The sequence below is a fragment of the Leucoraja erinacea genome, chromosome 7, assembly GCF_028641065.1.
Source record: "Leucoraja erinacea ecotype New England chromosome 7, Leri_hhj_1, whole genome shotgun sequence".
Classification (NCBI taxonomy): Eukaryota; Metazoa; Chordata; class Chondrichthyes; order Rajiformes; family Rajidae; genus Leucoraja; species Leucoraja erinaceus.
The window spans coordinates 13,970,446-14,205,258 of NC_073383.1; the positions used below are offsets into that span (position 1 = coordinate 13,970,446).

At 42.5% G+C, this 234,813-nt stretch overlaps 2 protein-coding genes and 1 long non-coding RNA gene across 4 annotated transcripts; 1 reads left to right on the forward strand and 2 right to left on the reverse strand.

Annotated features, from left to right (window-relative positions):
• Positions 1-17,349: 17,349 nt before the first annotated feature.
• On the reverse strand, positions 17,350-70,703 carry gtf3c3 (general transcription factor IIIC, polypeptide 3). The gene is made up of 18 exons (XM_055637796.1): positions 70,502-70,703; positions 68,498-68,612; positions 66,055-66,227; positions 60,038-60,161; positions 56,877-57,068; positions 50,582-50,747; positions 47,552-47,699; positions 44,540-44,606; positions 41,634-41,734; positions 41,062-41,233; positions 37,586-37,788; positions 35,811-35,912; positions 33,712-33,847; positions 31,017-31,242; positions 25,852-26,042; positions 23,035-23,159; positions 21,180-21,332; positions 17,350-17,617 (listed from the first exon to the last, which is right to left on the reverse strand). The coding sequence occupies exons 1-18, from the start codon at positions 70,598-70,600 to the stop codon at positions 17,495-17,497; spliced, it is 2,616 nt and encodes an 871-aa protein (XP_055493771.1). The 5' UTR covers positions 70,601-70,703; the 3' UTR covers positions 17,350-17,494.
• On the forward strand, positions 70,634-97,028 carry LOC129698659 (uncharacterized). Its single transcript, XR_008723698.1, has 5 exons — positions 70,634-70,765; positions 75,653-75,727; positions 81,183-81,312; positions 95,052-95,149; positions 96,423-97,028. It is a non-coding gene; the product is annotated as an uncharacterized LOC129698659 (long non-coding RNA).
• pgap1 (post-GPI attachment to proteins inositol deacylase 1) lies at positions 76,582-230,943 on the reverse strand. 2 transcript variants are annotated; one of them, XM_055637794.1, is made up of 28 exons: positions 230,760-230,943; positions 225,426-225,579; positions 219,479-219,654; positions 205,492-205,663; positions 205,084-205,244; positions 202,335-202,387; positions 201,163-201,229; positions 197,954-198,059; positions 197,817-197,875; positions 197,636-197,731; positions 197,323-197,372; positions 187,825-187,876; positions 184,343-184,423; positions 181,054-181,129; positions 180,893-180,966; positions 178,698-178,749; positions 176,630-176,696; positions 167,875-167,983; positions 161,886-161,924; positions 139,677-139,770; positions 137,164-137,254; positions 136,871-137,068; positions 132,634-132,769; positions 116,628-116,678; positions 112,612-112,889; positions 112,252-112,356; positions 78,210-78,339; positions 76,582-77,098 (listed from the first exon to the last, which is right to left on the reverse strand). In XM_055637794.1, the coding sequence occupies exons 1-28, from the start codon at positions 230,907-230,909 to the stop codon at positions 76,910-76,912; spliced, it is 3,066 nt and encodes a 1,021-aa protein (XP_055493769.1). In that variant the 5' UTR covers positions 230,910-230,943; the 3' UTR covers positions 76,582-76,909. The 2 variants fall into 2 exon arrangements, with proteins under 2 accessions (XP_055493769.1, XP_055493770.1); XM_055637795.1 differs by lacking the exons at positions 76,582-77,098; positions 78,210-78,339 and adding exons at positions 102,324-102,479; positions 190,541-190,606.
• Positions 230,944-234,813: the final 3,870 nt, after the last annotated feature.

A 234,813-nucleotide genomic window follows, 5' to 3' on the forward strand; every position in this document is an offset into this window, starting at 1 on the left:
GATGGAAGTGGGGGGGGGAGAAAGCTGGAAAAGAACGATGGGGGCAGGACAAAGCCAGGCAAGGGACAGGTGGCGAATACAGATGAGAGGGAGCATTTGATTAGCAGATGGATGGAGAAAGTGATAAAGGCTAGAGGTGAAAAGGAGACAAAGGATGTCAGATAAGGAGCGAAGAGGAGGAGTGAAATGTGAATAAAGAAGGAGGAATATGTAGGCCGAAGGAGACAAGGGGGAGGGGAAAGAATAGGAATAAAAGGGAAAAGAGGGATTTGGGGATGGGAGATGAAAGTACAAAAGTTGGGAAAGTGGCAGGGTGACTGTGACGATGGGAGATAGTGGGGGAAATGGGGGAGGTGCACATGGGGGGGGGGAGATTGGAACTTTCAATATTTGGTTGTAAGCTACCCAAACAACTTATAAGGTGCTGTTCCTCCAGTTTGGGTTGTAGTCTCACTTTAGTAATGGAGGAGACCAAGGCAGAAAGGTTGGTATGAGAATGGGAAGGAGAGTTAAAGTTGTTAGCCATCAGAAGATCCAGTTGGCTATGACAGACAGAGCACAAGAGTTTGGTGATATGATCACCTAGTCTACACCTGATCTAGCTGAAATAAAGGAGGCCACACTTGCAGCACCGGATGCACTAGACGAGGTTTGAAGAGATTCACGTGAACCCCTGTCTCACCGGGAAGGGCTGCTGGGGTACCTGGATAGAGGTGAGAGAGGAGGTATAAGGACAGGTGTTACCTCTCCAGTGGTTGCAGGGGAAAGTACCTGGGGAGGGGGAAAATAGGGTGGAAAGGGACCAGTGAACCAAGGAATTTCAGAGGGAGGGTTGATGGTGGAATCATGTTAGAGGTGATGGAAATGTCTGAGAATGAAGTGTTGGATGCGGAGGCTGGTGGGGTGAAATGCGAGGACCAGGGGAAGTCTATCCTTGTTCCGTCTGGTGGCGGAGAAGCAAGAGCAGAACTGCAGGATGCAGAGGAGACATGGGTGAGGGATATATACAAGAGCTGGGGGGGGGGGGGGGGGGGGGGGGGGGAGATGTAGTCAAGTTAACTGTGGGAGTCAATGAGTTTGCAGTAGATGTCAGTCAATAGTCAGTCCCTGCGATGGGGACAGAGAGAATGAGGGTGGAAGTTAGTAGTAAAATTGATGAAATGAACGAGTTCTGTGTGAGTGCAGGAGGCAGCTCCAACACAGTCATCAATGTCGTGGAGAAAGAGTAGGGGGTTGGTGCCAGTATGTGTTTGGGACATCTGTTCAATGTAACCAACATGTAGGCAAGAGTAACTGAGTGCCCATGGCTACACCTTTGACTTGAAAAAAGTGAGAGTCAAAAGAGAAGTTGCTGCGGGTGAGGACAGGTTCTGACAGGGGAGGAGAGTGTGAGTTGAGGGGAACTGCTTTGGTCTCTATTTAAAGAAGAACTGGAGGGCCCTGAGGCTCTACTGGTGGGGGATGGAGGTGGAATGGGACTGGACATCCATGGTAAAGATGAGTAAATGGGAACCGATGACTTGAAGGTTATTGCCAGAGATGGTGCCGGAGGTAGAGGTGACGCAAGAAGATCTCGACATCATGGCTGACTCAGAAATTACCTGATGTCTGGTTAACTAAGCAAGACTTGTATTTAAATTGAGCTTGGTAAACACAATTGCAATGTAGAATTAGGTTTGTATTCCACAATTGTAGGACTCGGCAGATTTTTATGTGAATCTATTCATTAATTCTTAACCACAGCTCTGAACAGATCACGTTATAGCAAATCTCCCTGCGTGACAGGACATGCGCAGTGGAAAGCTTAGTGCAATGTGCTAACAATGTTATGTTTGCAGGTACACAAAAATGCTGGAGAAACTCAGCGGGTGCAGCAGCATCTATGGAGCGAAGAAAATAGGCAACGTTTTGGGCCGAAACCAGCATCCCTTTAAATAGTGAGGTTGAAATCATGTTACGCTTTCCCATCTTGCCTGCTTAGCCTAATTCATCAGGATACTCAGAAGTAAAATAATTGGAATGGCTAGATTAAAAAGCAACAGACTGCAGAAACACTCTGCATCTCTCGGTAATAGGCAATTGAAAATGAATGTTAAAACCCAGTGAAAATTAAGTCTATAACCAATATGGAGTATTATCAGCAAAAAGAAATGAAACGATAGTTTATAGTATACGTTACACTGGACCCGTAGTGTCTGTGGGATGAGGAGGAATTGACATTATTAATAAACTCCAGCCTTTAGATACTCCAGTCTTTAAATTCATCAGGAGATACTCAGGTACAAAAAGGGGACAACAAAAGTAAAGCACGGGATTGAAAATAGAATAAGTATTCAGGTCACTATTTTTGTTCACTTCACAACCATTTTTTTTAAATGACCAGTGGAAGCACAAGAATAGGTAGATGTCAGACAGCTGATCTGACTGTTCCAAGGCACACATCAAAAATCTAGTTTCCAGTGAAGTTTGCATAATCAAAATAGATACCACGATGAATCCACTAAAGATCATAGCATCCTCCATTTCCCATTGTTCAAGGTAATCCTAGTGTATTATTTGATCATTTCTTTATAATCTGACATGAATTGTTATTTTTTGTGCAATATTAACCTAAAATGAAAACAATACATAATACTGTCAGATTTTTAGATAATGTAAACTCACTTCTGGGAAAATAGACCTTTAAGGAGTTTTATCATTCAATTTTTAAACACCATTTACATAATACTTTGAAGATTCAGTATTGAACTGAGTAGTGCCAATGTTATGATTAGAACAGAGATTTTAATGATGGAGTTAAAACGGATTTAAATTGATTGAAGTCTCTGCCACCAGCGACAGAGTAAAAGGAAAACATAATATTAGGCATGAATAGTGGACCGAGGACACTGAAGGAATTTCACTGAAGAAAGCTGAAGGAATTTACAGAAATGTGCTTGGCAGTAGATAGGTTTTCCTGAAGTAAATTTTACTCAGTACCTTGAGGACAGGTAGACGCTTTGATGGAGCAATAAAAGAAAACAGAGGGATGGAAAGTATGAGGTAACTGAGAGAGAGCTTGGGGAATCAAAGTGGTAAGAACTTGGATGAGAGTTTCAGCAAGCGTAAACGTAAGATAGAGATGTAGTCAGGATCCGAAACGTCACAAATTCCTTCTCTCCAGAGATGCTGCCTGTTCCGCTGAGTTGCTCCAGCTTTTTGTGTCTACCTGTAGTTAGGATGGAAGTATATGGCCTATTTGATGGACAGGATATGTTGCATGATCTTCAAATTTAGATCCTTTCCAAGTGTCATATAATTTAATTTATAATGGGAAGTTTAGTGTGTACATTTCTGCTGTGTTATTTAAAAGATCAATGGTTTAGAGATACAGTGCGGAAACAGGCCCTTCAGCCCACCGAGTCTGCACCGACCAGCGATCCCCACACATTAACACTACCCGACACGCACTAGGGCCAATTTACAATTACACCAGCCAATTAACCTACAAACTTGTACGTTTTTGGAGTGTGGGAGGAAACCGAAGATCTCGGAGAAAACGCACACGGTCATGGGGAGAACGTAAAAACTCCGTACAGACAGCACGTGTAGTCAGGATCACACCCGGGTCTCTGCTGCTGTAAGCCCTGTAAGGCAGCAATTCTACCACTAAGCCACCCACTTGCATTAATTGAGAATCTTATCATATCTTCAGTGCCTCGCAGAACACTTTGCAATATGGAGAAGGGCAAAAGCTGCATTGAATCACTGAGTTAGAATGTATAGAACACTAACCAGGCAAAGGAGATTCTCAACATGGACATGTGTAGAACGGTTTCACATGTAAACAGGCTGTGGACAAAAGTTGGCCAGAATAGACAATTTGCAACCCAAATATCAAAACTAAATCGTTATGAAACTCATAACATTAGTTTATGTGCAGGGGTCTGTCGATTTGAAAGGTCAATTGATTCTCTACATCAGCACAAGAAATAAACAATACATTTCACTTAAGGGTCAAATTTATCAATTTGAAATCACTTACTATCATGAAAATAATTTTGAGTTATTGCCCCTACGGGTATAAGCAATATGTCATTTGTCTATATCAGATTATGGATTATGAATAAATAAACATCAATTTCCTATGGAGTCTCAGAGTTAAAACCAAATCTTGAGGTGAGGCAAAATTAGAGAAACAAGGAAAATGAAGATGGACACAAAAAGCTGGAGTAACTCAGCGGGACAGGCAGCATCTCTGGAGAGAAGGAATGGGTGACATTTTGGGTCGAGATTATTTTTCAGATTGTTTAAGGATAAAGGAAACAAGAGATATAGACGATGATGTAGAGACATAAAGAACAATGGATGAAAGACATGCTTTCATATCTTTCTGAAATATCTTCCATTCATTGTATTTATCTATCTACATCATCATCTATATCTCTCGTTTTCCTTAACCCTAACCAATCTGAAGAAGGGTCTCGACCCGAAAGGTCACCCATTCCTTCTCTCCAGAGATGCTGCCTGTCCCGCTGAGTTACTCCAGCTTTTTGTGTCTACAGTTTAAATCAGCATCTGTTGTTCCTTCATAAACAAGGTCAGTGAGTCAGGTCATGCAGATATTTCTGTCCTTTTTTAAAATATTCTCTTTGCTAATTCCTATGGCAACCACCAAGTGAATTTGTCACCCTATAATTATACCCTCTACACTGTAGGTGGCATGCTACAGAATTTGTTTGTAATATGGAGTGACAACTTTACACCCAGTTACCATTATACATGTTGAACTAGCTGTGCACGATGTAAACACATGAGACTGTGTTCATACTGTATGCTGTACGACCCCCAAAATGGCTCTGTTGAAATCATGGGAGCACAATCTGTAGATGCTCTCTTCAGTTGGCATCCTTGTCTCTCTGCATGAGGCACTCACAAAAAAATGCAGTTGCAATTATTCTAGTGTTAAATAGATGCTTCAGATAACTTGAACCTTATTTCCACCAGATGTGCGAATTCCTAAGTGCTCCATGTCCTAATCCAGATGTTTTACTAAAACTCTTGGAAAAAGAGGCACAAGAGACCGCAGAGCCAACATCTGGAGCAAAACACTCACTGTTGAAGGAACCACTTGAAGAGAGCAAACTGCTGGAGTAACTCAGCGGGTCAGGCACCATCTGTGGAGGAGAATGGAGAAGTGACAGAAGACGAAGAGTCAGAACATTTCTGAAGAAATCCAAAGAAGGATCTCACCCAAAACGTCGTCTGTCCATTTCCATCCCCAGATGCTGCCTGACTTGCAGAGTTCCTCCAGCAGTTGATTTTAGGTCTTGCACCAGAACTGCATACCATTGTAGTAGATTTTGGTCATTGAGAAATGCTCACCTTACAATTGATCATCAGTGGCCTGATATCTGGCGGGGACACATGTTCCACATCCATTTTGTTTGAGAAAAGTCTTGCCTTTGTTTCCAGTTTCTATTTATCACTACAAGTTGAATTAAACATATATTGATTGAATATATTTCTTAGTAGCTTGACATTACCAACTCAGCAAAATGTACAAAAAGCGTTCTGCTCTGAATAGATTTTGTTGATGAGCTACAGAAACATCTGAAACAGCTAAAAGTTCTTGTGAAATTGCTAATTATTTGTGGTTGAAAAAGTGATCAAACTTACTATTTAAAGAAAAACAATACACATCCCAGATGTTAAAATAATGCAATGTTGCCTTTCCTATTGATAGCACCACTATACTGAATACCCCAGACATTCAGCCCACTTGGTGCTAGATATTCATAATGTGAATTACATATTCATTTCAATGCACAATTCTCAGTCTGTGCTAAGTCTGGTCATCGTCACCTAGAATAATTTGAAAATGCACACCTCCAGATTCAGGAACAGTTTCTTCCCAGCTGTTATCAGGCAACTGAATCATCCTACCACAACTAGAGAACTAGTATCTACCTCAATGTTGACCCTCGGACTATCTTTTTTCTATCTATTTTCAAATTTTTAGTTAGTCCAAAGTCTGTTTTAGGGGGAAACTTTTACATTTCTATGTGGGGGAGGGGGGCAGGGTAAGGTGGAAACAGTCTCCCAGTCTCTTCCTGGCGGGGACGCGACTATTTCACCGAGTCGCGTCCTCGCCCCCACCTCGCGGCCTACCAGCTGGATCCGAGCGGCCTTTCCTGCCGGGGACCGGGAACTGGACCAGGGCTGCTACAGCGGCGGCGCAGCGCTGGAGTCACCGCGGAGCGGGCGATGCCTACCTGGGTCGTCGTTTGGAGCTCCGGGGCGTTGGGCCACTGCTCCAACACCGTGGAGCTCTGGTGCGGAAAGCTTCCAACGCGGGCGGCACTGACCGTCATCGCGGAGGCCCGGGGCGCCTTGCAGAAGGCCACCAGCAGCAGTCTCCACCCGGCGCGGCCTGCGGACTTTGGAAGCCGCCGACTCCGGTAGGAGGGGGCCGACTCTGGTGTCCACACCGCTGAGGACGTCCCGCAGCCCCGATGTCGGACTTGTATCACCCCGGCGAGCGGTCCTGGACTACGGGCCACCCGTAGCTGCAACTGCGGAGGGCTTGGGGACGCCCTGACCATGAGGAACAGTAGAGGAAGAGACTGACTTTGGTGCCTTTCCACACAGTGGGAAAGTTTGATTCTGCTGTGTGGGGATGTTTTATGTCAAATTCTATAGTGTGTTGTGTTCTTTATTTTTATTGTATGGCTGTATGGGAATTTCATTTCACTGTGCCATCTGGCACATGTGACGAATAAATGTATCTTGTATCTTGTATCCTTGATCGGACTTTAACGGCTGTCACCTTGCACTAAACGTTATTCCCTTATCATGTATCAGTACACTAAATGGCTCGATTGTAATTATGTATTGTCTTTCCTCTGACTGGATAGCACGCAACAAAAGCTTTTCACTGTACCTCAGTACACGTGACAATAATCTAAATTGAACTGAACTGATAGCTAATCCACTTCACCCAAGAGACATTTCAAGCTATGGGTACAATGAAATCAAATCAAAGCCTATTTCAATTGATGTTGAAATTTAAATTCCACCTATAGCGGGGAAATTTAAAACCAACTCTTTTAGAAATGAAGTGGGAAATACTGCTGTATGCAATTGCGGTATGAATTTAGAATTCTTTCTCCAAAAATGTGAAAGAAGAACTGTTAGTTTTAAGTATTATATTGGTAGATTTTATTAACCAAATGCATTCAGGAATCAGGAATGTGCAGAGAAGATATATATATTTATATTTTGTTTATTGTCACGTGTACCAAGGTACAGTGAAAAGTTTTTGTTGCCTGCTATCCAGTCAGTGAAAAGACAATACATGATTACAATTGAGCCATTTACAGTGTATAGATACATGATAAGGGAATAATGTTTTGGTATGTATATATATATGTATATTTATGGAGTTAGAACACAAGTTAGACGTGACATAGTCTACCATATCAATACACTAAATTATACAAATAAAGATTGTCAATTCAAATCACAGCAGTCAAGCAGCATAAGGAAATAGTTAACACTTCAACAACCAAAGAGAGATACCCACACATTGAAAAGGAATTTTATCCATCGTGCAAAACATAAGTTGCCAGGCATATTAAACACATCTCAGTCGGGATATGCATGTAACAAATTATCAGAAGCTGAAATTGAATCACGCCCATAATCAATAACACGATCAGTCTAATCACACAGGAAAGAGGAAAAAGTGTCTGGAAATGAAGCCCTGATTAATGATGCTAAATGCACCAAATAGTATAGTCTGTGCTTTGTATTCTGCCATTCATTCCATTGATACAGATGTGTTAAAGTTGTGACTTACCTAAAATGTTACTGATGGATGTGGGCTGAAATTCCAGGTTTCCCAAGCTGTAAAAGAGCATTTGCTCTTCCAACGCACGCCTAACACATTGGAGCATTGGAACCTTGCTGGAAAACACAAGCTCTCCTCCAGTGAAGTGTTGGAAACCACCCCATCAATACAGCAACTTCAGAACTTCAGTGTATGCAATCCAAACAGATTCTGCCGAGATTCCCCAATACTTAATCAGCAGTGTTTGCACGTGATCTTGCTTCAGGTTAGATCTTGCGTGGTATCCACAAATCCATTCCTTTCAGTAAAGGTTTGGTATGATGAAGAAAAGTAAGAATAAGGTGTACAGTATATTATTTGTGTACGCAGTGATATTTAAAACAAAATACTTTTTGCTTTCGGTGATATTTTAAAATTATAAATTAAAATAAAACTTGAAATATTTTAATTATTTGTCAATAGCTTTTGAATGCTTCTAGCTGCTGAAACTCAAGGCAAATCTACAAAGCTTTGACAAATACACATTTGTGGTTGTGGTTTCTAAGCCAGTTCAAGAGCAAGTTATGTTCTGGCCCATTATGTGACCCAATAAAGCCACCTAGGGCCCTGGGACCATGCCTATTTGATCAAGGACACTATTGACATCTGAAGGAGTTAAGGATGGGCCAATGAGACTGAGTACTAGTGGCAGGTCCCTTTCAGAAAACTGCATACTATTACATTTCAGCCCTTGCATGTCAATACTACTCTGGTATTTTTTTTTTAATTGTTACTCTTTGGAATACTTTGCATCTACATGTTTTGTAAACTTTTCAATTCCGACACATGTATCCACCAAAAACGCACGCCATTAAAGTTTTATTCCAACAATGGTGAAATATAGTGAACTGTAAAATCCCCACTGCATCCAAACAGAACAGGTTTAATCTGTCCATGTGTTGAACATTTTAAACAGATTTTAAAATACCATTCTGCCTGCAATAATAAGACAAATATTTAAGACAAGGAAGTGTTTTTATAAAATATGTGGTGCTGATAAGATGGAGATAAATTTCAAATGCAACTGCTAGGCATAAAACTGGCTGGTCACCACTCATTATAAAATTGTATTTATTTTCGAGTACTTTCTGTGTGGAGTTTATGCATTCTCCCCGTGACCACGTGGGTTTCCCAGAAAAGAATCTTATACAAAATGTAATTTTTGATAGAAGAATTGAGTTTCACTCACAAATGTAAGAAGTCCCAAATAATTTGACCAAAGAAATGGGAATTAATGAATAGATAAGGTGGACAAAAAATGCTGGAGAAACTCAGTGGGTGAGGCAGCATCAATGGATTACCAGACTAAGTGGGACCCATTGGATCCCATGTTACACGGGAGGGCTGGTCCCCCAACGCAATATTCCACCTCTCCACCAATTCCAATATTGGTGACCAGTGGGGGGTGGGGGGGGGGGGGGGGGGGGGGGGGGGGGGGGGCTTTCTGGAGCGCTGATATGGGTATTGTGGGCCGAAGGGACTGGTTTCCAGAGGGATAGTATGGACATTGTGGGCCGAATGGTTTCTTGGGCTGGCAGCTCAGTCACTCAGGCCTGGTGGGTTGGCAGCTCAGTCACTCAGGCCTGGTGGGCTGGCAGCTCAGTCACTCAGGCCTGGTGGGTTGGCAGCTCAGAGCTGGTGGGCTAGCAACTCAGTCACTCAGGGCTGGTGGGCTGGCAGCTCAGTCACTCAGGGCTGGTGGGATGGCAGTTCACTCACGGCTATTCCTTGAGATTCCATTTCAAGCAGAATGCAGGCCACCACATTCAATTTCACATCATTTCAAGCAGAATACGGGCCACCGCAATCAATTTCACAGCATTTCAAGCAGAGTGCAGGCCACCACATTCAATATCACAGCATTTCAAGCAGAGTGCAGGCCACCATTCAATTTCAAAGCATTTCAAGCAGAATGCAGGCCACCAAATTCAATTTCATAGCTTTTCTAGCAGAGTGCAAGCCACCAAATTGCCAAGCAACTCATTGCATTGTCATTAAGGCTTAACAAATCATTTATTGCAAGTACATTGCAGACTCACAGTTCAGTTGATTCACAGCTTAGAATCACAGTTGTGGGCTCTCCCTCGCGATCTTCCAGAGTGACCGACTCACGTCCAAGCATCCGGGGTTTTATAGTCCTGCCCCCCTGGAAGGGGCATTACCTTAATCGTGGTGATTGACACGCGAGAGGAGCATTTAGCTCATCACAAGATTTTTTAAAACACTCATAATTTTTTTATTTTTCATCGATCAGAAAAATCCTTGGGGCTGCCTCAGCAGAGGAGGACTGTGAGTAAGATGGCCAAAAAATCATAGTGATATAATAATAATAATAATAATAATAATAATAATGCATTTTATTTATGGGCACCTTTCAGAACACTCAAGGCCACCTTACAGTTAAAACAAGCAAATTACAAATATAGAAATAAAATGAAAAAACAACACATACCTACAGCAATAATACATAATTCGGAGAGAGAGCAGCGGCAACAAGTCACGCCAGAATTCACTCTCACTTCCGGCAGCTATATGTTTTGAGCCATTTGCAGCACACCAATAAAAATAAAACACAACATTAAAGAATTTAACATTAAACATAAAAACATCCCCCCACAATGGTTCCCACTGTGAGGGAAGGCAACAGAGTCCTGTAGTCTTCCTCTTGTTCACCCATGGTCGGGCCTATTGAGGCCTCAGCAGTCGCCGCAATGGCGGCCCAATGTGTCAGGCCCTCTCTCCAGATGATGGAGCTCCGGCGTCGGGAGAACACTCTCAGCGGCTTGGAGTGTCTGGAACAGTTGCTTCCTCCCCGGAGACTGCGGCTCCAGAAGTTCACAGGCCGCGCTGGTCGGAGCTCCAACACTGGCGATCTCGGCGAAAAATCCCAGGCTCTGCAGTGTTTAAAAGTCAGCGCCGCCCGCGGTTGATGCTCCGCAACCACAGCTCCGCGATGTTTGGAGTCGGCAATCTCAGCACTCCGTAGATTACCACACGACAACCCGGGTAAGGCATCGCCCGCTCCACGATGGTGCTTCCGCGCTGTGTCGCTGCCGAAGCTGAGATTCTGGCCGGTCCCGGCAGGAAACGCCGCTCCAGTCCCGGCAGGAAACACCGGTCCAGTTCCGTTGGTAGGCCGCGAGGAAGGGGCGAAGATGCGGCTCGGAGGAAAGCCACATCTCCGACCAGGTAGGGACTGAGAAATGCAGTTTCCCACTTCCCACCCCCCTCCCCCCACATAAAAAGACTAGACCTCCAAAACAAAAACTTTTAACACACAAAAAATTAAAAAAGGGTGAAAGGCAAACAGATGCAAGCAGGGCAGCCATACTCGACGGCGCCCCCTCTCTATGCATAGCGTTTCTTCTAAAATCAACATACAGCGCAGACAGGAAGTGGTCAAGGTGAGTCTTTTAGTTATATATAGATGATGTCCCTTGATAGAGTGAAAACGAAGACAGATTTTTCTTCGTAGAGGGATCAAAAACAAGAGATTAAGATTGAAAGTATATGGTAGAAGGATCAGAAGGGAGACAATTAAAAAAAAAGGTTTAATCCAGAGGGTGGTTGAGGTCTGGAACTCAATGCCTCTTAAGATGGCAGGTGTATATGCACTCATTACATTTGAAAAAGTCCCTGGAATTGAAATGTTGTGACCTGCAGGGCTGTGTATTTAATACTGAAAAGTGGGAGGTAGCTCTTTTACACCTGTACTGACATGTTGGGCAGAAATTTCTTCCAGTCACAAACTTGTATGAATCTATGAAGAATTTAACCTTATCTTATTTATTATTTTAAATTGCAAGTTAAAATGTTCAGGCATCAAGGATTCGTCTCAATGATCCTCTCCACTGGCAGTATGTGGGCCTTTCTTTCATACACCATTTATTTTATAACACCGTTTGTATTTAAATAACATCCCCTTTTGACATAGATTTGTCGAATTAACTGAATCTAAGTTTCATTTTAGGTGTTATCTGCTGAAAATCAATGTGCTGTAATGTTTTGATCCAACATTTTATAATTAGGAATATGTTCTGGTATCATGCTGCAGAAATGAACTTTGTGTTTAGTTACTAAAGTTTCCAAGAACACTTTTACCTATATGGGAATTATAGATACTCAATGCATATCATTCATTTGTTTTAAAACTATATCCCCTTTTTGTGCAGGTTTATCAATTTCAATAAATCTACCTTTCAAGTGAGGCTGTTTCTCGAGTAAATATCTACCCGATACACTATTTTGATCCAACTTTATAAATAAGACGTGCCTGTATGATACAGTGGAAATCACCCTTTTCTGAATTTGTTCCAAGTTTCCAAGAACACTTTTTCTCATATGGGAATTATAGATAGTTGGCAAAATTTCTGTTCAATGATTACAAGAAATTTAAAGGTGAAATAAACAGTGAAAAGGTCGTTTTTTAATATTTTGTAGTGCCAGGTGTTTCACATCAGCATTGATTATAGCCAGAGGCAAGCTGGATTTCATACAATACCTACTGCATTTCAAATATTAATTTGAACGATGTAAAAATTAAATTAAGGATCCATGGGGAAAATAAATATGAAATTACACTTGAAAGAGCAATATTGTGAAGAAACTTAGGTGATTTGAAGGCAGGAGGTAGCTATTTAAAACAAAAACTGCAAGAGGAACTCGCATGTCAAACAGCATCTGTGGAGGAAAATGGCATGGTGACATTTTGAATCAGAGCCCTTCTTCAGACTGATGGAGTAGAGGGCAGATAGGAAGCATAGTGAGGTGAAGTAGAAGCAGTGGGGGCATGAACCAGAAAATGATAAGTGGATGCAGGTGAGGTGGGTTTGAAAAGCAAATGAGTCAGGTGGGGAGAGATTAATGGCGACAATAACCAATTCTGATCACTTCAATCCTTGGTCATTCACAGTAGCCTGATGACATTACATACAGTCCATTTGTCTAATCTTATTACTTAGAAAAATAGTACTCAACTGTGCTCTAAACTGGGTAGCCTGGTTTTTCTTTTTCCCACTAATCTTTTGAAAAATGAAAATGAAAAATGGAAAATAGGAAATAGGTTGTGGGTCCTTTTGTTTGTGGGCCAACAATAGTTTTTTGCATACCCTTCTTTACAAACCTAACTCTGAATTGTACTTTCAATTTTAGCACTGAGCCTTAAGGATACGCCTTTGTACTTAAAAAGAAAACTACTTCCTATGTTTCTTCTTCAATATTCATACATGGGGGTCTGTGATATTGGATCCTTCCTGACAGGCACGGAAATCGCTATCAAAATATGGAGGGGACCGGGGGACACAATGTTTTGGCGGCCGCACACGCATGCGCACACTCACACACACATGCGCGAGGCTTTGGAGGCTCAATCCAGCGCTAAATGCAGCTCAACTCTGCCTGTCTCGCCGGGTTAACATACAAGCCCTGCCGGGACTGACAGGATACCAGTGCTGCGTCTCCGCACTGGCCATATTTCCCGCAAACCCATGCAGGTTAACCGGGACAGGTCGAGTTGAGCTAGGTTTAGCGCTGCTTCTCTGTGCTGCTGCTCTGCTCTGTGGGCCTGGGGGTACAGCTCGCGTCTGACTCCCGACCTCTCTGGCCACCTGTGGGGAGGGCACTCGGGTGGGGGCGGGGCAGCGCCGGACAGCCGGCAGGGTTCGATCCAGGCTGCAGATGAGGCGCAGGTCTGTGCCACGTCTCCCTCCTCCAATCATCGCGCTGAATCATCATGTACCGCCCCCATTGCTTGCTGACCGACATCACTCTCGTCCAATCGGCGCCCTCGATCAGCAGTCCCACCTCCACTGTCTCACAGAAAGCGGAGATTTAAAAATCCGGATGACAAAAACTTGGGGGGGATGTCCCCCACCTCTCAAAACATGGGGGGGACGTGTCGCCTCTGCCCCCCCCCCCTCCGGGTTTTCCGCCCCTGCTACTTGACAAGAATATAACAATGTTAATAAACAGAAAATATACTACAATTTCAACATCATACCTTACGGCCAACTGTTAAGTCAATGATTCATTATTCTTAATTCATTTGCAGAATATGAACACATTAGACTCCTAGTATATAAATCAAATTATATTTTTGGTTTCCCAATACACAAAAATGTTCACAACATTTTAAAATCAACATATTTCAACGCACTCTAAAGGGAAGGGGGAAAAACATGGTGTTTAGTTATAATAATTCCAACCTAAAGTCACAAATTTGTTGAGTCAATAACTTAGTTCCACATTACCCAAAACATGTTTTTTTATTTAAAATGTTGGCTCTTGCTTTCATTTATTTGTTACACATCTTTTATAGCCCTAAATGTAGGTCCAAAGGCAGATTTTATACCATATTGTAACTAAACAAGAACTATGACATATAATCTGAATTTGTTCTTCTAATTTTGCATTTGCCAATATCCATGGAAACTGTATCTGCAAAATATTATTTCCAAATCAATAACTAAAGTTGCAGTTGTATTTGATCAGATTTCAAAGCAATGTAAGAGTTGCTTATTAATGATCTGCATTTGGATCTTGTTGCAGTTAAGGTTTTGCTTGCATTTAAACATGCAAAATAATACTTTTTCCCCATTAAGTGTTTCCTTTATCACCACACTCATTCTAGCTCAGATGCCTAAAGTATAAAAATATACTGAATTCTTGAAATAAAAATAAATGCAATTTGTGAAGACAGTCACCTTAATAACCTGCTCCTGACACTTCCGGTTTTGGTTCCATGAACTAATAATTGGAATTGAATTGAATTGAATACATTTTATTAGCCAAGTATGTGTACATACAAAAAATTTGTCTTGGTGCTTTGCTCGCAAGTAATAACACAATACAGTAGACCAGGGGTTCGGCAACCTGCGGCCCATGGGCCGGATCCGGCCCGTAACCTGAAATCATCTGGCCCGCAGGCAGTTTTTTTTTCCAATTAATTTTCGTGACCTGGGCGCTACAGCTAGTCCCAGGGCTCGCAGGTGACCTGGGAACTCGGGGGATCTGGGAACTGCAGCCAGCCAGCCAGCCGGGGAATGCAGGCGATCTGGAAACTGCAGAAAATTAATTGAAAAACACGTGAAAACTATGTATTATTAGTATGTATTATTACTAATTAAGTTAGTATGTATTATTGTTACCTCTATTTATTAACTATGGCGATAGATGTGGCCCATCATCTGCTCACAAACATGGGTCCTGGCCCCTATGCACAAAAGGTTGCCGACCCCTGCAGTAGACAATTAAAAATAAAACATTATAAATTAAATATGATAAGAATGAAATAAAATACCAGAGCAAAAGGAGGCTACAGACTTTTGGCTGTTGAGTCGAGCTACTGCTCGTGGGAAAAAAAGTTTTTATGGCTGGCTGTGACCTTGACAGTCCGGAGTTGCCCTCCAGAGGGAAGTGCTTCAAAGAGTTTGTGGCCAGGGTGAGGGGGGTCAGAGATGATCTTGCCCGCTCGCTTGCTGGTCCTTGCAGTGTACAGTTCGTCGATGTGGGGCAGGTTGCAGCCAACAACCTTCTCAGCTGATCGGACGATTCGCTGCAGCCTCCGGATGTCATGCTTGGTGGCTGAGCCAAACCAGACCATGATGGAGAAGGTGAGAGCAGACTCTATGATGCCAGTATAAAACTGGAACATCATTGCCTGTGGCAGATTGTGTTTTCTCAGCTGCTGCAGAAAGTACATCCTCTGTTGAGTCTTTTTGACTGTGGAATCGATGGTGGCCTCCCATTTAAGGTCCCTGGAGATGATGGTTCCCAGGAACTTAAATGACTCCACATATGTGACTGTGATGTTGTTGATGGTGAGTGGGGGGAGGGGACGGGGAGCACTCTTAAAGTCTACAATTGAACCTAGAATTAAGGTTAAATCATATTATTATAGTTGGAGTGAGGGAGAATATTCTCAGTTGCTGAAGTTCAGTAAAATAGTTTGTTCAGTGTGCTTCATGTACCCTGCAATATCTATTTCAAAAATTACTTCCTGATTCTGTGAATACTAAAAGTGGTGCATTCTCATTTTATAGAAACATAGAAAATAGGTGCAGGGGTAGGCCATTCAGCTTTCGAGCCAGCACCGCCATTCAATGTGATCATGGCTAATCATCCAAAATCAGTACCCCGTTCCTGCTTTCTCCACATATTCCTTGATTCCGTTAGCCCCAAGAGCAATATCTAACTCTCTCTTGAATACACCATATAACCAACTCTTCCACAATATTGACAGCAGAGTGGTGCAGCTGGCGGAGCTGCTGCCTCACGACTCCAGCAACGCAAATAAAATCCCAACCTCTGGTGCTCCCCATGTGGAGTCTGCAAGCTCTCCCTGTGACCTCCTGGATTTCCTCTGTTTCCTTCCAAATCCCAAAGTCATACAGGTGTGCAGGTTAATTGGCCACTATAAATTGCCCCGACGGTGCAGACGAGTGGCAGAATCTTGGAGGAAGTTGATGGGAATTGTGAGAAGAATATACGGTAATTTAATTAAGGTAGGATTAATGTGAATGGGTGCATAATGATCGGCTCTAATTCAGTGGGCCAATGGGCCTGCTTTTATGCTGTATCTATGACTCAAATCACTCTCATATTGTATTGAGAATTTAATGGTGTCTCGTGATTTTATATCTCGTGAAATATAAGCCCTGTCCCATTGTAAAAGTTCATTCAAGAGCTCTCCCGAGTTAAAAAAAAAATCAAACTCGTGGAAGCCAGTAGAATGTACATAGCGGGTACGTCGGAGCTCGAGGACGTCTCTTAGCAGGCCGTAACACTAACGGCAGGTACTCGGGAAACGCGGTCAACTCGGGAAAACTAGTGAAGATTTTTCCAGCATGTTGAAAAATGTCCACGAGAGCCCTGAGCACCTACGAGCGGCCATTGCCGTAAATCTCCGAGTTCGAATCAGGGAAAACTCGGGAGAACTCTTGAATGAACTCGTACAATGGGACAGGGCTTTATCTCTCTAATTAATTATATGAACACAAACTAAACAGTCGACAAACCTGTGTTGCAAAGCAATAGGTGGTATTGCATCTACTGGTGCCCTTAAGTTCTTCAAGCAAATTATCAACTGACGATGGCACAGCAAAAAAAGGCAAGAGGTTAATAAAACTATTCCTATGTACCTTTCATATTGTTACAATTCAGCTTTCGCTCAATATGATTTATGTTGAAGGTGATGCTTACAACTTGCATTATTTCAGCACAATGAAAGGTAATACAACACGATTTACTCGGGTGGAAAACATCAGAACTATCAACAGAAAATACTTGCAGTATGCATGTATTATCACAGTTCTACGATGGAATTTTTACCAATTTAGGATGACATATCTTCTCCGTCTATGGTAAAACAAAACAGTGACCTCTAATTTTTCAGGTAGACAAAAATGTTGGCGAAACTCAGCGGGTGAGGCAGCATCTATGGAGTGAAGGAAATAGGCAACGTTTCGGGTCGAAACCCTTCTTCAGACTAATTTTTCAGGAATGTTTTAATGGTACAAATGCCAATAAAATAACAAGAGCTGAAATCAATAAAATTACATACATAAATGTTAGAGGTTAACCATTTTACTTTAACCAACTCAATGTATATTCCAACAGTCACAGTCTTTATATAACACAATAAGTAAAAATAAGTTTTCGTGCCATATCAACATTCCCACTGTTCTGATAAATTAATGATAGGTTGTAAGCAATGTCTCGTCTGAGGTCCACTTGGTCATCCTCTATTCCCTGCAATAAAAAGATAATATTTTAATCAAATCAAATCTCCTTAAAATTCCCTTGGCCATTTTGCAGCAAACTATGAAACATAATGTCGGAATATTACATAAAGTTGCCAAAATGGTTGAAATATTGTTGGGAAAATGTTTCATAATTGCATACTACAATGGCTCAAACATGAAATGGTTTGGTTAAGGACAGAATTCAATATGTCCTCAGTTGCTACTCTATCATTCCACCCAGTGGTGTTCACCACCCAGCAGAGCGAGATGTCCGTCAGGGAATGTTGCCGACTGACCCGCTGCAGACTGCAGGAGTACGTGCTGAGAGACTCACTGAAGCTCGGTGCAGCCAACGCCAAGGCTCGGTGGGGGAGGGCCACAGTCTAGAGTCCTTCCTCTGCTGGACATGGGGGGCACGGTATGGTGGCGACGCCCCTCAAAATGAGGGAAGGTATCCCACGCCAGGGGTCCACATGAGTGGCACGGGTGGGGGACAGTTTCGTGGAAGTGGAAAAATGTATAAACTGTATTGAACAATTTGTATAGCCTCCGAAAATGTCGGATGAATTTTTCGCACGGTTCACGCAATGTATATATTTATTACTTGAATAAAGTCTATTTTGAAATATTTAAAAAATGTTAAGCTGGCGTGGCTACATCTATAATCTAAATGCAGATTTAAAGGTTTTTTTTCTTTTTATGATGATCAATCGTATTTGACAGTATTATTCCTTTTCTTTATTTGCTTTCCTTAACGATTGCTGGTAGAGCTTGATGTTTCAATCAACAATAAAATAACATTCAAACCTAAGTAATGAATCAACTGATGAAATTACCAAGATTTGGTCTGAACTCTGATAAATGGGGTAAAATCTATCATTCAAATATGCTGCTGCTGTTGCTTCTGGGTAATTTTGCCTTTGATCGGTGTAATTTAAGATGACTTCAAGTCGTGGCTGTTAAGATTCCAATGATTACCTTTTTTGATAATCTATTTATCTTAACGGATGTATGTATAATACATGCCCCAATCAGCATCACTGGTGCTGAAGTGGAAATGATTGAGAGCTTCAAGTTCCTTGGCGTACATATTACCAACAATCTGTCCTGGGCCAACCACCAGAAGCAACAGGCAGGAAGGCACACCAACGCCTCTACTTGCTCAGGAGAGTGAAATTTGGTATGTTTCCAATGACTCTTACAAGCTTCTACAGATGCATCATAGAAATCATACTGTATAAGCATGTTGCACCACAGTTTGATTTGGGAACCGCTGCCCGAGACCACAAGAAATTGCAGAGTTGTGAATGTAGCCCAGACCATCAAACAGACCTGACTCCCTACTGAGTCTATTCACACTTCAGTTGGCAAGCAGCAAACATAATCAAAGACTTGTCCCACCTCAGTCATTCATTCTTCTCTACGCTCCCTCAGGCAGAAAATACAGGAACTTGAATGTGCACACCACCAGACTCAGGAACAACTCTTAACAAATTTCTGAACGGTCCTTCCATTGCAAACATTAGACTTTGTCCGTCGAACTGGTGCTGAGCACTATATTCCGTACTCTGTATCTTCTCTTTTGCTCTATCAATTGTACTTGAGTTTTGCTATATTGCATTTATGCACAGTATTATCTGATTTGATAGCATGTAAAACAAAGCTTTTCACTCTATAACAATAAACGAGACAATAATAAACCTAAACCTAAAATTCTGACCTGCCGTGGCTATATTCTCTGCCTCAGTAGCTCCAATGTTTCCTGTAGCTTCTATTCAAGGCCAATAGAAAGATATTTGGACTAAAAGGGAATCCAGGCTTATTGGGTTGGGCATGTAGGGCCAAGGATCAAATCTGGATTGGACTTACTAAATGGAGGAGCACGTTTAAAGGAATAAAGGGTGGCACGGTGGAGCAGTGGTAGAGTTACTGCCTTACAGCGCTTGCAGTGCCAGACCCGGGTTCAATCCCAACCACGGGTGATGTCTGTACGGAGTTTGTACGTTCTCCGCGCGACAGTGTGAGATTTCTCCCGAGATCTTCGGTTTCATCCCACACTGCAAAAACATACTGATTTGTAGGTTAATTGACTTGTTAGAAGTGTAAAGTGTAAGTGTGTGTAGGATAATGTTAATGTGTGGGGATTGCTGGTCGGTGCGGACTCAGTAGGCCGAAGGACCTGTTCCCAGTCTGTATCTGTAAATTAAACTATATAGTGGGAATATCTTCTGAGCACATCATCTGAGAAGTGCAGCTTGAGAATAAAGTTGAGGCGATGTTGGTACTATAAAGGAGGTGCATTAGGTTGAAGAATTCCCATCAGGTCTGTATATGACGTCCATTCCATTGGGAAGCTGGTTGGAGATGAGATGCAGCACTTTAGCACGAATCCTTCAGCAAAGGTTTGAAGTGATGGCCGTCTTTCTTGATACCAGTCCAAAATGAGTCTATTGGTCAAAATCAGAGTTTGGTACTTACATCTCTAAGTGGATGTAAGATAGAGACCAATTTCTGAGGATAGCCAAGTTTTAGAAGGTGCACCACAATTTCTCTCATTTGATTAAGTCAGTGAATTTAGAGGTCAAAAAAGGGCAATGCAATGGTTAATGTTGTCCTGACCACTGAGCAAGGAGGTTCATTGCACCCTGGTGTATATGACAATAAACTAATCTAATTGCCTAACCCGGCATCCTCTTTGCATAAACTGATGCGTGGTGGAGATCACGTCCGTCCGTTTCAGGTGGAAGGAATTCACACTGTGATTGAAGAACCAACTCTTGAGCAACTGGGAGAAGGTGGTTGAGGTGGATCCTGACAATAGCTTTCCTTTATTAAAAGTAGTTTATGTTTGTATACTTTAAGTACGGAAACTTTAAATGTAGTTATTTAAGGTTTAATATATTGCAAAAATTTACTTTAAAAAAAAGATAATATTATGAAAAAGTGGTTTAAAAATACAATGTGACTCCTCGCTGGAGAACAACAAATATTACTCAAGTAATGATTCCACAAGTATCAACTCTCAGTATTTTCCAGAGACCAGCCTTTAATTGTAAGTCAAATGTTCATAGTGCCGAGCCCAATTCTATGCTTATCAAATTGATATACACTTGCCTTCCGTCAACCAGTCATTAGATACCGATTAGGATATTGCAGGATTATGTCAGTAGGTATTGTGCCCAAGGCTGTGAAGATGACATTGCTGCCCAGCTGAGTTTTGCTAACTTGACTCACACCAGATCATGCCTGTTCCTTTGCAAAAGCTGGTACACATTGTCTTCATCTTCTGGGCTATGTGGGAACACCAAAACCTTTCTATGAAAATACCAACCGACTGCTGAAATGAAAGCTCCAAACACTGGAATAAATTAAGAACGAAAGAAGAAAAGGCTACTCAGCATTAAATTCAACACAACCCATAACTGCACTACATTTTTAGCAACTGCAAGTGACATTTTTAGTCAATAACTTGCAAACCTTATTCCTGTCACCTAAATTTTTCCCCTGAGGATATTGATGTGCGAGATGAGGAAAAAAAAATCAACAGTTTAAAATGTCATTGTACATACGTTTAACTTAAGAGGAGGGAGTTTCAGTGCCTTTTCATAATAATGAATTGCAAAATGCACGAGTCCCAGTTGATGTAATGCACGTCCGATGTTATAGTAGACTTCTTGACAAGGTCCTCGAAGTTCCAAGTATCGCGTTAGAAAGGAGAATCCCTAGAAAAGACATGCAGATCAAATTAAAAACACCAATCGTGGTACCTACAAAGGTGCTTACAATCATGAGCTTGTAAAACTATCCTGCTTCAAGGGTTCTTTCATATTTGATAACCAACACCACAAATTAAAGTCTTGTCTTCAATCATTCATGGGTATGGGGTTGTGCGCGGTATCGTGCAGCGCTCCGAAATTTTGTAGCGAACAAAACCTTTGTGCGCCACTGGCCTGTCACGTAACTGACGGCCAAAGTGGGACAGGTCCAAAACCCTGGAGCGACGCAACGTCTCACCTCCAACACCAGCAGAAGCAGGCAAACGATCGCCAAGTTCAGCCTGGGGCTCCAGGTCCAGATCCGCCCCCCGCTTCTACTCCCAGAGCGGGGCCAAGAAAATTGAAGATAGACACAAAAAGCAGGAGTAACTCAGCGGGACCGGCAGCATCTCTGGAGAGAAGGAATGGATGACGTTTTGGGCCTGAAGAAGCGTCTCGACCCAAAACATCACCCATTGCTTCTCTCCAGACATGCTGCAGGTCCCGCTGAGTTACTCCAGCATTTTGTGTCCATCTTCAAATAACGTTAAACGCTCCAGACGGCTGTGCGGACGCATGAAGTCGCACGGGACCTTCGCGGGACCGTCGCGCCTCAACAAGACCACGAGGTTGCGTAATTAGCGTGCCAAAGTCACGTAAGTGGGACAGGGGCTTTACATTCTCCATTATTTTGTAATCCTTAATTCTGGTCTTGTGTACCCTGCCTCGTCAACTTTGCCACTCCACAGAGAGAATTGTTTTCCCCTCAATTCGGCCATGTCTCCCCATGTTGGCAGCTTCAGCTACAATGATTAATTTTAAACGCAACTCAAACCTATGTGAAATTACTAAAATATTTGATGCTACAGCCCAAATGTTCCTGGCAATTGGCAGCAACTAACAGAACATTCGACTCACTTATACTCTGAGATGTCCTCTTATGTCTTGTCAAATATTTTGGTTTGGATTTCCCATTACATTGAAGACTGCAATGCTTCCCACAGGCAAAGCAGTGCTTCTGATTCTGGACCTAATATAAACGTGTGTGTCTGTGATGAGTTCACAGCCAGCAATTCCAGGCATTGGGATCAGGTCAGAAAGATTCGACCCATAATCGCACAAAAGTATGATACAAGTGCCTTTGGCACATCTTTTTCTCCATGCTGAAATGGATCACCAGACCTTGTAGTTTATTACTCAAAAAAGAAAAACCGCATAATCAAATCTGCCGTCAAATCCCACACGTTTCTCCATTTAAATATTGCCGCATCCTCCTCATCCGAGAAAATTAATTTATTTTGAAGGATTCTTCATTTGAGTGCAGACACTACTCAAATCCAAATTCAAAATAGTCATTCATAAAGCGCTGTATGAAAATCAGCTTAGCATTGATATAATCATTGCTCACATGAAACATTGCTCTGCAAAATATTATCAAAAATGACCTTTTCACAACATTTTAAATCTCCTGCAGTCCTTGAACAGAATGTTTTACCAAACATTATCCAATTTGGGTAAAAGTGTTCTCAGAAACTATAACAACAAAATATTGATTTTCATTGCATTATACACCCTATTTATAACATGTTGTATCAATATAGTTCAATAGACAGATATTCACCCCAGAAAACCCCTAACTTGAAACTTGCATATAATAAATTTGACAAACCTGTACCAAAAGAGGATGTCGTTTCAAAACAAACTTCTGAGATGCCATGTGGATAAATGTAAGACCCACACAGAGAGTGTAGAGAGGTTCATTGGGGTGATTCCTAAATGCTTGAACATATTGACCTGCAATTTAAAATTAAGAACCAAGGTTTAGTTAAATAATTCAGACAATCATACAAATTCTGTGACACAGAAGACCATTCAACTCATTGTCTCATGGTGGTGGAAAAAGCTACCCAATCTGATCTCACCTTCCAGTCCTAGATTCACACACTTGCAATTTGGAGTCCTTCAAGTAGACCTTCAAGTATATTTTCAAAATGTGATGAAGATCTATGCTTTAACACTCTTTGGGCAGCGTGTTTCAGATCATAACATCCTCGGATCTCCTGTCTGCTCCATCCAACAATTAAAAAAATCTATGCCTCCTGATTTTGATACCATTGCCAAATGAAAAAGAGTAATTGTCCAATAATCTGCTACCCTCAAACCACGATGCTACCAAACTAGCCACAGTTCCAGATTATTTGCTGTTATTCCTATTAATACTTCAAAAATGCTTTTAATTCACAATCTTTTCGATGTTACACTGATAACTAATAACGGCAGCACATTGATAGAGCTGCTGCCCTATACGCCAGAGACCCGGGTTAGATCCTGACCTCAGGTGCTGCTTGCATGTAGTTTGCACATTCTCCCTGCAACTGCAGTGGTTTCCTCTGGGTGCTCCGGTTTCCTTCCATATCCCAAAGATGTGCGGGTTTGTAGGTTAATTGACCTCTGTAAAATGCCCTAGTGAGTGGATGAGAAAGTGAAATAACATGGAACTAACGCCAGCGGGTGATCGATGGTCAGCCTGGACTCAGTCTGACCATCCGAAGGGAATACGAATAGGGAATATGTGAAAATGCCCTGACAAATTTAAAAGGAGTGTAAGAAACAGAACCTGGTCAGTTTAAAGACAACATGGGAACATGTTCCAGTGTTTAAAGAAAGCATGTGAAGCAATATCCGAGTGAGTATAATTGGAAAAGAGGCACTGATAAAAGTTTGGGAAAGAGGGGCTAGTGAGTTTAAATGAAGAATGTAAAATAGTGCCTGAGGAATTTAAATTCAACAAGAGAAACATGGCTTTCACGAGTTTAGAGGGAGTGAGAGAAATCGGAGCTTGATGAGTTCAAAAGGAATGTGGGGAAACACAAGCTGGGCAGTTTAAAGGAAGTGGAGGAATCGGTACCTTGGTAAGCAGATGTGAATCATCCAGATGTATGGACAACGGGATAGCAAATTGTTGGAGTTTAACTGCTGCTGCTTCAAACTTAACAAAATCCAACCCAAAACGTCACCAGTATGTTCCAGAGATAATGCCTGACCTGCTGAGTTACTCTGCCCACATTTTGTCTTTTTTTGATAACTCAATATTTTATCAGAAAGTATAATAATAATATATTTTATTTATGGGCGCCTTTCAAGAGTCTCAAGGACACCTTACAAACATTTAGCAAGTAGAGGAAAAACATGTAAGCCGAATGAAATAAATAGTAGGGACATGACTAGTACACAAAGACAGAATTCAATTCAAAACACAATATGAGGCAAGTTGAGAAGTCATGTTGCCGTTGTATAAGACATTGGTGAGGCCACATTTAGAGTATTATGTTCAGTTCTGGGCACCATGTTATAGGAAAGATGTTGTCAAGCTGGAAAGGCTACAGAGAAGATTTCCGAGGATGCTGCCAGGACTAGAGGGTTTGAGCTACAGGCAGAGGTTGAGTAGGCTGGGACTATTCCTTGGAGCGCAGGAGGATGAGGAGTTATCTTAAAGAGGTGTATAAGATCATGAGAGGAATAGATCGGATAGATGCACAGTCTCTTGCCTAGAGTAGGTGAATCGAAGGCCAGAGGACATAGGTTTAAGGTGAAGGGGAAAAGATGCAATAGGAATCTGAGGGGTGACTTTTTCACACAAAGGGTAGTGGGTGTATGGAACAAGCTGCCAGAGGAGGTAGTTGAGGCGGGGACTATCCTAACATTTAAGAAGCAATTAGACAGGCACATGGATAGGTCAGGTTTGGAGGGATATGGACCAAATGCTGGCAGGTGGGACTAGTGTAGCTGGGACATGTTGGCAGGTATGGGCAAGTTGGGCCAAAGGGCCTGTTTCCACACTGTATCATTCTAAGACTCTAAACCCCTTGCAAAGTTTTAGCTTTTCTTTAAAAATATTATGAATATGATACATATACCAATTTTAATACGTACTTTTTGGGGTGTTGTTTGGTGTGGCTATTCAGGCCCGAGTGTAGACTACAATGAAATGGTGAGAAAAGTCAGTAAATAATCTGACTTGTGTATAAACATAATCAGTCATCATTGGAGACTGGTATATGTTGATTGACCATGTAACACAAGCCCATCTTTCCTGAACTCTATTTAAATTTATCAGTGCCTCTTTTCCAACTATACTCACTGGGATATTGCTTCCCATGCTTTCTTTCAACGATAGAGCCCTGCTCCCATGCTGTCTTTACTCTGGTTTTTAAAACTCTGAAGCACTTTGTTTTCAGTTTAGTCATTTATTTTTAGCTGACAGTGTAGACCTTAATGTCCAAAACCAAAGTGTTAAATTCCTATCCCTCGCAATGTTTACATGGTCAGAAACAGGAAAAGGAAATGTTGGAAAAACAGGCCAAGCAGTATCTGTGGAAAATAAACAGTTCATGTTTCAGGTAAAAGCTTCTTCATCAAAACTGGGAAAGAGCAGTTATTTTGTTACCGACAAATAACATGTTATAGAATGATCACTCGTCTTTACCTAAAGCATGCTTGAAGCTTCCAGCCACAAAAGCATTATGTCCATTGAGCACACAGAGAGCATGATTTTCTGGGTGTTTCAGCATCAACCGCAGACAAAACCGATGGTGCCTCAGGTCTTGTGAGTGCATGGTAACTTGGTTAAAGATATTCCACAGCTGAGGTCTATTCACATTTTCCATCACCATGACCCTGAAAGTTTATGGACAAAAATCATGCAATTCTTCTGTAAAGTCCAACCAATAATATTTTCTTTGTAAAGAAAATATTTTCTGAAGTTTACATTTTTTCAGACAGTCCAATGCTTTAATTCATTGGGCAGCACGGTGGTGCAGTGGTAGAGTTGCTGCCTTACAGTGCTTACAGCGCCAGAGACCCAGGTTCAATCCTAGCATCAGGTGCTTGTTTGTACGGAGTTTTAAGTCCCCCCCCCAGGGGGTTTTCTCCGAGATCTTCGGTTTCTACCCATACTCCAAAGATGTACAGGTTTGTAGGTGAATTGGCTTGGTATAAATGTAAAGATTGTCCCTAGTGTGTGTTAATGTGCGGGGATCACTGGTCGGTGCAGACTCGATGGGCCGAAGGGCCTTTTTCTTCGCTCTGTATCTCTAAACTAAACTGAACTAAATCATTAATTTTGCTGCAAAGAGAGCTGGAAACACGAAACATTAATTAAGACAAAGTGCACACTCAAACAGAATGATACTAATACAAAGATTTCAAATTTCAATTTCAATTTCAATAGATTCCGACTATCTGCCCCATCCAGACCTCTTGTAATTTTATACCCCCCTATCAGGTCACCCCTCAACCTCCAATGCTCCGTGAAAAACAAGCCTCGCCTATCCAGAATCTCCCCTTAACTAAAGTCCTCCAAATTTCAAGTTTAGTTCTTTATAAAGTCATCAAATAATCATCACTGTTTACGAACAGCACTATCAGAAGAGTTAATGTTTCTTACAAGCTGTTCCATTGCTGCCTTTAAAAGTCAGCATGCTCTAAAGGAAAAAAACAATCAGAATTTAGCCAAATGTCAACAGGCACTTGAGTTTGTTAAACATTTTAACAATAGTATGAATTCACCGAGGGCATTGTGCAGTCCACTGGTCACTCCTAGCTTTCTCTACGTTTACATTCCAGATTAGACCAAAGTCAGATTGGAAACCACACTCTAAACAAAATAACCAACAATCATCAAACTCGTACCAGTTGAAACAATGATTATTTCAGATTATTCTCTTCGTCATAGAATCATTCAGCACGGAATCAAATCTTCAGCCCAGCTTGTCCACGTTGACCAAGGTGCCCCATCTACACCAGTCCCACGTTTGGCCCATATCCCTCTAAACCAGTCCTATCCATGTACCTGTCCAAATGTCTTTTAAGTGTAGTTATAGTTTCTGCCTCAACTACTTCCTCTGACAGCTCGTTCCATACAATTACTACCCTCTGTGTGAAAATGTTGCCCCTCAGATTCCAATTAAATCTTTCACCTCTCACCTTAAACCTAAGGCCCTCCTTGTCTTGATTACGCTACTTTCAGTAAAAGACTGTGCATCTGCCCTACTTATCCCCCTCATGATCCTCATCCACCTCTACAAGATCACCTTGCATCCCCCTACACTCTAATGAATAGTCGTAGCCTGTCCAACCTCTCCCTATAGCTCAAGGCCTCAAGTCCGAGCAACACCCATGGTGGAACCAGCGCAAGTGTTCGCTTTGGTATCTTGTAACACAACGATATACAGTAAACATTGAATTCTCCAATTTTAGCTAACATGCCCCCTCCCTCTCCTCATTTACCCACACCATCCCTGTTTAACCTAATTCCCCTGATTGTTATTTCTAGATCTTCACCACTGAGATTAAACGGAGTTGTCTGAAGTTAGTGGGTTTAATTGCACTGCGCCGATTTTTGTACGTGGGTGCAACATATTTTTCCTGTCCTCAGCATGTTTGAAAGACTGTAGCCTGGGGATCTGCAACTTGGGTTTACGTCTCATCTGAACAAGGTGATTGATTCACTTTATGCACATCTACCCTGCAGGTATCCAGATGATAACAGACAAGCTAGTTGCAAATAACATGAAAGAACTTGTAAAAATTCCAATCACAAGGGACATGGTATTACAATGGACCAAAGGAAATCAAGTCACCAGGACCCAATTGTAGATCAAACAGTATTGCTGATATGATCCGTGTCTGGTTTTGCTGCTGACCTGATCCATAATCCATGTTAAATTTCCATCCTACCACCTGGTGGAACGCAGGCAGCCATGTTAGTTAGTTCAATTTACGACTCTGAGCCTACAGTACTCATTGCAATGGTCTCTGTATGTATTCTAATTAAAGTACTTGTTATGATATATAATGAATTTGTACCAATGGTACTTTGCACACCAATGGCCTGTGACCAAGGGTTTTAAACGAAGTGATATCAGAGGCGGGTACTGTATTCATTGGACCATTGGTTCAAATGTTTCAAATCTCTGAATTCTGGGAGAGTACCAGTTGCTCTCGAAAACAGCAAAAGTCCTCCCTTCTTCAAGAAGGGAGGAAGACAAAAGGCAAAATGCATCGGCCAGTTGATTTAAAATGTACTGTTGGCAAATTGGAGGAGTCAATAATCTAAGAATTGATAATCATTTAGCAATGTGTGGCAGGGGTTATGGGAAGAAGGCAGGAGAATGGAGTTAGGAGGGAGAGATAGATCAGCCATGATTGAATGGCGGAGTAGACTTGATGGGCCGAATGGCCTAATTCTGCTCCTATGAGCACGAGTCATACAACATGGAAACAGATTCTTCGTCCCCGCTTGCCCATGCCGGCCAAACTGCCTCATCTACACTAGTCCCACCTGCCCGTTTGGCCCATATCCTTCTAAACCATTCCTATCCGTGTACTTGGCCCAATGTCTTTTAAGTGTTGTTATGGCTTCTGCCTCAACTACCTCCTCCGGCAGATCATTCCATATACACCCCACCCTCTGTGTGAAAAAGTTGCTCCTCAAATTCCTATTAAATATTTTCCCTCTCACGTTAAACCTATACTGAACTTTATCTTGGACTAAACTTTACAGTGACCCCACCGACTGGGTCTCAACCATGTGTTAAAGAGGGAACTGCAGATGCTGGAGAATCGAAGGTTACACAGAAAAGCTGGAGAAACAAGGGCCGAGTCCCCCTAGTCCTCACCTTTCACCCCACCAGCCATCACATACAAAAAATAATCCTCCGTCGGTTTCGCCACCTCCAACGTGACCCCACTACTGGCCACATCTTCCCATCTCCCCCCATATCTGCCTTCCGCAAAGACCGCTCCCTCCATAACTCCCTTGTCAATTCTTCCCTTCCCTCTCGGTCCACCCCCTCCCCGGGCACTTTCCCTTGCGGCCGCAGCAGATGCAACACTTGTCCCTTTACCTCCCCCCTCAACTCCTTTCAGGGACCCAAGCAATCGTTCCAGGTGCGACAGAGGTTTACCTGCATCTCTTTCAACCTCATCTATTGCGTCCGCTGCTCTAGATGTCAGCAGATCTATATCGGTGAGACCAAGCGGAGGTTGGGCGATCGTTTCGCCGAACACCTCCGCTCGGTCCGCAATAACCTAGCTGACCTCCCGGTGGCTCAGCACTTCAACTCCCCCTCCCACTCCGCCTCTGACCTCTCTGTCCTGGGTCTCCTCCATGGCCACAGCGAGCAGCACCGGAAATTGGAGGAACAGCACCTCATATTCCGTTTGGGGAGTCTGCACCCCGGGGGCATGAACATCGACTTCTCCCAATTCTGTTAGTCCTTGCTGTCTCCTCCCCTTCCTCAGCTCCCCTGCTGTCTCCTCCCACCCTCCAGCCTTCCGGCTACTCCTCCTTTTCCCTTTCTTGTCCCCACCCACCCCCACCCCTGATCAGTCTGAAGAAGGGTTTCGGCCCGAAACGTTGCCTATTTCCTTCGCTCCATAGATGCTGCTGCACCTGGGTCTCAACCATGGTTGCCACCTTCAAGAAGGACAAAAATGAAATCCGTCTGTGCATCAACCCGAAAGACCTGAACACTGCCATTAGGCGCCCCCCACCATCCCACTTCTGACACCATGTAAACAGGAGTGTAAACAGGAGTTATACACACTATGTGATCCAAAGTCATCTTTAATCAGCATAGAGACTTTAACAGCATAGAGGATGGTTAGTTGTCAGAACATCCTAACTGCTGCTCGAACTGTGCAGTGCCGGAAGCAAGTGTTAGTATAAACGTTACAGTGGGGTGGACTTAGTGATGCTAACTTATATGTAACCAATCTACACCCTTTATACTGTATCTGTACACTGTGGACGGCTTGATTGTAATCATGTGTAGTCATCGCTGACTGGATCGCACACAACAAAAGCATTTCACCATGTTGTTTTATTCTTGGTAGATGCTGCACTGCCCACGGACCTCCCTAGCAAAACTCAATATTGGTTAGACAGCAAGATGCCCTCAGAGTTCTCCAGAACTACCTGCCTGCTTGGTTTTTGTCTACCTCGCAGTCACCGATTTCTTCTCTGCATGCATTCTAGTCAGATGCATGGAGATGATCTTCTGAAATCCACTCACCCCAAAACTCAAAGAAAGCAGTTAGTTCACCCTCCTCCTCCTCCAGAATTTTCTGCAGTCACTCTGTGACATCTTTAATACTTCCACCAGGGAGACAATATTTGACTAATATACATCCTTTAATGTCCAATAAGAATTAATGAAGACATTATTTCATTAAGGTTTGCAGGGCTGTACGAGTGCAAATTAGTTTGCTACATTTCCTTCACAACAAAGCAACTGCAGTTCAAAAATACTTATTTGGCTACTCAGCATTTTGAAACACCCTGACCATGACAAATTTTATTTAAATAATAGTCTATGTTTTCTTTTTATCTGACAGTTACAATATTTCCTTGCACCACTGCCTCCAAAATACGATGATTATTTAGATGTTTAAGAGAGAACTGCAGATGCTGGAAAATCGAAGGTAGACAAAAATGCTGGAGAAACTCAGCGGGTGAGGCAGTATCTATGGAGCGAAGGAATAGGTGACGATTCACATTGATAAATGATTTTCAATGTAAATAATATGCTTCTCACTACATTAAAATGAATCAGTTTTTGTCATCGAAACTGGGTGAGTATGCAGTACCTGATATAATTGTATGCTTTCCTGAAGTTGTTGTCCAGAACAGCAGCTGACAAGCCAAAGTATTCCAACTCTTTCCGTTTCTGCCTGTCATCGTAAAATGAGTAATATTCCAAGGAAGAATCCACTAAGAGTTCAGCTTCTTTGAAACGTATGAGGTCACACAAGGTGTAAATTGCCTTTAACAATAAATTCCACCAGTCATCTTTATTCAGAACACTAGTTTTCCCTGTTGTGAAAAAGATAGAAAAGTGTGTAAGTAGCCATTTTTAGAAACTGAGGAAAAGATGGCTTACAGATCACAATACACAAAATTAAATGATGGAGTCCCAAAAGCAAAGTACACAATACCTATTGGACTTCAGGGGGAAAGAAAATGGATGATTACTGTTGATAGCAAGTATTCTATTTGGTGCAGAATAAAAGGATACCCCAATGACAGTGGGATTTCCCCTTTCGGCCAAGGCCAATAACATTTCTTCGAGCAAGACAACTGAAAACAATAGGCCAAGCTGTGTGAAAACAATAAAAAGCAAATTTTGTTACTACCACGGAAACCTTAAGACAGCTTCTTTCGTTGCACTGGTAGTACTGGAGGCAGCTTCAGGCAGAGATTCTTACACAGGTCAATGACACACTAATGCCATCAGATTGCTCAGGTTTTCCCAACTCCCTCAGTCATCTAAATATCTGACATCTTCACTTTCTTCTGAGCTTCCACAGATCATAAAGTTCACCGTCTGAAATGGAGCGCATTCTCTTTCTATGCTGGAACACACTTTGCTTATGAGATCCTGGAGGGCATCACTTGACAAGAACAGTTTTTTATTTTATTTTAGATAGCTTAATGTGCATGGATTGATTGACAATCTTTCTGTTGATTATTTATTTTGTAATATTTCCCATTGGCTTGCAAGTGATTTGGCTTAAATGGGAAGAATGTGAGATTCTAATGAGGGGTGCATCACTCCAAAGTTATCAAACAACCAAATTGACTCGATCTTTTATTTAGGTAGAATACAAGAGGATAGCAATAATTTCACAATATACCAATCTCTGGTTCAATATCAGGTTTCACCAGTTCTAGGTGTACTTCTAGGAGTGATATCAGACTTGAAGGGAGTCCAGTGCATATCTCTGAAGATCTTTCCTGGTCCGAGAACACTAACGCAATTATCAAAAAAGCTCATCAGCGCCTCTACTTCCTGAGAAGATTACGGAGAGTCGGTTTGTCAAGGAAGACTCTCTCTAACTTCTACAGGTGCTCAGTAGAAAGCATGCTGACCGGTTGCATCGTGGCTTGGTTCGGCAATTTGAGCGCCCTGGAAAGGAAAAGACTACAAAAAGTAGTAAGCACTGCCCAGTCCATCATCGGCTCTGACCTTCCTTCCATCGAGGGGATTTATCGCAGTCGCGGCCTCAAAAAGGCTGGCAGCATAATCAAAGCATCATCCTGGCCACACACTCATCTCCCTGCTACCTTCAGGTAGAAGGTACAGGAGCCTGAAGACTGCAACAATCAGGTTCAGGAATAGCTACTTCCCCACAGCCATCAGGCTATTAAACCTGGCTTGGACAAAACTCTGATTATTAATAACCACTTTCTGCTATTTGCACTTTATCAGTTTATTTATCCATGTGTGTATATATTTATATCATGGTATATGGACACGTTTATCTGTTTTGTAGTAAATGCCTACTATTTTCTGTGTGCTTAAGCAAAGCAAGAATTTAATTGTCCTATACAGGGACACATGACAATAAACTCACTTGAACTTGAACTAGATTAAAAATGTAAAAATATTATGGGAAGCTGACAGAATATCAATAAAGAATTAATTCTGCTCATTAGAACATAGTGCAATGGGAATGAAGTTGAGAAACACTTCCATGCAACATTCTCCACAAAATAGGTACTGAACACTCCGCAAACATGGTTATTATGTTTTAACCTGAACATGATAGACTTGATAACTGCAGATATTACAAGATACAGATCAAAGGGAGTACATGGGATCACAGTTCACCCATAATCTCATTCTATCTTCAGTGCTAAGCTCTTACGTGACCAGTGGCTGTTGCAATTTTCATGGTGTTGAAAAAAATATCAAGAATGCTTTTGGTATAAAATGCCATCTGAATAAAGATGAATAATATCTATGAAGTACCTTTAAAGCTTTTTTTTTATTTCAACCATGAAAAACCTGTGCTGAGCAATGTTGGATGAATAACATGAATGAGGACTGACTTCAAACGAAGGATTCTGTGATTATGGAGCAGGACAACAGCAGCCATAAACAATGAAAAAAGTTATTTGTGCTGCATAGTTTTTGCATGTGCCTGTATATGTAGGATTTTACAACAGCATCCAGTTTACAACTTTTAAATAAGTCAAGTTGAGATGCTATTGAAGTCTATAGAATGTAGCACAGTAATGAAATTTCTATCCATCAACTCAGGTGACATAATCATATGAAACTCTGAATGTTAGATTAAAAGTTATAGACATTTCATGTGGAGTATTGCAGAGGATTTAAATTCTGCCTTGCTCATTTTGTAAGAATGACAAAGCAATGCATACAACTAATTATGTCAGCTTAATGCTCAAACCTATAGATTGTAGATTGACACCAGACTCATTTATTGGCAATGAGTAGATTTTTAGTTGAAACCTCATGATTACAAGTGTGTTCCTTACCTTTCACATCCAAATACGCAGCTTCCTGATCATCAATGTCACTGACTTTATCTCTTGAGTCCTTGACAAGATACAGATGTTTTCCCCCATTTTTGGACCTTGAAACCAATGAAACTTGAGCCCTGCTCATTGCAACCTAGAAAGATATTCAATATAATTTGTACTTAAAAAAAAAAGATCACAAATTGTTCAGTAAATATTTCTTTCCCCCCAAAGGAAAATCAAATAACAGCTAAATCTCCAAGGCAACAAATCTCCAACCCAACAAAACTTCCTGCAAGTGGGAGACTTGCTGCCAACATCTTAAAATAAACATGACAACAATTGGCAGCATTTTAAATTCCGTCAGATTTGGGTGTTTTCTTTCACAATAAAACACGAAGGAAAAACATTGAGAGGCATTGTATATGCTGCAATTTCCAGAAGCCAAATAGAACAGTCATTCAGCTGGTTCTCTGAATTCTGCAAGTTAATTTTATCCCTTTATTTTGTCAGACAACATTATCAATGTTTAGTGCTTGTGATGATTTAACATGTTATGACATTACTGATTGAGATTATTGGAAATAATAACCAATAAACCACATAAACTGCAGCCGGGAACCACCAAAATCCCAAGAATATTGGATTAGTAAAATTTCACAATGTACCCTGAGCAAAATACCATTGTGCATATGTTTCATGAAAATTCAAACTTACAATTTACAATTGCAATGTATAAACTAGTTTGTGATTGAATACAATGTGAAAATAACTTAAACCAGAAAGTCAAACCAGGCAATTCTAAGCCTTTGCAGCAGCAAATTTAAAGCAAGAGGGAGATTCCCAAATCCTCTCTATTTTTTTAAAATATAACAGAGATACTGTCTTGAAGGGAACATTGCTGGTACCTGTTTCTGCTTTGCCAAAATGTTTCTGTTAATTTTCTTGTTTTTCCTTCTGAAGACCTTGATGCCTTGAATGGTCACTGTTCTGCTGGTTCCCTGTAAGTTCTCAGCCAGCAATCCCATTCATGTGTCAGTGTTCATCGCAAGTGCGATTAGGGGGAGGACTATAGTAAAACTTTCCTCAGATACTATACAAGCGTTTATCCAGTATCATTATTGACTTGCAATTGGGTACAGGATTCCTGCCTTAACTTTCTCAGGCTCCAGGTTCTGAAGCCAACTGTCTCCACAGCCTGAAGATAGACACAAAATGCTGGATAACTCAGTGGGACAGGCAACATCTCTGGACAGAAGGAATGGATGACGTTTCGGATCGAGACCCTTCTTCCGACTGTCTCAACAGCCTCCAACCTTATCGTTATCCAGCACCACACAGCCCTGTTTTACCTTCTCCCCAAAACCTTTTCTCCAGAGATGATGTCTGACCCGCTGAGTTACTCCAGCTTTTTGTGTATATATTTGGTTTAAACCAGCATCCGTAGTACCTCTACTGCTGCCCAAGTTACTGAACCAACAACAAATAATCTACTCCATTAATTTAATCCGCTCAAATCCTCACCAGACACAAGTAAAGTGTTAAAATTAAGCTAAGGTGAGGGGAAAGAGCTTACAAGCTTATGCATCCACTTCAACCAGTTGTCGTTTACAATATAAACACAAAATGCTGGTGTAACTCAGGGGGACAGGCAGCATCTCTGGAGAGAAGGTTTGAGTGACGTTACGGGTTGAGACCCTTCTTCATTCTGAAGAAGGATCTCGACCCGAAACGTTACCCATTCCTTCTCTCCAGAGATGCTGCCTGTCCCGCTGAGTTACTCCAGCATTTTGTGACTATCTTCGATTTAAACCAGCATCTGCAGTTCTTTCCTACACATGTCGTTTACAATATCATGGGTGTTAAACTGGCACACACATTGCTTCTTTTCTATTCCCTTTTAAAAATCATGTCCTTACAACATGTTCCAATATTCCTTTGTTAACCACTACAGATATAAAGTTGAATTCAGTGAGTTTGAACAAATGCAATTTTAAATGGCCTCAAGAAAAAGAGACCATTTTACTTTGATATCAGAATTGTATATCAAATCTCTTTTAATTAGCAATTATTTGTTGACTGGGAAAATGTGAAACTAAATCTAAATTTCAACTCACCTTTAGGAGCATTGCGAGCATGGCAAGTAAAGCATCCACATAATCGGGTAACTTTTTTTGTGAAAATAGCAAGGTTGAACGGTGAAGTAACAGCTTCAATTCCTGAGTATCACACAAGTGATTATTAGAGTGTTAGGAAATATAATGATTTTAAATTAATGAAAACAAAGTTTAAGAAAGACAGGCAATTAAAATTCTCCTTTAGAAAACTGTCACCACTGGCAGATTGACATTGTTTTTACTCCATAAATTGTACTAGGAATTATGAATTCTACAGAATTAGTTTCAGTTGTTCTTATGTTAGATTTCCTGCTCTGTTCATTCATCCCTGACCATCCCACAGGTAGTCTGGCATTTTCTTTGAATTTCATCAATGTCATTTTAATCAACACACGAGACTTAAACACATTTAATATGTTTGACACTCCTAAGCCCATTTTAAACTGTTTCCAATGTGACACCGTGTATTAACATTGTTTATGTAATGGAACAATATTTAAAAGATAGATAAAGCTACACCAGTTATTAACCAAACATATTACATGATGTATGGATAGGATGATATAAACATCTCTCTAAAGTTGTTATAGACCCGACTGCCTCACTCCTCTTTAGTTCTCTCTACCTGCTATGTACTTCCTTTTTTCTCTTTATCCAACCCTTGATATTTTCAATGTCCAGAACCTCCCCAATCTGCTCTGAGCATTTTACACTAAAGCAATCCCAGTTAAAATTTGGAAAATTGAAATCACTGAGTACCATAACTCTTTATCACAACTCTCTACCATTGCTTACATATCTGTTTCTGTATCTTCTGTTGACTGTTTGGTAATACTCACAAAGTGGTAACACCCTTTTTGTACCTAATTTCTACCCGCATGGCCCAATTTGAGGAGCCTTCAAGGATAACCTTCCTCAATGCAACTTAATGAATAACCAAAAAACCCTGTGTGCCTAATGGTTTGTTGCACTCACAAACAAATCTCTTGAATTAGCTGAAATCAACTTTGAAAGTATATCTAAACTGACTTCACAGATCTTACTCAAGAGTCAGCATTTTCATAAGGCAGTGACATTTTTGCTCCTTCCCCGACTTCTACAGACATGGGTCATATTCAACCAGCTAGCCCCGCCAAAGAAGGCTCACCAGTTAAATACACATATTATCATGCTGACTGGATGTGATCCTTTTGGCCATGAATCATTCATTTAACAGCTTGAATAGTAGCCTACTTTTTGAAAAAAAATTTAAGGATGTAAATATTGCCTGCAAGACAAGAATTTAGTGTTAATGAAAGAGAGGTGGTGGTTCTTCCTTGAAGAAGTTATTCAACCACTCCAAAGCATTACAGTAAATATTTACTTATTGCCATCGAAATTTGGTTGGTGGTGGAATAAGAAGGATTTCAAACTGTTTTTTATACACATACCTGAATGCACATTACAAAATAAAATGTACCATAGTAAATGGGCCTTATGATGGACTGATGAAAAGAATGCACTCTTTCTTTCAAGCTTTAGGCTGAATGACCCATTTACTGTGGAAAATTTCATTTCAAATCTTTGCATGCGGGTACGTGAGTAAAAGCCAGACACAAAATCCTTCCTACTCCACTAACCAAATTTCGATTGCAGTAAGTAAATATTTACTGTTATTTCAACGCATCCAATATGTTGCCAGTAAATCATTATTTGGCCATGTGCATATGCTTCTCCAGATGCAGGGAAACACAAGGTCTGCAACTAGAATTGACTGGTAGCTACATTTTTTTTACCTGTTGAGCTGCGCTCGCATCATGTGTTAACGTTTCAGCATCATGCATCGATTCCAGTGCTTCGAGAGCTTTCTCTGGCCTCCCCAATTGTTGTTGTAAGGTTGAGAGAGAAATGCGTGCATCCAAGTGTAAAGGTGCCATTGCCACTACTTTAGCGTAGCTCTCCGATGCTTGCTCCATATGGCCCAAGGCTTTCAAACACTCTAACAACAAAACAAAAATTAGAATTGAGCATAAACTACCTTTTCCAAAAGTTTAATTCTATTCTCTTCCCTGTCATCAATGTCACCCCATAATTAATACAGTGATACACTTACTCCAGAAAGATGATCAATATTTGGCGCTGGCATGACATTGGAAGCGCTGTAACCAGTGGGGAGCGATTTGTTGAAAATGGACACTGGTTGGTCTAAAGGTTTGAACAAGTGGAAAGGCAAGGGGACAGAATGGAATGTGGAAAACAAAAGGACGTGGATGATGGCTCTATCTGCTACAGTGAAGATGAAACTAAGATGCTGCAGTTTGTAGGGAAGGAATCAACAGATGCATTGGCTTGGATTGAATGGATGTGGAGAGGATGTTTCCACTAGTGGGAGAGTCTAGGACTCAGAATTAAAGGACATTCTTTTAGGAAGGAGATGAGGAGGAATTTCTTTAGTCAGAGGAATCTGTGGAATTATTTGCCACAGAAGGCTGTAGAGGCCAAGTCGGTGGATATATTTAAGGCAGAGATCGATAGATTCTTGATTAGTACGGGTGTCAGATGTTATGGGGGAGAAGGCAGGAGAATGGGTTAGGAGGGAGAGATAGATCAGCCATGACTGAATGACTGAGTAGACTTGATGGGCTGAATGACCTAATTCTGCTCCTATCACTTATGATCTCATGACAGGTAGAATCTGGGATGAGTGGAATTGCAGTGAAAGTAACTGTTGGGAGTCGGTGGGCAAATGGAAGATACTAGTCGATACTGTATCGCTTGAAATGGAGATAAGTTGAGGAATGGACGTTAATTCATAGATGGAGTATGTGGTTAAAACAAAATTTGGAAATTAGGAAGTTAACTGATTAAGTTTTACAGATTTGAGGGAGAGCATACAGGGAAAGAAAAAAATGTTGGGTGGTGAGGTTCCTTCCACTAGTCAGATTGAGAAGTACAGAGGGATTCTGTAGCTTGATGTTTGCTCTGTATCATTCACAGCCCAAGGATGCAAAGAGGCCCTTATTTGGTAGAGTAAAACTCACTAATTTTCTTCATGGGGTGATACAAATTCTAATGGTACAAATTCTAATGTACTTCTAGTATAAAAGAGTTAAAACATTTATACTTAAATTCCATTATCATCTTGACAAATTTTGGAAAGTTTAGATCTAAAAAGAGACAATATTATATGTCTAATGTTTCCTGGCTATTTTCCCACAGTTACATAAGAAGTCTCTTTGGTCATCGCCAATATTGTTACAAGTTGAGAGAGAAATGCCTGCATGATGGTAGAAAGCTACCACTGCCATCACATCATCACAGATCTCTGCCACCATTTCCATGTATCCTAGTGCATTTGATATGAAAATAACATAAAGAACAAACCACACACAATACAATACACAATACAATTTATTTGTCACTTGAACCTCATAGACGCTCAAGTGAAATGTTGCTTCTGCAGTCATACATACAAGAAAAAAAGACCAAGACAGAACACAATTTACACAGACATCCATCACAGCGCATCTCCTCCTCGCTATGATGGTAGGCAAAAAACACCTATCTCTCCCCTGCACTCCCCATTCCCCTCCCGATGTCAGAGTCAAAATCAGAGCCCCCAGCGGGCGATGACAATTGTTCCGCAGCCATTAACGCCGCGCCGGGGGATGCAAGGCCGCGCTCCGGGTCTTGTTGTTGGAGCCCCCGGCGGGCGCTGGCAAAGTCCCGCAGCCGTTGAAGCCACGCCGGGCGATGATGTAAGGCCCCGCTCCAGGTCATCCTCGACCCCGCTACTCGGGCGGGAGAAGTCGCCGTTGCGGAAGCCCCGAAAAGCGGTCTCCCAGCAGGGACCCGCGGGCTCCCGATATCACCGTCCACAAGACCTGCGGTAAGCCTCCGAATCACCGAGGGTCGGGTCGCAGCAGTGCGCCACCACCGCTCCTCCCGCTCCGGACTCGGCCAGCTCTCTGCGATCCGCAGCTCCGTGACTGGAGCCCCAGGACGTTCCTGCTGGAGGCCGCTCCACGTTGCAGCCCCAATGGCAACGGAGACCCGACAGGGAAAGGTCGGGTTCTCCGTGCAGGGTAATGATTTTAAAAGTCCCCCCCCCACCCCACACACACACACACACACACACACACACACACACACACACATACCCCATCAAAAAAATAAAAACTCATTAAAACGGGACAAAAAATAACAAAAAGACAAACGGGCTGCAGAGGCCGCTGCGATTACAACCATACAATTACATCAAAGTAAACTAGAAATATGAAATATTCGTGTGCATAAGCAGTATTGCTGCATATTCCAACCCACTACTGCCTCGTTGATAAGTCATGACCGACCAACTCTCATCTAAAGTGAGTCAGAATGAACAAAAACAAAAGCCCTTTTCAAAACGGCCCCACAGTTTCCTCTGGCTCTTCAAGATCTGTTCCCTTTTGAGCTTCATATAGTTGGATAAGAATAATTTCTTGATACACATCCATGAAATATTAATGATCAATTGACCAAGTATTATATTTAATTCCCTCCAATGGCCAAAATCATGTCACTCTAGCTCCTTCTCATATTTTTTCTCTATTCTTTCTCTTCCAACTCTTTTAACAATTCTCATAATGTACACATCTCTAAAATGTGTATTAGCAACTACTACAGGGAACTGACAATAGTGGTGGTGCAGTGTTTAAATTATTGGACAGTTACTAAATGCTTTGGCTAAACAAGAAGTTCCAAATCCCACCGTGCCAGTTATGTAATTTTAATTCAGTTAATACTTTAGAACTATTTAAAACCGAAACAGTTCCTGGTGATGGTGAAACAATGAGGCAGTGAGTTCTAGATCCCGGCCACCCTGGGAGGAAAGAATTGCTTCCTTCGCCTCCTTATGCCAATGACTGTAAATCATTGCCCCCTAGTGTTTGATTCCTCACCTGAAGGAATTCAATTTACTCTACCTAAATCCATCACAATTTTATATATTCCCTCTGCTCCAAAGAAAACCCCTCTAATTTATCTAATCTTTCTTCATAACTACAATCATATTTTCTTAAACAAACTGTGTCTGTGCCAAGTATGTAAATCCTCATAAATAATTCCTTTTCAATTAAAGCAGGATGGATCTTTTTGTGTCACATGCAGCAACTTCATTCCTTGCAAGTGCAAATGCTAGTTTCACCAGTTTTTGATTCTTTCAAAAACTGCCATCGTACTGTAAAAAGATTGACTTTGAGTAACAAGACTTGCAGTCTCTAAATGTAATTACCTGCATGACGGAGCCAGACAACTGCAAGGTTGTATCGTTCTGAACACACAAGAGCGCTCAATAGGGGCAATGCAGAGTTATACTCGCCAATCTCCAGGAAAGCTTCAGCTACATCTAAATAAAGGTCCCCCATGTCTTCAGGGTTCTGTTCCATTAAGTGAGTCATTAAAAGCTGCAGATAAAAAGAATCTGACAAGGTAATTAACAGTAGCTAAACTCCACGGCTTTCAATATTCTTCAATATAAAGCTCATTGAAATTCTGTCTTCGTTGAACTTTGAAAAAAATACTCCATTATCACAGAATTGAAATGCATGTTTGCAAAAATACATTTGGTCTTTCAAGGGACATAATTATTTCTCGTATAATCTGCTTGTTTTCGCAGACTACACGTTATTTTTAGCATTAATTAAGATTAATTAATACTAGAAATAACGTGTCGTCTGTGAAAACAAGCAGATTGTACGAGAAATAATGATCAGATTAGGCAAAACCATGGAGAAAGAAACAGCCTTTATTTACTTGTGTTGATTTACAGTTTAGTTTATTGTCACGTATTGGCCTGATACTTACATCAAGGGGTTGAAGGATATGAAGATGGATCAAGCATACCATCAGCTTGACTCGAATATCTATCGGAACAGCATCTGGAATCTGACAATTGTAAGTAACATCTGGAATCAGGTAAAAGCATAGAGAACAGTTTAGATTATATCAGTGGATTGAAGAGTATTAGATTGGGCCATTCTTTGGAAAGTGACCCAAAATGTCACACACGTGACCAGATGTCATCATATAAAGCAATACATTAAAACATTCTTGTACGAGATTATTCTTATTCATTGCTATTTTCCTACTTACAGAACAATATATATACATTTTTTTTAATTCACAGAGTTTGTAAGATAAAACTGAGTTATGAAAGAAAAGCTTCCGTGTGAGGTCACGCACGTGACCAGTCATATTTGACCTCTGACCCGAAACAAACATTGTCAGGATAACATAAAAATGTCCCTTGATAAACTTCGGGGGAAAAAAGAATCATATATACAGAACAAAGCAATCTACCTGTAATGCTTTCAGAATTAGAAGAGGTATTCCACAAATTTTCATATTTTTTTAGTCACACACGTGACTAAGAATGGCCTGATAACTCTCTACACATAGAATTCTTCCTCTTTTTTTCTCAATCCTATATCATGAACATCATTTGTGTCTATTCTTGATTATGTTGCTGGGAGAAGGTTAGAAAATGAACTACTGCTGGTTATTTTGAAGAATCGTGGATATTATAGATGTTACCATCAATTCTCATGTTATCAAGCTGCCAATCAATTCTCATGTTATTGATAACATTGGATCTATAATATCCACTTGGGTAGGAAAGAACTGCAGATGCTGGATTAAACCAAAGGTAGACACAAAATGCTGGAGTAACTCAGCGGGACAGGCAGCATCTCTGGAGAGAAGGAATGGTTGACGTTTCAGATCGAGACCTTTCTTCAGACTGAGAGTCCGGGAGAGGGAGACATAGAGATAAAGAACGGTAAGGTGTGAAAACGAGATATCAAAAGAGATGTAGTTAAAGGAAAATGTAGGATAGATCATTGTCAGCTAGGAAAAGTTGACAACGAAGCATACAGTGATATCATTTAATCAGAGGAATAGTCAGACTGGTCGGAGAACTTGGAAGGGGGAGTGCTGGAGAGAGATGGAAACATAATCAAGAATGTGCATTTGCTCGATGGGGAAATTAAGGCACGTCATTCATGATTCAGCAGCTGATGGGGAGGCCAATATATTACAATATGATTTTCTTAAATGGTGGTATATCTTCCTTTATTTTATTCTTTATTCCACTGAGCACTTTAATACCACTCCAGAAGATACTGTACTGATAGAAATTACGGCTTAACTAGATTTAAAAAAATTCTGCTTCTCCAAAAGATATGCCCAACATTATTTTAGAGGCATTTGGATTTCTAGGAGTAATATCTCTGATTTTAGAATATGGAACTGGCCAGTCCATATGTTTAGATTTACTTCTGTACAAGAACAGAACGACTGTGATGTCAGCAAAAAAAGTAACAGATTATCTATATATGGATAGAAGGAACTGCAGATGCTGGTTTACCAAAAAAGACACAAAGTGCTGGAGTGACCTGTCCTCAAAAACCCCAATCAGTTCCCCTCTACTACCATTCTTCTCCACCTGGCAAAGCTTGTCCACAGAAAATTGTCCCTGCGCCCACCTGGATTCAAACCCATTTCTCCACTTCCCGTACCCTCTCTCCCCCATTCCACTTCCACCTATATTCCTTCCTCTGGCAATGTTTCATGCCTCTTCTATCCTTGCCTCACACTTTTTTTCCTTTCATCTCTGGCCTCTGTCCACATTTCTGCCAATCAAAAACCTTCCTCATCAAACCTATCTATCACTAGCCAGGCTTTGTTCGGCCCCCACCTCTCTTCCAGCCTTCTACCCCCCACTACAATCAGACTAAAGAAGGGTCCCGACCTGAAACATCGCCTATCCCATGTTCTCCAGAAATACTGCCTGACCAACTGAGTTACGCTGGCACTTTGAATATATTTTTTTAACATAAGGAAGAGTTATCTGAAAACAGTGCCACATTCTGAAGGGTATAGGGCAAATGGGCGATATGCTGTACCGTAATGTTAACACTCCCAGGATATTACGATGTAATTGATAAGAAAGTATTCTTCAAATGTAAACAATATTTTAACTGTGAGCAAATAGGGGAATTATTCCACTTCAGGTGCAGAATCATGGTCAGATCAGGTAGAGAGTAAATACTCATCTCCTTTACCCAACCACATTCATCAGTCCCAATGCCAGAGGACCCTTTCTTATTACTTTAGGGTGGCAGCTGTTCCAACACCACAAATTCCATGATCTCTCAGAGGGGCACAGCGGTAGAGTTACTGCCTTACAGCGCTCACAGTGCCAGAGTCCCGGGTTCGAACCAGACTACGGGTGCTGTCTGTACGGAGTTTGTACGTTCTCCCCGTGACCGCGTGAGCTTTCTCTGAGATCTTCAGTTTCCTGCCACATTCCAGACATACAGGTTAGTAGGTTAGGGTTGGTATGAATAAAAAACTGTTCCCAGTGTAGGATAGCATTAATGTGCGGGGATCGCTGATCAGCGCGGACTCATTGGGCTGAAGGGCCTGTTTCCGTGCTGTAGCTCTACACTCAACTAAATTGATACTGTTTAGAGAAAGTTTTATGTGGTTGGCTAATGTCCATTAGAAATTAGATTTAAAGGTCCAGAAGTTCATTTGAATTCATTTCACGGAGGAACCTTATTTGAGCAGAAGAAACCTTCATCCCATCAACCCGAGCTGGGTTTAATGTGGCTAATTTCTAATTTTTAAACACCAAGCCCATAAATACACGATTGCCCCAAAATCTTCATAAATCTCAAAAGTAGTTTGTAACACAAAGTACTTTTTACCTTCCTCTGCATCATCTATTTTTGAGGAACCCTTTTCGACCACAACTTCAGTAAAGGTCGTTATAATCTACAAAAAGCAAAGAAAAAAAATCAACAGACTTTGAAAAAATGACATGCAAGTCTGAAACTACTTCTTTTTATATCAAACATGAACTTGCTGGTGGAGGAAATATGAACAGAAAAAAAGGAAATTCCATTTTATTTTTAAATAGTCGTGGGAGCAAGCAGTTGGGTTTTAGAGAGCTTGTCCATATAAATAAACAAAGTTTGCTTGCTGAGACATAACATGACCAGAGAAGATTAATTTCAACAAGGCCCCAGAGGATTTGAAAATAGGATGATAGATCTTGAAATGAATTAGTTGCAGTATTGGGAACCATTCTGGAATACAAAGGTGACAGAGCAGCTTTAGAGTGCTGTAATGGAATTGTTGAACTATTAGGGAATCAACAATTATGAGAAACAAGAATCTTATGACATGGTTCTACTTAATAACCATGCTTCTGCCCTGTGTTCTTTGTTCTTGGTAGACAAGAGAACATGAACTTCAGTTCTGGAGCAGTTGTGATTCGTGAAGGATGTATTTGAGAAATTTGATAAGGAGGACATCAGACAAATGAATCTTCAACATTTGATGCTGTTCAAATGATGAAATGATGTAGTTTCAATGCTTGGATGCAGGCAAAATTATTCCTCAACAGAGTAGTTTTAAGGTGACGAATAAAGAAGCAAATCTCCTTTTTACTTGCAAGATTTGAAGTTTATAACTTTGGTTTAACACTGTTGTTCAGCAATAATGTGGTCTCATTGAACTAAAGTGGAATATAAAACTAATTAAAAAATAGCTAGTTTTAAATTGAAGTAGAAGATAGAACTATGGAATATTTAAGTCATCCAAGGCTGATGTTAGGCAGCCCTGAACGAAAAGCCAGTGACAGTGACAATTTAAAAACAAGCATCCATTTAAAATCTAAATAATATATTTTACTAGACTAAGTGCGACCCAACTCCCATGTTCGCACCATACGGGAGGGCTGGTCCCCCGACACAACATTCCAGCTCTCCACCAATTCCAATATTGGTGGCCAGTGGGGGGGGGGGTTTCTGGAGCGCTGGTATGGGTGTTGTTGGCTGTAGGGACTACTGGTCTCCAGAGGGCTAGTATGGACATTGTGGGCCAAATGGGGTGGCAGCTCAGTCCCTCAAGCCTGATGTGCTGGCAGCTCACTCACGGCTGGTGGGCTGGCAACTGCTATTGGCTATTAACTCACGGCTATTCCTTGAAATTCCATTTCAAGCAGAGTGCAAAGCCACCAAATTCAAGTGCAGTTTTTTACCATTCAAGGAGGGGGAAAGGCCACCAAATTCAAATACAGTTTCATACCATTTCATGCAGGGTGCAAGGCCACCACATTCAAATGCAGTTTCATACCATTTCAAGCAAGGTGAAACCACCATAAAACCATCATAAATCCACACAAAACACCACACTCACAGTTCAGTAGACATTCAGTGTGTTCAGTTGATTCACAGCTCAGACAGAGTTGTGACCTCTCCCTCCCCATCAAGCAGAGACTGAGCCACACCCACACTTCCGGGTTTTATAATCCCTCCCCCTTCCACCGGAAAAGGTGTGGCCTTCATGGCGTGATTGACAGGAGAGAGATTCTCAACATTTTTTAAACACTAATAACACTTTTATTTTTCATTGATGGGAAGAATCCTCTGCACCTGATCAGCGGAGGGGGACTGAGTAAGATGGGCAAAAATCACAGCCGTAAGTGGTAGCGTTTTACCTAAAATCAATGTAGTGCAAACAGGAAGTTGTCAAGTTTAGACAAACAACCCTTTGCAGTGCATTTTCACCAACCCAAACAACCATTTGCAGTGCATTTTCACTTCAACCCAAACAACCATTTGCAGTGCATTTTCACATCAACCCAAACAACCATTTGCAGTGCATTTTCACTTCAACCCAAACAACCATTTACAGTGCATTTTTACTTCAACCCAAACAACCATTTGCAGTGCATTTTTGCTTCAACCCAAACAACCACCATTTGCAGTGCATTTTTACTTCAACCCAAACAACCATTTGCAGTGCATTCTTACTTAAAACCAACCATATTTTCATTTTCAAACCACATTAAGGGCACTCACAATTGAGTAGACATGTGTTCAGTGTTATTCAGAGCTCAGAGACGTGACCCTCTGGCTTCCTCCATCTTCCAGAAACTGTGAGGCACACCACTTCCTGGTTTTATAGTCCCTCCCCCTCCCTCCAGCAGGAGCAGCAGAGAGAATGGCAATTTTTTTTAAAGCATTAATATCTCTCTGATTGTTCATCGATGGGAAAAATCCTCTGGTCCAGGAAGGCGGAGGGGGTCTCTGAGCGAGGTGGCCAAAAATGACGGCCATAGGTGGCGGCGTTCTCTCGGAAATCGCACCACAGTGAGTCAAAAGCGGTCAAGATCCGACTTTAAGTAATATAGATAATGAGCACATTTAACATTAGGTAATATCTAAAGAGTACTATTTCCAATACATGGAGAGAAGGTCACATTATAGAGCTGTAGAATGTGATCTTGTTCTTCAAGGTGATTTTGATAAACTATTTGTAGTTTAAGATAGCTTCTCAACCCATTTGTCAGCAACGCATCATATTGAAGGTAACGTAAAGAAACGAGAACTTTTAGTTGCTTATCTAAACTGACAAGTTAAAATTGTAAAGGCAAGAGATGAAAGAGCTGATGCAAACATAATAATCTGGTCAATTATTCCAAGATTTATTTTAATCTTGGATTTAACATTGTTAATGTAACAACTGTGTTCAGCTTAAAGCAGTAACTGCATATGAATTTTTATGACACAATCTCGTAGCACCCCCACCAAAGAATAATTTAATTGGGTTGACAAGTGAGCAAAGACTGCTGGTCTGGGATACAATATCTGGTGCATTACCAACGAAAAGCATTACTTCATCCATCTTTACTATTGTTCACACATACCTACCTCCAATGTCTTATCATATTGTTTGTTTGAGAGGTACAATTCAGCCGCCATATTAACATCCTCAGCAGAAACTAAACTCTGATGTTTACCAAGGGCCTCTTCCATCACACCAATAGCTGAGGTAATATCATTAGTTTCATAATAGCTTCTGAAAAAAAAAGATTTTGTTGCATTAGAGATTAAACAGCCAATTCCTATAGGGTTGCGTGTATAATGAGTAAAATGTAGTTAAACATTCCGTTCACCCATTGTTTTCAGTTCAAGTAAGATGTGCTAATCACAGCCTCATTCATAATCCAACATTTTAAACTCGTTCTAGGCAAGCTGGGAAATGTTTATTAGAACATAAATAAATTATGCTATAAATTCTAATTTTTATTTCATATTGTTGCTTTCTAACTTAATATTGGGAATTTCAGTGGAGTTTAAGAGTATACATGGAGAGCCAGGATGGACATCACAATGAAGAAAATGACAGAGGCCAAAGCCAAGCTCAAATGGGGCACATCCAGTTTGTGGAGTCCAGATGTATTCTCAGGAGAAAATTGGGAGGGAAGAAGCAGATAATAGAAAAAAATATGTAAATGGTCAGTGCTAAATGTGCCTAAACTTGCATAAGGATCAAACAAAGACATCTAGGGAAAATAAATAATTTGGCAGCAGGAAAAATGTCCAATAAGCAAGAAAACCACTAAAAAGGGTAATGTTGTGGAGAGGAGCAGCACTTCGGGGAATGTGTGGCCCAATACCATGAGAGGCTGTGTGGGCAAAATTTGCTTTACAATGATTGAAACACAAATAGGAGACGCAAGTGATGCCAAATGCTTTGAGAAGGATGAACAGTAAATCCTGAGGAAAGCACAGTAAAGACAGAACAGGACAAATAAGATGATCGTGATAATTCTCATTAAGTATCATGATAATTAATTCCTAAAATCTTTGCCAAAGTAGCAGAAGCATTGTGGCAATTGCAAGCTTTATAGAAATACTAGTGATAGCAAGACCATGCAACCTTACTTACATCAGAAAACATATTTTGTATAAAAATGCGCCCTCTCCCCACCTGAAGCAATGTGCCAATAACCCCATATATATTGTGTGGGAAAGAACTGCAGATGCTGGTTTAAATCAAAGGTAGACACAAACTGCTGGAGTAACTCAGCGGGATAAGCAGCATCTCTGGAGAGAGTAAATGGGTGACGTTTCGGGTCGAGACCCGTCTAAAGAAGAGGTCTCGACATGAAACGTCAACCATTCAATCTCTCCTGAGATGCTGCTTGTCTCGCCAAGTTACTCCAGCATTTTGTGTCTACACCCTATGTATACTGATTCGTTAAAAAAAGGCTAAATGACAATTAATTTTCTGACGCAGATTTCAATTTAAATCACAGCCTAGTAAATTTCATGCACAATTGCACCAATTGTTGGGACAAAAGGAAGGTATTTCACTATCAGGAATAATATGCCCAATTTCTGTGCACAAATCTACGAGCAACATAAATTTTGACATATTTAATAACAAAGTATATTCGGTATTATTCCACATGGATAAACAACTGTACCTAAACAGCAGGTTACACAAAAAAGCTGGAGAAACTCAGCGGGTGCAGCAGCATCTATGGAGCGAAGGAAATAGGCAACGTTTCGGGCCAAAACCCTTCTTCAGACTGGTCGGGGGCGGGGGTGGGTGGGGACAAGAAAGGGAAAAGGAGGAGGAGCCCGAAGGCTGGGGGATGGGAGGAGACAGCAGGGGGGCTGAGGAAGGGTAGGAGACAGCAAGGACTAACAAAATTGGGAGAATTCGATGTTCATGCCCCCGGGGTGCAGACTCCCCAAACGGAATATGAGGTGCTGTTCCTCCAATTTCCGGTGCTGCTCGCTGAAGGCAGAATTTCCGGTGCTGAGTGGTGGGGTCACGTTGGAGGTGGCGAAACTGACGGAGGATTACTTTTTGTATGTGACGGCTGGTGGGGTGAAAGGTGAGGACTAGGGGGACTCGGCCCTTGTTGCGAGTGCGGGGATGGGGAGAGAGAGCAGTGTTGCGGGGTATGGAAGAGACCCTGGTGCGAGCCTCATTTATGGTGGAGGAGGGGAACCCCCGTTCCCTGAACAGCATATCACCAATGCTCTTTTTGTAACAGCCTCCAAATCACTGCCAGGATAAGTGACCGATATCAGCATCCTGTCCCAAGGCAACATCACAAGCAACAAGACTAATGCACTCAGCCTTATCTTATGGACAGGCTATGTCATTCACCTGGTACACAAAAATGCTGGAGAAACTCAGCGGGGGCAGCAGCATCTATGGAGCGAAGGAAATGGGCAACGTTTCGGGCCAAAACCCTTCTTCAGACCTATGTCATTCACCTACCTGACATCCAAATCAAAATGAAGAAGGCACATTTGTAATGCCACTGAGAATCTTTACCCCCTTCACTCAGGGCCCTATCAATAATGGAAGAAGGAAGTCACTTCCCAAGCTACACACCCACCCACTCTTCCCAACAAACACTGAAAATCTCACTGAAAATCCCACAATGGTCCATCAACTACCCCAGAGCACACGTAACTGGAGTGGAAACAAATCATCTTAGATCCTAAAACACACACACAAATCGTCTACTCTTTGCAGTAAAGGCAGATAAACACAATATATTTTGGCCTTAGGCATGATATTCACCAGATGTCATTCATTCGTCTCAGGTTAAATGAATAGCTGATCCTAATCAAGGCAATCATTCTATGGAAAAGAATAACGTCATGTTCCTGACGAGGCAGTACTAACACCCAGAGCAGAGATGCTGCATTCCAGCTCCTTCAGCAACAGCTTAAAGTCTGTTTATACGACAAGACTAAAAGCTCAAACCTAAAAAATATTTCACATTGTCATGTTTTAATTATGTTCCTCAGTTAAATATCCAAATCAGTTTGCACAATTTCTAAAACTTACCCCAAGCAGAAATGTCTGACACAAATTCAGAGGTAGATCAAGCTTTTTAATAAATGGATCACTTACTGAGACTTACTTACTTTGCCATATCTCTGGCCAGCTGCATGAAGTGCTCTCCATCAGTAGGTGGCAGGATGTTAAGGATGCGCCTGTATCCATCCATAGCCATCTTGTGTTCACTCAGTTGTTCATAAAGGCTGCAACGCTCCCAAAGGTACCGGACATTTGTTGTGTCATACTTTATGGCTGTGTGTTACAAACAAATCAGTTATGTGCATGATGCTTTGTACAGTTTAACATTGTGCATGATCCAAACTAAGTCACAACTACAACTTAATTTGGTTTAGTTTAGTTTAGAGCTACAGCCTGGAAACAGGCCCTTCGGCCCTCTGAGTCCACGCTGACCAACAATCCCATACACCAGTTCAATCCTACACATTAGGGACCATTTACAGAAGCAAATGAACCTACAAATCTGCACATCTTTGGAATGTGAGAGGAAGCCAGAGCACCCGGAGAAAACCCACACGACCACAGGGAGAAAGGACAGCACTCACGGTCAGGATTGAATCTGGGTCTCCGGCGCTGTAAGGCAGCAACTCTACCGCTGCACCACTGTGTCACCCGAAATAAGAAGTTTGTGTGAGAAATGGATACAGTTATAAAGTGACCAGCAAGGCATTGCTTCATTTGTCCTCCATACAACTGTCGAAGAATGCTTGATCCGGTATGATGGAATTACACAGGTACAAATTAAGCAGATTTACAAAAACATCATGACGAACATTTGACAAATCCATCACAGATACTTTTGATGAAAACTTGCAATAATTACTTCAGTTTAGTGATAACTAATAATTTTATGACTATTATTGACACTATTAATGACTTGCAGACTCCCATGTAATTTTATTTTCATAAGGACAAGTTTGCAGGATTAGAGAAAGGTCACATTGGACAGGCACCACAGTGACAATCCTAGAAGAGTCACTGTCTCACAGTGCCATGGACTCATGTTCAATCCTGACCTCGAGTGCTGTCTGTGTGGAAGTGACATGTTGGGCTTCCTCGGAGTGTTCCACATCCTAAAAATGTGCAGGTCAGTAGATGAATTAATTACTGTAAAATTGCCCCGATTGAGTAGGATAGTGAGAGAATGTGCGGGGAATTTATAGGAAGGTATGGAGAATATCTATATTAAAAACAAATTGGGACAATGTAGGATTAGTGTAAATGGGAGGTTGATATTCAGCATGAACCTGGTAGACATAAGGCCTGTCTCTCTGCTGCATCTCCCTATGACATCTTGTGCAGTAATAACACCGTTATGACTTGGTCAGGATTTTCCACATTTAATGAAACCAAGTACCTCAATAGAACTGGGATTGGAAGTTTGATTGCTATTGACCTTGGAGCTCAACAGTAAAGCTTTCAATTGAAATCAGGTGTCAGAAAAATGATTGAAGGCTGTGCACAAAGGATTTAGAAGTACGTAGATGAAAAAAGTTTGAACTTACGGCAGTATAGTCTAAAGATAATAGTCAAGACAAATGCAAAAGCCTCAGCACAAACATAAAGAAGGATTTAAGCAATTCGGAGAATAAATATCCCATGGCCAAACAATTATCCTCATCATTCAGAGGATTACAAGTCTAACACTGGAAATCTTATAAAAATGTGAAATTCTTAAGCATTTTTAAAATCCAGCGAAAGATACCGCATGTTCAAGTTCAAGTTCATTGTCATGTGTCCCTGATAGGACGATGAAACTCTTGCTTTGCTTCAGCACACAGAACATAATAGGCATTGACTACATAACACATGAATAAATAAACTGATAAAGTGCAAAATGACAGATAATGGGTTATTAATGTTCAGTTTTGTCCGAGCCAGGTTTAATAGCCTGATGGCTGTGGGGAAGTAACTATTCCTGAACCTGGTTGTTGCAGTCTTCAGGCTCCTGTATCTTCTACCTGAAGGTAGCAGGGAGATGAGTGTGTGGCCAGGATGGTGTGGGTCTTTGATGATACTGCCAGCCTTTTTGAGGCAGCGACTGCGATAGATCCCCTCGATGGAAGGAAGGTCAGAGCTGATGATGGACTGGGCAGTGTTTACTACTTTTTGTAGTCTCTTCCTCTCCAGGGCACTCAAGTTGCCGAACCAAGCCACGATGCAACCGGTCAGCATGCTCTCTACTGTGCACCTGTAGAAGTTAGAGAGAGTTTTCCTTGACAAACCGACTCTCCGTAATCTTCTCAGGAAGTAGAGGCGCTGATGTGCTTTCTTGATAATTGCATCAGTGTTCTCGGACCAGGAAAGATCTTCAGAGATATGCACGCCCAGGAATTTGAAGTTCTTGACCCTTTCAACCATTGACCCGTTGATATAAACAGGACTGTGGGTCCCCATCCTACTCCTTCCAAAGTCCACAATCAGTTCCTTGGTTTTCGTGGTGTTGAGGGCCAGGTTATTGTGCTGGCACCATAAGGACAGTCGCTCAATCTCTCTTCTATACTCTGACTCATCCCCATCAGTGATACGTCCCACAACAGTGGTGTCGTCAGCGAACTTGATGATGGAGTTCGCACTATGACCGGCTACGCAGTCATGAGTATAGAGGGAGTACAGCAGGGGGCTGAGCACGCAGCCTTGAGGTGCTCCCGTGCTGATTGTTATCGAGTCCGACACATTTCCACCAATACGAACAAACTGTGGTCTGTGGATGAGGAAGTCGAGGATCCAATTGCAGAGGGATGGGCAGAGACCCAGTTCTGCGAGTTTGGTAACCAGCTTGGAGGGGATGATAGTATTAAACAAAGATCTTATAGCGAAGCAAGATAGGCTACTCCTGCTAAATGCAATGGACTGACGTGTAGTACGCTATGGAGGGGATCATGGGCATTTTTCCACGCCCATTTTAGCAACCTGAGCCTACCTAACCCGACCCGACTCGCACTGTAATCAATGTTGCGGGGCAACAGTTTGTGTGGGTCAGATTCATAAATCTGTCAGTTCAAACTTCTTGTCAAGAATAAAATTTGATTCGAGTAATTGTCTTTTTTAATGCTTTTTTAAATCATTTCTTTTTAAATGGCTCACAAGCAGTGTTTGAGTTGATTTTGTAGTAACCGGAACCGACCCGACTTGCAGGGTGATTGACAGGGGGGGACTTTTTGTGCATGATTATAGGGTTAGATTCATAATTCTGTTAGTTCATAATTCTGTTGATTCTTGTTAAAGAATAAACACACATACATGAAAATTATATAAATGTATATAACACACACAATTATATTTCTTCTAATCCAATAATGAACTTTATTTCAGACTAGACAAGGGACATTAAATAAGAAACATTGTCTTGGGGCACTCTCTCTCCCCGCTGCCCCGGGCCCCTCACTCTCTCTCCCCGCTGCCCCGGGCCCCTCACTCTCTCTCCTCGCTGCCCCGGGCCCCGCACTCTCTCTCCCCGCTGCCCCGGGCCCCGCACTCTCTCTCCCCGCTGCCCCGGGCCCCGCACTCTCTCTCCCCGCTGCCCCGGGCCCCTCACTCTCTCTCCTCGCTGCCCCGGGCCCCGCACTCTCTCTCACTCTCTCTCCCCGCTGCCCCGGACCCCGCACTCTCTCTCCCCACTGCCCCGGGCCCCGCACTCCTTCTCCCCGCTGCGGATCCAATCTTTGGCCGGAAGCAAGAAGGCGGGAGCAAGAAAGCGGAACAAGATGGCGGAACAAGATGGCGGAGTCAGGTTGCTAAAATGTGTCCTATAATCACCCATGAATCCGCCCATGAGCGTACCTCACGTTTGCGTGAGAGTAACCCATCTTGCTTCGCTATAAGATCTTTGGTATTAAATGCCGATCTGTAATCAATGAATAACAACCTGACATATGAGTTTTTGTTGTCCAAGTGGTCCAGAGTGTAGTGGAGGGCCAGCGAGATCGCATCCACCGTTGATCTGTTGTGGCGGTAAGCGAACTGCAGTGGGTCCAGGTTTTTGTCGAGGTAGGAGTTGATTTTCGCCATGATCAACCTCTCAAAGCACTTCATCATCACAGGCGTTAGTGCCACAGGTCGGTAGTCATTGAGTCACATCACCTTTCTCTTCTTGAGCTCTGGAATAATTGATGCCCTTTTGAAGCAGGTGGGAACCTCAGACCTCAGTAGTGACAGGTTGAAAATGTCCGTAAAAACTCCAGCCAGTTGGTCCACACAGATTTTTAGAACACGACCGGGTATATCATCAGGTCCAAGCGCTTTTCGGGGGTTCACCCCTCTGAAGGATTTCCTGACGTTGGCCTCTGTGACTGAGACTGAGATACCATCACAGCGAATGGGGGCTCAGGAAGGCACATCAGTATTCTCCCTATCAAAGCGTGCGTAAAACGCATTGAGCTCGTCAGGGAGTGATGTTTCGCCGACATTCGAGCTGCTTCCTGGTCTCGCCTTGTAGGAGGTGATTGCATTCAGGCCCCGCCACAGCTGCCGAACATTTGTCTCATCCAGTTTATACTAGTATCTCAATTGGCGAGGGTACAAAAGGAGTTTGAGTAAAATCAATTCCTAGACACGTCCAGCAAAAGTAAATGCTAACATTTCAGTGTCATCTCCTGCACTTGGTGATTTCAATGCAGCTCCAGATGTTCTGGAGCCTCATTCTCTAATTATTGTCTAATTCTTTGTTTTCATTCCCTAATGTTTGTGGTATAACAGCTGATCGGTTCGCTGACTTAAAGATGATACCATAATATCCATTGACTGTGGCAAGGCTTGCATGCTATAATAGGCTACAAAGTGAAGTCTGGCAGAATTGCTGGCATTAAGGGGGCTGTCCCACTTGGGCGACCTAATCGGCGAGTTTAGAGGAGTTTAGGAGTTTGAAAAAATGTCATGTTGAAGACCTCCTTCGACAATATAGCCCTCCTTCGACTATGTTGAATAGCTTCGACTAGCTACGACTAACTTTGGGGAAATTGGACACTGAATAGTGGAGTGAAGACGACCTCCTTCGATCTCCTTCGACCTCCCTTCGACTATGATGCAGACTATCTACGACTACCTTCGACTACCCTCGATTACCTATGAGTAACATGCCAACCTACTACGACTAAACCTATAGGTAAATAAAGTATCGATTTTTGCTATGGTGACCTTTTTTTACTCGCAGGCATTTTTCAACATGTTGAAAAATAAGCCGCGACCTAGCTGAGGCCTCAAGTACACAGGGACTATTCTTGAGCATAAAGGAGAGTTACAAAGACCTCCTACGACCTTGTGTCGACCATGCTGTGAGTATGAGTCTAGGGTAAACATGCCAGAACTCGCGGATTAGGTCGCCCAAATGGGACAGCCCCTTAAGTGCATCACTCGATGAACTCAATGCATTTTGTGCATATTTTGAGCAGAGGGTCAATGGAATGGTATCACCCATTTGACAACCTCGGGTGCACCTATACCCATATGACCATTGTAGACATCAGATCAGCCGCCCTGAGAGTGTACCTGCAAAAAACAGTCCCTGGCTGTGTCTTTAGGACCTGCACAGATCAGCTGGCAGGAATATTAACAGACATCTTTAACCTCTCCCTACTCCATTCTCAGGTTCCCTGCTTTAAGAAGACCACGATCATCCTCGTGCCAGAGAAAAGCAAAGTAACATATGTTATTGACTACCATCCAATGGCTCTAACATTTATTTTTAGTGTTTGTGTTAATGTTCTCTGGTTTGTTTCATGTGGTGGTGGGGTGAGGGAGGGAGAATCTTTTTCTCCATCTCTTACCTTGCTGGAACTGTCTTCAGGAACTCAGATAGTTTATTGCTGTCCACACACTGGCATCCTACAACTATGACAGAATATACCCAGGATTGATGACAGAAGAATCTTGGATGTTGGTTTAATTCTGTGAGATGCTCATTTAACCTTTGTGCAGCATCCAAAGATCAGCCACAATATTAGCGAGCAAAGCTTTAAAAAGCTCCTCTATCTACCATAGCTTCATGTGAAAAAGATGACAGATTAATTGTCAGTATTGTGGGTACTGTTTACTGTTGGATATTTACTTGGTCATTTCAGAGGTCATTAAAAAGTCAACCACATTGTCTATAAATCAGAGGTGGGCCAGTTTGGGATACGGCCAACAAACCTCCCTTCCTGAAGAGCATTAGTCTACCAGCTGGGCTTTTATAACAATCATTTAACCTTTGTGGAACCTCAGGGGGGGTTCTGATGCTACCCCATAAGTTTCTAAATATATACAATTTCACAGCCTGCCAGGGTATGTATTTCGTTGTCACCGCACTGCCGTTCCAAGTCCAAAACTTATACTGATTCATCCATCCTTGTATTATTTCCATTTAAGAGATAAACGTAATTGTACCTTTTGAATAACAGAAAATAGCCTGTTTGATATTGTCTTGCTCAAGGGACATTTCGGCCAACTTCACCCACTCCTCTGGGTCACTGGGATTCAGATGAGCTGCAATTAGTCCAAATTGCAATGATTTCTCCATGTCTCCTTGGTCCTCATAAATCATCGCAAGTGTAGAGAAGGGTTCATAGGCAAGAGGAGCTAGAAGAAAACAAATTCATGAAACACACAACAAAATTGAGAATGTTTTAATGAGTTAATTAATGAGCAGTTATTTTATACACACAACCATATTCCAATTGTTAAAAAAACAGAAATAACTGCAAATTATATTTGGCAGACGTTAATAAAATGTTAAGGGCTCTATAGAGAGCTATTTTTCAGAAGCTGGGAACATAGTTATAAGATTGCCAATGACACACAGCTACTGACCTACACGTCTTTCAGTTACTTTACTAGTGAAGTGAAATAATTTAATTATTTTGTATCAAAAAGGCTGGCAGCATCATCAAGGACCCACACCATCCTGGCCACACACTCATCTCTCCGCTGCCATCAGGTAGAAGGTACATGAGCCTAAAATCTGCAACATCCAGGTTCAGGAACAGCTTTTTCCCCGCAGCCATCAGACTATTAAACTCAACTCAAACAAACTCTGAACTTTAATAGCCTATTGCACTTTATCTGTTTATTTATGTGTGTATATATATATTCTATGGTATATGTACACACTAATCTGATCTGTATTTATGCCTACTATATTCTGTTGTGCTGCAGCAAGCAAGAATTTCATTGTCCTATCAGGGATACATGACAATAAACTTTCTTGACTTGAAGTACATTTTGACTTTGTAATTTTCTTCTTTGACAATTTTTTTTTTTAAATCATCTAAAGCCTTATTAATGTCCACTGGATAAAAATAAACTCCCAATAGAAACAAAAGGATAAAATCATAGACGGTTAATTGATGCTTTTTAGAAGTGGTGGATGCAGGGGAAATGGGAGGAGCAGGCATGTATAAATTGGGGCATGTGGAAGGGTGCAAATAATGATAGCTGAGCAATTAATCAGTTCATCCTCTCAACAGTTAGCAAGTCCCAACAAATTGGTTTCTTTCATTTTAAATTTGCTACTTTACATGTGTAAGGAGGAACTGTAGATGCTGGTTTAAAACTTTAAAACCGTAGACGCAAAAAGCTGGAGTAACGCAGTAGGACAGGCAGCATCTCTGCAGAGAAGGAATGGGTGACGTTTCGGGTGTCTGAAGAAGGGTCTCGACCAGAAACATCACCCATTCGTTCTCTCCGGAGATGCTGTCTGCCCCGCCGAGTTACTCCAGCATTTTGTGTCTTGCTACTTTACATACTTGACTCCTAAATACAGTTTTAATATGGAGTACAACTTTAAAGCGAAATGTTTAAGATGCATGGTATACAAAAATGCTGGAGAAACTCAGCGGGTGCAGCAGCATCTATGGAGCAAAGGAAATAGGTAACGTTTCAGGCCGAAACCCTTCTTCAGACTGATAGGGGGTGGCGGGGAGAAGGAAGGAAAAAGGAGGAGGAGGAGCCCGAGGGCTGGGGGATGGGAGGGGACAGCTCGAGGGCTAAGGAAGGGGAGGAGACAGCAAGGGCTAACAAAATTGGGAGAATTCAATGTTCATGCCCGCCGGATGTAGGCTTCCCAAACGGAATACGAGGTGCTATTCCTTCAATTTCCGGTGTTGCTCACTCTGGCAATGGAGGAGACCCAGGAGAGAGAGGTCGGATTGGGAATGGGAGGGGGAGTTGAAGTGCTGAGCCACCGGGAGGTCAGGTATGTTCTTGCGGACCAAGCGGAGGCGTTCGGCGAAACGATCGCCCAACCTCTGCTTAGTCTCACCGATGTAGATCAGCTGACATCTAGAGCAGCGGATGCAGTAGATGAGGTTGGAGACACAGGTGAACCTCTGTCGCACCTGGAACGACTGCTTGGGTCCTTGAATGGAGTCGAGGGGGGAGGTAAAGGGACAGGTGTTGCATTTCTTGCGGTTGCAACGGAAAGTGCCTGGGGAGGGGGTGGTACGGGAGGGAAGGGAAGAATTGACAAGGGAGTTGTGGAGGGAGCGGTCTTTGCGGAAGGCAGACATTGGGGGAGATGGGATGATGTGGCAAGTGGTGGGGTCACGTTGGAGGTGGCGAAAATGACGTAGGATTATTTGTTGTATGTGACGGCTGGTGAGGTGAAAGGTGAGGACTAGGGGGACTCTGCCCTTGTTGCGAGTGTGGGGATGGGGAGAGAGAGCAGTGTTGCGGGGTATGGAAGAGACCCTGGTGCGAGCCTCATCTATGGTGGAGGAGGGGAATCCCCGTTCCCTGAAGAATGAGGACATTTCAGATGCCCTGGTGTGGAACGCCTCATCCTGGGAGCAGATGCGGCGTAGGCGGAGGAATTGGGAGTGGGGGATGGAGTCCTTACAGGAGGCAGGGTGGGAAGAAGTGTAGTCCAGATAGCCATGGGAGTCAGTGGGTTTGTAGTGGATGTCGGTCAGAAGTCTATCACCTGCGATGGAGATAGTGAGGTCAAGGAATGGTAGGGAAGTGTCGGAAATAGTCCAGGTGTATTTCAGTGCCGGATGGAAGTGGGGTCCATGTCTATGCTTAAGATCCATCTTGTCAAATGACAGATGAGCTACCTCATCATTATTTTCAAATCTATAGGACTTTGGTTGGGCATCGTTTGGACTATAGCTTGCATTTCTGGTCGCCCCATTATAGCAAAGATGTGGAAGCTTTGCAGAGGGTGCAGGGAAGGTCTACTAGAGTGCTGCCTGGAATAGAGAGTTTCAGCTACAGGGAGAGGTTGGTTAGACTTGGATTGACAGTGTGAAAAGCCTATTGACAGTGTGAAATGCTAGTTTCCTCAGTCTACCTCGAAGGTATAGACCTTTACCTCTAGAAATCAGTCATGTGAGTCTGCACTGCACTGCCTCTAGGGCTCCATTGCCAGCACTTAGTACAGGATTAAAATCACAAAAAGTGGTGGAAAACCGATCAATTTAAATTAATTCCAACACTCAGAAAATGTTGTTGGATATACTTTTTGCTCCACTTTCAAAGAGTTTGGAGACACACAACGATGCAGACAAAGGTTTGACCTTCAAACAGGTGATAAACCAAGTACTATATACCTTGTCTAATGATTTCCATGCACATCATCACAGCCTCTTCACGGTCTCCTCGTGCAAACCTGATATTAGCTTCTCCCATAAGACCTCTCAAAGCTTTCGGGAGTTTACTTCGAGGTCGCCTCTCCTAACATGTTGGGGTTGGGCAGTGGAAGAATGGTGAGGGAGAAAAACAACAAGATTAATATTAAATTCTCTCTGTTTCATGTGTCTATCATGGGCCTGTCCCACTTACGTGACTTTTTCGGCGACAACCAGCACCCGTCATAGGTCGTTGCAGGTCGGCGAAAACACGTTGAAAATCCAGCGGCGACCAGAAAGATGCTACGACTCTTTGGGTGACTGAGGAGACGACTCACGACCATACAGGCGACACCCTGGTGCCATGTCGCGGGGTGAAGCCTGTATGGTGGTGAGTAATCACCCAAAGAGTCGTACCTTGTTCTGGTCGCCGCTGGATTTTCAACATGTTGAAAAATTTCAGCAACCTGTAACGACCTAAGAGGGTTGCCGGCAGTCGCCGAAAAAAATCGCGTAAGTGGGACAGGCCCATCAGGTCCAAATTAGATTTACAACTGAAGCATGCCCATTTGATCCATCACGGACATTCCAGATTATTCAAAGTCAAAGACTTTAGGCATTAATACTCTTCTATCAGCAGTCACCTCCCTAAACCGAGTTTCTTCATCTACTTCCCGGAGAGGTACAAAATCAAAAATATGAAGTTAGTAAATGGCTCAAGTCTCTTTCACAAGTGATGCGAATTCATCTCCCATTCCATTATTTAAACTGTCCCCAAACCAATGGTCTTCCCCACAACAACATTTCCTCCATGTTATTTCCTCCATGAATTATCCTTTTCATCATAAACTTTTTTGAAGCATATTTATATATTTTGTTATTTCTAAGTTGTATTATCTTTTTTGTACATTCTATTCCAGGGCAAAAGAATACAACGACAAGGAAAAAGGCATAAGAGGATCTAAAAAAAAATCAACTGAAATATTCCTCATAATTTAAATGATCTGGAGTCAACCCTCTCACTCCAAAATCTTTGTAATGCATCTACATCCTCTGTGAGATGCAGCAATCAAAACTATACTGTATCATCCTGTCGAACATTCACTATATTAATTCATTACAAACAATATGGCACACATTATGTACCTTAAGTGGAGCATTTTCTAATTTCATCAATATTAATTCTTTACAAAATAAAAGTAATTATGTCCAGGAAATTCAAAGGCAGAATTTCAACGAAAATTGTGAAAAAATGTTGTAGATTTATTAATTCTAAAATGTAATACAATTGTCACATAATTCCACTCAATTGTTTACTGATGTAAAACATAAGGCATATGGGTGGCATTTTTATAGTCTAACATTTATTGTAGAAACTGGCTGTTAGTTTTAACTTTAGCACTTAATGGAGTTACTAGCAACTAATGCGTTTCATGTTCTAGTTAATTTTAAATGTGAAAAAATTAGCTGCATTGTGGTGCAGCAATAGATTGCTGCCGTACAGCGCTTGCAGCGCCAGAGACCCGGGTTCGATCCCGACTACGGATGCCGTCTGTATGGTGTTTGTACGTTCTCCCCATGACCGCGAGGGTTTTCTCCAAGATCTTCAGTTTCCTCCCACACTCCAAAGACGTACAGGTGTGTAGGTTAATTGGCTTGGAGTAAGTGTAAATTGTCCCTAGTGTGAATAGGATAGTGTTAATTGCTGGTCGGTGTGGACTCGGTGGACCGAAGGGCCTATTTCCGCGCTGCATCTCTAAACTAAACTAATATGTAATATCAATGTTCTTGTGACATGCAATTAGTGGGTATGTTACAATACTTACCTTCAGCGGCGCTGCAATTCTGCCACTGGCCGTGTGCGCGATTTTGGCGCGTTTGAGGGGGGGGGGGGTCTACCTGTTCCTGTATTAGTTTTTGTTGGAGTGCAGGATTTGGTTGAGGATCGTTCTGTTGGCCGTTTTTTTGTTGTTTGTTTTTAATTCGCCCGACAAGTTAATCGCTGGAGTGATTTTAAAATCAGCTTCTGAAGCCGTCAACGCCGACAACGGGGCCGGATTTTACGTAGGGGACAGGTAAAAGAAAGTAGTTTATTTTTATGTATAAAAGTGTTTCTTAAGATGCATTTAATTCACATTTTAAGTAGCGAAATGGTGATTTTTTCCCCGAACGAACCGGCAGATTTTTGCTGCAGATATGGGGACTAACTCACTGCAAACCGCAACATTCCAAATGGTCGCGTTCCAGAAAATCCCACTCGCAAGTTGATTTAAATGGCCATTAGTTTACAGGTATTAAACATTAAATTCCTTCCATTTGGCCTATAAACCCATGACAATGAGATTTTAAAATTCTGTTATATTGTCAATTCTTGTGTGAATGTTATTTGGTCACAGGCTATTTAAAAATGTTAATCTATTCTGAAGAAATGGATAGATGTTTAGATCTAGCAATTGAATTTTGTAATTAGCTACAATTGGGTAACTAACTAATTATGTGCTTTAATTTCAAGTTATCCAAGTAAGATTGTTTCATATTTGTTTCAGAATGCTTCAATCTATAATAACTGAAAATTTCTTTCAGTTCTCTTCATTTTTAAGAAAGTTATGGGCTTTTGACTGTTCTGATCACAGCTTTTGTGTCAATGAAAAAGCAATAGGGAACAAGATGCTAATTTCCGAGTATGAAAATGGCCATAACCTTTTTAATACTGAAGATATGAAAGTGAATTAGGTGTCAAATTAAACTTATTTTTATGCTTTATCTGATGGGGTAAATTACAGACTTGATTTTTAAAATCTCAAAATTTTGTAACATTGCTACAATTAGCAAAACCATATGCTAACACTTGCCAAATCACTTTAACTGCTCTATTAACTTACTTCAGAGATGGAATACCACTGAAGAGTCATTCAAGCTTTACACTTTGCATTATTTTATCACAATGGCAAAAGGTAAAGTGCCATAAAAAATATGTGGTGTATTTCTAGCCCATGTATAAAGTCCCACAACTTTGCTATCCTGTCCATGACAGCTATGAGTAGGTCAGGCTTGGGCAACATGCAGCAAGTGACGCGCCTTCTGAAACCTCCGAGCCATTCCCCAATCAACAGAACAAAGTGAGGAGTGTTAGAATATATTTTCCAATTGCCTGGATGAAAGCAGTTTCAACAAATCTGTAACATAAGCTGGCAGATATTCTGAACCCCTGCCTCACACACTGTCAACTCCTCTGCTGACTGCAGGGCGGATCTCTCCACGACTCCAGCCCTAAAATCCAGACCAATGAAGATCCAGAATGTCTCATCCATGCTCCTAATTATTTCTGGGCCTATGCTCATCTATATTACTCAATCACAAGCACTAGTTTAACTAGAGACAATAATTTAGACCAACACGGGTCAGAACAATACAACCTGGTATCCATGGTACAAAACAAATAGACTAAGCATGTTCCAGTTCCGTGGGCACACTTTACATTGGTATATCATCTGGTTGGAGGTGAGAATTAAAGAACTTATAGGAAAATGACATTTTCAATACTATATTTAAAAATATACCAATTAAATCGTTGTTCCAATTGACCTTTATATTTACAAGATTCCATATTAGCGGGTCAGATCATTTATTTGTTTTTTTTAAATAATATCTATAATGAACATTCATGATTAACTTGATCAGTACGAGCAAGATCCTGATAACATCTGATTTGTATGAGACAATTAATCCCTCTGAACTGTTGCATTCAAAAGCCATAATTTCTCTCGACCAACCCAACCCACTTTCTCCCTTGTACACTCATCCACTTTGATTGGGCTTACTCATAATGGGCTTTTGCTCCCAACACCGGGGAAGGAGCCCTTGCGACATCTTGATCAGGTCTGACACATGTATCTGGTTAATAGTATCAGCAGATTATCCATCTAGTTATGGAAGACATCACAATTAAATCAGATCTTGGATTTGTGTACCGTCAGAGACACCTGGAAGCCAATTAGGAATGAAAACTGTGGATGGTCAACCTTTGTGCCAAATTTAGATAGCTCTACAGACCAAAGATCAAATAACAAAAGGCCATTTGTTTTTGTTTAATGATGCTGCCTTTATTGATCTTCATCATTCTGTAGTTGAGAGCAGATCGATCTGGAAAAAGCATCTAATATTAGTTTTATTTTGGGTGAATCTGCTGATAAAACCACAGAATGATTGCCCAAGCATACACTCCTGGTGGATCTGTTGCCTTTCAGGCCAACAGAAAGCATTTTATCAGGATGCATTACAGCTCGGTTTGGGAACAGCTCCATCCAAGACAGCAAGAAATCGCAGCAATTTGTGCACACAGCCCAGACCACCAGACAAACCAATCTCCCTTCTATTGACTCCATTTATACGTCACGCTGCCTCAGCAAGGCCAGCAGCATAATCAAGGATGAGTCGCACCTCTTCTTCCCTCTCCCAACAGGAAAAAGGTATAGAAGTGTGAAAACACACACCACCAGATTCAGGGACAGTTTCTTCTCAGGTGTTATCAGGCAACTGATTCATCTTACCAGACCCAGAGGGCAGTGCTGAACTACTATCCACCTCTTTGACAGCCCTCAGACTACCCTTGATTGGATTTTGCTGGCTTTACCTTGCACCAAACGTTATTCCCTTAACACGTATCTATTCAATGTGAATGGATCGATTGTAATCATGTATTGTCTTTCCGCTGACTGGTTAGCATGCAACACAAGCTTTTCAATGTACCTCGGTAAACGTGACAATAAACTAAATTGAAATAGTAAGCTGAACTCTGGCGCAATAGTCTTGTCACCTCAGTGATCCGAAGGTAGGCTATCCAAACTTTGGCTATATATACCATCACCCTGGAATCTAATCGTTATGGATACCCACCCCTCTGACTTATCAGGAAGAACTCCTGACCATTCAGCTGTGTTCTGCTAAACAACAAGTTTGACCCAATCTTTCCATGTTCTCCACTGGAAGTATTTCCGAGCCAACCAACACCTCTCTCATACTTCATCACATCTCCCTCCCCTTCCTTCTTATACTCCTCTACAAATCACTGCCAACCGTTCAACCTCTTCCCTGTCCCACTCACTCCCTTTCCCCGATCTGAATGATACGAGCAAAAAATTGTGAAGAAGAAATATGCGCAGTGACATCATGCAACATTACGATATTTTGAATATGATCTTGTGTATTCGGCAGGGGCAGCATGGTGGCACAGCGGTTGAGTTGCCACTGACCGCACAGCACTAGAGACCCGGGTTCGATCCTGGCCACGGGTGCTGTCTCTATGGAGTTTGTACGTTCTCCCTGTGACTGCCTGGGTTTTCTTTGGGAGCTCTCGTTTGCTCCCACATTCCAAGAACGTACATGTTAGTAGGTTAATTGGCTCCAGTAAAAATTGTAAATTATTCCTAGTGTGTAGGATAGTGCTACTGTACGGGGATCGCTGGTCGGCGTGGACTTGGTGGGCCGGAGGGCCTGTTTCCATGCTGTGACTCTCAACTAAACTAATCCAATACAATTATTAACCTCTACTATGAAATGAAATGAAACAGATATCTATATATCACTGCCCAGTCCATCACAAGTACTGACCGCTCTCCCCCCACTATCATTGAAGGGAACCCCAGTAGTCGCTGCCTCAAAAAGGCACCCTGACCCACACCACCCCGACCACACTCTCATTTCACTCCTGCTTTCAGGAAGAAGGCATGGGAACCTGAAAACTGTAATGTCCAGGTTCAGGAGCACCTTCATCCCTACAACCACCAGGCCATTAAACACTATTGTCGTTTATTTTTACACTATTTTTTATATATCATCTTCTACTCAATTGCACACGCAAATAATCTAATGCAAAAAATGGAAAACAATTTAACAAATCTTATTGAATAGAAAAATAGTATTGAAGGGCTGGACTAAAGTGAATGACTCATTCAACCAATCTAAAAGTTCCGTGCCCAAAACATCATGATGTTACTCACCCTTTGCATTTTCTTGTGTTCTCGTTGCAGCTCCATTTCCAAGGCAAACACATCTCCAGCAGTGAACTGTTCATTTTGGTCATTCTCCTCCTCTTCATCATCACTTACATGATCACCAAACATTGAAGCAAAGACTCGATGAACAGACTTGCTCACACCATCAGAGGTTTCTTCTGCAAACCAAACAATGGGTGATTGATGTTGGTTTTTGCATTTTAAGTGGTGAATATTGTACTTTTCTTTGAATAAAAGCCAGACAGTTAGTAATTCATTCCTTGGTGCAGCTTGTAACATTCTTTGTAAGAGACTATAGAAAATGTCACTAAATTGTATTCCCAGTGCATCAGTTAGAGTCATAGAGTTATGGAGTGATACAGTGTGGAAACAGTCCGGAAACAGTCCCTCCATGAACTTGCCCACACCAGCCAACATGGCCCAGCTACATGAGTCCCACTTGCATACGTTTGCTCCATATCCCTCCAAACCTGTCCTATACAGTGTACCTGTCTAACGGTTTCTTAAATGCTGGGATAGTCCCTGCCTCAACTACCTCCCCTGGCAGCTTGTTCCATACATCCACCATCCTTTGTGTGAAAAAGATATCCCTCAGATTCCTATTAAATCTTTTCCCTTTCACCTTAAACCTATGTCCTCTGGTCCTCGACTCACCTACCCAGGAGACTACGCGATCTATTCCTCTCATGACCTTATACACCTCTATAAGACCACCCCTCATCCTCCTGCGCTCCAAGGAATAGTCCCAGCTTACTCAACCTCTGCCTATAGCTCAGACACTCAAATCCTGGCAACTTCCTCATAAATCTTCACGGTACGCTTTCCAGCTTAACTGTACTCTTTCCTATAACATGGTGCCAAAAACTGAACACAATACTAAATGTGGCCTCACCAACATCTTATACAACTGCAACATAACCTCCCAACTTCTTAACTCAATACTCTGGCCGATGAAGGCCAATGTGCCAAAAGCCTTTTTGACCACCCGATCTACCTACGACTCCACCTTCTGGGAACTATGCACCTACACTCCTAGATCCCTCTGCCCTACAACACAACACAGATCCCTACCATTCACTGTGTAGGTCCTGCCCATGTTAGACTTCCCAAAATGCAACACCTCACATTTTTCCGCATTGGAACTTAATGAACCATTCCTCAACCTGCTTGGCCAATTGATCCAGATCCTGCTACAATTTTTCACAATCATCTTCACTATCTGCAAAACCACACACTTTTATATAATCTGCAAACTTGCTAATCTTGTCCTGTATGTTCTCATCCAAATCATTGATATAGACGACAAACAGTAACAGGCCCAGCACCGAACCCTGAGGCACACCACTAGTCACAGGCCTTCAGTCTGTGAAACAACCTTCCACCATCACCCTCTGCTTCCTTCCATGGAACCAATTTTCTATCCATTCAGCTATCTCTCCTTGGATCCCATGCAATCTAACCTTCCAGCAGCCCATCATGCAGAACCTTGTCGAACGCCTTATTGATGTCCCTGTACACAACATCTACAGCGCTGCCTTCATCAACATTTATCGTCACGTCTTCAAAAAAACGTAATCAAATTTATGAGACACGACCTCCCACATACAAAACCATGCTGACTATCCCTAACCAGCCCTTGTCTGTCTAATGCCCTCAGAATACCCTCTAGTAACTTTCCAACTACAGATGTTATGCTCACTGGCCTATTGTTCCCAGCATTTTCCCTGCAGCCCTTGTTGAATAAAGGAACAACATTTGTCACCCTTCAGTCTTCCAGCACCTCTCCTGTATTGAAAGGTGACTCATAAATTTCAACCAGGGCTCCTGCAATTTCCTCTCTGGTTTCCCACAATGTCCTTGAAATTGTAAGATCTGGCCCTGGAGATTTGTCTACCTTCATACATGATAGTATCTTCAGCACCTCTTTGACCGTACACTGACTCTCGACCCGAAACGTCACCCATTCCTTCTCTCCAGAGATGCTGCCTGTCCCGATGAGTTACTCCAGCATTGTGTGTCCACACAGAGTTGACCCCTTTGATTCCTGAATTATCTGATATCTTAGAAATACCTGCTATTTCTAGGTCCTAATGCTACTGTAAATTACATTTTTTTTTGCTGTCTTCCTTGCACCCAGTCCAAATCTGAGAAACAAAGGAAATTGGCCCAGGACAAACTTTTTCACCAGCCTGACACCAAACAGTGACAGCATCTACATTACAAAATAGCTCATGTCCAAAATTATTTTGGATCTCTTGGAGATATGAAAGATCTGTACAGATATAACTTCTCTCCTGGTTACAATGCACAATTTTACTCATGAGCTCAAACATTTTTAAGCTTTTATGCAGTTTATCTACCTCAACAACACAACATGTGTCTGTCTTGCAAACAGGAAAACGTTTTCTACATCAGATGAATAGTGTACCTGAATCATCTGCCTCTTGTTTGGCTCGACTGTGAGAGGCTCTGGATGAACAATCCACATCTTCTGCTGCTGTTGTTTCTCCTTCATCTTCAGTCACTCCATCACCTGTAGCTTCCTAAAATAAGCAACACAGTTGCACATTGTGTCACAGCTACAGTTTAAAAAATACAATTGGAATTGTTTTAAAGATTGTGCGTTGCAGTTTCAATTTATGGCACAGAAGGATGTAATTTGATCCATTCCAGCCAAAAGAAAAATTCGGAATGTAGAAACAAATAACTAGATGCTGGTTTATACCAAAGATAGGCACAAAGACTGAGGAAAAAATGTCACCTATTCCTTTTCTCCAGAGGTGCTGTCTGACCCACTGAGTTACTCCAGCTTTTTGTGTCTGTCTAATGAAAATCACTCACTCCAAGTCATCAAGTCATCATCAGCAAAATGTCAGTCTCAAGTTACTTTTCCTTTAGTTAAATTTCTGATTAAATACAAATTATCCAAAAAAAACTGAATACTCCTGTATATATATATATATGAAGGAACTGCAGATGCTGGTTTAAACCAAAGATAGCCACAAAATGCTGGAGTAACTCAGCGGGACAGGCAGCATCTCTGGAGAGAAGGAATGGATGACTTTTTGGGTCGAGACACTTCTTCTGTCTGAAGAAGGGTCTCGACCCGAAACATCATCCATTCCCTCTTTCAGAGATGCTGCCTGTCTCACTGAATTACTCCAGCACTGTGTGTGTGTGTGTGTGTGTGTGTGTGTGTGTGTGTGTGTGTGTGTGTGTGTGTGTGTGTATATATATATATCTCTTTTTCAACATGATAAGTTGCCTTTAATACGTGACGTAGGGATTGACTTTCATAAGTTGAAGCGTTGCATATGCACTGATCAGTCTCAAGACCACAGGCAGAATATTGCAGACAAGCAAACTTTCACATCAACAACAGGAACACGTCAAATAATATATGGATGAATAGACTGCTTTGAAAGTCACCAATTTCTCATGTTCCATTATTAGTAGACATCCACCTGAGAATCTTTTTTTTTCCTGGAGAAATGATGTAGATTTACTTTTATGGCGATTTTGCCGCAATTGATGCCCAATGTCGGAATTGGAGGATTTCAATCAAGATGTAATCCGTAAATTAGAAAGTATTTTGGGCAAGTTTAAGCACCTTGCCAATGTACTATGCAAATACATCTGCCAGAGACAAGATGTTTTGCCTTTTCCTTTCTCAATCTGCTGGATTCATAGTTTGACTAAGTGAGGAGGACAAATGTGAAGAATGTGTACATGTACATACCAGAGGGGCAACATATGCACACTTTGTACAAGTGTACCTGCCATGCACACCCTCTCAGGGCCAGATATTTTGCTTCTGCAGGGAGCACAGAGCAGGAACATCTGAGCTTTGACATTAATTACACATCCACCCCATTGAGTCGAGACCCTTGCGTTTTAAACCGAGACCTTTCTTCAGACCCCTGATAATCATTGATTTTTGCATATCTTCCATTCATTTCCTCCTAAGTACCATCCACATCTATAATCTACATCTATAACTTGACTCTCAGTCTGAAAGGCCTTGACCCAAAATGCAGACTATTTCTTCACTCCAGAGATGCTACCTGACTCGCTGAGCTACGACAGCTTTTTGTGTCTGTCGATGGTGGCTCAGCTCCCTTGAATGAATGCAGAAAGTGGGCTATCGATGGTTGGGGGGGGTGTGGGCAGAGATGCCACCAGGGGTTCATGGCGATCGCTCCTCGCCCTCTGCCTCACCCTCTCCACCACATCCACTTCACCTCCTTCACCATCCCCCTCACCCTCTTTCCCTCACCTGCACCTCCCTCTCACCTTCTCCCTACCCACACCCTCCTCTTCCTCTCTTCTCTCTCCCCTCCCTCCCTTTGTCCCCCTCAACCTCTCCCTCCCTCCCAATCTCTCACCCCCTCTCTCCTCCTCTCCCTTTCTCTCCCTCCCCTCTCCCTCTCACCCTTTCCCGCGCTTTCCTCTCCTCCCGCAGCCGCTCGAACTCCTCGAAGGATATTTTCCCCTCCAGATAGTCGATGAGCTCTGGGCTGAATCCCGACATGTTGGGGCCGGCGGGGAATGTTTACGGGGCGGACGAGCTTGTGGGTCCGTTGCTGCTGCTGTCACTCGGTGCGGTGGAAAAACCTGCCCCAGATCTGGTTCCGCCGCCGCCGCTGCTGCTGCTGCTCCTCCACCACCAAGTGATTCCCCCTCCCTAGTACCCCAGGTACGTCCACTCCTGCAAAGTGCAAACCCCCCAGTGCGGGGTTAATCGCTGCACGGTTCATTATAAAGTGTCATTGCCGAGAGAAATGTGCAAAATAATCTTGTGATAGTTGTTTAGCTGCTTAAGAAAATCCACATTGATGTAATTTTTGATATAATTCACGGTGCCTTTTGTTCAAAATTAAACTTAAACTGTAATTGTTGTTTAGCTGCTTTAAAATATCCACATTGATGTTTTTTTTTAAATGTAATTCATTGTGCCTTCTGTTCAAAATTAATTAACTTAAAGTGTAAATGTTAAATGTGAGAACTAATGAAGTAATTTGTGCTTCACAACCTGTGAACAGAGTACCGAAATTTGTGGGTGAAATAAAGACATTTGTACCATTCATTCTTTTGTTTGTATGGTGGCACAGTGGTGCAACTGGTAGAGTTGCTGCCTCACAGCGTCAGAGACCTGGGTTCAATTCTGACTTTGGGTGCTGTCTGTGCGGAGTTTGCATGTTCTCCCTGCGGCCGTGTGAGTTTCCTTGGAGTGCTCCAGTTTCCTCCCACATCCCATAAAACGTGCAGGTTGGTACAGGTTAATTGGCCATTGAAACCTGTCCCAAATATTGGGAATGGATTGGAAAGTGAGCCAACATAGAACATATGTGTGAAGGAACTGCAGATGCTGGTTTACACCAAAGATAGACACAAAATGCAGGAGTAACTCAGCGGGTGAGGCAGCATCTCTGGAGAGAAGGAATGGGCGTTTTGGGTTGAGACCCTTCTTCAGACGAGGGAGATCAATGGTCAGCATGGACTCGGTGGGCCGAAGGGCCTGCTTCCGTACTGTATCTCTAAGCTACATTTGTTTTTTACTATTTGGGTCGAGGTTTGTGCCTGTCCCTAACAGTCCAGAGATGCGGGGGGGCGGGGGTATAGAATTCTTTACCAAACTGAAGACATCAAAAAGGACCTTACCATTAATTAGATATTTGAAATGTAATCACAGTTGATAGAAATGAGGATCCAATCTACACCCAACAAGTGCCCATAAGCAGTAATTGAATATATTGCCAAGTCAACAAGGACAGGGCACTGGAGGATTCCCCCTCTTCTCTGAACAGTACAATTACATTGAAGATCAAAGACCCTTCATCAGAATTGGGAGCAGTTGCATGTCTTTCCTCAGCAAATGTGAAGGGGGAGAAAGATCAAATTCATCCCATGTGGATTCCAACTGAAATGCCACACGTTGCCATTCAGGATCATAGGTATAATCCATCACTGCTCATTGTATCCCCGAGATCCATGTTTGATGCTATACATTGGCAAATGTGTGCTCTTGACCCCTGCAAGAACACGGACTCAATCACAATGTTATTGGAGACATGCAGTTCTACTTTGTTCTTTGTCACATTCAGTCCTGCCACAGGTTACCTTTTCCCTTTCTTTCAGGTGTCAGAGATCACAGATTTCATCCACTCTTGATCACCAAAACACCTCTGGATCTTTCTCCTTCACTTCCCAATCACTTCCCCCATTTTTTCCCGTGCTGTGTTTTTACCTCTGCTCCCCATTTAAGATCCTGAATGATTACCCCTTTAAGGATCACCATCCTTTAGTTTAGTTTATAGATGCAGCATGGAAACCCTACAGCCCATTGGGTCCACGGCGATCATCGACCACCCTACACCAGTTCTATCCTACGCACTTGGGACAAAATTTACAGAAGCCAATTAACAAGTTTCAATATCTAATTAACCTATCATCCTGCACGTCTTAGAATACGGGAAGAAACCGGAGCACTCAGAGAAAACCCACGTGGTCACAGGGAGAACGCACAAACTCCATACAGACAGCACCCATAGCCAGGATTGAACCTGGAACTCTGGCGCTGTAAGACAGCAAGTCTATCGCCACAGCACTGTGCCATCCAGGAGGCCTCAGCTTTGCCCCTCTACTTTACCAGCTACTGAGACTGAAATGAAGTTGAACTCTTCATCTGCCTCTGTGTCCAACTCTTTGGTCAGGAGTCTTCATCTGAGACTGGCACCATTTACCTGTCTCCTGAATGCCCCATCTGGTCCAATCCCTCTGGCTGAGTAACCTCTCTATATCTATTCATCACTAACTGCTGATGCCAGAAAGACAATCTTGATGTTTTTCCACCTTGTACAGGCAATTATACAACTGCCAATTAACCTACTAACCCACACGTTCTTTGAAATGTGGGAGGAAACCAGAGCTCAGGCAGCACTTAAAGTCAGGATTAAACCCAGGTCTCGTCTCCAGCATTGTAAATCAACTGCTGCACCATTGTCACCAAAGTGTTTCCAGTATTTTCTATATTTTGGAGTGCAGTCTAGCCAAGAACTCTGAGCCCTGCAAGACTTGTTGTTACTTTCGAATAAACTCCAGATTTCCTGGCATCCCGTGTATCTTTCAGAGCATTCTTAATTCTCTATCTTCAATACTTAGCATCATTTCTATGTCCTGGCAACAGTTCCCTGCTACCAGAGCACGCTCCAATCTTTCATAACAGGTATTGCATTCTTAACTGTTGTTTGTGTTAGATAATAGTACATAAACTAAACAAATATTCAAAGTACCAAAACTCTCTTCTTGCATTCATTGAGGAAGTCTGTACTGTGCCAATTATATTAAATGAGAACTGTTTTCACTTAATTGGTAAATTCCATTGTTATTGTCCAGGTTTTGCCATTTGGTGAAAACTCAATTGATATTGATTAAGGAAAATATTCAGTACTAGCCCGTCAGATTTATTTATCTGATGAAATGTCAAAATTGTTTTGGTCGAAATGCAGCTTTTACACAATCAGTATTTACACTGATACAGTATTCCAGACATCTGTTAAATAAAAAATGCTTTGAATCAGAACATTTTATCTAATTGTATGGTATATTTAGATGGTTGCTAGACATATGACGGAGAAATGATTGGTCCTTGTGATAGGATTGGAGAAGAAGGCTAGGAGAAGCCTTGTGTGGAGCACTAGCCCCTTCACGACCATTTGGATCACATTAATTGCTGGATATTCTGCATAATTTAATCTATTCCTGAAGTCACTGGAACTGCATCCAGTTGCCGGAAAGGGCACAATAGGAACTTGCATCTTTCAGGCCTTTATTGGGCAAAATGCCTGTGGTGCAACAAAATCTACACTCTACGCCCCTAATGGAGTCTGTTTTGTTATTTAATGGTAAAAGGGTAATTTCAAATGACGGAAATCATTTCTGACTTTACAATAAACACTCAATGATGTTTTGAATTCCGTTTCAATCGGCCATGTCCTCACATGCCGTTGCAGCTGAAGGCTAGATTTGATAGATCCTTTTCATAGCAAAAGGATTTGAGTATAGGAGCAGGGAGGCTCTACTGCAGTTGTACAGGGTCTTGGTGAGACCACACCTGGAGTATTGCGTACAGTTTTGGTCTCCAAATCTGAGGAAGGACATTATTGCCATAGAGGGAGTGCAGAGAAGGTTCACCAGACTGATTCCTGGGATGTCAGGGCTGTCTTATGAAGAAAGACTGAATAGACTTGGTTTATACTCTCTAGAATTTAGGAGATTGAGAGGGGATCTTATAGAAACTTACAAAATTCTTAAGTGGTTGGACAGGCTAGATGCAGGAAGATTGCTCCCGATGTTGGGGAAGTCCAGGACAAGGGGTCACACCTTAAGGATAAGGGGGAAATCCTTTAAAACCGAGATGAGAAGAACTTTTTTCACACAGAGAGTGGTGAATCTCTGGAACTCTCTGCCGCAGAGGGTAGTCGAGGCCAGTTCATTGGCTATATTTAAGAGGGAGTTAGATGTGGCCCTTGTGGCTAAGGGGATCAGAGGGTATGGAGAGAAGGCAGGTACGGGATACTGAGTTGGATGATCAGCCATGATCATATTGAATGGCGGTGCAGGCTCGAAGGGCCAAATGGCCTACTCCTGCACCTAATTTCTATGTTTCTATGATCTTTATGTTCCAAGAGTAATACCATGTAGTAACACCATGGAGTAATTTCTCCTTCTGACTTTCTTCAGAACGTTTTGTTTGAAGAAGATCCCAACCCAAAACATCACGTCTCCATGTTCTCCAGAGATGCTGCCTGACCCACTGAGTTACTTGAAAGTCAGTTTGCATACATTTAAATTCGTCCTTTTTATTGATCACTCTCCTACAAGCGGTGAAATCTGTAGGTTGAGGTGTAACACCCGTGACCCCTGGTTTTTGCATTGATTCAAACTAATAGTAGTTTGAATCATAGGCAGTGTCTTTATCTGTGGAAAATGTTACTGCTCTTAGAAATGATGTTCTGCTTCTCATTGTTCGTTCTTATGAAAGCACACCCTTCACAGATGCTGTCTGACCATTTGCAGGATTCTTTGTTTCTATCTCAAGGTTCCTCCATCCGCAGTAATTTGTTTTGGAGCAACAACTCTTCATCAGATGCTTTCTTAGCTACACACAGCCAAAAGCACACAAAGGGTAGGAGCAGACTTCCTGAAGACTTCCTGCAAATCTCAGCCAGGATGGCCACTGTCATTGAAGCTCATTTATTAACACAGTCGCATTCTCACCACGTTGAAGTTATTTGATACAATTATCTGACATGCAACCAAAATGATGTGGGATAAAACCGAATGTTCAAGTAGCTGAATGGATCAGATCAGGGGTCACAGCCACGACTGGCAACTGTGGCCGAACCCAAACACAAACACCTGTAGGTGCCAGAAATCGGAAATAAAACAAAAATTGTTGGAAACACTCAGCAAGCTGGGCATCATCTGTGAGAGAAAAAAATAAATGATGTTTCAGGTCAATTGACCTTTCATTCAATAAAGGGTCAGCGCCCTAAATTGCTGTCTTTTTCTCTCTCCACAGGCTCTGCCCGATCTGCTGAGTATTTTCATCACCTCTGGCTTGTATTACAGATACCTGTCCACAGATATCAGCGTGGTAAGTGGCATTCTTAAAGCATTTAATACCCAACCTGAAAAGGCTCACTATTTCAACCAATTTAGACAGAAAATAGAAATGTGAAAAATCTGTAGGTTGGCTGTTACCATCTTGAAAAATAATCAAATACTTCTTGACTTTATCAGTTAAATACGGCACATACAGCCCCTGCCCCGTCCCCAGACCACGAAGACTTTCTTTGGAACTAATTTTGTATACATACTCTGAGACCCACTTTAGTTGAGAGATACAGCTATACCAGGGACAATTTACATTTATACCAAGCCAATTACCTTACAAACCTGTAAGTCTTGAAGTGTGGGAGGAAACAGGAGCCCCTGGTGAAAAGCCACGGGGAGAACGTACAAACTCCGTACAGTCAGGATCGAATATAGAAACATAGAAAATAGGCGCAGGAGTAGGTCATTCGGCCCTTCGAGCCAACACCGGCATTCAATATGATCATGGCTGATCATCCAAAATCAGTACCCCGTTCCTGCTTCCCCCCATATCCCTTGTTTCCGTTAGCCCTAAGAGCTCAATCTAACCCTTGAAATCATCCAGTGAATTGGCCTCCACTGCCTTCTGTGGCGGAGAATTCCACAAATTCACAACCCGGGTCTCCGGCGCTGTAAGGCAGCAGCAACTCTGCCGCTACCACTCTTCCATCCAGAGGCATTTTCTTTTTTAACTGCAAAACATTCTGACACCAGCCCTCACTTCACCTACTTGTATGAACTTCTGATATGATGTCGACAAGTCTTGGTATCATTAAAATTGCCTCCGACCATTTTTTACCTGGTTTTGTTCGAGATACAATAGCCGGCGCGGAAGAACAACACTAATCACATATGATTTAACACATTCATTTATTTTACCCTGGCTTATTTCACGACAATTCCAAACCCGACCCTCATTGCCGTGAAATACCAGGTTGATCAAACTTTGCATCACAGATTGAAAGAGAATGACAGGTTTCAGGTGAAAGCAAAATGCCATCTAAACATAAACATGAAAAACGCGGGAGGCGATTCAGTGGAAAGGGCATCGACAAAAGTAAAAGTCGACACAAACAGTGGACTGTGAACCTAACACTAAAAGGACAGTGCTTTGATCGAGTTGATCGCTATTGATTCTAGGCGAGTGTTCAGAGCGTCGTGGCAGCTTTCGGTCTCGCTGTAGTCATCCTTTCAACAAAGCTGCAAAGGAATCTTTTTGTCCTTCGTAGTCTGAGAAGGCAGAGGTGATGTGGTTGGGGTAGTGGGAAGCCGCCGCCGATGATGGTCTCTTGTTGTCCATTCTGAAAACGGTGGAGAACTTGCCAACGTCAAGCCCTCGGCCAGAGAAATAAGCTTGAAGCGTTCGGAAAAACTGCGGGAGAAGAGGACCATTAACATGCACTGCCGACAAAGTGTGAATTAGTGGTCGATGACATTAATGCATGCGGATAAATCGGACGCGTCTCAATGCAAACTGTCACCGTCAAAGGATGAAATGGAATGAAACGCGGTGACTTCAACCACAGCCTGTGAGAACTAGGCTTGAGACGCTCTCGTTTTATTATGAGACGATGAAATCCTGTCCACGTTACGATTACCTGCAGCACTGCAGACACCCGCTGAGTTCCTCCAGCAATTTTGTCTACCTGTGTATGGCACGGTTGTTAGAGGAGGCTGGTGACACTTTCACAGAAGGCAAAGGACACCAGTAGCAACGTCCTTACAACCAAGGCTAGGTGTACCTGTATGTGATGTTCGCATGTTTAGCCAGTCTACCGCTCATCCGCCTACCACGACGCTCCTCACACAATAACTAGCAATAAAAGATCTGAGACTTAAAACTTTCTAGTTCCGCCGTCGCGTAAGACGAACAGCAACAGCGGCTAGACTGGTAAATGATACCACAGGGACAAAGGATCAATCAATAAATCTACAGCTCCCAGCATCTTGGACAAGCTAGCTAGCCTTTCTCGTTTTACGGGAGGCGCTTTATCAGGCGACAAGTTTCAAAATCGTCCAAACTGACAATTTATTTGCAGCTATAAAACTGAACGCGGTTTGTGTGTGTGTGTGTGTGTGTGTGTGTGTGTGTGTGTGTGTGTGTGTGTGTGTGTGTGTGTGTCTGTCTGTCTGTGTGTGTGTGTGTCTGTGTGTGTGTGTCTGTGTGTGTGTCTGTGTGTGTGTGTGTGTCTGTGTGTGTCTGTCTGTGTGTGCGTGTCTGTCTGTGTGTGTCTGTGTCTATGTCTGTGTGTGTGAAACGAGATAATAATTTACATCCATTGTAATCCACATAGAGAATCATAGATATTCATAACGAAATATTTAAATTGGCGAACAATAACATTATCTTCCAAACAATTCAAGAACAATTATTTTCCCCGGCCCCAAATATTATAATGAAACTTTTTTTTAAATCTATGTCTTGGCACATCTGCCTCCAAGTGTTTTGTGCTGACAAAACTAACTTCACACTGAACTCTTACCAATTCCCTGTTCCTTGGGTTTTCCAAAGATTTCCAAGCATCCTTAGACTCCAGGGGTATTGCATGGACCAAAGTCACGAGGAAGAGGGTGAGACACAAAGTAAAAACCTGCGCTTTCAGCATGGTGTTGCTGGAAAGAAAACCAGGAGAATTATTTCACAGAGACATGAAACAAAATTGGTGAGCAGGTGGCAACAATTTCTTCATACTCACACACACACACTTGGCCTCAAAAACAAACTTGAGTGAGTGGCGCTCACTGTTGTGCGGCTTGGAAATGTCTTCGTCTTGCAGTCAATTCAGTTTTATATCTGTGGTGGGGTGTGTGGGTGTCAGTGACGTTCGCGGTGTGTGCCAAGGTATTGATATTTCAATTTTGATCCGCTTTTAGCGCTAAAAATAGTTGTGTTACCAACCTATTAACTGCGAGGCAGAAGACCCAAAGTTCGTCCTTCTTGGCGATAGCAACATTTTTTTTTTTTATAACGAAGTTACACAATTTTAAAATCTCAGGAGAACCATGACAAAATGAGTTATCCGGATCACGGAGCGGCCCGGGCGAAGTGTGGCTGTTGCAATCTGTGGAGTTTTAAGAAGCTTTGGATGTTGGGTTGGCTTCACCAGGGGAGAGCAGCCTCCTCCCTTCAGTATATTCGACAGTTTGTCGTCCAAGCCGATCTCGCAACTGCACCAAAGCAAAATGTAACCAGGCCGTGGGTGGAATTAAACTGTTAGCACTTTGGGCTTCGAATATTGTGGAGGGAAAGACCAGTTAGTTGGTGGACGGTTACTTGATGTTTTTGTCTACAGAATGGTTTGGAAATTGAAATTGGGCAGAAAAAAAATACATATCTGTCATAAATAACAGGGGGGGACATAGTCTATCCTGATGCGTAATATGAGATTGGATGAAGAAACTTCGACTGCTTGTCTCGGTGGTTTCTGCGGGACATTCTGCAAATACTTTGATTCCTTCAGCACCAGGGGCAGCGCCTGCTCCGAGCCAAACATAGGGGCGTCGTTATAGAGAAACGCTACTCCCGAAATGAGTTTTTGAGGCCAAGCCAATGCATATTTGCAAGGCAGAGATGGACATATTTTTGTTTTAGGGTGTCAGGGGTTATGGGGAGAAGACAGGAGAATTGGGGTTAGGAGGGAGAGATAGATCAGCCGTGATTGAATAACGGGGTAGACTTGATGGGCCGAATGGCCTTATTCTGCTCCTAGAATTTATAAACGTGTGCTTATGAACTAAACAGCAGCAGAGAAGATCTTCGAAGAAAATGTATGAACGAGTAAGCACTCGGCTTCACCAAACAACTGTTTCAAACTAATAAACACTGCAATAGGGCCGGTTCCCGAACCAACAACAGGTGTCCGTTCCCGGTGTGGTGCCATTCTTATCTGATATGTTACCTGTTCTCCGTTTACAACCGTGATGTGGCAAGAACCAACACACAATTATTAGCGTTTAAGAAGGAACTGCAGATGCTGGAAAATCGAAAGTACACAAAAATGCTGGAGAAACTCAGCGGGTGCAGCAGCATCTATGGAGCGAAGGAGATAGGCAACTTGCCTATTTCCTTCGCTCCATAGATGCTGCTGCACCCGTCGAGTTTCTCCAGCATTTTTGTGTCCCTACCCAGTTATTAGCCCTAACTCCGGAATTCCGACAATGAAATTGTCCGAGGCGCCAAATCCAGAACCACGGGCTGCTGCTGTGTTTACTCGGGTCTTTTCCGCTGCTCCAGCCCACGGTTCAAGCTGCGGGCTGTAGCTTTGTAAATTGTAAATGGTTACAGGCGAGCAGACAGCGGCACTCTGCTCTCAGCAGCGGCACAAGGCGGCCAAGCTGAATTCCGCCCTGTCTGTACCCGCTGTCGCCCAATGCGCCAGGGAGACCTCCGCCTAAACACAGACAGTGCACGAAACGGTGGCGTTTCTCCCGCACATCTGACTCAAGTAATACAAAAAAAAACCCGAAGTCGTGTGGTACCGGGAATATTAAAAAAACGGAACATTCTCAGGATCTTCTGGCTGAAGAAATCGCCAATGCTTCATCTCTCCACAGATGTTGCCGGAGTAGTTACCACTCGAGACGTTTCCACCATTCTGTTTCAATATTTCCTTCAATTAATAACGTGCTCGAAACAAAATAGCATCTTGATATCTTCTAGCGTCTGTGATTGTAGGCTTTTCTGCCCAATGGGACAGATTTGGTGGCCCAAATTAATGCCCTTGGGGACAATGGACCAGGAGCGACGTGGACACAACATTGGCGAAGTTGGAGAATAATGACAAACATTTGATATCAGCCGAAGGGGCAGAAGATAATTGCCAGTTTCTCTCATCCACTTTCATGGTCTTCACCTGGTGACATGAGATACAAATGTTGCAAATGACACAAAACGCGTTTACAAACTTCAGGAGGACTTGGGCTAATGAATTGGATAGTTAGTCCCAACGCAGTGGAACACCAACTAAGGGCAGCGTGAACGTATATAATTTGGGACAAAATGTTGGCGTAACTCAGCGGAACAGTTAGTATCTCCGGAGAGAAGGAATGGGTGACGTTTCTTCTGCAGTTCCTTCCTACACATATATAATTTGGCAGATGGTTCAGCTTTACCAAAACAATGCAAACTTCACAATCGCGGCGGGATCAGAAATACACGGAATGTGCTGTACAAAGCAGTGAGCGGGCCGGATACTTTGAGAGGGCAGTTATAACAATATGAGATTCTTAGCTGTATTAATTGATGCCAGGATGGTAACATCAAATAAGTTTGACTTAAGCTTCTTTGGTTATACCTCCGCTGAAGTATTGCAGCCATTTTTTAAAATTTATAGATATTGTTTATGACACTTTATAAATATTTTTGTTTTGTTTTTTGTATGCTGTTTCACACTTGCTTTTTATTCTGTTCGAAATAAATAATAAAATAATTTAAAAATATAAAAAAATTATCACAGCTTCAGAAGGAAGAAAGGGCTTCGAGAGGAGAGGACACAAAAAAAACCGAATGGAATTAGAGGAGTGGACGACCCTAGTTAGATGTTGACTGGAGAAGATGGTATTTCCCGAGAATGTGGAGGCTGCAAGGTAATTTGATGGAAATGTTCACAATCATCAACGATTGGAGCAGGTCAGTAAGTTAGTAAGTTAGATGATTGTATAAGGAAGGACGTCGTGACAATGACATCACCTACAGTCCTTGATTTGGATATAGAAAGAACACAGAACAGTACAACACAGGTATCGGTCCTTTGTCCTACAATATCTGTCCTGAACATGATGCCAAGACTATCCCTTATCTGCCTGCACACAAATCATATTCCTCCATTCATCACATATCCATGTGCCTAGCAACAAAGCTCTTAAATATCGGTGGCCTCTACCTTCACCTTCAGTGCAGTCAAGGCACCCGCTTGCAACAAACTTGTTCTGCACATCTCCTTTAAACTTTGCCTCTCTGACCTTGAAGCTATACATTGTAATATTTGATATTTCCATCCTGGGAAATGGGTTCTGACTGCTTGCCCTATTTATGCCTCAACTTTTTTATATACTTTTATTAGGCCTCTCTCAAATTCCAGAAAAAGCAATGGAAGTCTGTCCAACCTTGTAGCTAACACCCTCTAATCCTGGCATCATTTTTGGTAAACCTCCTCTCCAAAGTCCCCACATCCTTCCTGTATTGGGGTGTCCAGAATTACACACAATATTCTAAATGTGGACAGCCAATGTGCTATAAAGCTGCACCATGACTTGATGACTCTTGTACTCAATTCATCGAGCAACGAAGGCAAGTGTACCATACGCCTTCTTCACCACTCTATTCAGGGAGTTATGGTCTTGGATCCCAAGACCCTCTGAACATCAATGCCAGTAAGAGTCGTGCCATTATCTGTATATTTTTCCCTTGCATTTGACCTTCCAAAGTCCAACACCTCACACTTGCTCAGATTAAACTCCATCTGCCATTTCTCTGCTCATTTGCGTAGCTTATCTCTATGTCATGGATGCTTTGACAACCTTCCTCACAGTCAACTCCAGCAATTGGGGGTCATCTGAAAACTAACCCAATCTACATTTATCTTCTAGATTAGTCGAATATGGGGACTTTATCAAATGCCTTCGTAAAATTCATCCAGACAACATCTACCGATTGAGTCACTTCCTCAAAAAACGCAATCAAGTTAGTAAGATACGACCCCTTGTGCACAAAGCCATGCTGAATATCACTTTTCATTCTTGGCAACTGGGTCTAAATCCTGGAACTCTCTATAGAGCAGCAGACAATGAATTGGACAAATCCTCTAGCCCATAAAAAGGAGAGGACATAAGAAGCAAACTGCTGGAGGAACTCAGCAGATTGAGCAGCATCTGTGCCAATGTTTGGGGTTAATACCTTGCACATGGAGTGAAAGTGGAGCGGGAAGATAGTCAATATAAAGAGAACATGTTACTGATCCAGTGACTCTGATCCATTATCAACAATCAGTTAATATCTTCCTTTCAAAACTTCAGTGAGATTTGTCTGTCAATAATAACCAGTTTGAGTCTAGCCACCATCTTTACTATCCTTTAGTTCAAGTTCAAGTGAGTTTATTGTCATGTGTCCCTGATAGGACAATTAAATTCTTGCTTTGCTTCAGCACACAGAACATAGTAGGCATTGACTACAAAACAGATCAGTGTGTCCATATGCCATTATATAAATATATACACACATGAATAAATAAACTGATAAAGTGCAACTTTATCCAAGCTACCACTAAGTGTAAACCACAGATATCTCGTAGAGATATCCAGAATGGGCATTATGAGGAAAGTTAACTATGCAACTTGAGCATTCCATTACAGGGAACTTCTTACCAATGCCTTTTGCTGTTGATCATATTTTGCAATTTTCCTCTTTTCTTGTTTTTGTTTTGTTTTTTTGTTTTGTTTATTTTATTAGAAGTTAATACAGCACAAAACAGTACAGTGGAACCTAATTTTAGGTGCCAACTATGTAATACCATAATCCATTCTATGTACAACGTCTAGTTTTATGTTATGAGAAGGAAGTAAGCAAGACAAGAAAAAGAAAACAATAGAAAGAGGAAAAAGTGGAAAAAATAGATGGTAGAGAGTAGAAAAACATGAAGTGTGTATATAAAAAAGAAAAAAGAAAGAGAGAAAGTGGAAAGTAGAAATAGATGAGAAGGCCCCTTAAAAGAGAATTTTGCAAATCTGTATTCGGAGATGTAGATCTATCCGCGTCATGAACTGAAATCAGCAATCTTTACGGTACCACTGCATCACATGATTCCAAAAGTCGATGAAAGGAGACCAACTCCTTAAGAATTGGTCATATTTATCTATTAGTCGGAGTCTCATTTCTTCAAGGCATGCTATGTCCATCATATTCCTAATCCACATTGGTATGGTTGTATTTTTCCAAAATTTAAGTATCAATTTCTTTCCAATTATTAACCCATAATTAAAAAAAACATTTTGATCTTTATTTAAATTGGTATCTTCTCCTATTATTCCAAACATAATCCATTCCGTTTTGGGTTCTATTCTTGACTTGAAAAGCTTTGTAAATATATCAAATATATCACTCCAAAATGTATTCAACTTTGTACATCCTACAAATGAATGTGTTATATTAGCGTTTTGAAACAAACATTTATCGCATCTGGGAGAGACGTTTGTATAAAATTTATTCAACCTCGTTTTTGAATAATATAGTCTATGTAATAATTTGAATTGAATTAAATTATGTCTTGCATTAATAGAACAGTTATGTGTATTCATCAAATACTTTTCCCATCTATCCTTCGAGATCTTTATCATTAGCTCATGTTCCCAACCTTCCCTTAATGCTTCTGTTGAGGGTGATTCTCTATTTAATATCTATCTATCTATCTATCTATCTATCTATCAATTATATATTAAAACTCTGTGGCTGCCGCCTGCCGTCCGTCCGGCCGCCTGTCTGCCTTTTGATTTGTTTCCATCGTGTGATGTCACAATGCCCAATGCTCACATATGTCCAATCGGGATGGATTCATTTACATATGCCTTTGCACCAGCCCCAGCCCCAGCCATATTCCCACCCCGCAACCGTGCTTTGGAGGAACAACACAACCCAGGTGGTTAGTGTGACGCCTCACCCCCCCCCCCCCCCCCCCACCCCCCCAAACGCTGTTGGGGAAACAGACCCAACGGGTCTGCACTTGGTCTAGTTATTATATAAAAGTCTGTGGCTGCTGCCTGCCGTCCGTCCGTCCGGCTGCCGGCTGCCTTTCTTCCTTTTTATTCGCTGCTCCTTCCTATCAGCTTCAAACACACTTCAAAACAAAGTTGCAAGACAGGAACACTCTGAACTTTTCACCTCAATGGGATATCACAGCAAGTGCTTCAACAGGAGGGGGAGGGCCAATTGGTATTGCAATTGGAACTGCTGCAGCAGGCAGGGGAGATGAAATTTGATTTTTTTTTTAAATCCACTGCTGAGGGAGGCAGGGGAGTGCTGGAATCTTACATTTAGGAACGGGTTCAGTTCTGTTGGAGGAGACGGGTGCATGGTGGAATATTGGGTTGGGGGATCACATCATTGGGGGAGCTACCCAACGGGTCTGCACTTGGTCTAGTATATATATAAAACTCTAGTCCCATCCGACCGCCTGCCGTACGGCGCCCTTCCTTTTGATTCGCTGCTCCTTCCTATCGCTTCCAACACACCAAAACAAGTTGCAAGCGAACACTCTGAACTTTTCACCTCAATGGGATATCACAGCAAGTGCTTCAACGGGAGGGTGAGGGCAAATTGGTATTGCAAATGGAACTGCTGCGGCAGGCAGTGGAAGCGCAATTGGAATTTTTTTTTAATCCACTGCTGAGGGAGGCAGGGGAGTGCTGGAATCTTACATTTAGGAACGGGTTCAGTTCCGTTGGAGGAGACGGGTGCATGGTGGAATATTGGGTTGGGGGATCACACCATTGGGGGAGCAGACCCAACGGGTCTGCACTTGGTCTAGTATATATATAAAACTCTCGTCCCATCCGACCGCCGCCGTACGGTGCCCCTCCTGCCTTTTTTCCCGCCGTGCCCTGCAACTCCGAAACCAGACGTCCAATCGCGAGAATCGCTCGCGACGTCCATCGGAATTTTGCATGTACGGCTTCCGGTAGAGATTCTTTCGCTTTCCCTTTCTAAGACGCAGAATCGCCGACATCTTTTCCATTTCGGTAGAGATTTCGCTTTTCTTTCTAAGTATCCGCTCCTCATTACATTTCCTCGTTTTTAATCAAATCCTTCACCTTCCCCCCCCACCTCGATATTTCAAAAATAAACTGGCTTATCACCCATAGAGGCAGCACCAGCCCCAGCCCCTGGTGAATGTTCCATCGTGAGATGTCACAATGCCCGATGCTCACAGATGTCCAATCGGAATGGAATCATTTCCATATGCCTTTGCAGGAGCCCCAGCCCCTGGTGAACGTTCCATCGTGTGATGTCACAATGCCCAATGTTCACATATGTCCAATCGGAACTTAAGAGGGAGTTAGATGTGGCCCTCGTGGCTAAAGGGATCAGGGGGTATGGAGAGAAGGCAGGTACAGGATACTGAGTTGGATGATCAGCCATGATCATTTTGAATGGTGGTGCAGGCTCAAAGGGCCGAATGGCCAACTCCTGCACTTAATTTCTGTTTCTATGTTTCCCTCTCCTCACCCCTCTCCCTCTCGCACCCATCCCTCTCTTCCTCACCCCCTTCCCTCTCTCCCCCCGCCCCCTTCGCCCTACCCCTCTGACCCTCTTCCACCACTCCCCTTCCCCCCCCCCCCCCTCCCCCCCCCCCCCCCCCCCCCCCCCCCCCCCCCCCCTCCCCTCCCCCATCCCTCTCCCCTCCCCCTCCCCTCTCCCTCTCCTTCCCCTCCCCCTCTGTTCCTCTTCCACCACTCCCCCGTCCCTCCCCCACCCCTCCCCCCACCCTCCCCACCTCCCTCCTCTTCTCTTCTCTCCCCCCCCTCCCTCTCCTCACCCCTCTCCCTCACCCCTCTCCCTCTCTCCCTCACCCCCCTTCCCTCTCTCCCCCCCCCCCCTTCCCCTCTCCCTCCCTCCCCCGTCTTCCATCACTCCCCCCCACCCCTCTTCCCTCCCTCCCCCTTCCCCTCCCCCCCCCTCCCCCCCCCCCCCCTCCCCCACATCTCTCTCCCCATCCCTCTCTCTCACCCCCTACCCCGCTCACCTTTCTGTACCGTTTCCTCCTCCTCCTCCTCTCCCCTCCCTCCCCTCTTCTCACCTCCCCTCCCCCCACCTGTGTGTTTGGGGTGTGGTTAATGTGAGTGTGATGCCGCAGCCCGCCCCCCCCCCCCCCCCCCCCCCCCCCCCCAATATTTCAAAAATAAACTGGCATCTCACCCATAGAATCAGCCCCAGCCCCTGGTGAATTATCCATCATGTGTCATTTATTTCGAAAAAAAGTTTTGTTTGTTCTTTTATATACTCATAACCCTGTGGGTTATTTAATATGTGTGCATTGAACCTCCAAAAAGGTTTTATACTCGGCATTCCCTCAATTTTAAGTATAAAAGTCAATGATGAGTGATCAGAAATAATACTATTATGATATGATGGTTTATTCGTATACGGGATCAATTTTGTGTCCAATAAGAAATAGTCAATTCGCGAATAAGTTTTGTGAACTGATGAATAAAATGAGTATTCCCTACCACTTGGATTTGCTATTCTCCAAACATCAGCTATGTTATTATTTTTTATATGTATTAAAAAATTCACAGGTCTTAGTTTTAACAAGACGCTTCCCTAGCTTTATTGATTTATCTAAGTATGGGTCTATAACATAGTTTAAATCTCCCCCCATTGTTATATTTTGAAAATTATGCTCTGCGATTAAATCTATTATTTTCCTAAAAAATTGCGGGTTATCAAAATTAGGAGCGTAAATATTTATCATAGTTAATGGTGTATTGTAAATTTCTCCCGTGACTATAACATATCTTCCCTCTTTATCAGATATGGATTTCTTTAATTTAAAAGGTATGCCCTTCCGAATTATAATGGCCGTGCCTCTTGCTTTAGAGGTGAATGAGGAGTAATAGGTTTGACCTATCCAATTTGCCCTTAATCTGATCTGAGTTTGTTGTTTCAAATGTGTCTCTTGTAGGAAAGCAATATCCATATTTAATGATTTTAATTGTGCCAGAATTTTACCTCTTTTAATTGGCTCATTCGCACCTCTGATGTTCCAACTACAGAAGGTGAGACCTCCGATATTTATTCGACTATTATCTTGCATTGGCTATTATTACCAGACTGTATGATTCATGTGATGCAGCCAAGTACCTCAGAATCCCGAATCCAGAGTTGTCCTTCATAATTTCTACAGTAGTTCTACATCTCCTGACACTATTAAACATAATTAAGGGAAAGAGAAAAACATAAAATAAAGTGTACATAAAAATTATTGAGTCATACAACACATAATTGTGAATAAACAAAAAAAGTGAATGTAATTTATCAAAAAAGCGATAAATTACAAAAAAGCCACCTAAGGTAGCTAGATTTGTTTTTAAATTGACCTCCGTCGATGAGATTATGCACTGGGCCTTATCCCCCTATTAGAATTTGACCCAACGTTAGTCGGTTCCCTCTAATTGTTACCAAAATTATCATATCAGGTCATCGCTGAACAGTTTAAAATAGAATAAAATAAAAGGGAAGGTAGAAGATTTGGATTAAAATAAAAGTAATTATGGGTTAAAGTACCTCGTCAAAAATTACACTTTTCATTTACCTGTATGTTAGTTAATTCATTCTTAGTATTTAGTATTTAGTATTAAAAATATATGTCTAACCTCCCCCACCCTTCCTGCTATATAGTTAATCGTGTTAGTATGGGACATTACGCCTTTAACGTTGGTTGAGTTTATTGCGCGTAATTGGATAATAGGTCATATAGTGTGGAACAGATGCCTCATATCATGGCCATTTCAAAAGGAGACGGTCTCATAGTTCTCCGTGCTGAAGGGTTTGGTGACGAGCTTGCGACCTTGAGCTTTCATATGTGCTTTCAGTTCAGAAGTTTAATTCGGCCTGTGTTATTGAACAGCACATTCTTGCCAAATAAGCCTGTCTGGTAACCGTCTGAAGCGTTCTAGTGTCTTAATTGGAACAGAAAAAACAAAGTTCCACTGATAAAATGGCTATTATTCTGTTCCTCCTTGAATTTTGTTTAAAATCTCCTGGGCGTATTTGTGAGTAGAGTCCGGGTCCGTAAATGAGCGTTGCTTGCCCTTAAACGTAATTAGCATTTTTGCTGGATAGATCATGCCATAACGAACTTCAGAATGTCCATATAAAATACTGCTTGCCCTTTTAAACTCGCGTCTTTTTGCCAGAATTTCCCGAGGATAATCCCTATAGAATCTTACGATATTATCAGCGAATGTAAGATTTTCTCCATAGGTTATCTTCTTTAATAGAGTTTCCACAGTTGAAATATCTAGGAACTTTACAATAATTTGCCTTGGTGTAGCATTATCATGTTTTTGGAAGCGACCCACTCGATGAGCCAGATCTATCTTTGGTTTTCAGGAAGTTTGAAAACATCTTTAAGTAGATTAGTAATAAAATCACGCATTTGAAGGCCATGTTCAGCACCTTCTTTAACTCCTACTATTCTCAGATTTTGCCTCCTTGACCTGGCCTCTAAATCTTGACATTTCTCATTCAGTTTATTCATTAACTCCCAATTCGTATCGTGTCGTTTTTTCAGACCTGTTATCTCTTGGCTCATCTGTTCCATCTCACCCTCCATTACTTCCATTAATTTTTCCGTGTCTGTTAATTGCTTCAGCAGGGTGTCATGTTTGTTGTTATAATCTCTCCGCATACTTTCCATTTCCTTCGCTGTCCTGGACTCCAAATCTTTAAACTGCTGGTTCAGGGCTACATAAAGCTCTTTTACTTCGCCGCAGCTATTATCAATTTTCTTAGAAAGATTGCCCTCCATAGTGGAGAAGTTGTTCTGAATTGTAGAATTCATTTTGGCAAATTGCTTCTGAAGATCTTTAGTAATGTCTTTAAGAATATTAGCTCTTACCGTTTCTTCCCAGCTTTTCATTTCTTTCTCCTTTGTATCACTTCTCGCAGCCATATCGCTTGTAGGTTGTTGAGGTTCCAGCTCCTCTTCCAAACTTTCAAACGTGGGTTCAGGGGTGGTTTCAAGCTCATCCAGAGCTTTTTGGAGCTGGAAACTGATTGTAGTCTTCTTGGGTCCTCTCTGACCTCTTCTCTTTCTCATCCAGTTTTTACGATAAGATCGTTTTAAATCCCAAATCCACCAGTACCGTTTGATGGAGTCAGTACCCTTGACGTTCAGCAAACCTGATAAGAATTTTTAACTCGATCCTGGCATGGGAGTCGACTTTAAACACGATTTGTCTGGAGGAGAGCTCAGTGCAGCTGCCTTCACTGCTTCATAGCAGCCACCGGAAGTCGCAATTTTCCTCTTAACCAAGAATTTTTAAATGTCATTAATTCAACGAATTTCTGGATAAACCTTAAAAGATAGCTTGCAATATTCAATTTTTGAGCAGAATGGTTTTCAAATATATTTGTTACTTTGGCATCATTTTGTTTTGACCAAGTGGACAATTGTCACTCAGTAGAATGACACACTCCCAGAATGATTCAGACACCCTGGATCTTTGAATTATATACCAAAGTAGCAAATGACAATGCATATCTGTTATTTGTTTGATCCACAATGGTATGAAACGATCCATGCAATGAGCTGAATAGCTTCTTTTCTGGGCCATGCATTTCTAGACAGGTTTGTGCTGTCTGGGGTCTGACATGACTATTGTGGTGTGCCCACAGATAAGAAAGATAAAGAGGACACTGTTTATGCTGTATCAGAATTCATGCTCATTACACATGGGGGGGTTGCAAGTAGTCATTTCATTCAACTCATTTAGGTTATAGCGGACAGATCTACCGACAGCGGCCCACGCCAATCCTGGCTCGCAGCTCTGGCTGCCCGTGCTGTCTGCCCCCCCCCCCCAACTCACACCGCACCTTCTGCCGCCACTGCCCACCCACACAGTTCCTCAACCACGCCTGTTGGCAACACCACTGACCCTTGCTTCCACTCCGTCCTGCGAGCATCGACCATTAACTACGCCTCTCCCCCGGCCAGGGCCGTCAACTCACCTGGATTCCTGGTCCAGTTCCGGACCTAAGGTCTGAAGAGTAGTCTCGACCCGAAACGTCACCTGTCCTTATTCTCCAGAGATGCTGTCTGACCTGCTGAGTTACTCCAGCACTTCGTGTCATTTCTGTGTATCAACCGGCAACTACAGTTGTTTGTTTCTAATACTTATACAATAATAAGACCTGACTCGGTTATAGCGGACAATCAGCAAGAGCGGTCACCATCCCCCCCCATCCTGATTATCTGTATTTCTATTTTTTTCTATACCGAAAATAAATTATGTCAGATATTAGTTCAACTTTTTTTTTGTTCTGATGTGAACCAGTACGTACAAATGGGTGTTCATCAAGTTATAAGTTAATGGTGAAAACAGTAGAATGGAAAGAATAGATAAAATATATCTACCAAGTAAGTTTCTGTGTAGTTTCACAATAGATGTCTCCCATTTACTTCATCATTTCTCATAAAAGATACAGTCTATGGATAGTATTTGTTATAACCTACTGGCATGAGATAAACAAGTCTCGCCTTAATGGTCCTTTTTTATGCTCAGAAAGGAGCTTTAATAGGCCAAGCAATACCTAGGTATTGTAATATAATTCACAAAGGAAACAGAAATTGTTTCTTGAAGACACCTGTCAAAATCAGAAGCAAGTACACTATGTAATGTTCAGTACACCAGTCAGCCAGTTGTTGATATATCCTGGCTCCGAGTCGTTCACAGAATACAATTTTACTCTATTCAATAGAAATTGGTTTCATCTTTTGAGTTTCTTTGATTTTTATTATTTTTTTTTCTCTATATATCAATCAAACTACAGATGACACTACTGGTAAGTATAAATAACATCTAAATATATCTTCCAGTTTTCAATACAATATATGTTTTTACTTCGTCTTTGGAATGCATGGTTATTTAACAAGCAATACCAATAAATGCGATCTTTCAAGCACATTTCCAATTAACTGATGTCATGGTATAGGTCAGGTAACAGCAAATCAATGATGTTCCTTGTTATTTTATTCCCTTGGGCAGTGTCGAGGAGCAGGTTCATTATTTGGCTAGTTAGAAACAGGAAATCATTCTCTTTGAATCTACTTCAAAACTGAGGGATTTTTTTACCAAACTGAATGGCAAGGTCTTGCAACAAGCATATGGCCATATCAACAAATAGGCAGTGCCTTGGAAATCCAATACAAACACATTGATTTCCAGATTTAACACTAAATGGTCAGTCTTGCATTTGTAATTCCATTTAGAAGAGGTGGGTTGGGAATATGAACTTATTAAATGTAGAAACAGAGAACTGCAGATGTTGGTTAATACACAAAAGCCGGTCACAAAGTGCTGGAGTAGTTCAGGCAGCATTCCTGGAGTACATGGATGGGAGACATTTCAGGTCGAGACCCTTCTTTTGTCCTTTGGCATGCATTAAATGCTCTTTAAATATTGTCCCAATATAATATAGTGTGGGGTAGTGAATTTAGTGTGGGGTAAACGCGTTTCCAAAACCGTCTGATATTTACCCGTGAAATCATGTGAAGAGCACACAGAAATGAAAAGGGTCTGAGAAGTTACCATTTGAACCTGCCTTTAAATAGGGATTGAGATAGATAACTGCAGAAGGCTTGGACAGTAGCATTCTATTACTCAGCTATCAGGACTTGCACATGGAAGAGGGAATCACGACGCAGGATAACTTGTAGGGACCCTTACCATGTACATAGGGTATTTGCACAGAGGCTCAGGTTTCCTAAACCTCAGGGCAGCACAGTGGCACAAGTAATAGAGTCACTGCTCACAGCACCAGAGACTAGAGTTCGATCCAGATCATAGGTGCTATCTTTGTGGACTTTGCACATTCTCCATGTGACTGCATGGGATTCCTCCTGGTGCTATGTTCTCCTCCCACATCCCAAAGACGTGCGAATTTGTAGTTTAATTGGTCTTTGTAGGGAGTAGATGACAAAGTACGATAACATAGAACTTGTATGAAAGGCCGATGGATGGTCAGCATGGACTAGACGGGCCAAAGGGCCTGTTTCCAAGCTACATCTTTCAATTAAACAAAAATCAGTGCACTTGTGGCTCCGGATTGCTCAGTGGAAGATGTTGGCAACATTAAAAAAGACCAGATGGGCATGGTCCACTGGCAGCTGTGAAAGTAACGACTGTCGACAACCTCCATGCCCCTGCATCCTGCCAAAGTACAACTCAAAGTGCAACTCAAAGCACAAGCAAAACTCAACATATCTCAGATGTTGCTGTTGGTTGATTACAAATATATCAAACTGAAACCTAATGTCTCGTTTGCAAGAGCAAACAATTACATGAACTTTATCAGTGGGGCAGTCAGCGCCTGCTGGATAGCACACTAACAATCTCCTCAACCAAGTCTTTGACACAAGCGTCCTTGACTCCATTCTACAACATGCTGCTGAAATCTCTTCAACGCTGGCAACAAATTGAACTGCTCACCCAACTGCTGAAAATCAAAAAGCAAACATACCATATGCCTCCTTTACTACCATGTCTACCCGAGTCAGTACTTCTATGTACTTCCATTCAAAGAATCTCTCAGTACTACAATGCCTCCTGGGCCCTGCCATTTACTTATCAAGGAGATATCATCATTTTGAAAGGTCTGATTGCAGTATTTCTAGACGTTTCCTAGTTGTCTACAGCAGAGAAAGATCCTTCTCAACTGTTTCTTTCCAGACGCCACAAAGTTCCCCCAGTTATAATGTGGATTTCAGCTACCGGGAGGTCCAATGGGTGACAAATCCAAGAAAATTGCAAAGAGCAGCACCAACTTCAAACCTCTGGCTCCATCAGTGGAGAGGGATTCCAGTGGATCCTTCTCAAACTTAGCTGGCTTCAAAAACTGAGGATGGTCCATCTATTCTAGTATGTAGTTGTATAGAACGCCTTCATCCTTTGCTCCTCTATGGCACACATGTTAACTTCACAGACCTAATCCCAATGCAAACTGGGTCAATCAAGGGTGAAACATTTTGTCCACCCTCTCTTCATAAAACCCCATGTCATCTCCAATGACCTCATTGGGATGAAGCTAATCAACAGCATGAACCGGGAAACTGTTAACCACCCTCATCTCCACTGCAGACTCAAAAGCACTCCAACATTAGCCACCGAGTTACAGTAAGCAAATGATCCTTGCGCATATGCTTATTTGGAGACTGGCTCTAAATCATCGTGATTCCTTCCCTTATGGGCCTGTCCCACTTAGGTGATTTTTCAGCGGCCTGCCAGGGACTGTCAATTTTCCGGCAGTCGCCTGAAAAACCGGGATTTGGAACGGCGACTGTCAGAATGGAACACGCACACACACACATCGCAAAGGCGGGGGCCAGGGCAAGCAGGGGAGCGCTGTCTGAAATTCACATGGTACAAAGCCAAGGTGATACAGACACACGCCGCGATGAACAGGAAGGTGGCCGCTGTAATTAAGACGGCTAGCACAGTGTATGGTAAATCCTTTAAAAGAGGGGAGAAGGGGGTGGGTGGGAGAAGGAGTGAAGACAAGTTTTAAGAAGCCAGACAACTTTTAATAAGCCAGAGACACAGAGCTGTGAAGTTCGGCGGGCATTTAACATTACCGCTCAGATATCCTTGGTTCTGAAAACTCCTGCTTACGTTTTTTTATTTTATATGGATGTATGGTAATCTAATTTATTCTCTATAAAGCACTTTGGCTTCAACGCGATTTGATTTAAAAGTGCTATATAAATAAAAATTACTTACTTACAATGCGCCAATTAAAATGCCCGGTCAGCAAAGGCGATTTAACTAAAACTACCGACGACCACCTCGACTACCCATAACTACATTACGACCCCACTACAACTGCACCTGCGACTACAGGTTTATCAATTTTCTCCATGGCGACCAATTTCAACATATTGAAAAATTTGCGGCGACCATACGGAGGCCGCGACTAGTTCCCAGAATGCGGGAACTCCTCGCAACCATGAAGGAGACTCACCAGAGACCACCAGCGAAAAGCTTGTACACCAACCTGCCCAGCTACATGACAGAACTCTCCTCACCCATCCAGGTCCAGGATGAATACATGGTCAATGCAAGTCTCTTTACAAATCTACCACTGCCTCTAGTACACCAGTATGGTTTATGGCCATCTGAAAAAGTGTTTGAAGACCCAGATCTCAAGTCTGCAGTGACCTCCATCTTCCTTAACTCATCAGCAAGCATTTCATAACATTGGCATTGCCTTCACAGAATGCTCCAAATAATGGTCAATATCCCGTTTATAATCTCTGCATCAAGACTCTAATCTCACTTATAGGCAGGCCACACAGCAAGTTGGAAAGTAAATCATGAAAGACTACAAAGTGATATAGACAGATTAAATGAATGGCCAGACCTAGCAAATTGAATATATTGTAGGAAGATGTAAAATTGACCATCTTGGCTGGAAAAATGAAAAAAGCACATCGAAATGGTGAAAGAATACAAATCTTAGAGCTAGAAAGGGATCCAAGTATCTCACTGCATGATTCACAGGCTACGGTGCTGGAGTTAATTAGAAAACCTAACCTAATGTCATTGTCTATTACCAGGTGAATTGAATGAAAAGGAAAGGACGTCGGGCTTCAGTTATATAAGGCACTGGTGAAATCACTTCAGAATGACTACACTGGTCTCGTTTTACAAGAAAGTAAGTGCATTGAAAATAGTTAAAAGTGGAGTCATATGCTCAAGTATGGTGAGGTAAAGGTACAATGAAAATCTTGTTTGAAGCAGCATCACGACACATTGACAGACACAAAATATCAATCATACATAAGTTACACAAAGAGAGTAAAAAGAAGAAAGGTAGTATAAACAAGACATTAGCGCAAAATAGAACTAGAAAATAGTCCAATGCATTAAATTTGGTTGGATTTTGTAGAAAAATTGGGCAACTCAGGCATGTGGTTAAAATAATGAGAAATTACTTGATCGAACATAGAAGTTTGCGAAGGGTGTTGAGAGCGAGGACATGGCAGATGTGTCCTCTTGTGGGGGAATCTAGAACTACGGGGTCATTGCTTAAAAGTGAAGCATATATGCGATAAAATATATTTGACTGTTGGGAGTCTTTGGAACTCTCTTCCTCAAAGTGCAGTGGTAGCAGAATCTGAATATTTTTAAGGACGTAGACATACACATGACCAGCAGGTAATGGGCTACAGAGGATAGGTGGAAAGGCAAGATTGATATTACAATCATATCAGCCATCATGTTACTAAATAGTAGGCTTGCAGGGATGTACAGCCCACTCTTGCTCCTACTTTTTATGTTTCTGTGGTTTTTGGAATCTCTACCACAAGACTAGTCAAACTGGCACCAAACACTAAGGGCTTTGCTGCAGTCCGTGGGGTGTTGCAAACCTAGTGTGCTGCTGCAAGAATTTCATTGTTGTGTTTTGGTACTATTTGCAGAGTTCACACATGCTCTCTCCGATATGTGGGTTTACCTCATGTCTCCAGTTGCCTCCCTTATTCAAAAGCCATGCTGGATTCATGGCAAAAAGAATCAAAGGTGCATTGATGGGCTTGTGGGCAATGAGTTGCAAGGATACAGGCAAATCAGGAGAGAGGGAATGGGACTGATGGGAATGCTCCCCTTTTGTGCCATTAGTGTAAGGTATCATCGGTCAGATTTAATTATGTTTGTTAGTAGTAATAAGTAATTATTTCCATCCCAATTTGCAGAGAATAACACCATCAACAAAGAGATTTCATTTCTGAGAGTGTTTCATAGAACATCAATAGAAACTTAAATTAGGCTAAAGTTTTATTGTGTAATCATGGAGTTTTTAAGGCAGCAAAATGTTTGTTTCCAATTGTTTGTTATGCAATCATAAATAAAGCACATCAGCGCCTCTACTTCCTGAGAAGATTACGGAGATTCGGTATGTCAAAGAGGATTCTCTTGAACTTCTACAGGTGCACGGTAGAGAGCATTCTGACTGGTTGCATCTTGGCCTGGTTCGGCAACTTGAACGTCCAGCAGCGGAAAAGACTACAAAAAGTTGTAAACACTGCCCAGTCCATCACCAGCCCTGACCTCCCCACCATCGAAGGGATCTATCGTAGTCGCTGCCTCAAAAGGCAGCCAACATCATCAAATACACACACCATCCTGGCCATGCACTCATCTCACCACTGCCATCGGGAAGAAGGTACAGGAGCCTGAGAACTGTAACGTCCAAGTTCAGGAACAGCTTCTTTCCTACAGCCATCAGGCTATTAAACACTACAACCTCATAAGCTATAAACTACAATAGATTATTATTATTATTATTGCACTGTTATTGCTTGTTCTTATTTTTTACTGAGTTTTTGTTATATTATTTATAATGATTACATATTCTGTTGTACTGCAGCAAGTAAGAATTTCATTGTTCTATCTGGGACATGACAATAAAACACTCTTGACCTGACTCTTGATATCACTTATCACTCTATCAGCATAATATACTGTAGCAGAAAAACAATTTAACAAATGAAAACTTTACAGTACTGAACCTTTGAACATGTGAGGTTGTCAACACCGAACATTGAGAAACAAATCAATCTTTGACTTTGCAAGTAGAAATGAAGTACTGCTAAAAGTTTCAGACAATTTAATACCTTTTAATTAGATTGAACTCTTAAAAATGACATGACCATCTTGTTGATTAATTATGATTTACTATCACAACTGATTGTCAGCACGAAAAACAATTTAAAACTGTACATTATTAGATTGTATAAATCTGGCAAATATTACGAATGCAATTTTGTTTCAAAAGCAACATAATTTGCATCAATAGATTACAAAAGAATTTCCATCGCACAAATTTCACAAATATACTTTCAAAATTGATAGCTCATTGAGACTCTATTAAGATTGCAGTTTTGAAGTGAAACAAGTCACATCAGTGATAGATAGCATTGAGTTTAAAACCCGCAGATGTTTGATCACTTGGTTTACAGATACTTTATTGCACATGTCAGTTACAGGCTATGACAACAGTGTTCTCTTTAGTTAAACATTAATACAAGAATGGTAGACATGGCAATGGCTTTACCCTTCATCGCCATGGAGGTGTGATTTTCTAAAGTTAGAAATAGAAATGAGCTTATATAGGTACTAACAAATATCCTTGATAAGAGGACTTAACTTTTTGATGCCTTTCCCCAGTGGAAAATTTTGATTCTGTTGGGGGACGTTCATGTTGAATTCTATAATGTGTTGTGCCATTTTTCTTATTTTTAATTTTTTCTATGGATGTACGGAAACTTTATTATTTATTTTATGTAAAGCACTTTGGTTTCAACACGAGTTGACTTAAACGTGCTATATAAATAAAATTTACTTACTTAATAACACCAACAAATTTCAGCAGAATAAAATTAAAATTACTTAAAAGATTTAGAGGATCATTTGCCACCAATTTAGACTAAGGTGAAACTTGAACCGTTAGATTTGTCTACAAATCTGAGATTCTCAGCATGAGTTCCCAATCAGCCCAGGAAATAAAACACAATTGGATCCTGTTAAGAAGCCATTTCAGCAAATGTCTCCTCACCACCTACCATGAATCAAGGAATTAGTGATGCAATTGTGATGTTGTTTCTAGATGTCTGTAATATTCCTATAAACATCTGTTGTATTTGACACACCAACAATTTCATTTTTTCTTATTCATGGGTTGGCAAATGTTGCATTTTTTTCCTTATTGCCCCCTGAAATGTGTGGCTTGTTGCACAAGTTGAGTGGGCAATTAAAAGTGGCATTTAGGCTAGGCTCTTAGATTTCCTTCTTGAAATGGCGTTTGTGAACTTAATAGGTTTAGCATGTCAATTGAGTCATTTCATGATTACATTTTCTGACAGTAGCTTTTCCTTTCAGATTTGTTCTATTATTTGAATTTAAGTTCACCGAGTGCTGTGCTGGGATTCAAATTCATTGAGCTTCTAGGAATAGTTCAGCAATTTAACCATTGTGCTACCATATCCATAATATTTGCAACATCCACAGTGCCATTTGCTTGTGGAATATTAAAACTCTGAACTTTGCTTTCACTCATTTAGTAGGCTTACAAAGAATAAAATCATTGCCTTCATTATTTTCTATATGTTAACTTTAAATGTCAATTGGAAATAGGAATATATAATTTAACCCAATTCACAAGAGGAGTATAGTTGTCTGCATGCCCCACCTATTTGTATCTTGAGAAGATGGACCCTGGAAGAACATTACACCTCATCCTCCACTTCTGATGAAAATGAGACTGAACAAATACATGAACAATTCGTGGCAAAAAATGTTACGTTTTGTTGAGCTTGATAATATCTAAACTAAAGATCTTTACTTTGATAAAGAAATTCAACAGTATCATTGTATACCTTTGTAAATTTTTGGCCTTTACTCTACCGACAATTTGATTGTCTGGAAGGATAAATTTGAAAATATTTATCCTCAACATCTACCTGATGTGCTTGCCTCCGAAGAACTGGAATTGGAGCTTCAAAATGTCCTGGTAAAATAGATGACCTGTATTTTGTGTAAAGTTTTCTGTAGCACTAGATATATAAGAAAATCTACCCATTTTCTTGAATTGTCAATTATTGTCAAAAACTATCTAAACTCACCAAGTAATATTCCCATGACCATTGCCTGAAATAATGTAACCGCACAGCAGAGCACAAAAAAATAAAAGCAATTCTCTGAAATGCCTATTTATTATTGTAGTGGATGAAGTATATTTAATAACTACAATAAATTAGAAGTGGAGCTTTGTTTTTACATCCTATAGTGTGAATGTAATACCCTGTTTTATCGTTTCCTATTTCAGAGTTAGGAATCACCTGATTCTATCTCGTAAATCTCCTTCAGTAAGGATAATCTACTTTTCAGAATTCCCTGTACTTACAGACCAACAGTTGTTGGATAATAATGCACCATTGATAGGCCTAGCTAAAATGATTTGAGGGATTTAGGTTGTAGAATGAGATTCTATATTCTCATAACTGGTGTCCTATTGGCATATTTCTGTTACATACCAAAATGGGAAATACACCCGGGAAAGCACGAGTGATTAAAGCCAGTTGGAATCATGCTGCAAAGTAAATGTGGAAAAATTAAGAGCACGTGGGCTAGAAACTTGATGACATCAAATGGGTGCACCAGTATTGTAGTGGGTCACCAAGGATCATTGTGTGTGTGGGGGGGGGGGGAGGCTAGTACCCTGCTGCAAACTTCAGTAGTGCAAGTGAATGGGTGTGCATTTTGTAAGAGGGGGTGAGGGTGCCGGTAATGTTTGGGCTTCCTTTGCAGTGCTGTTGTTGGCGAGTCAGAATGATCTCAGCCTGTCCCGCGGCTAGTATGTGTGGAAGAAGTGGGAGGGTTAAATAAAAAGGGACAGTGATAAGATTCACCCAAGGGAAGGATGACAATTAAGGCTTCCATCTGGGATCTCAGAGAGTTGTAAGACTGGGTGGACTGGAAGATCCTCAAGGAATCAGATGGACCAAGAATATGAAGAGTAAGGTGAATCAGATCAATATGTAACTTTGGGACGTGGATCTAGAGGGGAAAATTAAATGCACCCATGGGACTTTGCTTGCAGTTATCCCAAACAAATATATTTTGTGATATCATGTTGCCAAAGGATGATTGCTCCCAGGACAATGTGGTCTACATTTCCTTTTGGGTACTATGTGGGGAATTAATTAACTTCTGTACAATCTACTTCAAAATCACATCAAAGGCTCTAAAGTGGCTCATGCCCAGTGTTGTCCTATCAAAATTCACAGAATGATTCAAAAGCCTCAGAAAAAGAGGGAAAAAATAAATTGCATCATTTTAAGGCATACTTGTGCTGAGAAGCTGTAAATTACACTATCAGAATCACTATCAGCAGCCGTAATGGGTTGAACAGTAGTATAACAGTAGTGATCCGAGATTATTGAACACAGCATTGATTTAAGCCGGAGACCTATTTTCTATGTTAATTTAATAATGGGTCTTTGCAACACCTTGCTCTTTCTTTAATTGCCCAGATGATACTTTCATATTCCCAAGGTATTTTCTTATGCAATCATTTATTTATTCCCTTCCCACTGTCCAGAACATTAAACCTTTTTAAGCGAAACAACAATTTAGTCGTGCGTTTATTGTAATAATTACATTTTCTATTAGTCTTGGTGGCGCAACGGTAGAGATGCTGCTTTACAGCGCGAGACCAGGTTCGTTCCTGACTGTGGGTACTTGTCTGTATGCAGTTTGCACATTATCCCCGTGACCTGCGTTTTTCTCCGGGAGCTCCGATTTCCTCCCACACTCCAAAGACGTACAGATTTGTAGGTTACTTGGCTTGGTATAATGGTAAATTGTCCCTAATGTGTGTAGAATAGTGTAAGTGTGCAGGGATCACTGGTTGGCACAGACTCAGTGGCCGAAGGGCCCAGTTCCGCACTGTATCTATAAACTAAACTAAAGAAACAATAGTCTTCAAGTCCTAGAAGGGACTGAGTTCAGATCTGGAGTTCAATAACTCTTAACTTTTAGAATTTTGCCTCATATCCATTCTGGCTTTGGCCTCCTACACAGTGCAAATGAAGTTCAACAAAGGCTTAAGGAGCAGCACGAAATCCTTAAAATAATCTTTCTGACACCATGTTGATTTTGTCAATATCGGATCATATTCAATACCCGCATATTTTCAGTCGACAATGACCTTGCTCTTCTCATTTAAAACTTCCCTGCATCATTCTTTTGTTTCTCCACTGGTCCCTTTCCAATTAACTATTCTGTCATTTAATTATGCCTGCCTTCGATATTATTACAGACATTTCCTTTTCAAATGTCCACGTCATTTTGCTTACATAATTTCTCTTTACTCAGGCAAATTGAAGACAGAACCAAAAAATTTCATAAACATTTTTAAAAAGCTCTCTTATACTCAATTTTTCCTTCAACAGGCAACCATAACATGTTCAAGTTTCTTTGGGAATGACCAAATATGCATTAAGGTGTAATATATAAAAGCCCCAAGTGACATCTATCACCACACACAGGGCAATTAGTAATGTGCATAGAGAGCAATCTAACAGTCAACTCATTGGATAGCTTAATGGGGCTGTCCCACTGCGGCGACCTAATTGGTGAGTTTAGAAGAGTTTAGGAGTGTGATGTGTCATGTTGAAGACCTCCTTCGTCTATGTTGAAGACTGGCTTCGACAAGCTTCAGGAAAATTGGACACCGAATAGTGGAGAGTGAAGACGACCTCCTTCGACCTCCCTTCGACTCTGTTGAAGACTATCTACGACTACCTTCGATTACCTTCGACTACCCTCGATTACCTATGAATAACATGCCTACCTACCTCGACTAAACCTATGTAAAAAAATATCGATTCTTTCCATGGCGACCTTTTTTTACTCGTGGGCATTTTTCAGCATGTTGATACGCCGCGACCTAGCTGAAGCCTCGAGTACGCAGGGACCACTCACGAGCATGAAGGAGAGTTACAAAGACCTCCTCGGACCTCGTGTCGACCATGCTGCGAGTACGAGTCGAGGGCAAACTCTTCTGAACTCGCGGATTAGGTCGCCGCAGTGGGACAGCCCCTTTAAGATACAATACTTTGCATTATCATTCTTAGTAACAGCAGTAAAGTATTACCAAACTAGATTGTCCAAATACAAGGGTATTTTGTTAAACGTCACATGATGGAACAATTGAGAAGAGGCATGCCAATAAGGACGAAACACAATTATGTAGCACCATTACTTAAAAAAATACAAAACATTCACGTTGTGAAGTGTTGCATGTACAATGATTCAACTGTAATTCATTATGTTGCAAAGTCATTTATATCAGACAACAAAGTGCATATAAAGCCAGTGAAAAGGTAATAAAGTAAGGAATCCTGTACAAGTGTACTAGTCCAAAGGCTGCCATGGCAATGACCAAGATGAGCTGTATTCTTGCTGTATATTTCAGTAGCTTACTAATTTGACAAAATAAAAGCCATCATTAGTTTCACAGAGAATTAAACTATAAGACATGTTTACAATTTATAATGACTTAACGTTAAAAAAAAAAACTCAACGTTTAATGGCAGGTCACAATAAAGACAGAAAATATGCATTAGAATATTTAGTAGTGCTAAGCATGGGCTGGGAGATAACAAAGTGTTGACAGGCATGCAATGTGCAATATTTATAACAATGTTCTACACAAGTTCAAATTCAAGGAACCCCAATTTCCTAACTGAATAGCTCCAGCTGGAATGATCTGGAAATAAGAGGTTAAGGTATAAACAGAAGCAGCAAAAAGACACTAGTACGAAAATAACTTTGCAAGGCAAATCAATATTAACACATTATTAAATGTGTCAGTGCAAATATTAGGAGAAGAGGATGGATCCCTTGAAAACAGATGTAGATGAAATTGTAAGAGAAAGTAATAAAATGGCAGACGAAACTTGAATTGTTAAATTTAGTAATTACTCTACACGAAAACAACAACTGACTGGGCATCCCGACAAGAACTAAAAAATAAAACGGATTCAGCAGATTAACATAAAAACTATTGCCAGCAATGACGAAAATAGAGGCATTAAAGAGTTAGAACATCTATGGGTTAATTAATTTCCACAACCACAAGATAATAGAAACAGGAGGTGTAAGCCATCAAGCCCATTGAGCATATTCTGCCATCCATTAACATCATGGCTGATTTTCATCCATAAACCCATTTACCCTTCATTCCCCTAACGTAACGAAAGATATCCATCTCTTTTTGATTGAACACAACCAATAAGCCTCCACAGATTGCCAGGAGAAACAGTCAGGAAGAATCCAGATTCCCCACCATTATTTATTTTAAATTTCCCTTGAAAATATGTATGTCACTCAGGTATTTAAAGAAACGCTTCCGCTCAAAGTTTAAGTGTTAGATCAATATCTATTAATGTGAAATACCTTAACCAAGGTATCTAAGGTATTTACATACCTTAGCCATCAATACCTGAGTTTTCAAAATAAGGGTAAAGGGACTGAACACCTTAAATTTTCAGTTGATCACAGAGCGTCAGCATGGACAAGTAAAGGTCTGGGTCATGTCAGGTGAGACTGGGAGTAAAGTAATGTTCAGAGGAATTCCTACAGAGCTCATTGGCATGGATTTGAAGTAATAATTTTACAAGACATTGTAACTAAAGCTGTGAATGAAGGCTGTTTTTTTTCCAAAATTCACCACATTTGAGGAAGGCTCCATAAGGTGGGGAAGGTTCCACAAGGTTTGAAAATGGCAAATATATATCCTTTGGTCAAAATGGGAGAGAGGTAGACAGCAGTAAACTACTGGCCAGTCAGTTCATTATCTGGCCGTCTAAACTGCTGTCTAAACATTAGAAAGGAATAGCAGGGAATTTTGAAAAATTCAGAATAATCGGGCAGTCAACATGGCTTTGTGAAAGGGAAATCATGTCTGACCAATTCACTGGAGTTATTCCAACAAATAACATAGGTTTTGAATAACGGGGAACCAGTTCTTGTTTGAAGATTTCTAGATGGCGTTTAATAAGGTGCCACATCAAAATGTATTGTGGACAGGGTCATGGTGTCGAAGATAACATATTGATGTGGATAGAAAGTTCACTGGCTAACAGGAAACAAGAGTTGGCAAAAAGGGGTATTTTCTACTAACAAGATATAAAATAGTGTGCCACAGGGATCGGTGTTGGACCTCAAATTATTACAATTTACACAAGTGACTTGGATAAAATCACCAGATGTATGATTACTAAATTTGCAGATTACACAAATATAGGCATGAAAGGACGTTGGAGGGATATAGATAGGTTAAGTGAACAGCCAATGATCTGGCAAATGGTCATTAGTGAGGTGGTAAAATGTGATATTGTTCAGTTTGGTATCAGAGATGAAAAAACAATCTATTACCTCAGTGATGAGATTGTAGCGTTCTAAGATGTAAAGAGATCAGGGTGGTTTAATGCGTGATTCAAGTTCACAAATGCTACAAGTAATTAGGTGAGCTAATATAATGTTATCCTATATTGATGGGAACTTAAAACAATAGTAGACAGAAGGTTTAAATGATTGTTACATGGAATGGGCAGGTTGGCTTATGAAAGATGGGACAGGCTATGGTCACATCTGCTGGATTTTACACTTGATCGAAGCATGGAAGATGATGAATGATCTTGACAGGATGGGTACAAAGCGGATATTTTCTCTCATGGAAGAATTTAGAACTAGTGCTCACTGTTTAGAAAAAAGGGTTGTTCGTTTAAGTGAGACAGGAGGCAATTATTTTTCTCTTGGGTATGAGCCTCTGGAACAGTCAGAACAGTCTTTGGATACTTTTAATGGCAGAGGTAGATAAATAACTGTTGATGGGATAAAAGGCAACCACAGGTAGAGAAGAATGCATTGCTGAGGATGAAATCAGATCAGTCATGATCTTATGAAATGGCGGAGCAGCCTTAATGGTCAAAAGGCCTACTTTTGATCCTAATTCGTGTTGACATTAATAGTTTTCAAATTAACTGAGTGGCAGGATACAGAGTGGGATTAATGGGTGTGTTGTCTAATCGGAAGAATGAGTAATGTTCCATATATGTTTATGCTGTGACAGATGGCCAAGACATAAAGGTAGATATCGTACGCAATGTGGATGCAAGCAGTAAATAACAGAGCCCCAGCAATTTCCTCCTTTCGCCCCACACTGCGGCCTGGACACATCTCATGATATCCTGGGGATTTATCCAACTTAATGCTTGCTAAGACCTCTGATACCTTCTTTTAATTTAAATCTTTTTATTTGAATTTCACATCAATTTGCATACATACAATGATAACAGACAGTGACAGTCAAGGCATAATTGTGCAACAGTATGTAAGCGGCCCTCAAAGCCCTTACCCTTACCCGCCTTCAACCCACCCGAATCAGGTCGGAACCAAACGGGGACAAACAACACTCACATACGTACACATCCACACAAATACATAGAGATAAACAAAACAAAATGTACTGGGAAGAAAAGAAAAGAAAAAAAAAAGTCACTAATAATAGTAAATAAGTATGTAATTAAATAAATAAGTGTGGGGAGGGGGGGCTAAGGGGCGAGCAGCTGCAGTAACGCAGGACAGTGATGGAAAGCACTCAGTCCTCTTCCGAATCCGGGGACAAGTTAAGAGAGTTAACAAGTTCCAGGAAAGGGTTCCATGTGGCTTGGAATGTCTTGGTAGAGCCTTTGAGATAAAACCTAAGTTTTTCAAGCTTTAAATTGAAGAGCACCTCCTTGATCCAGCGGGCGTGTGTCGGGGGACAGGTGAGCCTCCAGTTAAGCAAGATCAGTCTCCGGGCTAACAAGGTTGTAAAAGCCAGGACCCGCTTCAACGCAACAGAGAGGTTGGTGTTGGGAGGAATACCAAAAATGGCTGACAGTGGGTTTGGAGGAATAGTCTGGCCATAGGCTCTGCTTATCACATCGAAAGCACTCCTCCAAAAGGCTGCAAGCTTAGGGCAAGACCAAAACATATGGCTATGGTTGGCAGGGGATTGATTACATCTGTTGCAGGTGTCCCTAACAGCGGAGTAAATTCTAGATAATCTTGCATTTGTGTAGTGGACTTTGTGAAGGACTTTGCATTGGATTAGGCCATGACAGGCACATATGGAGGAAGAATGGATCAAATCCAAGGCAGAGTCCCATTGCTGGTCTGTTAATGGGGCGACAGTGTGTCGTTTGTTTGTACTGAGGCTTTTAATGAGGACGAGTTTAACAGACTGACCCCGACCCTAACAAACTATACCGAGGCCAAACCTTTCTTCCAGTTGGGGCCTCATAGCTAGGTACCTGGCACTCGACCCTGTCAAAAGCTTTTTTCGGCGTCGAGAGAGACCACTATCTTCGGGGTCTCACTACTCGGTGAATGGAAAATGACAAAAAAAGGAGAGCCTGGGAGGTATTGTGGGACGAGAGCTGTTGGCCTGGTATGAAAATGCCCCTGTTTGATCTGATACTACTGATAATAGAGGGCATGCCACTCGTTGAAGATGCGGGGAGCGTACTTGGACTTTAGAGAGGATTTTTTGAGGTCCAGATTCAGGGCCTTGTAAACCGAAATTGGTCTATAGCTCCACTACAAAGCGAAAGGGACATCTTTGGGCCTTTTAAGAATTAGGGAGAAAGGGGGAGCCCAGAGACATAGGACAGGGCGGTAGGGAGACGATGTAAAACTCGCCTTTTCATTGTACCATCTCTCAGGACTGGTGCGAGGAGAGCAGAGAAAGCTTTGTAATATTTTACAGTGAAGCCGTCAGGGCCGGGCGACTTTCCGCTTTGCAGCGATGTGATGGCTGCTTGGACCTCAGTGACAGTTATGGGACCACCCAAGTCTCTCGTGGCTTCATCGTCAATTCGGGGAAACGTCACACTACTGAGCATGTCATCTGCAGTGGGAGGACAATCGGAAGCGTATAGTTCAGCGTAGAATTTAGCAAATGCTTCATTAATTCTAAGAGGATCAGTATGAATCTCCCCTAAGCTGGATCTAATGGCTGGAATTAGCCGTGAAGTTGCCTCGGTTATGGCCTGATGGGCCAGGAGCTTCCCAGCTTTATCCCCAGATTCAAAAAATTGTTGCCTAGATTTAAGCAGTCGGAGCTTGGCTTTATTAGTAGACGTGAGGTCAAAGTCTGTTTGTTACCTAAGGCGTTCTTTATAAAGATTAGGGTCTGGGTCAGATGCATAGTTGTAGTCAATGTCCTTTATTTTTTGTAACAGGTCTGCCGTTTGGGACGTCTCAGCTCTTTTCAGGTTGGAAACAAAAGAGATAAGTTGGCCCCTAATATAGGCTTTTGAAGCTTCCCAGAGTATACCTCTTTCTATGTCTGGCGAGTCATTCAGCTCAAAATATAAGGTAATTTGGGAGTGCAAGAATTGCTTCTGCTAGTAATGAGGAGTTGAACCTCCACTGTTTAAAGGGGTTAGTTCGTTTACGAAAGTGGAGATCGAGGGAGGTCGCAGTGTGATCTGATATTACGATACTATGATACTCGCTGGATTTGATTTTGGAGAGCAGTCTAAGAGGAAGAAGTCTATAGGTACGGTGCATGTGGGAAAAAAATGAAAATAATTTAGTCGTGGGGAATGTAAATCTCCATGGGTCTGTGAGCCTAAGTTGTTTGGTAAAAGCATGCAGAGTCCTACCTGATTTAGTTAAAGTAGAGGCTTTGTTCGAAGATCTGTCCAGTATAGGGTCTTGGACCAGATTAAAATCTCCACCCACAATGACGTGGTGATTTTCAATGTTTGGGAGAGATGTAAAAAATTTGGATACAAATGAGCTGTCATCCCAGTTGGGACCGTAAATACTGGCCAATGTGTCTTGCAGTTTGCGAGAAACCATGACAAAGCGGCCAGCAGGGTCCTCCACGGTTTTCTGTAGTTCGAACATAACATTTTTACGAATCAGGATAGCAGTACCCCTAGCCCTATCATTAAATTTCGAATGAAATAAGTGGCTAATCCAGCCTCTCTTAAGCCGTGTTACCTCTCTGTTGTGAAGGTGGGTCTCTTGAATAAAAGATATATCGCCTTTGAGCTGTTGCAAGTGGGCCAAGATCCTGTCAGTCTTAGTAGGAGCCCCCCCACCCCCCCCCACGTTCCACGAGTTGCCTAATCTAAGAGTGTCGTTGTGTTGGCCATTACTTAGACGTGAGGTCAAAGTGTTTGAACAGAGCGTTGTAGTATGCAATTAGAGACTGGGTCAGATGCATAGTTGTAGTCAATGCATCAATAACAGGTCTGCCGAGGACGTCTCGGCTGTTCAGGTTGGAAACAAAAGAGGGGGGGGGGGGGGGGGGGGGGAAGCTTCCCGAAAAAAAAAACTCTTTCTACGTACACACACACACAAACAAAGCAGGCAGGACACATATCACTTAGCCATCTTTCAAACCTGAGTCCCCGGACCTGAGATCCCCAATGTCCAAACTGAACCTTGAGTGCCCATTGCACCAAGGTACGTTGTCCTCACATCCGCATGGAGTTATCCGATCTTAACTCCCAATATTTCCACCTCCCAACTCGCAAAATGTCATTTTAAAGAACATCTGTTATCTAAAAGGGAAGTCTACTTCGGATCCAGGTACGATCACAATACCATTAGTTTCATTTGAACTGGACCTAGGGTTGTAAATCTCCATTGGTCTGAAAGGCTAAGTTTTGATGAGCTTGCAGATGATTTAAAAGGAGTGAACTGGGACATTTTGTTTTATGGGAAAGATGTAGAAGAGAAATGGAGGACATTTAAAGGGGACATTTTAAGAGTACAGAATCTTTATGTTCCTGTTCGTTTGAAAGGAAACAGTAAAAATTGGAAAGACCCTGGTTTTCAAGGGAAATTGGACATCTTGTTCGGAAAAAGAGGGAGATCTACAATAATTATAGGCAGCATGAAGTAAATGAGGTGCTTGAGGAGTATAAGGAATGTAAAAAGAATCTTAAGAAATAAATTAGAAAATCTAAAAGAAGATATGAGGTTGCTTTGGAAAGTAAGGTGAAAGTAAATCCAAAGGGGTTATACAGCTATATTAATAGCAAAAGGATAACGAGGGATAAAAGCTGGTCCATGGGCCAGATCCTGTCAGTCTTAGCTATCTGCACCCCCCTCACGATGGGGGAGATATTGAAGAGTGTTGTTTTGTGTTCATACTTAGCTCACCAAGGAGAAGGATATTGAATTATGTGAGGTAAGGGAAACAAGTAGAGTAGCTATGGATACTATGAGTTTCAAAGTAAAAGAAGTACTGACACTTTTGAAAAATATAAAAGTGGATAAGTCTCCAGGTCCTGACAGGATATTCCCTAGGACATTGAGGGAAGTTAGTGTAGAAATAGCCGGGGCTATGACAGAAATATTTCAAATGTCATTAGAAACGGGAATAGTCCCCGAGGATTGGCGTACTGCGCATGTTGTTCCATTGTTTAAAAAGGGTTCTAAGAGTAAACCTAGCAATTATAGACCTGTTAGTTTGACTTCAGTGGTCAAATTAATGGAAAAGATACTTAGAGATAATATATATAAGCATCTGGATAAACAGGGTCTGATTAGGAACAGTCAACATGGATTTGTGCCTGGAAGGTCATGTTTGACTAATCTTGAATTTTTTGAAGAGTTTACTAGGGAAATTGATGAGGGTAAAGCAGTGGATGTTGTCTATATGGACTTACTAAAGGCCTTTGACAAGGTTCCTCATGGAAGGTTGGTTAAGAAGGTTAAACTGTTGGGTATAAATGCAGGAATAGCAAGATGGATTCAACAGTGGCTGAATGGGAGAAGCCAGAGGATAATGGTGGATGGCTGTTTGTCGGGTTGGAGGCAGGTGACTAGTGGGGTGCCTCAGGGATCTGTGTTGGGTCCTTTGTTGTTTGTCATGTACATCAATGATCTGGATGAAGGGGTGGTAAATTGGATTAGTAAGTATGCAGATGATACCAAGATAGGGGGTATTGTGGATAATGAAGAGGATTTCCAAAGTCTACAGGCCATTTGGAAAAATGGGCTGAAAGATGGCAGATGGAGTTTAATGCTGATAAATGTGAGATGTTACACCTTGGCAGGACAAATCAAAATAGGACGTACATGGTAAATGGTAGGGAATTGAAGAATACAGTTGAACAGAGGGATCTGGGAATAACCGTGCATAGTTCCTTGAAGGTGGAATCTCATATAGATAGGGTGGTAAAGAAAGCTTTTGATATGCTAGCCGTTATAAATCAGAGCATTGAGTATAGAAGCTGGGATGTAATGTTAAAATTGTACAGGGCATTGGTGAGACCAAATCTGGAGTATGGTGTACAATTTTGGTTGCCCAATTATAGGAAGGATGTCAACAGAATAGAGAGAGTACAGAGGAGATTTACTAGAATGTTGCCTGGGTTTCAACAACTCAGTTACAGAGATAGGTTGAATAAGTTAGGTCTTTATTCTCTGGAGCGCAGAAGGTTAAGGGGGGGGACTTGATAGAGGTCTTTAAAATGATGAGAGGGATAGACAGAGTTGATGTGGACAAGCTTTTCCCTTCGAGAATAGGGAAGATTCAAACAAGAGGACATGACTTCAGAATTAAGGGACAGAAGTTTAGGGGTAACATGAGGGGGAACTTCTTTACTCAGAGAGTGGTAGCGGTGTGGAATGAGCTTCCAGTGGAAGTGGTGGCGGCAGGTTCGTTGGTATCATTTAAAAATAAATTGGATAGGCATATGGATGAGAAGGGAATGGAGGGTTATGGTATGAGTGCAGGTAGGTGGGACTAAGGGAAAAAAGTTGTTCGGCATGGACTTGTAGGGCCGAGATGGCCTGTTTCCGTGCTGTAATTGTTATATGGTTATATGGAGTGAAATAAATATAGTAATAATAATAATAACAATGATAATAATAATGTGAAAAATAGAAAATAGAGATAAAGTAAAATAAACATAACTAAATAAATACAAAGTTAAAATTATAGCCATAGTAGTTGCACTACCAATGACATTGCTAACTCTAATGGTAATGATAGTAGTGATGATAGTAATAACAAGACAAAGCAAATTAATAAAATGGTGATACTAAATAAGCAAGCCAACTATGAGTGAAACAAGAATAGCTTCCTTTGGTATTACATAGTATATCTTAAAGTCGACAAGGTATAAAGAAAAAGTAGCTTTAGAGAAATTAGCAAGTTGCAAACTGGGCTCGTGGATTAAAGCACAGGGCAGAAGAACATCAATTAAGTATGGTTAAACAAAAATGCTATAGGAGCAGATTGGTGTAACACAGCCTTGGCTGTAATGAGTTCTTATCAGCCCCAGACAGTCCGCTAGGAAGACTAGTGTAAACAAACCAGCCGAATGCTGGCAACGTTAGCAGCCAGCTGCTAAAAACAAGAAGGCAGAGACCAGACCACGAACCATAGTGGGTCCCTTAAGCCTAATGTTATAGCATGTGCAGGGGGAGAACCTTTCAAGTATGATTAATCTTAATGTGCTCTTCAATTTTACTGTCCCAAATGAAACCTCCAACTATAATATCTTTCTCCTGGGTGAATACAGATGAAAAGTATACATTTGAAACTTCCTCTGGTTCCAATAACAGATATAATATCTAAAATGACCTATGGCTTTATTTAAACCTATCTGCCAGTGATATTTTGTGCCCCCCCCTTTGTCCTCTTAATTTTCCAAGTACCACTCTACCCTCAACACACTCTATACTTCTTAAGGGTTTCTCCCCTTTCAGTGCTCTATAGTTACCACATGCTTTTGTGGGGCTGCATTCTTTACAATTGCACATCAATATCTAAGCTGGCAAATTTTAAAAGTTGAAGGTAGACACAAATTGCTGGAGTAACTCAGCAGGACAGGCAGTATCTCTGGAGAGAAAGAATGGGTGACGTTTCAGGCGTGAAGAAGGGTCACGACCCGAAACGTCACCCATTCCTTCTCGCCAGGGATGCTGCCTGTCCCGCTGAGTTACTCCAGCATTTTGTGTCTACCTTCGATTCAAACCAGCATCTGCAGTTCTTTCCTACAAATTTTAAAAGTCCCTGTTTTAGAAGAGTTGCAAAAGTTTTTGTAGAGGTTTTGATATCCTTCTTCAAAATATATCCCGTAAGTACAGTATCAGGAACAAGTGTAAGTCCAGTGTAAAACTCACGGTGTACTTTGCTAACAAGTTGTTGGAATTGAAAAATAATAAAAATACCTTCTCTTAACAGACGTTGAATGTGAATTAATGAGAATCCCCATCGTTAATACAAGGATGGTTGCAACAATATCGCAAGGGTCAGGATTGAGTCTTCTGGCATACCTGATTAATGAAACAAAAATATTACTGAAATAATATTTGAGATCAGGGAAGAGGAAAATGAATGAATGAATGAATACGTTTATTGTCATTGCACAATACTGTGCAACAACATTCCATTGCATCTCCTCAAATAATAACAATCTGCAAAATTCACTGCAATACTGAATCATCAACTGATGAATTAGATTTTCTTTCCCATCTTATCTGTGCTGTTTTTCTTGCAGTCACCCAAATTGCTGGAAAAACAGCACTTACCTGAGATTTTTCAACCAGTAAATAAATGATGGTGCACTAAATAGCATCATCCAGTTCAGTAGATGCAGGATTGTAATATAAATCTTTAGAGTGTCCACTGCATCATCAACATCTGAAAGTGAGAGCCAATTTGGACACTCTAGGTTCAGCCGATCTGATTCTTCTGGGGAATCGCTAGCCGTTCCAGATGTGTCTTCCTCTTCCTCTTCCCCTTCTCCTTCCTCTTCCTTTACACTGGGAGACGTTGGAATCTTTTCCACAGTTTCCACTCGTGGTGCCTGCAAACCAGAAAATCTGTTTGTTACCAAAATGTTTATAACAAGGTAAGAAATATTACTCAAGGAAATCTTTTAAAAACGTTGAACACAAACGAGAGAACCATTGAACAGCTGTTGATAAAGGCTTGCCTGAATTTCAGTAAAAATGAACTTATTCCTTAACTGCAAAATTTGGAATATTTTGCTCCAATACAGAAATGCAAAGTTGGTTCATTTAAGTTAACAAGGTGATAAAATTAATGCATACTCTCTGATAATGCATTAACTGGAAAAAATCTGCATGTTTTGCATATTTCCCATTCTTACTAAATTGTTGTGCGGGGCGGTAAGGTGGCACTGTGGTAGAGCTGCGGCCTTAGAGCAATAGAGACCCGAGGTCGATCCTGACAGTGCTGTCTGTATGGAGTTTTACGTTCTCCCTGTGACCGCATGGGCTTTCCTCGGGTGCTCTGGTTTCTTCTCATATTCCAAAGATGTACAAGTTTCTAGGTAAATTTGGCTTTGGTAGAATTGTAAATGGTTATGTAAGTATGTAAGATAGAGCTAGAGCATGGGGATCGTTGGTCGACCTGGACATGATAGGCCGAAGGGCCTCCGAAGTTTTCCACGTTGTAAGGGCGGCCCGCAGAGGTGACAGCGGAACCTCCGGTCGGTCCTAAAATAAAAGTAAGTTCACGGAACTAAAGTAAACTTTGGAATTGATACATTTAGTGTTCCCCGCTGAGTTTAAAAAGGTCCTTTTCTCTAGTGACAGAATGCTTTTAACTGATTCGCTCCCCTTATGTTTCAACCTATAAATTGTGTCGTGACCCCTGTCCCCTCTCCAGCTCCCCGCCCATTGCACCGGCGCGGGGGTTTTGCAAAACGGAGCTAGTGCCAGTCAGACTCCGGGAAACAGGCCCATGCAAGCAAGTGATCCCAGTGGACCCACGCCAGATGTCAAGAGAAAAGAGAACACGCTGGGTTTGTGGGACGTCTCCGGCCACCCCCCTGGACAGGAGCTGAGAGACGTCACCAGAAGTCCCCGATGGGCCGCTTAGTGGCAGTTCGCCCACATAGCTGCGTCCCCATCGATAGAACAGGCCCACTGCAAGCACGGAATCCCAGAGACTCACTTGCTAGCCCAGCCCCGCTCCAACTCCAGAGAATATGAAAGGGGGCGCATAGTACTGCCACTTGTGTAGCGGCCCAAAGCGGATTCCTCTGGAGTTGGAGAAAGGGAGGACAAGGCTTTTCAGCGTGGGCAATCAAAAATGCCCACACACAGTTACCTCTCCTACACTTGTCTCCCGCACTAAGATTATCTATGATAGCCTAACCCTCCCTTCTCTCCTTTTGCAAGAAAAAACTACATTTCGCGATCGAGTAACTGCCGGGATCTAGGCGCAAACTCGTGACCTTGCGGATATGAGCCGAGCACTCTACCACTGAGCCAGCCGTTAAAATCTACGCTAAAAATCTTCCATTCCGAAAGCCGAAAAATTCTGAATTACGAAAAGTGTCTGGTCCCAAGGCTTTCGGATAAAAGGTTGTGCACCTGTATATACTATTTTGGGTTTTTTTAGCATGTGTGTATATATATTATACACATGCTCAAAAAAACCCAAAATAGTGCAATAATAATAAATAATAATAATAATGTGTACTGATTTAAAACTATAAATCTGTTATGTAAATTAATACGCAGGGCACCTCTGATGAGTGGAAAGCTCTGCCTGTGTCTCTACACTGATCAACTAAAGTATCATCAACTGGAGGAGCTTAATCTCCAACCTCTAGACTGTGAACGGTGATGGATGTGACAATCCACCTGTGAGGTAGAGTGTTTGTGGACAGAACACTTCAGAAGGCAGTAACTGTGCGGCTTAACACATCTCAGGCAGAGAGCACTGGGTGACAGTGAGATTGAAAATAAAGACAACACAGGCCCAGCAGTTCTTTTTAATAATTATGTGAAAGGAAGGTTCCTCTTTGTAATGCATTCAGACCCCAGTTCAACGGACTACTGGTGGCTTTGCTTAACAGGCAGAAAGGAGAGTCAGAAGGGTAGTAGGTACAGAGACTTATATGGTTACTGAAGCAGAAAGGTATTTCCACAGCTGCAGATGCAACTTGAGGATAGTAGTACATTGCTGTGTTGAAGATACCACTAAAGGGCCTGTCCCACGTTCCCGAGTTATTCACAAATTCTCCCGAGTTTTCCCCTTGATTCAAACTCGCAGAATGTTCGTAACGGGTCTGTAGATATATTGTAGCGGCTCATTATGCCAGCCGTAAGTACTCGGGGCATCAGGTAAGTCGGGACGTTTTTTCCAGCCTGATAAAAAATGTCTATGAGTAAAAAAAAGTCGGGAGGATGCCCCGAGTACCTATGGCTAGCATAACGAGCCGCTACGATATATCTACGGACTCCTACGGACCCATTACGAACATTCTGCATATGCTGAATGTGGTGGTTGATGGGGCCACTGTGGGACCAATAGATACTTCCACAAGTGGTGTCGCTGGTGCTTGATGGGTGAGTAGCTTGTGACGAGTAGTTTGATAAATGGGTGAGTAGTTTGAGAGATGCTGGACTCTTATTGCCAGTTACTCTGGGGATTCAGTGTGCATCCGATGGATAGACTCGAGGTTTTCAGATGTTGAAAGGAAGGACAGGACTAATTTCACAGCATTCTGTAAACCCACAGAGTGGATCACCCATCTATCAAAGGATTTAGAAGGGTCTGAAGAAGGGTTTCGGCCCGAAACGTTGCCTATTTCCTTCGCTCCATAGATGCTGCTGCACCCGCTGAGTTTCTCCAGCTTTTTTGTGTACTATCAAAGGAATTACTTGACTTTCATTGAAAGTGAGGTTTGCAGAAGGATGTTCCACAAGTGTCGGGTGATCCCCTCCCAAGAGGTGAAAGCACATCAACGTCGTTAACTAGTCTCCAGTGCCCATTACATGCAACAATAACCAACTCTTTTTTTCATTGTAAAGGCCAAAAGCAATAACTAATCAATTTGATTTCATGGAAAAATCTGTATGTTAATAATCACAAATGAAGAAAAAATAAATCCGTCAAAATTGCCATTTTCTGAGGAGAAAAGCAGAATTAAACGAAAGCAGCAACATGTGCCTTAAATGGTAAACGTGGCATCTTCCATAGATGAAATTCCTACATATATTCCAGTTCTCTGAACTTACAAAAGCATGATCCAATCAACAGTCCAAAGCAACGTCATTCCAACATAAAGGTGAAAAGGAATTATAAAGTCTTGACAAAATCCATCATTTTCTAACATTTAATACTGTGTAAATATGAATTTTAATTGCAGCATTCCTTCCCCATTAGTCCTAATTGTTTGTAGGCAGAATATGACCATCCTATGGTGGCAATGGGATAGCTCTTGTCAATTTCACACAATTTCAAAATTCTTACATAAAGCTTGCTTGTCTGCTGAACATGTTCTTTCTATTGATAACATGCATTAGTAAACTAGAATTCTACAAAAAAGGCATCAATTTATTGCACCTGATTGCAGACTTTAACATGCTGGGTCAATGAATGTTTCATTAAAATTACTGTAACTTTACACAGTATAAATATTATGCAACACCTCGTCAATAGTACAGTGAGAGGAGCAAGTGACCAGATATTCTGTTTAGTCCAAGGAGAAGTGGAACCATCCCACAATAAAGCAGTGTCTACATGCTACTCATTAGAACAAGTACTAAAAGCAAATCAGCCATACCAAATTAAGAATGCCTTTCATCGCTTGTACTGAGGCTTGAAGGCTTATGACCTAGGGAGAAAAAAAACAAGCATTAACTAAATATTTTCTTAAAGCTGTTCTTATTATCTACAAATGTTTGATACAATCCTTTCAGTCAGAATACCTACACAAAAATGTTTCAGCTGTTTCAATTTACATTAATGACAATGGTTGAAACTGCTATTTAAATATAGTATTTCAGATTATATTTACCAAATTAATTATTTTTGGAATGCAATGACCATAATATTCATACTGATTTCCGTATCAGTGCTGGCCCAAGAGTAATAAACAAACGTGGGTTATCACATTTACAAGTACCTGCATTAGCGCTTGAAGAGTCACAACCTGCAGGGCAATGGACTAAATGTTTAAGAAGGAACTGCAGATGCTGGAAAATCGAAGGTAGACAAAAATACTGGAGAAACTCAACGGGTGAGGCAGCATCTATGGAGCGAAGGAAATAGGCAATATTTTGGGTCAAAACCCTTCTTCAGACTGATGTGAGAGTGGGGGGGAGGGTGGGGGGGTTGGGGGAGGAAGAGGTGGAGCCAGAGGGCTGAGGGAGAGCTGAGAAGGGGAGGAGAAAGTAAGGACAACCTGAAATTAGAGAAGTCAATGTTCATACCACTGGGGTGCAAACCGCCCAAGCGATGGACTAAAGCAGTTCCTTAAAGCAGTAGAGATCAGATAACTTAGAACGGGACCCCTGGATATCAAGAAATTTAAAAAGTCTACGTGAAGTAAGACAGCATCAAAAGAAAGAGGGGAAAGTATAGAGCTGTAAGAAGAACATTTAAGCATTATAACATTAAAAATAGCAAAACAAGGGAAATCAAGTTTGAAGACAGAACCTGAAAGAACCAAAATGAGCAAAACAAGACAAAGGGTAAATAATTTCAAATAAAACATCATAGGAAAATGTTTTAAATATATTTAAATATATTTAGTATATTTTTTAAATATACTAAAAAGGCATGAAATGAAACTAATGATACCTCCAGTTTAAATGCTTGAGACATTTTTGGACAAAGACTGACACGGCAATAATTCTGGATCTAAACAAAATGTACACAACATAAAAAGTATGCAATAAAAAAGATTAATTTATATTTATTTTTCAGGAAATTCATGATGAACATAAGAAGAAATGAAACTATAGATTACACAGTCCCTCATGCTTGCTCCATGAGTTCGTAAGGTCATGGCTGACATGCTCTTTGATTTTAATTCTATTTCCCTATAACTCTGATGAACTCGCTGGAGAAACTCAGCGAGTGAAGCAGCATCTATGGAGCAAAGGAAATAGGCAACGTCATACCAATCTATTGGTATGAGCATTTAAATTTAAATATACTTTATATCCCAGAGGATTGTAAAAGCTAAAATATTATTATTATTGAAAATATTTGAGTATAAAGCCAAGATAAATATTATTATTGTAAATATTTGAATACATATGGTTTTGATATTTAAAAAACATTTGAATTAATTTTATCAAAAATGTTCTGCAGTGATAAAACAACATTTCTAGTGAACCAGGTGAGCTTAAAAGGAGCATAGGATATATAGCCCTGGTATGATTCAAGGGAGTGGGTGGAAGGAGGGAAGTGGGACAACTTAAAGGAAGTATTGGGACAGAGTCCCAGTGTGGGAGCGGAGGAAACCAGGTGAAACAGATCCCAAACCATCAAAATTAGCCAGTTATGAGAGTTTTATTATATACCAGATGGGGCGCGGAACCGTTGGGTCCCGTTCCAACGCAATATTCCACCAAACTGCGCATGCGTGGCTGACGAGCCCACACTGCGCAAGGGCGACTGCCGTGTTCAAAATTGTGCTAATGATGGCAGAGATTAAGTTAAAGTTAATAAAATGAATAGAGGATCCGTGGAGCTATTTGTAAAATAGGAGGAAACGCCCATTGAGTCGTTGTTTGCCCGTTGTGAGGCGACAAATACACTAAAAAAAAGTGATCTGAAAATCGGCAAAAGCAACCCTCCCCCAACTGCGCATGCGCGACTGTGGACCCGTTTGGTGCCCTTTGTGACGCCAGTCAAGTTAACACAGAAATATTAGATAACAAAATTAAATTAATTAAAGTTTATTAAGGGAAATAGTTCACATCGCAGGACAATGGTTAGTAAAGTGGGCCTAAAATTGTTGCACTATGATGTACTGTTTTTGCAGAGTTTCGGGAACAAATATAGGTACAAACAGACAAACAAGATGAGTTTTAGTTATTACTAGACCAAGTGCAGACCCGTTGGGTCTGTTTCCCCAACGGCGTTTTGGGGGGGGGGGGGGGGATCTGCGGCATCACACTCACATTAACCACCCCCCAAACACACCGGTGGGGGAGGGGGGGTGAGAAGAAGGGAGGGAGGGGAGAGGAGGAGGAGGAAACGGGGACCGGGACAGATTTGGGAGGGAAATGAGAGCGGGGTAGGGGGTGAGAGAGGGGGATGGGGAGAGAGATGTGGGGGAGGGGGGGGTGGGAGTGAGGGGAGGAGGGAGGGAGGTGGAGAGGGGTGGAGGGAGAGGGGAGGGAGCGCGGAGGGGGAAGGGGGGGAGGTGGAAGAGTGGGGAGGGAGGAGGAGAGGGGTAGGGGGAGTGATGGAAGAGGGACAGAGGGGTAGGAGGAAGGGGGCGGGTGGAGAGAGGGAAGGGGGTGGGTAGAGAGAGAAATTTGGTGGGGGAGAGAGGGATGGGTGGAGAGGGAGAGGGGTGAGGAGAGGGAAACATAGAAACATAGAAATTAAGTGCAGGAGTAGGCCATTCGGCCCTTCTAGCCTGCACCACCATTCAATATGATCATGGCTGATCATCCAACTCAGTATCCTGTACCTGCCTTCTCTCCATACACCCTGATCCCTTTAGCCACAAGGGCCACATCTAACTCCCTCTTAAATATAGCCAATGAACTGACCTCAACTACCTTCTGTGGCAGAGAATTCCAGAGATTCACCACTCTCTGTGTGAAAAATGTTTTTCTCATCTCTGTCCTAAAGGATTTCTCCCTTATCCTTAAACTGTGACCCCTTGTTCTGGTCTTCCCCAACAATCTTCCTGCAACTAGCCTGTCCAACCCCTTAAGAATTTTATACGTTTCTATAAGATACCCCCTCAATCTTCTAAAATCTAGCGAGTACAAGGCGAGTCTATCCAGTCTTTCTTCATTTGAAAGTCCTGACATCCCAGGAATCAGTCGGGTGAACCTTCTCTGTACTCCCTCTATGGCAACAATGTATTTGAGCATTGGGCATTGTGACATCACACGATGGAACGTTCACCAAGGGCTGGGGCTCCTGCAAAGGCATATGTAAATGAATCCATTCCGATTGGACATATGTGAACATTGGGCATTGTGACATCACACAATGGAACGTTCATCAGGGGCTGGGGCTGGTGCTGCTTCTATGGGTGAGATGCCAGTTTATTTTTGAAATATTGGGGGGGGGGGGGAAGGATTTGATTAAAAACGTGTGCTTAAACACGACGAAATGTAATGAGGAGCGGATACTTAGAAAGAAAAGTGAAATCTCTACTGAAATGGAAACGATGTCGGCGATTCTGCGTCTGGTTTCGGAGTTGCAGGGAATCAAAGGAAGAAATGCGGCCGGAAGCCGTACATGGAAATGGATCCATTCCGATTGGACGTCTGCGAGCGTCGGGCATCGCGATTGGACGTCTGCGAGCATCGGGCATTATGACATCACACGATGGAAACGAATCAAAAGGCAGAAAGGCAGCCAGACGGCAGCCGGTCGGATGGCACGAGAATTTTATATATTAACTAGACCAAGTGCAGACCCGTTGGGTCTGCTCCCCCAATGGTGTGATCCCCCAACCCAATATTCCACCATGCACCCGTCTCCTCCAATGGAACTGAAACCGTTCTCAAAAGTAAGATTCCAGCACTGCCCTGCCTCTTTAAAAAAAAATCCAATGGCACCTCCCCTGCCTGCTGCAGCAGTGAAAAGTTCAGTGTTCCTGTCTTGCAACTTTGTTTCGAAATGTGTTGAAAGCTGACAGGAAGGAGCAGCGAATCAAAAGGAAGAAAGGCAGCAGGCAGCCGGACGGCAGGCGGCAGCCACAAACTTTTATATATATACTAGACCAAGTGCAGACCCATTGGGTCTGTTTCCCCAACAGCGTTTGCGGGGGGGTGGTGGGGAGGGGGAGTAGGGGCTGCGGCATCACACTCATTTTAACCACCCCCCCAAACTCACAGGTGGGGGGAGAGGGGGGGGGGGGGGGGTAGGTGGAGAAGAGGGGAGGGAGGGGAGAGGGAGGAGGAGGAAACATGACAGATTTGGAAGGGAAAGGAGACAGTCTGGGGGGTAGGGGGTGAGAGAGGGGGATGGGGAGAGAGATGGGGTGTGGGGAGGGGGGGATGGGGAGGGGGAGGGGAGGAGGGGGACAAGAGTGGGGAGTGAGAGGGAGGAGGAGAGGGGTAGGAGGAAGGGGGCGGGTGGAGAGAGGGAAGGGGGTGGGGTAGAGAGGGAAGGGGGGTGAGGGAGAGAGGGAGAGGGGTGAGGGAGAGGGGTGAGGAGAGGGAAACATAGAAATTAAGTGCAGTAGTAGGCCATTCGGCCCTTCGAGCCTGCACCACCATTCAATATGATGAAGGATGATCATCCAACTCAGTATCCTGTACCTGCCTTCTCTCCATACCCCCTGATCCCTTTAGCCACAAGGGCCACATCTAACTCCCTCTTAAATATAGCCAATGAACTGGCCTCAACTACCTTCTGTGGCAGAGAATTCCAGAGATTCACCACTCTCTGTGTGAAAAATGTTTTTCTCATCTAGGTCATAAAGGATTTCCCCCTTATCCTTAAACTGTGACCCCCTGTTCTGGACTTCCCCAATATCTGGAACAATTTTCCTGCATCTAGCCTGTCCAACCCCTTAAGAATTTTGTAAGTTTCTATAAGATCCCCCCTCAATCTTCTAAAATCTAGCGAGTACAAGCCCAGTCTATCCAGTCTTTCTTCATTTGAAAGTCCTGACATCCCAGGAATCAGTCTGTTGAACCTTCTCTGTACTCCCTCTATGGTCTGTTTCCCCAACGGCGTTTGCGGGGGGGGGGGGGGGGGGGGGGGGGTGAGAAGAGGGGAGAGGGGAGGAGGAGGGGTCGGGATAGATTTGGGAGGGAAAGGAGAGCGGGGTAGGGGGTGAGGGGAGGGATGGGGAGAGAGCTTTGGGGAGGAGGGGGGGGGGGGGGAGGGAGGGGAGGGGGGTAGGGGGAGGGTTGGAAGAGGGAAAGGGGGATAGGGGGGGGGTGGGGGGGGAGAGAATGTGGGGGGTGGGGTAGAGAGGGAAGGGGGGGTAGAGAGAGAGAGGGAGAGGGGTGAGGAGGGGTGAGAAGAGGGGGTGGGAGAGGGAAACACATAGAAATTAAGTGCAGTAGTAGGCCATTCGGCCCTTCGAGCCTGCACCACCATTCAATATGATCAAGGATGATCATCCAACTCAGTATCCTGTACCTGCCTTCTCTCCATACCCCCTGATCCCTTTAGCCACAAGGGCCACATCTAACTCCCTCTTAAATATAGCCAATGAACTTGCCTCAACTACCTTCTGTGGCAGAGAATTCCAGAGATTCACCACTCTCTGTGTGAAAAATGTTTTTCTCATCTCGGTCATAAAGGATTTCCCCCTTATCCTTAAACTGTGACCCCCTGTTCTGGACTTCCCCAACATCTGGAACAATCTTCCTGCATCTAGCCTGTCCAACCCCTTAAGAATTTTCTAAGTTTCTATAAGATCCCCCCTCAATCTTCTAAAATCTAGCGAGTACAAGCCAAGTCTATCCAGTTCATTTGAAAGTCCTGACATCCCAGGAATCAGTCTGTTGAACCTTCTCTGTACTCCCTCTATGGTCTGTTTCCCCAACGGCGTTTGCGGGGGGGGAGGTGAGAAGAGAGGGAGGGAGGAGGAGGAAACGGGATAGATTTGGGAGGGAAAGGCGGGAGCGGGGGTAGGGGGGTAGGAGGGATGGGGAGAGAGCTTTGGGGGAGGGGGGGATGGGGAGGGAGGGGAGGGGAAAGCAGGGTGGGATGGGGAGAGGGGTGGGGAAGCGAGAGTGATGGAAGAGGGACCAGAGGGATAGGGGAAGGGGTGTGGGGGGAGAGAGGTCTGTAGGGGTGGGGTAGAGAGGGAAGGGGGGTGGGGGGAGAGAGGGATGGGAGAGGGGTGAGGAGTGGGGTGGAGAGAATGGGAGAGAAGTGGAAGAGTGGGGGAGGGGAGGGAGGGGTAGGGGTTAGCGTAGCGTAGGGGTTAGTGGTAGAAGAGGGACAGAGGGGTAGGGGGAAGGGGGTGGTGGTAGAGAGGGTGGGGGTGGTGGTAGAGAGGGAAAGGGGGTGGGGGAGAGAGATGGGTGGCAGAGGGAGAGGGGTGAGGAGAGGGACACATAGGAACATAGAAATTAAGTGCAGTAGTAGGCTATTCGGCCCTTCGAGCCTGCACCATTCTCCATTCAATATGATCACGGCTGATAGAAACATAGAAACATAGAAATTAGGTGCAGGAGTAGGCCATTCGGCCCTTCGAGCCTGCACCGCCATTCAATATGATCATGGCTGATCATCCAACTCAGTATCCCGTACCTGCCTTCTCTCCATACCCTCTGATCCCCTTAGCCACAAGGGCCACATCTAACTCCCTCTTAAATATAGCCAATGAACTGGCCTCAACTACCTCTGTGGGAGAGAGTTCCAGAGATTTCACCATTCTCTGTGTGAAAAAAGTTCTTCTCATCTCGGTCACAAAAGATTTCCCCCTTATCCTTAAACTGTGACCTCTTGTCCTGGACTTCCCCAACATCGGGAACAATCTTCCTGCATCTAGCCTGTCCAACCCCTTAAGAATTTTGTAAGTTTCTATAAGATCCCCTCTCGGTCTCCTAAATTCTAGAGAGTATAAACCAAGTCTATCCAGTCTTTCTTCATAAGACAGTCCTGACATCCCAGGAATCAGTCTGGTGAACCTTCTCTGCACTCCCTCTATGGCAATAATGTCCTTCCTCAGATTTGGAGACCAAAACTGTACGCAATACTCCAGGTGTGGTCTCACCAAGACCCTGTACAACTGCAGTAGAACCTCCCTGCTCCTATACTCAATTCCTTTTGCTATGAAAGCTAACATACCATTCGCTTTCTTCACTGCCTGCTGCACCTGCATGCCTACTTTCAATGACTGGTGTACCATGACACCCAGGTCTCGCTGCATCTCCCCCTTTCCCAATCGGCCACCATTTAGATAATAGTCTGCTTTCCCGTTTTTGCCACCAAAATGGATAACATCACATTTATCCACATTATACTGCATCTGCCAAACATTTGCCCACTCACCCAGCCTATCCAAGTCACCTTGCAGTCTCCTAGCATCCCCCTCACAGCTCCCCCCCTCTCCATACCCCCTGATCCCTTTAGCCACAAGGGCCACATCTAACTCCCTCTTAAATATAGCCAATGAACTGGCCTCCACTACCTTCTGTGGCAGAGAGTTCCAGAGACTCACCACTATCTGTGTGAAAAATGTTTCCCTCATCTCAGTACTAAAGGATTTCCCCTTTATCCTTAAACTGTGTCCCGCGTGTCCTGGACTTCCCCAACATCTGGAACAATCTTCCTGCATCAGACAAATGCAATTCAGGACTTTTCACTTCACAAGCAAATCAGAAATGACAGTTAGTGAAGAATTTGAATAATCACTGAGCGTTCTCTATGGCAACAATGTATTTGAGCATTGGGCATTGTGACATCACACGATGGAATGTTCACCATGGGCTGGGCTCCTGCAAAGGCATATGTAAATGAATCCAATCCGATTGGCCATCTGTGAGCATCGGGCATTGTGACATCACACGGTGGAACGTTCACAGGGAGCTGCTTGTGTGGGTGAGAATCCAGTTCCCTTTTGAAATATTGAGGTGGGGGGGGGGGGGGGGGGGGTGTAGGATTTGATTAAAAAAGCGTACTTAAACACGACGAAAAGTAACGAGGAGCGGATAGTTAGAAAGAAAAGCGAAATCTCTACCGAAATGGAAAAGACGTCGGCGATCCTGCGTCCGGTTTCGGAGTTGCGGAGCGTCAAAGGAAGAAACGCGCGGCGGACGCCGTACGGCGGCAGGCGGACTGATTTGAGTTTTATATATATAAGATAGATAGATAGATAGATAGATTATTGAATAAAATTATTTAGTTTAATAATTATTATTATATTATAATTATTATATATATATATAATAATTATAATATAATAATGATTATTAAACTAAATAATTTATATATATATATTATAATCCTTAAAACTACCCTAAATTAGTTTAAAATCCAGGTTTGTCCGCAATTCTTTTCATCTATGAGGTGCTCTCAATTAAACATAAAATATTCTGGTTCATTTGACTGGATAGGTTAAATCAAACTGATAGTTTTTGAAGATTTTAAATGCTTACATCCTCAAAAAAATTGCAACCTATATGCCATCCCGAAGTAATACAATAGAGCAAAATAATCTCGGACAAAAAGAAAGTAATGTTAAAGATCGGCTTTTAGTGCTGAAAATAAATATGACCCCAGGAAATGAAGGCATACATCTTCTTTAGATAAAGATCACAAAGCTGTGGGAAACAAGCAGTGGTCGCAAGGGAGATAACAAATACAGGGATTGTGCCAATAGATGGGAGGTAAACCAAAATGGGGGAAATGGGGGAAGAAGGAAAATAATGTGGAGGTAGCAGAATGTGAGAAACAGATTAGCACGTTACTTACGTTAAAATGGGTAATAAAGCAGTTTGGGCAATAACTATCAGTCCTATCAGCTTGTATTCCTTGTGAAACAACGTAATCAATTAGCAGGAGCAAATTTGATGATTATTTGAACGATAGTTACAAATTGTTGTCAAATAGCAATACCTCCTCCTTTTGTGACCTCATCTATTGTCCTTTTTCTTAACATTTTATGTTTATGTTAGATTGCCAGCATCAACCCTGCATGACCACTCCTTGTTCAAGAAGGAACTGCAGATGCTGGAAGATCGAAGGTACACAAAAATGCTGGAGAAACTCAGCGGGTGCAGCAGCATCTATGGAGCGAAGGAAAAATAGCGAAGGACCACTCCTTGCCTTTTTTTTGATATAATCACTCAACACCACAATAGTGCAGCTAGACTTGAAAAACATACCACAATCTTCTACAGCCACATAAATCTCACATTCAACCTGAAGTCAGTGCATGTCCAGGGTAAATTTTGAAAATTTGGAATAAAAAAACTGGCTCAGAATTAGGCTTGGGCCAAGGTTATTACTATTCATAATCAGTATATATGAGAATCTGAGAGTAGTCTTATTTGTGGATGATGTGAATCTAAGTAAGGACTGCAAATGTGAGGGGAGAATTTAGAATTTAGAAAAAGGTTAAGTGAACCTTGACAAATGAAACTTAATCCAAACGTATCAATCCTATTCTATATTCGATCAGGGCCAAGAGCATAGACGGAGAAAGAATGGGTTTCTTTCGCCATCAAAGGGGTCACATTTATGTGTGAATCTGGGCAATGTGGGCACAGTCCCAAATTAATACCTCTTATGTACGATATGATAAAACTTTATTTTATCTGAGTTCAGAGAGTTTGGAAGAAGACTGAAAAGCAGGACTTCTAGGGTGGTTATCTCTGGATTGGTTCCGCTACCTCGTGCTAGTGAGGGCAGGAAAATGGAGAGAGGGGATCTGAATGTGTGGCTGAGGGGCTGATGCAGGGAGCAAGGATTTAGATTTATTGACCGCTGGGATCTCTTCTGGGGTAGGGGCGACCTGTACAAAAGGGACGAGTTACACCTTAATTGGAGGGGGACCGATGGCTCTGGCAGGCAGGTTTGCTACGGCTACTCGTGTGGGTTTTTAAACTAAATAGTGCTGGGGAGGGGGGGGGGAGATGACAAATAGGGAGTATAAAGATGGAGTTGAAGGGGAAGCGAGTACAGGAAAAGTTACAAAAGACTCGAATTAAAGGGAAGGACAGTTCGAGAAGGGATAAGAGAGTAAGGTCAGGGCCAATTGCGAGTGGTGCGAGACGGGAGGTGAATACCGAGGTCAAAGTGTTGTATATGAATGCGTGAAGTATAAGAAACTGAGCTTGAGGCTCAGCTAGAAACTGGCAAGTATGATGTTGTGGGAATTACTGAGACGGCTGCAAGAGGGCCAGGGCTGGGAACTGAATATTCAAGGGTATACCTCCTATCGAAAAGACAGACAGGTGGGCAGAGGGGGTGGTGTAGCTCTGTTGGTGAGGAATGAAATTCAGTCCCTTGCAAGGGGTGACATTGAAACAGGAGATGTGGAGTCAGTATGGATAGAACTAAGGAATTGCAAGGGTAAAAGGACCCTAATGGCCCCCACACAGTAGTCTGGATATAGGGTGCAAGTTGAATCAGGAGTTAAAATTGGCATGTTGTAAAGGTAATGCTACAGTTGTTATGGGAGATTTCAACATGCAGGTAGACTGGGAAAATCAGGTTGGTACTGGACCCCAAGAAAGGGAGTTTGTGGAGTGCCTCCGTGATGGATTCTTAGAGCAGCTTGTACTGGTGTTTAGTGTTGTGTAATGAACCGGTTTTGATAAAGGAACGAGGTTAAGGAGCCATTAGAAGGTAGTGACCATAATATGCTCAAGTTTAATCTACAATTGGAGAAGGAGAAGAGTAGATCGGAGGTGTCAGTGTTACAGTTGAATAAAGGGGACTAAAGAGCCATGAGGGAGCTGGCCAGTTGAATGGAAAGATACACTAGCAGGGATGACAGTGGAACAACAATGGCAGGATCATAATACAGGTGCAGGACCAGTTCATTCCTAAGAGGAAGAAAGATTCCAAGGGGAGTAAGGGGCGACCGTAGCTGACAAGGGACGTCAGGGGCAGTATAAAAATAAATGAGAAACACAATGTAGCAAAGATTAGCGGGAAGCAAGAGGATTGGGTAATATTTAAAGAGCAACAGAAGATAACTAAAAAGGCAATACGGGGAGAAAAGATGATGTACGAAGGTAAGCTAGCCAAGAATATAAAGGAGGATAATAAAAGCTTCTTTAGGTATGTGAAGAGGAAAAAATTAGTTAAGACCAAAGTTGGACCAATGAAGACGGAAAAACGTGAATTTATTACGGGGAACAAGGAAATGGCAGATGATTGAACAGGTACTTTGGATCCGTCTTCACTAAGGAGGACACAAACAATCTTCCTGATATAGTAGTGGCCAGAGGATCTAGGGTGACGGAGGAACTGAAGGAAATCCACATTAGGCAGGAAATGGTGTTGGGTAGACTGATGGGACTGAAGGCTGATAAATCCCCAGGGCCTGATGCATCCCAGGGTACTTAAGGAAGTGGCTCTAGAAATCTTGGACACATTGGTGATAATTTTCCAATGTTCTATAGATTCAGGATCAGTTCCTGTGAATTGGAGGGTAGCTAATGTTATCCCACTTTTTAAGAAAAGCGGGAGAAAGAAAACAGGGAATTATAGACCAGTTAGCCTGACATCGGTGGTGCGGAAGATGCTGGAGTCAATTATAAAAGATGAAATCGCGGCACATTTGGATAGCAGTAACAGGATCGGTCCGAATCAGCATGGATTTAAGAAGGGGAAATCATGCTTGACTGATCTTCTGGAATTTTTTGAGGATGTAACTAGGAAAATGGACAAGGTAGAGCCAGTGGATGTAGTGTACCTGGACTTTCAGAAAGCATTTGATAAGGACCCACATAGAAGATTAGTGGGCAAAATTAGGGCACATGGTATTGGGGGTAGAGTGCTGACATGGATAGAAAATTGGTTGGCAGACACGAAACAAAGAGTAGGGATTAACCGATCCCTTTCAGAATGGCAGGTAGTGACTAGTGGGGTACCGCAAGGCTCGGTGCTGGGACCGCAGCTATTTACAATATAATTCAATGATTTAGATGAAGGCATTCAAAGTAACATTTGTAGATGACACAAAGCTGGGTGGCAGTGTGATCTGTGAGGAGGATGCTATGAGAATGCAGGGTGACTTGGACGGGTTGGGGAAGTGGGCAGATGCAGTTTAATGTGGATAAATGTGAGGTTATCCACTTTGGTAGCAAAAACAGGTAAGCAGATTACTATCTAAATGGCTTCAAGTTGGGATAAGGGGAAGTATAACAGGAACTGGGGGTCCTTGTTCATCAGTCTATGAAAGTAAGCATGCAAGTACAGCAGGCAGTGAAGAAAGTGAATGGCATGTTAGCCTTTATAACAAGAGTTGAGTATAGGAGCAAAGAGGTCCTTCTGCAGTTGTATAGGGCCCTAGTGAGACCATACCTGGGGGAGTCCAGAACCAGGGGCCACAGTTTAAGAATAAGGGGTAAGCCATTTATAACGGAGACGAGGAAATACTTTTTCGCACAGAGAGTTGTGAGTCTGTGGAATTCTCTGCCTCGGAGGGCATGGAGGCCGGTTCTCTGGATACTTTCAAAAGAGAGCTAGATAGGACTCTTAAAGATAGCAGAGTCAGGGGATATGGGGAGAAGGCAGGAACGGGGTACTGATTTTGGATGATCAGCCATGATCACATTGAATGGCGGTGCTGGCTCGAAGGGCCGAATGGCCTACTCCTGCACCTATTGTCTATTGTCTATTTAACCCAGGAGGGAAATTGATCTGCCAACAGTCATAAAATAAAATACATGAAATATGAAATTAAAATGTCGCGTGGAAAGGATTGGAGATGTGCAAAGATTGTAGAGGAGAGGGTGGGGGGGGGGAGGGGAGGAGTGTCAGTCTACCCCACGCCAGAAGGGGGAGGAGTTGTACAGTTTGATAGCCACAGGGAAGAAGGATCTCCTGTGGCGTTTTGCACTGCATCTTGGTGGAACCAGTCTGTTGCTGAAGGTGCTCCTCAGGTTGACCAGTGTGTCATGGTGGGGGTGAGCTGTATTGTCTAAGCTGGTTTGAGGAGCATCCTCCGCTCCAAGACCACCTGCCCAGGATGGAGCCAGCCTTCTTGATGAGTTTGTTAATATGAGTTGATAAGTTTGTTATATTCACCAAGGACAAGACAATGGAAGATGGGGAGTTCAGAGAGGAGTATGTGGACAGATTGGAGTAGGTAGCATTGAGAATGGAGAGGTGTTAGACTTTACTGGATGATTGATAAATCCTTAGGGCTATACGAGATCTATCAAAGATTGGTATGGGAAGCAAGTGAAAAGATTGCTGGGACCCCTATAGAGATTAGCACATCTCCATTAGGTAAAGTGACAGAAGACTGGAAGATAGTTAATGTTGTTCCTTTATGTTAGAAGAGCAGCAGGGGTAAGCTAACTGCAGGCTAATGTGCTTCACCGCCCACCCCCCACTGACATCAGTCTGAAGAAGGATCTCGACCCGAAACGTCACCCATTCCTTCTCTCCAGAGATGCTGAGTTACTCCAGCATTTTGTGTCTTCGATTTAAACCAGCAAAGGAGACTGGGAGCTGACCTGATAAATGTCTATAAAATTATAAGAGACAGGAGTACGGTAGTAGTACGGTCAGAATAATTCCCCTAGGGCAGGGGTATCAAAAACAAGAGGCGATTGGTATAAGTTGAGAGGAAGAAGTTTTAAAGGTGATTTAAGGGAGATGTTTGACACAGTGGTTGATATCTGAAACTCACGACCAGAGGAGGTGGAATCAGATATAATTGCTAGAATCAGCAGACTTTTTGACATGCACATAAATAGCCCTGGCCTAGAAGGATCTTAACCTAATACAGCCAAATGGGATTAGTGCAGCAGGGCAGGGACATGATGGACGGGAAGGATTCTGTTTGCGCGTGATGCAACTCTGCGACAAATGATGATGAAATTGCTAAAACTAAAGCTGAGAATCCAAGATGCTTGATTCTTACTCAACATATCGAACTATTGTGGGAGAGCAATCAAAACAGACTACAGAATGCTGAACTACAGAACCAAAATAGTGGAATATATATAACTCAATGGAACCTGTCATCTATCTGTCTGGTGCCTTGGTAACGCTTAATCATGAGGACTGTCTCATTTTGTGTTGCGTGCAAGATAATTAACTGCAAAGAAAAGGTAAATCAGAATTATTATATTTGATTAAATTTGAAGGGTTGATATGATCCCACTTTTATAATGTAAAAATAGAACATAGAACAGTGCAGCACAATAACACTTAGGCCCACAATGCCTATGCTGAACATGATGCTAAGTCCATCTCGTATCTACCTGTGTATGATCCGTACTCCTCCATTCCCTCCATATCCATATGCCTATCCTAAAGCCTAATACATACACTATTGTATCTTTCTCAATCACTAACCCTGACTGCAGCATGTTCTTGGCATTCACCACCCTGTGTTAAAAAGATGACCTGCACATCTCCTTTAAACTTTGTTCCTCTCACCATAAAACCGTGCCCTCTAGTATTTGATTTTTCCATCCTAGGAAAAAGATTCTGACTGTCTACCCTATTTTTGCCTTTCATAATTTTATATATTTCTATTAAGCTCCCCGCAACCACTGGCGTTCCAGAGAAAACAATCCAAACTTGAGAATAACTTCAACAAAGCCAATCAAAGCATGAACATAGATAACAGGACATAGAACACTAAAGCACAGGGACATACTCTTAAGCCCACAATATTGTGCTGAACATGTCACCGAGTTAAATTAATGTCCTTGTCCCTCTCACTATAAAGCCATGACCTCTTGACTTTGACATCTTCATCCTGAGAAAAAAGTTTTAACTGTCCATCCTATCTATGCTCTTAGAATTTTATATACTTTATAAAGTTCCGGTGGCGCTACCCAGCGGGTCGTCCCTTTGCCGGGGGGGCTCGCTGGACATCGGGCCGTCCGTAGCGGCGACTACAGAGGGTCAGGGCCCCGACCACGGGTGAACAAGGGAGGAGGAGGAGGAGGACTGTGTGAACTGTATTGCCTTCCACCACATAAGAGGTAGGCCAATTAGGACTGAGATGAGGAAAAGCTTTTTCACCCAGAGAGTTGTGAATCTGTGGAATTCTCTGCCACAGAAGGCAGTGGAGGCCAATTAACTGGATGTATTCAAGAGAGAGTTGGATATTGCTCTTAGGGCTAGCGGAATCAGGGGATATGGGGAAAATGCAGGAACAGGGTACTGATTTTGGATGATTAGCCATGATCATATCGGATGGCAGTGCTGGCTCAAAGGGCCGAATGGCTTACTCCTGCACCTATTTTTTAATGTTTCTGTGTGTTGTAACTCCTGCGGCAGGATGGAAGAATGGCAGTGATGGACAGGGACGGAAGAGTGCACCAAGATGTCACAGAGGAAGTGGTATTTCAAAATGCTGAAAGGAGATGTGCGGAATTTCTATCTGTTCATGGAATCTGGTTGGAGCTGAACTGAAGCAGTAAGTTTTTCTCTTTCCACAGATGCTGTCTGATTTACTAAATGTATCCAGCATTTTCAATTTTTGTTTCATACGTCCATTTTCTGCAGCTTCTCTGATTTTATACAAAAAGTAGACAAAAATGCTGGAGAAACTAAGCAGGTGAGGCAGCATCAATGGATAGGAATAGGCGACATTTTGGGTCGAGACTGGGGTCGCACATCAGTCTTAAGAAGGGTATCGACCCGAAACGTCGCCTATTCCTTCGCTCCATAGATGCTGCCTCACCCGCGGAGTTCCTCCACCATTTTTGTCTACCATCGATTTTTCCAGCATCTGCAGTTCTTTCTTAAACATTGTACACAAATTAAGTGTTTTTTTACCAGCAAGTAAAGTCATGCAATTAAAAAATGTTTGGTCAAGAATATAATTACTTTTGTTTTCTTCACGGTTAAAAAGTAAACACTTGTCATTGATCAAATGCAATGGAAATTTAACTGATCTGGTTTCATCACAAAGTTACCTTATGGATCATCAGCGAATGATTTAATATGATGACTAATGAATAAGGAAATATTACCTTTAAAAGATAGAGGAAGTAACCAAATATGAGAGCAACAGCACCACAGGTCGTCCAGATTATAATGATGAAGAAAATCACAACACAAGAACTCTGACGACTTATCAGCCCATTTTCTTTTTTAACAACTGATGGCCTGTAAGAATGAGAACAATGAATTACAGTCGAGCCGTGGCAAATTCACATCAAGAACTTAATATAAAATTCTGATTTCATCTTCCTACAATATTTACATTTTAGTTGTTTCAAGAGCAGGTTCCCTTTTTCTAGAACATTCTATTTCTTAAGTACAGTACACAGCACCACTCCGGCCATTTGGCCAACAATATCCATGATGCCAGGTTAAACCAATCTTGTCTGCCTGTATGTGATCTATATCCCACCATTCTCTACATATCCTATCTCCCACCTATCTAAAATCTTCTTAAATGTTACTATCATATCTGCTTTCACCACCACCCCTGGCAGTGTGTTCCAGGCATTCACCACTGTGTGTAATAAATACAATTCATTTCAACACGCATCTCTCTGGCTATTATTGGTTAGTCCAATACATATATGTCAGATCAGTTATAATTAACATTAGTTATAATGTAAACAATTAAAATCTGCAACAGTTGAATTTTCAGAATTATTCAAATGAGTTGATTAAATTAAACCAGCGAATGTTTGATTTCGGGCCAGCTCACTGAACCATAAATGTAAGTGTCACATTGGGGACCCGTGCCCAAGGGAGCCTAAATATCGGCAAACCAAATGGTATTTCAAAAATTCTAACTATTAAGCACTATCAGGGAAAGGTATACTTTAGCACCAGTCTACAATAAAGATGAAGAGTCTATTGTCTGAACCCTGTCACCCTATTGTGTGACCCTTGGGTTCATTGAGAAGCCCTGGTGTTTAACATGAGGGTCAATATCTGCAGCTAGCAGAAATGTGATAGGAAATCTTCACTTCATCACAATCCACTGAAGACTGACAAATATACATGCCAGTCCTAAAAAATGACACCATTATTCAGAAAGCAACGGAAGAATTCAAATCCTTTTGTTTACACATAGCTGGGGAAAGAGCAAGCATGACACGGGGTCATCAAACTGATGGCAATAACCTTATGCCACTTGATTCTTTTATTATTGCAGTAAACATGCGATCAACTCATTCACAAAAGGTTTAAACCACTCTCAGATTCAGCAAGAATGTCATTGTCCTATCTGGGACACATGACAATAAACTCTTGAATCTTGAATCTTGAGCTCAATAGAAGTTTTGACCAACCTGACCTCACAACACATTTTTACAAAAATAAACTTTTGCATTCCATAATTGTCTCCCGTTTGTTCAGCTTAGTTTTAGTTTAGTTTAGAGATACAGCGTGGAAACAGGCCCTTCGGCCCACCGAGTCCGCGCCGACTAGCAACCACCCGCACACTAACACTATCCTACAGACTAGGGACAATTTACATTTATACCAAGCCAATTAATCTACAAACCTGTACATCGTGGGAGGAAACTGGGGATCTCGGAGAAAGCTCACGCAGTCACAGGAAGAACGTACAAACTCCGTACAGACAGCGCCCGTAGTCAGGATCGAACCCAGATCTCTGGCGTTGTAATGCAGCAACTCTCCGCTGCGCCACGGTGCCGCTCCTCTCTTTTTGTTCAATGCTTTTTTTGTCTTACATTTTATCTTATTGCCTTTCATGCTTCCACTGACTCTTCCTCATTCCTTTATTTTGGAACTGTTTTCTTGATAATTTATGGACCTCATGCTATTCGTATATTACTTGTGCCCATTGTTCCTCTGCATGCCACTCATCTACTTAAGAAAATATTTTAGATCCCCCAAGGAGCTGTAGGGTGAGACATGAAATTGGGCGAGTAAAATATAGAAACCACAAAATTAAAACATTGATTGGAAAGTGGGCACAGAAAAAGAGAGGGAGCATCAAACCCCAATAGTTACAACCTAGCTCTGTAATTTCAAAATAAATTCAACAAAATATGTTGCAGATTTCATGGATTACTGTGCAGTAGCAGAGCAGTAACATTTTAATGTCACAAAGTGAATGGAAATGGCAGGCTGCCAAGAGTTGTAATTGCATTTGCAAATAAGAAGGATGCATCCATAAGACTCTTAAACAGTTCATTGTTAATTACAGTACTGGGGAAAATGAATTAATATGTCAGTGGAAGGGTTCAATTTTATGCTAAGCTTGGTGTGGTAATGGCTAGAATGAAAGAACCTTGTCTTTCACAAAACCGCTTTAATAATTTCACTACAGCCACCTCAATTTGCAACCTATTAAGTACTTTGGAACTGTGGTCACTGACATTACATAGGAAACTCGGGAATTAGTTTGTTGACAGATAAATTATTTAATTTTAGATATTCTCAAACGATACCTGCGAACACAAGCAAAGATTCTTTGCTTCTGGGATATTTCAAGTGCACTTCAAATGGCAAATCAGGCCTCAATTTAACTCAAAATACAAGCTCTGAAACTGGACTACTCTATTAGCACAAATCAACTCCAAAATCAGTACAACGTATGTTGCGATTTGCATGGTGGGATTAAAGTCCTGCATGTGTAAAAGCAAGTGCTGGAGGAACTCAGCAGTTGTCCAGAAGGATGGATCAGCTCACGCCGATGGAGTAGACAGACAAAGTTTGGTAAAGGTCAGAGGAAGGGCAAAGAGTGGCAAATCCGGCAAGTGATAGGTGGATTCTGGTGAGGCGGGGTGACTGGCAGATAGGTGGAGATAGAACAAAGGCTTGAGGTGTAATGGAAACATTAGGGTGCTGATGTGGATTCAGATAAGGAAGGAAAGAGGGGAAGTGAAATGCAAAATCAGAGGGAAGGTAGATGCTTGAATCTTGGGCAAAACAGAAAGTGCTGTAGACCTATGACCAGTCGTCATGAGTCTCCAGTCTGAAAAGCAACCTTCCACCAACACCCTCCACTTCCTGCCAAATCAAGGCAATTGTGTATCCAATTAGTTCTCCTTCGATCCGTGCGATCTAACCTTCCAGAACAGTCAACCATGCGGCACCTTAAAAGCTCTACGGCCATGCCTGGTTACTTCATCAGAAACGTCAAACAAATTCATGAAACACCATTGCCTGCACACTATTACATGCTGACTATCCCTATTCAGCCCAAATCTTTCCAAATACATGATTATTGGAATCTCCTCCAGTAACTAACCTACTACAGATGTTTTGTTTACTATTCTATAGTTCCCAGGTGTTTCTTTACTTCTTAAATAGCGGCACAATATTAGCTACACTCCAGCTGGCAGCACCTTACCCATGTCTAACGATGGTGCATATATCAGCCAGGGCTTATGCTAGTTCTTCTCTTGCTTCCCAATGTCCAAACATATTACTGATCAGGCTCCTGAGATTTATCCACCTTCATACATGATAGGACATCTGGCACCTCCTCTGCTGTAATGCAGACTATCCCAATTAAATTTCCTGAGTTCCCTCATTTTCATGTCTTTCTCCAAAGTAAAAACGAGGTCAAATATTCATTGAGGACCTTGCCCAACTTCTTTGGTATCACATATAGATATCCATTTTGATCATTGAGGGGGCCCTACTCTCTCCCTAAATACTTACTTCCCCTAATATAGTTAATGTTTTTGGTTTCTCTTTGACAAAGCTATCCCATGCCCCATTCCTGCTCTCCACATTTCATTTTTTACATATACTCCTGCATCCTCACACTCCTTCGGGGATTCACCTGATTCAAGCTGCCAGTACCCTTTTTAGTTTAGTTTAGAGATACAGCGCGGAAACAAGCCCTTCGACCCACCGAGTCCGCACTGACCAGCGATCCCCACATTAACACTATCTTACACGCACCAGGGACAATTTACACATATACCAAGCCAATTTACCTGCATACCTATACGTCTTTGGAGTGTGGGAGGCAACCAGAGCACCCAGAGAAAACCCACGCGTTCACAGGTGGAACGTGCAAACTCCGTACAGACAAGCACCCAAGGTCAGGATCGAACCTGGGTCTCTGGCATTGTAAGGCAGCAACTCTGCTGCTGCGCCACCGTGCCGCACAAGTCGGTCAGGCATTGCCTCCTTCCTAGTAGCTCCATCTACACTTGAGGAAACTTTCCTGACCATACTTAATGCCAGCCACCAGAGCCATTATCCCTATGGCAGTAATGGCTGATGGTTCAGATAAATACAACACTGAATTGACTTTAATCTTACCTCTGAAATAGTGACCACAAGGAAGAAAGTTGTTTAAGTAATAAGCTAAAGAAGATTCCACTCCAGTGGACAATCGCTGTGCCAAATAAGAAGAGGAGAATCGAAATAGCTGAGGAGGAGATTCCTTGTTCATTTAAAATAAGGATGTCATTTTCAGGTAACATAAGAATAGACCATACATCCTGAAACCATTCATATCTGCAAAACAAAAATATATAGTGAACAATGTCAGGTATACGGAGCAGAGCCAACAGCAGAACACATTTATTTTGTTTTAAAATCAAGATGCATACCTTAACAAAAATGCAGCAAGATTGACAAATGGAATAACTTTGTACGGTTTTGCTGCTGCATGTAAGGCAATGGTGAAGTCCAAACAATTACCTATAAAAAGAACAGAATTACATTAAAGGGGCTTTTGATTCTTCTGACTGATGCGTCCAATTTAGGTATTTTATATGAGGCATAATCTGTCATACACAGTACCACACTTTAGAGGTTACTGATCCAAGAATCCAGAAACACAGATTAATCATCTACAGGCACAAATTCAAACATACCCATGGCAGCAGAGGGGGCTTCAAAACAGGGGACAATAAGGTCATAAGGGATAGGAGTAGAATTAGGCCATTTGGCCCATCAAGTCTACTCCTCCACTCAACCATAGCTGATCTATTTCTCCCTCCTAACTCAATTCTCCTGCCTGCTCGCCGTATCTATCTATCTCTGCCATAAAAATATCCACTGACATGGCCTCCACAGCCTTCTGTGGCAAAGAATTCCACAGATTCACCACCCTCTGACTAAAGAAACATCCCCTCAACTCCTTCCTATAAGAACGTCCTTTAATTCTGAGGCTATGACCTCTTGTCCTAGACTTTTCCCACAAGTAGAAACACCCTCTCCACATCCACGCTATCCAAGCCTATCACTGTTCTGTTTGTTTCAATGAGGTCCCTCCTCATTCTTCTAAACTCCAGCGAGTACAGGCCCAGTGCCGACTAACGCTCGGTAAAGTAAAGTTCTCATCATTTACAATTACACTGAATCTACTGGATTATCCTAAAAATCAATCCGGTTAGAAGGATATTTCTTCCTTGCTTGTCCGGTTTATGTGTTACTCGAAATCTCCAATAATGTGGCTGACTCTCAAGTAGTCCTGGAAATGGCTACCTGTTAAAGGGCATCATTGATTGGCAATATATGCTGGTGCTGCCTGCAATGATTAAGTCCCATGAATAAAAACCATTACACACCACACAATGAGGCATTCATTTTGAATTAACAGACACAAAGAGAAATTCTCTGCCTCAGGTGGAGGCAGGTTCTCTGGATGCTTTCAAGAGAGAGCTAGATAGGGCTCTTAAAAATAGCGGAGTCAGGGGATATGGGGAGAAGGCAGGAACGGGGTACTTTTTGGGGATGATCAGCCATGATCACATTGAATGTTGGCTCGAAGGGCCGAATGGCCTACTCCTGCACCTATTGTCTATTGTCTAGTACTGCAAAGATCAATTTATAATTTCATACTGTTACATAATTTTTACTTTATCTATGCTTTGATATTGCCATTCAATGTTATTTCCTAGATTAATCCTGGGATATTTGTAATGACCTCTGTGATTGCCCACTAGAAGGCACTCTTTAGTTAGAATGCACTCCTATACATTTTCCATCGTGGACTAAGTATCCTGCCTTCTATGGTCATACAGAAATAACCAGTTGAGCAATAACGAAAGCAACCCAGACTAGACCCAACTAATAAAATATGTAGGAAGGAACTGTAGATGCAAAGATAAGATAGACCAAAGATAGGCACAAAAAGATGGAGTAACTCAGCAGGTCAGACAGCATCTCTACAGAAAAGGAATAGGTGAGGTTTTGGATTGAGACCCTTCTTCAGAAGAACTGTCTCGACCCGAATTGTCACATAATAAAATCTGTACTTGTGTAGGATTCTCCTACTAGTGTAAAACAAATTGAAAATGAAGTGTACCACTCACAGTACATAGACTGCACTACAGAGTTCCGGCAACTGGAAAACTTACCATTAAAATATTTTCATTTCTATTTCAAAGACCACTGCCTTCTCGTGGGCAATAACAGAGAACGGTAATAATATCTCTTCTATGGACCAGATTATCCATATTTTCTCGTGCAATAAAGGAAAAACTCTGAAAATGTAGATAGCCACATAGTGTTGGAGTAACTCAGCAGGTCAGGCAACATCTCTGGAGAGCATGGATAGGCGATGTTTCAGGTTGGAACTCTTCTTCAGACCGATTGTAAGAGGGTGGGAAAGAAAGCTGGAAGAAAGGAGGGGCAGAACAGAGCAGGGCTGATTGTAGGAGAACAAAGGCGAGGGTGTTATTTGATAGGAAGATTGTTGAACAGAAAGGCAGGTGTGAGCCCGATAGGATAAAGAATTGTGAATTATTAAGCTCAGTTGTGAATTGTGATCCGCTGAGTTACTGTAGTATTTTGTGTCTATCCGTGTCTATAAACCAGCATCTGTAGTTCCTTGTTATTATAATATCTGAAAACGTATTTCCCAGAAACTACTCGACATGTGACAGTTATACAAACTGTCCTGTTAACTTTTCAATGGGTTGCCAGGAACTAATTTCAAGATAGAGTGGCTGGATTCTGCAAAGTAAATGTGACAAAATTAAAAAGGGGACTTTGAATAAGTTGCTGGTTCCCTGTGTTGCTGCACAACTGCCACGCTGTTTGCCATCCAGTGACATTCGGCTATTTTGTTTACACATAAACTGGTTAAAAAACACTGAAGCCATTTGTTTGTTACCTTCATTATGAAGATGGATTAATTGCCTTCCAAATACTAATAATATGTTTGCAACAACATATGTGGGCAAGTAAACACCATGGAATCTGAACAGCTGGAACAAAACAAAAAGGAATAAATCTTAGTGAGTCGGTCAATATGGTGCATTTAATATAGTTTTAACACAAGAACTGTGTTCATTGGACACATTCCTGATAATTTTTGCTTCAATTAAATGTATTTCTAGAAAAATCCTATTTTATTTCAATAATGTAATAAAATGATTTACACCATCACTAATCTTTTTATCCAAAATGTGTGGCAAATTGGAAAATGCATTTATCAAAATACTTCATACAAACCTTTGGACTCGCTGTCCAAAAGGCAAGAAAAAATGTTATTGGTTAACTAAAATTAGGGCCCAATGCCAATCGTCAGAAACAATTAATTAAATATGAATAAATTAAAAAATATGGATGTTTATTGACAAATAAGTAGGAGGACACAAAAGCTTTGTTTTTATTTGAAAACTATCAGTCCTGATCTGGTCGGCAATGAATACTAATCGTCAATGACAAAATGTAGGGCAAAATCTAGCACCAAGTAAAATTGAACTGCATTTCATTTATTGCCACTATCTTGAACTTTTCCATCACTCCATCCATCACTCACTGACAGTAAGCATGCAGGTACAGCACGCAGTGAAGAAAGCTAATGGCATGTTGGCTTTCATAACAAAGAGGAGTTGAGTATAGGAGCAAAGAGGTCCTTCTGCAGTTGTACAGGCCCCTAATGAGACCACACCTGGAGTATTGTGTGCAGTTTTGGTCACCAAATTTGAGGAAGGACATTCTTGCTATTGAGGGAGTGCAGCGTAGGTTCACCAGGTTAATTCGCGGGATGGCGGGACTGTCATATGTTTATAGAATGGAGCGACTGGGCTTGTATACCTTGGAATTTAGAAGGCTGAGAGGTGATCTTATTGAAACATAAGATTATTAAGGGTTTGGACACGCTAGAGGCAGGAAACATGTTCCCGATGTTGGGGTAGTCCAGAACCAGGGGCCACAGTTTAAGAATAAGGGGTCGGCCATTTATAACGGAGATGAGGAAAAACGTTTTTAACCATAGAGTTGTGCAGAACACATAGAATTCAACGAAAGCATTTGTGCAAATCTAAAGAAGTGGGGGGTTTATCATTACCTAACTTTATATATTACTACTGGGCAGTGCATATTAAGAACATAATATACTGGCTAGATAGTTCCACTCAGCAGTTGGAGTGGATAAGAATGGAGAAAGAGGAGTGCTATCCGCACGATATAGGAACGATCCTGCTCTCACCGATAAAATTGAATAGTATAATATATAAGAAGAACCCAATTATTCACAATATAATAAGAATTTGGAAACAAATAAAAGCATCCTTGAAATTAAATAATTTATCAGTACTAACCCCACTACTGAACAACCCCGCATTCAAACCTTCTCTCATCGACAACACATATCAGCAATGGGATAGACTGGGGATTAGGAAAGTAGGGGACATGTATGAAGTGGGCAAACTGTTATCATTTCAACAATTAAAATTAAAATTTAAATTGAAGGATAATCAATATTTTAAATATATACAGGTATGTGACTTTATGAAGAAACATACACATAGATTTCAAACTATATTTAAAGATCCTTTAGAAGAAGCAATGAATATTAAGGCTGATTCACAAAAATTAATATCATACTTTTATAATAATATATTAAATAGAGAATCACCCTCAACAGAAGCATTAAGGGAAGATTGGGAACAAGAGCTAATGACAAAGATCTCGAAGGATAGAGGGGAAAAATTTTTTGATGAACACACATAACTGTTCAATTAATGCAAGACACAATTTAATTCAATTCAAATTATCATATAGACTATATTATTCAAAAACGAGGTTGAATAAATTTTATCCAAACGTCTCTCCCAGATGCGATAAATGTTTGTTTCAAAACGCTAATATAACACACTCATTTGTTGTGGATGTACAAAGTTGAATAAATTTTGGAGTGATAGCTTCGATATATTTACAAAGATTTTCAAGTCAAGAATAGAACCCAAAACAGAATGGATTATATCAATGACATAATAGGAGAAGATACCAATTTAAATAAAGATCAAAAGTTTTTTTTAATTATGGGTTAATAATTGGAAAGAAATTGATACTTAAATTTTGGAAAAGTATCACCACACCAACTGTTCAAATGTGGATTAGGAATATGATGCACAAAGCACGCCTTGAAGAAATGAGACTCCGACTAATAGATAAATATGACCAATTCTTAAAGAGTTGGTCTCCTTTCATCGACTTTTTGGAATCATGTGATGCAGCGGTGCCGTAAGGATTGCCGATTTCAGTTCATGACGCGGATAGATCTACATCTCCGAATACAGATTTGAAAAATTCTCTTTTAAGGGGCCTTCTCTTCTATTTCTACTCTCCTCTTTCTCTCTTCCTTTTTTTATTTTTTATATACACACTTCACGTTTTTCTACTCTCTGCCATCTATTTTTCCACTTTTTCCCCTTTCTATTGCTTTCTTTTTCTTGATCTGCTTACTTTTTTCTTATAACATAAAACTAGAGGTTGTACATAGAATGGATTACGGTATTACATAGTTGACACCTAAAATTAGGCGCCACTGTACTGTTTTGTGCTGTATTAACTTCTAATAAAATAAACAAAAAAAAAACCAAAAAAAAAAAACCATAGAGTTGTGAATCTGTGGAATTCTCTGCCTCAGAAGGCTAGTGGAGGCCAATTCTCTGGATGCTTTCAAGAGAGAGTTCGATAGAGCTCTTAAAGATAGCGGAGTCAGGGGATATGGTGTGAAGGCAGGAACGGGGTACTGAATGTGGATGATCAGCCATGATCACAGTGAATGGCAGTGCTGGCTCGAAGGGCCGAATGGCCTACTCCTGCACTTATTATCGAAAGTGTACCCTCAAAAGCAGCAGCAAATGTCAGGGCAGGAAACAGGAAAATATGGCAAAAGCACAAATGAAGGAATGAAAACAACGAACATTTATGACCTAATTACACTCCAAACCAAGTTATCTCACATACTATTATGCTATAAATTGTTGTCTCTGTTGTATTGTCATGGTGGAAAATAATCAGTTGGCAATTCATACACAATACACTCTCAACAACAAATGATCGGATGATCTTGGATGAGGGGTAATTATTAGTCCGTATGCGAGTCATCGGCTTCAGGAAGTGGGATAGTGTGCACGTCCCAGTCAACATCAACGATGCTCAAGTGGAGATGGATGAAAGTTCGACGTCTCTCTGCATAATCACCAATAATTGGTCCTGGCCCAACCACGTTGATGCCAGGGCCAAGGAAGCAACCAATGCCCCTACTTTCTTAGAAGACTCGGGAAATATGGTACATCCCTAATGACTTACCAGTTCCTACAGATACAGCGTCCTATGGGGATGAATCGCAACTTGGCTTGACATCTGCTCTGCCCAAGACCGTAAGAAATTGCACAGCTATGGCCATCAGGCGAACCAGCCTCCCGCACCACCTCCATTCCCTACCCCCGATTTTGTAAATTTGGGAATGATCAATGCACTCTGCCTCTTTGTTGAAACCCAAGCAAAGAGTGTTTCATTGGACCTGTGGTGATGAAAGCATTGTACTAGTGGGTGTTCTGCCAGATGTCACCGTGACATGAAAAGAACTTGAATATCGTTCTCCGAAAGCATTTATCCACCTACCCTCTCATTAAATACCACAGTATATGGATAGAAACATAAGTCCCAGGTTTCGAGCTGCTCAAGATTATCCTTTCCAAATTAACTATATGCTGACTGACATCATCTTTGATTTGGTGCATTTGAAATTAAAAATATCTTAATTACTAGGCTTGCAATACATAGTCCTCTTGCAACAGCAGTACTATTTTTTAATTCATATTTTTTTCCCTACAGGTAGAATATTGAATGAGCTGCAATGGAAAGTATTTGAGGCAGGGACAAGAGCAACATTTAAAAGATATATGTTCACAAAAGATTTAGAGGGCTTGCACCAGAACACAGGCAAATGGGCCTAACTGAGATGGGGCATCTTGGTTGGCATGATGGGCTGAAGGGCCCTCCTTCCATGTTATATGTCTCCATAACTCTACATTATGGTTCGGTTTTATAAATGGTATATTGTTTCCTTCACCAGAATACCTTGCAGATTTTGTCCAAGTTCAATAATTGTGTAATGTCCTCTTGCCCAGTGTACCTTACAGTTTGTACCCAAGAAGTACAAAGCTTACTGTATTTACACGTGAGATGAATGGTGAAGGAGGCTCAGGAAGCATTTTGTCCTACTTGTGCTCCTAGTGTGGGAAACTATGTACACAGGCAATGTTTGTTGTTCCTATATCTGGTTAGATTTTATTCAATCTGCCCATATGTTAAGCAGCCACCCAATTAGCTGAAAACAATGTTATCAGAAATAGTTGAAGCAGAAATAAGCTCACTGAACCTTATAAGCATTAAGTAACTTTCTGTACTTTTTTTACCCTGGGCTAGTTTCAGAAATGAGTTTGAAAGCGTGTGTATAGTGTGTTTAAAGTGCGGTTAGAGCAATAAAAGCACGTAATTAAAATAGAAATGAAGTGCAAAATTAAGGTATTCTGGCTTTGACTATACAGGGCTTCACCAAGCCTGCACAGGATATAGTGAACAATACGTGTCTCCTTGTATAAGGAAATATTTGAGTTATAAGCGGGACAGAGAAAGTTCACAGGGAGTTGTGGAAAAAAGGAGCATAGCCTTAAGATAAGGGACCAGCTCAAACTGTGATTTATTTGGCAAATAAACAAGCAGGAAGATGAAGTTCAGCCCAAAGATCTTACTGGTCACAATCTTATTGAAAGGTCGAACAAGCCTTTTGTGCTACTCCTATTCCTAGTGCACTTTAAACTGTTCAGTAGTTGGGAGGGATCATGGGTTTAACAAGGTTCAAGTTGTTGATGTGTGTAGGAAGGAACTGCAAATGCTGGTTTAAACCGAAGATAGACACAAGAAGCTGGAGTAAAACTGGGGGACAGGCAATATCTCTGGAGAGAAGGAATGAGTGACGTCTCGCATGGGCGGAAATCCTGCGGGGGAGGGGGGGGGGGCATCCCCGATACTTTGAGAGGTGGGGGGCAATCCCCCCCATGTTTTGATAGCGATTCCCGTGCCTGACGTCTCGGGTCGAGTCTGAAAGGTCTTGACCCGAAACGTCACCCATTCCTTCTCTCCTTTTGAAGTTGTTAATTCGATCTTTTGAGTGTTGGGCAGGGGAAGAGCAGCGGTGAAACTGAAAGCAACATCAACAAGAGAGTTGAAATGGGGAATAACATTGACAAGAATGGGGAAAAGGAAATACAGGATTAACAGTGTAGCATTTGCACCATTGTCCTTTAGATTATTTAATCTGTCTTGCCTTCATCTCTATTATATGCCTTATGTTACATAACCATAAGTAAACAGATGATCTAATACAAACTGATCCCTTCACTACAAAATTTGCACAGTTTAATCTACATTAAAATATGAAGAAAGTTCCAATAATTAAAGCACAGAAAATTCCGAGTTGGTGATCTGATACATTTTAACATTAACCCTCTGGATTTCATTCAACTGCAGCTTCACAACACTTCAATGCTTTACAAACACTAATTTCAATTTGGTCAATACTTCCAAACTGTCTAATGTTTGTGCTCAATCAAATAAACCCAAATAATTAACATTGCAATCCCCAAACTGAATTGCAAATTGAAGAGTAAATAAAGAAAAGCCTTTAAAGTCCATGGCAGCATTCAAACTTCACTCTATACAAAATGACTCATGTCTTTATACATGTTTCATTTTGCATTGTGCATTGTTTCATATTGAGATGTATAAGTGCACTCAATGAACCATTATTGAATTCCCTGACTTTATTATGTATTATACAAGGGTCTAGAATTATAATTTTAATGATGGTGAAAACATCAGCATTCTGCGAGCAGTTCTGACATCAGTGCATGGAAGTAAACACAGGATCGCTAAGAAATTCTTAATGGCACAGCAGTTGAAGCTGCAATTAATGTAGAATTTGTGATTTAACTAAAACATATTATTCACAATTTCCACTGTGAAGGCCACTGAAAATGCTGATCTCAGTGACTGAGCTGAAACATTTTTGAATAGTATACCAAGACATTCCCTGGCTGTATACACCAAGGCCCAAAAAATCTAAGCTTATGTGTTGAGAGAATACATATACATATTGTTATCTGCGACAATTCGTCAGTATGTTCGGCTATTTAAGCTGCTGGATGTTATCACTAATGTTTGAATAACAAAGATCTAGAGAATTGTGCCTAAAACAAATCCATTCGTCTTTCCAGCACATCATTATTGAGGTTAGTGGTAATTATACAATCGCTGTTATAAATTTTCATCTATCGGGTAGCTTACAACCTAACAGTATGAACATTGCATTATCCAATTTTATCCATCCCCCCATTTTACCACCACTCTTCCTTATATCCCGCATAGACTTGCACCCATTTCTCCCCTCCCCTCCCCTCCTCTTCTCCTTCCATCTATATTCCATTCACTGACTTTACAATTCGCAACTCTTCTATCATGTCTTGCCTTTTCAATTCTGATCTTTGTCCAACCAAATGCAACCCCCACACCAAAATCGACTTATCACTCGCCAAGCTTTGTCACGCCTCTTCGCTCTTCCAGCTTTCTCTCCCCCCCTCCCCCCCCACCACATTCAGTTGGAAGAAGGGTCCCGACCCTAAACATCACCAATCCATGTTCTCCAGAGTTACCCCGCACTTTGTGTTTTCTTTTTGTTTTGTAAACCAGATTCAGATTCAGATTCAATTTTAATTGTCATTGTCAGTGTACAGTACAGAGACAACGAACAGCATCTGCAGTTCCTTGTTTCTCCAACTTCTATGTGTCCCTTTGTGTTTTGCTCTGACATGGTGCTCTTGTATGGTGCTCTGACAAGGGCTACTAATGTTGTTTTTACAGCCTGCCAACATCGTTGCATTCTTATATATTAAGGCTTCCAAGATGTCTTGGGTATTTACAATGGAGTCTTTAGCCGCAAGAACATATTGACCTTTCAGTTGAGTACCTGTCAAACGTTATCACATAATATCGAGTACCTCTCATGGGAAGGTATGTGCAAGAGAGCCCAGTGATTGGAAACCAGAAAAACAGAGATGTCAAGCTCTTGAGTTATGATTTCTTTTGATGTTCTTAGCAACGGCAAAATTATGCCACAACGGAGTACATTGTGTGACTTAATACATGCAGAATCACTCATCGGCATGAAATGTAATTAGGATATTACTCCACAAGTTTTTCCTCTTTCACGGATCAACAGATTTTTGCACAAAATGAACTTTTAAAAATAATGTTGAAAAGTCTCCCTCATCTTGGTATGGTGAACTTTTATGGAGCATTTTAACAGGCTTACAGAGGAAGAGAAGTAGCTGTGAATGGCAAGAAATGTTACCCATTTCAGTTTTGACTGAAGAATTTTAAAGAAGTAAAATGGTCTGCGCGTCAGAGATGTTATTAATTCAACTGAAATACCAAAGTAATACGAAGTTAAAACAATTTATCAACAACTTCTGTTTATATAATATTTTTAACTTAACAAAATCCCTGTTATTAAATAATTAATTATTGAGAACAGTAGGACATAAGACATTACAGATAGTTCTTCTTTCCATACATCTACATGTAAATTAAGAGTGGCCACTTGGTCCATCCAACCTGTACTATATTTTAATAAACTAATGGCTGATCCAATGATTGCCACAACTCTGTGTTCACATCTACTCTCAGTAATGTTTCATTCTGACTTTACCTTATCAAGAATCTGCCCGCCTTTGCCTTTCCAAGAATCCATCCACCTTTGCCTTAAAGAAAACTCAAGATCCTCCTCCCCCCCCCCCCCCCCCCCCCCCCCCCCCCCCCCCCCCCCCCCCCCCCCCCCCCCCCCCCCCCCCAATCATAGCCTCTCAATAATAGTTTCAGGCCCTCAATCCAGAGGGAAGAAAATTTTGCTTTTGCTGATGGTCCTCGCATCCTAAATTCTCCGAAAACATCCACCCCATCAAGAACTTCTCAGAATCCCCAATATTTCAATTATCCACTCATTCATCTAAATTCCAGCTGGCACAAGATATAATATCTTTGTGTTCACCTTCCCTGTGTGGCATGGTGGCGCAGCGGTAGAGTTGCTGCTTGACAGCGCCAGAGTCCTGGGTTCAATCCTGACTACGGGTGCTGTCTGTACAGAGTTTGCACGCTCTCCCTGTGACCGCGTGGGTTTTCGTCAAGATCTCCGGTTTTCGCCCACACTCCAAAGACGTGCAGGTTTGTAAGTTAATTGGATTGGTATAATTGTAAATTGCTCCTAGTGTGTGTAGGACAGTGTAAGTGTGTGGGGATCGCTGGTCAGCACTGGACTCGTTGAGCCTGTTTTCGTGCTATGTCTCTAAACTAAACCTTCCACTGAATGATCAGTTTTGTCTCCATCACCTTGTGAAGACCATCACAAAAAATAATCCACTCTGCTTTATGTGCTTCCACACAAGGATCTTGGATCTGTTTTCTATGATTTGTGCTTGTTCCTTTGATATACGATTGTGTCTTCAACTATTGTTTCATATTAACTTTAGTAAACAACGTACTTTTATAAATTCCCCTTAAATCATATCCTGACTTATTTTTTCCCCCCATCTCTGTGTATGACTCAACCTTCTGTCACAAGAGATAAACTTGCTGATCCTTGAAACTATTTCCAGAACGTAGATGCTTACTTTGAGACCCTATGAATGGAAGTCGATGTTATCAGATCTTATGACGACTTAGGGCTTTACCTAGCGTTTACAACTCTACAATAAATGGACATTTCAAGCATCAGTATTAATAAATCATACAAGCAGAGATCTAACATAACATCTAACGTGTAATTTACTGAAAAGCAGTGAAAGAAAGAAAATGTGCACTCCTCCCCACCTTTGGAGAGCAAACCATGGATGTATTATTGGCTTTACCATTTAAAATTAGCATTACTCCAATTAAATTTCAGCAGAAAACCAAAGGAATCCTTTCAACAGAGTGCATGAGAATGGAGTTGAAAGGGGAAAGTAGATCATTGATGGTCAAATGTGGAAAAGAATTGATAGGCCAAATGGCCTAATTCTGCTCCTTTGTCTTGTGGTTTTGTTTACTGAAGCTTATTTATGGCTGGTTGGATTGGATTTGGGCCTGACTGATAGCATTCAACAGCACAGGAATGAAAAGAAGGCGGTAATACTAAGGAACAAACGTGTAATAAAATCACCTTGGTGGTATATAGCCACCCAATATCTATAACTTTCAACAAACAACTCTTTGGCATCTGAGGAGAAACAATAGACAATAGGTGCAGGAGTAGGCCATTTGGCCCTTCGAGCCAGCACCGCCATTCAATGTGATCATGGCTGATCATCCCCAATCAATACCCCGTTCCTGCCTTCTCCCCATATCCCCTGACTCCCTATCTAGCTCTTTCTTGAAAGCATCCAGAGAACCTGCCTCCATCGCCCTTTGAGGCAGAGAATTCCACAGACTCTCCACTCTCTGTGAGAAAAAGTGTTTCCTCGTCTCCGTTCTAAATGGCTTACTCCTCATTCTTAAACTGTGGCCCCTGGTTCTGGACTCCCAACATCGGGAACATGTTTCCTGCCTTTAGCGTGTCCAAGCCCTTAACAATCTTAATGTTTCAATGAGATACCCTCTCATCCTTCTAAACTCCAGAGTGTACAAGCCCAGCTGCTCCATTCTCTCAGCATTTGACAGTCCCGCCATCCCGGGAATTAACCTTGTAAACCAACACTGCACTCCCTTAATAGCAAGAATGTCCTTCCTCACAAATTCAAATTAGGGGATCAAAACTGCACACAACTGGAAACATTTGAACTATGTTTGTATGGTGGTGCTCTATTCACAAAAATAAATTGGTAATACCCCTCAACACTGACCATCAGGTATACCTTGCTCCTACATATACTAACTACAAGCAGAGGAGACAAGACAAGATTATTTTTGAAATTGGAAACATCATGGAAGAGGGAAAATTCTTCAATAATCAAATTAAAAATGGTCAAATACAGTTGTGATCTACATTCAATTTCCAATCAATAAATGCTAAGTTGAATGCAGCATCAGTTTATGCCATTGCTCCTTTTGGAGATACAGTGATTCACTGAATCACTTTGACAGGCCACTGAATGAGGATATTTGTGCTGCAGTTTTGCTTTTGTTTTCAGCTGGGTTGTTAAATTCCCAGAGTTTAGTTTCGTTTAGGGTAGAAATACAGCGCGGAAATAGGCCCTTCAGCCCACTGAGACCGCGCTGATCAGCGTTCCCCAAATACTAACACTATCCTACACACTAGGGACAATTTACAATTTATAGAAGCCCATTAACCAACAAGCCCAGACACCTTTGCGGTGTGGGAAGAAACTGGAGCACCAGGAGGAAACCCACACGGTCACAGGGAGAGCATACGTACAGACTGCACCAGGGTCTCTGGCGCAGTAAGGCAACTCTAACACTGTGCCCCTGTGCTCCCCATGGATAAAACATTAAAAAAGTACAATATTGAAACTTTGTTGGTAAAAACAATAGTAAAACAAAAGACAGGAAAACACGGAAAAAGCATTAGCAGGATTCTGCTGAAGAGGTTTGTTTGCCTTGATATTATTTCAACAACCAGCAATATTCAAAATCGGAATGTGTCTGGTTGTCAGAGAAGTAAAATAATCTCACATTACATTCTTCAAATTCATACGCAGTAATGCCATAAGTACGTGAAAATAAACTCCAGTTTATGTCATTCTGCATTGTTCAATATAATTTGTTCATCAATACGTCTTGGAAGCTGAATTTCAACTTATTTAGATCGCGGCATTCAAAGTATACACTTGTATTCAGGAACTGCTGGAAACCCAGTTACTGGGTCTTTGGAAAAACAGTCTGAAGTATTCTTCTGTCTGAGTAATTCAGACAAAGGTTCATAAATATTTGGTGGAGTCCACAAAGACTTAAGGGAAGAGCTGCTTCTGCCAATTTCGTAAAAACGCTTTTCTAAAGAGGTCTGGGTAACAGAAGAAACAGCATATCTCTTCCTCAGGAACGAAAATGGAACTTTGTGTAGCTGCCGTGGTAACCTCGGCGCACTTAAAGAAGCTTTAAATTGCTTAATGTTATCTTTACTTAAACCGGCACTTTTGACCTCTCGAAATGCAATGCTGAGATTCCTTTCACCTGACCGTACGTGCAAAGGATAGATATGCAACTTTGAGGCCTCTTTTGGAATCAGATCCCTTGCCAGTTTGTATTTTGAATCTTTTCTTCTCACTAGTTCCACTTCGTACGCTGCCTTAACAGCCAGTCTCCACTTCTCTATTTCCAGCAACTTCAAGGGTGTAAGATATTTGCAGCATTCTTCCCGTGATATCATGTTTCCTCTGATAAGCTGGTTATGTTTGTAGTCCTGTTCTTGAAACATTGCTGCGTGCTTCTTTATATTTTCTTCAGAGAAGATGTGTACTACTGCAGCCAAAGCCATTTCCTTCACAATGTTCAATCATTCATTTGCTAGGATAGCAAGACTTTGCACATTTCAATGTCTCAGTTGCGAACTCACATGTGCCTAAATGAACGGCTGTAATCTTCTTGGTTACAGTGAGCACCAATGTTGACAAATGCCTTTTTAAATCATTAGCCTAACGTAATAGGTTTACCACAGAAAACCAGCCAATCTGGAAAAGCCACTGCCAGTCTCCTACACCCTCCCACAATTTAAACAGGAACTAATTAATTGCTGTGGCTTTGAAATAACTTCTGCTAAATATTCCATCCTCTTCAAAAATTTTCAGAGCTGAGATCCAGAATTCAGACTCTTCTTTTAAAAAAAGTGATCAAATTTAAATGTGCTAAGTTGCAGTTAAGCGGGGCAGTGCGTAAGAATGAATATTAATGTGTTGACATGGTGCCACAGTGCAAAGAAGCAGCTAATATGTTCAGAACTCTTAAAGTGCAAACATAAAACATTTCAATGATGTAAAAGTGTACCAAGTCGATTAACTTACGGAACGATAAAGTAGAATGCAGCCTTGAATAAAAATAAACCAACTTTTAGTTGCAGCTCCCAAATTCAATTGCTTGTCACCATGCCAGAACATAACTATATTTCCAGATCCCATTATTTATAACAGCTTAAATTATAACAGCTTAAAACCAGTCATTGAGATTCATACAGCATGGGAAACATGCCCTTTGGCCCAACTTGCCTATGTTAACTAAGATGCCCCATCTGCACGAGCCCTACCTGCCCATGTTTAGTCCTTCTAAACCTTTCCTATCCATGTATCTGTCCAAATGTCTTCTAAATGTTTTATACAGTTATTTTAAACAGTATTTACTGCTGTTTAGAATATTGCCAAAACTCCAAATGAGCTCTGGGCTGTTAAAGAAACACATAAATATAACGGTATTTGAATGAAAATATAAGGTTTGAAAGCTGATTTCCATTCAAAATACATTGTGACGCAATTCAAAAGTTTTTTATTTAATATTTATTTTTGGGATCCAACATTTACTAACTAATCACTGTTGAGAAGGTGCTGGTGAACTGCAGCAGCCCTTTAAGCGATGATACTGCCGCTATGCTGTTAGGTTGGGAGTTCGACTCAGCGATCAAATGCCGCCATGATAGGAAGGGAACCCACAGATGGTGGTGCTCCAGTGCACCTCTACCCCTTGTCCTGAGGCTTGAGGAGGTGCAGTTGCATCGTTTGAGCAGGTAATTGCAGTGTATTGTGTAGAAGGAATACAAGCAACCTTTGCATTCTGATCTTTAGTCAGAGGGTGGTGAATCTGTGGAATTCTTTGCCACAGAAGGCTGTTGAGGCCAAGTCAGAGGAAAAATTTAAGGCAGAGATAGATAGAATTTTGATTAGCACAGGTGTCCGAGGTTATGGGGAGAAGGCAGGAGAATGGGGTTAGGAGGGAGATATAAATCAGCCATGATTGAATGGCGGAGTAGACTTGATGGGCCGAATGGCCTAATTCTACTCCAATCACTTATGACCAATAAAAGTACAGAGTTTAGGGCCCTAGATGGGGTGCCAATCAAGCAAGCTGCCTTGTCTTCAATGGTGTTGAACTTCTTGAGAGTTGTTGGAGCTGCACTTATCCAGGAAAATGGAGTGTGTAATAAGTAACTGGTTTAAACTGAAAATAGACACAAAAAGTTGGAGTAATTCAGCAGGGCAGGCAGCATCTCCAGAGAGAAGGAATCGGTGACGTTTCGGGTCGAGACCCTTCTTCAGACTCAACAAGTCTGAAGAAGGGTCTCGACCCGAAACGTCACCCATTTCTCTCCAGAGATGCTGCCTGTCCCGCTGAGTTACTCCAGCTTTTTATGTCGATCTTCAGGAAAGTGGAGTGTTTTCCCTCACATTCCAGTCTTGTGGCTGGCAGGTGGTGAGTGGAATAATGTCCAGGAAACCAGTCCTTCCATGAGATTGTCTGTCTCTGACCTGGCCATGTAGCCATTGTATTTATGTGGCTGGTCCAATGGAGTGTCTGGTCAATGGTGACCTCCCCTGGAGAACTAATGATGGGGGACCTGGAGATAGAAATGCCATTGAAGATAAACCTCCGGTGATTAAATTCATTCTTGTTGGTGCTCATTGCCTGGCACTTTTGCAGCACTAACGCTACTTGCCACTTATGGATGAATGTCGTCCAAGTGTTGCTGTATGTGGCGTGTGCTACTTAATCTTTGGAGGTGTGATGTTACAAAGACATATTTTCAGACAATCTTTAAATTAAAGTTGCTGATAATGGCCTCTTTTACACAAGATGCTAAACTGTCCTTGTCTTCTACATCATCATAGCTTCAAACTAAGTTGGGATTAAATGGAATGATACAAATGCAACAATTAATTTGCCTGGTTGATGAAACCAGACTTTTATAACTAACTAGACCAATATTCCACCACTCACCCATAGCCCCCAATTGTGCAGGGAAGGCTCATTTCCCCTTATTCACCCTTCTTCATTTAAAACTTTAAAAAAATGCAATTTGACTTGCTAGGGCTGCCAGGACTCAGTGTCCTGGGATTGCAACATTGTAACAGGCAGAGCTACAATCCCATTGTGATGTCATAGCTTTAACTGCCAGTGCAGAAGAAAGATTGTTCTCAAAGTCGGATTTTGAAAAGTTATAAATGTGAATAACTTGCAAAATGTAACATCAATCTAAACGAAACGATAAAAACACACCACAGGACAATTGTGAGTAAGGTGGTCCAAAAATTGTAGCGCTATCGTGTACCGTTTTGGTATAGTTCCGGGCATGAATAATCAGACAGGCAGTCTCACAAACAAGATGAGAGTTTTAGTAATATATACTAGACCAAGTGGGACCCGTTGGGCCCCATTCCCCCAACACAATAATCCACCACTCATCCGTTCCCCCAACGCAACCCATTTCCACCACTCACCCATTCCCCCAATGCAATATTCCACCACTCACCCATATCCCCGATGGGAGGCCTGATCCCCCAACGCAACCCGTTCCCCAACGTAAGATTCCACCACTCCCCTGCCTCGCCCAGCACTGGACATTAAAAAAAAATTCCAATTCCACTTCCCATGGCCCCCTACCCCTCCTGTTCAATCACTTGCTGCCAGGACCATGATAAGTGTTCTATGATGACAACATTGTTGGGTGGAGGACTGTGAGATCCCATTGTGACGTCATAGCTGCAACTGTCAGCACTGAAGTGTTGAAGTGATTATCAAAGTGGATTTTAAGTAAACACGGGAAGGGGAGGGGCAAGTGAGGCCACCGTTTTATTTTTTGTCAATAAAGGAAAGTTCTGGGAATGAAACCTCTCCCCTATTCCACCCCTCACCCCTCAACGAAACCCCCCACATGGATGGCTCCTCCATCTCCCCCACAAGGAAATATCTGGAATATGTTTAAATAAAGGAAAGCTCTCCCCAAGAATCTGATTTAAAAACAAATTAAATCTCACTCCCTCCTTACCCCCCTTGAGGTGGAAGCTACTGATCCCATTGTGATGTCATTATGGGCTGCCCCCCACACACACTAACCCCATATCGGTTTCTCAGTCTCTCTATCTCTATATCTGTCTCTCTGTCACCTCTCCCTCTCTCACCTGTCCCCTACAATCAGTCACTGTCAGGTGGCAGCTGAGATCCAATTGTGATGTCATTGTCGGGTGGCGGAATCTTCACGGCAACGTATGTAAATGAGATCCCATTGTGATTGGAGGACTGTGAGATGCCATTGTGACGTCATACCTGCAACTGCCAGAAGAACTCTCACAGCACAGTCATTCTTCTCAAAGTTTGCTTTTTTAAACTTGTAAATATCAATAACTTGTGAAAAATAACATCAAATCTGAAGGAAACTTTATAGGAATGACCACAGGACAAGTAAGATGGTGCGAAGAATTTTGCGCTAATGTGTACCGTTTTGGCGTAGCTCCTTGAGATTGCTTGCACGCAGACAAATGTCCAAACGAGACGAGAGTTTTAGTAATATATAGATAGATATATTAACATAACAGTAATTAACAAGAGACAATTCATGCTGAAAAAATATAGCTGCATTAAATATAATAGATACAAGCTCTACAGGTGTAAAAGAGATGTAGATAAGAGAGGAAGGGGAGGTGGGTTGGGTTGCCCTTTTGATGAGGGTGAAAAAACTACAATGCTTAGAGAGGATATTCTTGGGGAATTATCCAATGAGGGTGTATGTTCAGTTCTGTTTAGTTTATTGTCACGTGTACCGAGGTACAGTGAAAAGCTTTGTGTTGCTTGCTAAGCAGTATGGGTAGAACTTAGAAACATCACTTTTGATGTGAATTATATACTTTGATGGGACTTCATCAAAGGCCCTTCCAATAGTCAGCAGGAATTCGAGGAGCAGATGTGCGGGGAGATTGCAGTTTGCTGTAAAAATAATAGGGTAGCACAAGTGGCAGATTTCAACTTCCCTAACATTGATTGGGTCTCTCACGATGTGTAAAGGGCTTGAATGGGATGGAATCTGTTAAAAATGTCCAATATATATTTTTTAATCAATATATAGAGGGCCCTACTAACGAGGGTGCAACACTAGATTTCTTCTTGGGGAATGAGGTCAGGCAAGTAAGAGAAGTGTCAAAGGGGGAGTACTTTGGCACCAGTGACCATAATTCCATTGGTTTTAAACTAATTATGGAGAAGGACAGGATGGGCCCACAATTACGGAACTAAATTGGGGCAAAGCTGATATCGGAGGCAATAAGCGGGAACTTGCGGGAGATCGACTAGATGTGAGCGTTGACTAGAAAGCGGATGGTTGGCAATTGGGAGGCTTTCAAAAGTGAGATGACAAGAGTACAGGGGCAATATGTTGGTTGACGAGAGATGTTGAAGCTCTGGTCAGGAAAAAGGAGGCATACATCAGATGAAGACAGTCATGATCGCGTGAATCCCATCATGAGTATAATAAGTAAGGTGTATACGTAAGGTGACAATCAGACGGACTAAAAGAAGACATGAAATAGATCTGACAAGCAAGGTGCTGGAAAAATGTGAGAAATTCCACAATACAGGTGTATTCAGAGTTAAAGCGTGGCTAGGGAAACAATAGATTCTCTTAAAGATCAGCATCTCTAAGAAGAGCCACCAGAAATGGGGAAGAAATTAAATAAATATGTCCCAATCATATTTACTATGTGAAAGACCATGAATAACATGGGTGCTGTTTGAAGATTATATACGAATTACCATAGAGTGGGTGTAGGACAAAGGACATTTATTGTCACATACACCAATTGGTGCAGTGAAATTTGAGTTGCCATTGCAGCACACAAATAAGATAAACCCAACACAATGGAATTTAACATTAAACATATAAAACATACCCCCACAGCGGGATCAACGTTTTCCACTGTGAGGGAAGGCAGCAAAGTTCAGTCCACCTCCTCCATGTTCACCCGTGGTCGGGGCCTATTTGAGGCCTCCGTAGTCGCCGCTATGGCGGCCCTATGTTTCAGGCCCTCTCGCCGGGATGATGGAGCTCCGGCATCAGAAGAACGCTCTCAATGGCTTGGAGTTCCTAAACGGCCGCTTCCTACTAGAGACCACAGCTCCCGAAGTCCACAGGCCGCGCTGGGCGGAACTCCAACACTGGCGACCTCGGTGAAAGATCACAGGCTCCACAATGATGAAGTCAGCACCGCCGCGGCTGGAAGCTCCGTAGACCACAGCTCCACAATGTTGAAGTCGGTAGTCCCAGCATTCCGGAGCTTCACACGGCGACCCGGGTAAGGAATCTCCCGCTCCGCAATGGTACCGCTGCAGCTCGAAGCTCTGGCCGGTCTCCCACTGGAAAGGCCGCGCCAATCTAGATGGTAGGCCGCGAAGAGGCGGCGAAGAAGACGCGGCTCGGATGAAAGGACGCATCCTCGACCAGGTAGGGACTGGAAAAAAGTTTCCCCCTTCCCCCCCACCCATCCCCCACATAAAAAGACTAAAAGGCCTCCAAAACAAATGTTTTCAACAAACACATTTTTTTTTAAAAAGGGTAAAGGACGAACGGCTGCAAACGAGGCTGCCACACTGTATGGCGCCACCATTCGAGATTGAAAGGTAAATTTAAAGTACATTAAAGTGCATGGATAAGTGCATCGTCGGGTCTGGTGGGAAAGTAGGGAAGACATTTCAGAGGTCTTTGCAGAGACATTTGCATCATTTTTAGCTGCAGGCAAAGATCCTGAAACCTGGAGGGTGGCTAATGTTGTCCCATTATTTAAGAAGAGCTGCAAGGACAAGCCAGACAACTCCAGGCGAGTGAGCATGAATTCTGTAGTGGGTAAGTTATTGGAGGGGATTCCTTAAACATGATCTACCAGCATTTGGATAGGCAAGAACTGATCAGTGATACACACAGCATGGTTTAGGGCATGGGATGAAGTGCCCATTAAATGGTGAGATTGAGTAATGCAATTATATAAAAGTCATTGAATGCGATTGCAGCAAGTGATCAAAGGGCAGATCTTATATCAACAAAAAGCTGGAGTAATTCAGCGGGCCAGGCAGCATCTCTGGATAGAAGGAATGGGTGACGTTTCCGAAACTTCATCCATTCCTTCTGTCCATAGATTCTGCCTGTCCTGCTGAATTACTCCAACTTTTTATATCTATCTTCGGTTTAAACCGGCATCTGCAGTTTCTTCCTACACATATGCTATATCAACCTCTATTCCAGAAGGATTTTAATGTAGAAGGAGGAGGACAGTGGCTTGGTAAGACCTCACCTGGATAATTTTGCATAGTTTTGGTAATTTGGGAGTAGAGCAAAGATTTACTAGTTATGTTTCAGGAACATTATGTTCACCACATACCAAGAGATTAATCAAATTAATCAAAAGGTCGGTGGCACCGCTGCAAGAGGGCACCCCTGCCAGCAGCGTGTTAGTTTTTTTCAACTTTTTAATTTTTTTTAGTGTGTCCTAATGTGTGTTTTGAATGTTTCTTTGTGTGTCTTGTGTGGGGGGGGTGGTGTTGGGGGGGGGGGGGGGGGGTAGGGGGGAAACTGTTTTGGTCGCCTCCTCCACGCAGAGGTGACTTTTTCCATGTCGCCTCCCCCGTGGCCTAACATCGAGGATAGGTGCGGCCCTCCTGGAGACGTGCCCAGGGATTCATCTGTGGGCGTAGCGTGGACTCTCATCGCAGAGCGGGCGAGCCGTCGCTGGAGGGGAGCGTTCCATTCGCTGGCCCACAGCAGCCTGAAGCCGCGGTCTACGGAGCTCCAGCTGGCTCGGCGTCTGCAGCCTGGGATCCCTCGTTGGGGACCCGGGAGGAGAAGAAACTCCGACCGCTGACCCATGGCAGGGACTTACCATCAGGAGCTGGGTCCCTCGCCGGGGACCCCTGGAGAGGAGCTCTGACCGCCGGCCCTGCTGTCTGCGGCGCAGCGGGGACTTTAAATCTTCGACCGCTGGCCTGCGGCCTACACCAACCTGAAGCTCTGATGGCGAAGCACCGATTCAGGACTTACCTGGACTTTATCTGGACTTTACCTTGTCTGAACTTCTGGACGCCTGCAACAGCGGCTGCGGAGAGTTGAAATCCCGACCACGAAATGGGGAAAATGGAGGACTGGCCAAAATTTGTTAAATTTTTTATTGTGTTTTTGTGTGTTCTTTTTTCATTGTACCGCTGCTGGCAAATTCATTACACTTGCACTTTATGTGCAAGTGACGAATAAAACTGATATTGATATTGATTGATTAAACCTATATCCTTCAGCGTTTAGAAAAATGAGAGGCAATCTCATTGAATATAGAGAATTCTTACAGGTAAGAAGCCGGGAAGGTAATTTCTCTGGTTGAGGAGTCTCGGACCCTGAGGTGCAGGTTGTGAATGAGGGATAGGGCTGAGATCAGGGAAACATTTTTTTTAAATCTTCATTCGGTGACTGATGGACCTTTTGACCTCCACCCGAAGGGCTGTGGAGCTCAATCATGGTGTTCATTCAAATCACGCTCACAGATTAAAAACAATAATGCTGTCTAAATCCCAGAGGAAAATAATAATTTTAAGTTTGTAAGTTCGAAATTCTTCCCCTGGAAGGTCTATGATCATTAAATTGTTGGGCAAGAACTATTCAGATTTGCTTGAACACAGGCAGTGATCTCCACCGAGGCTAGAATTCCAGTAAGATAGGAGATGAGCAAAGCAAACAAGGAGATAACACTTGGATGGAACTATAAACAGTGACTGGTCTTATACTGACAACTGCAGTATAAATGCAAACACTTTTTTTCAAACCAAGCTATGATTTCGTCGTTCAAGTAATAATTACTCCATTTACAAACAGTTGTTGATGGTACCTTAACGCTCATTGGCAAATCTTTTATGTGTTCAGACCAAAGTAAATGCCATCAAAGTACATTTAGCATCTGCTGAGGTTTCCCAAGAAAATAAAATATAGCTTAGAAAAGTAAAAGCACTTGCGTGATGCATTTAAAGAACATCTTTTACATCTCCAGGGTGGCACCATTTGATTCACAGCCAACCAAATACGATTGAAGTCTGCTCAATATTACTGCACAGACAACATCCCATAAACAGAACTTTGTTCTGTCATATTTCTTTGTATAACATCCACTATATTAATTTTTGTTCGAGAGGTAATGTTTGACCAAATGATGGGAAACACAAGGAACTGCAGGTGCCGGAATCTTGAACAAAGCACAAATTGCTGGAGGAACTCAGTGGATCAGGCTACACCTGTGGAGGAAAGGTTGGGACCCTTCTTCCAACTGGTCCAAGTGGGAAGAAGAAAGCTGAAAGAGAGAGGTGGGACAGGACAAAGCCTGTCAAGTGATAGGTGGATGCAAGTCAGGGGTTTAATTAGCAGGTGGGTGGAATAGGTGACAAAGATGAAAAGGAGACAAAAGGATGTCAGACAGGGAGAAACGAGAAATGAGATGTAAAGCCAGAAGAGAGGGAGGAAAGGGGTATAGGTGGATGGGGACAGGGGCAGGGAGAAGTGGGGCGAGATAGTGAGAGTACAAGGTACGCACAAGGGGGAGGGGTTTGGGGGAAACAGGGGTAGCACAGGAAAGAGAGATGGATGGTGGGGGGGGGGGGGGGGGGTGGTGTTACTTAAAAATTGGAGCATTCAATGTTCATACCATTGGGTTGTAAGCTACCCAAACTGCCCATGTGTAGACTACTCGACAGTTTCGCCAAACACTCGAGCTCTGTCTATCTTATTGTATTCACTGGAATTTACAAGAATGAGAGGGGATCTTATAGAAACATTAAATTCTTAAGGGATTGGACACGCTAGATGCAGGAAAAATGTTCCCGATGTTGGGGGAGTCCAGAACCAGGGGTCACAGTGTAAGAATAAGGGGTAGGTCATTTAGGACTGAGATGATGACACCTGTTGGCGCATTCGTGATGCCGAAAGCATCACATAAAGGAGTTTCTATTAGATGGTCAAACAGGCAAAGGGGATGTGCAACGAGACTTTCGTGTCTTGTACATCAGTCACTGAAAGCAAGCATGCAGGTACAGCAGGCAGTGAAGAAAGCAAATGGCATGTTGGTCTTCATTGGCCTACCCCTTAAGAATAAGGGATAGGCCAATTAGGACTGAGATGAGGAAAAACGTTTTCACCCAGAGAGTTGTGAATCTGTGGAATTCTCTGCCACAGAATGCAGTGGAGGCTCATTCAAGAGTTAGATACAGCTCTTAAGGCCAACAGAATCAAGGGATATGGGGAAAAAGCAGGAACGCGGTACTGATTTTGGATGATCATATTGAATGGCGATGCTGGCTTGGAAGGCCGAATGGCCTAATTCTGCACCTATTTTCTATGATTCTATGTAGGTCGCAAAGAGCATGTCGGACATGCGATTAAAGAGAAGAAGGCTGGCTGACGAGATTACTCCAAAAGATGGGATAGATTTGAAAAGGTGGTTGCTCTATTCCAAGCCATTGGGATATACAAAATAATTTGACAGAGTAAAAACACCAATTAAACAAATCTAGTCAAACTTCTAAATGACAGTCTACGAATCTACTGAATAATTTTGGATTGCCTTTTAACTGAAGCAATGCAGAACGCGTGTCCCTCCAAGGATGCCATGTTCTTCCTAGGTTGTTCGAGCAAGCGGTGATGGGCCATTCCTAGTCACGTGTGTGACCAAAAATGATGAAAAATTGTGGAATACACCTCTTCTCATTCTGAAAACATTACAGGTATATTGTTTTGTACTGTATATATGACTCATATTTTTTCGGAGTTTATCAAATTTCAAATTCAACTATCTGAAAACGTCTACTGAAAATTCTGCTTCATTGGTACTTTGACACAAAACAGAGGAAATGGATGGAGTCTTACTTCAACAATGCACTGTTTAAACTGGTGCTTTTAACCCCAGGAATACTGCCCTCATTATCAAGTCATTTCAGCACAATACCGTCGGATAATTAACAATTGAATCTACATGCAGTAAGTATTCACAACTTCAAAATAAAATGGATTAAAAATGAGCTATAAACCATAATCACTTACCTGCCCAAGAACTTGACAGAAAGATGTCCTGATAGTTATCTAAAACAAACATTTGAGAGACAGATGTAAGAATCTCAAACAAATTAGATGAAAAATACTTAAAGGATTGTCATATTGTACTAAATTTGAAAATGTGAGCACAAAAATTAATTTAATTGAAAATTCCTTAAGAATGGGCTACCTATTTAAAAAAGAGAAATTATCTCTCACCATGGGTTATGAATCATTGGAGCTCTCTAGTTCAGAGCCTGATGGTAGCAGAATATTTGTAATGCAGTATTAGATAAATTCTTGATAAGAGGGGGAACGTCATCAGGGGTGGTCAGGAATGGCGATCAGAGATTACAGACCTGCTGGAACAGGTTCAAGTGGCCTACCCCTGCTCCAACATATACATTTTTAATAAGTTAATATTTTTCGCTAAAACCTTCGCGTTGGATGTTTCCACTAATGGGACAATCTAGGACCAGAGGCCAGAGCTTCAGAATAAAAGGATGTACCTTCAAAAAGGAGACAAAGAGGAATTTATTTAGTCACAGGGTGGTGAATCTGTGGAATTCATTGCTACAGGTGGCTGTGGAGGTCACGTCAGTGGATATTTTCAAGGCGGAGATTGACAAATTCTTGATTAGTAAGGGTGTCAGGGGTTATGGGGAGGCAGGAGAATTGGGTTGAGAGGGAAAGATAGATCAGCCATGATTGAATGGTGGAGTAGACTTGATGGGCCAAATAGGCTAATTCTGCTTCTATAACATGAACATATGAGTAAAACATATATTTTAACAAAACAACTAAAACATTCAAACTAACTTTACATATCTTTGCAAATTAAACCCACCATTTTTTATCTTTAACAAGACAGCAGATTTCTTCCTTGATTTCAATGGGATTAATGTACTTTGGCCAGGTTAACTTAGCATGGGTGCAGCAAGTGGATATCCTAGCTTGGAAATTGAGAATAGTGTTGAAGTTCACAACTTGTGGGAGAATCGAGGACTAGAGGTCAGAGCCTCAGAATTAAAGGATGTTCTTTGAGGAAGGAGATGTGGAGAAATTTCTTTAGTCAGAGGGTGTTGAATCTGTGGAATTCTTTGTCACAGAAGGCTGTGGAGGCCAAGTCAGTGGATATTTTTAAGGCAGCAATAGATAGATTCCTGATTTGTACAAGTGTCAGAGGTTAAGGGAGAAGGCAGGAGAATGGGGTTAGACTTCTTTGTCACAGAAGCTGTGGAAGGCCAAGTCAGTGGATATTAAGGCAGCGATAGATAGATTCCTGATTTGTACAAGTGTCAGAGGTTAAGGGGAGAAGGCAGGAGAATGGGGTTAGGAGGGAGAGACAGATCAGCCATGATTGACTGGCGGGGTAGAATTGATGGGCCGAATGGCCTAATTCTACTTCTATCACTTATGACCTCAGGACCTATCTCACTGAGCTCTATGAGGTGTCCGACAGGCAGCACAAAAGGCCCCAGGGCCTGTGCTCTGCTGAGTGGAAGGCTGAGGTACAACCTCCACTAAGGACCAGTTCATGAGCATAGTCATTGGATCTCAACAAATGATTTGTCCCATCAATAGAAAATCTATAAATTTGTTATTATATTTAAAGAAAATTACTGCAGATTAGAACCTATTAATGTTTTATGTTTCTTTTATTAGTAGTAGCACAGTAGAATAGCCCAAAACTTCACCCATCCCTTCTCTCCAGAGATGCTACCTGTCCCGCTGAGTTACTCCAGCTTTTTGTGTCTATCTTCTATTTCAATGTTTCTTTGGTCATTCAATCCTTCTGTATTCATAAAAGGGCTTTGTGGTATTCCTGACCCTTTCTTTACATTTAGCCTGTAGTGTTGCATTGCATTAATACCAATTATGCTGTGGTTCTCTGTACAATGCATTAGTTCATTACAACCAACATTAACGATTTTTGCTGTTCAGAAGGTTATAATTAAGAAAATGTGAACAACTTTGCATAATAATATTGCTGATGAATAGAAGCCCTGCTTACTTCAACACTAAAATTCAGCCAAAGTGTGTACAATTTTGTACACTGAAGATTTTACCATCTGTAAAAATCCAAGATCGTCTATTAAAAGTCAGTTTTTACAGCACTCATTAAGGCATCAGCTAATTGCAGGAAAATTAAATGAACTGAAGTAAACTCTCTCTTCCAATTCATGTTTCCTTTATATTAATAGAAAGATGCAGTGTTTACTGAGAAACACAATCTTCGGTAATTTATTTAATAAGTAAATGCAGTACAATCATTAGCATCTTTCTGCAAAATGAATTTAATGGATGAAAACAATTCTGCAAGCAGGTGGGCCAAATGCCTTTTTCACCACATTATCTGCATGAATGCCATAATTAGGGAACTATGGACTTGAACACCAAGATCCCTCTGTGCGGATAGCTAATTAGTTTTTAGTTTTAGTTTTAGAGATACAGCGCGGAGATAGACCCTTCGGCCCATCATGTCCGTGCCGACCAGCGAACCCCACATATTAACACTATCCTACACCTACCAGGGACAATTTTTACATTTACCAAGCTAATTAACATACAAACCTGTACGTCTTTGGAGTGTGGGAGGAAACCGAAGATCTCGGAGAAAACGCACGTTGTCACAGGGAGAAAGTACAAACTCTGTACAGACAGCTCCCATAGTCCGGATCGAACCCGGATCCATGCCGCTGCATTTACTGTAAGGCAGCAACTCTATCGCTGTGCCACCATACTGATACTTTATTTACAAAATGCAAAGGAATAAAGCAGGAAACTGCAGACCGATGGATATTATGCAAATGGTAGAGAAATTATTTAAGAAAATGTGAATAGGATATATATCCGTTTGGAAAAACAGTCTGATCAGGGATAATTGCCACGTCTCCATAGAGATCTCCTGTCTCACTAATTTAATTGAAATTTTGAAGAGGTGAAGAAGATAGTTGATGAAGGAAGGGCAGTGAAAGTTGTCCAGATGGACTTGATAAGGCATTTGAACAGATGGTGTATGGTATGCTGATATAGAAGGTTAAGGTATAATGAAATCAAGGCAAGCAAGGTGTTTAATTTGACACCTAATTCACTTTCATATCTCAAGTATTTAAAAAGTTATGGCCATTTTCATACTCGGAAATAAGCATCTTGTTCCCTATTGATTTTCTATGGACATAACAAAAAAGTTGTGATCGTGTGCTGTCAAAAGGCCATAACCTTCTTAAAAATTAAGAGAACTGAATGAAATTTTCAGTTATCATAGACTGAACCATTCTGAAACAAATATAAAATAATCTTACTTGGATGACCTGAAATTAAAGCATATAATTAGTTAGTTACCCGTGTAGCTAATTTCAAACTTCAATTACTAGATCTAAACATCTATCCATTTCTTAATAAATGATTAACATTTTTAAATAGCCTAAGTGTCCAAATAATATTCATAAATAGTTCACAATAAAACATGATTTTTAAATCTCATTTACATTAATTTATAGGCCAAATGGAAGGAATTTAGTGTTCAATTGCTGTAAATTAAAGTCCATTTTAAATCAGCTTTCTAGTGGGTTCCTGTGAACACGCTGGTTTAGAACGTTCACATTGCGGTAGATTTGTACCCTCAAATGCCCAGAAAAATACTGCGGGATATAATGGGCCCAAAATGAGCTACTCGCAATATTAAACTTTGTATAAAGGGATCTTAAGAAGCCCTTTTTAATGTAAAAATAAACAGCCTACCTTCTGTTGTCTGCTCTATGCGACCCTGACGGCTGCCGGTGGTCGCGGGTTTAGAGATTGATTTTTAAACTACTATAACTATTATACAAGGCCTTTAAAACTAATAATAGCTTTTGCGACGGGGTCTTCCAGTGATTTTTCGTTAATAATCAACTAGGCTGAACATCTTCGATTGGAACAGCCTAGAGAAAATCGCGTTTTAAACCCGACCCCTCTAAACGGCGCCAAAATCGCGCACACGGGCTGGGATAGATTTTCAGCGAAAAATCAGGTAGGCTTTGCAACATACCTACACAGTGAGTTTACCAGGCACCTCCTCACTGTGATGGAGGCAAAAGTCTTAGGGTTACTGTCTCTTCCCTCCTCTTCTCCCTCTGCGCTGAGGCGATACCCCACCGGGCGACGGTAAGTCAGTCCCGCGGTTCAAGCTCCGCAGCCCGGGGGTGGTCGAAGCTGCCGCCCTCCAGTCCAGCGGACGCAGCTGTTGCCACGGGAGCTCCGGAAAACAGGCACCAGCCTGTAACCTTCGAGCTCCCAACGATGTCGTCCACTGGCCCACGGCTGAGCACCGTCTCCACTCCGGGCCGCCAACACGGGAGCGTCTCAGCCCCGCACCGGGCCGCCCGTACAGAATGTTCACCAGATTAGGCAAGCTCAAGTTAGGTGTTTTATGAACAACTCCTTTTATAAAATATTCCACTAAACCTCTTGAGATCCTCATTACTCTTTCAAACAAGAGGACATGACTTCAGAATTAAGGGACAGAAGTTTAGGGGTAACATGAGGGGGAACTTCTTTACTCAGAGAATGGTAGCGGTGTGGAATGAGCTTCCAGTGGAAGTGGTGGAGGCAGGTTCGTTGGTATAATTTAAAAATAAATTGGATAGGCATATGGATGAGAAGGGAATGGAGAGTTATGGTACAAGTGCAGGCAGGTGGGACTAAGGGAAAAAAGTTGTTCGGCACGGACTTGTAGGGCCGAGATGGCCTGTTTCCGTGCTGTAATTGTTATATGGTTATATGGTTATTAATTTTCTGCGAAAGTACATACATATTTTTGCCAAAGTTGTCCATGGTTGCAGTGGAGAATGTGCTTCCAGATCATGTGCAGAGAATCAGGTCTTTTATAATCCAAATGGTTGTAATATGGATTACTTTACACAGTTAAGTACGATCATGGAAGGAAGGAATTTGCAATTATCATAGTGCTTTCTTGCAGTGTGATAAGACATTCAGACCCTTTCGCCAAATTGTGTGGGACCCAGAGCGTTTTCTGGACTTGGCTCCCATGGTGCCAACCAGCCTAGAGGTACAAATCCATGCATGGAGATCCAGACAAACTGATCCTCTGCACCCAAGATGTCCCTATGACCCAGCGCAGTGTCTGCAGGACAACTAATTCTCTTGTGTGGGAAGGAACTGCAGATGCCTGTTCACACTGAAGAAAGGCACACAATGTTGGAGTAACTCAGCGGGACAGATAGCATCTCTGGAGAGAAGGAATGGGTGAGTTTCGGGTCAAGACCCTTCTTCAGACTTGGACGGCTCTTGAATTCTCTTGGATGGCTTAATGTTGAGAACAGCTATTCAAATGATTTTTTATTTTAAATGACAGCACCTTGGAAACACCAACAAATAATTTGAGCATTAAAATAAATGGGGTCACTGTTTGTACCGCAGCTATCCCTGGTATAAACTCAAGCTGAATGAAGAATTCAGTGGCAGTGCGGGAGGGCAGATGTGTTGGTATGCGAGCTCCCACACACTCCAGGCTACCAGGCTGGTCAGCTGTTAGTCAACAGGATTTGCACCAGTAACTACAGATGACAAGATGCAATAGACAATAGACAATAGGTGCAGGAGTAGGCCATTCGGCCCTTCAAGCCAGCACTGCCATTCAACGTGATCATTCGGGGGCAAAATATTAATGTGATTATCATGCACACAGTGATTCAAGTTTCCCGTGAAACAGAATGAAGTCCACAACTTATGTACACAAAAGTGCAAAAGCAGATTTAAGAGCATGCATCACTCTATGAGTAATGCACGGAAACAAATTTACACTTCAAATCATACTCCTCTGGAATGCCTCCTTTCATGCAAAAGTAAGCAGCACACTGTACGTCCTGACAGTGCTGTTGATTTGTAATGTTCAAATTATTATAATGTAATGTATTATCCAAGAGCAAGTCTTTCAAGAGCAAATGTTAGTGGAAAAGTAAATGCAGGAGAGAAAAATAAATCAGCAACCTACCTCATATTGACAATTTCTGGTTGTGTGAAGCTGTAACTCTGGTACAGAGCTATCATTCTCAGGCCTCGCTCTGTGCAGTTTGGCATAGATCACAGTGGAAGATGGAACACTGAAATTAAAAGAGTCTTTTATTTTTCCTTGCTATGGAAAACTGACATGAACAGATAACACTGGTGCGAGCTTTTAAAACAATATGAAATAAGATACCATATTTGGTCAAGTTAAAAGAACAATTTATGTGTTTTGTCACATTAGACACTATTCTCATTTATGAAACAGTTAATCACATCATTTGAGATATTGGAACTTGCAGGACAATTCTTGCTATGTCATAATGTTCAGCATGCCACACAAGTATATATCTGATCTTGTGTAGGAACGAACTGCAGATGCTGCTTTAAATCGTAGACACAAAATGCTGGAGTAACTCAGCGGGCAGGTAGTACCTCTGGAGAGAAGGAATGGGCAATGTTTCGGGTCGAGACCCTTCTTCAGACAGGTTAGGGATAAGGGAAACGAGTATATATCGGATCTTGTTGGCCAAGTTTCACTAATCATTTCCCAGTTGCACTCCAATCATAGCTTTGTGTGGAAAATTGCGTCTCACAGATTTAATTGAAATTTCTGAAGAGGTGACCATGAAGAATGATGAGGCCAGTACAGTAGAATGAATGAATGAATAAGTTTATTGACCAAGTATTCACATACAAGGAATTTGCCTTAGTGCTCCGCCCACAAGTGACATGACATATAGTAACAGTTAAGAATGATACATAAAATATTAAACATTAATAATAAAACATTATTGATTAAACGTGAATTAAATAAAATACCAGAGCAAAAGGAGGCTACAGATTTTTGTTTATTGAGTAGAGCTACTACTCGTGGAAAAAAGCTGTATTTATGTCAGGCTGTGGCAGCTTTGACAGTCCGGAATCGCCTTCCAGAGGGAAGTGATCCAAAGAGTTTGTGGCCAGGATGAGAGGGGTCAGAGATGATCTTACCCACTCGCTTCCTGGCCCAGTTCGTCAATGGAGGGAAGGTTCTCAGCTGATCAGACGATTTGCTGCAGCCTCCAGGTGGCGTGCTTGGTGGCTGAGCCAAACCAGACCATGATAGAGAAGGTGAGGACAGACTCTGTGATGGCCATATAGAATTGGACCATCATTGCCTGTGGCAGATTGTGCTTCCTCAGCTGCCGCAGGAAGTACATCCTCTGTTGTGCCTAAATGATGTTTACATGGACCTTAACAAGGTATTTGACAAGGTACCTCATGGTAGGCTGGTCTGGAAGGTTAGATCACATGAGATCCAAGGAAAGCTAGTCAAAGGGATACAAAATTGGCATGAAGAGAGGAAATGGAGGATGGTGGTAAAGGTTTGTTTTTCACACTCGAGGACTCTAGCAAGTGGTTTACCACAGGAATTGGAGCCGAGTCCACTGTTGTCCGTTATTTATATTAAAGATATGGGTGGTACGATTAGCATGTTTGCTGATACACCAGAACTGCAGATATGGGCGGATAAATGGCAGGTGGAGTTTAATGTGGGTAAGTGTGTGGTGTTGCACTTTGGGAGGTCAAATGTAAAGGGAAAGTAAAGAGCCCTTAACAGCACTAATGTACAGAAGGATCAAATAAATCCAAAGTTCTCTGAAAGTGGCAACATAATAGATAGACTGGTAAAGAAGACATATGGCATGTTCGTCTTCATTGGTCATAAGAGTCACAAAGTTAACTATCTTGCAACTAGAAAAGGAATTTGGTTAGGCCACAATTGGAGTATTTTGTGTAGTTCTGTATGCCCCATTACAGAAAAGATGCGTAAGCTTTGGAGAGGGTGCAGAAGAAGTTTATCAGAATACTGATAGAGAGCACTAGCTATAAAGAGAGGTTGAACAAACTTGGATTATTTTCCCTGGAGCACTAGAAGTTAAGGGACCAGAGAAGAATTTATAAAAGGTAGACAGTCCGAACATTTCTACCAGGGCAGAAACGTCAAATAGTAGAAGACATAGCTATGTCAGATATTTAGACGTGCGGAGCGAATTTTTTATTAACACGGAGAGTAGTATGTGCCTGGAATGCCCTGCCAGGGGTGGTGTTGGAGGCAGATAAGATAGTGGTGTTTAAGAGGCTTTAAGATAAACACATGATAAACACAGGGTATGGAGAGATATGGAACACATGCATACAGAAGAGATTCGTGTAGGCGTTATGGGTCAAAGGATCTATTCCTGTGCTTTACTGTTCCATATTCTATGGTGGTCTGATGAAGAATGTTATCTTTGATTACAATGGGATCTTGACAAACCAGGCAAGTGGCTGATGAATGGCACATAGAATTCAGTTACATGTTGATAGGAGAAACCAGGGCAAGGCTTCCACGGTGAATGCTAGGGGCTCTGGGGAGTACTGTGAAACCGAGAGCCCTCGATAAGGAAAATAGAGCCTGTCTGTGGCGACATCTTGTCAGCAGCACAGCAGAATATCATCAAATATAGTCGTTTTCAGCTTTCCTGTATAAAAGAAACAGCAGAATCCAGCGCTGTAACAGACAAGCTGCTAATGCATTTAAACGCATTAGCGCTATTGCAATCTAGTGGCAGCAACGGAGCAGCCGACTGTAAGGGAATTCCCGATCGCAGGGGAATCCCCGACCTGGTGGAGGGTCGCAGGAACAGCAAGTACTGGTCCTGGAAACACCGGACAGGCCTCCATTGCCCGGAACCGTGGCCAGCGTGCCGGACTACAAGTCAGACTGAAGCACAGGGGACCACAACCCCCTCTCCCTACCATCCAATGTACAATCACGAGCAAATAAAGAGGAGGGCAAGGCTGCTTAATCAAAGGGAGCTGATGGAATGCTCTGAGGCTCACCCTCAGCTCCCCAGACTCAGACATCCAGCATGAACGTTTCTCCATCCATTGTATGGACTGAACACAGGCATCTGGGAAAGGGAGAGGCGTGGGCATCTGCCTCGTGGTCAACTCTTCGTGATGCTCAAACGAGGCAGTTCTGTCTAACTCCTGCTCTCCGCACCTGGAATATCTTGAAGTGAAGTGCCGCTCCTTCTACCTCCCAAGGGGATTCACCTCCATCATCCTGACCGCGGTCCATATCCCATCCCAGGCAATCGTCCATCTAGCACTGGAGGAGCTGCACGCCGTGGTCAACAAGCACCCGTCGGCGTACCCCAAGGGCTTTACCATCATATCCAGGGACTTCAACAAAGCCAACCTGAAGAAATCACTCCCCAACTACCAGCAACATGTCTCCTGCAGCACCAGAAGATTAAACATCCTTGACAACTGCTAGACGACCATCAGAGATGACAATCGCTCCATCCCTCGCCCTCACTTCGGGAAATCCGTCCATTCAGCGGTGCTGCTTCTTCCTGCATACAGGCAGCAACTGAAGAGCACACTCCCAGAGGTGAGGACTGCACAGAGCTGGTCTGGGGAGCAGAGGAGCGACACCGGGACTGCTTGGAGTCAGTGGACTGAGCAATGTTCAAAGACTTGGCAACAGACCTGAATGAATACGTCACAGTTGTTACAGACTTCCAAAGGAAATGTGTGGAGGACTGTGTTCCTAAAAAAACCTTCTAAGTGTTTCCTAACTGGAAGCCTTGGATAAACCAGGAGATCCGCATTCTTCTGAGGACCAGATCCTGGGCATTCAGGTCTGGTGACGCAGAGGTCTATAAGAAGTCCAGATACGACCTCGACAAGGCCATTAAAAAGGTCAAAAGGGACTTTCGCTCCAAGCTAAGGGATGAAGCGGATATTCGGCAACTGTGGCAGGGCTTGAATACCATTACCTCCTACAAAGCAAAATCAGGAGGCAGCTCAAGCGACAGCGAAGCATCACTCCCTGACGAGCTCAATGCATTCTACGCACGCTTTGATTAGGAGAACACTGATGTGTCTTCCCGAGCCCCAATACGCCCTGATGGTATTACAGTCACAGTCACAGTCACAGTCACAGAGGCAGATGTCAGAAGATCCTTCAGGGGGGTGAACCCTCGAAAAGCATCTGGACCAGATGGTATACCCGGTCGAGTTCTCAAAACCTGTGAGGACCTACTGGCGGGAGTTTTTGCGGACATTTTCAACTTCTAAGTACTGAGGTCTGAGGTTCCCACCTACCTTAAGAGGGCATCAATAATACTGGTGCCCAAGAACAGTAAGGTGACGTGCCTCAATGATGTCCGTGGTGATGAAGTGCTTTGGGAGGTTGGTTATGGCGCATATCAACTCCTACCACAATCCCGAACCATTTCAATTTGACCACCATTGTTGGACGAATTACAGATAGTGATCAGTCAGAGTATAGAAGTGAGATCGACCGATTGACCAAATGGTACCAGCACAACAACCTGGCTGTCAATATCAGTAAAATCAAGGAACTGATTGTGGAGTTTGGAAGAGGAAGGATGAGAACCCACAATCCTGTTTAGATGGTGGAGAGAGTCAAAAACTTCAATTTCCTGGGTATGCATATTCCCGAAGATCTTTCCTGGACCCAGCACACTGATGCAATCATAAAGAAAGCACATCAATGCCCCTACTTCCTGAGAAGATTACAAAGGTTTGGTATGTCAGAGAGGATTCTCTTGAACTTCTACAGGTGTACAGTAGAGAGCACAGTGACTGGTTGCATCACAGCCTGGTTCGGCAACTTGAGCGCCCAGGAGCAAAAAAGACTGCAAAAAGTTGTGAACATTGCCCAGTCCATCACCGGTTCTGACCTCCCCACCATCGAAGGGATTTACCAGAGTCACTGCCTCAAAAAGGCAGCCAACATCATCAGAGACCCACACCACCCTGGCCATACACCCATTTCACTCCTGCCATCGGGAAGAAGGTACAGGAGCCTGAAAACTGCAATGTCCAGGTTCAGGAACAGCTTCTTCCCTACAGCCATCAGGCTATTTATTACAACCTCAAATAAGCTCTGAACTACAATAGAATGTTATTGTTATTATTGCACATTTGTGTGTTGTGTGTGTGTGTGTGTGTGTGTGTGTGTGTGTGTGTGTGTGTGTGTGTGTGTGTGTGTGTGTGTGTGTGTGTGTTTGTGTGTTTGTGTGTGTATTTGTGAGTATGTGTATATATACACACACACCAAACTTTTTTTTTCTCTCTCCTTTATTATATTGTTTACAGTGTACTATGTTTACATATTCTGTTGTGCTGCAGAAAGTAAGAATTTCATTGTTCTATCTGGGACATATGACAATAAAATACTCTTGACTTGAAATAATTTCATGAGGGTGGAGACATATGTGGACAGGGTAATGTAGAAGGAATTTGACATGCTTGCTTTCATTTTACAATGAGGACAGGATTTGTGATACAGCATGTTATAGCTGTACAAGATGTTAGCAAGACTACATTTGAAGTTCTGTGTACACTTCTGGTCATCCTACTATAGGAAAGATGTCATTGAACTGAAAAGAGTGCAAGAAAGATCTCCAAGGATGTTCTGGGCCTGAAGGGTTTGAGATCAAGCGGGGCTGGATTAGAAGGGTCTTTTTTCCATGGAGCGTTTCGAGCTGTGGATAACCTTATAGAGATACATAAAATCAAGCGGGACATGGAAAAGCACTTTTCGCCGGGGTAAGGATGTCTAAAACTAGAGGGCATAGGTCTAAAGTGAAAGGAGAAAGATTTAAAAGGGACCAGAGAAGCAACTTTGGTCACACAGTGGGTGGTGTGTATATGGAACAAGTTGCCAATACTGCGAGGAGGATACTTTGAGGTTGCAGGGTGACTTGGATAGGTTGGGTGAGCAGGCAGATTCTTGACAGATGCTGTATAATGTGGATAAATGTGAGGTTATCCACTTTGGTGGCAAGAACAAGGCGGTAGATTATTATCTGAATGGTGTCAAATTGGGAAAAGGGGAAGTACAACGGGATCTGGGGTCCTTGTTCATCAGTCAATGAAAGTAAGCATGCAGGTATAGCAGGCAGTGAAGAAAGCAAATGGCATGTTGGTCTTCATAGCGAGAGGATTTGAGTATAGGAGCAAGGAGTTCTTACTGCAGTTGTACAGGACCCTGGTGAGACCACACCTGGAGTATTGTGTGCAGTTTTGGCCTCCTAATTTGAGGAAGGACATTATTTCTATTGAGAGAGTACAGTAAAGGTTCACCAGGTTAATTCCTGGGATGGCGGGACTGACGTATGATGAAAGAATGGGTTGACAAGGCTTGTAATCACTAGAATTTAGAAGGATGAGAGGTGATCTTGCAGAAACATATGAAATTCTTAAAGGATTGGACAGGCTAGATGCAGGAAAAATGTTCCCGATGTTAGGGGAGTCCAGATCCAAGGGTCACAGTTTAAGAATAAGGGGCAAGGATTGAGATGAGAAAAAATGTTTTCACCCAGAGAGTTGTGAATCTGTGGAATTCCCTGCCACCGAAGGCAGTGGAGGCCAATTCACTAGATGTTTTCAAGAGGGTTAAGGGCCTGTCCCACCAGCATGCGATAGCATGCGTCTAGCGCGACCAAATGTGGCTGCTTGAAGCGTAGAGCCTCGCGGGGCCGGTCCTACTTCGATCGGCGGAGGCGTATGGAGTTGTGCGGGGCTGGTCCCGACATCGCGTGGGGCTAAAAAAAATCTTAGAGTCAGAAAATCGCACGCGACAACAGCCTGTCGGCCCACAGCCACATTGAGGCCGTACACAGCGCCTCAACGGGCGTATGCAGCGTCTTGACATCGTACGCCGTGTCTTGACGGCGTACGCCTAGCGTGTGGCGTTGCGAGATGACGTCACCGCCCGGCGTGCCGTGCGACGTCCAAATTCAGTAGGCCAGCCTCCTGCCCAGCTGATTGGTGAGAATGATGTCGGGACCAGCCCTGCACAACTCCACAACCCCAACTCCACAACCGCCCCCCCCCCCCCCCCCCCCCCAAACTCTGTCTCTCTCTAGGTCGACTCTCTCTCTCGGGGCCCTCCTGCCCTTCCTCTCGGCGGCTAATCACATTGCTTCGTTCACTGCCCCATATCTCGACTAGGTGAACCGCGCTGTGATTGGCCGTTAAGCGGAGGAGAGGGAGGGGTTTGGGGGGGGGGGCACGGAGCTCTAAAATCTTTGGATTTGCCGCGCTCACTGTGCGCTTGTTCTGAGATTCTGGATGTCGGAGGTCCTCAGAAGAGAAAAATACACCTGCGGGCCGGATAATTTCAGGTTATGAAGCATGTCTCGTCAAAAAAGTGGAGGGGCTGCAGCACCCTCAGCCCCCCCCCGGTTCCGCAGCCCATGCTCACACCTTCTCATAATTATGAAGCTCCTTTAAAATTGCTAAGGCATACACGAAAGAGTAACTTTTGAAGTGTTTCAGATGAATGGCAGCATTGATTCTTAGTCGTGCTAAATACCCAATCATAAAAGGCATCTTTCAATTAACTGGTAGGAGCAAAACATTTCAGCTGAAAGCACCATTGTTTCACCTGTCCTCCTCACAATGAAAGAAAAGTACTGGAGAAATGATTGCACTAGCTCGCACTACCCACTCTTTCAGTCCTAATTAGTTCCATCTGATTCACATGTACTTTAACTTGCAGGCTGAAGAGGTCAGTAAATGCCAATTCCTGCAGCTTCAGTCATTACCATTGTTTAAAGATAACTTTGCTCCATTAGAGTAAAAAAAAACTCAGTTACATCATGAGAAATTCTATAAAACTGCTTATAAAATCAGGTTATCGTGAACATTTTGATATTCTTTGACAGGATGTTTAGCCAATATATTAAACAGTGTTCTCAATTTTAAAACAAAAGATCAAATGTAATTGCTGTATTTACACATTATATTTGTACTTTTAAATCTGCAGTAGACATTAAAAATCAGCCAGGCAGAAATCAGAATTTAGGTAAGAGAACCTATTAGCATGTTGGTGTCTCCCAACCAAGACCTTCATCCTTTGGTCTTTCTCTGCCTCCTGCAAATCTAGATTTCAACTTTGCTATTTTTCTTTCCTTGCAGTCAGTCTGAGATTCTCATCAGGGATTGTTGCTGATCAGTGCATCATAGAGTACAGCATAGGAACAGGCTGAAAGAATGGGTTGACTGGGCTTCAGAAGGATGAGAGGACATCTTATAGAAACACTTACGGACACAGTTTAAGAATAAGTGGTAAGCCATTTAGGAAGATGAGATGAGGAAAAGCTTCTTCACCCAGAGAGCTGTAAATCTGTGGAATGATTTGCCACAGAAGGCAGTGGAGGCCAATTCACTGGATGTTTTCAAGAGAATTAGATTTAGCTCTTAGGGCTAAAGAAATCAAGGGATGTGGGGAAAAAGCAAGAATGGGGTACTGATTTTAGATGATCAGCCGTGATCATATTGAATGGCGGTGCTGGCTCGAAGGGTCAAATGGCCTACTCCTGCACCTATTTTCTAAGCTTCTATGTTTCTATGGGAGTCTAATTAACTGGGGAAAGGCTAATTTTGATGGTATTGGGCAGGAACTTTCAAAGGTTTATTGGTGAGGCTGTTTGCGGGCAAAGGGACATGTGCTATGCCAATTGCAATGACAATTAAAATTGAATCTGAATCTGAATCTGAGCTAAGTGCAACACCACACACTTACCCACATTAAACTACACCTGCCATTTTTCTCCATCCATATCTGCAATAATAGTATCCGCAAACATGCTAATCATGACGCTCATGTTCTTAAGCAGAACAAGATAATGCTTTAAAATTATTTTAATGCTCAGTTTATAAGTAATACTGGCCTTGTTGTCACAACGGAATCTTCATGGGACCATGGTACATGAAACCTGTATACATCTGCTCTCTTCCCTGTCAATTAGAAATAATCTCTTGTAACAAAAAGCAGTAGGCAACAGTTTTCAACAATCTAGATCACATAGTAACAAAAAACAATTTGAAAATACTTTATGATGAAATAACTGCACATTAAACCAGGGAAAACTAACCAGCATGAAAAAAAGTCAAATATTCCAGTGAAACCTAATAGTCAATTCATGTTACTGACTTTAAAACTTTATAAAAAGGGAACTTTTGCCAGTATTTCCTAGCCATCGTTTACTTGGCGAGTCTGAGGGGATAAATGAACATTCAAACACCCAAGCTTTAAGTTCAGAACTTCCATCATGGATCTGTTGTGATAGTTTCTGCTCCCTTCTCAGTTTCAGACCCATCTTATCTTGCTATTTTCTTCAAAGTCTAAAAATTGCTACAAAGCTCGCCATGCTATTGTCAAAAGTCTTGGCCAACTCCTCTTCCAGGAAAGGGTAGACTCGAAGACATCCCACAATAATATGTAGGAATAGGAGGAACACCAAGAATAATACAGGTAACTTGCATCTTTCGCTGAAAAACCCCCAGCATTTATAGAATTATCAAGTTAGTGACTTTTCCTTCCTGTCCACCTTTAATAACAAGAGTTCTTCAAGTTGAGGAAGAGGGCCCATGACAGAGTTGAGCACATGTAACAGCGTTGGTGAAAACATGCTTCAACTGCAATTTCATCAAGCATTTTTTAAAGAGCTGCTCGGGCAGCTGGTGGATTTTCTGAATTGCTGAGAATTACATGCGCAGTGTAAAACCCAGAGCACACAGGGAAGACTAAACTCTTGCCATCCACCTCCTAATCTGGTTACATGGGTGAGATCAAACCCCACTTCAAAAACTTTGGCAGCTGGCACCTCCCAAACTTTAATGACTCCCACGATTGTCAAATATTCAAAGTTTCCGATTGAAAAGCTCAATAATTTTAAACAATGCTGGGGGATTTATACAAGTTTACACTGCGCACCTGGGCACCCATTGGTAGATATTTCCCAGCAAATGTTTAGTAAGTCCTCAACTTGCCAGCATCTCCGTGCACAACTTCTGACACTTAACCACAAACTCCGGGCCCTTCTTTCCAGTTGAAATACTCATGGATTCACTTTGACCATTATGCTCCAGCTAAAATTTTCAATTAATCAAATCTTTCCTCCAAACAGTTACTTCTCATTCCTGGCATCATTTCAGCAGACCATACTTGCACTCTGGGCCGCTTATGAATGTAATTGATGACATTTTCAGCAACTAATGAAATGGAAAAATAAAATAGCGCACCAAATAAATGGATGTTTGTTACTGGGGGAGATATCTTTCGGTCTTGAATTATTTTCCTGCAAATCCTGAAGAATGTAGCCAGACCAAATACTTGCATATTTTCCAACATGACTTCCAACTATATTCATATTTAATGCCTTAATGTACAAAAAAAGTATCAAAATCAAATTCAGCTTTTTAACTACATAGCGTTTATTTTGTTTTTAAAGTATCTGGAATGTCTGGTTTTCTACTGTGAAGAATTTTACCATTTAAGGTATCCGTGCTTGGTCACTTATAATCCTGAAGTATATTTCTCTTCACTGAAGTGTTTATTGGCACCAATTACTCATTCCACTGACCGTCCATATTTTCCTGAATTCTTCAATATATTTCACATAACTAGCCATGAAAACAAATTCATGATGGCCCAGCGTGAAGATAACCAGATCTCAGATATGTTTACAATAATATGTAAGAACTTCCTTATTTATTAATGAACATCCCTTTTCCATGTAACTCATCTGCTGCATAACCTGCCATGAAAAACAGAAACATCTTGCAAAATGGACGATTTTCCAAGTACTGCAATTGAATGAGAGCAACCATGAGGAAGAAAACAAGATTGGATAGATCTGCACCAACCACATTTAAGGGATAAAGTTTGGCTGTAGAGGTGCAACATGATTTACATTGAGAAATAAAGTTACAACTTACTTTAGAATTAAAACTTACCATGCAAAGACTGGCATTGACTTTCAACATGGATTTCAAAAGCCTGATATATCTAAAATGAGAGAGAGGGAGAGATATAAATACGATGTTTTGTGAAAATTACTGGATGCCTCTTGGAAATTAGTCTTTGTGAAAAGGGGAAGTACAACAGGATCTGGGTCCTTGTTCATCAGTCAATTAAAGTAAGCATGCAGTTACAGCAGGCAGTGAAGAAAGCGAATGGCATGTTGGCCTTCATAACAAGAGGAGTTGAGTATAGGAGGAAAGAGGTCCTTCTGCAGTTGTGTAGGGCCCTAGTGAGACCACACCTGGAGTATTGTATGCAGTTTTGGTCCCCTAATTTGAGGAAGGACATTATTGTTATTGAGGGAGTGCAGCGTAGGTTTACAAAGTTAATTCCCGGGATTGCGGGACTGTCATATGCTGAGAGAATGGAGCGGCTGGGCTTGTATACTCTGGAGTTTAGAAGAATGAGAGGCGATCTTATTTAAACATAAGATTATTATAGGTTTAGACATGCTAGAGGCAGGAATCATGTTCCCGATGTTGTGGGAGACCAGAACCAGGGGCCACAGTTTAAGAATAAGGGGTAAGCCATTTAGAACGGAGATGTGCAAACACTTCTTCACACAGAGAGTTGTGAGTCTATGGAATTCTCTGCCTCAGAGGGCGGTGGAGGCCGGTTCTCTGGATACTTTCAAGAGAGAGCTAGGGCTCTTAAAGATAGCGGAGTCAGGGGATGTAGTGGCCATTTGGCTTGTTTTGCATGTCATAGATGATGGCATGTGCCCTTAAATTTTAAACTACCCGTTATATTGTGGGTTGGATTTATGACATATTTTTGGGCTTTTTCTGGGCAGCCTGCGCAGAAGTTTAGTTTTTAGATGAGTTTGGAGCGAGTAGGGAGAAGGTTTACCCTTCGACCATGCGAGATGTAAAGGAGATTATGCGAAGTGTAACGGAGACACGAGGTGTTTTTAAATGTTTAAAGCAATAAGCTGGAGTTCGATGAAGATTGCAGTAACGAGTCAGAAGAAATTTGGATGTATCTTACTGTTTTCTATCAACAATAAAGCATTTATTCATCAAACCATATAACCATATAACAATTACAGCACGGAAACAGGCCATCTCGGCCCTACAAGTCCATGCCGAACAAATTTTTTTCCCCTTAGTCCCACCTGCCTGCACTCGTACCATAACCCTCCATACCCTTCTCATCCATATGCCTATCCAATTTATTTTTAAATGATACCAATGAACCTGCCTCCACCACTTCCACTGGGAGCTCATTCCACACCGCCACCACTCTCTGCGTAAAGAAGTTCCCCCTCATATTACCCCTAAACTTCTGTCCCTTAATTCTGAAGTCATGTCCTCTTGTTTGAATCTTCCCTATTCTCAAAGGGAAAAGCTTGTCCACATCAACTCTGTCTATCCCTCTCATCATTTTAAAGACCTCTATCAGGTCCCCCCTTAACCTTCTGCGCTCCAGAGAATAAAGACCTAACTTATTCAACCTATCTCTGTAACTTAGTTGTTGAAACCCAAGCAACATTCTAGTAAATCTCCTCTGTACTCTCTCTATTTTGTTGGCATCCTTCCTATAATTGGGCGACCAAAATTGTACACCATACTCCAGATTTGGTCTCACCAATGCCTTGTACATTTTAACATTACATCCCAGCTTCTATACTCAATGCTCTGATTTATAAAGGCTAGCATACCAAAAGCTTTCTTTACCACCCTATCTATATGAGATTCCACCTTCAAGGAACTATGCACGGTTATACCCAGATCCCTCTGTTCAACTGTATTCTTCAATTCCCTACCATTTACCATGTACGTCCTATTTTGATTTGTCCTGCCAAGGTGTAGCACCTCACATTTATCAGCATAATCAAAGACTATGTTTTAAAGACTTAACTGTGAAGAAGCTCTGAAGGTCTCTGTGAGTAAGCTCGCATGCGTTTCGAAGACATCCCCCTTAACCATGCTCATCCACTTAGCGGCTACAGAGTTAATTTCTCGAAAGATATGAAAAACTGGCGCTACAGGGGATATGGGGAGAAGGTAGGAACGGGGTATTGATTAGGGATGATCAGCCATGATCGCTTTGAATGGCGGTGCTGGCTCGAAGGGGCGAATGGCCTGCACCTATTGTCTATTGCTGCATAATTCTCACTCCACTGTACCTTATTGAAGTCCTGAAGCTTGACATAATGTATCAGTCCTGTTGAGTTGATTAAAACTCTGTGAACAGAGGCACCTATGTGAAAACAATGAATTCAGTTATTCACAGCAGCTTATGAATACAGTCAATTAATAAATGTAATAAAGAAAGATAACCATGTACCGAATGACAGGACATTTGTAATTGGGGTAGACATCGTTCTAGATTTTACTGTCAGGTATTCACATTCCATTGTGAACTGTGAAAAAATTAGCAACAGAATGTCACAAAACATACAAGCATTACTGATATTTAGAAATTCCATTTCTTCACACCCTAACCTTTTCTGCATAAAAAACGGAAAATTTCTCAACTTATTCTCAATGGATGAATGCATCTGTACTGTGTCACCAACAACAGAGTTTGAAGACTACAGCTAAAATGACAACTGTAAATGAAACTTACTCTTTGATTGTCTTCATTAGGAGCAAGTTACCTTTGTTAGCCCAGGTTAACAAAATTTACTATTTTCTTTGAATTTAATACTTTAATTATTCACGCATCTCATTTAAACTTGAAGAGTAAGGCTTTTATTCGTTATATACTGTATAAAGAAGCAACAAAGAAAACTTTAAAAAATGAATTTAATGTCAAGCTAGAAGGTGAAGTTTGCACACTTTTCATTCACCAAATGAAGACTGCATTTTCATGTGATCCAAATTGAAAGGTCATCATTAGAAAAACAAACCTAAATTAGAATATCCTTTTTTTTTAAACAAACCATAATGATGATTTTATTGAAGTTTTTTGACCCGGGCAAGCTGTTTGCAGAGCTCACTTTAGACTTTAGAGATAGTGTGGAAACAGGCCCCAATGAGTCCGCTCCGACCAGCAATCACCCCGTACACTCTCACTATCCTACACACGAGGGACAATTTATACTTTTACCGAAGCTAGTGAACCTAGAAACCTGTACATGTTTTGAGTGTGGGAGAAAACTGGAACCCCCTGGAGAAAACCTGCGTGGTCACACAGAGAATGTATAAACTCTGCAGGCAGCAACTTCAGTCAGGATCAAACCCGGGTCTCTGGTACTGTGAGGCAGCAATTCCACCACCGCGCCACTGTACCTCACTGTTACCATGTCACCTGCTGACATGCAGATCACAAAAACGCAGAGAAAACAGTAAGAGGGTAGAATAGAGGAGTGACATATAAACAGAGGCAGCAGGGGAAAGAGTTGAAAGGACATACTGGATTCTCAAAAGAATGGGAAGGTTTGATAGTGTCTCCTGCACAAATGGGCCACGGCAAGCATGAGTAAGTCTGCACCATTCAGCAGTGAGGTACCCAGATATCATTATCTTTCTCAGTGGTCTCTATTTACAAAAGGGCATCATGTGAAAATGAATATGGGAGACCCGGTGGAAATTATACCAATGACCCAAGGAGGAATTCTTTAAGCGTGCATTGTTCTAAACTTACACCACAGTTTGTTCCTCTCTTGACTGTGAACGAAAGCCGAAGCTTGTAGTTCCTCATCTTTTGATTCAATTTATTTTAGGAGGTCAAACTCAAAACATTCATATTAGTGTTATCAGCATTTGCGCAAATGACACCTGGGATGATATGCATGCTAGGGTGAGATTTAAGAGAAAATGTGCATAAATACTTCCAACACCTGCAAAAAGTGTTTAATACTTTACTAATTAAAAATTGCAGAATATTTTTTTTAAACCTGGACCCCATTCTAGACACTGGTCTCTTGACACACCATGTTATAGGAAAGATGTTATCAAGCTGGAAAGCATACAGAGAAGATTTACGAGGATGTTGCCAGGACGACAGGATCTGAGCTATAGGGAGAGGTTGAGTAGGCTGGGACTCTATTCCCTGGAGCGCAGGAGGATGAGGGATGATCTTATAGAGTTGAATAAAATCATGAGAGGAATAGATCGGATAGATGCACAGAGTCTCCTGTCCAGGGTAGGTGAATCGAGGACCAGAGGACATAGTTTCAAGGTGAATGGGAAAAGATTTAATAGGAATAGGAGGGGTAACTTTTTCACACAAAGGGTGGTGGGTGTATGGAACAAGCTGCCAGAGGAGGTAGTTAAGGCTGGGACTATCCTAACGTTTAAGAAACTGTTTGACAGGTAGATGGATAGGACAAGTTTGGAAGGATATGGACTAAACGCAGGCAGGTGGGACTAGTGTAGCTGTGACAAGTTGGGCCGAAGGGCCTGTATCCACACTGTATCACTATAAGCACATGGCAAAAATGCTGTTCCAGAATATAGCACAAGCCCACTTTTCTTCAAAACAATTACAGGGTTTACTGAACTGCTGAGTTTACGCAACCATTTTTGAAACAAATTTTCTATATCAAAATAAAGTTAAACAATCTGAAATTTTCAAATGAAATTACAGGCAGCTGTTGTCCTCAGCAAATAGAAAGACAACGGCCAGAGTTTTATATTATGGAGGCAAGGTATTGAATCAACATGGAGTTGTCAGCTGCCACCTTACAAAAAAATTACATTTGTTCAAACCAATGTTCAGTCGGCTTTATTAAGCACATCGACACACAAACAAAATGTTATATAAAAATGTTGCACCTTATTGAATTTGTCAATTTTTGGAAGAAATATTGTTCCTTAGAATCTGAGCAGCACAAATAAATCATGAAGTGTCTGTCAAATCTGCTGCTGAATTACCACACATTTATTGCTTTTGCTCTGGAGCTACTGCCAACTCTGGAAAGTACAGCTTACGATGCAACTTACGTCCTTTCACATCACCAAACCGTAATGTTAAATATTACTTCTTATCTAAAAATATCACAACACTGTGCATCATAACAAGTTTACAAGATAAAGATTCACTTTTTTTTTAGTTCATGATATGTTTAACATATGTTATCAGCTTACAAAAAACATCTAATATATGTCACAGGCTTCCTAAGATCTTTCAGGAACTTTGTTTCTAGTTAGTTGGAAGTAATTATTCCATAATCAGTTATCCCACCGAGCAAAAGGAAGTTTTAATAACACAATGTTCACTCTTGGCGAGAGATATCTTGCTCTTGATTTTATACTAGACTGCATATAAAAACAATGCACAACTAGGCTGTCTGTTGTGCACAACTAGGCTGTCTGTTGTACACTCCACTTCCAACACTATCGCTAACAAGGTATTGAATACAATTTTGAATAATTGGGATATGCATCTAACATTTGGAAAACAAATAAAACTGCTTATGTTGGAGTATGAGACAAAGAACAGAAGTGCTAGGAGAACTCAACAATTGGCAGAATTGTTCCAGCATTTTTTTTGTATTTACAATGTTTATTTTATTTATAATAAAGGAAGAAAAATAAAATTATATCAGCTTTAAAAAGGCTAAAATCTTCTATATCCGAATATTTTTAATTCCACAAAAAATAATCTAATTCACTTTGTTTTTACTTACCTGTTTATTAACGCGAGCCTTAGACACGTGAATGACAAAATGGGAGAATGAACGGTACTTTTCCACATTGAAGTTCACGATCTGAAGAACAAGCAATAGATTATGATATACAGGTGCGTGCCCTGGTGCAACCAACAAATTCAGAAAAATAAATTGTGATAATCCCAACAGAAGGTACTACACGTTCTCCAGAATGCCAAGTCTGATGTACCAGTCTGATAATTGAGTCAAATGCTGCACATCAATGTTTGAAATATCATAATCATACTTTATTAGCCAAGTATGTTTTGCAACATAGGAGGAATTTGATTTGACAATACTGTCATACCAGTATTGATAAAAAAATAGAAGTAACATTGCATTTCAGCAAAAGGAATCAGCACTTAATAAAATTAATAGAAGTGGGCATCGTGCCAAAGGGCCTGCCCCTGTTCCATACCGTTCTGTGGTCTAAAAATAAATAAAAATACCTATGTGGAGAACTTTAAATCTTAAAATTGGTCAAAGTATGAAATGGAACATTACCAGACAATCGAAAAAGCATTTAACATTGTTCTTTCATTGGAACCTAAATAATATGAAAATCCTGTAGCTTACTTCATTGGTTAGTTAAGAATACATACAGATTACAGAAGTATTTCATGACTGCTGGGCGATTCAAAATGATTTTGTCCTCAGTGCCACTTTCGTAATACTAATTCCATATTCCTCCGTTCCTGTATAATCTGGAAATCTATTTATCTCCATGACCAAGACTCATGGTCCAGTTATGTCATGAATTCCAAAGAATCATTTTTGCTGGGTGAAGAAACTTCTCATCATCTCTGTCCTGAATAGTCAACGTCAGTTTCAGACTCCTGGTTTTAACAACCAGTTAAGGGGAAAATCAAATCCACATCCATCACATCAGGTCCTTCAGAACTTTGTCATTCTTTCAACTCAGGAGTGTCATAAGGTCATAAGTGATAGGAGTGGTCTGCGGTGCTTCTAGCCGCGGGCAGCGCTGACTTTAACATCGTAGCCAGTGTTGGAGCTCCACCCAGCTCGGCCTGTGGCCTTCAGGAGCTGCGGTCTCCGGTAGGAAACGGCCGATTCGGAAACTCCAAGCCGCTGAGAGTGTTCTTCCGTTCCGATGCCGGAACTCTGATCATCCCGGCGAGAGGGCCTGATCATTGGGCCACCGTAGCGGCGACTGCGGAAGGCTCGAGGCCCCGACCACCGGTGAACAGGAAGACGACTGAACTTTATTGCCTTCCCTCACAGTGGGAAACGCTGATTCCGCTGTGTGGGGATGTTTATGTTGAACTCTATTGTGTATTGTGGTTTTTTTTAATCGTATGACTATGGTAACTCAAATCTCACTGTACCAATTGGTGCATGTGATAATAGATGTAACTTGAACTTGAGTAGAATTAGACCATTCGGCCCATCAAGTCTACTCTGCCATTAAATCATGGCTAATCTACCTCTCATAGAAACATAGAAATTAGGTGCAGGAGTAGGCCATTCGGCCCTTCGAGCCTGCACCGCCATTCAATATGATCATGGCTGATCATCCAACTCAGTACCCCGTACCTGCCTTCTCTCCATACCCCCTGATCCCCTTAGCCACAAGGGCCACATCTAACTCCCTCTTAAATATAGCCAATGAACTGGCCTCAACTACCCTCTGTGGCAGAGAGTTCCAGAGATTCACCACTCTCTGTGTGAAAAAAGTTCTTCTCATCTCGGTTTTAAAGGATTTCCCCCTTATCCTTAAGCTGTGACCCCTTGTGCTGGACTTCCCTAACATCGGAGGCAATATTCCTGCATCTAGCCCGTCCCACCCCTTAAGAATTTTGTAAGTTTCTATAAGATCCCCCTCTCAATCTCCTAAATTCTAGAGAGTATAAACAAGTCTATCCAGTCTTTCTTCATAAGACAGTCCTGACATCCCAGGAATCAGTCTGGTGAACCGTCTCTGCACTCCCTCTATGGCAATAATGTCCTTCCTCAGATTTGGAGACCAAAACTGTACGCAATACTCCAGGTGTGGTCTCACCAAGACCCTGTACAACTGCAGTAGAACCTCCCTGCTCCTATACTCAAATCCTTTTGCAATGAAAGCTAACATACCATTCGCTTTCTTTACTGCCTGCTGCACCTGCATGCCTACCTTCAATGACTGGTGTACCATGACACCCAGGTCTCGCTGCATCTCCCCCTTTCCCAATCGGCCACCATTTAGATAATAGTCTGCTTTCCCGTTTTTGCCACCAAAATGGATAACCTCACATTTATCCACATTATATTGCATCTGCAAAACATTTGCCAACTCACCCAGCCTATCCAAGTCACCTTGCAGTCTCCTAGCATCCTCCTCACAGCTAACACTGCCCCCCAGCTTAGTGCCATCCGCAAACTTGGAGATATTGCCTTCAATTCCCTCATCCAGATCATTAATATATATTATAAATAGCTGGGGTCCCAGCACTGAGCCTTGCAGTACCCCACTAGTCACTGCCTGCCATTGTGAAAAGGACCCAACCCTACTCTCCTGCCTTCTCCCCATAACCTCTGACACATGTAATAATCAAAAATCTATCTATCTCTGCCTTAAAAAAAAAATCCACTGGCGGCTTCCACAGTCTTCTGTGGCAAAGAATTCCACAGATTCACCACCCTCTCATCTCCTTCCTAAAAGTACATCCTTTAATTCTGAGTATGTAAGCCGCATCTGTTTAATCTCTCCGAATAGAACAATCCTGCCACCATATAGCAGAAGTGTCCATGTCGCAGGGCTGGAAACTGGAAGTATCCCGAGCTAATTCTGCTACCACCATCATCTATTGCAACAAGTGATGGCTCCCACTGATTGTACTTTACAGGACGGACGATGACAGCGATGTCAACATTTGAAACATGGAAGATGGGCACAAAAGAAGAAGACTCCCAAATCAATCTTGTTAAGCTTCACTACATTTTCTCACTTACTAGTAGAACCTTCCTTAAGAAGTGAAACCAGATTTCACACAATTTCCAGATTCGGTCTCACCAGAGCTCCATATAATAGGGACACTCAATTCCTCTTGAAATAAAAGCCAATGTACCCTTTTCTTTCCTAATTGCTTGCTGAATATGCATATTAACTTTCAGAGATTCGAGCACAAGGACACTCAAATCCATCAGAACAGCAATATTTTTTTCATTCTCTGCATGTATTAATTACCCTGAATGCTCAAAATGCTGCAAACATTTTACAATAGCTTTACTTAAAAAAAATCCTAATCCTTCAAGACGAACGTCATTCCACAAAATTTGGGAACAAACGTGTAGGTGACATAATAAATAATTACAGTCTGCATTGTTATCGAAAGAAAAATCCCAAACCAACATCAACATGCATAGTACCATAATTAAATGTGGGCAGAAGGATATTCCTCAGCTGCAGTAGTCCTCAAGCAGTGTAATATACATGCTTCAAAAATAAAATTTAAGCTTACCTTGTACATTTTCAGCAATTCTGCCTCTCCAGTCAGATCAATGCCTTCTTGGCTGCACAGGAGATTTAATGGTAAATTTGAGTGAATTTGATATAAGGAGGAATTGAAATGACATTGACATTCATCTCAGTAGGTCAGAGGTCATGCAACATTCCCAAGCAAAGTGGTTAAAAAGTAAAGTAAAATAAATATATGCAAAGATGAAGGGAGCCACTGCAAGTCACTGACCATGCACATATTATTATTCATGGTGTCCCCTTCAGGATTAAATGTTAAACATGAAAAAAAACATGGTGTGATACATAAGAATATACATATAAGTAGTTTGATTTTTTTTTGGACTTGTTAAAGTGCCAATCCTTTTTTTTCTGAAATCAATAACACGTTTTACGTTAATATCATTCCTTTTTCTGTATTGGATGGAGTTGAAATGAAGTGCATGTCCTATGTCAATTTGCAAACAACAATAAATCACATTGCTAAGATAATCACTTTGTTAAATGCTAATTTTACAAATTTCACAGATGTTAACAAACCTGCTTTATACATTAGACCATGCAGAAAACTTTCTTTGTTGACAAAGGACAAAAAAAAAAGATAGTATATTGTCCACAATTTATATCCATTAAAATAGAAATTTCACACAGGGCACAATCATTTACTGATATATACCCTGATGAAGATTTTCACAGGTGAATGCTGAGCAAAACTAACTGCCATTTGTATAAACAATGAAGTTACAAATGTATGCAACAACTGCACTCTTCACGGACACTATTCTGCATACATCACTTATCAGAGGATGCAAAACATCTCAAGAGCATCCATCTGTTAAATCCATGAGCAAGGAACCAAAATAGCAAATACCAAAATATTATAAAGAAATAATTTAACACTTATTATTTATTATATTACTTATTACAATATATTTTATATCCTTTATAAATATGTCATATTACTTGGCATTAGTCATTTTGATTAATTCAATTAAAATAGATTCCAAGTCACGTTAAATTATAGGCCCAGGTAGTTTAGTGTTAATCCTTTGAATTTATTCTATTTCTTAACAACCTTTCCCCAATGTTAATATTCAATTATGAGAAAGTAAAATTTGCTTTCTTAAATTCTGTACTCTAAACTCAGTCTTTGAATTTGCAACACATTTATATTTAAGTTTATAAGTTATAGGAGCAGAATTAGGCCATTCAGCCAAACATATCTACTCCGCCAGTTAATCATGGCTGGTCTATCTTTCCCACTCAACCCCATTCTCCTGCTTTCTCCCCATAACCCCCGTTACCCTTACTAATCAAGTACGTACTAATTGCATCTCTGTTCTTTCACTTGAAACATATCTCTGTTGGACATACTTTTGTTGAACATTAGAAGTGACTTGTTCATAAGCCATGTTGCAGCTGCTGGGGACAACAGGCCCATCACAGGCTTCACTGAGTCTCAACTTCAACAATGCAGAGTCCAGATACGTCCCTCACCTTGCATGTTCTTGACTGCACAAACTTTTTGGAAACACAATTGTGAATGTCAGTCCCAAGTAACATTTCAATTTAAATCTAAGAGAGCCCAATTTATATTTTTAAAGTTTTAATTTTGTCACATCAAGCACTAATTGTTGAGCTTTCACAATGTAGAACTGAACAAATAAATTGCTCCATCTCAACTTTAAAGGGTAATTTTTCAGTGACAAGAACCAAGGATAACCGGATCTCTGCATTAAACAACATGCATTTTAGGCAAGTGATTTGTTGTTGGGCTGGTGACATTGCCATTTCTATTCAGATAACAGGATGTGTAAAATCAACCAGCAGGTATCACTTCTGCTACTTGATAATTGACCCAGTCAGCATGGTCAAAATAAGAAGTAAGGGTCAATGTTGATGAGAGACTTTTTCCACCCAGAGAGTTGTGAATCTGTTGAATTCATTGCATGTTTTCAAGAGAGAGTTAGATTTACCTCTTAGAGCTAAAGGAATCAAGGGATATGGGGAAAAAGCAGGAATGGAGTACTGATTTTGGATGATCAGCCATGATCATATTGAATAGCGATGCTGGCTCAAAGGGTCGAATGGCCTACTCCTGCACCTATTTTCTAAGCTTCTATGTTTCTATGGGAGTCTAATTATCCATTGTCCAAATACTGAATACAATTTTTTGAATTGACAATTAGAAACTGGCACAAGATGTGCAGGTATCTTATTTTTGTCAAAATCTCTTTAATCTGGACAGTCCCAACATACATTGTACCAACTTGCAAACAGAGTTATCCTTACAGTCGAGGTATACATAAATTTCAGGAGTCAAAACATTTGGCAGTAGCAAATTAGTATCTACAAAATGTACTTAATCCACGTTTAACAAATATTTCCAGTTTTTGCCTTAATATAGATTTCTGAAAAGTTGAATTTAAATTACAATCATTGAAACGGGGAAGCATTATCACATCTACAAATGCATAAGGCTAGTAAAAAAAAAATAATACATGCTTAGAAATCGTTCAAAGGTGCATTATTGCAAACTTCTCATAGGTCAAGTGCGAAAACTTATGTGGGAAGAGGAGAGAAGGGATGGAGAAAGAAAGGAGTGCACACGGTATTGGTACATGCACTGGTGCAAGTAAGACTCTATTTCGGGCAACATGATTCAGCTACATAAAACAATGCAGAGACCTGCTCTCCATTGCAACCACCCCATGCCGTACCTAACAGTGAAGTATTTCAAACGATCACTGAGAGCATAAAAAGGAAAAGGGTTCGCTTTCCCAGCACTATCATAAAAAAAAAAAGAACATGTCAGAATATAACATGGATTACGTTGAATGGTGGCTCTGACAGGTACCAATAGTCATGGAGCAATCATAAATCCTACAATAACTGCATCAAAAGGTCATACACTATAAATATATCCCTTTTCAGTTCCACCATGTGTTTGCCAAACAAAATATTGGCCTCATGATCTTCATGAAAAATGTGAAAATAACATTTTAAACATCAATAGAATGCAACAAGTTTTGATGTAACCAGGTTTAATTCACCATAATTAACAGTAACAGGTAATGTTCGTGTTCTGATTGGTTTTAATTTGCTCCACAATAATGCAACATTGCTATTATTTTTCTTCTTGACTTTATCTTATTTGTCAAGTTCTGTCATCACATCCACTTCTGCAGCTGAAGATGCAGAAATTATCCACAAATTTCTGTTCTTCAGATGCTCTCACCACGATAAAATATGTAAATTGCCCAGAGTGCTAGGCTTAGGTTTGTAGTAACTTCTTGCAAGACAAAACTGTTTTCAAATCGCTACCATTCTACTGACTGGAGCACCTAATATAAAAAGTAGACAGTTGAAGAAGCCGTTCTTTGCAAGACATTTTAAACCTCAGGTTGATGGGGAAAAAACCATGGAGATATTTAAAGAATAACAGGAGAATTCCCCTCATTGTCCTCGCTAACAGGGGCGGAAATCCGGGGGAGGGGGGACAGGTTGGACACGTCCCCCCATGTTTTGAGAGGTGGGGGACAGTCACCCCCCCCCCCCCATTTTTTGTAATCCGGATTTTAAAACCCGGTGAAATCTCCGCTTTCCGCGAGACAGTGGGGGTGGGACTGCTGATCGAGGGAGCCGATTGGACAAGAGGGACATCGGTCAGCAGGCAATGGGGGCGGCACAGACCTGCGCCTCATCCACAGCCAGGATCGATCCCGGATCTCCAGCGCTGTCCTATCCCCACCCGGGGGCGGCCAGAGACGTCGGGAGTCAGACGGGCGAGGTGCAGGCCCACAGGCAGCGCAGAGGAGCAGCGCTAAATCCAGCTCAACTCTGCCTGTCCTGCCAGGTTAACATACGTCCCTGCCTGGACTTGTGGGAAATATGGCCCAGGTTTACAGCCAACGCAGAGAAGCAGCGCTGGTGTCCCGTCAGTCCAGGCAGGGCTGTAGGTTAACCCGGTGAGACAGGGAGAGTTGAGCTGCATTTAGCGCTGGATTGAGCCTCCGAAGCCTCGCGCATGTGTGTGTGAGTGTGCGCATGCGATCGCGGCCGACAAGAAATTGTGTCCCCCCTGTCCCCCCCCCATGTTTTGATAGCGATTTCCGTGCCTGCTCGCCAAAATTTATTCTTTAAAGCAATTTTGTTTGTATATTGTCCAAATGATTTTGGAGACCAGTTAACGCATCATGTCATTGCCAGCTCTCAGGGTATTCCCATCATTCTATTCATTCATCTACATCGCAGCAATCTTTTCTTTCTCATATTCCCATAAGCTCTTCCTCTATTTTCCTGCCAACACCTATCAAGGGCCCCTTAGGGTGTGGAAGGAAAAAAGACAGCATTCAGAGGAATCCAAAGCGGTCACATGGAGAATTTACAAACTCCACACCGACAACACCCAAGGTCAGGATTGAAATCAGGTCACTGGATTTTTTCCTGAAGATGTATCCCAACCCAAAATATCACCTGTCCATTCCCCCACTGGCACTGCCTAACACACTGAGTCCCTCCATCATGTTGTGTTTTGCTCATTGATTTTCTGTTTAGTTTAGATGATAGATCTTTTTAACTTTCCTCGTTAGCATTATGTAGTCAAGATGGCAGTCTGGTCAATCGTATATACCTCCTGAAGAACGTGGGACAACAGGGAAATTTCCAGTGTCCCTGGTGAGAGAAGGAGGTACTACACCTGTTGGACGTGCAACGTTAAAGTGCATTGTGTGGCTGGAACCAAAGATCCTATAGCGAGCAAGATAGACCACTCGACGAAAAAGACGTAGTACGGTCATGGGCAGATTCATGGGTAATTTTCGGCTCCATTTCCGTAACCGGCTTCCGTCTCCGCACCAAAGATCCCATAGAGGAGCAAAGATACTAGTGCGGAGACGGAAGCCGGTTATGGAAACATCCTCGTAAAAATCAAAGTTCTTTGGGAAAATCTTCTCCTCATTTTCAGAATTATAATTTATTAACACAAACTGTCCCCCACAACGTTGATTACACTGCGAGAGGGATACCCAAAGTCGGGTCGGGTTACTGAAATGGATGGGTAAAAAAGGCCCACGTTCTGCCGTGTTGCTTACTACATGTCAGCCCATTGCATTTAGCAGGAGTGGTCTATCTTGTTCCGCTATAGGATCTTTGGCTGGAACTGCAGTGGACTCATTCAGGAGCATCCATGATGCTGAGAGCATCATAGATGAATTAGCCAAAGGGCCAGTTCCATGCTGTATGGCTCTATGACACCATTACAGTCAGTGGGCTAATTAACTACAATATTTCTATAAGATAGAAATGATTCCATTTTAAATAGCAATAAACTTGTTTGGGATATCCTGAAGTCATCAAAGCCACTAAATGAATGCCAGAATTTTTACCCTTTCTATTAATTAGTTATATTTGTGGATCTTTCAACCTGTAGAACAATCATCTCTCCATTTTATGTGCACAAAGCCATTCTCACTATGACAGAGTATTTACACTGCAACATGACACAGACCATGAGAATCAAACACATTGACAGATACGACCGTCTCTGGGTGGGGCTACCATTATAGAAATTAACACTACTACTATCTCTCAGGATTTATGTGCATCGTGTACATTAAATGTATTTGGCACCTATTGATGGTTAATAGATGGTTAATAACATGAGCAAACCAGGATATTTAGACAGGTTTTACTGGTTTGCCCCTCAAAAGAAAAGCTGGTGTCAAGTAGAAATTATACCTTATAATGAGGTTAGACAAAAATGCTGGAGAAACTCAGCATGTGAGGCAGCATCTATGGAGAGAAGGAATAGGCGATGTTTCGGGTCGAGACCCTTCTTCAGACTAATGTCAGGGGGGGTGAGACAGTAGGCTTGTGGGAGAGGTGGGAAGGTGAGGGGAAGGAGGGAGAAAGGACTACCTGAAATTGGAGGTCAATATTCAGACCGCTGGGGTGTAATCTACCCAAGCAAAATATGAGGTGCAGTTCCTCCAATTTGCGGTGGGACTCATTCTGTGGCAATGCCGGAGGCCCAGGCCAGAAAGGTCGGATTCGGAATGAGAGGGAGAGTTAAAGTGCTGAGCCACCAGGAGATCAGGTTGGTTATTGCGAACTGAGCAGAGGTGTTGGGCGAAGCGATCGCCAAGCCTGCGCTTGGTCTAACCGATGTAGAGAAGTTGACATCTGGAGCAGCGGATGCAGTAGATGAGGTTGGAGGAGGTGCAGGTGAACCTCTGTCTCACCTGGAAAGACGGCTTGAGTCCTTGGGTGGAGTCGAGGGGGGAGGTAAAGTGACAAATGTAGCATTTCCTGCGGTTGCAAGGGAAAGTACCAGGGGAGGTGGTATAATGAGGTATCATTTCAGAGTTCTAAGCTAATCACCAGCCCTTAAATTATTTAAGTGTATAATATTCAATCTACAATACTTGTACAGCTCTTCGGCACATCCTGAAATAACACACAATGCCTTCTCACAGTCTTCAGCAGAGAATGGAGCACTTTGTAAATAGTGTAGAGATCAGTCAGTCCAAAAGAACACAAATGGCAATATAAAAATCTGCAGCAAGGATATGCTGGCATCCTAATCCCTAAAACTGCAGGCCAGTCATATTTTAGTCTATTTCTTGCAGAAGAACCAGTCTTTTGAAGATTTCACAATTACTTTTTATTAAAAATGGACCCTTAAAATAAATCAGCCAAAATCGCGAAGTCACCACCCATGAAAGTCAATGATGGGATAATTTGCTCAGTACAACCGATGTCTTGCAAAGGTACACATCATTGCATACTGCCCTCTGGAGGCTTTTCATTACACTGTTTAGATTTGTGCAGACAAGTGTCAAAAGAATTGCATGTACATTTGGTTCAAACTTGTAACAGAAACAAAATAAGCATCAAATACATTGAAAACTTTTGTACAAGATTGCATAACAAGACCTGGGATTAGATCAGTCTCATGTTAAACTAGCGCCTGTAATGGTCAAGATTAGAATTAGAATTACCTTTATTGTCATTCAGACCTTATGGTCTGAATGAAATTTCGTGCCTGCAGTCATACATACAATAATACAATAATAAACAACAATAAACACAAATTAACATCCACCACAGTGAGTCCTCCAAGCACCTCCTCACTGTGGTGGAGGCAAAAATCTTAGGGCTGCAGTCTCTTCCCTCCTCTTCTCCCTCTGCGCTGAGGCGATACCCCACCGGGCGATGGTACAAACAGTCCCGCGGCTCACCGAACCCCGCAAACGGGCCGGCTCAAACACCGCAGCCCGGGGTGGTCAAAGCTGCCGCCCTCCAGTCCAGCGGACGCAGCCGCTGGCCCGCGGCTGAACCCCGGATCAGGTCACCGCCGCCAGAACGCCGTCCCAGCCACCGGAGCACCGTTCCAGCCTCTAGCCGGATCGCCCTCACGTGAGTGCCGTTCCTCCCTCGAGCTGGGCCGCTCCGATGGGAGCGCCGTACCTCCCTCGAGCTGGGCCGCTCCGACGGGAGCGCCATTCCACCCTCGAGCTGAGGCTGGGCCGCCCCGACCCTCGGGGAGCCGCGACGGGAGCACCACAGCCCCTCAAGGGGGAGTCTCGGCCCCGCGCCAGGCCGCCCTCACGGGAGCGTCACAGCCCCTCAAGGGAGCGCCGTTCTAGCCCCGAGCCAGACCGCCCTCACCGCCCAGGGCAAGTTCTGACTGGCTCTGCCTCTGGAGTCTCGAGGTCGCCAGCTCTGCCATTAGGCCTCAGCGCAGACGGAGGCAGAGAAGGGGATACGACAAAAAAGTCTCATTCCCCCGAAGGGAGAGACAGCAAGCCCCGTTTCAACCCCCCCCCCCCCCCCACCCCCCGCATAAACACAACCTAAAAACAAAAACGTAACTAGACAAAATGAAAAAAAAAACAACACAAAAAAGTAAAAACAAACGGACTGCAGGCGAGCCGCTGCTGCCAGGGCAGCGCCGCCACTTCCGGATGACCATGTTGAAAGAAATATTCACAAAATGTCCACAAATATTTTGAAGTACAAAATATTTTTTCACTTGCTGGTTACACACTATTACTGGAAATAAATAATGATCTCATTGCGAGGGAACATGAAAGGGGGAAAATAAATGTCCCCAAAATTACGAGTAAATCTAATTTCTCCTGAGTGCACTGAACATCTAACTTCAATGTTATCTTGCAACAAACTAACAATGTCCCATTTAACCTCTATCATGGCACGGATTGGATTATGTATCATACCTTCTTCTGAGCCCAACAGAAAAAGGTGGAATAAGGTCACGGAGGAAGGAACTAAATATGGCAATGTTACATTTTCTAAAGTAACGGAGTATTTGTGGGATTCTTGCTTATCGGCCATTTAATATTAGAATAAGATTGTTCCTACAGAAGTTTCTGTATTCTGCAGGGAATAAACAGCTCTGACTAGCTGAATACGCATCTCAGATCAAACCACAGACTCGTTCCTGAAACTGCCGATTCCTGCCACCGTGGTGGTCATTCAACTGATTGAAAGAGCATTCAATAGGTCACATCACTTTATTATTCACTCCCATCAACGTGATCATCCCATTTTCATTTCTCAGCTCCACCCATAGAGAAACACCGGATGGACCATCAGTAATGTCATCTCGGACTCCCGCTGCAATGTTCTCCACCATCAATAAAGCAACTACTCTTTTACCCTCACCTCCATCTCGCCCATTACACCTGTACCCTGGAACGTTAAGCTGCCAGTCCTGACCCTCCCTCAGTCAACTTCCGTAATGGCTATAATATCCCAGTCACATGCCCTTACCCGCCCAGCCTCTCACATTGAAATAAATGCAATTTAATGCAACAGTCCACCTTGCTCCTTGCAGTGCTCCTGCCTATCCCACCTATAGAACTTGCTGCATCGGATCCTGCCCCCCTGCCAACTAGTTTAAATTATCTCGAGAAGCATTAGAAAACCAACCCACCAGGGTATTCGTTCCAGCTTAGGTCCAACCCATCCCTATTGTATAAGTCACCTCTCCCCCAGAAGAGATTTCAGTGGTCCTAAATTATAAATCCCTGCCCCCTACTCCAACTCCTCAGCCACACAATCACCTGGCCTATCTTCTTGTTCTTACCCTCACTAGCATGTGGCACCAGAATCAGTCCAGAATTAACTACCCTCGCTTGCTAGTACAAATACGTCTTTAGTTTTATTGAGCATCGGCTTGTAGCTGAAAGAAATATTACCTCAGGGGGCTGCTCCTCAAAAATGTTCATAGCGCTTTGCAGTTTTCAAAACCTGATTTTTCGATACAGTTGCAATCTCACAAAAGATTGGCATACTGTTTTTTTTCCTGTTGTATTTTTTCCAATCCCATGATGTAAACAGCAACTTGTTTCAATGGGAAGCCACAGAAAATGGGACCCAAGCTACTTTTTTTGGTCAAACAAAACCAATAACAAATACTTGACATCTTACGATTGCTGTTTGAATAAAAGCAGTATAAGGGGGAAAGTGTACTTACCAAACTGATTGGTTAATCAAGGTACAGCCATAGATCCAGTCACTTGATTCCTATCAAGTCAAATGACAAAATGCATTTGAGATCATCGTATTTGAAATGGCTATGAAACAACGTTGTATATGTAGGTGAATCGAAACTGATGTTTTCAATATAACAGACTTTTAATAATGCTTTATGAATAACGCCCAGTGCTGCTGAGTTCTCTCCATTCAAGATGTGCAGCACATCTTTTCATGAGAGAAAATGTTAAATTTACAGTTGACTGTATGAGTAAAATATTTTAATATTTTGATCAAAAACAATGCAAACTTACCAGATTGGTGGTTCGGCAATATAAGTTACTGTAAAGTTCCTCCTCACTTGGAAGTGGTAAAATAAAATATGAAGCTTTGGGTAACCGTGCTGAAAACTGAAGCATATTTTAGCACATGATTTCAAAACTGTTAATTTGACAGAACAGGTTTAACTCGTTTTTAAGATGCAATATCTAGTACCTGCGGAGAGTTGTAAGTCCAGTCGTATGTATTAATTTCACTCCACGTTGCAGTTGAACCTAAAATAAATTCACTCATGAAATGCATTTTATATATTTGGATATATCATTAATTTTAAACAACACATCACATCAAACCTGGAAATGAGACAGAAGTCTCTGGATTATCTTCAGAATCTTTTTCTGAATAGGTGACAAAATGATGGTGAAGGACTTTCATTATCTTCTTTAGATCCATTGTTATCTTAAAAAAACAAACCTTCAATGTCACAGCCATTTTAAATGACAAAATCAACAATCCATTAGCAGTTTGTGACTACACAAGTCTAAATTATTCAGCATAACTTTATCACTGTACAAGTCACACAATAATAATTCAATTAACATCCAACAGAAACAAAGGTATTAAAAGTTGGTTCAAACACATTGTGCATTATTCACATCACTTTAGATCAGTGGTTCTTAACATTTTTGGCCCCACGCCCCCATCAGACATTCTTGTTCAGTATCGTGGCCCCCGAAACAAAAATTGAAAAAAAAACAGCCCGATTTATTAAAACATGTCTGCCAAAACTCAGTCAATGGGATGGTTGAAATTGCTTCACAGCCATCAGGCGATCAAAACGAGGACGAATGCTCATCCTTATGTCAGCATCGATCACAAGCCTATTGCGTGCCTTCGTTTTCAGTTACCATGGTTGAGAATCCGGCCTCACAACAATAGGTTGAGGGGGACTGGTCCAATAGGGTCAGGGCCCTCTTTGAAAGAACAGGACAGTCCTTCACTTTCAGCCAAAACGTGGCGAGCTCTTGTTCCATGAAGTCACTCTTGAGCTGCGCATCTTCATGAATTCGGTAAAATTCAACCTTCGCAGCCATGTCAGTATCGCTGATGGCACCGTCTTCAATGGAAATGAGTCAGATGATCCACTCATCACGAGAATGGTGGCCCAGTCCGGGGAAGTAATTTTCGATGGCTTCACTAATTGCTCGAAGGTGGGTTGAGATCACCTCATGGAAGTGACATTCAGCATCTGGCGTAGCATCCAGGAGATTCGTCATCTCAGGGAAGATAGTTGTGTCACCGTCCTGGACTCTTCTCTGGTAAAGGTGAATCTTCCTCCTGAATGCTGCCACTTTGTCATGAGCCGTGTGTAGCATTGGGAGGTTTCCTTGAAGTGACAGGTTCAAGGAATTCACCTCGGCGAAGAAATCAGCCAAGTAAGGAACCTTCTTCACGAACAGTTCATCCTGTATCGTTTCATGAAGCTGATTCTCCTTCTCGGTACACCCTCTCTCCAAGAACAGCACTATTTCCTCTCGAAGTTGAATCACACAATTGAGAACTTTATCATGTGAAAGCCAGCGCACCTCTGTGTGGAATATCAGAACAGAGAAATCGGCGCCCATTTCTTGCGCTCCCTCGGATGTGAGTCACAATCTTCACCACATCTGAAAGCACTTCTCAAAGACCAGGAGGGAGAGTCTTCATCGCTAAAGCATGGCGATGTATCATGCAGTGGGTGAAGGAGACATGGGGAGCGACATCCTTCACAAAGGCTTTGAAGCTGGATCTGCATCCGACCATGGAAGGTGCCCCATCTGTACACACCCCAACAAGTCGTTCCCAGCCAAGCTCATGTTTGATGAGGAAGGCTTCCTGCATTCTGAACACATCTTCTCCCCAAGTGGTAGTGGCCAGTGGCTCCGAGAACAGCCCTTCCCCGCCAGGTCGCTGTGACAAGACACCAAATGGATCTTCAGTTTGCTGGGCTTCATGCTCTCTTTGCTCGTTTGACCACGGATTTTTGAACAATGCGTGTGAAGCCGAACATGGTTCACAACACAAACGTTTTTTGTGCGTATATGTACGCGCATACGCGAACAAAATACTGTAAGCGGTATGTACCTTTCTTAGGTTCCTAAAAATGGGCTCAACAAATTGATACGTTATTTATGAATCCTTCATGACCCCTGGAAAAACCCCAAACAATCCTCATGGGGGTCACAACCCCCAGGTTAAGAATCGCTGCTTTAGATTGACTAGGAGTGACATGTTTTATTTTGTACAATCAAAAATTACTCAGTTGGCAACATGTAAGTCTTAAAAATCTTTTACACAAACTTGGTATAACTGACGGTATAATTGTGAATTGTCCCAAGTGTGTATAGAACTAGCATTCGTGTGTGGGTGGGTGGGGGGGGGGGGGGGGGGGGGGGGGGGGGGGGGGGGGGGGGAGATGGTGGTCGGCACGGACTCGGTGGGCTGGAGGGACTGTTTCCGCAGTGTATCTCCACACTAAACCAAAAATAAGAAATTGCAAGTCTTAGCTAATTCTGACATTTTTCCACAGCAAGAGTTTTGCAAACTTTTCATTGTCATGAAATCGCCAAATATATTAATTATGCTTGATGAAAACTTTGATACTGCAAACTAGGTGTTTTTATATGCTATTTAGCAGCATTGGGAATCAGAAGTGGCAATCTCTCCTCCAAGATTTATGACTAAATTGCACAATATTACTTCATATTACTTTCATTCCATATTATTCCGCATTTCTAACCACTGAACTATGGCTAGAGAGGACAAGAGACTTTATCTGCCATAGGATCCATTAACCAGGAAGTTCAAATAAAGGTCAAACGTGACAATATTAGAAATGCAGAGTTATCCAGATGTCACATCCAACATTCATCCCTGATCAAGAGTTATCAAAAACTGTCGCTCACTCCATGCTGGAGGAACATGTATCCACAGCTGTTATTTATCCATGCTGAATTCCCAACTCCAGTTCTGGCAGTTCCACACATTAATACAGAAAGTTAAAACCGAATGCAGAGAAAGATGTAAATAACTATAAAATATTCATATCAAAGATAAGACTAAGGATGACTTTGCTTTTTAAGAAAATATGTAATGACCAATTGCATTGATTGCATCTTGAGATGGTGTAATGTTACCTATGGATTAATTCTGGAATCGATTGCACAGTTGGGATGGTCTTTACATGTCACAAAGTTTTGGAGTTATTGATAGAATACACACAACAAATATCGAGTAAAACCGCCTGTGGCGGTGACTGCGGGTGCTCGGGAGGCCCCGACCACGGGTGAACATCTGGGAAGATCGGCGGGGAGGCTGGCTGGACTATGGTACCTTCCTCAACTTTGGTGCCACTGTGTTGTGTTGTGGTTATGTTGTGTCGTGGACTTCTGTGTTTGAGCTTTTTTTATTTTAATATGTTTTATTTATTTATTATTTATTTTGATGATACTTGACTGTAAGGAAAATTCATTTTGTTGTCTCTAATATGAGATAATGACAATAAATTGAATACAATACACACCTGATTAGTATTATGATCAACAAGATCAAAAAAGGCTCTAACAGTGGCTAGTACCAGCTCTTTGCACCTGAAAGTACAAACGATAATGATTAGAACTATAGTTAGCTTCCCTATCATAACTGAAGAACAAAGTTTGCAAAGAAAACTACCCATAGAGCTCAAAGTATTTTGAACTAAAAGATGGGTGGAGATGTCCAACACTAGAGGGCATAGATCTCAGGTGAGAGGGGGAAAGTTTAATGAAGATGTGTTGGTGCATGTTCTTTTCTCAGAGGGTGGTGGGGGCCTGGAATGCATTGCCAGGTGGAGGCAGATAACAGTGGCATTTAAGAGGCTTTTAGATAGGCAACTGGATGTGCAGGAAATAGGGATATGGATGATGTGCAGACAGATGGGATCAGTTCAACTAGACATCACGTTTGGCACGAACATCATGGGCCGTAGAACCTGTTCCTGTATTGTACTGTTCTATGTTCCATGTAGATACAAAAAACAGAGCAAAATTAATTACTGCAAATGGATTCAAACATTCACAGCTGGTTGAAGATAGACACAAAAAGCTGGAGTAACTCAGCGGGGACAGGCAGCATCTCTGGAGAGAAGGAATGAGTGATGTTTCGGGTCGAGATCCTTCTTCAGACTGGTAAGGGATAAGGGAAACAAGAGATATAGATGGTGATGTGGAGAGATAAAGAACAATGAATAAAAGATATGCAAAAAAGTAACAACGATAAAGGAAACAGGCCAATGTTAGCTGTTTGTAGGGTGAAAATGATAAGCTAGTGCAACTTGGGTGAGGGAGAGATGGAGAGAGCGAGGAAATGCCGGGGCGACCTGAAATGAGAGAAACAGATGACTACCATTGTTCGTTTTCTTCTGCTGAACACGAGAAAATAAATACAATTTGATAAACAGATCCAGAGAAATTTAAAAAAAAAATTGTTATCAAACATAATTGGACCATCAAGAATTGTAATATTATGGAGGCCTGAAAATATAGACCTGATTATCTTAGTAATTTGGAAAAGAATTCGCCATTGCTCTTTTAAAAAAAAGCCTTTTGCACAAATGTTTAGGATGGTTGGCGATAAGGCAATGGTTGGCACAGTGCACATGAGTATTTTCTTTATGCTTATAGGTTGTCTTCTCAGCTCATCTTTCCTTATACTTACCAAACTATGCAGAGATGATCAGTTGAGACCCATGCTCTTGGGACCGCCGACGTCTATGAAATAAAATTGGTCACATTTAGTCCTCTAAAGGTTTTATCAATCGTATTTCTAGATCTGCAACATTTCATATTCGTATTGGTGGAAATGTGCCAGCCTCAACAACAATCAGCACGGGAGCACCTCAAGGCTGCGTGCTCAGCCCCCTGCTGTACTCACTCTATACTCATGACTACGTAGCCGGTCATAGTGCGAACTCCATCATGAAGTTCGCTGACGACACCACTGTTGTGGGATGTATCACTGATGTGGACGAGTCAGAGTATAGAAGAGAGATCGACCGACTGACCAAATGGTGCCAGCACAATAACCTGGCCCTCAACACCAGCAAAACCAAGGAACTGATTGTGGACTTTGGAAGGGGTAGGAGGGGGACCCACAGTCCCGTTTATATCAACGGGTCGATGGTGGAAAGGGTCAAGAGCTTCAAATTCCTGGGCCTGCATATCTCTGAAGATCTTTCCTGGTCCGAGAAAACAGATGCAATTATAAAGAAAGCACATCAGCGCCTCTACTTCCTGAGAAGATTACGGAGAGTCGGTCTGTCAAGGAGGACGCTCTCTAACTTCTACAGGTGCACAGTAGAGAGCATGCTGACTGGTTGCATCGTGGCTTGGTTCGGCAACTTGAGCGCCCTGGAGCGGAAAAGACTACAAAAAGTTGTAAACACTGTCAGTCCATCATCGGCTCTGACCTCCCTTTCATTGAGTGGATCTATCGCAGTTGCTGCCTCAAAAAGACTGGCAGCATCATCAAGGACCCACACCATCCTGGCCACACACTCATCTCCCTGCTACCTTCAGGTAGAAGGTACAGGAGCCTGAAGACTGCAAAGACCAGGTTCAGGAATAGCTTCCGAAGAAACCGAAGATCTCGGAGAAATATTGCGTGGGCACAGGGTCTGTACAAACTCCATACAGACAGCACCCATAGTCAGGATCGAACCCGGGTCTCCGGCGCAGCAAGCGCTGTAAGGCAGAAACTATACAGCTGCACCACTGTGGCTGCCCTCTTGTTAATTAATTTAGTTAATTAATTGTTTATTAACTTGTAAGTAAATCTCAAGAAATTGTCTTTTCAACGGTAATAAAACAGAATTGCACCACATTATAATCATCTGACCGTGAAGAACATGTTCAATATACAAAGACATTAAAGAGCAGCTTGGTTACCTTTGTGCAAAATTAACACTAAACCATTTGTTTCTCATCAAAGGATAAATTTTATTTGTGTAATTAATTTAACTCATCGATAATCACAACAATAGACACAAGTGCTGGAGTAATGTAACGGGTCAAGTGGCATCTCTGGAGAACATGAATTGGTGATGTTTCGAGTCGGGACCCCTCTTCAGACTCTTCTATCACCTATCCATGTTCTCCAGAGATGCTACCGGACCCGTTGAGTTACTCCAGTATTTGCTTCTTATTTTGGTAAACCAACATCTGCAGTTCCTTTTATCTGCTGATCACAAGACTAAATTGAAAAGTAATAAATTGACCATTAGCATGGTTTTCCTTCAATTTCCCAATAAGAAAGGTTTTGAATTGTGAGCAATTTTGGGCAACATATCTGAGGAAGGATGTGCTGGCTCTGGAGAAGGTCTAGATGGGATTTACAAGAAGGATCCCAGGAATGAGTAGGTTCACCTATGATGAGGTTTTGTCGGCACTGGTCCTGTGCTCGCTGGAATTTAGAAGAATGAGGGGGGACTTCATTGAAACATAAAGAATAATGAAAGGCATGGAAATAGAGTGGATGTGGAAAGGATGTTTCCACTGGGGGTAGGGTCTAGAACTAGTCATAGTCTCAGAATTAAAGGATGTTCTTTGAGGAAAGAGATGAGAAGTTTCTTTAGTCAGAGGGTAGTGAATCTGTGGAATTCTTTGCCACAGAAGGCTGTGGAGGCTAAGTCAGTGGATATTTTTAAGGCAGAGATAGATAGATTCTTGATTAGTACAGGCGTCAGAGGTTATGGGGAGAAGGCAGGGGAATGGGGTTAGGAGGGAGAGTGATAGATCAGCCATGACTGAATGGCAGAGTAGACTTGATGGGCCGAATGGCCTAATTCTACTACTAATCCTTATGACATATATTTAGCAAAGCGTAATTCTTTGAAGGGGGTGGTGCTTGAAAATAAATAATTTAATTCTCCTAAGTACATTCTCCTTCAGTAATCACCCATGCAATACTTACTGAGAGTTTAAGCATTTCTGCTATTATAAATATCTTTTTTTTAAACTGACAAGCATCATTGATGTAAATTATCACAAATTTCTCATAATATTTATAGAAATAAAGAACTTCAGATGCTGGTTAATGCACAAAAGGACACAAAATGCAGGATTAACCCAGCATGTCAGACAGCATCCTTGGAGAACATGTATAGGTGACATTTCGTGACAAAACAGTAATCTATTATTTTCATGAAACTATCAGATACTTGAGGTAAGGTACTTCAAAAAAGCAGCAAAGTACACCCTCAAATAACTGCAGCGCCCACCAATGCCAAATAAAAGCAAGAAAACCGTATCATTTAAACTTAAGGTTCTGTATCATTCACACAAGGCATCAAACTGGCATTGTCCTCGTGCACTGGAGCACCTGAACAAACAACCTCTCAGTAAAAATGTTAGTGCCGTTAATACTACAGCTACGTGCAGACATTTGAAGAAAAAATCCTTCACATTACCACAACATTTAGAGTATTATTGTAAAGGCCGAGGCTTGGTACAATGGTCAGACCAGAGCGGACTTGATAATCTCGGAAACCGCCTCCCATTGAGAGGATGGTAATGTTTCTCAACGTTTCTTCATTGAGAATCCAGTGATTGTTCACAGTGGTGTAAAAGTCTATAAGAAAACATAAAGAAAGGTTTTTGTGTAATTATGACCATTTAACACTCTTGACTCTCCACGTTGTTTTTAAATATGAGAATAGATGTAAAGAGTTTCAGATAAACAGTTTCCCTGAAAAAGGAAGTTATATGCAGTGACATGTAATATCCGTGGCTCAATAAATTAGCACTTTTCTGTCTAAATTACATAATTAAGATTACATAATTACAAATTCTATTGATTCTGCACTTTACAGACTTACCTATGAGGTAGCTGTCCAGTATTAGGACTGGTGCAACATGAGGTGTAGCTTGAGTTATAATAAGACTGATCAGTGTAGATTTAAAGTTGGGTAAAGTGAATAGTGCTCTCGCGACAATGCCACCCATTGAATGGCCCACAATTGCAACATTGCTAGGTGCGCCTTTTTGACCCTAGGGATAGAAATAGATCAAAATTAAATTCAGAAACATTTGGGGTCAATGTCCATTGGGAAAAAAATCTAAGAAGAAGCCATTATGTTGGCTATCCACACTTAGTAATTTGTGTTACACTGGTCATAGTAATTTACAATTTTTAAATGAACCATACTTTTCAAAGCGAGTAAATGCAACCATAAAACGTCCATGCATTGTCAAGTACATAATGGTGTGTGAACATCACCAGCAATCAAGTCATTTGCAGCAACGTTCCTGCAATTTGATGACATTTGTATTTAAGGAAATGAAAGTTATTTTACTTCCATTCTCAATAACAAGGAAAAAATGAAAAATGCTCAAAGGTTTTTTTCGTTCAATTTAATGTTTTAAATTAAATCCACACACAATGACGAACTTTAACCAAAACAAACTAGAAGAGGAAGTACATGCGTTAGATACACAGCATAAGTAACTGCAACAGGAAGTTTGACTGCAAAGAAAGTTTGATTGTTGGGAGCAGGAAAGCACAATGAAAGTGCACTGCTACTGCAAAATAAAAAGTTGAATCATATTTCAAAACTAGTTCTCTGGACCTATTGAATGAATGGAATTTTCCAGGACGGGTAAACAATTACAACATCTGAAAACTTCTTATATTATAGATTAATTGGAGCGGAAAACAAATTTCAGTTGTCAGTAATCCAAAAAATATAAAGAGTGAATGTTTGAAGCATTCAGCAGGTCAAACAGTATCTGGAGGCAGTGAAACAATGTCAATGTTTCAAGTCCAGGTTGCTTCATCAGGACTAGACTAGGTTTCGGTTGCAGAGCTGGGGAGGCTGGGATCACTGGGATGCCTGTGATAAAGGTGCAGATCAAGGTTATCAAGGCGACAATTACTTTAAAAATCAGCAGAGAGAAAAATAAGAGAAAAATGAAACAAATTGAAAAACAAATAGAAAAATACAGCTGTATCAATGGAGCGAATTAAAGGAGGTGGGGTTGAGGGGTTCATTTCCTGTCAGTCTGCAAGGGCAATGCTAAGCTTCCAGTCTGCTGAAACTCAAATTGTCCATCCCTATCTCACTCTGGCCCCTCAGCCTTCGACCTCCGATAAGACCCAATGAAAGCTCGTGAAACAGCACCTCATCTTCCATCTGGTAACATTGGAGCCCTTGGACAATATTGATTTTAACTATTTCAGGTACAACCTTTCTCCCCACAGATGCAGCTGAACTGTTCTATTTCAATTTATTGCATTTTTCCCTTGTATCTCCAAATGACTTAAAAAGTTATTGTTTCCATGACAACTCGGGTCTGCACCCCATCACAGACATTCCCAGTGTTTTCTTCCCATCTCCTTCCCTGTAAACATTTGTCTTCTCCCTTAAAGCCCTGTCCCACGGTACGAGTTCATTCCAAGAGCTCTCCCGATATTCAAAAAAATCTAACTCATGGTAAGCACGGAGAATGAACGTAGCGGGTACGTCGGAGCTCGGGGACGTCTCTTAGCGGCTCGTAATGCTAACGGCAGGTACTCGGGAAGACTCACTAACGGCAGGTAAGCACGGGAAGACTCATGAAGATTTTTCAACATGCTGAAAAATGTCCACGAGAGCCCCGAGTACCGACGAGTGGCCATTACCGTAAACCTCCGAGTTCGAATCAGGGCAAACTCGGGAGGGCTCTTGGAATGAACTCGTACCGTGGGACAGGGCTATTACAGTTCTAATGAAAGGTCCTGAACCTGGATAGTCAACTGTTTCTCTGCCAGCTGATGCTTCTTAACCTGTTGAATGTTTCTACTGTTCTATTCTCATTTTTCCCCATGTCTTATTCTGATGCCATGCATACATATTACAGACTGAAAACCCTTTTCTGCCAAACTATCTAATAATTAACTGCACGGCAAATCATGTTACTGCTTATCTTAAAAGAAAAATAACTGTAAAGCCAATTCTCCCAAGTTCAACAAACAAAATAGATGTCACAAGAATAACAAAGTCCATGTTTTGTGATCAGAAAGGTGAATAAAATTCAGCCGTGCACAAGGAAAACTACAAAATCAATGGCTTTTAATTCAGCACCCAATGTCAAAAGAATTCAAGACGGTGATTGTTATAGTTTCCACAGTTCGTTCAGTCAGCTCAAAGAAATGCATTCTACGTAGAAAGAGTTCAAACAATAGAAGCAGGGTGGCCACGGTGATGCAGCGGTAGAGTTGCTGCCTTACAGTTCTTGCAGCGCCGGAGACCCGGGTTCGATCCCGACTATGGGTGCTGTCCGTATAGAGTTTGTACGTTCTCCCTGTGACCGTGTGGGTTTTCTACAAAATCTTCGGTTTCCTCCCACACTGCAAAGACGTACAGGTTTGTAGGTTAGCAGATAAAGAACTGCTGATGCTGGTTTAAATCGAAGGTAGACACAAAATGCTGGAGTAACTCAGCGGGACAGGCTACATCTCTGGAGAGAAGGAATGAATGACGTTCTGAAGAAGGGTTTCGACCCAAAACATCACCCATTCCTTCTCTCCAAAGATGCTGTCGGTCCCGCTGAGTTACTCCAGCATTTGTGTCTACCTCAGGTTTGTAGGTTAATTGGCTTGGTGTATGTGTAAATTGTTCCTAGTTTGTGTAGGATAGTGTTAATGTGCGGGGATCACTGGTTGGTGCGAACTCTGTGGGCCGAAGGGTCTGTTTCCGCACTGTACTCTAAACTAAAAACGAAACGATATCAAAATACATTTGCTTTAGAACAGAACTTTATCAACCTAAAACAAAACTAACATAAGCTAAAAGGATAAAGTTGCTGCTTTGGGAACAATTGGCAAATTGTACTAGTTGGATCAAACTTCTAGATTCCAGTAAAATTGAATCAAATATAACCAGAAAGTTAAAATCCTACAAGCCCCAACTGTGAATAAAATGGATGTGTTTCTATCCATTAAAAGGTACACTCTGAAGATTAGAAGAGTGATATTTTTTAGACTTGCGAGTCATCAATATAACAAAGGAAATGTGTCAACATCAAAATGTAATACAGGTGCACAACCTTTTATCCGGAGTTCCGGAAACCGAAAAACTCCGAAAACCGGCCATTTTTTCCAGATGTCGTCTGCGCACCAAAGCTCGCGTTTGGCGCCAAACTTGACCCGAAACGACCCACGGTCAACCCAGGTCTGTACTACTGTAGCGGCTGCCTCCTCCCCGGAGACCGGGAGACGCTTAAACATCTGTAAATCATTGCTTAAATGTTAGTCAGTTAGTTTGGAGGGCTTTTATGTGAAGGGGGTGTTGAAGGGGTAAACTTTAATTCTTAGTCCCCTACCTGGTCGGAGAGGCGGGGAGCAGTCAATGCCTTACCGGGTCGCCCTGCAGTAAGCTCCGCAGCGCTGTGGCTGGTGGGGCTGCGGGCGGTGCCGGTTGTAGCTCCGACCCCGGCAACTCTACCCCTGGCTGCGAGGCGCTCCAAATCCAGCGCGGCCCGCGGCCGGACGCCCTAGCTCCGCGAATGTCAGGAATCGGCGGCGTCGCAGCGCTGGGATACCAGCGGGGAGCGGGCAATGCCTTACCGGGTCGCCGTGCGGCAAGCTCCGGAGCGCTGTGGCCGCCGACTCCCAACATTCGCGGACGTCGCTGAATTTGGAGCCGCGCAGCCAGGGGTAGAGTTGCCAGGGTCGGAGCTCCAACCGGCGCCGCCCGCAGCCCCACCGGCCACAGCCGGACGGAGCCCCCAGCTCCGCGAGGTTGGGAGTCGCCGACCAGGTAGGGGACTAAGAATTAAAGTTTCCCCCTTCACCCCTACTCCACCACCACCACATAAAATCCCTCCAAACTAACTGACTAACATTTATGCAATGATTCTCCCGGTCTCCGGGGAGGAGGCAGCTGCTCCAGACTTTTCAAGCCGCCCGCGCTACCTAGCTAATCTACGCTAAAAATCTTCCATTCGGAAATCCGAAAATGTCCGAAATCCGACAAGTGTCTGGTCCCAAGGCTTTCGGATAAAAGGTTGTGCACCTGTACTCCATTTGGTGAAGAACAAACAGAAATACGCCACCTTCAGGGAGCACTGACTGACTTTAGATACACAGCATGGAAACAGGGCGTTCGGCCCACAGTCTGTGCTGACCAGCGATCAGTATACTTGCACTATCCAACACACTAGGGACAATTTACAATTTACAGAAGCCAATTAACCTACAAACCTTTGTGTTTTAGGAGTGTGGGAAGAAACCAGAGCATCCGGAGAAAACCTACATGGTCACAGGGGTAGCATGCAACTTCTGTACAGACCAGCACCCGTAGTCAGGGTGGAACTCAGGTCTCTGCCGTAGTAAGGCAGCAACTCTACCCGCTGCGCCACTGTGCTGCCTCACTGGCCATGGAAGAAATCCAACAAGCAAGAGATAATAGGGCCACTAACATGGTCAATTGGTTTCTGGAGACTGCAAGCTCAGGGTTATCCTTGATTTCATCCTCTTCTATTGGTCATTAGCAAAGAATCCCGAGTGAAATGGAGACACAAGGAACTACAAATGTGGGAATTATCTGTGGAACACAAAGTGCTGGAGTAACTCTGGCTGACATGTTGAGTTACACCAGGACTTTGTCCTCAATCACAAGTGAAAGATTATCTCTCAATGTTCTCCTGTTCGAGGTCCAATCTTTGGTCCCCTTTCATTCTCATCTGCATGCCGAAGGAAACAGCATCAGCTTCCTTGCATATGACAATGACAGCTGGCTTTACTTCATCAAAGCTACCCTCTGAGGAATCAGCATCCCACATCCTAGACTGATGAGCAGAAAAGACGTGGGTTTTCCCTGGGTGCTCTGGTTTCCTCCCACACTCCAAAGACGTACAGGTTTGTAGGTTGATTGGTTTTGTAATATAGGGTCGGCATGGGTATTGTTAATTCGTAGTGCAGTGGAGTGGGGTCGCTATGTAGTTACAGGCAGTCGAGGGCAGCCGTAGGCAATCTCGTTTGCTGACCAGGCATTTTGATTGGCTCATTGAAGTTTTCAGGACCCAGGAAGACCTACCGGTAGGTTAAATGCCCACTAAACTTTATTATACTTCTTTAATGTGTCTGTGTGTGTGCGTGTGTGTGGTCGGGGCTAGCAGACAGTTAATGCAAAAACAGGGACCAGTCTTCAAAATAAATACTGCCAGCAGAATACACCTGAAGTTCTTGAGATAGTGGAGTACACCTTCCAGTGGCTTTCTGAATACATCCAAAAAACATGAGGGGATAGATCCACTTAGTGAGACAAATGCTGTTATAGAGTCAGCAAAGGGTGGCCTCACTTGGACGAGCCAACATCAGCAAATATGTACGGCCACAGAACAGACAACATGACGCACAGTAGTTTTGATTAGGGACAGGAGCCAGGACAATTGTATGAACTATATCAGGATCAGCCAGTTAATGCAAATATGAACAAGTATTCAAAAAAACACTTGTTCACAGTGTAACACCCACTGGTACTTTTAAGGACATTGGGTTTGGGACATTCTGATTCTTCACTGTTGTAACTATGCAGAGGAAAACAAGAACTTAATGATTAGTTTAATCAGCTTTCATTGAGAATCTAAGGTTGGGATTGGTAAAGGTATTAATTGGCTTTCGTCTAGTTAACACATATTATGCCACTTAATGCATAGCTCAAGACACAAAGGGCACAAAGTGCTGGAGTTACTCAGCAGAACAGGTAGTATCCTTGGAAAATATGGATGGATGACTTTTCGGGTTGGGACCTGCGACTCAAAACATAATTTCTCCATGTTCGCCAGAGATGTTGCCTGACCCGCTGAGTTACTCCTGCACTTTGGGTCCTTTTCTCCAAGCCAGCATCTGCAGTTCCTTGTTTCTAGCTCAAGACACTTTGTTTTGTCAATTAATATCCAGAAAGTCAATCCTCAGCACTGTAATGATGATACAGAGTCAGAGTTAAACAGCACAGAAACAGGTGCCAGAGCCCTTAGTCCATGCCAATCCAAATACCAGAGCTAGTCCCCTTTGCCTGCATTTAGCCCGTATCCAACCAACTTTATCTATCCCTGTACTGATCAAAGTTCTTTCAATGTTGTAATTGTACCCACATCTTTCACTTCCTCTGGCATGTTCCATGTACCCACCACCATCTATATGTAAGATTTGCTTCTCATGTCTCCTGTAAATCTTTTCCCTCTCACCTTTAGACAATGCCCCCTAATTCAAGACTCCCCTACATCAAGAAAATACTGTAGTAGTGCACCTTATCCACGTTTGTCGTGATTTTTCTAACTCTGCAAGGTCACCCCTCAGTCTCATAGCCTCCAGAGAAAAAAAAATCCCAGTTTATCCAATGTCTCCCGCCAACTCAAGCCCAACATCCTTGTGAATCTTTTCTGCATAGTCTCAGGCTTAATCCCACCCCTCCTATAGTGTGGTGACCAGGTGTGGCCACACCATGGTCCTGGATAGCTATATCATAACATCCCAACACTTGTGCTCAATGCACTGTCCGATAAAGGCAAGCACGCCATACATCTTCTTCACCACCTCATGGTTATCGAGTGATACAGTGTGGAAACAGGCCCTTCCGCCCAACTTTCCCACACCGGCCAACAATGTCCCAGCTACACCAGTCCCACTTGCCTGGGCTTGGTCCATATCCCTCCAAACTTGTTCTATTCATGTACCTATCTAACTGATTCTTAAACGATGGGATAATCCCAGTCTCAACTATCTCCTCTGGCAGCTTGTTCCATACACCCACCACCCTTTGTGTGAAAATGTTACCCCTCGGATTCCTATTAAATCTTTTCCCCTTCACCTTGAACCTATGTCCTCTGGTCCTCGATTCCTGCGCAAAAGACTGTGCATGTACCCAATCTATTCCTCTCATGATTTTGTATACTTCTCTAAGATCTCCCCTCATCCTCCTGCGCTCCATGGAATAGAGACCCAACCTACTCAGCCATGATAAACCAGAGACTGCCAGCGCATCCTCTCGAGACACGGGTGAACTGCAAGGAGCAACCTGAGAACGCCACCGACCCCTCCTGGACTGAGCTGCCGGGACAACCACAAGATCACCCGCACTATCGCACATGCTCCCTGATGGGGTGAGGGGCCCCATACAGACCTGGACATCTTACCACTGTAAATAAAATATATCACGTGAGTTCATCCTACTGTAAGTGTCAGTGTGGTCACTACCGAACCCGGCATCATCCCCAACACAATTCCCTCTGTTTGACAAAGTTGCCCCTCTGTTTCCTGGTAAATATTTCCCCTCTCACCTTATAGTTCCAAATTCCCTTATTATAGTCTGGTTTGCATTAACTCCATCTATTCCTCGTGGTTTTATACATCTCTATAAGATCACTCCTCAGTCTCCTGCACTCCAAGAAATAAAGTCCAAGCCTGCCCAATCTCTCCCTATAGCCAAGGGCATCGAATCCTGGCAACATCCTCTGAAATCTTCTCTGTAATCTTTGCAGCTTAATAGCATCTTCCCCAAAGAAGAGTGACCAAAATTAAACACGATATTCCAAGTGCAGCCTCACCAACACGTTAGTCCTGAATTCTCCTTACCTCACTTTTAAAGCCTCACACTTACCAGTAGTCCCTTCACTTGTTAAAACATCTCCCAATCAAAAATAAGACATTTTGGGTGTCTTGGGTTTGTCTGCTCAGAATCCTACTTCCATCCAATGGTGCTTAAATCTTCAAAGGAATTAAGATTTGCTCCCTCTGTAAATATGTAATTCTACAAAGTTACCTGTCAGAATCCAAAATGTTGAAGTAAGTAATTATACCCATTGAAGCTGCAGTCTCACTTATTATCTTTCCGTTTAAAATGTATCAACCTTTACTATACTGCACACTGTGGCTCAAAGAGAGATAAGTTCTGCAGAATGCCTGCTCATGCTGAATAAAGACCTTTCACTTCTACCATCCAGCCTCTATCTGTCTAATTCAGTCACAGCACCCTTATGGAGTAGCAGTAGACATACTAGCCTGGTAGACACGAGCCTGAACAGCATCTTGCGAACCATTACTGGAATCCTTCAACCTACTGCAGTCGAGCAGCTCCCTATACTTGCAGGCATTCTGCCTACAGGGATCTGAAGGCAAGCAGCAACTTGACACTATCTCATCGTGCCATAGACCCAGATCACCTCCTCCATCGGGCTAACAGCAGAGAGCAGAGGCCACCCTGACTGAAGTCTTGTCACCCCTTTGCTCCACATGGAAAACAACTCCTATCATCCATCCAGCCAACTGAGACAAAAGCTCACTGGATAGCCACCAAGTGGTCATAGGAGTGGAAGGCAACATCATCTCCATTGCACAGCTACATCTCTTCACCAGATGAAAGCTGTCCAGGGTCTGACCTCCCCAGAAGAGCATGGGTGAAGCTCAACAGACTTGGTACTGGAGTTGGGCGTTTCAATGCCGGCATGTGGAGATGGGGGCTCCACCAGAGCCCAGCCTGTGGATGCGGAGCAGAACAACAGACAGCCAAACAATGTCATCTCTGGGTGCCCGCTCTACCACCCACCAAATGGAGCTCAGGGCCTGGCAGACATTGACGCAGAGACAACAACCTGGCTGCTAAACACCCGGCTTGAGATCTAACTATTTATTTGGTTAATGTTTCATTCGCAAGAAGAAGAAGACAGCAACCCCCATCATAAATTCAATTCCATAGCTACATCAAGGGACTATAAAATAGTTGACGAACAAAAAGTAGATACTTTTCATTGACATATTCACTGCTGCATTTATTTTTTAATTAAGCATTATTTATCCTATAATTCACCATCGTTTATAACATAGGCACTGATTCCACATTCTTCTAACATGGTTTAGCATTTAAAGGGCATTGTACAACTTTTTTTGTGAGTTTTTGGAAGATAATTTTACAAACAAATCTATTTCTACAAACTCGATTAGAAGGTTATTGTGTGGTTTATAGACTCATTCGCTTTTACATCTCGCTCTTCCAATCTCTCATCTTCTCAACCATATGATTCGGAATAACCTAACATTAATTTCAATATTGTTCAATTTGTCTGAAAAGTGTGTTGCAATTCCCCTTCTTTGCAACTTTTCCTTTCATTTCCACTCCTCTTTGTTTCTTGGGTACTCAAAAGAAAACAACTGACAAGGAAGACAAATGTTCTCAAAACTGGGGAAAGGACTAGTTCTTGATACAAAGCTTTACAAGACTGTAGAACTAACGTGGTGCATACAACCGTATATCTACACTGTGAGATTGTAAACACATTAGAAATTTAGTATGAAGTTTTTAGCGAGTCGAGACGGTAGTCGTTTTCCCAAACGAGGCAAGCCCAGAAAACGCGCAAAAACAAAACCCCTCCCCACAGTCACATGACCGAGGTAGTCGACCGCAGGGTTCGACTACCCACAAGCACCAGCAGGTGCTGCTACAGGGTCCCTCCCCAGAACCCGAGGTACGGAACCGAGCGGAGACCTATATGGAACAACCAGAATGGGTGGTCAACGAAGGCGGGACGTGCGTAACATTGTGGGCCGGCGAAACAAGGACAGGCGCAGGCAAAGGACAGAAAGAACGGGGGCAGAGGAACAGGCGTACTCAGTATGGGCGGGACGTACGGTGGACGACCTCTACGTCTCGGCGCAGCCACGACCACCACGTGGGCTGGTTTGAGACGGCCGATGGAGATGAACTCCTCCTGGCCTCCCATGTCCACCGTGAACTTGGCGACTCCGGCTCGCAGCACCCGGAATGGCCCTTCATATACCCGTTGTAATGGCGAGCGGTGCGCGTCCCTGCGGATGAAAACATAGGCACATTGTCGTAACACCACGGGCACATGCATCGCTGACGAACCGTGCATGGAAGTGGGAACAGGGGCCAACGTGCTAGCGGTCGAAAGCGCTGTAGTTGCATTCTGGAGCCCGCAGCTGATGAGCGGCCGTCGACGAGCTGCTCCAGAACACCTCCTACAGCATCCGAGGCGTCCACGGTGAGCGCAGTAGGGGCGGAAGCGCGCAGATGCATCAGCATGGTCGCGTTGGCCGGGGCTGCCTTGGCATCCTAGAAAGCCACGTCCGCCTCAGCGGACAATGCAAGGTACCGCGGTTTACCTGCCAGGCACCGGAACAGGGGACGCATGATGGCAGCAGCTGCCGGCACGAAACGGTGATAAAAATTCACCATGCAGACAAACTCCTGTAGTCCCTTCACGGTGAGTAGCCTGGGGAACTGCCGGATGGCCTCGACCTTCGCGGGGAGCGTGGTAGCGCCTTGTGGGGTAACGCTGTGCCCCAGGAAGGAAATGGAGCGGAGGCCAAACTGGCATTTCGCGGGGTTAATGACGAGACCGTGTTCGCGGAGATGCTGAAACAAAGACCGGAGGTGGGTGACGTGCTCCGCTTGCGAGGCGCTGGCGAGGAGAATGTCATCCAAATAAATGAACACGAACGGCAGACCCCATCCGACCTGGTCCATCAGCCGCTGGAATGCCTGTGTGGCGTTCGAAGCCATTCGAACAGGCCGAACAGGGTGATCGTGGTGGTTTTCGGGACGTCGTCTGAACCCACGGGGATTTGGTTGTAACATCGGACGAGGTCAACCTTGGAAAAGAATGCGGCGCCTTCGAGGTGGGAGGAGAAGTCCTGAATATGAGGCACTGGGTAGCGGTCCGCTGTGGTCATTGCGTTCAGGCGCCAGTAATCCCCGCATGGTCTTCACCCCCAGATGCTTTTGGGCCGGCGGGAGGCGGCGCGCTCGGGCATGCACCGGAGGGCCCTCAGTGGGGATGTGATGTACGACCCCGTGTTTAGGAACCACCCCGCTGAAACGGGGTGTAAGGAGCTCAGGGAACTCTGGGAGCAGAGCAGCGTAAGGACCATCGACTTCGGCGACGGTGTTGAGCTGCTGGTCAGGTAGGGGCGGGGTCCGCATTGCAGATGAACCAATGGCGGAGTCATGCAACCGCCCCGTAAATGTACGACGAGGGAGAAAGCGCGGAGAAAGTCGGTTCCCAAAAGCGGCTGAGCGACTTCCGCCACAATAAACGTCCACTCGTACGGGCGGGAGTCAAAAGTAAGTGCAAAGGTTTGCGTACCGTACGTTTGAATGGTGCTCCCGTTAACGGCAGTGTGCACGGGGCTCCTTTTACCAGCACTAGTGTCGCGCCGGGTTGGAGGGAGGATGCCGACGATTGCACCGGAGTCCACTAGGAAACGGCGGCCGCTCAACAGACGATCGGCCGAGGCATTTCCATGAAATGTACAGGGTTGGCGGCAACGTCGAGCCTCTGCGCCATAGAGGTGATAGTAACACCAACGGTGCCTACCACGAGTCCCGAGTCACTGTTGTGGCACCGCGCTGGTGTTCGTGGGCGGGGCCTCGCTGTGGTCCCGCTGAGGCGAAGGGCACGCTGGTGCAGACATGCGGTTAATGGCCCCGCCATCTTGATGTTTCGTCAGACAGAGTTCGTCGGTCTGTTCGGCGAGCTGCAGCGGGTCGGCGAAATCCGCACCTGCCAGCATGAGGTAGACATCATCCGCCATTTTTCGAGGAATGCCCGCTCGAATAGCAGGCACGGGCGATGGCCATCCATTAACGCGAGCATCTCGGCCATGAGGACCAACGGCTTGCGATCTCACAAACCGTCCACGCGTAGAATGCGGGCGGCGCGGTCCCGGCGGCTGAGCCCAAAAGCGAGCAATCGGAGGGCCTTGAGGCCGTCGTACTTGGCAGTCACAGGTGGGTTCAGCAGAAAAGGCAGCAGACGGGGGGCTGACTGCTGAGTCAGGGCTCCCACCACAAGAAAATATTTAGTCTCGTCCGCGAAATATTTTGCGGACGAGGTGAAACTGCACTTCCACATGTGCAAGCCACACTTGTAGCTGCTCAGGCCAAAACACCGGCAGTTTGAGGCCAACGGCGCTCTGATGGGAGTCGGGAACGGCAACGGGAGCTAACTCGTCCTGCATCTCGGCGTCCAATTTCCATTTGGGCGGGTCAGGGTCACCAATTTAGCGAGTCGAGACGGTAGTTGTTTTCCCAAGCGAGCTTTATTGTCAAAGCAGTGAAAACAATGCAGATCAAACAACAACTAACACAAAATGATCTTACCACAATGGTGGTCGAAGTAATGAATGGGACTAGCCCAGAAAATGCGCAAAAACAAAACCCCTCCCCACAGTCACATGACTGAGGTAGCCGACCGCAGGGTTCGACTACCCACAGGCACCAGCAGGTGCCGCTACAAAGTATCAAATATGGAAATCCATAACAAAACCCTTGCTTAAATATTACTACATTGCGAAATTGCTTCCTGACATGGATTCCATCACAAAAACAGTTATTATCAAATGTTCAAACCTGATATTAAAATAATTGAGGCTGATCTTCTGTCCTGATCTAAAGCTAATGCTGGTACTTAGTGCTATTCCAAAGCAAGTCCCATTTCCCCAAAATAAACTGCTCACAGAATACAACAAGACAAGCAACATCTGTGGAGGCAAAGAAACGCCCAACATTTCAGGTTGAGACCTTTAGTTCTGATCTGAAGAGAACAGTTTAAATTCTACCAGGCTGTTATAATTAACACTACATTTTGCCTGAAATAGAAAATGGCATTCGAAGCAAAAACTGTTAAAAAAAAGTTACTAATAAAGTAAGATATATTTGTTAATACATTTAACTATTTTTGAACTTTAGATTACTAAGATAATCAAAATACTTCTCAGAAAACAGCACAATTCAGAGGCAAGGCATTTTTAATGAGGAATGCCACCATCATGAGCAGTTGGTAAAAAGTTGTAAAGGCAGCATTAAAGCGGAAACTATGTATTAAAGCGGTAACTATGCATTAATATCCAAGAAAGGCAACATGCCGACTCAAGTCACCTGGTTAACATGGGAATTAAGTCCCACTCAATCTTGCAGTTGTCCACGTATCTGGGTAGTAAATTCTGCCTTGCTAACACAATTCAAAGCCTAATTGCAAAGATATTGCTGGGCTGAAATAAGCGTTCAATATTCTGAAGGTGACAAATCATTTCCGCTGGTCATTAAGATGCTAGCAAAAGAGTACAAATTTATGATAAAACAAATTCATGTAAAACTCAGGGGTGGGGTGTCACTGGAGTGTGATATTGGTTAATTGCAGTTTCAGAAGACTGGATAATAATGAAATGCCAGACTAATTTTTATTTGTCTGAACTTTCTTTTCAAAAGAATGCCTATATTAAATTAGCATCAAAGATTTCTCCATCATTTTCATTGACCCACACACACTTGAGTGGTTAGGGTATGAATTCTCAGCCATACAACAATACTAAAGCAGGATTTATAAATATTTTTAAAAGGTAATTAGCTGTTTGAAACTTTAAAATATTAAATATAATGTTAAGTACACAGGAGCATGGAGAACCCAGGTTGTTTAGGTACGGAGCAGTATCTACATGAATTTGATGGTCTTGCAACCTAATGGAAGGAACAACAGATGCTGGTTTAAACCGAAGATGGACACAAAATGCTGGAGTAACTCAGCGAGACAGGCAGCATCTCTGGAGAGAAGGAATGGGTGACATTTTGGATCGGAACAAGGGTCTCGACCTGAAACATCACCCATTCCTTCTCTCCAGAGATGCTGAGTCCAACTGAGTTACTCCAGCATCTGGTGTCTATCTTTGGTCTTGCAGCCTATATCTGTGCCTAGCAATTCAATTATCAACATGACTAACAGTAAGAAACAAGATTGAAATAAGTTACAGCAAGAAATACTGTTGCACTCATTGAAATATTTTGAAAGCAACTCTTGTTGCTCTCTTACCTTGTAACTTTTAAGAATGACCTTTATACATGCATGCACAAACTCAGTTTGTTTTTCAAGGCTTCCACCGTAGAGTGCCACAAGCTCCTCGTTAAAATCAATGCTGTAAAAATCAAAGTGGAACTTATTGTGTATATTCTCAGCTTTCCTCAATGCAACAGAGCCCAGGGAACGAACTGTAAAACAAGACCAAAAGATAAATGATTAGTAACAATTCAAATGATGTATGTGTATTAACAAAATGAAATGCTTAGCCTGCATTAGCTATACCATGAAATATAATGTTGTGATACGGAACCATAGAATTGTTATGGCACAAAAAAAGACAATTTTGTCTATAAAATTTACTCCAGCTCCTTGTCAAATAATCCTGTCAGTCACATTCCTCTTGCTCTTGCCTATAGCCCGAGAAAATAGAGCTACAAGTGGAGGTTAATTTGACTGTGTAGTGTGTGAATGCAAAATGGGAATAACAGAGAACTAGTGTGAACTGGTGATCGATGTTGGCGTGGACTCAATGAGCTGAAGGGTCTGATTTCATGCTATATCTTTTAATCAATCATTCAAAAACAGAACCTGTTCTTCACAAGTTCACACTCATGGAGTAGAATTAGGCCATTCGGCCCATCAAATCTACTCCACCATTCAATCGTGGCTGATCTATGCCTCCTAATCCCATTTTCCTGCCTTCTCTCCATAACCTTCGACACCCGTTCTTATCAAAAATGTGTCTATCTCTGCCTTAATAATATCCACTGATGACCTGCACATCCTCTGTGGCAGTGAGTTCCACCGATTAACTACCTCTAACTAAAGAAGTTCCTCCTCACCTCCTTTCTCAAAGAGCGCCCTTTAATTCTGAGGCTATGACCTCTGGTCCGAAACTCTCCCACCAGTGGAAACATCCTTTCCACATCTACTACTATCTATGCCTTTCATTATTAAACCATATAACCATATAACAATTACAGCACGGAAACAGGCCATCTCGACCCTTCTAGTCCGTGCCGAACACATAATCTCCCCTAGTCCCATATACCTGCGCTCAGACCATAACCCTCCATTCCCTTCCCATCCATATAACTATCCAATTTATTTTTAAATGATAAAAACGAACCTGCCTCCACCACCTTCACTGGAAGCTCATTCCACACAGCTACCACTATCTGAGTATAGAAGTTCCCCCTCATGTTACCCCTAAACTTCAGTCCTATAATTCTCGTCAACTCTGTCTATCCCTCTCATCATTTTAAAAACCTCTATCAAGTCCCCCCTTAACCTTCTGCGCTCCAAAGAATAAAGCCCTAACTTGTTCAACCTTTCTCTGTAACTTAGTTGCTGAAACCCAGGCAACATTCTAGTAAATCTCCTCTGTACTCTCTCTATTTTGTTGACATTATTATTTAAGTTCAATGAGGTCCCCCTCAACCTAAACTCCAGCGAGTGCAGGCCCAGTGCTGTCAAACGCTCATCATATGCTAACCCACTCATTCCTGGAATCATTCTTGTAAACCTCCTCTGGGCCCTCTCCAGAGCCAGTACATCCTTGGGACCCAAATCTGCTCACAGTACTCTAAATGCGGTCTGACCTGCACCTTATAGAGCCTCAGCATTACATCTCTTAACAGGACAGTCCATATATGAATAGTGTCAATGATTAGTAAAATGTATGCATCCTCATGGGAATTTAATTTAAAGAAGATGGGACAGTGCAACACAGGAACAAGATCTGCGGCCCACAATGTCTGTGCCAAACATGATGCCAAGGTAAACCAATCTCATATGCCTGCACATGATCTATATATCTCTCCATTCCCTGCATGTCCCCGTGCCACCATTGTATCTGCGTCCACCGCCACTCCTGGCAGTGTGTTTCAGTCACCCACTCTGTAAAAAACATGCCCCACACACCTCATTTAAACTTTGCCCCTCTTCCTTAAAGCTATGCCCTTGAGTCTTTGACATTTCCACCCTGGGAAAAAGGTTCTGTCTGTCTATGCTGTCCATTATCTCATGTAACTATTCAACTATTGTGAGGGCATCAATTAATTGTTTACCATCATCCTTCCTGGCACTGATTTGCAAGAACTATCTCACGTGTAAAAAGGCCTTTCCTCATATTCCCTTGTATCTCTTCCCCAAAATATTAAATCTGTGTTAATAATCCTTGAATTATGCCTTAAATGGGAACAAAATCTCTCTGTTTACAATAAGGCCATAGGAAATATTAGTTGGATATAAGTCAGCCATTCGGCACCTTGAGCCTGCAGATAGTGGCACTGACACATGGCGAGAGAATGGATCGACTGGGCTTATATTCACTGGAATTTAGAAGGATGAGAGGCTGTCTTAGAGAAACATATAAAATTCTTAAGGGATTGGACAGGCTAGATGCAGGAAAAATGTTCCCGATGTTGGGGGAATCCAGAACCGGGGTCGCACTTTAAGAATAAGGGGTTGGCCATTTAGGACTGAGATGAGGAAAAACATTTTCACCCAGAGAGTTGTGAATCTGTGGAATTCTCTGCCACTGAAAGCAGTGGAGGCCAATTCACTGGATGTTTTCAAGAGAGAGTTAGATATTGTTCTTAGGGCTAACGGAATCAAGGAATATGGGGAGAAAGCAGGAACAGGGTACTGATTTTTGGTGATCAGCCATGATAATATTGTATGGCAGTGCTGGTTCGAAGGGCTGAACAGCCTACTCCTGCACTTATTTTCTATGTTTCTATTCAATAATGTTGTGACTCCACAATTCCGCTTTCCCATTGTATCCCCATAATCCTCATTGATTAAATATGTCAGCTTTGAATGCATGCAAGGATGCAGTCTCAATAACTTTCCTGGACAAGGAGTTCCAAATAATCACACCCTTTGAGATCATCTCAGTCATAGATGGAAGCTCCCTAATTCTGAGACTATACCTTATGGTCCTAGACTTGCCATTTAGCTAAACAGCCTCCTTCCATTTATCTTTTCAATCCTCCGAATAACCTTTGCTGTCCCAATAATATTACCTTAGATTCTTCTAAACTCCAATCAGTATAGAAGGCACCTTTCCAACTTCGTTTACCACTTATCCCCCACCATTTTTGTACATCCTACAGCATATTCATTTTTTAATGAATTAAGAGTCAAGAATGATTAATTATCTGACAATGGAACAATGAAATTCTTACATTCTGCACCAGGCCTCAATAACACTTAGATAAATATAATAATCAAGAATGTAATTAATAACCATAATACTAGGTAGCCATAATAGTGCAAAAAACAAAATCTGTTGTGCAACCAAAGCCACAGTCCATAGAAGATAGTGATTTGTGTTGTTCAAGAGGCGGATGATTGCTGGGAAGAAGCTGTTCTTGGTAGTCACTAAAACTTGAATAGTCACTGTAAATAGTTGCAATCCCAACACTTATCCCTGTGGCACTCTTTGTTGGATTTTTAATTTATCCCAATTCTAGGCTTCACCACTAACCTTGGTTATTTACATGTTTCCTCATACAGCCTCCGAGAATCCTTTCCCCTCATTGGTTTGTACTTTTGCTCCACATGATAGGAACTATTTTCTTTAATGTTTTCCACTGCAAATGTATTCTCTTACCCGCTAAGCTATTTACACAGTCCACACTCAACCTCATTGTTTAACTATTTGTAGGTCCCTTGCAGTCAGAAACAGGTGAATTGATCATGGGGAACAAGGACATGGCAGACCAATTGAATAACTACTTTGGTTCTGTCTTCACTAAGGAAGAGATAAATAATCTGCCGGAAATAGCAGGGGACCGAGGGTCAAATGAGATGGAGGAACTGAGTGAAATCCAGGTTAGCCGGGAAGTGGTGTTCAGTAAATTGAATGGATTAAAGGCCGATAAATCCCCAGGGCCAGATAGGCTGCATCCCAGAGTACTTAAGGAAGTAGCCCCAGAAATAGTGGATGCATTAGTGATAAATTTTCAAAACTCTTTAGATTCTGGTGTAGTTCCTGACGATTGGAGGGTAGTTAATGTAACCCTACTTTTTAAAAAGGGTGGGAGACAGAAAAAGGGGAATTACAGACCAGTTAGTCTAACATCAGTAGTGGGGAAACTGCTGGAGTCAGTTATTAAAGATGGGATAGCAGCACATTTGGAAAATGGATAAATCATTAGACAAAATCAGCATGGATTTATGAAAGGTAAATCATGTCTGACGAATCTTATAGAATTTTTCGAGGATGTAACTAGTAGAGTGGATTCAGATCAGATTCAGATTCAACTTTATTGTCATTGTGCAGTGTATAGTACAGAGACAACGAAATGCAGTTGGATAAGGGAGAACCAGTGGATGTGTTATATCTGGACTTTCAGAAGGCTTTCGACAAGGTCCCACGTAAGAGATTAGTATAAAAACTTAAAGCACATGGTATCGGGGGTTCAGTATTGATGTGGATAGAGAACTGGCTGGCAGACAGGAAGCAAAGAGTAGGAGTAAACGGGTCCTTTTCTGAATGGCAGGCAGTGACTAGTGGGGTACCGCAAGGCTCAGTGCTGGGACCCCAGCTATTTACACTATATATTCATGATTTGGACAAGGGAATTGAATGCAACGTCTCCAAGTTTGCGGATGACACGAAGCTGGGGGGCAGTGTTAGCTTCGAGGAGGATGCTAGGAGGCTGCAAGGTGACTTTGATAGGCTGGGTGAGTGGGCAAATGCATGGCAGACGCAGTATAATGTGGATAAATGTGAGGTTATCCACTTTGGTGGCAAAAACAGGAAAGTAGACTATTATCTGAATGGTGGCCGATTAGGAAAAGGGGAGATGCAACGAGACGTGGGTGTCATGGTGCACCAGTCATTGAAAGTAGGCATGCAGGTGCAGCAGGCAGTGAAGAAAGTGAGTGGTATGTTAGCATTCATGGCAAAAGGATTTGAGTATAGGAGCAGGGAGGTTCTCCTGCAGTTATACAGGGTCTTGGTGAGACCACACCTGGAGTATTGCGTACAGTTTTGGCCTCCTATCTGAGGAAATACATTCTTGCCATAGAGGGAGTACAGAGAAGGTTCACCAGACTGATTCCTGGGATGGCAGGACTTTCATATGAAGAAAGACTGGATAGACTCGGCTTGTACTCGCTAGAATTTAGAAGATTGAGGGGGGATCTTATAGAAACTTACAAAATTCTTAAGGGGTTGGACAGGCTAGATGCAGTAAGATTGGTGAATCTCTGGAATTCTCTGCCACATAAGGTAGTTGAGGCCAGTTCATTGGCTATATTTAAGAGGGAGTTAGATGTGGCCCTTGTGGATAAAGGTATCAGGCGGTATGGAGAGAAGGCAGGTACAGGATACTGAGTTGGATGATCAGCCATGATCATATTGAATGGCGGTGCGAGCTCGAAGGGCCGAATGGCCTACTCCTGCACCTATTTTCTATGTTTCTATGTTTCCATTTCCCTAATACAAGGTATAACACGGTTGCTTTAAATGTAAGCTTCTCACTCCCAAACTGTCTGCTAAGTTGTACCAAACTGTGATCATTAGTTCATCTGGAATCTTTTACACTGATATAATTTACTAAACTTGATCTTAATCAGCCACGACTTTGCATAACTCTTTTAATTACCACCTTAAAGTTTGCTATAAACAGAACAAGCTCAGCAACTTCTGATTAACCGTACAGCTGAGATTACATTTTTGCAGAATCGTCTCACAGAGTCATAGTGGAAACAGGCCCTTCGGCCCAACATGTCCCAGCTACATTAATCCCACCTGTCTGTGTTTGGTCCACATCCCTCCAAAACTGCCCTATCCATGTATCCAGGAACATGCATCCAGGAACCATTCTATTAAATCTTTTTTAGACTTTCTCCAGGATGACATTTGTCCCAAATTTCTATGAGCAGAATTATGTGCAAGCACGATAATAAAAGCTAGTTACCCAATTTTGCTTCAAAAATATACCTTGTTTGTAACTCCCAGCATTTCCAGGTAGAAACAGTACAGGGATGCCTGTGGCTTTTAGTTCCTTACGTGTTTCAGCTGAATTTTTCTCCTTATAACGATAGAGGCCATAACTTGGGTAGTGACTGGAAAGTTTCTTTGGAAGCTTTATTTTCTGTTTACATGTAATAGATGAGACAAAGTTGGGGTTATACTTTCTACTAACATCAATGCTTCATTGATGTACAATAATTTCAGAATTAGGAACACACAATTTTGCATCATCCACCCAAATATATGCATTACATACAAGAACAAATACCAAAGATTATGGATCAACTAATATAAAAGTTGGGGCACCTGCAAAATACAGATATGAAATGCTCTTTGCATGAATGGAATATTCGCAAGGTGACAAAAGTTTGTCAAAAATGAGAAATGTTAAAAGTATATTAAGTTTATGTCGGCAATATGATGAAAGGAAATAAAGATGAATCACTCCCGACCACAGAAGTCTCTTGCTGAAGGCAATATCTAATGCAGAGCTGCAAATATCATCACAAATAAAGTTTAGGTCCTCCCTGGATATTAACACCCAACCAATGGACATGAACGATCTCCCATAAATACAGGAAACCCTCGTAATAACAGGCCATAGCGGGGAGAATGGTGTCCGTTATTGCCGATTATCCACTATAACCAGGGGCGGAAATCGCTATCAAAACATGGGGGGGGGACCAGTGTGGGGGCACGGTTTCTTGGTGCCGCGCACACACGTGAGGCTTCGGCCATGGGCCCTGTGGACGGTAACATCGGGAGCTGACCTGGTTTGTGACCGACTCCAAACTCCAGCAACGGCAGCTTCGTCCGCCCCGAATCGTTGGGCCTGAATCGGCCTATTCGTGGGGCCTTTCATCGCCTGGCAGCGCTTTAAATCGGCCGGCCGGGGCATCAACATCGGGAGCCTCGATCGCCTCAACACAGCAATTTGATTTTAAGCCGTGCCGGGCGATGAGAGGCCCACGAACGGGCCGATTCAGCCCTTAGAAAGTGTCTGGTACCTGCTTGAATCTTTCAAACGCTACAATGTGATAATAACACTTAAAAAAATAAAACGGAAAGAGAGAGAGAAAAAAAACTAAATAACGTGAGTGAGGCACTTACCTGCAAGCCAGCCAGGAAACCCATTCGACCGGAACCCTTAATGACCTGACCCGTTTAAATCCAATACCCGTTAAAATCTTTTCCATCCACCAATATATCCAATTAATTCAAATGGTAATTGTACCCACATCAGACAGCTTTAAGAAATTCTCCGTGAATACCATCAGTAATACTTGAAGGTCAAAACACAATTGATGACACATTGTGTTAATACGATATTATTTAGCAAGCCATTTAACAATATATTTAACAAGCGCTTAACAGTGACACACCCACTGTCTCGTGGAAGCGGAGATTTTAATAGCCCTTTTTCACGGGGCGACTTGACGCAAGATGTCGCCAGAGTGGAGTGGTCGTGGTCTAGCACGATATCACACGATATAACGGGGGTAGAGTAAAGAGTTCCCACGGTACTCGGCAATTCTGTCATTTGTGCGAGTGACTTGTCCGTCTCCCGATCTTTCCCGAATGAACATCGTGGACTGTAGTGTAGTTAATCACGTGGCACAAATGATGTTACTTTGTTGTCACACACTATATTGGTTTTTTTCACCCGAGCTCTTTAATGAGCTGAAGAATAATCTGTTTTTTTAGACAAATGTTGTTTGGTGTGATGCACCTTCTCTCAATATGTGCAAGAAGTCGTCTTTTTATTTTGTCAAATATGAATAAAGACTGTCTCACATTGACCGTGATGATTGTGTTATTTTATGATCTACTGAGAGGTGAAACTTTCAGTCTGAAGAAGGCTCTCGACCCGAAACGCCACCCGTTCCTTCTCTCCAGAGATGCTGCCTGTCCCGCTGAGTTGCTCCAAGCAACTGGTGTCTATCTTCAAAGGACTGACCAGGACTGCCTCTCTCTCTCTCTCTCTCTCTCTCTCTCTCTCTCTCCCTCCCTCTCACAGGCATGACTGAAGGAACTCCGCGGGCCAGGCAGCATTTACGGAGGGAAATGGACAGGCGACCCATTCTTCAGGCTGCCTTATGTCTCTCTCGCCCCCCCCCCCCAACTCCCACCCACACACACGAATGCTGGAGAAACTCAGCGGGTGCAGCGGGGCCGAAACGTTGTCTATTTCCTTAGTTCCATAGATGCTGCTGCACCCGCGGAGTTTCTCCAGCATTCGCGCGTGTGGGAGGGGGGGGGGGGGGGGGGGGGGGGGGAGAGAGAGAGGGGGAAGAGCCTGAGAGAAGGGGAGGGCCTGTCCATTTCCCAGGGTAAATGGGGCCTGGCCCGCGGAGTTCCTCCAGAGATGCCTGTGTGAGAGGGAGGGAGGGAGAGAGGGAGAGAGGGAGAGAGAGAGGGAGAGAGAGAGAGAGAGAGAGAGAGAGAGAGAGAGAGAGGCACACACAAGGTGGATGCGAAATCTCACCTGCCTGTTTCAGTGACAGACACCCACCGCCAGTAAATGAAGACACCCCCATCTGTCTCCCCCTCCTCTCCCTCGACTCCCCCACCTTTCCCTCCCAACTCCAGTCCCGTCCCGACCCCCTGGGAAACTGAAGGTTTCCCGCTGTAATTAAAGAGTTCCCACGGTAGACTGTAAAACTGGGACCCTGGTTCTGGACTCCCCCAACATCGGGAACATTCTTCCTCCATCTAGCCTGTCCAATCCCGTAGATACGATTAGACAGGTATCTAGTTATTTAATTCAATTAATGATTTCTATCGCCCAGCCTCTCATCTTTCAATCGGGTTCGGCCAGGAAGGAACTGCAGATGCTGGATTAAAACGAAGATAGACACAACATGTAGCTCAGCGGGACAAGCAGCATATCAGAAGGGTCTCGACCCGAAATGTCACCCATTCCTTCTCCCAAAAGATGCTGCCTGCCGTCGAACTCATTCTCTTTAAACCGGCATCTGCTGTTCCTTCCGACACATACACAAGAAATAAGCAACTTTTCGGGCCGAAACGTTGCCTATTTCCTTCGTTCCATAGATGCTGCTGCACCCGCTGAGTTTCTGCAGCATTTGTGTGTGTGGGTGGGTGGGAGGGGGGGGGGGTAGAGAGATAAGGCAGCCTGAGGAAAGGCTCGCCTGTCAATTTCCCTCCGTAGATGCTGCCTGGCCCGCGGAGTTCCTCCTACCGTTCGCAGGAGTTCCCACGGTAACCGCAAGAGTTACTACGGATATCGCACTGGCCACTACGTTCATAAAATGTTGCAATGCTCAACCGCAAGTGTACAAGTCACTCTTGGACAAATTCAAACATGTTTGAATTTTCTCCCGAGTACCCAAGTTACACGATTACCTGCCGTTAGCGCCACGGTGGTCCACAAATGCCGTACTGTTACCGCACGAGGTTCCCACGATGTTAAACTCTGGTTATCTCTTGCGTCAAGTGGCCCCGTGAAAAGGGGGTTTGACAGTTTTTTTTGCACCGAATTTCAAAATCCGGATTACAAAACATGGGGGGGGGGGGTGGTTTGTCCCCCACCTCTCAAAACATGGGAGGGACATGTGTCCCCCACCTCTCAAAACATGGGAGGGACGTGTGTCCCCGTCCCCCCACCACCCCGGGATTTCCGCCCATGACTATACTATAACCGAGTGTAATATGGCATTTCATGTGCACAGACCCAACAATCAAATTTAGGCCGAGTAAGAACTGCACTAACAGAGGTGCCTTTTTTTAACTGAAGCATTAAAGCAAAGTCGTCCGTGTCCTAAGCTACAAAGATCCAAGTTCTCAATACAGCAATCCAGGTGGTGATGGCGGCAGGCAGGGCCTGTGGGACGGGGCCAGCATAGTCAGGGGCCAACGCAACTCACACCAGGTTCCCGTTCACACCAAGCAAACAGCTAACAATGGCCTGTTTCATTTATCATCATTACTATTTTGTATATCTTTCATTCATTTGTTCTATATCTCTACATCACTGTCAATATCTCTCGCTTCCCTTTCCCCTGACTTGTCTGAAGAAGGGTCTCGACCCGAAATGTCACCCATTCCTTCTCTCCAGAGATGCTGCCTGTCCTGCTGAGTTACTCCAGCATTTTATGTCTATCTTTAGTTGAATGAGGGATATCATTTTCTGGAGCCCCACTGATGGATGGTAGGTTTTGTAACAACGCTTTATCTTGGACTCCCCCTGATGGCCTTCTACCCGCTTTAGACAAACCACAGGGCCCGTTTCCATGCTGTATCTCTAAACTACACTAAACTAACTTTCAAATAACAAAATAACATATTCTTGGAAATGTTGGTACAACTTTCAGAACAATCATGAAGTTAACAAGAAACCTTGTGCGTACAACTGTCTATAATTAACATTTGAGGTAGCTCAGAACAAAGGGATACAATGCAAAAGTACTACCATCTCATTCTTGGACATAAGATGCTGGTAATACCATTCATAAGAATACAATTGTATAAAGTCATTACATTTTTTTTGAACATGTGCAATACTTACAGTTAAAGGAGGTAATATTTATTAAATGACAATGTAGAATAAGCTTCTTCAAATCTACATAAATATTTGTTAGACTAGAGGAGGATAATATCAGTTTTAATTACATTTTTGAAAGGATGTTAAGATCATGTTGATGACAAAAGATGTTCACCAAACTTAAACTGGAGGTGAGATACATTTGTTATGGACAAAAACATAGAAGTTTGGCTTCATCTTTGTAACAGGATTAAGTCACGTTAGATTGTTCAAAGTTCAGGGATTTTGGTTACGATATCGAAAGGATATAAATTTGGCAAACAAGTGCACAGCTGGGAGGATCCGATTTAGAGTGCGGCACCAGGGCAGCCCTACACGAATAAAAGAATGAACAAGGAACCACCTATAAAAACCTATAAACCTCTCATAAAATGCATTTAAATTGGTGTTAGGAGACAACAAAGAAGCATATGCGCTCTCCTAACATTATAATTTTAAATTCGTAGCTAGAATGATAAAGTGACAGAGGATCAAACTCAAATAATGCAAAATGTAATCACAACGTTATGTTCAGTCCCAATACCATTGAAACTGAAAATGTGATGGAAACCGGGGCCTTGAAATATTATTTAAAAATTGTGCTTTGATCAAAACATTTAGAGCTGAGCTAAACTGCAGAGACAAGACCCCAGTGGCCTGTTGCACAGACAGTCAGAGCTGACAACTGCTTCCGTGCTGCTTTAACCTGCAGTCTTCTTGTCTCCAAACACGTTAAACCGGCTGCCGGGGCAACTTACAAGATATTCTGGGTACTCGAACATGTAGGTCATGCTGCACTTGTTTTCTTCGTACACGAACAACACATCCCATACTCCGAGTCCCACAAAAGCCAAGAGGATTCCCTGCAAGATGCCAGACAACCTGCTGCAGCCGCCGCCACCAGCCATCACCAAGCACAGAGTGGGCGCCGCCACGCCACGCCAACCCCGCCCACCTGCCCACTGGGGGAGGGAGCGACACCGCTTCCGATTGGTCAGCAATGGTGCCAGCAAGGAAACGCGATCGTCGGTTGGTCCGATAAAGGATAGGGGCGGGACATGGTTATTACGTCATGGTTACGTCACAAGAATGCGTGGTGACGTGTTTCGAAGCACTGTTCGAAGTAATCCTGTTTGCCATCTTGATAAGGTCACCAGCTGATTAAAATAAAGGGCCTGTCCCAGTTAGGACCTCCCCCTACCACAATATCTACAACAACGACCACCAAGTCGACAGCCAGCGACCCATTAGGACGACAACCTACGTCCACCCGCGACAAGCTACGACAAGGTAAGACAAGTCAGTCGCCGCTATCTGTAGTCAGTATGGAATTCACCAAAGTCAGCACCGGCGACAGCCTACATTATCCTGGCGACAGCCTACGTCATCCTGGCGACAGCACCTACGTCAGGCTACGGTCGTTGGTGCCAAGCCCATGGGAGTCGACAGTCCCCAAAAGGTTTTGAACATTTCAAAATTCAGCAGCGACTAGAAAAAAGGTACGACTCTTTGGGCGACTGAGGAGACCATACAGGCGACACCCCGGCGACCATGTGGCGACAGCCTAGTCTCCTGTAGTCACCTAAAAAATCGCCTAAGTGGGACAGGGGTGTAAGGAACCAATGTGTCTTCATTCTTGTTGCAAATTTAAGCCCAGAGATTCAGTGTAACAAGAATAATGGGTCTGTCCCACTTAGGCGATTTTTCAGTCGACTGTCAAGTCGTAGCCGGTTGCTGAAAACCCGGCGACTGGAACGGCGACTGTCAGAGTGGAACACCCATACACACATCGCCTCCTTCACCAGCCAGTTATGCAGGTGGGGGACGGAGCAAGCAGAGGGGAGCGCTGTCTGAGTGAAATTCACGGTGCAAAGCCAATGTGATACGATGAACAGGAAGGTTGGCACTGTAATTAAAACGGTGAAAACACAGTGGGGAGAAGGGGTGGGGAGAAGGGGTGGAGACTTTTAAAACACACGGCTGTGAAGCTCGGCGGACGTTAACATTTCCAGTCGGCTATCCTTGGTTCTGAAAACTATACTGTTTACGTTTTTTTTCCCAATGAGCCAATGAAATTCACCGGTCAGCACCGGCTACAACCTACGAGAATCTACGACAACCTACGACCCCCCCGGCGACCCACTAGGACCTCCTGGCAACCCACCTACGTCACGTGAATCCTCGCTACTCTCCATGTTGAAAAATTTGCGGCAATCAGAATGAAGCCACGACTTGGTTTATACTCTCTAGAATTTAGGAGATTGAGAGGGGATCTTATAGAAACTTACAACATTCTTAAGGGGGTGGACAGGCTAGATGCAGGAAGATTGCTCCCGATGTTGGGGAAGTCCAGGACAAGGGGTCGCAGCTTAAGGATAAGGGGGAAATCCTTTAAAACTGAGATGAGAAGAACTTTTTTTCACACAGAGAGTGGTGAATCTCTGGAACTCTCTGCCACAGAGGGTAGTCGAGGCCAGTTCATTGGCTATATTTAAGAGGGAGTTAGATGTGGCCCTTGTGGCTAAGGGGATCAGAAGGTATGGAGAGAAGGCAGGTACGGGATACTGAGTTGGATGATCAGCCATTATCATGTTGAATGGCGATGCAGGCTCGAAAGGCCGAATGGCCTACTCCTGCACCTAATTTCTATGTTTCTATGTTTCTATGAGAATGAGGGAACTACTGGCGACCATGAAGGCGACTCCCAGGCAACCACACGCGAACATGTGGCGACCATGTGGCGACCGCATAGTCTCCTGTAGTCGCCTAAAAAGTCGCCTAAGTGGGACAGGCCCATTAGTATTCATTATGGAGATAAAAGAGACTAAAGATTCTGGAATCTGAAGCAAACTTGTTGGAAGAACATTGTAGGAAGGAGCTGTAGATGCCGGTTTACACCGAAGATAGACACAAAATGCTGGATTAACTCAGCGGGACAGGCAGCATCTCTGGAGAGGAGGTGGTCTCACCGGAGGTTGGGCGATCGTTTCGCCGAACACCTCCGCTCGGTCCGCAATAACCAAGCTGACCTCCCGGTGGCTCAGCACTTCAACTCCCCCTCCCACTCCGTCTCCGACCTCTCTGTCCTGGGTCTCCTCCATGGCCACAGCGAGCAGCACCGGAAATTGGAGGAACAGCACCTCATATTCCGTTTGGGGAGTCTGCATCCCGGGGGGCATGAACATCGAATTCTCCCAATTTTGTTAGTCCTTGCTGTCTCCTCCCCTTCCTCAGCCCCCCTGCTGTCTCCTCCCATCCCCCAGCCTTCGGGCTCCTCCTCCTTTTCCCTTTCTTGTCCCCGCCCACCCCCGCTCCCGATCAGTCTGAAGAAGGGTTTCGGCCCGAAACGTTGCCTATTTCCTTCGCTCCATAGATGCTGCTGCACCCGTTGGGAATATTTAGTATATCTGTATTGTCATTTTCCTGAGTACTCACATACCCAGAGGAAACAAAAAAACGTTGCTCGACCAGTGTCCATTCAGTGTGCAGTAAAAAATAAATCGAAATAAAAATACATATCATGAACAAATTAAACACTCTACTCTCTACTAAACATCAACAGGCGTTCCGATCGGCAGCGGCGTGACAGTGGCTCTGCTGCAGTGTGTCCAGGTTGGTGGTTGGTGCGCGGTACTTTGGCAGGGGGGCAAAGTCCGTTTATCAGTCTTATAGTCTGCGGGAAGAAGCTGAGGAGCATCCTGCTGGTTTTGCAGCTAATGCTCCTGTACCTCTTCTCAGATGGCAGGATGGAGAATATGTGATGCGATGGGTGGTAGGGGTCTTTGTTGATGGAGATGGCTCTGCTGATACATCTCTTCCTGTATATGTCCAGCAGGAAAGGGAGTGGAGCACCAATAATCCTGCTGGAGGTCTTCACAATCCTGTCTAGTTGGTGCATTTCGTACGCCTCCCGAACCAGGAAGTGATGCCGTAGGTTAATGTGCTCTCGATTGTCCCCCTATAAAAAGTTCGTAGGTGTGTAGTGGGGAGACCTGCTTTCCGTAGTCTTCGGAGAGGGTGTAGTCGCTGCTGGGCTCTCTTGACCAGTGCTGTGGTGTTGGTTGTGGACGTCAGGTCATCTGACAGGTGGAGTCCTAGGAACTTCATGCTGCTGACCCTTTCCACATCAGCTCCATCGATGTGCAGAGGTGTATGGCGTTGTTTTCCCACCCTCCTGAAGTCAACCACCATCTCCTTAGTTTTTCCCATGTTGAGAATGAGGTTGTGGGATTTGCACCATCCTATGAGCAGCTCCACCTCCATCCTGTACGCCGACTCATCATTGTCACTGATGAGACCCACCATTGTTGTGTCATCAGCGAACTTGTTGATGAAGTTGTTGTTGAGTCTAGCAGTACAGTCGTGTGTAAGCAGACTAAACAGCAGGGGGCTTAGGACACAGCCTTGGGGCGAGCCAGTGCTCACGGCTATGGTTTTTGATGTCCTACTGCCCACCCTGACTGTCTGCTGCCATTGCGATAGAAAGTTCAGGACCCAGTTACATGTGCCAGCATCAGTAGCTCCAACTTCTCCACCAGCTGCTGTGGAATGATTGTGTTAAAAGCAGAGCTGAAGTCTATGAAGAGGATCCTGGCATAAGTATTTTTCCGATCAAGGTGTGAATAAGAATGAGTGACAATGGTGGCTGGAAAGGGAACAAACAATCGGATTTATGAAGGACCCGGATTTGAAACTGTCTATTTCCCAGCACAGTGCTGCCCATCTTGTTGAATTTCTCCAGTAATTTTTTTATTGCTATCACCCTGCTTCACTCCTTTCCCTCTCCACTCTTAATCTGCTGCAGGGAATCAA

Coding starts and splice junctions, on each gene's coding strand:
- gtf3c3 (XM_055637796.1), bottom strand. CDS start 70,600: ATGTCGGGATTCAGCCCAGAGCTCATCGACTATCTGGAGGGGAAAATA. Junction 47,700..50,581: donor CTGGCCAGAGATATGGCAAA/GTAAGTAAGTCT, acceptor TTTTTTTTTCAG/AAGCTATTATGAAACTAATG. Junction 41,735..44,539: donor AATAGATGATGCAGAGGAAG/GTAAAAAGTACT, acceptor ACCTGATTCCAG/ATGTTACTTACAATTGTCAG.
- pgap1 (XM_055637794.1), bottom strand. CDS start 230,909: ATGGCTGGTGGCGGCGGCTGCAGCAGGTTGTCTGGCATCTTGCAGGGA. Junction 180,967..181,053: donor TACAAATGTCCTGTCATTCG/GTACATGGTTAT, acceptor GTTTTCACATAG/GTGCCTCTGTTCACAGAGTT. Junction 176,697..178,697: donor TCAATGCCAGTCTTTGCATG/GTAAGTTTTAAT, acceptor TCTAATTGACAG/GGAAGAGAGCAGATGTATAC.